The sequence below is a fragment of the Syngnathus scovelli genome, chromosome 21 (assembly GCF_024217435.2).
Source record: "Syngnathus scovelli strain Florida chromosome 21, RoL_Ssco_1.2, whole genome shotgun sequence".
NCBI classification, from domain to species: domain Eukaryota; kingdom Metazoa; phylum Chordata; class Actinopteri; order Syngnathiformes; family Syngnathidae; genus Syngnathus; species Syngnathus scovelli.
This window is the reverse complement of record NC_090867.1, coordinates 3,010,369-3,279,353: the sequence shown is the minus strand read 5'-3', so window position 1 is coordinate 3,279,353 and position 268,985 is coordinate 3,010,369. Positions and strand designations below refer to the sequence as shown.

General features: G+C 44.8%; 34 protein-coding genes, 3 long non-coding RNA genes and 2 other non-coding genes across 84 annotated transcripts in view; 15 read left to right on the top strand and 24 right to left on the bottom strand.

The window, feature by feature from the left end:
• LOC125991134 (transmembrane protein 100) overlaps positions 1–545 on the bottom strand; it is a 1,143-nt gene extending 598 nt beyond the window's left edge. Inside the window, exons 1-2 of the mRNA XM_049758730.2 lie at positions 426–545; positions 1–212 (exon numbers count right to left, since the gene is read on the bottom strand). The exon at positions 1–212 is cut by the window's left edge and continues 598 nt beyond it. Coding sequence (XP_049614687.1) covers positions 1–194 — 194 coding nt within the window. The 5' untranslated portion in view covers positions 195–212; positions 426–545. The remainder of the gene's footprint in view (positions 213–425) is intronic.
• A 1,083-nt stretch (positions 546–1,628) lies between these two features.
• On the bottom strand, positions 1,629–3,378 carry LOC125991124 (uncharacterized). The gene is made up of 6 exons (XM_049758721.1): positions 3,113–3,378; positions 2,802–2,889; positions 2,501–2,592; positions 2,257–2,421; positions 2,006–2,097; positions 1,629–1,828 (listed from the first exon to the last, which is right to left on the bottom strand). The coding sequence occupies exons 1-6, from the start codon at positions 3,376–3,378 to the stop codon at positions 1,752–1,754; spliced, it is 780 nt and encodes a 259-aa protein (XP_049614678.1). The 3' UTR covers positions 1,629–1,751.
• A 962-nt stretch (positions 3,379–4,340) lies between these two features.
• On the top strand, positions 4,341–16,655 carry ankfn1a (ankyrin repeat and fibronectin type III domain containing 1a). 7 transcript variants are annotated; one of them, XM_049758610.1, is made up of 27 exons: positions 4,341–4,488; positions 4,568–4,686; positions 5,372–5,505; positions 5,570–5,695; positions 5,935–5,994; positions 6,093–6,158; positions 6,541–6,692; positions 7,522–7,712; positions 8,543–8,580; positions 10,252–10,374; positions 10,706–10,901; positions 11,249–11,462; positions 11,533–11,685; positions 11,758–11,871; positions 12,086–12,183; positions 12,275–12,365; positions 12,599–12,706; positions 12,825–12,924; positions 13,085–13,217; positions 13,351–13,680; positions 13,760–13,926; positions 14,218–14,377; positions 14,444–14,612; positions 14,697–14,863; positions 14,937–15,141; positions 15,211–15,382; positions 15,484–16,655. In XM_049758610.1, exons 1-27 carry the CDS (start codon positions 4,455–4,457, stop codon positions 16,058–16,060), a joined length of 4,197 nt encoding a protein of 1,398 aa, XP_049614567.1. In that variant the 5' UTR covers positions 4,341–4,454; the 3' UTR covers positions 16,061–16,655. The 7 variants fall into 7 exon arrangements, with proteins under 7 accessions (XP_049614567.1, XP_049614564.1, XP_049614565.1 ...); XM_049758607.1 differs by having other exon boundaries at positions 14,937–15,382; positions 15,484–16,085; positions 16,483–16,655; XM_049758608.1 differs by having other exon boundaries at positions 14,940–15,382.
• Positions 16,656–16,795: 140 nt separating this feature from the next.
• On the bottom strand, positions 16,796–18,128 carry LOC125991129 (uncharacterized). Its single transcript, XR_011086097.1, has 6 exons — positions 17,848–18,128; positions 17,737–17,761; positions 17,535–17,620; positions 17,298–17,429; positions 17,098–17,197; positions 16,796–17,015 (listed from the first exon to the last, which is right to left on the bottom strand). It is a non-coding gene; the product is annotated as an uncharacterized lncRNA (long non-coding RNA).
• A 16,541-nt stretch (positions 18,129–34,669) lies between these two features.
• LOC125991123 (ras-related protein Rab-26) lies at positions 34,670–57,223 on the bottom strand. Of its 2 annotated transcripts, XM_049758719.2 has the most exons (10): positions 56,982–57,223; positions 55,992–56,188; positions 54,471–54,581; positions 47,849–47,890; positions 47,141–47,207; positions 44,901–44,953; positions 37,683–37,748; positions 36,848–36,904; positions 36,150–36,226; positions 34,670–35,443 (listed from the first exon to the last, which is right to left on the bottom strand). In XM_049758719.2, the coding sequence occupies exons 2-10, from the start codon at positions 56,166–56,168 to the stop codon at positions 35,341–35,343; spliced, it is 753 nt and encodes a 250-aa protein (XP_049614676.1). In that variant the 5' UTR covers positions 56,169–56,188; positions 56,982–57,223; the 3' UTR covers positions 34,670–35,340. The 2 variants fall into 2 exon arrangements, with proteins under 2 accessions (XP_049614676.1, XP_049614675.1); XM_049758718.2 differs by lacking the exon at positions 56,982–57,223 and having other exon boundaries at positions 55,992–56,551.
• On the top strand, positions 40,190–42,262 carry LOC125991120 (uncharacterized). Its single transcript, XR_011086076.1, has 2 exons — positions 40,190–40,294; positions 40,796–42,262. It is a non-coding gene; the product is annotated as an uncharacterized lncRNA (long non-coding RNA).
• A 1,637-nt stretch (positions 57,224–58,860) lies between the features above and the next one.
• lmf1 (lipase maturation factor 1) lies at positions 58,861–62,068 on the bottom strand. Its single transcript, XM_049758736.2, has 11 exons — positions 61,816–62,068; positions 61,248–61,557; positions 61,161–61,171; positions 60,914–61,062; positions 60,773–60,838; positions 60,502–60,669; positions 60,195–60,375; positions 59,934–60,087; positions 59,658–59,841; positions 59,453–59,565; positions 58,861–59,307 (listed from the first exon to the last, which is right to left on the bottom strand). Exons 1-11 carry the CDS (start codon positions 62,027–62,029, stop codon positions 59,121–59,123), a joined length of 1,737 nt encoding a protein of 578 aa, XP_049614693.1. The 5' UTR covers positions 62,030–62,068; the 3' UTR covers positions 58,861–59,120.
• Positions 62,069–62,429: 361 nt separating this feature from the next.
• LOC125991110 (arf-GAP with dual PH domain-containing protein 1) lies at positions 62,430–70,047 on the bottom strand. Of its 4 annotated transcripts, XM_049758689.1 has the most exons (12): positions 69,832–70,047; positions 69,139–69,211; positions 68,154–68,237; positions 67,016–67,107; positions 66,351–66,433; positions 64,742–64,854; positions 64,518–64,664; positions 64,145–64,228; positions 63,854–63,916; positions 63,712–63,783; positions 63,401–63,629; positions 62,430–63,071 (listed from the first exon to the last, which is right to left on the bottom strand). In XM_049758689.1, exons 1-12 carry the CDS (start codon positions 69,987–69,989, stop codon positions 63,043–63,045), a joined length of 1,227 nt encoding a protein of 408 aa, XP_049614646.1. In that variant the 5' UTR covers positions 69,990–70,047; the 3' UTR covers positions 62,430–63,042. The 4 variants fall into 4 exon arrangements, with proteins under 4 accessions (XP_049614646.1, XP_049614647.1, XP_049614648.1 ...); XM_049758690.1 differs by lacking the exon at positions 69,139–69,211 and having other exon boundaries at positions 68,154–68,281; positions 69,832–70,031; XM_049758691.1 differs by lacking the exon at positions 69,139–69,211 and having other exon boundaries at positions 69,832–70,031.
• A 355-nt stretch (positions 70,048–70,402) lies between these two features.
• On the top strand, positions 70,403–71,947 carry cox19 (cytochrome c oxidase assembly factor COX19). Its single transcript, XM_049758735.1, has 3 exons — positions 70,403–70,544; positions 71,040–71,151; positions 71,232–71,947. Exons 1-3 carry the CDS (start codon positions 70,463–70,465, stop codon positions 71,305–71,307), a joined length of 270 nt encoding a protein of 89 aa, XP_049614692.1. The 5' UTR covers positions 70,403–70,462; the 3' UTR covers positions 71,308–71,947.
• Positions 71,948–73,138: 1,191 nt separating this feature from the next.
• On the top strand, positions 73,139–73,910 carry LOC125991132 (hemoglobin subunit beta-1). Its single transcript, XM_049758728.1, has 3 exons — positions 73,139–73,304; positions 73,388–73,610; positions 73,697–73,910. The coding sequence occupies exons 1-3, from the start codon at positions 73,213–73,215 to the stop codon at positions 73,823–73,825; spliced, it is 444 nt and encodes a 147-aa protein (XP_049614685.1). The 5' UTR covers positions 73,139–73,212; the 3' UTR covers positions 73,826–73,910.
• A 1,036-nt stretch (positions 73,911–74,946) lies between these two features.
• On the bottom strand, positions 74,947–76,222 carry hbae4 (hemoglobin alpha embryonic-4). The gene is made up of 3 exons (XM_049758729.2): positions 75,983–76,222; positions 75,227–75,431; positions 74,947–75,145 (listed from the first exon to the last, which is right to left on the bottom strand). The coding sequence occupies exons 1-3, from the start codon at positions 76,072–76,074 to the stop codon at positions 75,017–75,019; spliced, it is 426 nt and encodes a 141-aa protein (XP_049614686.1). The 5' UTR covers positions 76,075–76,222; the 3' UTR covers positions 74,947–75,016.
• A 555-nt stretch (positions 76,223–76,777) lies between these two features.
• LOC125991096 (inactive rhomboid protein 1) lies at positions 76,778–85,110 on the bottom strand. 8 transcript variants are annotated; one of them, XM_049758645.2, is made up of 20 exons: positions 84,682–84,840; positions 84,400–84,503; positions 82,745–82,875; positions 82,415–82,561; positions 80,740–80,968; positions 80,370–80,576; positions 80,175–80,297; positions 79,963–80,105; positions 79,653–79,895; positions 79,404–79,515; positions 79,242–79,316; positions 79,000–79,161; positions 78,826–78,926; positions 78,637–78,721; positions 78,351–78,445; positions 78,111–78,186; positions 77,906–78,006; positions 77,666–77,819; positions 77,353–77,576; positions 76,778–77,276 (listed from the first exon to the last, which is right to left on the bottom strand). In XM_049758645.2, exons 1-20 carry the CDS (start codon positions 84,707–84,709, stop codon positions 77,081–77,083), a joined length of 2,736 nt encoding a protein of 911 aa, XP_049614602.1. In that variant the 5' UTR covers positions 84,710–84,840; the 3' UTR covers positions 76,778–77,080. The 8 variants fall into 8 exon arrangements, with proteins under 8 accessions (XP_049614602.1, XP_049614603.1, XP_049614604.1 ...); XM_049758646.2 differs by having other exon boundaries at positions 78,658–78,721; XM_049758647.2 differs by lacking the exon at positions 80,175–80,297.
• A 241-nt stretch (positions 85,111–85,351) lies between these two features.
• On the bottom strand, positions 85,352–85,445 carry trnal-uaa (transfer RNA leucine (anticodon UAA)). Its single transcript has 2 exons — positions 85,408–85,445; positions 85,352–85,387 (listed from the first exon to the last, which is right to left on the bottom strand). It is a non-coding gene; the product is annotated as a tRNA-Leu (tRNA).
• A 554-nt stretch (positions 85,446–85,999) lies between these two features.
• trnai-uau (transfer RNA isoleucine (anticodon UAU)) lies at positions 86,000–86,093 on the bottom strand. Its single transcript has 2 exons — positions 86,056–86,093; positions 86,000–86,035 (listed from the first exon to the last, which is right to left on the bottom strand). It is a non-coding gene; the product is annotated as a tRNA-Ile (tRNA).
• A 3,065-nt stretch (positions 86,094–89,158) lies between these two features.
• Positions 89,159–99,320, bottom strand: LOC137839813 (uncharacterized). Its single transcript, XR_011086099.1, has 3 exons — positions 99,162–99,320; positions 96,308–96,377; positions 89,159–90,085 (listed from the first exon to the last, which is right to left on the bottom strand). It is a non-coding gene; the product is annotated as an uncharacterized lncRNA (long non-coding RNA).
• Positions 99,321–103,853: 4,533 nt separating this feature from the next.
• Positions 103,854–125,215, bottom strand: foxj1b (forkhead box J1b). The gene is made up of 5 exons (XM_049758679.2): positions 125,181–125,215; positions 122,238–122,340; positions 107,585–107,725; positions 106,820–107,469; positions 103,854–106,246 (listed from the first exon to the last, which is right to left on the bottom strand). The coding sequence occupies exons 4-5, from the start codon at positions 107,411–107,413 to the stop codon at positions 105,389–105,391; spliced, it is 1,452 nt and encodes a 483-aa protein (XP_049614636.1). The 5' UTR covers positions 107,414–107,469; positions 107,585–107,725; positions 122,238–122,340; positions 125,181–125,215; the 3' UTR covers positions 103,854–105,388.
• ubald1a (UBA-like domain containing 1a) lies at positions 111,346–120,784 on the top strand. The gene is made up of 3 exons (XM_049758727.2): positions 111,346–111,593; positions 112,051–112,110; positions 119,217–120,784. Exons 1-3 carry the CDS (start codon positions 111,486–111,488, stop codon positions 119,529–119,531), a joined length of 483 nt encoding a protein of 160 aa, XP_049614684.1. The 5' UTR covers positions 111,346–111,485; the 3' UTR covers positions 119,532–120,784.
• A 19,364-nt stretch (positions 125,216–144,579) lies between the features above and the next one.
• On the bottom strand, positions 144,580–148,323 carry si:rp71-1c10.7 (uncharacterized). Of its 2 annotated transcripts, none has more exons than XM_049758733.2 (5): positions 148,089–148,323; positions 145,961–146,059; positions 145,681–145,824; positions 145,352–145,400; positions 144,580–145,214 (listed from the first exon to the last, which is right to left on the bottom strand). In XM_049758733.2, the coding sequence occupies exons 1-4, from the start codon at positions 148,168–148,170 to the stop codon at positions 145,360–145,362; spliced, it is 366 nt and encodes a 121-aa protein (XP_049614690.1). In that variant the 5' UTR covers positions 148,171–148,323; the 3' UTR covers positions 144,580–145,214; positions 145,352–145,359. The 2 variants fall into 2 exon arrangements, with proteins under 2 accessions (XP_049614690.1, XP_049614689.1); XM_049758732.2 differs by having other exon boundaries at positions 144,580–145,217; positions 148,089–148,321.
• A 2,246-nt stretch (positions 148,324–150,569) lies between these two features.
• On the bottom strand, positions 150,570–160,712 carry rnf40 (ring finger protein 40). Of its 2 annotated transcripts, none has more exons than XM_049758635.2 (20): positions 160,570–160,712; positions 159,384–159,532; positions 159,142–159,309; positions 158,753–159,065; positions 158,481–158,684; positions 158,268–158,389; positions 158,028–158,174; positions 157,592–157,666; positions 157,406–157,525; positions 156,762–156,941; positions 156,505–156,640; positions 156,286–156,407; positions 154,408–154,667; positions 154,202–154,319; positions 153,749–153,898; positions 152,438–152,650; positions 152,024–152,149; positions 151,564–151,704; positions 151,098–151,199; positions 150,570–150,893 (listed from the first exon to the last, which is right to left on the bottom strand). In XM_049758635.2, the coding sequence occupies exons 1-20, from the start codon at positions 160,700–160,702 to the stop codon at positions 150,717–150,719; spliced, it is 3,156 nt and encodes a 1,051-aa protein (XP_049614592.1). In that variant the 5' UTR covers positions 160,703–160,712; the 3' UTR covers positions 150,570–150,716. The 2 variants fall into 2 exon arrangements, with proteins under 2 accessions (XP_049614592.1, XP_049614593.1); XM_049758636.2 differs by lacking the exon at positions 160,570–160,712 and adding an exon at positions 159,926–160,050.
• phkg2 (phosphorylase kinase, gamma 2 (testis)) lies at positions 160,191–163,374 on the top strand. Its single transcript, XM_049758693.2, has 10 exons — positions 160,191–160,561; positions 160,672–160,783; positions 160,940–161,115; positions 161,192–161,246; positions 161,363–161,428; positions 161,502–161,665; positions 161,754–161,844; positions 162,191–162,344; positions 162,419–162,544; positions 162,628–163,374. Exons 1-10 carry the CDS (start codon positions 160,486–160,488, stop codon positions 162,871–162,873), a joined length of 1,266 nt encoding a protein of 421 aa, XP_049614650.1. The 5' UTR covers positions 160,191–160,485; the 3' UTR covers positions 162,874–163,374.
• Positions 163,375–163,577: 203 nt separating this feature from the next.
• On the top strand, positions 163,578–166,617 carry si:dkey-220f10.4 (tubby protein). 2 transcript variants are annotated; one of them, XM_049758675.2, is made up of 13 exons: positions 163,578–163,728; positions 163,875–164,051; positions 164,226–164,382; positions 164,487–164,675; positions 164,742–164,849; positions 164,914–165,051; positions 165,119–165,279; positions 165,349–165,510; positions 165,589–165,701; positions 165,772–165,886; positions 165,955–166,053; positions 166,137–166,308; positions 166,376–166,617. In XM_049758675.2, the coding sequence occupies exons 2-13, from the start codon at positions 164,010–164,012 to the stop codon at positions 166,507–166,509; spliced, it is 1,590 nt and encodes a 529-aa protein (XP_049614632.1). In that variant the 5' UTR covers positions 163,578–163,728; positions 163,875–164,009; the 3' UTR covers positions 166,510–166,617. The 2 variants fall into 2 exon arrangements, with proteins under 2 accessions (XP_049614632.1, XP_049614631.1); XM_049758674.2 differs by having other exon boundaries at positions 164,454–164,675.
• A 348-nt stretch (positions 166,618–166,965) lies between these two features.
• On the top strand, positions 166,966–169,762 carry LOC125991116 (interleukin-21 receptor). The gene is made up of 8 exons (XM_049758705.2): positions 166,966–167,219; positions 167,293–167,410; positions 167,483–167,664; positions 167,737–167,891; positions 167,964–168,132; positions 168,199–168,304; positions 168,363–168,441; positions 168,501–169,762. The coding sequence occupies exons 1-8, from the start codon at positions 167,162–167,164 to the stop codon at positions 168,735–168,737; spliced, it is 1,104 nt and encodes a 367-aa protein (XP_049614662.1). The 5' UTR covers positions 166,966–167,161; the 3' UTR covers positions 168,738–169,762.
• Positions 168,843–182,481, bottom strand: LOC125991112 (SUMO-conjugating enzyme UBC9-B). Of its 5 annotated transcripts, XM_049758695.2 has the most exons (12): positions 182,147–182,478; positions 178,328–178,436; positions 178,131–178,222; positions 177,919–178,014; positions 177,601–177,705; positions 176,618–176,743; positions 171,174–171,251; positions 171,002–171,085; positions 170,724–170,796; positions 170,345–170,454; positions 170,168–170,247; positions 168,843–170,069 (listed from the first exon to the last, which is right to left on the bottom strand). In XM_049758695.2, exons 1-12 carry the CDS (start codon positions 182,366–182,368, stop codon positions 170,006–170,008), a joined length of 1,239 nt encoding a protein of 412 aa, XP_049614652.1. In that variant the 5' UTR covers positions 182,369–182,478; the 3' UTR covers positions 168,843–170,005. The 5 variants fall into 5 exon arrangements, with proteins under 5 accessions (XP_049614652.1, XP_049614653.1, XP_049614657.1 ...); XM_049758696.2 differs by lacking the exon at positions 177,601–177,705 and having other exon boundaries at positions 182,147–182,475; XM_049758700.1 differs by lacking the exons at positions 176,618–176,743; positions 177,601–177,705; positions 177,919–178,014; ... (1 more) ...; positions 178,328–178,436; positions 182,147–182,478 and adding an exon at positions 172,305–172,376.
• An 888-nt stretch (positions 182,482–183,369) lies between these two features.
• pdpk1b (3-phosphoinositide dependent protein kinase 1b) lies at positions 183,370–189,874 on the bottom strand. Its single transcript, XM_049758672.1, has 14 exons — positions 189,708–189,874; positions 188,081–188,344; positions 187,897–187,939; positions 187,686–187,823; positions 187,415–187,559; positions 187,236–187,333; positions 187,091–187,166; positions 186,941–187,009; positions 186,760–186,856; positions 186,513–186,686; positions 186,207–186,424; positions 186,055–186,112; positions 185,826–185,978; positions 183,370–185,643 (listed from the first exon to the last, which is right to left on the bottom strand). The coding sequence occupies exons 1-14, from the start codon at positions 189,729–189,731 to the stop codon at positions 185,530–185,532; spliced, it is 1,671 nt and encodes a 556-aa protein (XP_049614629.1). The 5' UTR covers positions 189,732–189,874; the 3' UTR covers positions 183,370–185,529.
• A 565-nt stretch (positions 189,875–190,439) lies between these two features.
• Positions 190,440–192,454, bottom strand: tsr3 (TSR3 ribosome maturation factor). Its single transcript, XM_049758717.1, has 6 exons — positions 192,010–192,454; positions 191,670–191,883; positions 191,398–191,591; positions 191,148–191,315; positions 190,956–191,010; positions 190,440–190,791 (listed from the first exon to the last, which is right to left on the bottom strand). Exons 1-6 carry the CDS (start codon positions 192,128–192,130, stop codon positions 190,638–190,640), a joined length of 906 nt encoding a protein of 301 aa, XP_049614674.1. The 5' UTR covers positions 192,131–192,454; the 3' UTR covers positions 190,440–190,637.
• gnptg (N-acetylglucosamine-1-phosphate transferase subunit gamma) lies at positions 192,452–194,511 on the top strand. The gene is made up of 11 exons (XM_049758737.1): positions 192,452–192,600; positions 192,671–192,725; positions 192,890–192,957; positions 193,059–193,113; positions 193,200–193,283; positions 193,354–193,447; positions 193,525–193,639; positions 193,709–193,791; positions 193,842–193,967; positions 194,028–194,109; positions 194,176–194,511. Exons 1-11 carry the CDS (start codon positions 192,552–192,554, stop codon positions 194,253–194,255), a joined length of 891 nt encoding a protein of 296 aa, XP_049614694.1. The 5' UTR covers positions 192,452–192,551; the 3' UTR covers positions 194,256–194,511.
• LOC125991125 (uncharacterized protein C7orf50 homolog) lies at positions 194,444–197,851 on the bottom strand. The gene is made up of 6 exons (XM_049758722.1): positions 197,736–197,851; positions 197,408–197,539; positions 197,204–197,338; positions 195,046–195,215; positions 194,892–194,973; positions 194,444–194,821 (listed from the first exon to the last, which is right to left on the bottom strand). The coding sequence occupies exons 2-6, from the start codon at positions 197,519–197,521 to the stop codon at positions 194,642–194,644; spliced, it is 681 nt and encodes a 226-aa protein (XP_049614679.1). The 5' UTR covers positions 197,522–197,539; positions 197,736–197,851; the 3' UTR covers positions 194,444–194,641.
• On the top strand, positions 195,265–197,212 carry LOC125991119 (uncharacterized). Its single transcript, XM_049758709.2, has 2 exons — positions 195,265–195,721; positions 195,971–197,212. Exons 1-2 carry the CDS (start codon positions 195,719–195,721, stop codon positions 196,982–196,984), a joined length of 1,017 nt encoding a protein of 338 aa, XP_049614666.1. The 5' UTR covers positions 195,265–195,718; the 3' UTR covers positions 196,985–197,212.
• Positions 197,852–198,197: 346 nt separating the features above from the next.
• uqcc4 (ubiquinol-cytochrome c reductase complex assembly factor 4) lies at positions 198,198–199,013 on the top strand. Its single transcript, XM_049759464.2, has 2 exons — positions 198,198–198,402; positions 198,617–199,013. The coding sequence occupies exons 1-2, from the start codon at positions 198,320–198,322 to the stop codon at positions 198,927–198,929; spliced, it is 396 nt and encodes a 131-aa protein (XP_049615421.1). The 5' UTR covers positions 198,198–198,319; the 3' UTR covers positions 198,930–199,013.
• Positions 199,014–199,087: 74 nt separating this feature from the next.
• On the bottom strand, positions 199,088–200,612 carry h3f3d (H3 histone, family 3D). The gene is made up of 4 exons (XM_049759463.1): positions 200,465–200,612; positions 199,794–199,942; positions 199,529–199,682; positions 199,088–199,451 (listed from the first exon to the last, which is right to left on the bottom strand). The coding sequence occupies exons 2-4, from the start codon at positions 199,919–199,921 to the stop codon at positions 199,323–199,325; spliced, it is 411 nt and encodes a 136-aa protein (XP_049615420.1). The 5' UTR covers positions 199,922–199,942; positions 200,465–200,612; the 3' UTR covers positions 199,088–199,322.
• Positions 200,613–200,693: 81 nt separating this feature from the next.
• c21h8orf33 (chromosome 21 C8orf33 homolog) lies at positions 200,694–202,106 on the top strand. Of its 2 annotated transcripts, none has more exons than XM_049759462.1 (5): positions 200,694–200,851; positions 201,117–201,331; positions 201,418–201,508; positions 201,605–201,751; positions 201,837–202,106. In XM_049759462.1, exons 2-5 carry the CDS (start codon positions 201,122–201,124, stop codon positions 201,959–201,961), a joined length of 573 nt encoding a protein of 190 aa, XP_049615419.1. In that variant the 5' UTR covers positions 200,694–200,851; positions 201,117–201,121; the 3' UTR covers positions 201,962–202,106. The 2 variants fall into 2 exon arrangements, with proteins under 2 accessions (XP_049615419.1, XP_049615418.1); XM_049759461.1 differs by having other exon boundaries at positions 200,841–200,978.
• A 179-nt stretch (positions 202,107–202,285) lies between these two features.
• Positions 202,286–206,267, top strand: anks3 (ankyrin repeat and sterile alpha motif domain containing 3). 10 transcript variants are annotated; one of them, XR_007489333.2, is made up of 15 exons: positions 202,286–202,744; positions 202,851–203,049; positions 203,133–203,254; positions 203,336–203,417; positions 203,488–203,605; positions 203,679–203,837; positions 203,903–204,028; positions 204,089–204,198; positions 204,260–204,409; positions 204,490–204,614; positions 204,687–204,828; positions 204,940–205,107; positions 205,387–205,458; positions 205,531–205,622; positions 205,717–205,772. XR_007489333.2 is itself a non-coding variant. In XM_049759434.2 (15 exons), the coding sequence occupies exons 1-15, from the start codon at positions 202,578–202,580 to the stop codon at positions 205,800–205,802; spliced, it is 1,989 nt and encodes a 662-aa protein (XP_049615391.1). In that variant the 5' UTR covers positions 202,286–202,577; the 3' UTR covers positions 205,803–206,267. The 10 variants fall into 10 exon arrangements, 6 of the variants coding, with proteins under 6 accessions (XP_049615391.1, XP_049615392.1, XP_049615394.1 ...); XR_007489335.2 differs by having other exon boundaries at positions 205,531–205,586; positions 205,676–205,764; XR_007489332.2 differs by having other exon boundaries at positions 205,704–205,759.
• Positions 206,268–206,395: 128 nt separating this feature from the next.
• On the bottom strand, positions 206,396–211,336 carry wdr24 (WD repeat domain 24). 2 transcript variants are annotated; one of them, XM_049759431.2, is made up of 11 exons: positions 211,203–211,336; positions 210,993–211,085; positions 209,197–209,681; positions 208,955–209,132; positions 208,210–208,882; positions 208,036–208,142; positions 207,840–207,961; positions 207,674–207,778; positions 207,241–207,605; positions 206,860–207,044; positions 206,396–206,794 (listed from the first exon to the last, which is right to left on the bottom strand). In XM_049759431.2, the coding sequence occupies exons 3-11, from the start codon at positions 209,675–209,677 to the stop codon at positions 206,626–206,628; spliced, it is 2,385 nt and encodes a 794-aa protein (XP_049615388.1). In that variant the 5' UTR covers positions 209,678–209,681; positions 210,993–211,085; positions 211,203–211,336; the 3' UTR covers positions 206,396–206,625. The 2 variants fall into 2 exon arrangements, with proteins under 2 accessions (XP_049615388.1, XP_049615390.1); XM_049759433.2 differs by having other exon boundaries at positions 207,241–207,581.
• A 22-nt stretch (positions 211,337–211,358) lies between these two features.
• Positions 211,359–212,711, top strand: zgc:112496 (uncharacterized protein LOC541336 homolog). Of its 2 annotated transcripts, XM_049759451.2 has the most exons (6): positions 211,359–211,533; positions 211,615–211,759; positions 211,858–211,951; positions 212,013–212,172; positions 212,251–212,403; positions 212,485–212,711. In XM_049759451.2, the coding sequence occupies exons 1-6, from the start codon at positions 211,359–211,361 to the stop codon at positions 212,658–212,660; spliced, it is 903 nt and encodes a 300-aa protein (XP_049615408.2). In that variant the 3' UTR covers positions 212,661–212,711. The 2 variants fall into 2 exon arrangements, with proteins under 2 accessions (XP_049615408.2, XP_049615407.2); XM_049759450.2 differs by lacking the exon at positions 211,359–211,533 and having other exon boundaries at positions 211,621–211,759.
• Positions 212,712–214,885: 2,174 nt separating this feature from the next.
• On the bottom strand, positions 214,886–236,918 carry rhbdl1 (rhomboid, veinlet-like 1 (Drosophila)). Of its 4 annotated transcripts, XM_049759446.2 has the most exons (9): positions 232,486–236,918; positions 232,270–232,405; positions 226,552–226,710; positions 224,320–224,544; positions 224,075–224,223; positions 223,801–223,913; positions 216,485–216,585; positions 215,595–215,655; positions 214,886–215,525 (listed from the first exon to the last, which is right to left on the bottom strand). In XM_049759446.2, exons 2-9 carry the CDS (start codon positions 232,297–232,299, stop codon positions 215,254–215,256), a joined length of 1,110 nt encoding a protein of 369 aa, XP_049615403.1. In that variant the 5' UTR covers positions 232,300–232,405; positions 232,486–236,918; the 3' UTR covers positions 214,886–215,253. The 4 variants fall into 4 exon arrangements, with proteins under 4 accessions (XP_049615403.1, XP_049615402.1, XP_049615404.1 ...); XM_049759445.2 differs by lacking the exon at positions 232,270–232,405 and having other exon boundaries at positions 232,486–236,492; XM_049759447.2 differs by lacking the exon at positions 232,486–236,918 and having other exon boundaries at positions 232,270–232,478.
• Positions 236,919–236,946: 28 nt separating this feature from the next.
• On the top strand, positions 236,947–238,161 carry h1-0 (H1.0 linker histone). Its single transcript, XM_049759460.2, has one exon. It carries the CDS (start codon positions 237,199–237,201, stop codon positions 237,805–237,807), a length of 609 nt encoding a protein of 202 aa, XP_049615417.1. The 5' UTR covers positions 236,947–237,198; the 3' UTR covers positions 237,808–238,161.
• An 836-nt stretch (positions 238,162–238,997) lies between these two features.
• On the bottom strand, positions 238,998–243,891 carry rhot2 (ras homolog family member T2). Its single transcript, XM_049759441.2, has 19 exons — positions 243,678–243,891; positions 243,219–243,277; positions 243,017–243,098; positions 242,903–242,946; positions 242,762–242,815; positions 242,624–242,676; positions 242,451–242,559; positions 242,260–242,361; positions 242,077–242,175; positions 241,886–241,994; positions 241,497–241,617; positions 241,318–241,402; positions 240,973–241,118; positions 240,784–240,884; positions 240,462–240,592; positions 240,294–240,380; positions 240,103–240,225; positions 239,811–240,013; positions 238,998–239,658 (listed from the first exon to the last, which is right to left on the bottom strand). Exons 1-19 carry the CDS (start codon positions 243,712–243,714, stop codon positions 239,541–239,543), a joined length of 1,863 nt encoding a protein of 620 aa, XP_049615398.1. The 5' UTR covers positions 243,715–243,891; the 3' UTR covers positions 238,998–239,540.
• A 151-nt stretch (positions 243,892–244,042) lies between these two features.
• wdr90 (WD repeat domain 90) lies at positions 244,043–258,602 on the bottom strand. Of its 6 annotated transcripts, XM_049759425.2 has the most exons (43): positions 258,117–258,589; positions 257,858–257,952; positions 257,539–257,715; positions 257,323–257,470; positions 257,080–257,253; positions 256,871–256,997; positions 256,677–256,741; positions 256,558–256,601; positions 256,349–256,492; positions 256,253–256,279; positions 256,112–256,180; positions 255,936–256,046; positions 255,702–255,847; positions 255,557–255,614; positions 255,299–255,417; positions 255,068–255,229; positions 254,888–255,003; positions 254,293–254,409; positions 253,828–254,063; positions 253,605–253,741; positions 253,393–253,523; positions 253,193–253,323; positions 252,939–253,100; positions 252,721–252,849; positions 252,483–252,616; positions 252,375–252,403; positions 252,193–252,294; positions 251,693–251,839; positions 251,540–251,619; positions 251,354–251,456; positions 251,128–251,249; positions 250,404–250,557; positions 250,124–250,314; positions 249,887–250,055; positions 249,683–249,803; positions 249,377–249,545; positions 246,093–246,215; positions 245,832–246,000; positions 245,615–245,745; positions 245,009–245,152; positions 244,716–244,832; positions 244,549–244,633; positions 244,043–244,472 (listed from the first exon to the last, which is right to left on the bottom strand). In XM_049759425.2, exons 1-43 carry the CDS (start codon positions 258,127–258,129, stop codon positions 244,315–244,317), a joined length of 5,286 nt encoding a protein of 1,761 aa, XP_049615382.1. In that variant the 5' UTR covers positions 258,130–258,589; the 3' UTR covers positions 244,043–244,314. The 6 variants fall into 6 exon arrangements, with proteins under 6 accessions (XP_049615382.1, XP_049615379.1, XP_049615381.1 ...); XM_049759422.2 differs by having other exon boundaries at positions 256,253–256,492; positions 258,117–258,590; XM_049759424.2 differs by having other exon boundaries at positions 249,689–249,803; positions 256,253–256,492.
• Positions 258,603–262,162: 3,560 nt separating this feature from the next.
• Positions 262,163–266,052, bottom strand: LOC125991495 (glucagon receptor). 2 transcript variants are annotated; one of them, XM_049759443.2, is made up of 14 exons: positions 265,729–266,038; positions 265,256–265,338; positions 264,810–264,912; positions 264,621–264,731; positions 264,421–264,542; positions 264,065–264,171; positions 263,831–263,987; positions 263,605–263,764; positions 263,480–263,540; positions 263,348–263,417; positions 263,174–263,265; positions 262,951–263,089; positions 262,840–262,881; positions 262,163–262,730 (listed from the first exon to the last, which is right to left on the bottom strand). In XM_049759443.2, coding segments are annotated over exons 1-14 (1,320 nt in total). In that variant the 5' UTR covers positions 265,730–266,038; the 3' UTR covers positions 262,163–262,658. The 2 variants fall into 2 exon arrangements, with proteins under 2 accessions (XP_049615400.1, XP_049615401.1); XM_049759444.2 differs by lacking the exons at positions 262,951–263,089; positions 263,174–263,265 and having other exon boundaries at positions 265,729–266,052.
• Between the last annotated feature and the right edge of the window lie 2,933 nt (positions 266,053–268,985).

Sequence of the window (268,985 nt, the reverse complement as noted above, 5' to 3'; positions counted from 1 at the left end):
ACCGCCGCGCCGGCGATCAGCGCCACCGCGCCGAAAGGCGCCGCACAGCGGTGGCAGGATACCGCGGCGCCCCCGGTGGCCGCGCTCAGGAGCTGCGCCTCATTCACCCGTGGGGCTGCACCCGAGCTCAGCTTCTCGTAGGAGAAAGTGGCCAGGTTGCCGTCTTCTGCCAGGAAGAGTTGGGACATCTTCATCGGCCGATGACGGAGCGGCTGCAACGGCGGCAATTGCAACCACGGTGAGAGAGCAAACTCGTCTATCTAAGACACTGACGTATTGTGACAAGCGGGACAATCAAGCCCTCGTCCACTAGGTGGCATCAGGCATGATCATCCCTTCACACTTTTGTGACGTTCTGCGGTGCTCAAAAGATGTTTTAGCCGCTTTCCCAAAGCTGAGCCCGGAAGAACAAAGTGGCAACTCACCACTGCGTGGCCTTCTTCATCTCGCTGTTTCCACGCTTGCTCGCCACTTCCCCAAAGTCAGAGTGAAGAGCACGAGCGATGGAAAACGGCTCACCCTCCTCCTCCTCCTCCTCCTCCTCCTCCCCCTCCCATGCCGCCTCCTCCACATGTAGAGCAGCAACTTTTAACTCTCTCCTGCCTTCACCTTGCCGGTGCAAACGATCACAAGGCTTACTCGTGACTGAAACTTGTAACAGAAAATGTGTTTATTTGCTTACACTTGAGAAGATAATGTCCGCAATTGAATCTGGGTGCACCAAGGACACTTTGCGGGAAAAGTGGTCTGCAGCTGAGGCGGGTCACATGTCCTTGACCATGTGGTCGGCGCTCTGAAAGCTGTTGTGGAAGGGGTTAAAGAGACAACAGAAGCCGCTCCTCATTTCCGTGTTCGCCATCCAACTGGGAACATCTGGCCTGCCCCCCCACCCCTCCACACCCCAAGCCCCCTTTTCATGTTTAAATCCTCAACAGGATTTACTTGTGCAGCAGCAGGAGAAGGTGGAGAGGAATGGGTGGGCAGGCCTTTTGATCCGGGGTGAGTACAGGGGTCACCTCATCTAAAGCTGGATTTATGTACTGAACCAAAAGAGTTCCATCAAATGGCCATGTAAAATCATGAAGTGGCAGTTTGGAATGAGTCAATGAAGCCAAAAACAAATTCAATTGTTTTATTATAAGAAAAACAATACCATATTTTCCGCTTTGACTTGACTTTGATGGCAATTTTGCCGCTACGAATTGTGTGCACCTCTTGGCCGCCTGGGGCAAGTGTGCAGCTTTCCTTTCCGGACCGCATCGTTGGTCTCTAGCCCTATCTAGTGGTAGTTGTAAAAAGGACACCTTTTTTAGACTCCTTGAGGTTGAAGTATCCAAAGTTGATTTGCTAAACTCTGGCGCTATCTAGTGGCGGTAGTACAAAATACACTTCCTTTTTTTAATTTTTTTTTTTTACTTTTTGCACTTTATTACATCTTAACAACAATTACATCTCAACAAAAAGACAGCAGGCGCACATCAACAATCACAATGCAACTTGTAATTGTTGATCATTCGAGCTAAAAAATAAATTAGCAGCAAAGCAACACTTTGCTCAATCAAAGATTGCTCCGGTTTGAGCGTCGGTGTGACAACAGATGTTCAGTTAAGTGGCATCATGATATATGATGTAATGCTGTGGATATATTATATGCTTTTATTTCAGGGGAGGCATAAGCGACGGTGCCACGGCTAATGGTACGTTAACACTAAGAACGCAGGCGACTGTCGCAAGTGGGAGGGGTGGTTTATTCATGTCCTCCGGAAGTTTTTCAGGATGGCGTCCAGGGTTCCGAAGGCTCGGTAGAATTCGTCCTCCGTTTTAGCCCCTGCCGCGTGAAACGGGAAATGTGGTGAGCGCTCGGGTCGGCCGGGCCAGCCACATTTGCTATTCTCGTAAAGCGCTAGGTAGCGTTTCTCCTGGCCCGCTTTTGAGCTCATAGCCATCACGAGTTTTCAGCTCTCGATGACACTCAAAGCTCTTCGCTGTGACCCGATTGACTTACCGACCAGTGAGACGGAGCCGGAGGAAAAGATGGACGCCGTCATGCCGGGCCGGAAGTTGTACTGCAGAGCGGGAAACAGCTCCGGTTCGTAACTGAGCAAACACAAAGAAACAATCCAAACGGAGCACGTAAGCACCGAAGCAACACCAAAAGCTGCCCAAATGCTCCCTTTCATTAGCAGACCCATTACGTGTTAGCATTAAGCTAGTCGACTGCTGTTTGATGGTGCGGTGAGGAGGCTTCGAGCTGACCTGCAGTGATCCTGGTTGGCCGAGAAGAGATCCTCCAGATTGATGGGGAAGGTTTTGCATGTGCCGCCGATGTTGAGCACCTTGAAGTCCAGGAAGCGTACCGGGTAGCCCAGTTTCAGGATTTTGAAGGCAAACTTCCTGGCAGCCACCCGAGATTCGTCCTCGCTGCAAGTCAACAAAAGGCCCTGATTCGACCCATCGCCAACGGACAGACAGACGGACATGCACGCCGGCCCGCACGGACCTCTTGGCTCCTGTGCAGAAAAGGATTCCCGACTGGAAGATCCTGGCCGTGGTCTGCGGCTTGCGGATCTTCATGACGAGCGACTTGAAGACCTGCCGCACAGCAGGAAGCCGAAGCTCAATGACAAGCCAGCGAAACGTCGTCAAAAGTCAACACGGTTGCTGGGCGCAAGTTCTCATTAGCCCAGTTAGCCTTTGGAGATTGACATTTGACATTGACCTTTCTTGTGAAACGTCAGGTTTTTGGCCACCTGTGGAAGCTTGTTACGAAAAACAAAAAATCCTGCTAATCTTTGTGCTACCGTTGAGAGGTGCTGCACGTTCCACGAGTTCCGAGCGATGAACTCCAGATCCAGATCGCAGCCCAGCTTCACCGATGACGTCACGTTCCTGCGCAAAACTTGAGTTCAAGTCAAGCACTTCATATCCTACTAGTTTCCTTTGCCCTCAAGTTGTTGACCAAGTGTTGTTTCAATAAAGAGTTGGCCTCTCCAATCGTTTTACTCTAACGCGCACGGACAATTCCGTCCACTATTTTGGCCTTAAACGGCTTCGTGCGCGCGCACGCATGCACAAAGCATTCTCATCATGATGATGTTTTTGTTGCGTTTACTGAATCTGTGGGCCAGTGCGCGGTTTGGCGCTCCAGCGGGCGGCGGGCCTGCGCGTGGAAGAGGAGGCGGCGACGGAGGGAGGAGGAAGCGAGGCCGGCCCACGAGCAGCAGCAGCAGGTGGCGGAAGAGGAGGCAGCAACGGCGGGGACTCCACCAGCACCGGGAGGAAGGAGGCCACCTGGTCGGGGGTCCTGCACAGGGCCTGCATCGCCAAAAGTCTGCGATCGTTCTCGGACAGCTGCCGGCTTTGTACCACCACGAACATCCTCAAATAAATAAACAACTAACTCTGGGGTGCTTAAGATGGACGACCTGAGCTCAAGAGATGGTCGAGAGCATGCAAGGAAGGAGAGACCACGCACGGACGCACGCAGCTCTGATTTCTATATAGACCGGCGGCCCCCACGCAGCAAGGAATAAAGTGGACCGTAACAAAGGACTTGACGGCACCCAAAGACTTGGCATCCACGAGTCGGACAGGCTTTGTGACGTCACGGCCCGCACGGTGGACTCGGACGAGAGGACATGGCATGCAGCCATGCAGCAAGCCCAAGACCCACTTTTATTTTTTATTTTTATACCTCTCAGGTTTGGGCCAATAAAATGAGCATACAACTTCGAACAGCTGCTGCTACTCTGCTGTGTGGGAAGAACCAGTTTCCATGTTTGTTTGTTTTTGCTCTTTGCTCAGTGCTGCCTGCATGGCCAGTGGCGGTACTACAATCAAGGTGCGCAATCCTACATTTGGACTTGACGCCCACCTATGCACTTGGGGAGGGGCCTCGTCGTGATTGCGTGCTCAAACAATAATCGGGAATCTGAATGGCAGCACAGCGGGGACGCACGAATAAGAATTAAAGAAATTGAATGGGAGCAGTAATGACTAGACATGAAGATATTTGCGCACGCGCGCGTCTTTCCTGTCAGATTTGATCTGTTGGGCTGAAGCCGGTTTCCCCCGCCCACTCCTCATTTCAGCTTCAAAGCAATTGGGAACGAGAATCTTCTCGTCTCCCTTCCCTCCTCTCATTTCTTTTTTTACTTTGCTCATTTTTTTTCCATGCCACTTTTCCCGAGCTCTCCGCCAAGTGTCCTTGCACCTCCAAGTGCACCCGTCTTTCCCCTCCTTGAATCCTCCCTCGCAAGTGAATTTTTGTCGCCCCCCCTCCAATGCTCCAGCTCACTTGGACTTGAACTCTTGCAGCAAGCGTGCGACACAAGGAGCCACTTTGGGCCGTTTGACTTGTGTTCGGCGGCGGTTTCCGCGGCTGGCCAAGAGCCCGAAGAAGGCGCTTGGCTTGGCCGCCGTGTGGGCGGGATCATCGCGGGCCGGGCCCCCAGATGTTGTTGGCCCAACTGGGACGCACTGGGCCAGGCAAGCCTTCGTGCGGTGGAGATACCGCAATGAAATGTGAGCCTGCTCCGTAATTTTGGGGATGTTTTACTCGGAGCAGGCAGGACAAAAGACACGTTAGCAGTCCACAGCGCAGCCGGAGCAGATGTTGGCGCTCTGGGAAGAGCAGGCAGGCAAGCCGCATCGAGGACGCCGACTAAAGGACGCCGCTGCAGGACGGTAAGGAACGATACAAGCAGCAGCGGCAGCTCTTTCCAAGCCGAACCGCCCGGCTTCGAACCGCTAGCTCGCTCCAAATTTCTCAGAAACGTTCGACAGGATTTATGTCGCAAGACGTTTCGAAGTTTTGAAAGTTTGTCTTGGAGCCCTGACTGGCTCCTCGTACGTCGTTTGGTGTCCTGACGTCACACGCCAGTTTACGGTTGACGAAAGTGCGCGAGTGGCAACTGCACGCCAAGTTGAGCGGCGACGCTGAAACAACACCAAGAAAAAACCGCCAAAGTCAGCTTGTCTTGACCGTCAGTCTTGCCAAGTTCGTCACTGCACACCGGTACACGTCATTCCACGTGGGACGTCTCATGCCGCACCGCACGTGTCCTTAACGCCGCTCGTCAACACATGTTTTGAATCGGAGATACAAAGACGTTTTTTTTTTGTGCTGATTTTTTTTCATTCATCTTTCGAAGCACTTCTCTCGAGGTTCTCGGGCGTACTGGAGCTTAGTCCAGCAGTCTTAGGGGCAGGTGAGGAACTGGTTGCCAGCCAACCGCGGGGCAAAAAGTACCAATCACATATGACGTCATATATTGATCAAATTAGTTTCTTCCTGAAGCGTCAATCACTTGTCATGCTAAGAAGCGATCGACCCAGCGCCGGCTCCCCGCTGCTCTTCTTGTGCATGCAGATATGGGCCAAGATGTCGGTGGATTCTGAGAGTCCCCGCCCGCTGTCGTCCTTGCGAGACTCCCGCATGTCCTTCGTCTTCCGAGCGGCTGACGACAAAGATGACGACGACGTCCAGGCGGCGGGAGAGGAGAGGTACGTTGGCGTTGCGGGCGCTTTCCGTGGCGTGGCTCGACCAAACTTGTCGTCTGTCGAGCAGCGTTCTGGAGATGCTGAGCTGCTCCAAGCTGTCGGACCTGGAGACGTGGCTGTGCATGCCCTCCTCGCTGCTGCTGCCCAGACTCTTGGATTCCGCCCGGGCCCCTTCGCCCTCGTCTGCTCACAGGTAAAAAAAAAAAAAAAAAAAAAGATCAAAGGTGAATTGAAATCTGGCAGACTGGGTCACACGACTGACATGTTATGACGCCGCTCCGTTCCTCGGTCCGGCCCGGCCAACTTGAAACATTTCTATTAGTTGTTAGTTTGAGCCCGCGGGGTGTTCTTGACCCGTTGACCTACGTGAATATATTTAGCGGGATCCAGGCGGTGGCGATGGCGCCTGCTCTGGTTGCCTTTTCTTTTCAGGCTGCCACAAAGAGCTGATGGCTTGATAAGCGCCGCCATTGCCGCCACCATCTTCCCAAGGTCTCGTTTCCCATGCAGTTGGTTCCGCCTTCCCACTTGATAACAGCGCCGTCTGTCATGTTGACTTGGAGCGAGCTGCTGAACTTTGTCCTGCGCAGGAAACAAAAGGGCAGTTGTGAGCGGCGCTCGTGGCGAAGTCGCAGCTACTCGGTGTTGGACGCCAGGTAGGAAGGCGTGACGCTTTTTTTTGCAACCGCTCGACCAGCCAATATTTTGAGGCAGCATCCAAATGGCGGTCTGACCCGCAAAAAAAACACGGCTGGAGTTTCCGTCCTTCGTGGCATTTTATCTCCAGTTTGGGCTCAGAATTCAGCCAAAGAAAAAAAAATGGGACTCCCCCAAATGCTCGCTGACGTGAAGAGTTGACATTGAGGCACGAACGCCTCAGGACTAAGATGCGCTCCCAAACTTTGATCCCCTTCACAGTCCCAATCGACAGATTACGACAGAGCATCATCGACATAATAACGGACGTAATATTGGACACAACTCCGTGTCGGATGTCAACAACATACAGCGCAATGAAGCAACTGACTGACTTTACAGCAGGACGGCTGAGAGGGCCGCCGCCACGGGCCAAGAGACACCCTACCCGATGTCGCCGCCTGTCCTCTCGTCCACGTCCGCCGCCGCCGTCAGCATCGGGAAGCGCCGCCGTCTGGCCGCCGGTCCCGGAGGTCTTCGCTGGAAGTCCGCAGGTGGGTCAAAACAGCATGCTAGTTGTTGAATCCTGATTCTTCATCTTTCAGTGAGGAACCGTCTCGGTTTGCTTATCCAAATGCCCGTCTTGTGGGATGGGAAGGAGGGGGGGGGGGGGGGGGGGGGGGGGTCGTGTTAGCGTCTCAATGGGGCTGAAGGTCAAAGCGGATGTGTGGACAAGTGAAGAATGTTGAGTCCAAACATGCACGCTCAGAGACTTCCTGTATCGCTCACGGCGCTCGTCAGCACCACCCGTCGTCGGAACGTTAATGAGTTTCCTGTTGTGCATCTTTGGTAAAACTTGTGCCAAGAATCTCTTTTCCGGTCTGGTCAGGAGTGGACAAAGTGCGGCCCATCGTCTGCGGGCCAATTGGGTCTGCATCCGGCAATTACATTTGAGAAGTCTGTGAGATTTGCGGCCTTAATTTAGCCATTGCGCACCCCCTCCCCCCCAAAAAAACTTGTTTTGTTGTTTACATTTTTTTCTTGGAAAAATAATACATTAAGTTCAGCTTAAAACCTATTCCCTAAAGAATGGTTGTGCTGGTGGGTTTTTTGGTAACTCATCTGTCCAGCAGAGAGAGACAAACCTCCCATTGAAATCTGACAGATCTGGTGAGCGTTTGAGCTTCAGAGTGGAAATCAGCAATTGAAGGTAAAATGTCCAACTCGTTTCTTATAGGTTGCTCCAACCTTTCTGCGCAGGGCCACGATTGATTTGGAATGAATTCCCGAGCCCAGCAGTTGTTGTCAAGTCGAACAAGATCAGTTTCATTTCATTCGGAGCGTGTCGAGTGACACCGACCATCTCTGGTTTCCCCTGTCCAGGTTCCCTGCTGTCATCCGAGCCTGATGAAGAGGAGGAGGACGGCCCGGCCCAAGCGGTAAGGGGCCGGCGCGTGGCCCGGGGTGGGACTGCTGAGCGGGCGGCCGTCAGGAAAACGCTGTCGGCGGACGAGCGACTGCTGCGGCCGGCCGGCACCGAGCGACGACACCTGAAGCTGCTGCGCAACATCCACGTGAGTCACCGGCTGAGCGCACAGAGGCCTCGTGTTAGATTTGGAAGCACCAACCAGGCAGAGTGGCCCGTTGGCCAAACGGGAGGCTCAAGTCTCGTGTTCACTAGGGGCCAAAAGGCCGTTGGGGTGTTTGGCGGCCATTGCCAGGCAACCAAAGGCACGTTAGCTTTGTCGTACCTTCCGAAAATGGGGATGAAATGAGCCGCGTGGTCTCGTCTGGCGAGTGCGGTCTTTTTCTTTTCTTTGGCTGCGTCACATTTTTGACAATGGAAAGCAAAGCATGTTGTGGATGTGGTGCGCCTACCATGCTGCCAAACACTACAAGCTGCAATTAGCAAGGCCGTAATTGCAGCCGTCGTACCACCCACCAGCGCTTGAAGATAAACTGTGTGGAATTGCCCAAAAGAGCATCTTCGGCGTGTGTCATGATGTAAGAGCTAACAGAGCTTCAAAATCAAAAATGACACTTTGTAGCTTTGTTTTTGAGCGTGGCCTGCACTTGACATGGTTTTCACTTGAGCGCACATTTTGGAAGGCAACCCGGTTAGCAACGCAAGCTGCCGTCGCGGCGTGTCATGCATTTCCCGGCAACGCAGGTAGCGCGCTGACACGGGGCTCCCAAGCACACATGCACGCACGCGTACACAGGCCGCCTGGAAAATCCCCCAAAGCTTCGGCTCCTCCTCACCTTTGTGACATGGACCGCCGTTTGACCTGTATGGCTGGCATCGTCCGCTTTGGCCGATGCAAAATTTTTATAAAATTTATCAAAACCAGCAACTGTGAACGTGCTTCTGAAGCCGTCTTTCTCTCTTGTGTGCCTTCCGCAGAGTCTGGGAACGCCGAGTAGATTCGACCCCAGAAAAAAGTAAGTTGCGGCCTCCGGACTGAATGATTGGACTCTTGGTGTCCCTAATGAAGCGTCCCTCAAGTGTCCATGAGTTTTTGCAGTACAGCTTTGTTTCTTTTCCTTTGGCCGCTTGACAGTTGCCGCATTGGCAACCTTGGTCCTTTAAGTCCTCTCTAGCCTCTGGCTACTTGTTACCATGGCGATGGCTGCAACACTAAGTACAGTGCCGCCGCTTTGCTCCTTTTATTGCGTCGGCTACCGCTTTGCCTTTCCGCCCCGCCCGGAGCCGAGTGATGAATCAACGACCGCGAGACGGGATCTTGATCAGCACGACCCGAAAAGGCCGCATACTGTTTTGACGGCCGGCGCTCCAACATTTGAATTTGCCACCGCTGTTGACTTGCGGAAGTGGAAAAGGCGGCTCCAAATGGCGTTGGCGCGGCTTGGTGCAACACCTTGGCAGGCACTAATGCTGCCACCGCTGCCACCTTTGATTGATGTGAGTAATTTTGTCGCGCTCCCAAAGGTGCCGGTTCAGAAGGCAAACGTGCACGCACGCACTCATGCAAGTGGTGTCTTTGGCTTTCCGACAGAATGGTGAATCGTGGCCAATTGCGATGTCAAAATGCACGGCAACTAAGAGTGCAAAGAAATGATGGAATGCGACTCCACGGTGATGTGGCATTTGCAGCATCTTTCTGGATTTTATTTTCATATAATGCTGCTCAGGGAGTTCACCCCCCCCAGTGTTCACCTGTTCCTTTTAATGGGAGTCATGGAAACTGCGCAGCCAATCAGCTGGCGCTGCTGTTTGCGCACCCATTTGCGCTGATGTTAGCGCTGAGCACTGCCGTTAGTGCTGCTGTTAGCGCTGCTGTTTGCGCTGCTGTTAGCGCTGCTGTTAGCGCTGCTGTTAGCGCTGCCGTTAGCGCTGCCGTTAGCGCTGCCGTTAGTGCTTGATGTCCTCTGCAGTGGGGGCGGGAACCTGCATTGTTGCAGTCCGCTTTGACTTTAGAGACGCGCCATTGCGTTGGCTCTTGGCCATCCCAAAGTTGACAACTTTGCATGAGCATCAAGCAGCAATGTCCCAAAAATGACCACTGCCCTCCCTCATCAGGCTGGAAGGGATGAACGGCATCTCAATTAATTTGACGCCTCTGGTCAGTCAGATTTTTCTGACCTGAGGCCAATTCTCCTCTGGAATTTACCTTTTTTTTTTTCCTGTTTGTTTGGTCCGCTGGGTGCGCTTCATCTCGCTCTTCAGCAACAGAGCACACGTTTCCTCTTCCCCCGCCTCCTCCTGCTCGACTCTTGTCCTCTGCTTCTGCTCCTCCTCAATGCACACTCACTCGCTTGCGCGCCACTCATCACGCCCGTCTTGGCCTCTGCTGTGGTTTGCGGCCGTTGTCGGCAGTGTGCGTGCGCCCGCCCACGCGTGGCGCGGTGGAGGGTGCCACATCTGCGCGACGTGCCGAGATGCGCCGGCAGTCCGCTCGGGAGCTTGACTCGCCGCCTTAGAAATTCTCCGCCGTGAGTATGCTCGCTGCCGCTGTTCTGACGTTGGTTCCCAAAAAGTCATGAGATTGAAAAGAAATGTCTTTGTGCTGCCTGCAAGTCTGCAATGTGTCTGTGCTCAACTTGCTCATCTCATCTCAAGCCGGCCGGCCGTTTGTCTGCGTTTGTCGGCAGGTCGGACGGCAAGCTCTCGCGACTGGCTCAGAGGTGGAACCGGCGCGCGGCGGCAGGAGATGTTCTGATCCAGGACCTGGAGTTCAACACGGGAATCCCCCACACCTCGCTCAGCCTGGACAGGTGAGTCCTCCGCCGAGATCAACGGATGACTGGCGACGTTGACTTGAGCGCAGCTTTTGAGTCGAGAGCAGGCGCTGTCACTCGGATGAGCTCAGGCGGCTAACACTTAAACGATCCGCCGCCGCCACGTGTCAGTTGTTAGTCAAATGCGAGCTGGGCGTTCACTGCCAAGCCGTCTGCCACTGTTACCACGGTTACCAGCGGCGCTTCAACCAGACTTGCGTCGCCTCGCGCGGATGTGAACGTTGGGATGAGCTCGCAGCGTTGCTTGGTTTGCGATTGGCTTGCCCGTTGGCGTCTGAGCTGGCCGCCCTCCCCTCCCCGCCTGCAGACGACTGCCGGCCGCGATGACACAGCAGATGCAGAACTTGCAGCTGTCCCAAGGCAAGAAGGTCCCGGGCGAGCCGGCCTCCCCCAACGCTGCCAAGCGCCTCTACCGCAACCTGTCGGAGAAGCTGCGAGGAAGCACGTCATCCTTCGAAGACTCCGCCTTCTTGGGCAAGACGGATCGCCTTCGCAAGGCCTCGGTGAGCCGCTTGCAGCCCGCCCGGCCTTTTGCCATGCCCTCCGGCTCGCGTCTGGGGCTCGTCTTCCCGGGAACGCCCCAAAAGCCTCAAGTTAAAACGGCAGCGCTTGTCTTTTTCTTTAGCCTCATTTCACTTCTCCGATTGGCTAACTTATGTTTTGCCAGACGTGCTTGGTGACAATAGAAATCATTTTGTTTCCAAGCAACGGCTCAACGTTTCGCAAATAACAATCAAGTCAGTCCGCGCTCCAAATAATCCAACGGCAATTCGGACGCTCGTCTGACGTGATGCGGGAGGCCGGCAAAGATAATGACTCCACACCAAATCACGCCGGCCGCTGTGTGCAGGCCATGCAGGGCGGCAGTGAGTGCCTCTTTGAGGCGGTGGAGCAGCAGGACCTGGACACGGTCCGCCTTCTCCTGTGCCGCCTGACGGTCGAGGAGCTGGAGCTCAACGCGCCCGACGCCCGGGGCCTGACGCCGCTCGACGTGGCCGTCATGTGCGACAACGCGCACGTGGCAAAGTTGCTGCTCAAGGCCGGCGCCAGGGAGGGGCCGCACAGTCAGTTCAAACGCCGTCGCAAAGCGGGTATGGCAGCGATGCCCGACTGAGCCAGCCCGTGCGCTTACAGCTGTGAGCGCCGAGAGGCGCCAGGTCCACCTGGCGGCTCTGGAGGCCGAGGCAGAGCGCCGCGCCACCGAAGCGCCGGACGACAAGCAGCTGAGGGCCTGGGAGCGGAGGCGCCAGCTCTACCAGCGCATGAGCGGCGCGTTGCGGCACGCACGTGAGACCGCACGCTCGCATGCATGTTCAAAGATGCTGGGCGGAGGCTCAAGCGTGCTTGCGTTGCGCGCAGGCCCCCCCGAGGCGCCCACTTTGGTCCGTCTGAGCGTCAGCAGCAGCTCCACGCTGACCGTCACCTTCCGGGAACCGCAGCAGCTCCGACCCACTGTCATCACCAAGTACAAAGGTAGGCTGGGGGGCGTCTTGCGCAACACCAGCAATTTGAGCGCTCATGGGTGGCGCTTTACGAACAAGCGTGTCTGTTGACGGTTGCTGGCGTTTAGTTGCCCGCAGCAGAGTAATCGCAAGGTTAACGACCTCATCGCCATTGTCGCTGGGGACTATTGATTTCAAATCAAAGGACAAATGAACCAATTACGTGTGTGTGTGTGTGTCTGCAGTGGAGTGGAGCTGCTTGAAGGATTTCTCCCTGCTGGCCGGAGAGATGCTGCTGGAGAACCTGCAGAGCTTGAAATGCACCATCAGCGGCCTCACCACGGTACAGAGCCGTTTTAAGGCCGGAGACCCTACCTGCCTGCCCGCCTCTGGGCCCGTCCAGGCGCTGAGCATTTGCCGTGGTCCCGCCGCAGGGTCGCCTGTACTTTGTGCGAGTGTCGGCCTGCAACATGAAGGGCTGGGGGCCGCCCGCCTGCTCCTTGCCGCCGTCTGCCGCTCCTTCCAGTACGTCCCCGAGCCACCAAGTTCCACCTGCGTCTGCGCTCGCCTACGCGCCTGCTCACGTGTGTGCCGAGAGGGCCATAGTGCGTGGGCGTCTGTTATTGCACTCCACTAATGTCCAAGTGGAACAGATGGAAAGCGGACGGAGAGCCACTAAAGGCGCACGAGACTGAGCTGATGGTTTTCTCCATCAAGCCATTTGACATTTGTTCTTCCTTTCCTTCTCTTGACATCAGACTGGCGAGAGAGCGACGGGCAGGAGTCCGGGCGGCGCGGCCACACGGAAGCCATGGAGCGCCTCCTACAGCAAGTCCGAGCCACGCACGCGCACGACTGCTGCGGAGGTGAGCCGGCGTTCATATCAGCGCCAGTCAGCGCCGGTTCGCGCTTGCCCGAAGCATTTCCAAGCATGCAGAAAGTGAATTTTGCCGAAGATGTTCTGGGCTTGCATTTGTGCTGCAGATGCTTCCAAGCTGCAGAACTCCAGCAGGAAGCAGTCGGTGTCCAGAAGCCTCAAACATCTTTTCAACTCCTCCAACAAGTTTGTGAAGACACTGAAAAGGTTTGTTTTGCCCTTTTATAAAAGGTTGAGCACAAGCGGGCGGGAAGGCCTGAGCATTTTGATGCTCACCACCAAAACGATCAGTAATTCCGCTGACGTTGCGATTTATCGGGACGTTCATCTGGCGGTGGAGCGCGAGCCTTATTTGGGGCTATTTCAGGGGCATCTACTTGGCGGCCATCTTCTACCACAAAGACAAACTGCTGGTGACGGCCGAGGAGCAGATCCCCATCGTGGAGGTGGACGACTCGTACGGCAGCTCCCTGATGCAGGACTTCCTGTGGTTCACCAAGGTCAGCATTGCGCCCGGCGCTAAATGTATGACTCGCCGCCCAGAGTTGCGCTAAGGCACAAGTAGTGCTTTGCCGCTATCTTTTGCCCGTCGCCTCCATCCGCGCTTTGACCAAAGGCTCGCTTGCATCGCAGCTGTCGTGCATGTGGGAGGACGTGCGCTGGCTCCGTCAGAGCGCACCGGCGGCGTCGGCCTCGTCCACGCTGCAGGCGCGCCACAAGATGCTGAGCGCCGCCGGGCAGCTGCAGAACCTGCTGGGCACGCACGACCTGGGCCGCGTCCACTATGAGCCCATCAAGGATCGCCACGGCAACGTGCTGCTGGTGACGGCGCGCGACGCCGACGGCCAGCACTCGCTCCTCAGCGGCAAGTGGGTGCCGTTGGCCAAAGTGCAGAGTCAGCGCAAGTCCCTGTCCACGCCCGAGGAACCTTACGCCCTCGACATCCTTGTCATCACGCTGCAGGTGAGCACGTTGGCCTCCCATGCGATGGCGGCGGCGGGAGACATTGCCCCCTTTTTTTTTGTCCTTCTCCCCGTCGCAGGACATCGTGGCGTACCAGCGCCGCTGCAGCCAGCGCCTGGCGCCGGGCCTCTACCTGGGCTACCTGAAGCTCAGCAGCTCGGTGGATCAGATCCGGGTCCTGGTCTCCCAGCGGACCCCCAATGTGCTATGTCATGTCCGTGTGCGGGAAAACGCCAACGTGTCCAGGTGGGTCTCGGGCCGGTGCCGGCTTTCCAGGCTCCGTCTGGAGATCTTGTCACGTTTGTCACTTCAGGATGCCAGGAAGGAAGTTTAGACGCAAAGAGAGGCGAGCGAAGGCAGTAAGCAAGGAGGGAGGAAAAGAAGGGAGCGCACAAATGTATAGACAAGAAATGGAATGACAACTGCAGGGCGGGCAAGCAAGCCACTAGTCCATCGTGCCGCTTCCCTGACTCTCTTCTCGTGACCTGTCAAATGTGGCTGGGACCGACCGACTGGACGGATGGATGCCGTCTCCAGGGAGGAGTGGGATTGGATCCGCACGCTCTCGGCCACCGGCGGCGACGACTGCAGCGAGGAGGCCCGGCCCGGGCCCGAAAGCCACAGGCCGATGCTCTACTACGAGCTCCAGACAGCCATCCAGTCCCTGCTTAAGAACCTCAACCTCAGCGTGCAGCAGGTACGCCAGTCCGCTCGCTCGCCGGCACTTGGGGTGGCGCGCCAACGTGGCCTTTTTTGCGGGCAGGCCTGCCACTTCCGCCTATACAGTCAAGAAGTGGTGGAGGCGGGCCACGGCGTCTGCTTCCTACTGCTGCTGCCGCCCGCCGATGACGTCTGCTCGGCCCCCGGCCAGCCCAACCCCTACACGCCGCTGGCTGGATTCCTGCACCTGCCACTGCAGATGTTTGAGCTGGGTAAGTGCCGCCGAGTCAGCGTTGAGTAGTGGCAGGATTTGGTTTGGCTCGCTCGCGGCCGCCAACGTGTCGGCATGTCCTCAGCGCACTTCTGCAGCTACAAGGAGAAGTTGATCAGCTTGTACTGCCGCCTGTCCACCGTGCTGGACCTGGACGCCCTCATCGCTCAGCAGGCGCTGCGGGAGGCCATCATGGATGACGAGGTGGCTGCTGCTCAGCGCCGCCATGGGCTCATTCTCGACTACATCCAGGTAGCCGCCTCGGCTGGACGGGCACACGGGGCGCGGCCGCTCACGCCGAGTTCACCGCAATTTTCTTTGGCAGCAGCTGGACGAGAGCCGGCGGGACCTGCGCTGGCTGACAGAGGCGCTGCAGTGCGCCCGCTACAAGCAGCCCTGTGGCGGCGTGCCCATTACCTGCCTGGTGGACGCCGCCCCCGCCACGGAGAGCCACGCCGGTGGCCAGCGCAAGACCGACTCCACCTCCTCCGCCATGGACTACCTGCCCTCGCCCGAGCCATGCAGGAGCGGTGAGCAGCGGCATCTTCTGAGATTCTTGTTGGACGGACGAACGGACGAGTGTTCTGTGGCTTTTGCAGACTCGCCGCCGGGCTGGGATGAAGACGCTTCATCCGAGGTCTTCCTGCCCACCGACAGCGACTACGACTCCAGCGACGCCCTGAGCCCCCGGGAGGCGGAGCCGCTCTCCTCGCAGGCCCTGCGCTCGCTGGGGGGGAGTGCCCCTGACGTGCTGCACATCCTGGAGCTCAGGTTAGCGTCCCGCACTGCTTGAATCCAACTCAAATCACGCCAGACAATATTCCAGCCAGATGACAAATGGCCCAGCTCATTGCTCATCTTTGCTTGTCCAGGTGCAGCGCCCTGGCTGTGAACGAGCTACCCCCGTCGCCAGGCCCAGACGAGTCCAAAGATGCGGCGGCGGTGGCGGCCTTCCTCCCACGCTCGCCTTCGCAGTGCAAAGACTTGGCCGCTTTTGCCCGGGCTTCGCCCCACTCCCCGCCCCTCGCGCGGCTCCCCCGCACGTCGCCGTCCCCCCCGCTGTCCAGGAGCCAGCGGGAAGGCAGCGTCCCCAACCCCCCCTCCAAGCGCAAGCTGCTCTCCAGAAGCCACCGGGGCCAGTATTTCAGCGGGCCCCAGCGCTGGCTGAGGGGACACAGCAAGGAAACGGGCTCGTTATCTGAGGGCGTCTACACCAAGCAGCGCGAGCCGGACCTCCCGCCACCGCCGTCGCAGGGCGCCATCTACGCGAGCCGCATGGACTGCGACCTGGCGAGCCGCAAGGGGCGCCCTCAAGAGCAGAGACCCCACGTGCGCAGGATCTTCACAGATGAGGGCGTGGCAAGGTCGGAAGGGGCGGCCGGACAAGATGCCGACTCGGACGACCAGACCAACGCCCAAGTGTCGGAAATTCTCAGCAGCACGCTCTAGCCCCCCCAAAGCGCCGCTCCAAAAGGTACGTTACTTTTGGAATCATTCTTCAACGAGCGTCGTGAGTGAGCCACTCCCGCGTTCTCCCAAAGCCATAAGCTCACTCGGCTGCCTCGCTGAGGGGTGGGGGGTTGTCCGTCCGTCCGTCTGTCGTAGGAAACCAAAGTTGACTTGGCCAAGCCTCCTGACGTCGACTGTTAAACCATCATCAATGCAAGCGGGGAATTACAATTTAAGATGCTTCAAATGGGAAAGTTTACATGGGAACGAACTGGGGAAGAAATTTGAAGAAAGCCTTTCACATTTAAGCCCATATGCAAATTTTTCAGCCCTGCCCTGCTCTGCTCTCGACCGCCCGCATGCATGCTCGGCGCCACTAAAAGTCTTTCTTGGTACCTCTAAATGTGTGCTGCTTGTCTCAGGCTGGCGCTGTTTGTGTCTGATGTGCCCGGGGCCCGTTTGTACCGCCGGTCAGCGCTTCTTTTGGCTGTGTGATTTGTGGAGCACCGCTTGTTCACCTGGGGTACGCTCACGTTGTCCTCATCTTTTTTCCACGTGTGCATATTCTAGAATAAAAGCTGAAGAAACAAATGTGCGAATGTGCCGGCGAATAGGTGAGTTTGTTGTGCGTGTCTCTGAGATGGGGAAAAAAAAATAGGAATCATACAAACCAAAAATGGACCAAATATGAAAATGGAAAAAAAAAATAGTTGACCAACAACAAAAAGACAAAACTAGAATTTGATATTTTATCATTGCATCATCGGGATTAAGGAAATACATTGCGACAGAAGACAGTATGGTGAATTGACAGATTATCAGCGGCCACCAGAGCCACGATGGCCAAAACCACGGCTGAAACCATTCCCGCCATCACGCTTGAAGCCACAGTTAATATCTTGGCTGCAAACAAAAGGGGCCATCGCAGTGCAAAGTGCATCCACCCAAAATCCCTCTGTAAAAAACATGTTTAAATGTGAATTTTTATTTTAACAGAATTATTTTCATCGCAAACATTAATCACGGATTTTACGTACCAATTGAAAAAATCTGTACACAGGTTCCATTGACATCAGGTTGTAGACGAAAAGCAGTGAAACGCACAATGGTGCCATCAGTCCATATGTAGTCCTCATCCTGGAAGTCAGTCATATTTTAATGAGTCATAATATTACAAAAAGATTACAAGACAAGAGACATGAATTAATTGCAATTTTTGTACCGGCCGATGCTTTACCGAAATTTTATCATGGAGTCCAATCCAGGCTACGTTATCGTTACCACCGTTCCGAAGCAGATCAAGAACAAAATCATTTTCAAAGGAACTGCGGATGGAGACCAGATGTCCACCGAGAACGTTGCAGACACTCTGAAAAAAAAGAGTAAAAAAAAAAACCCAATTATTTCACTCATTTGAGTCATTAGATATTTTTCAAGATCACACACTGACAGAATTACATAATGTTGTTTATACCTCTGCATCTAAAAACGTCCTTTCACGAGCGTGGTAGAAGTAACAGCGATGGTCAAACTGAATCCAGCCATTAGGACAGATGCTGTCTGCAGATTGTTTGTTGAAAGAAAAAAAACCCCACAAGATAATTCACTAAAATGTTATGAAATTCAGACGCAACAAAAATATTAAGTAGTATCATTGAGGCAGTTATTGTACCAACCTTCGAAATTACAGACTTCATTCAACTGTGAAGAAGCACATTTATGAAAATCAGACTACAGAAGACAGCAATAAATAAATATATTTAAATCAACAAGAGATTTTCACTTACAGATTGGGTCAACACCCCACCGATCCCACAAAGGAGGAACGAGTAAAGAGCAAATGCCATCTCTGCAAAAATGAAAAAAATACTTCAAATTTTGAATAAATAAAAAAGGCTTTATGTTTATTTGACCGTATTGAAACAAAAAATGTAGATCTTAACAAAGCAAATTTAGTTTGAAAAAATATGATGTCAAATTGTGTGAAGTTCCCTTTGGACTTGCGAGTTTGGCTTCTGTGGGCGACGATGACGAGCAATCCTTTTAAAAACTTGAAAGTCTTGCGCCACTGCTGAAAGTACCGGGGCTGCTGCCAAATGTCAGATACCGCTTAGAATGAGTTTCCGTAACATTTTGTATGTTTACAAAATTAATTGCGTAATTTAAGGCCAATCAGTAAAACTTGCACACCAAAATTAACTATCAATGGTGTTTTGTCTTTGCCAAACAGGTTTTAGACCTCCAGAGCCACTCCTGTGTTTCTTTGTCCTGCTACGAAGACAAACATTTCTTTATAAGTTTAAAAATGAATAGTAATCACAGGTCTCAAATTGTGCCGTTTATTTGTGACCTTTCTACGAGCGTCAACATTGCTTAACTTGACTAACCTGTGAGAAGAGGGCAGGAGTCGGGTACCCCAGCATTCCAATGTTGATTGATTGTAGAAAGAAAATGTTTACGCATTTTTAAAATAGAACATCTGAAATAAAAGTGCAAATCCAGTCAAACTAGCAGGTGATGTGATGAACGAATTTAAATGCCAGAAACAAAATGAGCGTGATATATTGTCTATTCAACAATGTCATTTGGAAGCTACTGAATTAAGAAAGGTCTTAGTAAGAATTGTCCATTTGAATGTTTTTTTAATCATATGAACCGCATGGCATAAAATCATTTATATTGAGTGTGCATATTCCATGCGGAAAGATAAATGGGCACGTGTAGTCCGCTGTGACTATTTCCATAGAAAAATAAACAAAGGGCCAATGACAAAGAGCAGTCCAAGTGCGCTCCAATGTGTGTCATTCCTTAAAGAGAAAAAAATTAAACAGGTTTTATTCACACACGGGCCACATGGCTTTGTTTGGGGTTCCTAGTCAATTTCGCGCAAGAGAGTGGACTGCTGGGCAACTGCTGAAGTATGAGCACACACAATCACACTGGTGCACACACGCCTTGACCAGTACAGCGTGGCAACTGGGGTTATGGTGCCCTCACAGAGGTCTAATGAGATGAAGGACAACTAGTGTAACAGATGGGCCTCTGGTCATATGAGGGCCCCTAAAGTCACTAGCCTCCTGAAACATCATCACTATGATTGCCACTATTTGCCTATTCACGCCAGCGTACACATTCACACAAACATACACGCACATGCAGAATTCTGTGGCTTTATCATTTTATCATGAAACAATGCATGTACTGCTCTTCTTCACTATAATAACAATAATAATAATAATTATTGTTATTAATAAATATTATTATTATTATTATTATTACGAAGAACAAAAAAGCCTACTGATGGACCAAAAACGAAATATTGATAAATCTATTGTACATAGTATGTATGTGTGAATATGTTTGATAATGGCAACATGTCCATGGTGCTGTCCATGGTCCTGTTCATGGTACGCTCAAATTCATCTGCTCCATCTCACCGCAATCCAAAAGAACACAAGAGCAATGACAATAGGCTGCATTAACAGTGCAAGAGAGCCCTCGTGTGGACATAAAAAGTATTACATGCTATTTTGTGTTGCTATGCCGACAGATTTTAACCGCATGCACTTTCAGGACTAAAAAAGACGTAATAAAATGTGACGCAGAGCACATTACACAGTAATGAAATTAAGCGGTGTAATTCCATCCTTTTTCTGGCTTTTTAATTTTTTCCATCCAGCTTGCCAATTAGTGTTAATAAAATAATTATAGTGGAAAACCTTAATATTCATTTAGAAAATGAGTCTCAGCAGCTTGTTTGTTACTCCATGAAATGATTTTCTACCACAGGCATAATAGATTTAATATGATCAATCTTGATTGATAGGCTAACACAGTCAGTCAATTTAAGTGGCTGCACCTACTCTTTAAAAAGCTTCATTTGCATGTGTCAAGGATAATTATGATATCCAGTCTTCCTTTCCTCTCCAAGATTGTGGAGACAGCTGCTGCCTAATGACTTTCTTTTTGATTCGGACAAGGCCTCATCTCTCTACTTGTCTGGTTACATAGATTTATTTTTATATATGGGAGCTGCCATAAAGTGATTTAAGTCCTAATTTGTAAATATAAGTAATGAAGAAATATATGTAAAAGTCAATTCATGGTGTCCCGCAAGGTTCTGATAAGCAGAATTAAATAAATACGTACGATATTCAACATACAAGCTTTTGACTTTATAGTTTATGAAGCGGTTCATGTAATGACGCCAAGCCACCACAAATGGCAGTGCCCCAATTCACTTGTATGTAACCCAGCGTAAAATGAACATGTCCATTGCCTTTTCATCATTCCCCTTTCTTTAATGTAAAGGTCATTTCAATTCAAATATGGTTATCAGAACATAAACATAGGATTATTTTACTGTACAATTGTTTAATTTAAAATATCATCACAAGCAGAATTAGATAAATACGTACGTCGTACGATATTAAACATACAAGCTTTTGACTTTATAGTTTATGAAGCGGTTATGTAATGACGCCAAGCTACCACAAGATAGCAGTGCCCCAATTCACTTGTATGTAACCCAGCGTAAAATGAACGTTTTTTTTTCCTCTTTTGTATGAAGGCATCTTCAGAATTGTTGTTTGTACTTCCTGCCTTCAGCATGTATTAAATTGTAACCTTTATCCGCCAAGAGCGCACTACAAGCAAGTTAGTTGAAAAAGATTGCCACCTAGTGGTAAGATGGTGTCACTTTGTCACTTTCAGTCGGAGCAGCTACCATAACAGGTCACCTGGTGGCGCTCGTGTGCATAGCGCCGTTGCACAAGCAGGAGAAGAAGGTTGCCACGGATTGGCGGACGTGACGTCAGGCCCCTAGTTAAATTGAAGACAGGTGTGAATGAAAAGCGTTATTAATTACATGTAAAGCAAAATGGCGTCCTCTTGCATGTCCACTCCGCAGGTAGGTGTGCACACGAGCTAATGTTTGTCGTTTGCGGCCTTTTTGCTTGTTGCGGGATTTTCACACTTGAGGACCGCTACACCGTTTGAGCAAAGCACAGTAACGTCACAGTTCACTTTGATTTGCTGCAGGTAGCACGGTGGGCTCTTTGGTTTTTGTGCCATTATTTGGAATGTTTTTTTTTTGTTTTATTTTTTTTAATGCTGGCCAGCTCTTTTTTTTCTTCTCTTTCTCACGTGGTGGATTTTGCTGGGGGGTTGAATGCAAATGTTTGTTTGACAAATTGTCCGCGTTTCTTGGTTCTGTTGAATATTGACTGGTGTTTTATTTGACGTTTTCATGCAAACTTTTGAATGTGCTTTTTGCCAAACAGATTGTTGCAAATTCGTATCAAAACCAAACCTTTGGGTTCCAAATACTCGTCCACTTTTAGTATTGGTCTACTCAAGGTTGATATGTGAAAAACGCTTACCTAAAAAACATTTGCAAACATTTTTTACTTCCGGTTTCCGCCCACTCTTTGGACAACTGAGCTCCACTCCGCCGATTTTGGACCGCAAACTTGGATTGTCTTTGGACTCGAGGTAGGTTGCGTTTGGATAAGAAAAGGTCGCGACTTTTGCACTTGCGTTGCTAATATAAACTGCCGATGAGTAATTTTGAGTCTTTTTGTTAGATGTTAATTGGCTTTATTCTGTCTAGTGGCGCAGCTCCTGCTGCAGGTACGATGCTGCAAGTATACGGCGTATAAGAAAATGTTCCGGCTTGTGTACTTGCATTGCCGATGAGTAATATTGAGCACATTTTATTTGACCATAATGGCGTCATTCGTGCTATACATACGATGCTGCAGCTAAATGGAACGCTCGTAACTACCAATTTAATTCGCCGAAACTGACAGTTTAATTCGTGTCTGTATTACACTAATATGTACACAATTTCTGTTGACATTGGCTGTTGTTGTTGTTGTTGTTGTTGTTTCCGTAAAATTACCACTGTGGCTTTCTTATATTGTTGGAATAATTTTAAGTGAAGCTTTGGCCTGCCAGACCTGGAGGCCTCGCCTTTACGAGTTTATCTTTTCCTTTTATCTAGGTTCTTCCTTTTATGTGATAGGGATGTCTTTTGATCCCTGTCAGCCATTTGTATCCTTCCTGTCCTTATGTTGTCTGTGTGTTTTCGTTCCCGTAAGAGGCCTTCACTAACAATGAGCAGGGCTTATTTGCATAGGTGACATGTTCTTTGTTTGATTCACAGGAACTTCATTCCTTTTCATTTAGATATAGGTTTGGTTCATAGATTGTAGTTTATCAGACCTGTTTTTCTTTGTTAAGGGTTACATACAGTTAGAAGTAGTTGCATAAAAGTTATCCCATAATAAGTCAATGTTTGTTTAAGGAACTAAATACCGGTTACCTCACGTTTGCTTAATGTGTGTTGAAATGTTTAGGACAAGTTACTTATTATTATTATTATTATGTGTTAATTACCAAGTAGATAAAGTTAGCAAAGGTCTAGTTGCATTTGTTCCACAGCAAAGCGGCAATCAATGAGCTTCAGGGTATTTGACCATAGTCGAGAACGAGTCAGCCAACTGTGAGGGAAGACAGCTGGGGACGGCCTCTGCGGGGGGTCACGAGCCAACAGCGAAGTGCTAATTCACACCACACTACATTCTTTTGCTAATCAGCGTTGCAACAGACACAATCCCCCCTCTCTTTAGTGTAGCAACGCCTCTGTAACCAGGGCAACCATAACATTAAAAAGAGGGGCACGTGGAGTAAGGACTCAGAACTGATGGAGGTTGTAACTGAGATTGCTTTCTCTATCGTTCTCCTCGCGAGTAAACCTGTTCTGGTTGTCTTCTCCTCTTCATTCCAGCGAGTGATTTAATGTCTAATCGTATTTAGACCCAACATTTAATTGGTCCTTCGAGCCGGATGCCAACACACCTGAGGATTCCAGCGGACGGCAGCAGAGATCCAGAAAGACCGCGCGCGGCAGGACCTCCCTAGGTGGGGTCCTACATCCTTTTCAAGGCCTGGCTGTCTGCTCGTCAGCTGGGATCTAAGGGTTGAAGGCAGTCTGAGGTGCAGAGGTGAAGAGAACCAGAGGGTGAGTTTGTATTTTTTATAAAAGAAATGAGCGGCCGAGGGCTCGTTGTGCCCTATAAAAGTCCTAGGACAGAACGGAAAGGTCCGTTCTAAAGGTACCAAAACGGAAAGGTCCGTTTAAATAAGTTACACAACGCAGATGTAACAAACCGGTTAAATACAGAACGGAAAGGTTCGTTCTAAAGGTACCAAAACGGAAAGGTCCGTTTAAATAAAAGTTACACAACGCAGATGTAACAAACCGGTTAAATAAAAGGACAGAGGTGTCCGACGGAGTGGCATCAGAACTGATGGAGGTTGTAACTGAGATTGCTTTCTCTATCGTTCTCCTCGCGAGTAAACCTGTTCTGGTTGTCTTCTCCTCTTCATTCCAGTGAGTGATTTAATGTCTAACAACGCGAAAAGCAAGATTTGTGGAGGTGTTGGATTTTGTCCACAATTTAGGGAGCGCGCTATCTGTGCCTCACGGCAAAAGCCATTGCCAATCACCTGTTTTTCAATTTACTCAATGCGTGCTCGTTTGATTTCATCACATTTAGGAAAATGCTAAGACACTGAAGCAGAACTTAGACTTACACAGGTTGGTTGAGTTCAATCACAATTCTTGTTCAGAAAGCTCTGTTTCCAGGAAAGTACACTACAGCGCTGGGCCGTTTTGGCTACAATGCTTAAGAGCAGAAAGTCTCCATTCAGGAAAAAAAGGCAACGTTCAAGGTTCTGAAGGAAATGGGGTCAAAATACAAAAAGTCCTGCCTAGCTACAAAAACAGATGTGCTCAAACCTCATTTAATAAAGTACATAAGCAGACTGTTGGATTCTGTCCACAATTTAGGGAGTGCGTTATCTGCGCCTCACGGCAAAAGCCTTTGCCAATCACCTGTTATCCAATTTACTCACTGCGTGCTCATTTGATTTCTTCAGATTTAGGAAAATGCAAAGACACTGAAGCAGAAATTAGACTTACACAGATTGGTTGAGTTCAATCACAATTCAAGATGGCGGCGCGTGCACACGCAGCGGCCACTCTCTGTCCCGTTCGGTGTTTTGTGAGTGTTTACTGAGTGTTTGTCCGGCAGTTTTGTGTGTGTTCGTCTCGTGTGATACGTCGTGCTACTAGTGCGGCGGGCATGTTCTGCTCAACATCGGCAGAAGTGGGTTTTATGGCGTTCTAGACTTTGGTGCGGAGAGATTAAGGGCGCTCGGACTGCTTCGTCATGGAGCGACGCCGGACTAGCCCCCTCTTCCTCCCCCGGTTGGACTGCGTCGTGAGGTCGGACTGCTCCGTCCTGGAGCATTGTTGGGATGCGTCGGCAGCGGGTCTGCGAGGCAGCGGAAGAGGGGCCAGCGCGGAGACGTCGGGCCAGGCTTGCGGCCAACCCAGCTCGCAGAGCCGTGCCTTCCATTCTCCTGGCGTACGTTCGTTCGCGGGACGACAAGATGGGTTGCGTTCGCCTGATAGGATCCACGAACTGGACAGTGCGTGCCTGCTGTGTGCTCGTGTTCAGTGGCCTGGTTGACTGTTATCTTTCCGGACTCTGGTGTGCATCGGGAGCGGCTAGCGTGCTATCACTCTTATTGTTCATTTTCTTGTTTTATTTTTCCTGTGTTTTTTACTTGTATGTGCGTTGTGAACTCTGTCTTGTCACCCTGGGATAGTGAGAAACGTAATTTCGATCTCTTTGTGTGTCTTGACATGCGGAGGAATTGACAATAAAGGAGACTTTGACTTTGACTTTCTTGTTCGAAAAGCTCTGTTTTCAGGAAAGGACAATACAGCGCTGGGCCCTTCAAGAGCGGAAAGTCTCCATTCAGAAAAGGCAACGTCCAAGGTTGTTAGATCAGTTTTATATTCAGTAGCACATTGTGGGCCGAGATTGATGGGTGATGAGTCTTCGGGGTGGGGCAAGTTCGAAGGAGAGTCTGCTTCCATGGGAGTGGTGCTGGTTATCGGCGATTCGGTGTGTAGGTGGAGGGCTGTTGGTGTGTGTGTGTGTGGAGGGGGGTTGTTGTCTTCCATCCCGTCTTTCGGCCTTGGCGATCATCTCTGGCCGAGTTCTCGGGTGGGGGCTGTTGTCTTCCCTCCCGTCTTTCGGCCTTGGCGATCATCTTTGGCCGAGTCTTTGGGTGGCTCCTTCTGGCACCTGCTGGTTTTATCTCCACGTGACCTTCCTGTGAACATTCTTCTCCAATCTTGGACATACACTGTCGTACCTCATTCTTTTAATTTTGTCATTTTGTACGAAATTATGTTAGCTTTTGGCTGTGACATCATTAATCTATTGCTGTTCTTTTGATACATCATGTCTTTGCTTATTCTTAGTTTAATCATGCTTCCAACCGTATCTTTTCTTTGTTAGGCAAACTATTTCCCTCTGTGCAGAGCGTTCAGTAGTAATCAAAAACTGGCGTCTAGCATTAGTCAAAACATAATTTACAATCAAGTACTGAACGGTCAAGATGACTCTGGCCGTGTCCATGATTCAGAGAAAAAACATCAGGCATGCCTTCCACAGTTCCTTAAGGGTCATTAAGCTATTTAGGCAATATATCAAAAGTCATTTGTTATTTCAAAGTGCTCAGAAATATATCAGATCATAAAGTTATAAAAACCTTTCTCATCACCACTTATCAAAAATGTCTAGTTATGTCTTTATTGATTTGGTGTGTAGGTATAATTATATGCTTAAAATGTTTATTTTATTTATTTAATATGTGAATATACTTGTCTGCTTATGTACTTTATTCAATGAGGTTTGAGCATATCTGTTTTTGTAGCGAGGCAGGACTTTTTGTATTTCGACCTCATTCCTTCACTATGTACTAACCACGCACTGCCTCGCTACAAAAACAGACCCTTTCTTTTTCTTCTGTCAAAGACCAGTTGATCAATCAGACCGAATTTACCAATTGTTTATTCCTGACAAAGCAAGCTAATACAGGCGCCTGGGTCCCAGGTCCCTCACACTAAAACTCGTGTGTTCTTGTGACCATCAAGAGACAACACATTCTTCCGGGTTGCCCAGTTTAAAACAAACACAATATGAATATTCAAACATGCAAAACATTGTGTGATGATTGGTCGATGGCCATCTCCTCCCCGGCTGGGTGTTATCGGTGAGTGAAGCTGTCCGGCCTCAGCTGTCTGGCGGTTGGGTCTTCCCGGCGAAGCCCGACCACCAGGACGTGGTGTTATTCTCGTTTCTCACCGACCTTGAGGTGTTCTCGTCAGGTACTCCCTTTCTGGGCCGATGATACATCCTGTTGCACAACACTTCGAAGAAAACAAGTTCATGCAGTTTGCCTGCACATTCTTCGCCACCCACCAACCACACGAGCACTCCTAGTACTGGAAATTATATTGATATGATTATAAGTTTAACACAGCCTTAATAAAATATGTTTGCAAACTGCCGAAAGCACATTTCCCTTTAGTGCTAACCATGAATGTACTAACCCATGCGCTGTACTAACCATGCATGTACTAACGCTAATCAAACCTCTCTCCCAACGGCACTAACCACATTGCATTGCGCGTTCCTCTCAACAACAAAAAAAGAAGCAATTGTCTTTTTAGAATTTTTAGCAAGTTTTTTTTTTTTTTTTTAAATATCTTTTTCGTGACCTACTAGTCGAGGCTGTTCTAAAACACCGGCTCGTATGCTTGATGCATATTAAATGAGGTAAAAAAAAAAAATCCCGTCATTTACTTCATATGGTGTACGTACTGGCACAAAAAGTTGCAGTGCTGAGGACATGTAGGGCCATAGATGGATGAATTTTTCAAAGCACTGATGGCTGGGCGGTTCGACGCGCGTCAGGGCAACCCGCAGCCTCGGGTACGAATACGGCAATACTCAACTTTAAGAACGTTATCAAGCTGTAGATTGAAAGACATTCTGCATGAATATCACGTCTACTTTTAGCATGTGGTTTAGAAATAATGCAAATTAACGTTGTTTTGTACCTTTTACACACATGCACATTGGAGAGACAGCGGCAGTATTTATGTTGTATGTTTGTTAGGTTTCTTTGGGCAAAACAAACCACGAAAGATGGGTCTCTAGCCGTCCAATTAGGGCACCTATCATTTTTAATAGTGTAGTTGTTTAAAGTTAAAAGTGAAGTATTTTCGCATATAGTTAAATGGAGCGTCAGACAGGTTAGGGCAGGGGTGGGCAAACTTTTTGACTTGCGGGCCTTGCATGTAACATAAATTTACTTTAGCATCCCTCTCGACTGTACAACAGGCCTTCTTCGTAGTCAGACTGCAAATGAAGATTTCATGACCTGTAACAAAACATGCAACGTTTCATATTGAAGAGATGCCGCATCAACTGAGGCACATCGTGAATGACTGACACCAAAGTTGACTTTATTTACAAAGACCACCCACAGGAACAAAACACACCAAAGTCGACTTTATTCACAAAAACCCCACGACGATTCAACCGCAAAAAAAAAAAAAAAAAGGCTGGGACTTGAATAAAATAAAGGGTTTTACTCGTACAAAAAAAAATACACCAACATGGAGCAAGATTCTGAATTCAGTGGCCATTTTACGGCTGGGTTGCAAAAAGGTTTGCCAAAGACGAATTTCATTGGTCACAACGCAGACTATTTTTACGCTTACTCAACACGCTTGTCATTTGCATCTATGTGTGTCAGGCTACTTGGCTTTTGTCAACAATTTAGAATGCATACAGCTTTTCTTTGCACAGTAAAAAGAAATGCCTGACACTGCATATTTAACATTACATATTTGGACTCATTTGTTTGAGACTAGTTTTACAATTGCCTTATCATAGAGAATGTTTCAAATGATTCCAGTTTGTATGTTGTCATTTAACTCAATATGCACAGATAGACTTCACATTCCAATGTTGAAAATGGACCACTTGAATTCGGTTCACAATTTAATTCAGGTACAGAGGCAAACAATTACAGCACAAACTTTACGGTTCACTCCATGTATTAAAAAAAAAAAAAAACACTTTAAAACAATATTGCACAATGACAGCGCTGAGAAGAAAGAGAGGCATCATGCAGACAGACAGTGTGCACACCCAGTGAAAAAGTAGAGGGAGGGAAAGAAAGAACAAAAGGGAAAACCAAAGTCATACTCTCCCTAAATGTTGGCTGCTTTGCCCTCCCGGCCACGCCGTATCTGCACCTGCCTCGTGTGGGACGCTAGTCACGGGGGAAGGTTCGTGTCCGCTCCGGGCCGGTGTTCGACATTTGGACTCATCCTCGCACAAATGCAAAAAGAAAGACAGCACTCAGTTGCATGCGGTTCACTTCTGTCGACGTACTCATGACCTACCCCCTGGTCTTGCCGTCCGGTCCAGTCCCTCTCGGTGCAGGTGCTCAGGCAACCCTGAAAGGCAGACATATTGTGGTGGTTTTGGCAAGAGATAAAACCCACTACCCCCGACCTTGAGTCAGGTTAGTTTAAATAGGGTAACTAGCGGCACATCTCTCCCACATTGGAGCGATCCGGTTTATGAAAGGTTTAACCTCTTACAAAGAGAGCGAGAGAGCAAGAGGAGAAGAGGCTTCGGTGTGCACTAAAGCACAACCCGCCAGTTCCCCTTAAGGAGAGCTGGCTTGGCCCCGGGAAGAAAAACAAGGACAACGTGACGTCACAGCGGGCGTCACGGGGAATCTCCTCGTCCTCGACACCGTTGACGACACTGGGACCCAGGCAGGCAGACATACTCTGGTATTCCACAAAGGGCAGGGTATAGCCATGTTCCACCCTGAGTGCACCAGGCCGTGCAGGTACTGACGGGCGCATCAGAGAAAGAGAGTGGGGGGGGGGGGGGGGGTAGAAGAGTGTCTACTTTGCCGATTCGTATCTAGAGGGGCACTAACCCCAATGGCCTGTGCTAGTTATCCGATTCAAACTGCCAAACTGAGGTCGGGGGTGCCAAAAAGCATCATATTGGACTGCGAGTAATCGGCAGATGCTACTCATCTTCATTTGAGGAACTGCTCTCGTCCCTCCGACGCCATGTGAGCGAGCCCTGCGACAAATAAGGAAATGAGATTAAAAAGAGTGTGTACACTATCCTTGTACATTTGATTGCAATGTCACCTCTGGCCAGCCTTGGCCAGTCATGCATCAGGCTCCTTTTCATCACATGGCGACTGCTTTTCTTGGGGTGATTTCTTCCTTTGCGCCCGCCCCGCTCACCAATCCTCCGTCCGCTGGCTCTTTGTTTTGTGTAGCTTCTCTTCCACCTTGCAAGACACAAGCACAAAAGTCTCGCTGCACAGTCGCTTACGCTTGCAGTCGCTGCGCAGTCGCTTGCGCGCTCGCTTGCTGTCGCTTGCGTGTTTGCACTCAATCAAGGCTGCACAACATATTGGAAAGTCTGTGATATGGCAGTATTGCACCAGACCATTGCATTGAGCAAAGTCATGCAAAAATTTGGGATGGAAATGAACTTTTTGATTTGAATGAGATCAGTTAGATGTTAACTTTAACTTGCATCAATGACTTGTCATCTTCTAAAATAATTACAAATAGTTAGGCAAGAAAACATGGAGCTTGTTTCATTTGTCACATTGAGCAAAATCTTTTGTTTCTTAAATTACATGTCCAACATACCACCATATGGCAGTTGTCCAATACACGTGCAGCCCTAAACACACACACACTCACGTCACCATTGGTGTCCAAACGGCAGCCTATTTGCCACAAAAGGCCATTGGACACGTGCCACTAAGGGAGCGCCAAAATAGGACTGATCAACGGCAACATCAAATACTAAGATATGCTGTTTACAAGTCAAATCATCAGTCCAAAATTTCACTCGGACGCAGACATACAGTAGTAGTTTAGCCTAATTTTTGCTGTCAAGGTCAGGTTCATTAAGACACCACATGAATGACCTTCAAAATGAACACCGTTTTGTAGCAGTAGCACAAAAGAGCAAAATGTTGTGATTGATTAGAGTGTTTAATGAACTGGCGTCAAACAATTGGGAATTTGTTTCAGTATGCAGTCCTCAAACAGATGTTTGGACACCACTGGTGTGAATTAAAAAAAAGAAAAAAAAACTCAATTTCACGCATTGAAGCTGAGCAGGTTTACGCCTCTAGGGAAGCGGGTCTCCCTCAGACCCTGGCCGCAGGATACTTCAGAGTGATGCCACAGCAGTCCGTCCACTTCTGATCAGATCGTGTCGCGTCCCGGTCGCCATCTGCAGAAACAGAAACAATGTCAGAAACCCAAAGAGCACCCCAAATTGTAGGTCACTTGCTTACTTGATCACAGCGGCTAGCTACTCTAGGTTACCGTCGCCGGGTCGGGTCGGGCCGTGCGTCCCCCCTTTTGCGTCCAGCCTGCAAAAGGTAGAACATGCAACATGTGTGCGCTGCTCACGTCATGTCTTGAGCACCCTCGACCAGCGGTTCCTCGTGGACCGGCTCGCTCCAACGCCACCCTACACCGAGGGTAGAACAAAGGACGCAAGTACGACAGTGGTAGGTTAGGGGTAGATTAAGCACAACAGTGGTAGGATAGAAAAAGACACAAAATGTTACAAGTCATATTGCAAAATTGGACATTCGGGACCGGCTCGCTCCAACGCCGCCCTACACCGAGGGGAGAACAAAAAACGCAAGTGCGACAGTAGTAGGTTAGGGTTAGATTATGTACAACAATGGTAGGTTAGAAAAAAAAACACAAAATGTTACAAGTCATATTGCAAAATTGGACATACGGGGCTGGCTCGCTCCAATGCCGCCCTACACCGAGGGGAGAACAAAGAACGCAAGTACGACAGTGTTAGGTTAGAAAAAGACCAAATGTTACAAGTCATTGCAAAATTGGACATTCAGCTCCAAAGTTTTGTTTGTCCATCGACATGACGTCCTCCCCCAAATGCGCCATCAATGGCAATCCTCGCACAAGACAACGCTGCTCTTCAAGTCACAACCTCATCCACAACTACAGACCGCATCTTAAGCAAGAACAAGCAGATCCAACCATCAGATCCCCAAACACTGTCCACTCCTGCAACCTTTCCGTGGTGCACCCATAACGAAAGCACCTCCCAGAGCTCCACACTGGCTCCTCCTGGTCACATGATCCCCACACATGTCAACTTTGGCGTGCTGCACCCATAACCAAAGCGCGTCCCAGAGCTCCACACTGCCTCCTGCTGGTCACATGATGCCCACACATGTCAACCTTTGCACGCTGCTTGATTCTTGACTGGGTGTGGAATTGGTCCTTTCCTCATGCCATTCGGCTCCTCTTCCAGCCTGCAAATCATGCATCATTAATTGTGTGTTGGTAACTTCAATTGCCATGAGAATGTGATAACGATAGATGAACTCATCTCATTTTGAAGTGCATTATCCGTCCTCACTGAAACCTCCACAAATCTTGTTTTTCGCCTTGTACGCATATAAGAAAGCCGCAGTGGTCATTTTACGGCAAAAAAAAAAAAAGCCAATGTCAACAAAAATTGTGTACATATTAGTATAACACAGACACGAATTAAACTGTCAGTTTAGGCGAATTAAACTGGTAGTTACGAGCGTTGCATGTAGCTGCAGCATCGTATGTATAGCACGAATGGTGATCCTGAAAGGGGGATCCTTCCATCTGTGGTCCCTTCTCAAGGTTTCTCATTTTCCCCTGGCAGGGTTTTTTTGAGTTTTTCCTTGCCCTTTTGGGAGCTTAAGATCAGGGGATGCTTTGAGAATAATTGTCAATTTTGGCTATGTGAAGCCCTTTGAGACTGTGATTTAGGGCTATACAAATAAACTTGACTTGACTTGACGAATGACGCCATTATGGTCAAATAAAATGTGTTCAATATTACTCATCGGCAATGCAAGGGTTTCAAGCCGGGAAATTTCCTTATCCGCCGTATACTTGCAGCATCGTACCTGCAGCAGGAGCTGCGCCACTATGAAAGAATAAAGCCAATTAACATCGAACAAAGAGCCTCAAAATTACTCATCGGCAGTTTAGATTAGCAACGCAACCTACCTCGAGTCCAAAGACGATCCAAGTTTGCGGTCCAAAATTGGCGGAGTGGAGCTCAGTTGTCCAAAGAGTAGGCGGAAACAGGAAGTAAAACATGTTTGCAAACGTTTTTTAGGTATGCGTTTTTCACAACCTTGAGTAGACCAATACTAAAAGTGGACGAGTATTTGGAGCCCAAAGGTTTGGTTTTGATACGAAATTTGCAACAATCTTTTTGGCAAAAAGCACATACAATCATTGTTGACTTCCGGAAGGGTCACACAACACACCTGCCGCTGATCATCGACGGTGCTGTGGTGGAGAGGGTGAGCTGCACCAAGTTCCTGGGGGTGCACATCAGTGAGGACCTCTCCTGGTCCGCAAACACCTCGTCACTGGCAAAGAAAGCTCAGCGCCGCCTGTACTTCCTGCGGAAGCTTAGGCGTGCATGTGCTCCTCAGGCAGTCCTGTCTACATTCTACCGTGGCACCATTGAGAGCGTCCTCACCAGTTGCATCGCTGTCTGGGGTGGTAACTGCACTGAACAGAACTTGAAGGCCCTGCAGCGCATAGTGAATACGGCTGGTAAGATTATTGGTGCTTCGCTCCCCTCCCTGAAGGACATTTACACCTCCCATCTCGCCCGCAAGGCAACCTCGATTGCCAGAGATGTGAGTCACCCGGCTCACTCTTTGTTTGACCTTCTGCCCTCTGGGAAGAGGTACAGGAGCCTGCGCTCCCGCACCACCAGACTCGCCAACAGCTTCTTTCTCCAAGCTGTTAGGGCCCAGAACTCGCTACCCCCTTCTGCGTAGCGTGCGGCACTGTTGCGCTATTTTCGGGAATGTCTGCTGTACGCGCACTTGCTCCTTTTTTTTCTGCTCCTCTTATTTATTTATTTATTGTTGTGTTATTTATTCATTATTTATTCAGCACGCTTTTGTTATACTTGTTTACTTGTTTGTCTGTTGTGAGCCATGTCTTGTCATCGTGGGATAGGGGGGAACGAAATTTCGGTTTCTTTGTGTGTCTTTGGCATGTGGAGAAATTGACAATAAAGCTGACTTTGACTTTGACTTTGATACAAAAGTTTGCATGAAAACGTCAAATAAAACACCAGTCAATATTCAACAGAACCAAGAAACGCGGACAATTTGTCAAACAAACATTTGCATTCAACCCCCCAGCAAAAACCACTACGTGGGAAAGAAAATAAAAAAAAAAGAGCTGGCCAGCATTTAAAAAAAATAAATAAAAAAAATTCGAAATAATGGCACAAAAAACAAAGAGCCCACCGTGCTACCTGCAGCAAATCAAAGTGAACTGTGACGTTACTGTGCTTTGGGCAAACGGTGTAGCGGTCCTCAAGTGTGAAAATCCTGCAACAAGCAAAAAGGCATCGTGAGAAACGGCCGCAAACGACAAACATTCGCTCGTGTGCACATATATCTGCGGAGTGGACATGCAAGAGGACGCCATTTTGCTTCACCTATATTTAATAACTCTTTTCGTGCACACCTGTCTTCAATTGACCTAAGGGCCTGACGTCACGTCCGCCAATCCGCGGCAACTTTCTTCTCCTGCTTGTGCAACGGTGCTGTGCACACGAGCGCCACCAGGTGACCTGTTAGGGTAGCTGCTTCGGTTAACTCTGGAAATTAAAGTGAACGGGCAACCTTGGGATTCCCGGAGGTTGTCACCGACACAGAGAGTGAAAGACAGTGACACCATCTTACCACTAGGTGGCAATATTTTTCCACTAACTTGCTTGTAGTGCGCTCTTGGCGGATAAAGGTTACAATTTAATACATGCTGAAGGCAGGAAGTTCAAACAAAAATTCTGAAGATGCCTTCATACAAAAGAGAAAACTAAATAAACATCTTCCCCTAGAATTTATCCATCCATCCATTTTCTGAACCGCTTAGTCCCCACGGGGGTCGCGGGTGTGCTGGAGCCTATCCCAGCCGTCATCGGGCAGTAGGCGGGGGACACCCTGAACTGGTTGCCAGCCAATCGCAGGGCACACAGGGACAGACAACCAATCACACTCACACTCACACCTAGGGACAATTTGGAGTCTTCAATCGGCCTACCAAGCATGTTTTTGGAATGTGGGAGGAAACCCGAGTGCCCGGAGAAAACCCACGCGGGCCCGGGGAGAACATGCAAACTCCACACAGGGAGGGCCGGAGGTGGAATCGAACCCGCACCCTCCATAACTGTGAGGCGGACGTGCTACCCAGTGCGCCACCGAGCCGCCCTCCCCCCTAGAATTTATTTCAATGAATTTCATACAGCCATAATTGAACATTTAAACATGAGATTTAAGGGTAGTTTTGTAAAAATGGTAGTCTGCCTAAAATTTGACAATTATTTTCTTGTAGTTCTGATAATTAGTAAACACGAATAAAAGACACTCAGTACATTTGTTTAGTTTAAAATATCACCACATAAGCAGAATTAAATAAATACGTACGTGGTGCGATATTAAACATATAGGCTTTATAGTTTATGAAGCGGTCATGTAATGACGCCAAGCCGCCACAAGACGGCAGTGCCCCAATTCACTGGTATGTAACCCAGAGTAAAAGGAATATGTCCATTTCCTTTTTATCATTGCTCTTTCTTTAATGTAAATACCATTTCAATTCAGTTACAATATGGTTATTAGAACTTAAACAGATGAGTATTTTACTGTACATTTGTTTAATTTAAAATATCATCACATTTAAACTGTATATATAATGTAGTATAACTCATCACATTTGCAGGATGGACATTATCTGCTGGTAAAATATGCATCAAATAGTTATTACAAAACAAAGCTCATATGAGGTACAATGAAACAACTGTACAAAGTGTTCTTTAGAGTTTCTAGTCCCTCTCGTGATTACCATAATGAATATTCAACTTATCTACTTTACATTTCTATTTCAACAAGACTTACAAATTTCAATTCACATAAATATTGAAAATGTGCACAGCACAGCACGGGACACATTCGTGATGCTGTGAGGGGAGGACTAACACAGACAATAGAAACGTGTAAGTGGGCTGTGTGTGTGTGTGTGTGTGTGTGTGTGTGTGTGTGTGCGTGCGTGCGTGTGTGCATGCATGTTTGCGAATACATGTAAGCTCAGTTTTACATTCACAGTTGCAGGGGACCATTAAATTTAAGACAATAAATAAACTTCTCTGGTGCACAGACTTTATGGGCGGGTACATCTGGCACTTACCTTTACACACATGCACACAAACACACGTACACACAATCTACGAGTGGCAGCAGCTGGCAGTCCTCATTTCTTTGCTGACGTACTCCTGCAACTGAAACTTTGGCTCATCGGGTTCCTTCATGGTCCTGTGCTTCATCTCTCTAACAAAGAGAGAGACACAGAAGGCTCCAATGAAATCATTCTCTATAGCAACCGTTTTCATTATTATGCTTAAGCCCATCCCGGCTGACTTTGTGCGATCGCAGGCTAGTAACTGTCTCCATTTCTTTCAAGATATGACCTTATAATTTGACAAAATGAAAAGGTGAATGGATGAAAGACTCCCAGGGAAGACAGGTATTTTGTCATCTTTCTATTTTGCCCAACAGGTGTGTTTTAAATCATCCATCCATCCACTTTCTACACCCCTGCAAGGAATGCTAGTCAATCACAACACACATACAAACAGCCATCGACTCTCACATTCACATCTGCAATATGAGTGTGGAGAATCATGGCCTCCGTATGTGCTTTGTAATCATCTGGCGGCACAGTCCAGGGGGGAACTTGCCCAAAGACAAATGGAATAGAAGCTAGCTTCTTGCAACTCAAAACAGGACAAGCAGTAAAGAAAATGGATGCTCAACAAGAGTTAGGAAAAAATACTACTTAAGGGGCTCAAGAAAGTTATTGAGACAGACTACTAAGAAGGTTATTGAGACAGACTACTAATCCACTCGGGTTTGAAAGTCCATTAAAATACAGATTTGGATCTAATCATGGATTGAATGTTATCTAATAAAAAATATTTTGGGAACTTCCACACCAATATTCTTACAACTTCGTGGGGTTGTATGTGTGACTCACTTGGCCACAGCAGTGAAGGCCAGTTCCACATTCAGTCCGGACCTGGCGCTAGTCTCCATGAAGGGTACACCAAACTCCTGCATGGGGAAAAAGTAAATAAATAAATCATAAACAAAAATAAAAAAATCCTGTGATGACACCAAGCGCTGAAGCAAAGTGAAATTTCCTCAATATTGTTTTGTGAAAATCGATAATAAAATCTTCACAAAAAAGTGTGTCTAACCTTGTTTTGTTGGTGGCACTATATCATTAAAAAAATATTTTATTAGGAACGCCTTATATTATTATAGGAAAGGGACAAAATATATATTCAAGCTATGTGACAATAGTTTTGTATATCTACTGGCAGATGATGCTCTCGCGCAACAACCCCTCCCCTCCCACCTACGTTCACGTTTACTCTTGTACACCTCTCCAAGCTTATCGGAATGAAACAGCCTGGAAAATTAAGTCAGCAAGCCTTCCCTAATCATCCATGCAAACAATAACAGAAATGAGCATCCATGAATAAATACTAAATACATACGCTGGTATATGGGAGCCATTTTATTATCTATATGGACGGATTAAGTGCAAGATGTATATTATAATAACAGAATCTGATTGGACTATGGAGAGTGATTCCCTGCGAAAATCTGATTTCGGCAAAAAAAAAGTTATAATGATAATGTGTGCATATTAAAACATAATATAATTACCTTTGCCAGTTTTTCTCCCTCTTCTCGTTTCACCACCCTGTTATGGTTAGAGTCGGCCTATAAAACATTATAGTGTTTATATTTGCTGAATGCCCAAAACAACAAACACGCAGATGCCAAAATATAGGTAAACAACCACAATGACAAGATTGGATAGTGACAGCATGGAAGTCAACAACAGTAAATAAATAGCACAGTGTTACATAACCTGGATTTTTTTTTTTTCTTCAAGACAAACAGTTTGCAGGGTTTAACCTTGAAATCTGCATCTTTCTACAAGCCAGTGCAAATGTCTTTTGTTTTCATAGCCTCAGTAATGTTTTGGCCCTCCAGCATGCCAAGCCAAACAAAATGAGCAACTGTTGCTTGGTGGCAAACACCTTCCAAAGACTGTCTGTCTTCCCATATAGTCCATTTGACTTTCTGCTTACTTGCGTTCTTCTGGGCAGATAGTGTACATCTTGTTTAGCATGAATGAGTTGTAAATAAGAGGGAGGGGGGGGGGGGGGGAAGTGGGCTGGGATGCTTTATAGAAGCGAGAACTGCTGTCTCGGGTGATAACTCTTAGCTGGCTAATACGAGCAGCTCCTTTTACACTACACAATCGTGTTGAGTTATTGGTATTATCATATGAATGGAGTCAGAGAGATGTATAAGTACTCAAATTTAGCATTTTAGGCCAACTGGAGATTCTAAAGCTGTGAGCAAATTGAAGTAGGAAGTGTAAATCTGGTCCACAAAATATAAGAAGTCCTTTCATAAATCAATGATGTACCCTCGTCGCTCACTCCGTCATCTATCAAGACATCGTTCTACAGCGTTGACAAGGTCTTACCTTGTTGCCTAGCAGCATGATGACTACGTCCTGCTGAGTGAACTCGTGGATCTCTGTCAACCATGCCTGCAAAAAAAAAAAAAATTTAAAAAATGTTGATGTGAAAGGGAAATTCTGAGGAGAGGGATGATGATGATGATGATGATGATGATTGATGATAAACACAGGTGGTGAAAGAAAATTGCAGATTGTTTGGAAGTTTTCTTCTTCTTATTACGCCTCTTTTTGCTTTTATCCGATCCATCAACATTTCCACGTGGGTGGCTTTCGAGATGGCCGGCCTTGGCAGAAGAGCGGTTAGTGACGAGCATGAAACACCGTCAAGCAAGAACAAAGGCAAAGATAAAAATAATGACATGAGCTTATATAATGTGTGTGTTATTATTAAAAATATAATTACTAACGCATTGTTATTTACAGCAAAGTAGCTGCCCTACTTCCATTTTTCCCTAATTAGCCCAGATGATTATAGACATAATCTGTTTGGGTAATTACTGTCACTCTGTGTTCTCTGAGGAGACACCCAATTACATCGAAATCTAATCAGACTCTCACCAGTTTGTCAAAAACACAAGTCAAAAACCTTGTAATATTTACTTATTGATTACAAACATTTTATTTATTTATCTATTTATATTTTTTTAATTTTTAAATGTTTTATTGTTTTATTTTTCTAATAGGGCCTGCAAAATGAATGTGCGTTAGTATTGCGAGTGTCACGACTCGTCCCCGATCGTGTCATAGTTTTGTTCGTGTGTCTGTGTGCTCGCCCCTCCCTTACTGTGTGCCAATGATCAGTGTGATTATTCCCACCTGCCTCTCGTTACCTGTCGTGTATACAAGTCCTGTCTGCCCCTCACTCCCTGTCGGATCATTGGTTGTGGTTGTTCGGTGTTGGATTTATGTTATGTGTTAACGTCATGACGTCTTTTTGGTTCCAGTTGCTGTCATTGGTAATGTCACCCTGTCATTTTGTTTCACGTCTTTTTGGTCAGTCTTGTTGTTAGGTTTTGTTAGGTCATGTCAGTTGCCGAGTCTGTTAGTTTGCCTTTTTTGAGTTCACCAATAAACCCTGGTCCAAGCCGCACTTGGTCGTCCTGCTCCATGCTCCACCCGACCGTGACAGCGAGTACATAATAAACCTTGTAGGATTAATGGATTTATTTTTCACAGGGCAACTGTATAAGGTTGAAAGCTTTTAGAATGTCCCTTAGATACAAAATTTCCGCAGGAAGGAAATGTGTTGAGCTCGAATGAAAACGCATCGGAGTGGTTCAAGGTTGTGTCAAGCCGCCTCCGTTGGCTGAGGGGAAATAAAGCTTTTGTGCCGAGAAGAAAAGAAACAACCTCCGAGTCCATTGAGCAGTGGGTTCTTTGACTATTGTCTATTGTGTCTATTATAAATGTTTTATATAAATAATATTGTTTTGTTTTTGTCTCTTTGGGTTGCATTTGTTGCTAAGAAAACATGAAGATGAGAGAAAAGCAAATTATTTTGGAGCTGAGAGAAGCAGGGAAGTCAATCAGAGCTATTGCACAAGTATAGAGCGAAAAAGAATGATTTGAAAAATAGCGTCAATTACTGGAAGGTCAAAGGTCAGACATAACTGCCAACATTTATTGTGCATGAGAGGCAACTATATTTAAATGAAGCACTTCAGCCGCGAGTTTACCCTAAGCCTCATTCTGTCTCGCTCGGGTTTACGTTCCTTCATTACATAGAGATCGTAGCACCTAGCGGCCTTGACTGTCAATTACTCAAATGGTGGAGAAAAAGGTAGCGAGTGGGTGGATTACAAGAAAGCGGCAAAAGGAACACGGCTACGAAAATAGGACGCGATCAAGCTTCAAAACCAACATGTGATGGACTGTGACTGCTGTCAAGGTCAAAAGAAGTTTTATTTTCATCTACAAGGAAAAGAAGAAGCGGCAAAATTATTTTTAGTCGCTTGACAAAAATCAAAGAAGCTTTGAGGCCAGATAGCGATCCAATTATAGATGGTGTTTGCAACAACAGTCACCTGATAGCATTTGATAACGGCAGATTGTAATTTGCATGGTCATTAGTGTTGCATTTCAAATGAAAACATACGTACTTTGTGTCAGGTTGCCGGAGTAGGTTGTTAGCTAAAATGAAGCTATTCGATAGCGGTCGACATTTCGTGTTGCCTTTACGTAACAACTGACCAAAATTTAAATGAGCTTGAAAACTTCAAGTGTAACACTCAATCTATAACATAAACATAAAGTGATTTCCAAATGGCGCCCATCCCCTTGTGATATTTGCTTCCACAGTGATAAGCATCCCAATGAACTAGGCCAGACTTCTTTTCATTGATGATGGCAGACAGACAAGGAAATTCAATCACTGGACTTCCTTATTTTTAATTTGAACGCTACCTGGCATTCAAAACACACTCAAGCATAATTTAAAATAAAGTTCTTCGTGTTGGACTTCTCTTTAATGACTCCAAATTTGTGTGTGCTTGCTTTGACAATTTGAGGAAGTTGCGGTTAGGGTTGGACTTGGTCTCTGGGTGGGGTGCTTTTACAAATACCAAGAAGACAATAAGAACATTTTTATCTGAGGTCAGCTCAACGCAAGATTGCAGGTAAATGGTATTTGTCTTCATGGAAATCAATGTAACATGAATGGGAATGTGTTTTGGGGATAAATGATATCACATTAGGTGACAACAAGATCGTGTATAGTGGATTTTCATTTTGCTGGTTGCAAGGATCATCTGCCAGTTGTAATTTGTTCAGGATTGTCGACTTGCATTTGGCTCAGTTCCCTTGCTGTGCAGCTGGCTTCAACTCAACGGAATATATGCCATTTATATCGCACAGATGTGATTTTAGAGACGATTCTTACTTTGTAGAATTTGTTCATTTTCATGAATATTTTTATTTTATTTTTATTGTTTTTAGTTTTTATATTATATTATATTATATTATATTGCTCTAGTCAGGTTTTTAAAGTTTGAAATAATTTAAATTCATATTGCAGCTTCTGGTTTACAAATGTTTGTTGTGAAAAGGATATAAATTGTGTAACATGACTCAACTCGTTCCTCTTTTCAAACTTCCCTTATCACTTTCTCCTTCAAAAGGTGGTGCGTGGGGTGAGTGAACTTTAACGTTGAACCCTCCAAAAAAAGATGAGTAAAAGCTCCTCTGCTAATAATGACACAGACAAGTCCAGTTACCTCTACCCTCGCATGGGTGAAAATCACCAGGTCCGTCCCACACAGCTCAGAGTGCGCAAAGAGAGACTTGGGCAGATCACAACCAACAAACAAGAAGGTAAACAATCATGCTGCAGAACTTCTAGCACCAGTCTGACCTCCTGCTCCCACCAACGCCGCTGGTCCACCGATTGTTGCCATAGCAACAGCTCCCCTGTCATTACTGTCAAGAAAAACACCAGGGAACCACAACCACCTCAACGGGGGGTGTCCCTTCGATCCCATCAGATTCCATCTCGTCATCCGAGACAACGCTACTCCAGTCCCATTACCGGGATAGGCTCCATTGCTCATCCATCGACGTCCTCAACTTCTTCTTGTTCTTCTGTCCAGACATCTGTCATTACGGGGCATGACCCGCTTGGTTGGAAGTTACGCACCAAATCAAGCACCTCCTCCAAACGGGCTCACACAAAAAGGTTGTCTCTGCAGACGCCAATTCCCGTCACCGTTCCCGATCCGGGTTTTCTTCTGTCTGACACATCTCCACTTGATCCCAAACAAAATCCCACCTTCAAAGGCAAACCATTCCGTCGCCATTACTCGGACTCCTTAGCCTTCCTCAAGTCAATGCCTGCAATTACTCTCGAGGAACTCCGCCACGTGCAGCTCCGCTCCGCCAAACCGGACGACGTTTTCCGTGAAGCATACAGCGAAGAGATGGCGAACCCTCAGCCGTATAAAAAGCCACCGGCTGTTCCCGAAAAAAGTCCTCTGGCAAGAAAAATAGCACAACTCATTTCTCATTCATGGCAGCACCAAATGTGTGCTGCTCGTAAAAGTGAGCATGAGGAAATTATTTACAGTGTGATAAAGCCAAAAGCGAAAACACAAGAGACTGAAAAACATTGCAGCTTGTATGCTAAAATAAATGCTATGCACTTGAAAAGTGATGACTAATCACAAATGTACAAACAACTGGAAAGGTTAAAGCAATTCTGCATTTGTTGACATAAAAAAAAAAAAAAAAATCCCCAAAAGTTCAAACTGTCTATTATTACCTGCACTAATTTGAATTAATGCTATGTAGTGGGAAAAAGTTTGAAAGGATTCAGGTTTATAAATCTGGGTTTGGGCCCACTGAGATGAGCATGGGGGAGGGGGCAGGGTCTCTTGGGTACAAAACTGCTGTGCAGTCTGGAAGCAATGCTGCAGGCAGGGGAATGGTGGGATGGCAGTTATCAGCAAGAAATGCTGAGACCCCAACCGTACGCTTCACACAAACAGAACAGTCATTTCTAAATATAGCCTCCCCCTTGTTGTTTTTGTCTGATATGCAAATTTTTGGGGAGCAAAGTTGCTCTTGCATATAAAGTTGATTTGCTTTCAAAACCAAGTGTAGTCATTTGTGTCTGTGGAAAATGACATTTAGTTTGATTGTATTATATGAGGGGTTGAAATTTTTTTTTTTCCTTTTTTTTGGGTGTTAAATATTTACAAGACAGGGAGAAAAAAATATAAAGATCGAAATCCAGGGAGAGGCTGACGAAAGTGTTGTGCTCAACAGAGATAAAAAACAAAAAAACAAAAAAACAACGAACAAGTGGGATGGAGGAAAAAAGTAATGAGAAAACGAAAAATTCACTCAGCTTGAAATGTACAGTAGATGGAGCGACTCAACAAATCTACTTTGGGAAATAACATTTTATAGACGCAGGGAGCTTGATGGGATTTTTTGCAACGACCTTGAAGAGCAAAACATCACCTGGAAATTTAAGCTAAAAATACCTCAAGTCTGAATTAGGTTGATTGTTTTTGAATAACAAAGCCTCCATACAGTGGACGATAAAACAAAAAGGTGCGTCTAGGTGCAAACCTGTGGCCTTTGACGATCGCCGTGTACGTATCGCGTCACATGGACCAGCTGTGCGCCGCAGATAAGGAGCTCAATACCAAATGCGGTGAAGACTCGTATCGAATGATTATAGTATATTGGAGCGCTATTATTAAATGTAACCATCATTAGTATGCTGTTTCATTTTAATCATGGTCCAATCCAAAAAATGTGTAAAAATGTGTATAATTGTATTCTTCATCCTCAGTCTTGTTATCTTTAGGGAATGAATGAGGCTGTCGTTACCACGGTGACGCCAAATTACTTTTGCAGTCTCGAAGAGGAAGGCACATTGACATGTTGTATATTACAGTTTAATAAGAGCCATAGTAAATCAACTGTAAAGCGAAATTCCTGGCATATTATATTATATCTCTATTTCTACGTCACTGAAGAAATACAAAATGTCACGATTCCAAATCAAGTCAGAGTGGAACACCTGAATTTCAGGATTTAGAGAGCCGTTTTGAAACTTAATTACAATACATGGTTTCTGTAAGCGCGTAACTTGTTAGGTTCAAGTAGGTTGTTAAATCTGCAACATAATTTATGTAACAGCTTTGCTAGCAAAAAAAAAAAAAACCTGCTGTATAAAAGCAGCCCACTTCACAGAGCAATGAGAATAAGGGCTGTTGAGTTAGAAAAATCACTGAATACTGATTGTCTATTTCCCTCTAAATACTCAGCGGCCTTCGCACCGAGACCTGGTTGCTAATGGATTTAGACAGTGAGAGAGGGGGTACGCAATAGCAGCCTGCAATTATGGACCAAAACGAGGAGTATTTACATGAATAACAGAACTTTATTTCACTAGCTTTTATTCAGAACACTGATAAAGATTCACTTTAAGTCCCTTACAAAAAAAAATCTCTGGATTAATAAAAAAACTACCCAAAAGTCAATTACCGTATTTATTCTAATTATCGCCCATATTCTAATAATCGCCCAGTGTGTGTTAGCGATGACATAACTAAAAAAAACATTGATACCTCTAATTATCGCCCATGCTGCTAAAAATTTCCCCCAAAACTTACGTTTTCCTCCGCGACCGCATACCGACGTCATTGCACAAATTTAAATATGACTGATTTGACACCACGTCGAATGTCCCTTTTAAATTGGTTTTCTCCATAAACTATGATACAATTACACTCGTCACTCCGCTACAATATCCTCACACAATTATGTTATCGGGGCGTGCGCTCGAACAAGACGATCGCGATAACATGAAGTGCGAAACGTGATGTGCGACGGTAACGCGTCGCATCAATGGAGCGTCAATTGACGCACCCCGCTGTTAGAGGTAGATCAAAACAGCCGCTGTTCTAGTGTTAAGAATACCAGTGAGATGCAGGTATTGCATACTACATAAGGAAAATATACATATTATCGCCCATATCAGTGCCCCTTGGCGATCGGACAAAAATGTTTCTCTATTAATAGCCCACCCCCCGTTAGACATAAACCTTCTCTAATTATCGCCCTGGGCGATAATTAGAATAAATACGGTATCTAGCCTGGCATACTTTTTGGGGGGGGCAAGCAGTGCCCCTTATGGGCCACCCTCTAGCTCCGCCAGTGATTTGCAACTAAAGATATATCCAAAAAAAAAACACGTTGCTCTGATGTTGTTTTTTTAATTGAGAATATTATGAGTGTATTGAGACAGCTCGGCATCCAATAACGTGCATGCCACACAAACAACTCCAGATGTGATTGTAAGCGCACCAGGCTTGCTCGATCCTTATTAGCATTGATGACACTGCTAGATTTAACTATGTTGTGTGTTAATTAAAGGGACAGTAATTCACCCAGAATGGAAGAGGCAAATGGGGCAGGAGAGGGAAAATTGCATTCCAACTACAAAGAGTCCATTTCGGGGGAAAGTAGCTCTAATTTCCATGCATCATCATTATCATACTACTAAAAGCTTTTTTTTTTTTTTTTTTGCATATTTGTAACATATTCCCTTGTGTGGTGTAAATCAAACATGGAAGGTCAGAAAATTGGTTCACATTGATATTGTAATTCAAAAGAGTGATATTACATCAAATATGTGTATAGAATATATAACTAATGTTGGAAAGAATGGAGAGAACACGAGTGGAATGGAAATGAGACAGATGCTTTTCTTACCCGAATGTTATCAAACGATGCTTTGTTAGTGACATCATAGAGCAGAAGGAGAGCTGAAAAGACAAAAAAAAACATATTTTATGACGCAATTGCAGTAAATCTAAAAATCACTCAACACTCATCCAACATTATCATTTCTTTTAGACTGTTATCACTACTCGATTGTTGAGGAAACGCCAATACCAAGTATCGATACCACTAGTACTTTTGAAAATTAAAAATATAATAATTTAAGGGTAGGCGGCTCGGTGGCGCACTGGGTAGCACGTCCGCCTCACAGTTAGGAGGGTGCGGGTTCGATTCCACCTCCGGCCCTCCCTGTGTGGAGTTTGCATGTTCTCCCCGGGCCCGCGTGGGTTTTCTCCGGGCACTCCGGTTTCCTCCCACATTCCAAAAACATGCTTGGTAGGCCGATTGAAGACTCCAAATTGTCCCTAGGTGTGAGTGTGAGTGCAATTGGTTGTCTGTCTCTGTGTGCCCTGCGATTGGCTGGCAACCAGTTCAGGGTGTCCCCCGCCTACTGCCCGATGACGGCTGGGATAGGCTCCAGCACGCCCGCGACCCCCGTGGGGACTAAGTGGTTCAGAAAATGGATGGATGGATGGATAATTTAAGGTGACAATTCTCCCCACATTCAGGTTCATTCCTGTGGTGAAATCTCTAAAAGTCACAAGGAAAAATAGATCTTCAGGAAATCAGTCAGACTTTTCAAGCAAGTCTCCTTTGGCAAGTCATAACTTGCACAATTTGGAAGACTGGAGGAATACATTAGCGCATATTAAATCTTGCTCCGTCTTCATTCACTATTGTGTTGCAGCAGATATTTGCTTGGCATTCACGTACAGTCCCAGTATGTTGATTAAATTGCGCAATCTGTTGCTGAGTGTCTGAGTAGATCGGCGATGGATACAAGGCCGCGATCTATAAACGACAGTTGCTATACATCATTTCTGACATGATCATCTTCAGCAATAATTACGGGCTGACCTTGGTCTTTCTTATTCACATGAAAGTAAACTGTGATTTTTTACCAGTTGACCTGGGCCTTAAATACACTGGAGTGATCCATTTTTCAAAGTAATAGTTTGTAATAAAATCAAGTTGTCAGGCGAGTTGCTGCAAAGAATTAATTGAAAGTAATTTAAATTTGAAATTGTTACAGATGTGGAACCTGTTGGCAGGAAATTGTCATAAAATGGACCTAATTTGTTCTTACCTAGAAAGTCTTTCTCACCAACAAATTATTTGACTCCCCCATTGAGTATGTGTTCCATCTTTTTTTTTTGCAACCACAGTGATTTTGCTTCATGCTGTGGAAATGGATGAATGCCAGCTCCACTGAGAAGATGCAGTTCTGTTCCGGACACAGCTGGACCTCTTGCACTTGGCGACATCCTTTGCATGAAATGAGCCTGGCAAAGTGTACTGAGCTCACAGCAACAAGGCATCTTATTGCGTAGGGTTGTTTACGTGGTTAAATTATGAATTGAACAAACCAAACCGATTTAGTACTGTAATAATGTGGCACACTCTGAAACAATACGGTCTCTGTCCGAGCACCACAGAATATTTTGAATATTTATAGGTTTGGCCGAATACAATGGAACCACTGAAGCTGAATGCTCCTTAAATCTTGACATTTCCACAATGCAGCGGAAAGAGCTAAATCAGTCAAACAGGTTTTTTATAGCTGCCTAATTGAAATTCATAAAGTGTTCTCTAGGGGGGATAGGTGGAAATGTGGAATCAAATTCCTGGGAAATTCAGAAAATACCAAAAGTCAATTAGGTGACCTTTGCTCCCGTGGCTCCCCCACCCCCAGCTCCACCCGTGGATGTACCTGACATGCTCAGTGGTCTTTAACCTTAATAGAAAACAGCTATAAGGCAGAGATTTCTCCAAGGTCATAACAAAGTCCACTTATCTCCCAAGAATTGATGGTTTAGTGGTGTGGCGTGATTGGGTTGCAAACTCTTACCCTGTAATGCCTGTCAGAAAGAACAACTTTTGTTGAAAAGTCAGGAACAAACTGACGATTCGAAAGAGCGGTTTGGAGGCTCCCTTGCTGCCTTGTTAAACATCTGCGAGCAAATTGCTGTACAGAACTGACAGATCCGTTTTAACAATGGACAACAGGCCCGGCCGGCCCACGCACACATATTACATCAAATGTATAGCTGAAAACTTAATCGTACTATTGAGATGGAATAACTACAAAAAAAAAAAAACGGGAGTCTTACCATGAGCGTCACGGTAGTATGCATGTGTAACACTCCGGAATCGCTCCTGACCAGCAGTGTCCCAAATCTACAAAAGAAAAGCATTAGGCTTACTATAATGTATGTAACTTCATTTATCCATCCATCCATCCATTTTCTGAACCGCTTAGTCCCCACGGGGGTCGCGGGCGTGCTGGAGCCTATCCCAGCCGTCATCGGGCAGTAGGCGGGGGACACCCTGAACCGGTTGCCAGCCAATCACAGGGCACACAGAGACAAACAACCATTCGCACTCGCACTCACACCTAGGGACAATTCGGAGTGATCAATCGGCCTACCAAGCATGTTTTTGGGATGTGGGAGGAAACCGGAGTGCCCGGAGAAAACCCACGCAGGCTCGGGGAGAACATGCAAACTCCACACAGGGAGGGCCGGAGGTGGAATCGAACCCGTACCCTCCTAACTGTGAGGCGGACGTGCTACCCAGTGTTCCACCGAGCCGCCACTAACTTCATTTATTTATTCTTTTTATTTATTTTTATTTATTTTGAATTAATTTTTCCTTAAATATTTTATTTATTTATTTATTTTATTTCTAGCGGTTGTAAAAGCAACATTTTAATTTTTAAATTATGAAAGGTTTATTTACCCCCCCAAAAATATGAAAGCACCAAAGCAGTTGATTTAGCTTTATCTTTATTTAAAAGAAGATTTGAGTTTTTATCTTACCTGCAGTTTGACCTTGACGGCATCAATGCTCATCACCTTATTCTGTAACACACCCACGGAAAAATTTTGAACATCCAAATTTTCAGACACAAATAAAAGCAGCATAATATTGCAATTCACATTAAATTGCTCCTGAAAACAGATGCGCAGCAGAAAACACCCCTATCTGCATTTAGCAGGGGATGCATCCAAAGGCCCATTTTATAATCACTAAAACCTGCAAACACAAAGGCACACTCCTTTTGTTGTCTTTTTAATTACCTGACATGAAACATGCATTCATATTGTTTGTTAATCTTCTCTGGCTAGTTAGAACAATTACCTGTGATTTGTTTCCTTTAATATATGAAGACATTTGTTTACAAATAATTACAGGTCAGTATGTACAGAAATAGAAAAGCATCGTTAAAGATGTTCCTTAGACAGCTTTAATTTTTTCTGCTTGTGTATGAAAGCATATGAAAAAAAAATAGGAATACTAAACTAAATTCCTCTGCATTGTTATTTTGTCTGCACACACAAGGCGTGCTTTTGCATTGACAAACACAAAGCAAAGTGTGTTTGGGAAAACAATTTGCAGAGTGATGAAGTAGTTAAACAGAATGGATAGCTAGGCAGCACTGACCTTGAAACAATAAAAGGGCTACCCTCATTTCTGTCCAATGAGGCTTAGTGATACCGGTGAATATGCATCGGGACTATTCAATGGGCCACAGAGGGAATCTTTTACAACACAGTGTAATAATCTTGCTGGTTTAAAATTCACTTCCTGGAGTGAAGATTTAGGAAACTTCTTCTGGGGCACATTTTGCATTTTGATGTGCGAAGGAATGTTTATTGTATGCACAATTCTCTGTTCTGGAGTAGATTTGGGGATCTGACTGATTTGGGCTTGGGGGGTTTCTGTTGACGATAACTTATGATGAAGTAAGTCCTTTGGGAGGTCTCTGACTGAAATTGTGTTTGTTGCTGTAGGTGCTGGTTTTTTATTTTTAAAAGGATCATGATAGAAATAGTTTGGAAGGAAAGGAAGCCGATGAGATAATGACCAGAGTTAGTAATAAACATTAAGGAGAATTGCTTTTTTGGGGGCGGGGCATTTTATGTACAGGTACAGCCTGAACGGTACGTTGTAAAATTGCACATAAAAAAAAGATTAGATTATCAAAGTAAAAGGTATGAATTTTATATAATGGCTTTGAATTTTTAGGCACCTGCGGCTATGGCAGGGTTTTTACTTTATTACCTTTTTTTTTTTTTTTTACTTTTTTTTGGATTCGGCACTTGTTAAATTCCGAACTTCAGACTGAATATTTATTAACGACAATGATTTTGTTTCATCATTTCCCCCCCACTAATTTTGTATTAATTCATGTATTCAAAACAGAAAAATATACAATACAATGCAGACTGTTTGATAAAGACAGATGGCTCAGATAAAAGTAAATAATAAAGGAAAGTCTTTTTTTTTATGGCCTTGGGTTCAACTGAAACTCTATAACATCACTACCCACTTAGTCTGGCTGTCTAACTACGAAGAGTGTGGCTCCTCCACAGGCTTAATAGAAAATCGAATTCTGATCGCCCATGTTCACGCGCTGGGTCAGTGATTCTGATAAGGAGCAGAATCATTTTTTATCTGGTCCCAAAACAAAAATCCATGATCGCAATGAACAAGTGCCCTTTTACCACTTAGCAACTTCCTGCGCTTCCCCGGTTGGCTGCGACCAGCTTTCATTGTGCTTCTTGCACTAATCCAACTCATCCTGGATTTGTCAGCCTTGCTCTCCTTTCTCCACCACCGCGTCCGTTTCTGTTCTATATTCGATTTATATGCAGACACTGAAGTATTTAACCTGAGCCTTTGTGAAATATTTCAGTAGACTGTCCCGCTTCTTTGTTTGCCTACATAAGAGGTCAAAACACTTACCGTATTTGCCGGTGTATAAGTCGACTCGGTGTATAAGTCGACCCCCTAAAATTGGACGGAAATTTACGATTTTATGATATATCCTTTGTATAAGTCGAGCTCAATTGTTGCATTATATTAAACTTAAAAATTCAATATGCGAAATTTATTGACGAAATGTGTTCAAATTCCGGGAGGCCGTGCGCATGCGGCTGTTTATAAGCACCGCGGAGGAGATCGCGGAGCCTCATTCGACTTCCAGCGGCCGGCGAGCTCGCGCACGCCGCCCGGCACCACCGGGAGGCCGGAAATAGCTCCAAACCGAGCGGATCGGCACTTTATAAGCACCGCGGAGGAGATCGCGGAGCCTCATTCGACTTCCAGCGGCCAGCGCACTCGCGCACGCCGCCCGGCACCACCGGGAGGCCGTGCACACGCGCCAAGTGGCCGGAAATAGCTCCCGCCGAGCGGACCGGCTCTTTATAAGCACCGCGGAGGAGATCGCAGAGCCTCATTCGACTTCCAGCAGCCGGCGAGCTCGCGCACGCCGCCCGGCACATCCGGGAGGCTATGCGCATGCGCCAAGTGGCCGGGAATACCTCCCGCCGAGCGGATCGGCTGTTTATAAGCACCGCGGAGGAGATCGCGGAGCCTCATTCTACTTCCAGCAGCCGGCGAGCTCACGCACGCCGCCCGGCACAGCCGGGAGGCCGTGCACACGCGCCGGGTGGCCGAAAATAGCTCCGGCCGAGCGGATCGGCACTTTATAAGCACCGCGGATGAAATCGCGGAGCCTCATTCGACTTCCAGCGGGCCGCGCACTCGCGCACGCCGCCCAGTTCAAATTTTCTAAGTGCCAACTGCTCTTGCGCCATAAAGAGTCCGCCTCGGCTGGTTCCCCATGTCGGCCAGAACAAGTGAAAATTCGGCCTCTTCCCCTGGAAGTACGGCCAAATTTGGCGAATATTTTCTAAGTGCCAACGACTCAACCGCCGTAAAGTGTCCGCCTCGGCTGGTTCCCCATGTCGACCACCACAAGTGAAAATTCGGCCTCTTCCCCTGGAAGTCTGGCCAAGTTTGGCAAATATTTTCAAAGTGCGAACGACTCAACCGCCGTAAAGTGTCCGCCTCGGCTGGTTCCCCGTGTCGGCCACCACAAGTGAAAATTCGGCCTCTTCCCCTGGAAGTCCGGCCAAGTTTGGCGAATATTTTCTAAGTGCCAACGACTCAACCGCCGTAAAGTGTCCGCCTCGGCTGGTTCCTCCGGTCGGCCAGAACAAGTGAAAATTCGGCCTCTTCCCCTGGAAGTCTGGCGAAGTTTGGCGAATATTTTCTAAGTGCCAACGACATTCATTTAGACATGGCGATTGAATGTTTACGTACCGGTAGTTATTGTCGTTGCTTGACGCGCGATGACTCGCACATTCGCTCAATACCCAGTACTTCCCCCTAGCAGTCATCGTCGCTGCCTGGCTTTCGATGTCCGTTAATGAGGTGAGAATATTTGAAATTGTTGCTGAGGATGCGTGTTAATGCGACGAACGCTTTATAATGATTCAGTTTCTCGCTGTTTGATGAGCCTGATGGACGCACACCCACGCACAATGAGATGCATGAGAAACAGCCTTGGTTACCATCACATTTGAAGCGATGAATACGAAGTTAAATTTTATGACTCGGTGTATACGTCGAGGTCGATTTTTTTTCGGTCGATTTTGGATCGAAAAAGGTCGACCAATACACCGGCAAATACGGTATTCCCTCTTAAGTACGATATTGCTGCAGTTATGGTATCTGATGATAAACCTTCAGATTTTAATTTAAATCTCTAGAATTGCCTTTTATATTTAAAAGATTCAAATTTCATCGTTGTGTTTTTTTTTAAATCAGTGTGGCAGCTCCTGTTTTGGTTAGCAACAGGATACATTTTATTAAAAGTAGCATAGTATACTTTTCAATGTGGTAAAAAGAGGAATCTACCTACATTTGAGCAAAGGCTTTTTATGAATGATGCACCCGGCTGCGAACTGGGCCTAGGTATTTATTATTAGATTAGGAACAGCCACTATTTGAGAAGCAAAGTGTCACAACACCACCAAGAATGAAGCCGATCGTAAAACACTAAATGACTTTCTAAACTAAGTGCCACTAAATCTGCTCGGTAAATAAAACACTTTGAGCTGTTGACAAATGAAGATTTATTTTAATGAACCGGTGTGTGCCGGTGATGCGCGACGGTCAAATCTGTCATAAATTTAATTGTACCAATTTGGGTGTACAATAATAGCGATGCAAGACCCCTTAATTAATTAATTAATTAAGTATTTATTTATAATAAAAAAATGCTGACCAAAAAAAAAAATTAATTTCAAAATTCCCAAATCTACTTTTAGAAATAATATTATTATATATATTATATTATAGTAGTATTAATCGTATACATAGAATGACTTGAGTTTGTTCGCAGGGTGTTTGTGTTATTAAGCATGCAGTCCATAGTGCCCTTATAAGCCATTAATTATTTCTAGAGTTACGACAGGATTATATGAAGAATACGGCTAACACGTTTCCCCATTGGCGCGATAAATCTTATTGGACTGTCGGGATGTCTGCCAAAGCTCTGGCAGTTCTCTTGCCGTTGTCCACCATGATGGGCAAGCTCGAGCAGTGCTTACTGCAGCACATTGCAGTATTTTGTTGATATTGTTTGGTAAATACAGCAGGACTGACACAGTTTGAGGCAAATAAGGTTTTAGGGTCATGTGACTGTTTTGGGAGGTTTCTTTGAAACTTTCTCATCAGGTTTTCACACAATGGGAGGTGGATTAATAAAAAGCGAAGACAGAATGGAGGATTTATCCTGCCATGGGGTTGGTTTACTCCAGACAAACTGAGAGTGTTGAATATATTTTGCTGAAAGGCGCATTCAATTCAATCTGTTGAGAAAATTCCATCTATCATCCAAATTCTCACCATCACTTGTGTGTGTGTGGCAGATTATGCCACACTGTTATCATTAAATTGGAGCACTATTCTTTGAATTTCTTTTGCAGCACCACCCCCGCACAGATAACTATAAATATCGAAAGCTTCATTTTCATTTTTTTTTGAAGAAATGACCGTGGTAGCTTGAATGTTCGTGGAAAGGTTTGTATTTAATTTATTTATTAGGATGATCAAATGTGTATACAAAATTCAATGTCAAACCCAAAATCCCATTATTTCCAAGAAGACCGAGATGATAACTCTTTGTTGGCGTGATACAAAGAAAAGACCTGAGTGCCACGACCTCCCTGACTATTTTATGGTCGTCTGGATAAACATACAGTCCTTCGCATGATTGAATCTCAAGCAGTAAAACAATTTTCATATCTATGAAGGCCAGGTGAGCACAACCCCATGTTTTATTTTATATCTACAGTAACAAGGGAAGAGCTAATAACGCCTGTATTTATATTTCAAGCTTCCATGGTGTATGCAAAATATTTTTCTGAACCCATCCACGTCAAGAGTACGGATAAGGATTTGAACTTTGTCGCGCGACAGCAGCTTGGCGTCCTTCGGCAACTGTGATTAAATTGGAATGACTCCAAAATTCAGAGCGCAATGAACTGAGAGAGTTTGTAAAGCAAAGCGGGTATTAGGCCGAGAATATTCGCAACAAACCAACCCCGAGGTTGTCAACACGAGATAATTTTAGTCACGGCTCGCTGACTGCTAGTGTCGTCACCAGTTTCTTTCTCGACTGGTGACCTCTGTCCATGAAGCTTGAAAAAAAAAAACTGTGAGCCATCTGTCAGCCAAATTAGGCAGAATCTGCTGAATAATATAGCCACATATTCATCGCGTTGTCATGGTTACCTACTCAACAAAGGTGTCATTAAAGCTGTTAGAAAGGGAAACGAAGCGACGATTGTAGAGACCTTTGACCTCAAAGACAGTCAGTCAGTACATCGCTGAATTTTTTAAGGGCTTGAAAAAAATATAATCCTGCGCAACTACAATTGAGAGAATTAAGAATCGAGCCACAGCATAGGAATTAGGAAGGCCATGCAAGACGGGGAGAAATAAGCTTCTGCACTGGTGATCTTGTCCCGTGGAACCTTATTAGCATGAGTGCGTTTCATTTTTTCTTTTTTTTTTTTTTTTTTTTCTGCCTGATCACATTTGCTTGGTTTATTTTTGGAAGACGCCATAGGAGGGGAACAGATATGCAGACAAAATGATTCTTATTTCAAATTTGTCATTTATATCCCAGCTGTCAGGTACGTGTGTTAAAATGTCCTCATCAGACCCAATCAATTTAATTCATTTTCAAATAACACTTTTATCCTTCAGGGATGATGAATAAAAAAAGTAGAATTGCCACATTGATTTCCCATCTCTTTCATTACCTAAAAGGTCAAAAAAGGAGGGGGAGGAGCCAATCCAAAACAGCCCGTTTTAGAATGAATTACTTAAAAGCTTTCACAGCATGTGAAGAGGCTTCAATGTTGTTTTTGGTAATCATGTAATTAATAAAACATACTACATTATGTATTTCCAACAATGTATTGTGGGTATTGTGTAGATAATACTTTTCTGTTAGCTGTCTATCTCTCGTCTCAGGTGGAATACAAATGGCAAGACTTGTTATTTATATGGCAGCACAATGGTTACATGCTATCAATGCTACTTCATATACACTTCAAGTACACTTCAATTTCCACTTACCCTGAAGTCAATGCCCACAGTGGAGATGAAGCTACCAGCTAGAAAGGCTCCATCTTTGAAACGTACCAGCAAACAGGTCTTTCCAACGCCTGAATCTCCCACGAGCATCACCTAAGAATATAAAAAAAACTGTGGTGTTTCTTTTGTACTCAGTATCACAAAGAGGTTAGACTGCAGCATTGATTGAACGCAAATTTTTCCAGGTCGTCCATGGAGCCTAATTTGAAAAAAGCAAACCTAATGTTTCGTGGCAACACTTAGAGCAGTATTTGAGTGTGAAGTGAATACTAGTTCCCATGAGGAATTTGCATACACTCAAAACAAATTAAATTGGAAAAAATTAAATAAAAATAAAGCCAAAAAATCACTTTTGCTTTCAGCCTAAGCAGAAAATTCTGTTCTACGGCAAATTGTAAAGTGAAGTGTGTAGAGTCTCTGATCGAAGATTTTTGAACAGTACAGTGGGACAACTTAAAATGAACAATTATTAGGTCTAATTCAAACAGTGTACTCAATGCAACGCTATGCAAATAAATAAATAAATAAATAAATAAATAAATACATAAATAAATAAATAAATAAATAAATAGGCGGCTCGGTGGGGCACTGGGTAGCACGTCCGCCTCACAGTTAGGAGGGTGCGGGTTCGATTCCTCCTCCGGCCCTCCCTGTGCGGAGTTTGCATGTTCTCCTCGAGCCCGCGTGGGTTTTCTCCGGGCACTCCGGTTTCCTCCCACATCCCAAAAACATGCTTGGTAGGCCGATTGATCACTCCAAATTGTCCCTAGGTGTGAGTGCGAGTGCGAATGGTTGTTTGTCTCTGTGTGCCCTGCGATTGGCTGGCAACCGGTTCAGGGTGTCCCCCGCCTACTGCCCGATGACGGCTGGGATAGGCTCCAGCACGCCCGCGACCCCCGTGGGGACTAAGCGGTTCAGAAAATGGATGGATGGATGAAATAAATAGGCGGCTCGGTGGGGCACTGGGTAGCACGTCCGCCTCACAGTTAGGAGGGTGCGGGTTCGATTCCTCCTCCGGCCCTCCCTGTGCGGAGTTTGCATGTTCTCCTCGAGCCCGCGTGGGTTTTCTCCGGGCACTCCGGTTTCCTCCCACATCCCAAAAACATGCTTGGCAGGCCGATTGATCACTCCAAATTGTCCCTAGGTGTGAGTGCGAGTGCGAATGGTTGTTTGTCTCTGTGTGCCCTGCGATTGGCTGGCAACCGGTTCAGGGTGTCCCCCGCCTACTGCCCGATGACGGCTGGGATAGGCTCCAGCACGCCCGCGACCCCCGTGGGGACTAAGCGGTTCAGAAAATGGATGGATGGATGGATGGATAAATAAATAAATAAATAAATAAATAAATAAATAAATAAATAAAGAAAGAAATAAAGAAATAAATACATAAATAAACTATTTACTCTTTCAGCAACATCTATGTGACTAATGAGGGCAGCTAATTGGGGCACACATAATTCTGCAAAAAATTAAATTTGAAGGATTTAACATTCAGGTGAGGCATACCTTGAAGGCAATGTCGTAGAACTCGCCACTGCTGCTTATGGACGGTCTACTGGGGTAAACCAGTCCGGAGGTCGGCGAGGCACCTGAAGCCAGACCTTTTCCCGTCCTGCCCACACCTGGCGACCCTTTGGGACTCCTGGCGGTGCCTTTGCCCTTTAACGTCTTCTTCCTGGACATGGCTCTGGTAACAATCGGTGCTAACAGCATGTGGTAAGGGAGGGGGAAAAAAAGAACTAAGTCAAAACCGAGGATGTAAATGTGTTCCTTCTGGTTCACTTGCAGCTTGGTGGAAGTGGAGCTCGTTGCGAGGAGGACGCTGAAGTTCACCCCCGCGTCCAAATCATTTCTGCTGACGCGCGTAGCAAAAAAAACAAAAAAACAAAAACACAGCCCAAAATATTTTAAATTATATGACGCAAACAAAACAACCAATAACCAATACTTGGCAGCGACTGTAACTGAAGGATGCGCTTCAAAATGTAAACACCCCTATCTCTCTCTCTTCCTTCTCGTGTTGCTGATTGGAGTGAAGAAGGAATGCTCGCTCTTGGGGGCTTAAAGGAAAAAAACTTACATCGCCCAACCCCCCCCCCCCCCCCCCACCCCAAGGCGTAAATATAGAATTTTAATAATAATAGCGGTATAGTTGCCTCCCCACTCCCCACCCGCTTTTGTGAATAATTTTCATTTGTTGCACTACACACTCAATTTAATTAAATGTCATCAAAGGCGCGGCATGCTGTTGGGATTAATGTAATATTCGAAAGCGCATCATTACAAGTCGCAACACTACAAATCCGAGACTGCATCATATCTGCCTCAATGTTGGTTACGCATTGTGCGCCGCTTCGGGAGAAGAGCCAGGAAATTACACCGCTTCCCATAGGAGCGATTAATTTCAGCAATGTCGCGACAGTGAATGTTTAGCAGCACATTTGCTTAACAACACTGGCAGCAATGTATTGCACAGGTAATATGCCACAAACTTACCTGTTGGGACAATGTCTGTGAAATATTATGTTAGGACGCCTTCGCGGATGAAAAGACAATGTTTGGACTAAACGACGAAGAACAAAATGTCAAAATATGATTCATTATAATGATTGTTTACTGCACATTTTGTTCCAGGCTTTAAACATACGTATAGCATTAAAGACATTGTACAGCAGGGGTCTCAAACTCATGGCCCGCGTGCCAATTGCGGCCCTCGGGACAATATTTTGCGGCCCCCTGCGTGACGTCTAAGCTGTGTGTTAGTGCGGCCCGCGAATTTCTTTTCGCACATGCATCTGGCCGCTTTACTTTTTTTGACACGTATGGGCTTCCGTAGCTCAGGCTCGTGACAACTGGGCGAAATAGCAATTGGCTAATTGGCGAATTAGCACTTTGACATGTTTGAATGAGCGAGTGGAGGGAAATATCTTGTCACTGTCACCTAGTGCTGTACATTGTTTGTCAGCCCCCGTCATGTCTGTTTCAAAACCTGCCGTGAAGAGAAAAGTTGCGGATGAGCACAGGCAATTTCAGGAGAAGTGGGAGGCGGGATATTTTTTTGTTGAGCACAGGAACGTCGCAACCTGTCTAATATGCATGGGTAAAGTTGCTGTTAACAAAGAGTTTAACATCAGACGTCATTACTCAACTAAACATGCTGAGGAGTATGCAAAATACCTGGGAGATGAGCGAGAGGATCGGGTCGCCAAACTTAAATAATCTCTACTGAGGCAACACGTTTTTTTCATAAAAAAACAAGCAAAGAGAACGAAGCGGCTGTGAAAGCTAGCTATGTTGTGAGTGAAATGATAGCAAAAGCTGGAAATGGATTCAGGCACAGCATTCAGTGGTGAGAAGTATGCTGATACCATTGGGAAGCTACAAGAAGAATTTGATCACAGGTTTGCAGACTTCAAGACACACAGAGCCACTTTTAACATTTTTGCTGACCCCTTCTCCTTTGATGTTGAGGATGCCCCCCCCTGTTCTGCAGATGGAGCTAATTGACCTGCAGTGCAATACTGAACTCAAAGCCAAGTTCAGGGAAGTGAGTGGAAGAACAGTGGAGCTTGGACAATTTTTGAGAGAACTGCCCCCCAGCTTCCTGAGCTTTCCAGGATGTTCAAGCGGATCATGTGCCTTTTTGGCAGCACCTATCTGTGTGAAAAGCTCTTCTCCACAATGAACTTCAATAAGTCAAAGTACAGGTCCAGAATTAAAGATGAGCATCTTAAAGCCATACTGAGGGTCTCAGTTGCCTCCTCCCTCAAGCCAAATGTGGCTCAGCTGTGTGAGAGGAAGCGTTGCCAAGTCTCTGGCAGCAAGGAGTAGGAGGAAGTAGAAATGAAGCCTATGTTCTGAAGAACTGTTCCTGTTCTTCATGTTCTGCATGTTCTGACTGTTAATTTGTTCAAATTGAGAAGATTGGATCAGGACCTTTTTTATGGATTACTTTTGTGGATTACGATTTGATGCGGCCCAGCCTCACCCAGACTCTACCTCCAGCGGCCCCCAGGTAAATTGAGTTTGAGACCCCTGTTGTACAGTGTTCAAATATTAATTGGCAAAAAAAACTCTTCTAGCACCATCTGCTGGTGTGTTGTGGTTACTACAAGGTTGCCTCTGCCAGTGACCTGTATTTGTAAGGGTTTGAATTACCCTTAAAGAATGTGTTAATTTTTCTCATTCTTTACTGGCATTCCTCACGCTGACATGCAAATTATTCTTGTTGTAAAAAATTGCCATGAGATTTTTGGCACTGATTTTAGAATATCATCTGCACTTATTTTTACAATGCACATAGTAAAATGAAAACATTCTCACAGGTTGTCCTTTTTTTGTAAATCAATAAGCCCAACTCCTTTGCACACAGTAATATTTGTACATGTACATACAACATTTATTTCCATTCTGTGCAATATATTTTGCAGTTCATGACCGCTACTGTATGTTTCAATTGACTACTTTGCTCATTTAATTTTTTGGTCAAATGCAGCATATGTTTAAAAAAAAAAAAAAAAAGACATAACAGGACGATGTTGATCCCAAATGTATTCAGGTACTCACACCTAACTTGTACAATATGATGAAGACCTTTTTTTTTACCTCCTCTGTGTGTCAAAGTCGGTGATGTCCTTAGTTTTTCCGTGCTGATATATGTGGGTGTGGCCAGTCCCTGGACTGGAAGTACCCCCTGAGTGCTGCAAGGTCCACAGCAGGGAAGTAGGCACCGATGCGCTTTCGTAGCCACCACTTACCCTCAGCTGCACTGGTACTGCCCGGTTGGCTGAATTTATATCTAAAGTGTTCTCCTCGAACCCACCTGATACGTAAACAAATTAGGAGTTAATACTCATCTTGTTTATGCTTGTTACAAACCTACAAGTATTGCACTGAACACAGATTATTGTTGTGTACGTAGACCTTTAAAGATAACTTTGCAACAAATCAACAGACTCCCACAATACCTGGGGATGCCTCTGTCTTGAAATGGGTTGTGGTCCAGCAGCGAAAGAACTGTGCTATCGTTAGCTAACAAGCGTCCTGCTATGTGAATGACCCACTCACTCTGCTCGTAGGTCTGTGTGGGAAACAGGAACGTGAAGTTTTTTTTAAACTAATTAAACTGTCCTAAAAAAAAAAAATTACTGAATGCATAATTGTGAAATAAACCTGGAAGGCCGCAAACCACATAAGCCAGTCCAGGCGGTAATGATACGGGGAAATGAGGCACGGCCGTCTGTAAGGATCTCCTGGTTTACAAAGGAATTGGTATTCCTCCCAGATTGCCTTCGGGTCTTTTGGATCCTCACTCAGAGTGCCTTGGAAAATCACCTCAGTGCGCTCCTTGGTAATACTGGAGTGAAAACAGTCCAGGTCTGAAAGTTGATAAGTCAGGCACCCCAAAATATATATAAATTTTTTAAAATAATTACTGCTACAATGTACCTGCCAAAGGCCCCGTAGGTGTTGACGATGCGAAGTGGGTCAAAAGAGGTGTTCATCACCTGTCTGGGACTCAGTAGGTTCATGAGTACTGGAACACTCAGGCAGCCAATCAGAATGCCCAAAGACACATTGACCACCTGACGGATTCGCATCCCTGCATCCATTATCAAATAATATAAATGTTGTTTTCAGTTTTTAGTGAAATCTGAGTCCACTTTTCAAACTGCACTCCCTCAGTGTAAATGACGACAGCATAAATACCTTTAGTGGCTTCAAGTGTTTGTCCATTTTTATCCTCATCTTGAATCCTCAAAACGGCTTTCTTGGCCCCGCTTCCGGAGCGAAACAAAAAGTCCAAAGATGCGTCATCAAAACAGCCCAGACTGGGAACAATGGTCAACCAGTTGAGAAAACTGAGGTTGCCACTCACTATCAGAACGACCTAGACGTGGAATGATCAATAGTTTGTTTAAGGATGACGTGATTGACAATTACTGGAATAATCGATAGAATAATCGATTCTAAAAAGATTCGGCCTGAGATGTATTAGTGGTTGAAATAATTTTACCTGAAAAAGGATCTGGAGCACGCCATTGACGATACACATTCGTCTGCCCAGGAAAGTGAAAAAGGGGACGATTAGTTCGATAAAGTGATTGGACATAGTCTCGAAGCGATGGAACCACCAAGGGGAACGATGCATGTAGTAAGACACGGGGTTTGGAACGGGTTGGGTCTGAAATGAAAATGGCGAGCAGAAGGGAAATATTTCTGAATAGAAATGTATGAGTGGCTAATCCAATTTTACTTATTTACATCACAGAGAAAAATCAATCAACCTCATAATGATAATCCATGCAGGTGAGGTCTCGCCAACATTTGTCCCCTCTGATTTTAATCAAGCCCTGTAATATAAACAAAATATTTTTTATTGGAACCGGTTAAATTTGTGCAAGTATAGGGAAGAAAGTTTTACTTACAGCGCCAAGCATAATGCGGACAATTAGCCATCTGAAAGTCCAGATGCAGACGAAAGAAGGGGGGCAGCGCCGGGGGACTTGGGACAGAATCCACAGAGGACACAGGAAAATGGCCAAGAATCCCGTTTCCAACAACTGACTCTCCCAGCCTGGAGAAAGAATAACAATCACTGCAAGTTCAGCTCGATGTGGATTGAGGATGGATTGATGGGGGAGGTTCTGGGACAGTATCATCAAGTAAACTTACCAAAGGAGTACCTGCAGAGGAATAAAAAAATATTTTTATACAACCAATAAAAAAGTCAATTAAAATTTGAGTGAGTCCAAAACTTACCACAGCTGACCGACATTGACCAAGGAGTGATACAGCACCCACAAGGAACCCATGATCACCATATTCGCCATTCCCGTCACCAGAACAAAACCAGAGAAGGTCATTCCCAACAAGGCAATGCCATCGAGGTTGGCGTCCATATTGCTCCAGTCCAAGAACCAGAGGATGGAGGGTGTGTAGGCGAGAGCAGCCATGCCTATCTTTCCTCCCACGTAGCGTTTGACACTATTGAGGTAGCTCTTGCAAGGCATCAGACCGTTTTCCCCAATCAGCTGTTTATTCTGGTTGTAAGCGACGGTGAACGCCACAACTAAAGGAAAAAGGCATGTTGGAGAATCATATTAAGATTTCTTTAAAATCAACAATGGGAAAGCCATGACAATATGTCCTTAAATAGTTGACATAAAATGTTAATTATTATTTACTACTATTTAACATTTTCCATATTATATATATAATATATTTATATTCCTTCTGAGAGAACCCACGGAAACTAATGCTGAGGGGTTATGCCAAGAAATAAAGCAAATCCAAAAAGGAGAAAAAAAAACTTGGATTCCATACTCACAGTAAATAAAGGAGACGGAGCGCAGCAGCACAATACGAGTGAGCCAGAAAGTCCCCGTTTGTAAAGGCTGGAGTTTTTCTTTCTTGGTCCCTTCAACTGTGTTCGCCGCATCTTTTCTGCTGTTGCTATCACTAAACTTTGCCTCAGTTGTTAAACCAACTCGCAGGCGTCTTTTCCTTATTGACGCGCCATCGTTCTCACAGGAGGTCGCCATGTTGCTGGTACGTCACGTGGTCACGTAACAAAACAAAGGCAAAAGTTCATTTTTCTTATTTTTGAAAATTTCCTTTGCATTGTTGCAATAAAAGGAACGCACTATTATCTGACACAATAATATAACTAATATTGTTTTTTTTAATAAAATATATATTCAAATTCAGATTATTTTCACATAATTGTCAGGTGGTGTTATAGAAAATGTAATCGGTTCATATATAGTATAAATCATTTCTACACCAAAAACGTAACATGTATCTGTGCCACTCCCATCATCTAAAGCAATTGAGAGGCGTATTATTTCAATTCCAATACGGTATTATCAAATGTGTCGGAAAAAAAATCTAGAATAGAATATTTCAAAAATACTTGTGTGTACACAAACGACAAACACAATGGACGTTCATATGTGTAAGGTTTTATAGTAAAACAAACAATTACTGCAATTAAATGATCATCCTGGTCTTAAAAAAGGCTAATAAATAAAACACTCATAATCACAGTCCCTTCACATTACAATCCTTCAAAGCAGCAGCAACAATTTCACAATGAGCAACAAAGGCAACATCTGTTTAAAAAGAACTTTCCCACAGTTAAAAGCGACTGGTCACTGAGAGTTTGTGTTTTTAATGCATATTTGTGGTCAACAGTACTTTGCAGATATATGTTGAACATGGTTTCAATGTCAGTGGTTCCAACTCACTTAAAACATACTCACGTAGAAACGCACACAGCCTACAGTCAATAAATTAACAATGCAATATTACTCAGTGTAAATATCACTTCATAACAGAGTTCAAAGTCGTTAAACCATTCACGAGACAGAATTCCAGGGGTGGGTCGACATGTCTCACACAGCATGCTGCAAATCGTTCACTCTTTGTCCTCACATCAAGCTTTCAATAATATCAACCTGTCTTGTGTTAACTCATCACCTTTCCTCCATGGTCACACTCGTTCTGATCCAAGATCAGGCCAATTCCAGCTTCAGTCTTGCTTATTTTTAAGGCCTCAGGGTTTGTGTTTAAAATGAGCCTCCACTGCAAAAAAAAGATGATATTCAACAAAATACATATAATTCATAGTGTAATTCAAAGTTAACAACAAATTAGCTCATTACTAGCCGAGCTAAACTGTCTGAAACATTATCACGGGAGAGTCACTATCAAGCTGAAGCACCCACATCCCCCAAAAGTGCCACATCTGGTTATCATGCTAAAAGGTAAGCAGAGTTGCATTGAGTTTTGGGGGGGGGGGCGGATTAGCATTGTGTTAGCTTCCGATGACCGCCACATATTCGATTGTTTACGTTTGTGTGCCACATAGTGGAGGCACTGCTAGAAAAAAATAATAATAAAAAATCTGATACCTGCGTATTCTTGCGGCCTCATGGGCCGATTGATGACTCTCTGAAAGGCTGCAATCCAATCCCGTTGCTCGGCCTCAGTCTCGCAAGCAAACAGAAACTTCCTGTCTGGTGTGACAATGGTGATGCCGTGATTCCAGTGATGGCCCTGAATTGTTGAGGGTAGGCCAGGCAGAACGGTGTAACTGTTCTCTTTACTGCCGATGAACACTTCGCCGCGGGCGTAGGCGTCCTGGGAGCACAGTTAACGAAAAAATCGATTTACTGTACTCAGCAAATTCAAAATTACAGAGGTAGTGCATGTTGTATCATACCAAAGGGTCTTTAAAATACATCAGTCGCCTGTCGTCCATAGTGAACCACCTCTTCTTGAAGCCTTCTGTGTGCTGCATCATCAAAAGTATACATAAAAAAAAAAAAATGACATAAAAACATAAGAATCACTGACATACAAACCTTTGGACCTGTTTTCTCCATAAAGCCTTCCTTCATGAAGTTTCGGGTCAATTTTGGCACCAGCTAGAAAGCAACAAAACTAAAGTGAAAAAGAAGCATGAGTGAAATATTAAACATTGGTTTTCCTAGCATGCCCGCAATTTTCACTTAAAGAACATTTCGAGATTAATATGCATGTTCGGTGCTGAGGCTATATGAATAATTAAAATTCCAGGACCTGATCCATGTATCTTTAAGAGCAATACTGAAAATGTAAAACCTTGCAAAAAAAATTTAAAAATCCATCCTCACCTCTTCATTACTTGCTCCAGGGAAGGCCACTTGTAGGTAGTGGAACCTGGCTGCTCTGATTGCATTGAACCAATCAACCATTTCCTGGTCAAAACAACAACCAAAGTAGCTGGTTTTAACAAAAAACTTGCTTTAAAATATTATTGTGCGCTTTGGCTATGAAGATGCTGCAGTGTGGGATCGATACCTCACAAGGAGGCTGAATGAACCCAATGAACTGGCTGTGCCGCTACTTGGCCAGCAGAGAGCGCAGTGCTTTAAAACATACCCATCATACTTCCTTTCCCATGACTTCTTACTTTCTGGTTCTGCTTCCCCAAAAAAATGTGCTGCGAAAGAAAATATGTCATAAAAGTAAATTGTGTTAACACACCTTAGCGTCGCTGTGGTAAACAAAGATGTTTCTTGTGCTGTTGTCTTTCAGGTAGGTGATCTGCAGTCCGCACGGGTTGCCAATTTTGGCCGGTTGGAAGGTGGCATTGAGGGTTTCGATTTTCATAATCGCCTTGGGATCTCGGGCCTTGCATTTAAGCAACGCAAACAAAACACTGTAAAACGTTTTGCACTTCTTTACGATAAAAGTCAAATATTGCTTACATCCTGCTTGTTGAAGTATTTGAGGGCACCTTCCCTCTCCGATAGGATGAACTTTCGGCTGAGAAACTGACCGTTGTCTCGTCCTCGTTTCCATAGAAACCCCTCGCGGTATCCTGAGGTGAAAAATGTGTTTGAGTAAGGCAGGCTAGGAGAACATTTGTACCACCCGGCAGTGACATTGTGTACCCGAGGAAAAAAAAGGCAGAATTTGGAAGGAAATGCAAGGCACATATTGTCTCTCCATATTGTCCAGATTAAATCCTTGTTATTAATATTCGGTTCTATTTTAAGCACAAATGCTTCATCTTTACTCTATTGTGGCCAAAGGCTCAGCCTCTATTTGTTGCTCTTCTATTTCTGTCAATGCTTTCTTATCTGTATCTATTTCTGTGTATTGAATTGGAGGACATCTCTGCAAAAAAAAAAGCATTCTTATTACAACTTCTGTAGTAGAGTTCATCGGATACTTAGACTGCACAGACATAATAAGGCAAATTTCAAGCTTTTATGGGATTAAAATTCAGTGCACCCATTCATTTTTTTTTTGTGGTGCGAGAGAAACAACATTTTTTTGTGATGAATTTTAATGAAACTAAAACGTCTCATAATTAGTATTGTAATGGAGACATGAAAGGTTCATGTTCCCTCTGGTTTTATCACACTTTGGCGGTGTAAAAAAAAAATAAATAAAAAAAAAAAAAAGGAAGTCATTGCCATTAAGGGCAGTGAAACTGCTTTGATTACCCACAGTGGGTTTATCACTTCATGCAAAGCCATTAGCATCCATTACCAGTTTTCTGCAAAGGTAATGAGACATCAGACGATGATTTGATCCCTTGTTGGGAATAAAATATAAAGTAGCGCGGCTTTAAATACATTCGGTTTTGGAATCAAAATCATGTACAATAAATGTCCGTGTGGTAATATCTTCCGTTCTCCCGCCCCGCTGCTCTCATTTCCATTTTCCTTTTTTTTTTTCTCCCCAGCAATTGGCTGCTTTGCTTTTGTCTTCATGTCCCAAGCACGTATTTAACTGCGTGTGTGGGTGGGCATGCTACAGATGAGCCTTTGTGTCTGCGACTTTCTGACATGAAACATTCACCTCTGTTAGCATTGCTTCTTCAATCAATTGCCCTCATTGTCCCCACCCACGACTTCTTCCCGGTAGACTCTCGACCTCTACTTCCCTCCTATGCATTTACAATCAATGCCGACATTGGCCTAGCATCGAGGCCAGGTTACTGCCAATAGCTTATCTCGATCGATCTTGAAACAAACACACACAAAGACAAAATGGAGAGATGCACTTTGGCGGAGATGAAGAAAGCTTGATAAAATGACTCGTATTACTCTGTCATGTATTTTGTGTGTGTGCGTGTTCTGTGTGTGAGCAAATGGCTTTCTACTGTAACAAAGGATGGGTGAGGTCACTACAGGCCAATAAGAAAGCAGCTCCTCATAAATACACACAAGTGCCCTTACACTATATTTTTACTCATCTTGACCTAACGACACAGGCTAAACTAGACACATCCAAAAATGGTGCTGTGCATGCTGAATTACGTATTAGCACTCTGTCAGTGTCAATATGTCAGTAAGTTGATTCTACCTGCTGTGTAAGGTTCTTGCTTCTCTATGAACTCAAATTCATTCCTCTCATACTTGGCCCGGATCCATTGTTCTCTTAGCATCCTGGAAACACAATGACGTCATTCATTTAGAGAATTAATTGATCATGATGCAATGACTTGAGTAAAATGGTACATAAAATAAAATAATAAAAAAAAAAACACTGATTGGAATGACACTGAGCAATTGTAAACTCTGGTAAATTATACTCTGTGAAAAGCAAGGGTTCACTGTAATCATGTGACCTATATAATGGGAAGTTCCACATGTAGTCACCAAGCAAGACATAAAGTCAGCATCCTCATTTTAGTGAACAAGTCACTGCTATTTTAAGACACACACACACAAAAAAAAAAAAATGAATTCCTCATCCAGCCTAACTTTTAAAATGGACGTTTTGCTATTCCATCCTGCAGACCTGTTTGTTTCTTAACTTTAATTAACTTGGATAATGGAACAACCCCAAGCCTTGTGTTATGCCGATAGTTGCCGGCACATTAAAAAAAAAAAAAAAGAGTGCTCAGCACTCCAATGTGTTTTTGGGCTATAAAGTTTGGTGTAAAAAGCCAAGTAAAATCCAATTTATTTAATCACAAAAAGCGGCTTCAAACCTGCTTTTATTAATTGAAATATGAGAGTACTTACTTGCAGTCAGTATGCGTTGGTCTGTAGTAGAACGCGGGAACATTCTGCTCATATTTAGCCTGAGCGGCATTGTTTCCCAAATCTGCCATAATCTGAAAGACAGGAAAATATGATGTGATTATTCAATAGATTGCATTAATAGATTGATGAATCCCTTTATCGCCTTCATTGGGAACATCCTGGACTGATTGCAAGTCACAATGACCCATTTGGAGTTTTTAAAATGTGCAAATCCATCCAGAGATGTTCTCGTCACTATGAGACAGACATGCTAATCACTAATCCGATGGACAAAAATAAATGTGCAAAAGGTAGACGAATATTGGCCGTGGAATATATGAGGCTATCATCCTACTAAATAATTCATAGAAATGACTTATCATTTTCCCTTTTTTTCCCTCAGTAGGTTTATGTTGTATGATTAGTCATCAGGGCTACATTCTTGAAAATCCAAATTGGAAGTCAAAATGAGCAAAGATTTGGGGAAAACAGGGTCACTTGAAGTCTATCACTCCAAAAGACGGTATCATATTTAATTGTATGTGGTTGGGTGCATGAATCATCAATTTATCTGGTTATGCATACAGTTGGTAAAAATGAATGTTTTTTATTTATTTATTTATTTATTTTCACTCACTTATCTCGTAGATTATGTTTTTATTCTAGTGACTTTACATCCACATTTTATTTTATTTCTAAAAAATTAACCATTTTAAAAAGTGGCCCTTGAGCACAATTATTTAGTTTTAAAATGCAATCAATTATTTATATTGACTAAACTACTAATACTAATGTGCCCGTGTGGTAGGAATAAAATTTGCATCCAACTTCAGTCCAACTAACTCCCATTTATTGCCTTCTCATTTCCCACATCTCAACCTTCACTGAATGACTCACAATATTAGCACCCCCCCCCCCCAAGGTCTTTCCCGACAGCCTGTTTAACTACTGATGTGATGACTTCACATATCCAGCCTTGTATTCAAGACAACATTCAGTTTGCTGCCACATCGAAAATATGAGCTGCGTTTGACTTTCAAGGGAAATCATTTGTGGGGAAATGCATCATGTCTTCCTTAAATGTCATTGAATATTATATTGCGAGTACACACTCCACAGCTTGCTTTAAGAGCCTCACCTCCACTTCACTTGCTTCCCACGTGTCCCGAATGGACTTGACCCTGCTGATGTGTGGGATGCTGCGATGAAGGAGCGAGCAGGCCTGGCAAACAAACACACCCAGTGTCAGTGATGCCCAGTCTGGCTCTGCAGGCAGAAGACAAGAGAAGAGAAAGAGGAAAAAGGAGATGTGGCAGGAAGTAAACAAGCAGGGTGATTGAAGGCCGGTGAGTTTGGGGAGAAGAGGGGAAATGAAAATGAGAGGAGAGGAATAGAGCAACAATAAGATTTCAGGGTACAGATGAGTTTGAAGCACAAATAGTTCATTGTGCATTTGTTTAAAAAGCACAGAAGCACGGCAAAATGTAATTTTCAGGAAATCCTGTTTAGCTTGCATACAGGAAACAGATCTTCTGAAATTAGATCATCTAGATCTAGACTGCCACTTTCATCACCAGATCTCTGCTTCATCTCTTACATGCATAAAGATCAATCAGTAATTGATCAATCGCATTTGAGTGTAATTTATCATTAATAATTGTGTGTAAGAGCCGATTAATTGCACACGAACTGATACGTGAAATGTGGAAATTATATTATCAACTACATCTTGCGCAACACCTGGTCACTCAGAACAGTAGTTACCGGGGTAACTCTCTGTTATACATTTTACGTCACTCATCTGTCTGCATGGGTTGAATAGAGTCTTCATTTAACTAACGAGATTTTTTTTTGAGAGGGAGAGCTACAATAAGAAGCAACTACATTATCCGCTACATCTCACGCGCTTGACAGCTGCCATCTCTCACAGACGCTTAGTGAACACACAGACACGGAATATGTGAGATTCAAATGAGAGCTAAAGGAGAGTGAGTAAAAGGAGGAAGACGATTTGTTTTATTATCCAGCTACCAAGCTACCCTAAAGATTTGCATCCAAAATCTGCAAGAGCAAGTCTGGCTCTAGAGTTGCTCTGCTGCAGCCAGTCCTCAGAGGAACCATACCAAGCATCTTGAGCGGGCTCGCCTCCAATTCAGCCCATCCTGGAACCTTTGTGGCCACTTTGGCTTCAGACCACTTCAGAGAGAACCGTGGTGGAGGCATATGAGACAACAAACAGTTGGTGGGGGAGATTTATTAAAAAGGTAAAAAGCTAGCTTGTGCATGTGGTAACATGGTACAAAAAGTGTGCTAACTGTTTTTTATTTGATATAATAACACCCTAGGAGTGATTTTAGTATAAATACACATTGGAATTACACATTATGATTAAATCATTATTGATTGGGCCATTTCTGTAGTTCAAAATGAATTGATTAGATTAGCAAGATCCAGTGTTGTTTGCAATAGTCTTCTACATTGAGATGCCATCATCTCACAATGGACACACTCTCATTGCTGCAAGAACAAAGCAGGTTCATGAGAGGACAGTTTATGTCTGGTGTGCACACACTATAACAATGCACACACACACACACACACACACACACACACACACACACACACGCACGCACGCACACACACACACACACACACACACACGCACACGCACACGCACACACACACACACACACACACACACACACACACACACACACACACTGTCCAGTCCTGATAGCGTCCCCCCCAAAAAAATAAAATAAAATCTGACAGTGAGTGCATTGTGTCAAGAGGTGGTCAAGATGGACTTTACATACCCGGATTTCCGCAGTCCGCGCACGTCTCGTTGTCTGGTCTGGTGAGTACGTCTTGCAGGACCCGGTTGGTCCCCTCCGGTTCCATAATGAACGTCTTCGTGCACAATACAAGCGCATTCGCCGACTGGAGGCAAATGCAAACAGAATGTGCAGACCATCACCTGTCTGTCAGCCGGATGCTCTCTCTCTCGCTCTCTCGCTCTCTCCTCTCTCGCTCTCTCGCGCTCTCGCTCTCATATGTTCACTGCGACACCCAGTGGTAATGATGCGTCATTACAATAATTATCATTAGTAGTAGAAATACTACTACTACAACTAATAATAATAATAATAATAATAATGAAATTACATGGAGCCTGTAGGTGATTTGAAAATTTTGTATTGGATCCCAAAATTATCATTACTTTTGTTGTAATATTAGTCAGCCAACGCGACAGAATATTTAAAACATCTCGTAGCATAGTGCAATGCATTTGTGCACTTTGTAGTGTATTTTATTATAATTCCTATTGTGACGAAGGTCATCGGTTTTGCAAGGCTCGACTAAAATGTCTGCCTTTGTGTGTTGCAGGTCATAACTACGCGCAATGACGTCACAATTGCGACTATCTCTCCCGTACCAAAATAAAACATGTCGACCGCAATGAATTTCGGGTCGAAGAGCTTTAAACCTCGACCACCTGACAAAGGGTCGTTCCCACTGGATCACTTTGGTACGTCACACATCGTTTAACATGTTATTATCTTTCTTCATGCTTAGCTTTGCCACTCAGATCTAATCTGGATGCCATGACAGCCAGTGATGTGTTTACATGTGGGTCATTACATTTACATGGACACAATTTTGGATTAAAATTATGATCGGATGCTGTGTTTTCATGGGCACTGATAATATTGATCCGATTCCGCTGTCTTTTGCACGCTCTGCTTCGACTGTTTTCCGGTCTTAATCGACGTCATATACTGACGTCACAGACATGCGCAGTAACGACGGTTTGTTTTCATGCGCGCCGATCAGATTATCAATTGATTTAAACCAATCATCTCGTTCGGAATAGAATCTTAATCGGAATGGGTTTGTCCTGGTACATGAAGCATTTTAATCAGGATCAGCATTTTAATCCAAATAAACGTGTCCATGTAAATGTGACTGAGAACAAACAATATATTAATGGTGGTGTTAGTGCTAATTATTATTTGTATTTTAGGAGAGTGCACAACCTTCAAGGAGACGTTCATGAAATGTTTACAAGACAGCAGCTTTGACAATTCTAAATGCCGACTTCAATCCAAAACCTACCTGGAATGCCGCATGCAAAAGTGGGTTTCAATATTCATTTTACTTTACTGAAATGCTCAATTAATTAAAATATTCTGTGTACTTTCATCTTTTATTTCAGTCAACTCATGACAAAGGAACCACTGGAAAAACTTGGATTCAAAGACCTGGCTGATCCTCCTCCCAGCCAACACTGACAACGCCACAATGAAAATATGATTTGTGTTTGAAATGTGGAACAGAAGTGAGCAAGCGAAGTTGATAGAATGTTCCAGGATTGTATATGAAATTTAATATGCCTTTCGACATGTACTGTAAATAATTCAATCGTTTGTACTTTAACCAAGGTGTGTGTACAGCTTGAATATCTGTTTCATTTACTTCAGAACTTCACCGTTTCACACCTCCACCCAACGCACAGGACGAGTACACATTTCGGTATAAAATAAAATTAAAAAAATCACTTAAATCATGCAAGGATGTCAGATATGTGTGATACAGTGCTACCTTATGAGTTTTATGAGATAGACTTCATCACTTGGCTGATATTTTGCTGCATTTAACTGTGTGTTTATGTTGTCAGGTAAAAGTTAGCTGACATTTCTTTCTACTTCGGAAACATTAGAGATATTATTTTAAATAAAATTAAAATATTTTTAGTCTACCTTAACAATAAAGGAATCAACCTCTACTGTTCAAAACAATAACAATGTATAGCTGTCACTCCAGTATTGACAATTAATCATTGTGCTTATTTACATTTTTAACTGCTTATATATAATTTATTGACACTGCTGCATGGAATAAATGTCTGACAAGACTTGCTTACTATCATAATCTTTTCTGTGTTTCATCTTTGTTGTATTTGTTAAGTATTCCTGTTCTTTCTTGCATTATATTTTTAAAACATTTACCTTTTAACTTTGCAAAAATTGAACCTTTTTATCAACCATGTGGTATCTTTCTAAGAATACCATATGTGAATTTTGGCAATGGATTAGTGGGCGGAGGGGGGCGCTCCTGAAGATAACACCAGTGTGGTTTCTCGAGATAACATTCAAACATGAAAAGCCCAAAGACGTATCTGAATATTCTTAGTTAATTAGATAACTGATGCGTATAATTGATCTCTAAAAACATATATATTAGAATAATCTGTTAAAATTATTATGGTAAAAAGTAAAAAGACGATAAATATTGTCATTTGTTGCAGTCATTTAGAGAACAGAATAGATGATTTAATGTTTTTATTTGTGTTTTTTTTTTTTGTTTTCAACTGTTTCCATTGACATAACACTACATTTTATCATTTGATTTTACATCAATGGAAAGTTGATAATCCTCATAAAATGTGGGTCCATATTTTTATCATAATCAAAAATAAAGACAGTGTCAAATTGATTAGTTCACCACATACACATATAAACAGACTTGGGAATTAGCATTATGATTTTATTTCTGTAATGATTAATAAACCAGCCAATGAGATCTTTTGTGCAAAATTCCATTTTTAATGCTGGAATATTATGTTGTATTATCAGCATGTTATTATTTCTTCATTTAGATGTCATATTAAAGTTGTTTTATTTTTTTGCTTTCCTGAACCGAAACAAAATGTTTCAATTATGACGATGAATGTTATGCTTTATTCATTTCTGACGACTAATTCATTCTTTTAAATTAAAAATGATCATATTTTTAGAGCCAGCAGAAATTAAAAGTGCACATTACTCCACTTGATGATACAGGGTGGGATCTGACAAATATGTGCTGATGTTATAAATTCATACAAAAATCTAAACATAAACATTTCAATTTTTACAAAATAACTTTTAATTAGTTTCCATTTTATGGGTTTTTGATTGACTTACTTGGATTTAAACGTTTTTATACACAATATATGAATATAAAAGTCCGTGTGGAAACATCCAGAAAGTTCTAGAAAGAGTCTGTGGTCTATCTTTCCATCTCTAGCCTATCATAGTGGCTTCTCCTTCTGGGTGGGGAGACCTTGGAGACATTTAAAAAGACCACCTCGTCACTCTCCAACTCTATTCAGCTTTTTTCTCTTCAAGCTTGAACCAAAACAAACAAGCGGCAACATGGTTGTGTGGACTGATCAAGAGCGTGCTGCCATCAGCACCATCATGGGTGGCCTGAACTACGATGTTGATGGCCCCAAGGCTCTGTCCAGGTAAAACTGGGACTCAATTATATTTGCATATAAACAAAATTCCGTGCAAATCTTCACCTGACCACATTTTGTCCGTCTTACAGGTGTCTGATTGTCTACCCCTGGACCCAGAGATACTTTGGCGCCTTCGGCAACCTCTACAACGCCGAGGCCATCAAGAACAATCCCAGGATCGCAGAGCACGGCACCAAGATCCTGCACGGTCTGGACCGGGCTCTGAAGAACATGGACAACATCAAGGAGACCTACACTGAGTTGAGCACGCTGCACTCTGAGAAGCTACATGTGGATCCCGATAACTTCAAGGTAACGAATAGCATCTAAAAAAAAAAGTCAACAAATCATCACACTCATAAATCTCAATTTGATTGTTTTATTTGTGCCCTGTATAGTTGCTGGCTGACTGTTTGACCATCGTCATTGCCGCCAAAATGGGAACCAGCTTCGGCCCAGACATCCAGGCCTCCTGGCAGAAGTTCTTGAGTGTGGTTGTGTCTGCTCTGGGAAGGCAGTACCACTAAACCCAGACACTGGAAATGGGGATTCGACATGTGTTTCCATATGTTTGTCTTCTCCCAAAAGAAATAAAAGCTCAAATTACTGCAATTGTTTATTTCTATGTTATGGCTATAGAAAATGCACACACTCTTTCCAGATCACCAATTTACTGAACCGTATTTTCCGCACTAAAAGGCGCACCTAAAAGCCTTCAATTAATTTTTTCTCAAAATATGGATTCGTGGATGAGGACTAATTTATTAAAGTAAGCTTTAAGTGTTTATTTTGTGTGTTGTGTGATATTAATGTTTGAGCAACGTTGAGTTATTGATATATTGTTATTGTTTTCACTATTTTGAGTGTTACTATATTGTGATTGCATTAACGTTTGAGCAACGTTGAGTTATTTATTCTATGCGCCTTATAATCTGGTGCGCCTTATATATGGACAAAGTTTTAAAATGGGCCATTCATTGAAGGTGCGCCTTATAATCCGGTGCGCCTTATAGTGTGGAAAATACGGTACATATTAAGAAAGGAATCTTGGATGGGGATTAGCTTGCGTCTCAGAATCTTTTATCCTCCATGTTGTTTTCATTCCCAATTTGTCCATCGGAGTTCTCAGTCAATGAGTCAATCGAGATCCACTCTTATTTATATACTATTACTATTATAAAAATGTGTATACTGTCAGGAATGAGTTGAGCCAGGGCGACCAAATGCAGCTTGAACCAGGATTTATTGCAGGGAAAAGGAGTTGGAAGGGAGGCAGGTGGGGAACCGACGACACAGACGGGAGGGAGACTCACGGCCAGCAAAACAGACAGACTGACCGACATGAAGTCCCCTTGGACAAGGTTAAAATTCTGACCGTGAGCCTTCAGACAGACCGAGGGAAAACCAGATGACAAGAACAGGAACACTGGGCACGAACAGTAATGGACACAACAGTAGACACCGACAGGGAGAAACACACGGGCAGGGCTTAAATACACAGGGTAACAAGAGGAAGCAGGTGACAGACATTACGGTAACGAAAGGGGTGTGGCCGAGCGAAGTGCAGGCCGAGCGTGCTGTGGCACGGGCGTGACATATACATAAATACCAGCCATCTGATTTGAGAATAGAAAGTACACACACTGTGTTATTTTCACATATTTTATTATAACAAATACATAAATACTGTAGATTAAATGGTCTGTATATTGTGCGTCTCATCTGTATTTCTCTGCTAGCACCGCTGCAAAAGCTGAGAGGTACTTGTCCATTGCGGCGTGCAAAACCTCTGTAAAGTCTTCACCCATGTGAACTGCTAAGGCCACGAGCATACAGTGGGAAAAGTTCTGCAGGAGAAGATGAGAGAAAGAAAAAGAGTGAGGTAAAACAATGCGTGATAATCAAAAGTCATGAGGTCATGAGGTCACCTTGAAGTTGGACGGGTCTATCCGCAGCACGTAGGCGTGCAAAGTCTGAAGTGGTGCCAGAGTTTCTGTTAAACTGCTGATGTTTTGGGCCCCCTCAACAATGGCTTGGACAATTTTCTTCCCGTGGATGAAGAGGTGATCGGAGCCTGGACTGATGTCTAGGTGGGAAAAGTACGTTTTGCTGCCGGGAAAGGTCGTAAACATTCTGAAAATCACAAATCAATGTATAATCATAATTATAACCATATGGAATGCTTTTAATATTTTTTAAACAAGCAGGATCAATTGTTTATTTGGCTCCATCTTAACCCAACATTCTAGCTAGCTCAATTTGAAGCTGTCAAAATACATGTCATTCTTTCACTTTAAAATTTTATGACTTTTCCTAAATTGATGCGAAATACACAAAAATCAATTCATTCTTAATTAGATACAGACAATTACAATGAAGACATTCTCCCTAGCTTTTATGCTAGTGCTAGCATAACCTGACGTAAAAATCTTACTAGCAATGTTTTATTTTTAAATAAATGTATGCGAATAAACCTTTCCAGTGAGCTAAATGCCTTTATCAAGAATTTCAAAATAAATGCTGAAGCATATATAAAGCCATTCAGTATTTATCCAATGTATTTAACACTTTTAAGATCAAATTCCAGGAGGTCCTAAAATCCTGACATCAATATCACTGCCACACAATTTCTCCTTATGTTTTTGTATCACACAAATTTTCTTGACCTAGAATTTTGAACTTACCGAAGAAGCGCATCAGCTCCAATATATTCAGCCACAGGAGTCAGTTGCTCCCATTCATTTTCAAGTAGCTCTTTCTCCTTCTTAGACAGCATTGTGAGATACTGCACATGAGAGGAAAAAAACACATAGATTTCATAAAGAGAATGAATTTTTTCCTTCTTTGTGAAGTAAACTAGAAGTAGTAGTAAAGGGTGCAAAGTAGTGGGGGTGTTTTCCCTTGACTGTGTTATCAGAGAACAACATGTGGGTGGGGGCTGAATGCTATCTTCTGTATGATGTCCATTATTTGCATGTGGATTCCATTTTGTCAATGTGACACAATGTGGAAACTGGAGTTTATATTTAGGTGGTTAAGTCATCTCCACTCTCCACAAATAAAAATTTGTGATTCTGTGATTATTGTATTTATATGAAAATTAATATCTGACCAAAATCGAGCTCATGTAACTTTTATTCGATTAGGTGACGATTCTTCTACATTCACTTTCACTTCTCCAAGACGTCAAATATTACATGCAGAGCAAATATATAGTGCTCAGGAATTAGTTTTGCAGAGTAGGTTTTTGCAGATAACTGCTGCTATCTTGCAAAGCTGCACGGGGCAACCAATGGGCGTGAAACGCTCAGCCGGTTTCTGATAGTGCTTAAGGGTCTCATGATTAATGAGTGCACAGTTGAATGCCAATAACCTTATCATTCACATGGCATTTATACAATGAGTCAGGAGTTCTGGTGCCAGTGTTTCCTCAGCTCAGTAAAATGTTTATTTAAATGTCCAAGAGAAAAGAGCTGCACGATATTTTAATTAGTTTATTTCCTTTGAGGTTGCATGGGAAGAATGAATTGATGCATTAACTTTGTTGAAGAATATTTCACACACTTCTATACTGAAATATATTTTTTATTGGAAAAATAAGTGCAAAAAAGTCAATATTTACTATGTTCATATACATCTTCAAAATTGCATTTGTTTGTTATTTTTGGATCAGAATGGTTCAAACTGTTGCTGACAAGCAAATGAAAACTGAAAAAAAAGTCTTATTCTGCAGCAGAATATGTCATGTCATGTCAAAATGCTGCAATGCAACCCGACGTGGGTCAAAGGAGTTTTGCGTTCAAGTCATATTTCTCGCAAAACTTGTCCGTGATTGGGATGCAGGTGAGGTACTCGCACCAGTCGCACTTCACGGGGTAAACATAGAAGAGGACTGCCAATGAGGAGAGCAAAGCCGCAAAAACCAGAAGGAACACACAAATCTGGACCCTCTTGCGGTACATGTCTGAGCGTCCAAAACTGAAACAGCAAAGAATGACATATATGAATCTGTAGTTGGAATCTTTTCATCTATCAGTGCAACATCATCATTCACCTGATATACGGCAAGAAGGCAAATGATAAGAAGAATCCTGAGACAAAACCACAGACATGGGCAAAGTTGTCGATCCAAGGTAGCAATCCGAAGGAGAAGAAGAATACAGAGATGGCAATCAGCTTTCCAAACGCCCGCCACGGCCTCTCCAGGATCTGCCAGCTCTGAAAGAGCTCCACAAAGAGACACGCCAGGATGCCAAACTGGCTGCCAGCAGGACCCACCTAATTGAAAGAAAGAGATGTGGGACAAAGACAAAAGTATTGGGACATTCAGCCTACATAACACTTCTTGAAAAAGGTTATTTCTGTACCTCCGCTCTGTAAGGCAGAAAAATAGCAGAAGCCAAGTTGCCTGTGATGCCACTAAGCATGTAGATGATGGAGATCCGCAGCCAGCCGGCTAGCTTTTCCAGATCTCGAAGAACTGTCATTTGGAACAACACTGAAACCAGGCAATGAAGAATCCTACAGAGGATAATGATAAAAATATTTTTTGGAGTAATGCAGAGTTAGGCTTGTTTAAAGATTAACCAATGAGGGTGTAAGATCACCCAGCATGAAGGAAGAGGGACAGCCACAGTCGGGAAAACTGGTCTGGGACTTCGGGGTTGAGGAAAGGCAGGAGGCCACACACGTTATCCATGCACGCCACCTAGTGGAGAAAGAATGGTTGCGCTAATTTGAGGCTAACTTAAACTTCATGTTGCTGTTTTAAAAAACAATTTAAACAAATCTACTAGTGTATGTGTAGTCTACCTGTGAGCAGAGAGTGGCTTCTTCATGGAAGTAGCCGTGCATGAAGTCACAGTACTCTCTGGAAGTGATTTCACATCTATGAAATATAATATTTTAATCAGTATGCAAATAGGATTGCTTTAGTCAGGGTATTGTTAAATTTCGAATATTAATAATTAGAGTAAATAAACAACACCAATAAAAGACTTGGAACATATAATACAAATAAATATTAAATACAGATTCACATTGGATCCTTACCGGCCTTTGGTTCCAATGCAGCAGGGCCGGCCCGTGATGGTGCAATCGATGTGGGGAAGATTGGTGTGGTTCACAAAACTGTATCGCGTGCAAACCTGGGGGTCACATAGATTGGACTGTAGTTAAGGGCTCCCTCTAGTGGTAAAGGAAAAAATCGCTATGTGCAGCTCAGTTATATTTGACTTTAACAGTAAAACACAGTTGTGTTTCATCTCTAGGTGTTATGTTGATCATGATGATTGTTTTTATTTGTATTTATTTATTATTATTTATTTTTTATTTTTACCACTAGATTCTCCATACTCACTGGCCACTTGGTAATGTCTTCAGGCCATTCGTGAGGCGAGACAGAGGCAGGTTCCTGGCAAATCCTACAAAATAGATGTGGTGGAGGGGGGGTGAAAAATTTTGTTTACTTCTTTCTAGGTAAAAACATGTGACCCATGTTAATAATAACATACACACTTGATTTTACCTGGGATCCTGATGGCAAACTGCGCCATATTGACGTAATTTACCGTTCAAGTAAGGAGCACTGGGATGCTGAGGCCACTTTACCCATAATGCCAATGTGGTCTAGAAAACAGAAATAGTATTTATTGTCATTAAAGGTAAGGTGCTATCCAGAAAAGGTCATAAGTGCACTAACCGAACACTCTTCTTGCAAAGTCTGCAAACATCCCGAGCGATCGTTTCTCACGCAGCAGCCCGACTCTCTTTCTTTGACTATCTTGTCTTGCACCAGTTTGTGAATCTCTTGATCCTGACGCATGCAAGGGGAAAATTTGGCTCCCAGATGGATTAGCGCTTCCTTCCAAAAAAAATAGGAATATAAAATATAGCTTTAAAATAATCAATGCAGTATAGGTTGAAAATCTTCCAAGTACTCACTGAGCTTGGACCAATCCAGAAATTCTGTTGTTGTACAAATTTCACATTTTCATATACACCCTTGTTCATTAACACCTGAAAAGTATTTTTTTTTTAAAATTAGCATTTACTTATTTTACACTGAATGCTTCCTAGGGTCAATTATATAAACATGTTACTGACCGAATCCACAGTCTCATGTTGTGAGAAACCCACAGGAGCGATGCCATGGATAGTGACAGCCAGGATGGTTATCAGTAAATGGACAAAAGTGATCCAGTAGCTGAAGAACGGCCTGGTGAATATAATAAATAAATAAATAAATAAATAAATAAATAAATAAATAAATAAATAAATAAATAATAGTAATAATAATAATAATAATAATATTTTTTTTAAAAAAGAGAAGTAGATTTTGTGGGTATTTTGTACCTGTGGTCGTCCATGTCTTCAATCTGTCTCTTGACAAAGCTATCAATGCGCTTTCGGTACGTTCGGTTGGTGAGACGGCCGACCATGCCGAGCCCGTAAGGCCTCTTCTCTCGGGCGAACAGCTTCTTGACAGGTACTGTGATCCTTTGCCCACGCTGCTGACTCATCACTTCTTGGTTCACTTGCACTTTGGGTTGGACAAGTGAGCCGTCTTTAACTTTGCGCCATCCTCGTTCTAACGGCCTGGAAATAAGAGCGCCATGCATTCATCTATTTTCTGTACTTTTTAGAACATCTACAGTAAACTCACAACATCAGGTGACTCCTCTCCAGTTCGTTCCTATCAAGCGCACTTCCAGTGAGATCGCCGTCATCAAGATGATGGCGTGCGGCCTCTGATGCTGTCTCAAAAACTTCATCTGCATAGCTGGAGAGCTCATCTGGCAGACCCTCCTGAAGTGCACGACAACGAAGTCAGGCAAGTCTCACTTTCTGACAGGAAGCATTTGTATATGTGCTCACTCCAGTGAAAAAAGATGTGTCCAAATCATCAGGGAAGTCCACTGTGTCATCTTCAAAAAAACTGGGGTGCAGAAAACTCCGCCTGCGATATCGTCCTGTCACGCTTTGACCAACTACACGCCCCTGTCCACGCAAACGGTTAAATATATTTGCCTGATGGACAACTGAAGAACCAAAATGTGTTTTGCAAAGCACCTTCATCAATGCCGAGGCAGCTTTGAGGCTCATGGCGGCAACTGACTCCCGTTTGCGTCGCCGTGGCAACCTGCTGATGGCCGAACGCGAGCTGGAAAATGAGCAAAGGGAGGCAGCGCAGGCGTTGGGGAGAGTTGGCAGCACGCCAATGCCATCAATCTCTTCCACCGTGCGGAAAGCTCGACCGCGAGCCAGGGGGTCTACAACCTGTGCACACACAATACATTTACAATATCATGATCAACATTTAACCATTCACACAAAAAAAATGTGATTCCATATTACTAATACTACACATATTACTTGAACTAACCAAACTTGCTTCCTACTTTGATGGCGTCTACTGAAGAGGTACTAAAAAAAAGCCTACCCTCCGCATGCCATAGTGATGGTGACGAGGGTGGAGGGGTGGGAGACAGAGGGGAGGGGGAGTCTCAGTCCTTGTCAGGGAGAGGTTTTCCTGGCTGGGTAGCTCCATGGCCCTCATCACCTGAGCCTTTAGACCCCCATAGAGATGGCCACAGTGCTGCAGGCTCCTCCTCCTCCATCGCTGGCTTCTGTTGTTGTCCTTGCTCACACCAAACCAGTCCGCCGTACTCCTGAAAAAAAAAGGAAAGAAACTTCCTGTGATGGGATTTTTTTGTGTATTTCGATTCTAGTCAGACCTAGTGGAAACTTTCAAACCACAAAAACAAGATTCCACTGTATATACAGTCTACCTATGTGTATCTATCAACTGTGACGCCATAGTGGTGAAATGTTTGGAGAAAAGCACACTCAGTAATAAACACACAGCCATCATCTGGTGAACGACTCCAGCTGGAGGAGCCTAGGAACAACTTAAAAATCTTATCCACACCATAATTAGTCAAAAATACTGAATGCGAATACATACCATGATGAACCATATTCAAAATAAACACAATTATTGTCATGAATGGAGGTTTTAGAATCTATTATGCGTTTGTGGGTGTTTAGATGAGCAATTATGCACACAAGCACCAACAGGCAAACGTTACATTCACTCGCACGTGATCCATGTACAAAATCCTAATAAAATGTATCACCCAGGAAAATGTAGAAATATATATGATGTCCCAAAGCCTACTTACCTGTTGATGGAGCCCCAATAAGGTTCCTGGCTGCGGCTCATACCTGAGTGGGGCAGTGAGTATGGAGCTTTATCACCTCCATTACCAGCGTGGCTAACCCACTGTCCCCAAAAACAACTCTTTCAAGTCAGATCCGGTGAATCTAAACAAATCCAGATTTCCTGATATCCAGTGGGGATAATCACCGCATGTCCAGACTCTGTTTGACATCCACAGTTGGGCTCATTTAATTAAAGGTTTGAGAAAAGGAAGGAGATGAAGTAGTCCCGGATGCGCTCTCAAGGAATTGAAGGATCCTAAATGCTCTGACCTTGTGTCATCAGCATAACAGAGCTTTGTGTCTCAGTGTGTGAGAAAGTGTGTGTGGAATTCAGCCAAAAAGGATTAAACTTCCTGACAAAACAAGATGAGAGTCTCTGTTCCTCGTCAAAGTCAATGTGACTCCCTCTTTGGAGCCCCCGGTGTGAATGAGGTCTGTGTGTCGCTTTTGCCTTATTGTGTGCGTGTGTGTGTGCGTGTGTGTGTGTGTGTGTGTGTGTGTGTGTGTGTGTGTGTGTGTGTGTGCGTGTGCGTGTGCGTGTGCGTGTGTGTGTGTGTGTGTGTGTGTGTGTGTGTGTGTGTGTGTGTGTGTAAACATGAGTTATGCCGCTAACATACCAGAACTCCAGAACACAGCAAGATTAAAAGGAACGAGCGAGGAATCACACATAGCAGGGAGGAGAAGAAGAGGAGGGTGGGGACCAAGTCTTGCCTGGACATGACACGCAGAGACACACACTTATGCACACAAACACACACACAATTCCGCTGACGCCTACATATAGGAAATATGTCACTTCTTTCAGGAAGATTTGTTTTATGCTGGATACTTGGAATCACCCAAGATACTCGTTGATATTTTAGTTTGTGAGGAAAAAAAATAGATTTCTCTACCTGATAATCTGTTTGGGTATGGAGGAACGTCGGCGAGTCAGTATTTTGGGGATGCACGACCGCCTTCGGACGGTGGACACCCTCCTGGGCCACTGTTGGCCTTTGGGCGGAATTGTGTTGACACGCTCAAAGCGCACTATTTTTTCACTGCCTCGTTGCCAAAGGAAGAGAGAAGAAAAAGAGGGAGCAGTAGAAAGTGGTACAATAGCAGCAAGACAATTTAGAAGAAGTTAAAACTTTTGCAGGATTTATTTATGAAAAGGAGTGAATAATAAGAGAGGAATTGGCAGCTGGGGAGGTTGTTCGGTTGCATGTGCGTGTGTGTCTAACCCCTTGGATGGTGTGATGGAGGGCACTCTCTCCAGAGGAGGTCTGAGGTAGTTTTGGGATGTTTCTAAGGGAGCCAGGCAGGCCTGAGGGTTTTCTGCAGGCATGCTGACACTGCGTTGGCGTTTGACTGGCTGCAACACACAATTTGCAAACTGGAGCGAATCAGGTCATATTATAGGACTGGGTTTAAAACATCAATTAGAATTTATTTTCCTTTACATAAGCCGATATCATTCAGAAAAACATAAATCCATCTATAAACCACATAAAACGTATGATTGGAAAACATGGGCCATTCAGAAGTAATACATCACTCCGCCACTAGCAGCGCATATCTTATTGTCAAGGAGACATTCTGGTAAGCAAGCATGCTCCCGTAAAAATCATCCATCCATCCATCCATTTTCTGAACCGCTTAGTCCCCACGGGGGTCGCGGGCGTGCTGGAGCCTATCCCAGCTGTCATCGGGCAGTAGGCGGGGGACACCCTGAACTGGTTGCCAGCCAATCGCAGGGCACACAGAGACAGACAACCAATCGCACTCACACGTAGGGACAATTTGGAGTCTTCAATCGGCCTACCAAGCATGTTTTTGGAATGTGGGAGGAAACCGGAGTGCCCGGAGAAAACCCACGCGGGCCCGGGGAGAACATGCAAACTCCACACAGGGAGGGCCGGAGGTGGAATCGAACCCGCACCCTCCTAGCTGTGAGGCGGACGTGCTACCCAGTGCGCCACCGAGCCGCCTCGTAAAAATCATGTAAAACAATAATAATGTGTTATAACAACATGTTTTAGCTTAAATATGTCTTAATTTAGAATTTGGTTTAAAACAACTTGAGTCCTGGAAGTATTGAACACTATTTTATTTTTCATGTTGCATTGTAGTTTACTGAAAAGATGTGGGGCATGCAGCCTGCAGACCCCGGATACTTTTCAGTGGTTGTTTTTTTCATTTGCCGTTCTCATTCCTGCACTACGCTAGCTTGTTAAGTGCTAATTGAAGTTAACTATGTTAGACTGCAATTTTTTTTCTCTACCATCTTATTTTTACAATATTTGCATTTTAGCAACACATTTCTAATTCAATATTCTCTCAGTGGCGGGTTGCGAACAGTAATATTTTGGCGCCGTCTTGTGTCCAAACAACTACAATGCTGTCTAAAGACCAAGGGATATGTCAATTATTTGCTTACGAGCAAATAATATAAAGATGCTTCACACAGGTGACTATTATAGTTTATTGCTCAGTTATTTAAATCCAGTTAGAAACAAAGTTAAAAATGAATTTACTGAAACATTGTATTCTTTATTTCAAGGGAGAATTGGTGTTTGAAATGTGGACATCTGCATGAGTGGCTTCCTGCATACAGCTGCAACCACCTGCTCATCGTATCATCAGGTACATTGAATGTCTCCCTCACGTTTTGATTGATTGTGCATTAAAAAAAAAAAAAAAAAAAAAGATACAATCCCAAACAAACAAATTTCATTTCAGGCAATACACCAAACTCATTCATGCTATCTGAGGGGGGAGAGAAGTGAGGCTACATTCAAATCTCGCTAGCAGATTCAAGACTTGTAAAATCTACATTTAATTTGTTCTGTGACCACACTCATAACTGAAAATACAATAAATCTTTGTTTGCGTTTACCTCCTTTTGTGTGGACATGTCATCAGATGTCAGCTGGATGATTGGGATGTCCAGTTTGAGCCAAGGTGGTTTCTTCCCGGTGCCTGTCTCAGCCATGTTACTAGCTGGAAAACAAAGCATTCATGTTTCAAGAGTTACTACTTGCAAAAACAAACACCCTAGCTACAGAAATGAAAGCAAAAGCTGTAAAATGTTTCTTGAAGCGTTAAAGGGGTTTTCCTACTTAACGACTTCTATTTTTCAGTCTTGTAAAATCACTTTGAATGTATCATCAGCATTTACCTTCTAATTTTGAGTCACCAAGGCCCATTCATTTCTCAGAATGTCACATTAAATTTACTTCAACTACACAAATTTTCCCAAACTGACGATTAGCTTCTGCTCGTCACGCCTAAAAAAGCAAACGAAAACCTAAGTGCAACCACATCCTTTTGCTTACTGCATGACGATGCTCCTAAATGCACTAACCAAAAGATAAGCATTCAAGCACTCACTTAACACTTGTTGGTTTTGTCGTCTCAACTCTCCATCGAGCTGAAGATAGAATGCCTTGTTGTATTCCCAACATCCATCGATACATTTGTTACTCCATCATCTCTTTTCTTTTTTTTTTTTTTTTTAACATCTGTGGTTGGATTTTCATGACAGGCAGATTAGAGGATGTAATCCGCGTGGCCCACATGACATGCCTGCTGCATTGAGCTCAAACCTCTGATTGGACAGCGATGCTTTGGAGTGTGTTCAACAACACCCGGAAGAAAATGATATCTTGTCACTTGTAAGGTAAAAAAAAAAAAGTGATTGTGTTGTCCCTTTCAAATCACTCAAAAAATATGCAGTTTTTTTTTTTTAATATAAAACAAAACGAGTGTCTTATGTTCACACCCACAAACAAAACCACCAGTCATAATCTATTAGTACAAGAAATTCTTACAGTATATAAAACACAAACTGCTCCAGGTGAGGATTGAACTCACAACCTTGGCATTGCTCAATTGGTTACTGTCTTTTAAGTACCGTGCGCTGACCAATTGCACCACTGGAGCACATATATTAATTAGGTGAAGTTTCTCAAACAAATTCGTACATTGCTATCAATAAATTGACAATTTAGATCAAATTACATCACACTTTTCCATCAGACATATAATTCAAACCGAAACACAAAACAACGCTGAAAATCACACCCACGCCGATCTGATGACGTTATCTAAACAGGAAGACTCAAGGGCAGGAAGGCGTAAACAAAGATGTGGTTTGACCTTTGCTGGGCTGACTTTTTAAGCCCAAGACAGATGACAATCAATAACTTGAAAAGGTAAAGTTGATCTTCAAGTATTGCAAAAGCAATGTTTGGATTTATTATTGATTTTTCTGTTTTAGAGAGGTGATGAAATAAGTTTAAAAAATGCAGGTGAAGTATAATGAAGTAAAATAGGCTTTAATGGAATAGAATGGGATGTTTTTACATGAAAATACGTTTATCAAAGCACAATGTGCGATCATAGACTCCATCAACAAAGACTTTATCACTAACAGTCCACTCTCAGTGATATCGCCATTATGTAAACAAAAGTCGGAAATTGCAAATAAACATAAATGCTCCAGGTGAGGCTTGAACTCACAACCTCGGCATTTCTCCGCTGGCTACTGTCTTATAAGTACCGCGCGCTGACCGATTGCGCCACTGGAGCGCAAGATGTTATCGGAATTGTAAAGGCCTGCAGTCATCCATCATCCTTTTGGTCCGTTAGGTGCAAGGAGTCCCTGCAATATCGTGATTGTCCACTAGATGGCAACAAAAACCCAACTGAATCTTAATCCATGCATCATTCACCACAACATGGCTGATTTGAATTATTCAAGCAAGAGGGTTCACTGGTGTGCTGAACTCTTATTGGTGCCCTCAGTGCTCCCTGTGTGTTATGCTGCTGGTTTTGTGTGTGCACATGCTATTATGGAACACGCACACACGCGCCATTGCACTTGCATTCATTAAATCTTGTCCATAAATCAGTCTAAGTGTGTACTTGGGCCAGAGAGGTAGCACTGAGAGTCTGAGCAGCATCAACACAGAAAGCAGTGATTTGCATCACAAGCAACAGCGACATCATCATCTTGCTTAGGAAGGACGCAGATCTTCTCTTAAGGGATTCACTGCACTATCTGTCCATTTTTTTCCCCGTCCCTTGCCTGCACATAAAAAATAGAATGATGGAGACCTTTATTTCTGTCTAGCCACTGTTATTGATTGGCTCAACGTTTGACATTTCACTTCATGTTTGGGGAGTATATGAGTACATCCGCAAAGTATTCCAATGAAGTGGAGAGCAGGAGGAACCAGGACAGCAAGTGACATGGCTGAGCGCGGTGGGACGATCGGGCAAAAAAGAATATGTCGTTGGCAGCTCTCAACTGCACACCAGGCGACTAAACCTCGCACACAGATATCTGAAAAAAGCTATGTTATCAGGGGGGGGCATGATTTTGAATATCATAGGGCTGCAACTAACGATGATTTGGATAATCATTTTTTTCCTGTTGATTATTTTGTTTGCTTCATTGATGAATTAGTAGTCCTCCTTCAATTTATTTCCAGCCCCCAGAGACATGAGAAATGATCTCCTCTACTTAGTCACATCCCCTCCTCCTGTCCACTGCATGCCTTCTTACCTTCATCACTCAAACCTCATTTTGGATTTTTCAATGTGGCCCCAACCCTCTTCTCCACCCCCCAGCTGCAGACCCTCTAGATCTATTACAACCCCTATAGTGATGGTAATACCACATCAAGTGGGTGCTATCTTCAAGCCAGCATCAAACAAGACGCCACGAGACACTACCCCCCTCTCCTCTCTACCATTCAACTTCATGTTCATAGTAAAATAATGGGGGGAATCCATATGAGAGAAATTGAAAGTTGACTCTGAAACAAGACCCTGTCAGCTGGCTAACAGGTGGCCGCTGACAGACCCTCTCTCGTCATTGTGCCTAGTCTAGCACAACACACACACACACACACACACACACACACACACACACACACACACACACACACACACACACACACACACACACACACACACACACACACACACACACATATATGCCTCCCACTTTTGATTGGCCTCCTTAACCTGATGGCCTGAGTGCTGGTTCTTGTGTGTGTGTGTGTGTGTGTGTGTGTGGGGGGGGGCTAAGCAGGCCTGCTATGCACCTGTCCAAAGATCCCACCTATGCCCGTTTCGATGGAAAGTAATCTTATCGGCCCCCTGAAGCCACATGGTCCTGGACACCACCTGGAATGACAAATGAAAGTTCTGCCTGCTTTTTAACATGCATAGAAAATTCACTGCATGCCCAAGTGCCCAATTTCTTTTTAATGCCCTTGTCATTTATTTTACTGTCTATTTCCATGCACATTTCAAGTGGCTGTTTATGTTTTGTTGTTGTTTTGGCAGAAGCGGGCATGTATAGAATACATCACTTGTATTTCAACGACGTCAAACTCGCACGGAAGAGTACGATGTGGCTTTTCGAAGTTGGTAGAGACCAAGCCCTGCTGAAAAAAAAGCCAAGCAGAAACATTTCGCAGAGGTACCGTATTTGCCGGTGTACAGGTCGACTCGGTGTATAAGTCGACCCCCTAAAATTCGACGGAAATTTACGATTTTATGATATATCCTTTGTATAAGTCGAGCTCAATTGTTGCATTATATTAAACTTCAAAATTCAATATGCGAAATTTATTGACGAAATGTGTTCAAATTCCGGGAGGCCGTGCGCATGCGGCTGTTTATAAGCACCGCGGAGGAGATCGCGGCCGGCGAGCTCGCGCACGCCGCCCGGCACCAACGGGAGGCCGGAAATAGCTCCAAGCCGAGCGGATCGGCACTTTATAAGCACCGCGGAGGAGATCGCGGCGCCTCATTGGACTTCCAGCGGCCGGCGAGCTCGCGCACCCGCCCGGCACATCCGGGAGGCCGTGCGCACGAGCCAAGTGGCCGAAAATAGCCCCCGCCGAGCGGATCGGCTGTTTATAAGCACCGCGGAGGTGGTCGCGGCGCCTCATTCGACTTCCAGCGGCCGGCGAGCTCGCGCACCCGCCCGGCACATCCGGGAGGCCGTGCGCACGAGCCAAGTGGCCGAAAATAGCCCCCGCCGAGCGGATCGGCTGTTTATAAGCACCGCGGAGGTGGTCGCGGCGCCTCATTCGACTTCCAGCGGCCGGCGAGCTCGCGCACCCGCCCGGCACATCCGGGAGGCCGTGCGCACGAGCCAAGTGGCCGAAAATAGCCCCCGCCGAGCGGATCGGCTGTTTATAAGCACCGCGGAGGTGGTCGCGGCGCCTCATTCGACTTCCAGCGGCCGGCGAGCTCGCGCACCCGCCCGGCACATCCGGGAGGCCGTGCGCACGAGCCAAGTGGCCGAAAATAGCCCCCGCCGAGCGGATCGGCTGTTTATAAGCACCGCGGAGGTGGTCGCGGCGCCTCATTCGACTTCCAGCGGGCCGCGCACTCGCGCACGCCGCCCGGTTCAAATTTTCTAAGTGCAACGCACAATGAGATGCATGAGAAACGGCCTTGGTTACCATCACATTTGAAGCGATGAATACGAAGTTAAATTTTATGACTCGGTGTATAAGTCGAGGTCGATTTTTTTCGGTCGATTTTGGATCGAAAAAGGTCGACCAATACACCGGCAAATACGGTAATCATAAATTCAGCTGGAAGATGTTACGTATATAAAGGACAGGATGTTTTATTTTTTATTCTCTTTTATTAGGAACATACTCGCAATTGCCATAACTGCACTTTACATGCTTGAGCCATCATCTTAAAAACACATCAAGTCAAAATGTGTCATTTGTGCAATGCAAAATGACACCAAACAACAAGTGGTTTAATTATTTCACACGTTGCATTGTCCCATTGTTTCTAATGGAAAACTTTGATTCCACAGTTTGGTTTCGCTACGTTTCAGCTGGTCAACGGTGGGTCAACAGAGATGCTCAAAGGAAGAGGCCATTGTCTCCAGTGTAAGACAAACGGGGCTAATCATTGTACGAGGCGAGTCTGGACCTGCCTGAGCTGTCAGAGGACTCGTGTGACACACAAATTTAAAGACATACAAACAAGGTAATTGTTTACTTTGCTGTTGAAGTACCGGTTTGTGTACAGAACGGTGGCTACCTTGACCTTATTTTTACATGTCTATAAAAGTCTACACACCAATATTCAAAGATAAATCATTTCAAACTGTTTCTAGCCTTAATGTGTCTTGTAACTTCAAGATAATGGCTCTAATAAAAGATGTATCGCTGATTTGAAATGAGTAAATGATGTCTAGCCATTTTCTCCTCTGTCCCGTGTTGGGTGAAGCCGGTGGAAAATTCCGCACGCGACTCCATGCCACCAATAGATGACCCCCAGTTTATGTCAATACGTTTTTAAAGGGATTAAGGAAAAATCAACGGCAGCCTCTTTCCTTCTGGTTGCGTATCAGCGGATATCCACAAACATTGGGCTTGTCGTTCTAATAAGACGCGGTAGGAACACACACAGAGTCTGAATCTTGTCGGCAGGTTTATCTTCAACTCTCCTTTACTGTTGGTCACCTGCGTCAATAATAGTTGGATGTAACTCTTCCTCCAGATAAGCTCCTCGGTCTTTGTTCTCTCATGTCTCTGTTTAACAGGGTGACAAATAAAAAAAAAAAGCCCATAATTGTGGTGCGCTGGATCGGATATCGCGACGTTTGTGTGACCGTTGGGTGTATGTTTGTCCTTGTAGGATTTAGCTGCGAACATCCTCCTTCACCCTGCCGTCATCTTTCATTTCTGACAGCCTTTGTGGCAAGTTTGGACTTGTACGAGCATCCCTCCCAAGGTCTGAGGTATGCGCACACACATAACGTTCGAGCACACAAACACTTCTCCAATCAAACCAAAATCTTACACAGGCCCCACGAAAAAAAACTGATTTTAAGGGAAAGCGGCTCTTGAGACGAGGCCAATCATGTTGCTGCTAAAGAGTCTGCAGTCGCCCCGCTAACTTGTCTGATCTCCAGTCATTAACCAGGGGGGAGAGGGTGATGTTTTGTTGTAGTGTTCTGTGCCCTTTTGGGGCAATTATCTGTTGGACGCCACAAATTCAGAATGTGATTGCGATTCGTCAGTTTCATCCACCCCTCCGTGAGTCGTCACCTTATCGTGGTGGAGGGGTTTGTGTGCCCCTATGATCCTAGGAGCCATGTTGTCGGGGGCTTCATGCCCCTGGTAGGGTCACCCATGGCAAACGGGTCCTAGGTGAGGGGCCAGACAAAGCACGGCTCACAGAAGCCCCTTATGATGAGTGATATAAATGGAGTTAGTTTTCCCTCGCCCGGACGCGGGTCACCGGGGCCTCCCTCTGGAGCCAGGCCTGGAGGCGGGGCTCGAAGGCGAGCGTCTGGTGGCCGGGCCTTCGCCCATGGGGCCCAGCCGGGCATAGCCCGAAAAGGAAACGTGGGTCCCCCTTCCCATGGGCTCATCACCTGTGGGAGGGGCCGAAGGGGTCGGGTGCAATGTGAGCTGGGCGGCAGCCAAAGGCAGGGACCTTGGCGGTCTGATCCCCGGCTGCAGAAGCTGGCTCTTGGGACATGGAATGTCACCTCTCTGGCTGGAAAGGAGCCCGAGCTGGTGTGCGAGGCAGAAAAATTCCGACTAGATACAGTCGGACTAGCCTCCACGCACAGTTTGGGCTCCGGTACAAGCCCTCTCGAGAGGGGCTGGACTCTCTTCCACTCTGGAGTTGCCCACGGTGAGAGGCGTCGAGCAGGTGTGGGTATACTTATTGCCCCCCGGCTGGGCGCCTGCACATTGGGGTTCACCCCGGTGAACGAGAGGGTAGCCTCCCTCCGCCTTCGGGTGGGGGGACGGGTCCTGACTGTTGTTTGTGTCTATGCACCAAACGGCAGCTCAGAGTACCCACCCTTCTTGGGGTCCCTGGAGGAAGTGCTGGAGAGCGCTCCTTCTGGGCACTCCATCGTTCTACTGGGTGACTTCAATGCTCACGTGGGCAATGACAGTGAGACCTGGAAGGGCGCGATTGGGAGGAACGGCCCCCCCGATCTGAACCCGAGCGGTGTTCTATTGTTGGACTTCTGTGCTTGACACGGATTTTCAATAATGAACACCATGTTTAAGCATAAGGGTGTCCATGTGTGCACTTGGCACCAGGACACCCTAGGCCGCAGTTCGATGATCGACTTTGTAGTCGTGTCATCGGATTTGCGGCCGCATGTTTTGGACACTCGGGTGAAGAGAGGGGCAGAGCTGTCAACTGATCACCACCTGGTGGTGGGTTGGCTCCGATGGTGGGGGAAGATGCCGGTCCGACCTGGCAGACCCAAACGCTCTGTGAGGGTCTGCTGGGAACGTCTGGCAGAATCTCCTGTCAGGAAGAGCTTCAACTCCCACCTCCGGCAGAGCTTTTCCCACGTCCCGGGGGAGGCGGCGGACATTGAGTCTGAGTGGACCATGTTCCGCGCCTCCATTGTTGAGGCGGCCGACCGGAGCTGTGGCCGTAAGGTCGTTGGTGCCTGTCGTGGCGGCAATCCCCGAACCCGCTGGTGGACACCAGCGGTAAGGGATGCCGTCAAGCTGAAGAAGGAGTCCTATCGGGCCGTTTTGGCCTGCGGGACTCCGGAGGCAGCTGACAGGTACCGGATGGCCAAGCGGAACGCGGCTTCGGCGGTTGCTGAGGCAAAAACCCGGGCGTGGGAGGAGTTTGGTGAGGCCATGGAGAATGACTTTCGGACGGCTTCGAGGAAATTCTGGTCCACCATCCGGCGTCTCAGGAGGGGGAAGCAGTGCAACGTCAACACTGTTTACAGTGGGGATGGCGTGCTGCTGACCTCAACTCGGGACGTCGTGAGTCGGTGGGGAGAATACTTCGAAGACCTCCTCAATTTCACCTACACGCCTTCCATTGAGGAAGCAGGGCCTGGAGACTCTGAGGCGGATTCTCCAATCTCTGGGGTCGAAGTCACTGAGGTAGTTAAAAAAACTCCTCGGTGGCAAGGCCCCGGGGGTGGATGAGATCCGCCCGGAGTTCTTAAAGGCTCTGGATGTTGTGGGTCTGTCATGGCTGACACCCCTCTATAACGTTGCGTGGACATCGGGGACAGTGCCTCTGGATTGGCAGACTGGGGTGGTGGTTCCCCTCTTTAAGAAGGGGGGCCGGAGGGTGTGTTCCAATTACAGGGGAATCACACTCCTCAGCCTCCCTGGTAAGGTCTATTCAGGGGTGCTGAAGAGGAGGGTCCGTCGGGAGGTCGAACCTCGGATTCAGGAGGAGCAGTGTGGCTTTCGTCCTGGCCGTGGAACAGTGGACCAGCTCTACACCCTCGGCAGGATCCTCGAGGGTGCATGGGAGTTCGCCCAACCAGTCCACATGTGTTTTGTGGATTTGGAGAAGGCGTTCGACCGTGTCCCTCGGGAGGTTCTGTGGAGGGTGCTTCGGGAGTACGGGGTGCCGAGCCAACTGATAAGGGCGGTTCGGTCCCTGTATCACCGATGCCAGAGTCTGGTCCGCATTTCCGGCAGTAAGTCGGATTCGTTCCCAGTGAGGGCTGGACTCCGCCAAGGCTGCCCTTTGTCACCGATTCTGTTCATAATTTTTATGGACAGAATTTCTAGGCGCAGCCAAGGCGTTGAGGGGGTCCGGTTTGGGGACCTCAGCATCGCGTCTCTGCTTTTTGCAGATGACGTGGTGCTGTTGGCTTCTTCAGGCCGTGATCTCCAGCTCTCTCTGGAACGGTTCGCAGCCGAGTGTGAAGCGGTCGGGATGAGGGTCAGCACTTCCAAATCCGAGTCCATGGTCCTCGATCGGAAAAGGGTGGAATGATCGGGGATGAGATCCTGCCCCAAGTGGAGGAGTTCAAGTATCTTGGAGTCTTGTTCACGAGTTAGGGGAGGATGAAGCGCGAGATCGACAGGCGGATCGGTGCAGCGTCGGCAGTAATGCGGACCCTGTACCGGTCCGTTGTGGTGAAGAGAGAGCTGAGCCAAAAGGTAAAGCTCTCAATGTACCGGTCGATTTACGCTCCTACCCTCACCTATGGTCACGAGCTATGGGTCGTGACCGAAATCCCGGATACAAGCGGCCGAAATGAGTTTTCCCCGCAGGATGTCCGGGCTCTCCCTTAGAGATAGGGTGAGAAGCTCGGTCATCCGGGAGAGACTTGGAGTACAGTCGCTACTCCTCCACGTTGAGAGGAGCCAGATGAGGTGGCTCGGGCATCTTATCAGGATGCCTCCTGGACGCCTCCCTGGGGAGGTGTTCCGGGCATGTCCCACCGGTAGGAGACCCCGGGGACGACCCAGGATGCGCTGGAGAGACTATGTCTCTCAGCTGGCCTGGGAACGCCTTGGGATCCCCCGGGATGAGCTGGATGAAGTGGCTGGGGAGAGGGAAGTCTGGGAGTCCCTCCTAAAGCTGCTGCCCCCGCGACCCGACCCCGGATAAGCGGAAGAAGATGGATGGATGGATGGATGGATGGATGGATGGATGGATGGATGGATGGATGGATGGATGGATGGATGGATGGATGGATGGATGGATGGATGGATGGATGGATGGATGGATGGATGGATGGATGGATGGATGGATGGATGGATGGATGGATGGATGGATGGATGGATGGATGGACAGTTTCATCCATCCATTTTCACCCACGCTTATCCTCTTCATGGTTTTTATTGAACTGGAGCCTACTACACACTAAAACCATTTGGGTCAAAAATAGCCCAAATAGGCTCAAAAAAGGATGACCCAACTTTCTGGGATGTTCATTTAACCACAAAAAGTTGGGTTACATGAATCACACAAAACAACATTTTCTTTTGTAAAGCTTTCGATCAATGTACTCACGTCAGTAAGTCATTCCCTGTGCTGCTTATAGTCACTACATTGTGTTTTGGGCTATTTATTGGTATGAAAAGAGCATTGTGGAGCTTGGAAGCGCAAGCGATTTTTCATGTTTGTGTTGAGTTCTGAACGTGGAAGGTAAACAGCAGCATACTTGCCAGATCACATGTGATCTTCAAACATTATGGTCACCCATCCTTTCCTTTCAAATAACACTCAAGAACAATTTGGCCTCAACACTTTTCCTGTCCTTTCAGACTGAAACGCCAACCTACTGGGTACATAAAACCCCTTCTTGTTCACCCCAGTACATAAACCCAACATCTGTACATCCAGGGTAAGTCGCGCAGCCGACACAGACACAACAAGCGCGGTGCTGAGCCAACAGGCCTGCCGGGTCCTTTATTAGACAAGGTAGGTTGCGACAGTGAATGGGCCCCTGCCAGTAGTCTGTGGTGGTCGGTGAGCGTCTCGGCAGGCAGCTATTGTTATGGTAAACTAAGGTTTGAAAGGAAGAGGATGGGCAGGACATACACATAAAACAGAGGAAAACACGAGGCGGGGATAGAGGGCAGTACCCGACCACCTCAGAGATGGCACGTATGGAAGCAAGCACATTTATTCACTTGTTTATGAGGACTCACCCATTATTCTGTAAAATATTATTCCGTAAAATATTTCATCAACACTCAAGTGAGTTCTAATGTTACCAATATAAATTGAACAAGTGAATCTCACAGCATCGTTAAAATGACAAGCTGGAGGGTTACATATTGCCTTATGATGCATTCAAACATCACGGCAACAAGCATCATAATGTGCAATTCCAAATTTGCTATATGAGCACTATTTACAAATATGTGTGTTGCAGTAATTTAGGGTCATGACTTCTTTGGAATCAGATATAAAAATATGAACCCAAACTCGGAGATTAATTTGTATTTCTTTGACCTTAACTGAAACAATTCTTCAATTCAAAACTTTTAATTAAGCTTCAGTCAATTACATCATATAATAAGGATAAAAAAGAGTGATAATGATTAACTCAGATGATTTGTACAATGATTCTGTGTTTGATGCCATTGTTGTCATGAATGACATCCAACATCATCCACTTAAGTTCGCGAGGCTCAGTATCTGTTTACATGTGCTAACTTGCCTAAATAAAAAAATAAAATCTGGTGCTCCACTATTTAGACGCAATCTGAACAGATGTAACGCCTTTTTGTGCTGTTAGCATCTTATTTTTTATTTTTTTTGCTTCATAAGCTCATCTTAACACCTGCACATTTGTATGTTAAGGAGCAAGTGGTATAAATCTTATCCCGTGAAAAGCAAGGGAATGAAATGCCCATTTCCCTCACTATAAATTATTCACCTAAATCCAGTTTGACATTCCGAATATAATTATTGTGTATACTGTACAGCAAAAAAAATAATAATAATAATTATCCACCTAAATTCAGTTTGACATTCCGAATATAATTATTTTGTATACTGTACAGCAGCAAAGCTTTGCAACTCTAAACAATCTTTGCAAAATATCAAAGCTGCAATTTCATGTGTTTATCGCCAGCAAAATGACAATTATGTCAGTTTATGGAGACACAAAGCATTCATTTGTCATCTGGCTGTCTTGAGCATGGAGGCCAAACAAAGGGTTAAAAGCCTCTGTCTGCCTGATAATCCTCCACCGTTAAAAGCCCTTCAGAAAGACGTGACGTGTGTTAGGTAATCAGTAAAAGATTCAAGTGTGCAGGAGAGAGTGTGTACACCCACACACAATACACATCGGTGAATGGCCACAAAAAAAAGGGAGGGAAAAGACAGAGTAGAGGAGGGAAGAAGAGAATAAACACTCCTCCTCGCCCCTTTCCTCCCCCTTTTCTCTCCCTCGCCTGTTTGCTTACTTCCTGCTGCCTCAGTGCAGCGATCGTCATTCTCGCAGGTTTTAAAAGTTTTAAGCACGCGTCACTGATTGTGAATAAGCATTTCACCTTTTGTTTAGTTGTTGGATTCCTTCATCTTCTCGCGAGCGTTACCTGTTACTTTCTCACCGAAACACACCTATGGGAGAATAAGTTGGCATTACTGAGATGAAAAATCCAAATATCCAGCAATAGAATAAAATATCAGAATGAAATATAAGAAAAGAAACAACAGAAAAGCCATTGAATGTGACTTAGAACGCATGTCCAAAGAAATGTTTTTAATTGCCTTTTAAAAATGTCCACAGTGGGAGCAGCTTGTAAGGAAGTGCATTCCACTGTTTAGGAGCAACCGACTGAAAAGGTCACCTTTAGTTTTTAGATTAGTGTGAGGTATAACCGGTTGGCTATAACCTACTTCGATTTTGCAAATCATTTTTCACAAAAAAAATCATCTGTTTTTCCCTAAAGTAACCATTTCCGTACTCTCCCTTTTAAGTCATCCATTTAATAATTCTTGAGATTGTGTTAAGCATTTTTGTGTCTACTTATTAAAAGTTATTATAATTTGTCACTAAATTGCAGTATGACTAAACAAAATATGTTAATGAAATAAAAAAAAAAAAAATGCAATCTGCAATGTAAACTCTTGTAAGCGAAGGAGTGAAACTAACTTTAAGGTGGTAGCATTGCAACATACAGTAAGTGGGCGGCCCAACCCTTTGTCTCGGTGATGACGCTATTGAATTTCATCGAAAAAAGAAGAAAGCATGCGAAACCTCCAGTCTCACTTTTGGAAGCCAGTTCACACACACACACACACACGGCTCTGTGCCAACTATAGTTTGTGGGTACTTGGCCTCTTCACCGCAGCCTCCCGGAGGAGAAGAGATGTTAAATGGCATTGTTGGGGGGTTGAGCCGAGTGATGGTGTTTAATAGCTCATGATTACTCTGGAGAGGGGAGCCCATAATTACAACCACAAATGATTTCACCCCCCCCCCCCCACCCACACACACACACACACACACACACACACACACACACACACACACACACACACACACACACACACACACACCATGAGCTCTGATCCTAATCACAAGACAGCACAGAAGGGGTATAGCTGAGGAATTGGACCTCGGACAAAAGAGGTTCCTCCTTTGTTTACTGACAGCAATTGGTAAACATGAAATGTAGCGTATTGCACCCCTCCCAAGAAAAATAATGCCATAATATATATATAGTTATATATACACACACATAATATCAAGTTGAAATCCCATTTTATAGTCATAATGACATCATTAATATCAGGATGGGGATTGCATTGATACATTTTCAATCAGTTGTTAGTCCTCAATTGGATTCTTTCTTTGGATTTATTTTTGCTCAGCAACAGCATTTAGCAACACTCGCACATGAAATTTTTTAGAGGTGTAATCACAAGCAACATTCAAATCACCATTCACGCAACATAACCCCTCGCAGCGGGACACACAGCTTCTGCCAGTATTCTCTAATAAAGCCGAGTGACGTCAATCTTTATTTGTCGTTCCTCCTTTTATGTTCACTTCTTTCAACAGTTAAATGTAGATTTCTGGCTTCCAAGAAGTGAGACTTCAATTTCTTTTGATTTTGGGCATGACGGCTCACAGTCGACGTCCAGCTTCACATGTATTATAAATGCCTTAACAATCAAAGTGAGTTAGCATTCTGCCCGCACGGCCCATGCCAGCCGGCCAGCTCGGCACACAAACACACAATGGCCAGACTACATGTCCTTAAAGAAGGAGCAGACAAACAGAGGAATGTTGGGAGAGGACGGCGCAAAAGCGTACGTCTGCCCACATCAGCCGGCACTCAATAGAGATTGGCCAGGAACGCGTAAACTGGCACCGCGGGAGTAAAATAGTAAAATGGCTCTTCTCTTCTTCACTTTTATTGTGACTCTTAAATCTGAAAGGGAAAATCCTGGGGCCTAAAACGATTTCTGACATTCTAGCCAAGAAGTGACTCACATTTGCATTTTACTGCTACAGCGAGCAATCGCTTCATTTCAAGATCATTTCGAAAACAGCGAACAATAGTGTAATCGAGACGTGGTTTGAATTTTCATTTCCAGACGTTATCTCTTTATTTGTAGGTTTCAAATCAGCCCCCAAAGCCATACATAGATGTTCACAACAACAAACAATAATGTACAGTATTTGCATAATTCCATACGAGCCGTTTCTTATCTACCGTTTTGTCTGGAGATGTTTAGACCTTTAAGGTCATACGCTCCGTTTTCTTTCTCTTTCTTTCTTGCGTTATATTTCACCTTTTCCCGACGGAGACATTGAATCACATTGTTCTCAAGTGGCTCATTTGACTGTTCTCCTCGCCAGGCTTGCTTTGGGAGCCGCAAGGACCGCGTGTCGATGTGCGTGCGTGTGCGCAGCAGCTCTCCCCTGCTAGCTGCTGTTACACAACATAGCGCTCGTTTCAACATACAAACACCTCGCATGCTCGATAAGGTCACTATGTGTCGCCTCCTACATGTGGCTCTCCGCCTGACAGACAGACGGACAGGCATGAAGCTGAGGCCAAGCAGCGATTGGTTCCACAGGCAGCATCTAATCAGCCATCAAGCATTAGGCCCTGAAGTGGCTCTGACAAGCAGGGACACAGCACACTCAGCGCGTAATGCATATGTATCCGCAAATTGCATGCAAATGGGAAGTCAAATGCAAAACGGGCCACGCGTTGGTGAATATGCATTAAAGCATCAGACATAAAAACTGATCGCTATCATTGCGTCCTAATGGGACCGCTTTGAACTCTGAGCAGCGGAGCAGAGGCCGTGCGCTATCGCAAGGCGATGCGCTAAGCACATACGGCACGGAGGCACGCACACACATACACAGTGCTGATGCCTTACCTGTCAGAGGCAGGTGTGGTCTCAGAAGACCCAATCAGTTTTAATTAACCCCTTGTGGTGGAAGGTTGGATGTCGGGAAGGGGAGAGGAGAGGAGGGAGTGTGGGTGAGAACAAGAAAATCATGCAAGGAGAAATTTCTGGCTGTCATCAGAAGGAGGCGTGGGTGAGAAATGGGTATTCACAGATGAACAAAGGAGGCAGGGCTTGTTTTTGAAAAAAAAAATAGTAAAAAGGTGGAATTGACGTTACTGGGTAGCACATCTGCCATATTGTAGGTTTTGTGTGGAGTTTGCATTTTCTTCCAGTGTTAGTATTTTGGATGCCTCCCACATTGTGTGTCCATCAGGTGTCATTTTCACACACTAGACACACACACATATTTATTATTGAAAGGTGCGTGGTTAGAGTGATCAAGACTTGGCAGATAGGGTGTCACGCCACTGTCATCCTTGCATAATTAGAGGTGACTTCCTGATAGGATAGTGAGGTCATGGCTGTAAAGCAGCTGTGGTTGTGAGTCATTGCTCTATTGTGTGCCCATCATGAAGTCTCGAGACACTATTGGAAGGAAGAGCTAGATTAAAATTCAGAAATGCATATCTGCATAAATCCGGTGTTAATGTCTTTTCTGAGTGTGGCTGAAGCCACCTGACTACATGTCCGTCAAAAGTGTATGTGCGGTGTATCGCTCCCCCAGTGATCCAAATGCTTCAGCACTTCACAAAGCAAATTGCGGCTAATCAAATAAGAGCCCTCAGGAGTATGCAGAAATTGGGAAAAGAATGGAAGAACAGTTTCCGTATTTGTGTTAAGGAGGCGGTGGCAATTCAGCAATTTTAAGAGGTCTTGCATGATGCACAGAGGTGGAAGGAGGTTTATCCAGTAGACCAGAGGTTCTCGTTCAACTCTCTAAAGCTGATGTAAAGCTGCCACTATAGACAGTTCTTTTTACTTTTAATATTAAAAGTGGCTCTTTCTATGGTAAAAAAAAAAAAATCTAAACCAACTAGAGCAAAACATTGAGTCACTTCAGGACAGAGATTTTACAAGCTCTAGGAACGTTACAGCTACAGTCTAAGTTTTTTTTCTTCCCTCTGTTGCCTGGCACCGACAGTAAGTGACCCTGTGTGAGTGGCAGAGCTCCAGACACACTCACCCTCCTGACACACTGCCCCGTGGCTCCATCCACTTGCTGTGGGCATGTGTGGGGTTGTCCTACCTCAAAAGGCAGCATGTAATTGTGTCTGTGTTTGTGTGTGTACTTGCGGCAGCTGTGTGCCCCCCCCTCACCTCCTCCTTTCTGTCTGCCGGACAATCAGCCGCTCCCTGCGACCACAGAGACCAAAGACACGGGACAGGAATGTCTTTCAGTCACCGATTGTTGGATGCCAAAGCATCCCAAAATGAGCTATATATTGTGAAACGTACACATTGCTTTATAAACTGATGATTTGGAGTCGAAATATTATGGGAACCCTGGCTGCTAATACGGACAGTCGTACTTTTTATGCTCAAGTGATTCTTGCAGGCTGAAGCTAATTCAAGGCTTAATCTTAGACCAATTCTATCAAGCGTAAATGCCGGGAAGTAAATGAAGACAGTCTCAGGGTGTTGTTTCCTCTAACTTCAATTGACTGGCAAAAGAGGTATTTTGCAGTAAAATAAGAACAGACAGCAGTACCTTGACTTGGTGAGGAGAAAAAAAAGGAGAGCCGCTAGTAACTCCAACAGTCCAAGACCAATCAGTATTGTTCCTTACATTGCTTACTCGGCCACGCCCCTTAAGCTGAGACATGCTCTCTAATTCATTTTTTATTTAAATTGCTTTGTCAGTGGAACTCAGGTTGAAACGTTGCAGCCAACCATTTTCGAGAGCGCTAGTTCTCATTAGGGTGGAGTCTGTCCCTGCTGACTTCGAGTGAGAGACAACATACAACCTGGATTGTTTGTCAGCTATTGTGTAGTGTTTTAAAGCGAGGAGACGCTTGAGATGACAATGAGATACAATGACACGTAGAGATTTGATTGAATCCAAAACACAAGACAATAGAGTCACGATGAAAGTACAACACCGTATAAGAGCGATGATGACACACGACACCTGTCATCTTGCCAACACAATCTGGTAACAAGTGGCTGCCCCCACATGCACAAAACAATGGCGTGGGCGCCGTTCACAGTCAAATGAAGCCTAATTCCACAATGTGCATGGATTACAATCCATGCTCAGAAGGTTTTCCACTAGACTGACTCCGGAACTACCTGGAAGCATGGCAAGACTAATGGAAAAACACTTTATAGACAAATAAAAATATAAAATGTCAGAAATTATACCATTTATTTTGCTCTCTGCTATTGAGTGTATGCAAACATTCACAGATCCCTCTGGTGTATTGCAACTACATAATGAGGAAACTACCAATGATAAAATCATTTGATAAACAACTGATAAATTCATTAGTGAGGTGAGCTCCTCATTAAACATCCACACATAGCATCGACTCATTTGAACAATAGGAGAAAACATTGAGTCCCTAAAATAGACGAAAGATGAATTGAGCCTCTTTAGCCTTAAAGATACCCCTCACACACACACACACACACACACACACACACACACACACACACACACACACACACACACACACACACACACACACACACACACACACTTGTCACTAATTGCCATCTGTTTGTGTGCAGTGTTGTTTTGTGCTCATTTGCACACGTGCATTAGTGCGCTCGACGTGCGGCGAATGAATCAAATTAGCACATCAAAACTGGAACTAAATCCGGAAGGGTTTTGTTTGGGTTTATTGACAAAGTGGAAACCTAGACTTCATTAGCTGTTGCTAAATTCGGAGAAATGAACCCTCCCCCCCCTTCGCTCTTATGGCGCCCATACACGATTTTCTGTCGAGAGAACCGCTTCAACAACTCAAACTGGTTAGATTTGTTTTCGACCGATGTAGAATTTTTATCCGAGTCCGTACTCTCATTAGCATTACATGCAGAAACAAAATCCTTGGAACAGACTTTGGAATAATTGTAAAGTCCCTCCTCTTCTGCCAGAACAAGGAAAGGGCATTAATGGATGGCCCGACTGTTGAATGTCATTCCAGTCTTTTCCTTTATCAATATGTGATGAGAGCTTGGAAACCAGAGCTGGATGACAATTTCCCACTGGTTCAAAGAGGTTAAGGTTACCCCACAAGGTTTCTTATAGTGATGAATGAAAAGGACAAGGGATTTTTATGAGTTCATGCGCCATTCAGGAAATTTCATTTATCTGCTATCTAACATGTAATCGCTGGTGCTCAGAGGATACGCTAAGGCTATAAAGCAGACTTTGGGCATTTTTTCACCAGCACCCCTTGCTTTATGCCACACTAAGTGGTCTAATTAGTGAGGGACCCCCATCATGTGTCTTATCTGCTCCTCCCCTTGAATAGGTCTTTGGCTATCCCCAATAAATAGAGAATTGAAGCCTCTGTCAACATGTCACACTGAGAAGGGGCGCTTCTTTAGCAAAGCTGGCTGACCCTGTTTATGTGTGTCTCTAATCAGGCTTGGTCCAGAGGGTGCCACGATTGCAATAAATGGCCACATATTCCACCTTTCTGCCTTTTTTCCCCACCTCTGTGACCAAAACATGGATTGGTTCACAGCCTCCCTTAGGGGCGCCAGTGAGGAGGTTATAAGCCATTAAAAGCAAGCAGAGATGGCTCTCCGCTTGTTTCTCCTTCTTTGAGCAAAGTCCGCATGCTGGGCAGTCCCGGTCTCTCATCCGATTGCCTTGTGAATAGAACCGCGGGCCTCTGGCTCCACAGAGATAGTGTTATCTGGGCCACCACGGGGCTCTCACGGCCACCGAGTACACACACACTCGACGGGCAACACACACATCAGCAGGGGCGTGGACAATGAAACCTCTGGCACTACACAAATATTCCCCGTGCGTAATGAAACGGCACAGGGGCACCACGTGTGATATAGACAGTGGCAATTTGACTTTTTTAGCCTATTATCCAGATTGTGACGTTGTTCTTCTGGCTGTCACAGTATCAGCTTCTCCATCAGCTGGTCAGTGCACACTGCTCACGCTGAGGACTTGAATCTGACTGTAGTGGTCCCATGCTGTTTTAGGGAATCTGGGTTATTCCTGGAGATCTCCACACATGACCTGCCGCCACCGGGAAGCTTTGAGCCAGCCAACAATTTCAATTAAAAAGAGATTTGGGCTGGAAAGACGTATTTTCATATAACCCGGCATGGGCAGAGGCGGTCGGTTTGGAAGAGCTTTTCCAACAGGCCGCCCTGATCGACAAAAGACAGAATAAAATGGAGGGCAAGAAAATAATAAAGCAATTTGGCTTTCTTCGTCATTCTCAGCAGATTGCAAATGGATAATTACCATCATTACTGGCTATAATTTGACATTCTTAATAGCGCAGTCCGTCTCCCGAATAGTGAAGCACACTCCATAAAGTTTGAATCTACTTAAAGCCCAATATGTAATCATTAGCCTTATAATGGTGCTTCACAAATCAGGTTGATGGCGTACGAGCTAATAATATATAGAATAGCATAGGTCAAGTCGTGGCAAAGTTGAATCACTTTTTTCTTTTTTTTTTTTAAACAGTTTTAGAATTAAGGAGTTGCAGTTTTGATACAAAATAGATGTTGACACTGTTGAATTCTCATTCTTTCTTTAATTGAGACCATGTATTGCATCGAAGCATGGTTGCATGTTCAAACAGCTCTTTTAAAAAAGTACAAAGGAAACAACATTGTAAGAATAAAGAAGAAACCAAATCGCTTCATACCATACATCAATTCAAACTGGCCTTTTTCCAGTTGAGGTTCTATTAACTACGCTCAGTCCAACAGCATTATTATTCTCATACATGTTTAAAATTAGGTGATTAATTCCAAAGACAAACCCATTTATATTTAGAAAAAGATCAAAAGAAAGAAACAGTATCACCCAGTGACAAGATTTCTGAATCAACAAAGACCAATGACCTGCATATTTTTATTATCAAAATAATTTGACGAAATATAGTCAACGAATGCTAAGTATATGCAACGACACATTATCAGTAGGGTAAAACTAACCTGTCTCAGATAACATTTATATACAACCAAAGAGAGCGTGTCATTTTTTTTAAGCCAGATACATTATTGCAATAGTCTTAGGGGCAATTAGGGCGTGATTTTACGACTGTGTATGCAAAACCAGATGAAACTTGATTGCACACACAAATTGATGTGGGAACTGACCAGGCACAACCTGGATTGCATCCGCCAAACGTGATAAATGGCAGCGCAGGAGTAGGGCAAATTGCCGCATTTATCAGAGATTTTTTTTTTTTACACCTGAGACAAATTGTGCTGACGTCAAATGCCAATAAAAATTATTTTAAAAAATATCGTCTCTTCAGAAATGCGCTTTTGGAGCTTCCGGGTGATCATTATAGTGTACTGTCATTAAACCTAACATCAACAGCGGGAAAAATAAAGTGAATATTAGACATCTACTAGATCTGCTGCCTATCAAAGTGCATAATGTTTGACTGAGAAACAAGACAATCCATTTTACACCTTCACCCCTTTTCAGTATAGAAGCAAACGTTCTTGTTTTATGGTATATACTGCAGTGAATATGCAATATTATTAATATATAGAAATGACTTAATGCTAATTTCAGACTATACATTTTAAAGTTATCTGCAACTTTCATCACCACACAGCATACATTGGAGATGGCATTTTAGATGTTTTACACTGTACTGTTAGTCCCAAAGTAAAAGCCAGTTGAATGCTAATGTAGCAAAATAGAATCCTGGTGTCTTCTCACTTCTATGACAGTGCTCAGTCGTTTTGATTGGATCCTGCCTTTTGTTCACGGGTAGTTCACTCCAAAAAATGGCCGCCGTCCATTTGCACTTTGTAGTCTTTCGTCCATCTTGTTGAAAGATTTCACTGTTTTAAACGTTCGCCCTGGTTCATCAGTTAGCAACGTTGAAATCAAAGCTGCTTCGTGTACCAAATATAGCATAAGATAGCTGCTAAACGTTGATTAGTCTTTTCACTACTTTTGGGGGAGCTGAGTAAAAGTCAACATGTGTGGTGTTATTGTGTTTGAATACAAAGCCAATAAAAGGTTGATCCTTGGACTGGAAGTCAGGCTTTCATCGGACATTAATGGAAGTGGGACTCAATGATCACAGATAGGCTTCGACCCGTTCCCATGGTTGCATCTCCATAAAGAAGCCCTCATACAGGCCAAAGCTCTGATCCAGAGTCAGTGGAATACCCTGTGCCTCTTCCTTGAGCTCCTCCCAGGACACCACCTCCTCCGGCTGCTCCTGGAACAGGGAGGAAGCCTCTTCGAAATTCTGCAGCTGATTTTGACTCTGCAGGAGCTGATCTTGTCCGTCCAGCTGTTGCGGATGCTGCGGCGGCACGTGAAGCTCCGCCATGTTGACGGCCGAGGCGACGCTCATGTCCAGATAAGCGTAGGACGACTGGGAGGGATTCAGGTGCTGGCTCGGTCCCATGAGGTCTCCTGGGCCACACCAATGCCCCAACCCGGCCGACTGCTGCCTCCCTTGCATGGTTACCTCCATCTCGCAGCCCAGCGAATTCAGCGCCGTGTTGAGGTCCAAATCCTCAAAGGTGCTACAGTTCCCGCTCAGGACATCATCAAAAATGGACGTCAGGTCGAAATCCCCCCTCAGGATGTCTGTTTTTGGGGCCTCCGTTGCCAAAAGAGGGGACTCGGTCGCCCTTATGGCCTTGTTGTGGTTCTTCCGCTTGCTGCCTATATCCTTGCCACTTTGATAAGGGCAGCTGTTATGGGTACTGTGGCTACTCGAAACCAATTTGTTCTGTCTGTGGACAGACCCGCTATTGTTGTTGTAGCTGTTTGCAGACATCCTCCGGCGTTTGAAGATGCCGTTGACAAACATGTCGGCATACTGAGGATCGATCTGCCAGAAACCTCCTTTGCCAGGCTCGTCCTTCTGTCTGGGGACCTTCTTGAAACACTTGTTCAGCGACAGGTTGTGGCGGATCGAGTTCTATGAAATGAAGGAACATTTGAGCTACAGTACAAGCTTGTGTGGCTCTCATCACAGATAAATAGATCTGTAGGATAAAACGTTTATCATTGTGGCAGTCAACAGACACACACAAAAGCTCCTGTTAGCCACTGATCACACTTCAGACACTCGCATGCATAGACTCACTAACAGTACGTTAGAGCGACTTAACCAAAAGAGGTGAACTTGGAGGAAAGGAGATGTGTATTTTTTGTTGTTGTTTGGAAGCAAATTCCCCTAATGAGGCTTTCAAGGAAGCTGTGTCGTGTACTTTGAAAACATAATCAGCTGTGTTTAGCTGATAGCTAGCTTAGCTATCTCTCAGGAGCCCTCATTAGCAAACACACTTAGTGCTTGCTCCACCCCTCATTGGTAATAAAAATATAAATCATCATCAAATTGTGTATTTCACCATAGTTGTCCCCCCCAACACTCTCCTACAAGATTGGGGTGTGTGATGATGGTGACACAAGAGCCAATTACTCGTCCCTCGCTCACACACTCATTTATCTGACTCATCAATAATATAGAAGGAAGGCTGTTTTCAGTTACCTGCCAGCTGGGCTCCGCGTGTCTGTAGTAGCAGAAATTCTCTGTGATCCAGTTGTAGATGGTGGATAAAGTCACTTTGGGCTGCTTGCTGGCTTCCATGGCCATGCAGATGAGCGAGGCGTAGGAATACGGCGGTTTGATTTTTGGGTTTGTTTTGTAGTCAACCTCCGCTGGGGGGGAAGCTTGGATTGGGATGGACTGGAACGCACTGCCGAGATGCACGTAATTGGAGAAGCGCGGCACCAGAGTAGTGTCGCTCCCGGAGGTGACCGGGCTGCCGAGGTAAAGCGGCATCCCCGTGGCGGCCGTGTCCCCGGCAGGAGGGCTGGAGGGGGAGTCGGTGCCCCCTCTGGGAAAGCGTTTGAGAAAAAGATGCTGATGGGAGGAGGGGAAGGAGGAGGAGCAGCCCTGCGCTGCGGCCCCACCGGGACGCTCAGGATCTGCGTTCACGATGGAGAAATTTTGGAGCCAGTGGAGGCTGGTCAGGCTGTCATCAAGGGGGGACGAGTCGGATGCGACCTGATCATCCGGGTACGCCGTCAACCATTTCTCCTTAAACTTATTAGCGTTGTCTGGGCTCGTCAGAACCGGCATCCTGGTTTTTCGTGACGAATAATTAACAGATTGGCATCTAAAGTTGCGTTTTTATTCTGAAAGCGACAAAGCACAATTCTCCCATAAATATAACCACTGCGTAATGAGATCCAAACGTACATAAAGTTGTGTTACAACAAATTAAGATGCATTCAATGACTCTAAAGTTACCTTTCAGTTGTTGTTTTTTTAGACGATGCTGCGCCTGCACCTGTTGCAGTGCGTCCTGCCTCTTCAAGGACTCAAGTGGCGCATCAGGTCCGTGCGCAACAAGTGCATCAGAGGCAGGAGGAGGGCTCGGTTTGGTCTCTCCTGCGGCGCATGTAGAACCACAATGAAAAGAAGGGAAAAGGAAAAAAAACACCCACTTAGATCACTTCCATGTCGACTCTGGTGAGCTTTTGAGTCAACACTGTTTAAGTGCTGTCGAGCCAATACGTGAGATGCCGAGGAGGAAGTACAATAAGATGAACGTAGAGCTCAGGAAAGACTGCCCACCGTCACTTCAAGTGACTGGAGGGAGCTGTGATTGGCTGCTTGGCCTTACCCTTTCTCTCCTTCCCTCTGCCTCTTTTCAAATAGTCTATTTCCATTTCACCTCCCAGCTTTTAAACACACTGAAATTTGACCTGTGCACCTCTTCCGCGCCACACGTCCCGCTATGAGATACTTTAGCACGCCTAGGGATACAAAGAAAAACCTGACTGGCTATTACAAACTGCATTTCGTCACGTTCAGAGTAGTCAGGTGCCCTCGTGCAGATGACTACATGTAAATCACTTAATAATATTCTTTATTATTACATACATACAGTAGGCTACACTCTAACTAGTAAAGTCATAAAGAGAAGAAAAAACTGAATGAAGTGTATGATTTTTTTTATTTTACTTTTATATAATATAGGCAACCATACAATAACCATTTTGATGAGTTAGCAAAATGACCGAAAAACATTTTGCTAACACAGTTGTAAATAATTACATATTTTACTTACATAGTTACAATTCAGATATATACACTAGTGCAGCTGTCTAAAGTAGCATTGAAAACCTTAACAATAAGACTTTGACAAATAAATCAAGATTGTCAATCAAGATTATATTTTTTTATTAATTTACCATTATTATTTATTATTATTTCTGAGCATTTGATCACTGCACTGCACAATATTTTATATTATAGGATATAGGCCTGTCTATAATTCCATAGTAAGTCTATTCTATTTCACTTACCCTTTTCTACGTCTAGTAAAAATGGTCATACAATTTTATGTTCTAGGTTTTATTCATTTTTACATCCAAAACTGAAACTGACTTTTTTTATTCTAATATAACAGTTGTCGTCGAGCACGTCTTTCTGATTTTGAACGAAACACTGCTATCTAGCGGACATAGGCCGCATTACAAATCCCAAATACCCATTAATTGCACCAGTGTGATCACAAATGCTTTTGTCGTTGTTTTGTTTTTCCTAATTAGCTAAACAGTTATATAGGGCATGTATTTCATAATGAGATGATTTCTATTCAAGTCAAGTCAAGTCAAGTTTATTTGTATAGCCCTAAATCACAAACAGTCTCAAAGGGCTTCACATAGCCAAAATTGACAATTATTCTCAAAGCATCCCCTGATCATAAGCTCTCAAAAGGGCAAGGAAAAACTCAAAAAAAACCTGCCAGGGGAAAATGAGAAACCTTGAGAAGGGACCACAGATGGAAGGATCCCCCTTTCAGGATCACCAGGTTATTCTTCAAACGTACAAACAAACACATCTAATGAAGATTTGGAGGGGCAGAGGCCCTGAGAAACACTCGCTGCCCATGCATTGACACTCAAAGAATGTGCATACATTTATGTTAAGCCAGCTGTCGCATCCCGTCAAGAGAGGCTGATTTTAGCAGTGTTTCCAGGTTTGTTCAGGTCCCCTCTTAACAAAGGCCTTGCTTGGTGAGACATGCAAATATTTGAACAGCCGCTCCTATTGTTTCCCGGTTTCCCACTGTCTTCCAGTACCAGGGACTGAGCAGTGAGCAGACATGAATACAGTACTGGCCACAGCACATCTACATATAATGGTTTGGGAAAAGGCGTTTGATGAGGGCTTTTTACAACACCAGTCTTGTAAATGGCATCATTGACCTTTAGTCGGTGTTTAAAATACACACAAGTGAACTACCACACATTCATAATGACATTCATGCATCAATGAATTACTTGATGTTAGCATAACACGTAATTTGAAAAACAAAAATTGCAGTCAATTAAGATTGTATTAACAATATCGTGCATGCACGCAACTTTTTAATTGGATTTATTGGATTCTTTTTAATATTTAGTAACATTTACACGCGTAAAAAATACCCCCTCATCCCGCATAAACATCCATCCATCCATTTTCTGAACCGCTTAGTCCCCACGGGGGTCGCGGGCGTGCTGGAGCCTATCCCAGCCATCATCGGGCAGTAGGCGGGGGACACCCTGAACCGGTTGCCAGCCAATCGCAGGGCACACAGAGACAGACAACCATTCGCACTCACACTCACACCTAGGGACAATTTGGAGTCTTCAATCGGCCTACCAAGCATGTTTTTGGAATGTGGGAGGAAACCGGAGCGCCCGGAGAAAACCCACGCGGGCCCGGGGAGAACATGCAAACTCCACACAGGGAGGGCCGGAGGTGGAATCGAACCCGCACCCTCCTAACTGTGAGGCGGACGTGCTACCCAGTGCGCCACCGAGCCGCCCCCCGCATAAACAGTGGCATTTTATTTAGGATGGCAATTCCGATTTACGTAAAAATTACGACGCTCTTGTTGGAACGGAACTCCGTCGCAAAAACAAACCCTACACGTAATGTGTGTGCTGTACATTATGCGGTCAAGGCTGTTAAATCTTCATTTGTCCGCCAGAGGTCGTTTTTTCCAACTGTAACATTGTTGTGAAACTGCTTCCTACAAACCTGCCATTGATAAAAGAGCGTTTAAATGTTCAAAGGTGCAATCATCATTATGTGGGATTGATTTGTATCTCAGTTTGTACGAAAATGCCATATTTTAATCAGAACCTTGTATTTGTCTGAGTATAATCTGCACATCTGCATTTTAACAAAGGAAGTAGTATTGCGGGAATTACGTAATCCTAATGCTGCTCCGTCACCGCATCCTGTTGTTAGTGTGCTTGATGTGTGTTAGTGTCATATTGAACAAGTCACGCGTGACTGATTTCCTGTCCTCATAATAACAACTTTTTATTTGATTTCCCTCCAATTGCTTGCAGTATGTTATTCATCATTTAATTGAATTGCCTTGTAAATCATTCGGATGTTTCGTACCAGATTAGTTCAACATAAATGCACTACATTTGTACATGCTGCCGTTTTATTTGGCGACAATGTAGCAATTAGGAGTGCATGCAATACCGAATATAAATTCTGTAGTAACAGTGCGATACATATTTGTCGCTTTTTAGACGCATGACTATCGGTTGTGAGGTTGTCCCTAAATTAAGCGATGTAATTGGCGTTGGTGGATTTGTTTACCATATTTGGCAAAAGAGCGGTGCTGCGAGCGGCAGAATTGGACGAGAGCGGCCGTCATTCACAAAAGTCAACCTTCCTGGAGCTTTACAAACAAAGCGGGTGCTTGTGGGACTTGTAGTCCAAAACAAACTGTCGCCGAGAACACTTCTACGTCTTTTTAGAGCTACTGCGTGAATTTCATTGCATTTTCTAAGTTGCTGTTTGAAATCCATCTTTTTCATGTGATTTCTGGATTTGTATATGATTAGGAATTCGTACACGGCAGTCATACACGACCTAAAGCCACGCGTGAGACGAGACCCTCCTGTTTTGGACTACAATTCCCTTGCGCATTGTATTGACTCCATTGGCTAAATAGCGCTGCCAATCACACGAGGTCCCGCCCCCACCGCTCCTACAGTAAATATTTGTGTTTGGCCAGCCGGCTGTAATGGTGGACGACTGAAGGGGAGGAAGACGGAATACAACTCGAGTGAAGAAAAGAGGAAAACGGTCGAAAGTCTGCTTTTGACTTAGGACACGGGTTTCGTCGAAAATGGATGAACTTAAACATCAAGTCATGATTAACCAGTTCGTCCTGACGGCGGGTTGTGCAGCAGACCAAGCGAAGCAGCTCCTGCAGGCGGCACATTGGCAGTTTGAGGTGAGGGGAAAAGAAAATGAAGTCTGCACGCGGCGACTGTTTATGTTTGCGACGATCGACTAGCTAGCGCTTGTGTGCCTCGCCAAACATTCCTACCTCGTTGTAGTCCAACAAACGGGCTTTTCAAACATTTCACTGTAATTGGAAGTTAAATATTAATTTTGCACACAAGATAAAGCTGTAGCAGGGTTGCGAAACGCACTCCCTAAGCATATCCAATTAGACTTCACTCGAGATTAAATTCTATAATCCGACCCACGGTAGCGTTGTTCATGTGTGTGCAATTCCGCAATAAATGGCCACCGTTTTGTCTTGCAAACCCGGACATGCAATTGTTTCGCCACATGCCTGTTCTATTGCGAAACAAGTCACGATCGACCGTAGCGTTGGCTTCTCTGTTGATAATAAAACACACAAAATGTAATCTAACTTCTGTTTTGTTTCTATTTTTTTTTAGACTGCCCTCAGTGCCTTTTTTCAAGAAACAAATATCCCATATGGCCATCATCATCAAATGGTGAGTTTGGGGTGAAAATAAATCTTTAAACTTAAAATGTTGATTTCTTTATGTAGTTAAACAATCGACTTAAGCATTAAACTGTCCTAGGTTGTATGAAGGGCGATACCGACCCTCACAGGCTGGGAGGGTTGGTGTGTTACTAACAATAACAAAGCACATGTCGGCCATGTTGTGAGCTTCCAGAAATACTGTAAACACACACAGGCATCAGCCACGCTGAGACAGAACCTCCAAGGGGAAAAAGAAGGAATTACTAATGCTTTTTAATAAAAAAATATATATATATTTTTTTTTTTTATGAGGACATTCGTTTTAGTTGAGAGCGGAAAATACACACAGTGTTTCCAGGAAGAGGGGCAGTGCCTTTCTCAATAGTCTCATTGTGCTTGTATTCATTTCATTTGCTTGTTGCTACTCCCCCTCTCTCATGACACATCAGCAACCTTGGGAGGGAGGGCAGACACAACATTGTAGGGTAAAGTAGAAGGTGTCGGGGCTATATAAACACATGCACACACTTTAACCTTTTGAAATTTCAAGCACCGCAGTGATTCCTTGACTACCTAGTTTGTCATTTTATAATCAAAGAAGCATACCCTTAAATACAAAACAAAACACATAGCATTACTGTTTTGACGTATGTCTTTAAAGGGTGTGGCGTAGTGTGTGACTTCAGGAGGCCATTTACTATGTTTGGTACAGTCTTGAGTGTCTTCTCCTTGCGAGGAAGGAATTGAAGTATGAATATAAGAAGTTATGTCTTCTATCCCGCAAGGGTCCCTCGTGAAATAAATTGGTGTGATATTTGTACGCGGTAGGTAGCAGATTCTGTTGTCAATATCAAATTTCAAATAACACCTCATGCCTAAAGTGTCACTTTCCTTTCATGTGCATTTCTTATTTTAACTGAAAGTCATTCATTAAATCAAACTCCATTTTAGGAAAGACATTACGATGAGTAAGTAAATCACAACGCTACTTTGTCATCCAATTGCTGGTTTGTTTACTTGTAAGTTACGGGGCAGTGCGTTTTGCCTTATTTTGATTTTTAAAGCCGCTTTAATTATGTTTTCATAACAATGTGGCTCCTGCTCATCGTCCTGTCCCAATAAAAGTATCTTCAATTTAATACATTCCAATCTTTAGCAGACATTGGAGCGCCTCCCGAATATGTGTGGTGTTGTGTTTAGAGGTGTGTTCTTGCGTAATCACAAATTCTTCTTCTCTTTTTGGCTTATGCCAACATGCACGACTTTCTCCTCCCATGTGCCTTATCATGTATTTTGAGGTTGCTCATTGTGTGCGTGCATGCGTGACTCACAACACTAGTACAGTAGGGTGGCATGGCCAGCTTGCATGCCACATTGTTCATTGCTGTAGAGATTAAATTCAGTCTGCTTCAGTGTTCTCAGTCTTAATGATTATTATCATGTCAAATGGCAATACTAACAAAAAATGTTATTAGTAAACCATTTTGTTGCAACTACAATTATGCAAAATAGCTAAGGCAACCTATTTTTTTTAATTAATTGATGAGAATAAAACAATCTGTCTCTGAATGTTCTGAACACTTGCTTTCATTCCAGGGTTGGAGTTGGGGTTAAATTGGCTCATGTTCTTCATTTAAAAAAAAAGCTAAATATTTGGAACTGAGTTGACAATGCAAGTACTGCACTGCCCTTTGCCTCGATTGCATAAAAGACCAAAATCAACTCCAGGCCATTGCCAGAATTCTCAACCGTCAGTGAACCGACTAATTAGTTCCTCTACCCATCTCTACTCGCTAGTCAGTAGAAAATGTCTTTTTGTCTGACCAGGTTGACAGTGCAGGCGAGGTGTCTCTATAATGATAGTTTTTCTGGCCTAGTTAAATCACAAACTGGTACCTTGAGAATGAGATGAGAAAAATCTATCCAGCTCCATTTTTGACATCGATGGAGGTTCTCTTTCAAATATATTTTTATTTTAACCATGGCAACGGAGCATTTCTGGTGTGGGCTGTTCCTAAAGGTAGACCAGCCTTCACATTCCGCTTCACCAGTGTGACTTTTATTGACAAAAAGTCTCTTAATGTTACTTGGCACACACACACACACCAGAACAAGAAGAATCATGGGAGGATTTAGCTTGCTAAATCTCTTTTCGTCATTTAGTTTTTTTTTCTTGACTGCGTGTGCTTGGGCACGCCATGTAAACGTGCTGCCCTTAATCGCACACACTTGCGGTCAAGAGTGTTTGTTTTTCCTTACATGTATGCAGTGTGTCACTCACAGTGCCCTACATAAACCCACATGTGGGACAGTTGTTCACGGGTTATCTCTGTTTTTGAATTGTAGGAGTCATCAGGGCGTGTTGACGTTCTTCTACTCGGGTTTGAAACGGCAGTTAGGGGAAAAAAATGCAGTTTTGTGTAATCTTTGATTGATCCTATCTGCATGTCATGAGGTGTTCTCTAAGATCTTAGAGGGAAAAACAATTGTTCTTCCCAGAGCTCTGTGTTTCCATGATGATACATTCTCCTCATACAGCTTCTATGAACATGAGCAGTGAATCCTCATGTGACCAGAAATAAGGAAGTGGCCCAGCTGGATGACTTCCACAGCTGTCCGGGAACATGTGTCGCCCCCCCCCCCCACCCCCCCAAGCTAACACAGTGACAAAGCCTGCTTTAATCCTGCCACAGTTATGGCAGTTAAAGAAAATTCGGCAAGGGACCCATGTGGTTTCCCGGGAACAAAGTCGGGACTGGGTTGTAATGGGACAAAGACAAAAAAATAAATAAAATACAGCACCCTAAACTGCTGTCATAAAAAAATAAAATTTATCTTGTTAGATAGCACTGCCTCCTCTTATGGATGAGTACCCCCATACTGTGTGATAAAATGTCTGGAACAAACAAAGTTCATTGTGCCGTAATTGCTGGTTATCACTACCATCAATGGGAATTCAGCGCATTTTATTAAGGTCAATGTGCAGTTTCTTTAGAGCAACCAAGCCTTTCTTTCACTTCCTGTGGGTTTGTAGTTTTTATCTCCGAGATTAGACTTGGACGTGATTCCATGTCCATGCTTACAGATGCAAAATTTGCCATTCATAAATCATGACAGGACCGCATCGACTGTCTGCTCTCATTTCTATGTGTCTGGCCACCTTCCATGTGTCGTCACACGTTGACGTTTTAGAGATGATGGGTGAATAAGGGAGACTGTTTGCACCGACGCGGAGTATGCCAATACCAGGTATTTGGCCAGGCTTACTAAGGCCTGCTTTGTATGTCAGCCACAATAGCATAGACAATATTTAATGCATTTTACAGCCACAATAGCATAGACAATATTTAATGCATTTTACCCAATGTGTGTGCTTTTTGTCATGCACAAGAGCAATCCCATTACCGTGCACTAGTGGTGAGGCTGCCATGCCAGGCAGTTGGCCACATCTGAAGTGGCTAGCTCGGGCAGTGCTCTTTCTTATTCCAGCATGTTGCCTTGCACGTTTCCTGGAGCACAGCTTTCCCAGAAGCCTAACCACTCGCACAAAGGCTTTTCAATACACACATCTTAGCGGAAAGATTTCTGCTTCCAATTCACTTCTCTCATCCCTATGCTGCGGTCAGGCCAGGAAAACTACTTGAAACTTTGAAGCCGCTTTTCTTCTGCAGCTAAACATTGCTGTCACATTGGCCCGTTTGGCAGTCTGGCTCGGTCAGCTGACATTTGAACACAGACTAGCTAAGATCTAATCTTACTATTCCTGTGCTCTCACCTTCACAAGCTTAGTTCATCCTTTTTCCTGCTTGCCTGGATCACGTTTGTAAGCTATTTTCTCATCCTGCTATTTGTTCCGAGCAGTGTACGATCCCAAGTTTGCCGAGTGAAGCAAAGTGATAGCACTAGACTCGTTCAGATAGTGACAAATAGTGTTTCTCTTGGCAATCTGAACCCCGAGTGCTTTCCTTGCACCTGCCCTCACTCGTGATGACCTTTGGCCCAGTTTTCGTAGCCGGTCTTTTACCAAGCCAAACTATTTTCCTACGCGAGTGAACTACGGCATCTATTGTTAGCATGCTTGGCATTGTCGCGCGTACTACAGAGTGCAACAAATGTTCCATTTAGTCTCCCACTTGTATCATTTTCCCGTCGCAGGCCTCCTAATGTCTTTCCGTCTTCCTCGCGTTGTTTCACTGTACATTTGACATAAGCATACAAAAACACGAGGTGGACTGGCTAATGATCAACTGTGTACATAGAAGGGATTTCAGCTGCTTGAAGCTGAGTGGGAAGGAGTTGAAAGGTCAGGGTTGGTAACTGTCTCAACTTCCATGCCGGCAAGAAGTCGATTCATTGGACACGTTGGGCGAATGTTTTCACTTTGCGCAGTGATTAACTCATCCACTTTGCCAGTGGAAAAACAGGAAAGTTATCTATTATTATGTGTTTCAAGTTAGCCCAAGTTGTACACAAGTGCCATGTTGTTGCTCCTCTGGTAGACTTTTGACTTTAACTTTCCCCTCATAATCATTCCATCCAAAATAACACCAATGCAATCTTTATTTTATCAACAGTCTGCTTGGTGCAAAACATTTCTTCATTTGCAAATGCACTTATGCAACTGTTGTATTTATCTCAAGGAAACTTGTAGTTTGCTTTCATTTCAAAACGCGTATGTGTGTTTTTTATAGTCTGTGTAAACTTCTGGTTTCGACTATGTGTCTCTACTTGCCGGAGCAATAGGAAATGAGCAGATTGCCATTCATATATTGTAAAAATTAAAAGCCTGGGAGTTTGTCCTGTGGTGTAGCATCACTGAAGATAACGTAACGTAATATGTAAAATGAGAGAACCCCCACTTGATCCTTTAAGCCTGGCACACACTCAAAGTATTTCTCAGGAATGCGTTTGGTGAGGTTTGAAATACCTCCCATGTCATCTGTTTGCACATAAACAAACACGCACCAACGTTCAGCTCACAAACGGTGGAGTTTTTCGGTGAGTTGAAGCTCGCCATTCCCTATTTCTGGTACGGCATCGAGTCTGGCTTGCCAGGCGATGACCACAGAGCCTCAAAGATCTGCGCTCTTTCCTTACAACAGTTGTCCCCATGGTAACGCCTCGCTTGTTGGCTGCGTTTCGAACACAAACTCCCAACTCTTTCTTATCGCCGTGTTTTTTTTTCTCCAAATGGCTAGATTACTCTTGAATTTAAATCACTCTTTGATTCGATCACTTAACACTAGTCGGATTATACCCGGCAGCGTTTCCACTTGGAGCAGTGGCTTCTGTCATTAGAAAGAAAATCAATCATCCTAATCAGTTTTTGATTAACTTTACATTCATTGCTCAGCACGTAGTAAACATAAAGTTAAGCATTAACTGCTTTGTTTCATTCACTTGTTTTTTTTTTGGGGATAATCTACTTATCGTGCCCATTTCTTTGGTCTGAACAGCTTCTTTGCAAATGTGCATCCTTTATTTGTTTACAGTACACAGTCTGGTGCTGAAGTGACCTTTACGGTACAAATGGAGCATTGTTCTTTTTAGACAGTGCATGGAAAATATTTTTTTCCACAATCTCAGTCCTCCCCAAGCAATGTGGTTCTATAGTCAGATGTTGTTAGCATTTCAAAGTAATTCGGATTTATTTTGACCGTTTTGAAATGTTAGAATTCCTCACTAAATTCGATTAATCTTTTACGGCAGATTCCAAAGAGGCATTTTGTTGTTTTCATTCCATGATTAATTTTTCGCTAATTTAATGTGATATCGTTGACAAATATTACATTCAGGCAGTTTGTTCCTAATGATCCCACTGTGGTGACAGATGCTTTTACATTCCTTTCCGATTCTTCTGTTGAGTCTCAAACAAAAACTAAACGTGGCCTAGGCATGTGTTAGCAAAACAATGCAACTGCGTATGTTTATGGATGAGTCAGAGGTCTTGGCAGACAACCTGAGAGGTCAGGTGTCAGGTTTTTGCCTTCATTTTCTATTCAAGGACATTGAAGGCCTCATCCACAGTGACCCATCCAGACGATAAACAAATCCAGACATTAGCCGCCACCATAGTGCGCTCACAAAAAGCCGTACTGTAGAGGTCACGGGTACTTTCTAGGGTGTCGTTTTACCGCAGGAAACAGCCTCAAAGACATGACCCAGCACTTCCTGACAGGAGTGCACCATGCTCACCTTACATAACGGCGTGCCAAAGGGAGAACCTATGGTCCAGTCCAACCTAGTCAAGCGTAACCCTGTGAAATATTAAGCAGCAGCACTTTTAGGGGGCACGCTGGTTCACTTTCAGCTACCCCCTTGTTCGAGAGGAATGCTATTCTCCTGTTGTTTTTCGACCACCGTTCTGACTCCGAGGTCAAGCGCGTGGCAATTTCCATGGCATTACAGGATACAGTGGCTCAGACTGAGGTCGGTGCCATGAAGCTTCAGTGTTTTCCAGCCTATCCTGTTTTTCAAGATTTTAAATTACGTCGTAGTACTAGTTCACCAAGGCGCTTTTTTTTTTTTTTTTAAAGTCTGTGACTTGGGTGTGTGTCCTGTTTACCATTTATTTTTAAGTGGTAAGCCTCCTGGATGAAGGCGGCTCCACCTTTGCCTCCCGCTGGAATACAGCAGGTTGTTGTTTTCCTTGTCACAAATGTCTTGGAGGAAGCTGGGCATGGAGTTGTGTGCAGGAAGTGGGTGAAAGGCACAAAACATTGGCCCTGCAAGCTTCAAGGCACTTGGTTGCTGTTTTTGGTATAGTCATGAGTTTGGTGTGTGTGTGTGTGTGTGTGTGTGTGTGTACTTTGGGTGTGTTGCCTGGCAGCACAACAGCAAGACCGCTGGCACACAATAAGATTATTTTGGTGTCTATTCATAGTGAGGAAAAAACAAGACAACCTGGCCTCTCAGTGAATCATGAATTGATTTGTACATTTATACACACAAAAATACTCCCAAGGGTGTCACTTGAACCAACCTTGGAGAAACCGGATGAAAAGGGGCGGCAAAGGGATGTTTGAGCTTCTGAGCACCATCAGCGCATGGTCACAATGTCTACTTCCTGTTTTGAAAAAGCACTAATCCGTGGTTTTCCTTTCCTACCCTCAGATGTGCACGCCAGCCAACACACCAGCGACACCCCCCAACTTCCCGGATGCCCTGACCATGTTCTCCCGGCTCAAGGCGTCCGAGAGCTTCAACAGCGGCAGCCCTATGTCGGCGTCGGCCGCCACTTCGCCCCCGCCGCCGCAAGTCGGCGGCTGGGGGGTGTCACCCAACGTGCCCAGTGTGCCGCCACCCCCGCAGGGACTCTGGACTCAGGGGCAGCCCCCCACACAGCCCTGCCCCGCCTGGCCCACGGGCGTCAACCCCCACGCGGGCGCCGAGCAAAAGGCGAGCGTAGCGATGGAAGCGGAGAGATGAATTGCCACGCCCCCACCAACCCCCGCCCAACCCCGGAGAGGCGGGCGATTTTGTCTTTCCCCCCCAAAAAAATAAAAAATAAAATGGATGTGGCAAGAATGGACGGACAGATATGGAAAGACGCAAACCAAGAAAAACTTTGGGTGAACAATTTCAAGAGGAGAAAACCAATGCAAATATGAAAAGTAAAAAAAAAAAATATAGAAGATACGCACACACATAGTAATAAGAGAGTATGTGAAATCTTAGTTTTTTCTTACATAAATGACAAGAGAAATATTTGAATTTGGAAAAAAAAAACAGTCATGCCCAAGGATTCTATGTGATGTTCAAGGACGTTCAAGGCAGCAAATTTTGTAGTTTTTGTTCAGCCCCTCTCCCCAACCTTCCCCCCCAATTAATGACCCCCCTAACCCCCCCACTGGTCTTGTTGTGTTTCCACAACTGTCTGTGCTGCATGACGACAAAGGAACTTGCAATGCAGTGTTTTAAAGTGACTGAAGCATCATGCACCAGTGTGTACGTGTGCATTTTCGCTCCAGAGAGCGTCTCTGGTTGGAACCCGTATGTGCAAAATCTATATAAATGTCTATGTAAACACAAATACACATGCGTTTGAGGAAACGCCTCCATATTCTCATCCCCATCGTCAAGGCGGGGCTTCTTCTTACCTCACCTGGTGGTCACCTGACTTCTTTTAGCCAATCAGGGATTCTTCTCAAACCAACCGTTGGCGCTGACGACACAGGACATGTTCTTAACAATTTTGGGGCATTTTTTTTTACCCTCCCCCCAATCTTAAATGCAGATGCCTCTTTTGGTTCATGCTAGCTTATCCACAAATACAACGGCTTATTTTTCAACCGATGTCTACAGCTGTATACTTTTGAGATGATGGGTTGTACAAGGAAAAAACCAAAACATCACTAGTGGTTTAATATAACATTGTTTGTAACGATGATAGTTTTATTATCTGGGAGCCGAGGCGGTTCTGCGAAAGCAGCTAAACTGGCTCCAGGTGGGGGGAGGGGGAGACGTGACTACTCCATTTTTTGACTCTTTGTAAACATTTTGCATGACTTGTCAATAATATCTTTTATAGCAAAATTACACATGCTTTCCAAAGCTAATAATGACAGCTAATTTGAGTTGGATCATCTCACGATAAAAGAGAAATACCCCTGACAGGTTGCTTGAGATGAAGACATATTGGGGCCACACAAAAAAAAAAGAAAAAATGATTCTAGAGAAAAGTTGTAGGATTGCGAAAACTACTTTTGGGTGATAGAAAAGGCTACAAAGCATAGTCAAGAAAAGGGAAGTTGTAATAAATAAAGAAAACAATGGTTTATTGAGACAATTGAAGGATTTCAAGTACGATACCAAAAAAGTAAGTATTGTAAGATTTTATTTGCTTATTTTTGCTATAGTGGGTCTTTTTTTTCTAAAGATTTTTTCTCCTACAATATGAATGTTTCTCACAAAAATGTGGCTATTTGTGTTTTGGAACAAAAACTATTTCTGTTCAAACCAATTCAATTTTGTATAATAGCAATGTCATTTTCTTCATTTTATGACTTTTTGTGAAAAATATTTTTTTGTATAATTTTACAATATGCTTTTTTTTTTTGTGTGGCCCTAATGCTCATTTGTAATTCGAACTTTAAAAAAGACAGGATGCTTGTGCACATGTGGAATCAGTTGCCGGTCCTCCAATTTGTTAAGGAGGGCAAAGGGCAACTCAGTGGGGGTGACCCTGATTTATGGCAATATATTACATGCAGGGTCCACCCCTGGTTTTGTGTTATTTTCATTATTTTATTTTTGGAGATAAATAAAATTTTATCTTGCTGGTGGATGTTTTTTTTTTAAGTCAAACAATTAGGGCAATTTTGAATCTAATGAAAAAAAAAAGTTCCTTGTTTTTATTTTGATCAAACTTGTTTATCAATTCATCTTTCCCTTGCTTCCTACTTTATTTGGTTAAATCTGAGTGTTTTTCTGGGTTGGCCTATTCATAAATGGTTTCTCATGTACGTCCACTTCCCCCACTTTGTATGACTGTATGAGACCATTCCCACAATATTTGTGGACTACCTGATAATTAACTTATCATTTTTGTGAACCTAAATAAATATTGTTTGTCAACCGATTGAAAAAAAAACATTGCTTTTAATGTGTTAATGAAGATATTATGTTATGATATGTTGAGGAATTGTTAACTAACCTCTTTATTCTTTACCCCAATAAGGTATTTTGGTAACACCTCACCCCGAAAGAGTGCCACTGATGAAAAGCAAAATGAAGGATAGAATAGAAGGAGACGAGTTCAGCTGCAAAGCAAGCAACCGGTATGTCTCCTTGAATCGTTGACTCCTCAGATGTAAACACAAAACACCAGCTGTCCACAAGCTTCCAACACATTAGCACAACCACAGTAAATCCAAGACCCCATGTTCTAAACTGACTTTCACACCACTTGCTCCTCTGAGAACTGATGATGAGAGCATGTGCCAATTTGTTGCAACACAAAGAAGAACACTAATGAACACAAGTTGACCCAGAGTTGTAATGAAGGCCGTGAAAATCAGTACATATAACTGTAATTGCCACCTAATTTGATAATTGATTAGTTATGAATTAATTGTTGCTTCTCTGCAAAAGTTGCCTTATTATAGATGCAAGTTGCTGAAAAATTGAACTCACCAGCTAGCAGAACAGGGACGGACAGTGTTGGTGCCTCACACTCCTCGTCAATCTCGATTGCAGACACGTGACCCTTCACCCGCTATTGACCTCTGAGGGTGAGCTGAGGAGCAAAATTGTAATATTTGTCACAACCATCTGCCAAACACTGAAATAACAATCTCATTTTTGTCCATTTGATTTTACCCCCTTAGAAGCACAAAATAGCTGTGTTTTTTTTTTTTTTACGATGTGCTGTAGTTACAGTATTCAAACTAAAAGCTTTTAAATTACGACAAACATTCCGTGTTTTGTTGCAATCAGCCAAGTGTCTCATCACATTTCACAATTTTAATCTGACAAATCTTGACGCAGCTTGTCTGCGTTTATAGCTGCCAAAGATTACAGCAATGTGTGTGAAACCGCAATGAACCCGCGACAATGGCTGTGTGCCATTCCGGCCACTCTTGTGTCCGAGATCCTGAGTGGAACACAAAGCCGGCTTTCTTTCTGCTCTCACTGTTTTATCAGTGCTGCCTGACTGCATGCATTAGCACCAGCCTCAACAAACACACACACACACACACTGGGGGAAGTGACATTCCCATTTCCTGTAAGGCATCTGAATGGCATGAGTAAAATGATGTACTGTAGCAGTATTCCAATACAGTAGGACCAAACCAAACCCATTTAAATGCGATGTGAGCAAAAGAAAAATAACAAGCCTGTAAACTGTAGATTTGTGTGCACGTTGCCATAGCAGCAGTTTTATCAGAGCTGCTTTCAAAGAGCCACTCTTAGGCTTTTTGTGGATACAAAGAACAAAAAAAAAAGCTTGGTAATAATTGATGAATGAAAACGTTACTCAGAGGTTTACTTAATAACTCGTTATATTACTGTCCAAATGTGTTTACTGTGTACTAAATGCTGTCACTCAGTTAGCTTGACATTTTTTTGTGTCCCCAATAAAAAAAAAAATAGGCTTTTATTCAATGTGCAGTCACAGAAAAGCAGCCAGCCAGCCAGGCCTGTCCAAAGTAACTCCACCTCCCTTCTGACAAGGAGATTGGAATGCTTCAAAGTAGATTTTCCAAAGTGAAGCCAGACAAAAGTGTCCCATAGAAAACATTTTACAGGTGAACGAGCAGCTTGTTACCCTGCAGGCTATCGCCACCACAAACATTCTCACACACATGAAGGCAGCTGTTCTTTTGTACCCGAGTGGAACGGTGGCCCATTTCCAAAATATGACTTAGTGTATATGTGACTCAGTGTGCACTTCTAGCTTAGTCTGCTTTTTATCAAACTCGTCTGTGAGGCAGATCTATGCTCGCAGCCATTATGAAACATTCATGATTACCACAGGGGGAATTTGAGAGCAAGCAGAGACCCTGCCAATTGGTTGTACAGAACATAAAATGAACACTTAACATGAATTTGACCATTAGACACATACTGTATATAAACAGTATAGGTAATTATTAAATTCACAACATTGACTTGCAATATCTTGTTTGTATTGCCTTTTGGCTTGCGCCCTTGATTGTAATTGACAGACTTCATTTTTAGTTCCATCATTTTTACCAAATGTCTATTTTTGATCATTTCCAAACCATCTACAATTGGAATGTGGACAGTTGTGTAAGTCCAACTTGTGCTGCAGTAAGATAACGTGCACATGTGAGCTGAATGTGATTCACATGTGGCCTTTCATAGTGTTGATCCCGCATGTTGGCACAGTGCCTGACATTCTCTCGCTCGTCCTGTTTTTACCCCCGACCCCCCTTTCTCCCTCACTAGAGTGGCGCAATGATCGCAGATGTCCAAGAAAGACAAAAGAAACTGTCTCTATTTGATGACATCATTGCTTCAATAAGCATGCTAGCGATCATGGATCAGATTCCAATTCTGGCCAAATTCAGCTGCTGTCCAGGAAATGGCCACCACAATGTCCTACCAAACACACACACATCATATGATGCCATATTTCACACAGTGACATCACTAACTAGATGTGATGTCTCAAAGCAGTAGTGGCACAGGATGATGTCATCATTTGAAGATAGGACACGCAAAGCTCAGGCAATGACGCAATGGCCGGTCTGAGCCACAACCGAATGGCGTCACGGTGGACAGAAAATAATCCTCGGCTACTCGTCTACTGTACAGTCGGCTAATCACAGATTGACCTAGATCGAGCGCAATCATGATAGCGTGACGCTCAAAGAGCCGCTTCCTTTCCTAGGCCTTTGGTTAGCTGTTATGTAACTGCTTCTCGTGACATCTATAGCATCCAAATGTGCAATTTTACTTTTTTAGGAGTTTGTAGAAAAAAAATGCACTAAATAAACTATTGCACCTTACTAATGAGCAACCATAAGAACATCATATTGCGATCTCTGTATGATGTTTAACTTTCCTATGTTATAAAAGCAAATCAAAACATGAAACAAGCCTCTCATTATGACATCAGGAAGATAATTTCCAATTCATCCCTTTTTTGCATTGCATCTCATAGGATTGTGGAAATGTACCTACAACTGTATTTGTAACAAAATGCTATTGCAGCAAATGCTCACTTTCATGGAACACAAGCCGAGAGGCAACATTTGCTGCTGAATAATGAAAGTCACTAGGCACGGCGGGTTGTGTCGAGGCTCCCCTGTGTGACTAATACCCCGACAGGTGGCACACACGCATGTTTTATTGTTATTTGATATCTCACACCTAACTGAGAAGCTAGATCGCACTGCAAAAGCTAACCGCATAGAGGAAGTGAGCTGCTAATATCTAGCCATCCATGTTCGGGCCCTTTTTACTGTTGAAACCAGTCAATCACTAAGCCATTTACATTCACATCAACTGTCACTGAGTGGGAACCCAAAGATGGCAAAAGCATGAAAGTCAGGCGAGTGAACTGTTATATCATCAGTGGCTTGGAACTAAGTTGAGATGAATACATACATGCACAAGCAAATAGATGATGGATGGATTGGTGTTGTTCCCCTGCAGGATTGGTGATGTCATCCATGTAAACTGAGGACACTGAAAGCCTCATCTTCTGCTTGTTAGTGTGCCATGATGACATCTAGTGGTCACAAAACACACCCACGTTGGCTTTTTCATCTGGGGAGTGAAATATAAGTGCAATTTCAATCTAAAGCAGGAAGAATCCTGCAGTTTCTTTTGTTACTGACATCACCATGATGTCAGTGACCCGACAACCCGCAAGCACCATAGGAACAAGGCAACACAAAGCTTTAAGGATGTCACCACCAAAGCATTGCACGGCGTTGAAAGACAAAGGTGTCCTAATGAGGTCACAAGATAAGGCTTCATGAGGTATGATCATGGCGTTAACGCTGACATACTATTGACATTTCACATAATTTCACCTTTAAAGTCATTCTTTCACCCCAAAATCTAATGTACACCTTTATTGATGTTTCAATATTGTGAGCTTCCTATAAATTATTGGTGGAGTTCTCAAAACATAGTCCTCCTGTTTAGAACTAATGTTTTCCCATACATTTAGCAGTACAGGCATTTGTGATTTTGGCATTTGGTTTGTTTTGTTATTTTTCAATACCACTGCAATTCCTTGAATTTGATTCAGTACTAAAGAAGACATCAAAAACTGACTTTTTAATTGTTTGGCTCTTGGGTGCCTATTTAAATATCCTTTGCAAATTATTTTGTATTTAGAAAGGAACAAAATGAGGACAATTTATTGACCCGGCTATTATTGCAGAAATATTGTACATTGTCCGCAGGCACCACGCTGTCGCCATCTCCTGGTCAGTTATGAAATGCTGTCGACAACTGCCGGGAGTTGATTTTATTTTAATTTGGAGTGGCGGGCCCAACATATTTTGTGACCATTTTAGTGGAGCTCTATTTGGTAATATTTCCCAAACTTAAACGGATTGAAAGGTGTCAAGCAAAATATTTTCATATCGTGCAGTAATCCAGCTCAGTAAACCAGCTCAGTGGCCTAGTCGTAGAGTGTCTGCCCTGAGACCCCGGCCGGGTCATACCAAAGACTATAAAAATGGGACCCATTGCCTCCCTGCTTGGCACTCAGCATTAAGGGTTGGAATTGGGGGGTTAGATAGTCCCGAGCGCGGCACCGCTGCTGCTCACTGCTCCCCTCTCCCCCAGGGGATGGATCAAAATCATATGGGGATGGGTTAAATGCAGAGGACAAATTTCACCACACCCAGATGTGTGTGTGTGACGATGATCATTGGGACTTTAACTTGGGACTTTAATCGCCGCCGTTAGTGCAAGTTGCCAAAGACGCGCTTTTGTGTGATTTGAATCGAGCTTTCTCGGCTACTATACACTTCCGCTTCAGCGAGCAGCTCCCTCTTCAGGTTGTTACCATTTGGGGTTTCGAGTGAGTAATGTCAACTTTTTCCAAGCTCTCTATTTGCTGTATGTATGTAATGCATACATGTAAACAATGACATGAAAGGAGAATATTTGTTAGTCGTTAGGTCAGTGGAACTCGCTAGCTCTCGTGAAACAAGAGGTGGAGCGTTAGCTAGCACGCCCACCCACCCACAAGTAACACTCGCTCGGCTGTCAATTAATGGATAAAACGAAAGCGTTTGACTTGAACGTTGTTTTTCCATGTCCAACTTGAAGACTGGAGGCTCCACGTCGGCTGCATGTCGCGAAAGGTACCTCCCCATTTTCCATCTGGCATTATGCCTCTGGCGACGAGTAAGGTGGACCTTAACGTTTGCCTCCTAATCTTAAATATAGAAGGTCGTGTTATATATTGCTTCAAATATTTGGCGTCCAAAATGTTATCAATGGACATTTTAATTAGTCATTTTCCAAATGAATAATGTCCTGTTGATTATTTGGGCATCAGTCAAAAGAAACAAAATAATTGCTCTACGATGGTTAAAGTTACGCACATGTCAATGTAAGAAGTATAGTTTTGAAAAATGTACTTGCATTTTAACTTAAAAGTATGTTTTTGATCATAGTTGGCACACATGAAAAGTGAAAGTGTACCACTTTATTCTTCAAATAATGACTTGAATTTAAAAATACATATAAATCTAAAACAAAATTGTGTATAAGGTATGTTAGTTGGTAGTGTTATGTGCTTGAGGAGCTGATGTGCGATGTCATATTGTCATGGCACACCAGGGAGAAGGTGAGCGCATGCAAGCAGCTAACATCTCTCACAAAACGCAAGTCCCAGGTACTGCTCAATATCATCATCATCATCATCATCATCATCACACTCGTCTGGATATGTTTTTTGATGACATTGATGCAGACCAAGTTAGTGAGAAACGTATATACGTTATAACTATTCATTAGTCAAAACATAAGTTACAATCAAGTACTGAACGGTCAAGACGACTCTGGCCGTGTCCATGATTCAGAGAAAAAACATCAGGCATGCATTCCACAGTTCCTTAAGGGTCATTAAGCTATTTAGGCAATATATCAAAAGTCATTTGTTTTTTCAAAGTCCTCAGAAATATATCAGATCATAAAGTTATAAAAACCTTTCTCATCACCACTTATCAAAAATGTCTAGTTATGTCTTCTTTATTGATTTGGTGTGTAGGTATAATTATATGCTTAAAATATTTTCTTTTATTTATTTAGTATGTGAATATACTTGTCTGCTTATGTACTTTATTCAATGAGGTTTGAGCATATCTGTTTTTGTAGCGAGGCAGGACTTTTTGTATTTCGACCTCATTCCTTCACTCCCTCTGTTGACCTCAGTTTAACTGAGGTCACCAAAATCGTTGATGCCACCAGGGTCCCTCTGTTGGCACACCACGTCCCTCTGTGGAGCTACCAATGAGTGAGAAAAATAAATATAGATAAAATTCATACCCAGACATTTGTAAAAGATGGAGAGTGGAAAGGCAATTGGCCTAGACGACATTCCAGTGACAGCATGGAACTATCAAGGAGAGATGGCAGGGGAAATTTTTAAAAAGCGAGAAGTTCCCCGGAAAGGTGTTGACTTGTATTCCTTATTTCAGACCACGGCGATGCGCAGAACTGTAGTAGCTACAGAGGTGTTGTTATGTTGATTAAGCAAAGCATGAAGTTATCGGAAAGAATGTTAGAAGCGAGGCTTGGAAATCTACTGGCCAAAATAATGGAGAATGTGGCAGAGACGAAGATAGGACATGTAGATGGTTGGTGGTACAGAAAGATATGGAAACGATCGCTCTGCAGTCGCGGCCCCTAACAGGAGCAGCCGAAAGAAGTGGAAAATAAGAAAGAAAATGTGAACGAGAAATACATAAACAAATAACGAAATACATACGTAAAACAAATAACGAAATACATACATACATATATAGTACATACATATAGACACTCGGTCACTCAGCCCTTCAGTCAGTCACTCAATGAATCACCCAATCAATCAATAAACAGACCAACCAATCGATCAATCAATCAATCAATCAATCAACCAACCAACCAATCAATCAATCAACCAATCAATCAATCAATCAATCAATCAATCAATCACACAGGTGTTAACTAATTTGTAATTGTATTGCAAGCAATTTAAACTCTAATGGAATATGATGATGTCCATATCTGTTTTATCAAATTCTAATCCTACTTTACCTTTGTATAGGGCACAGGTGTCAAACTCAAGGCCTGGGGGCCAGATGCAGCACGCCACATGATTTTATGCGGCCCGCGAAGACAAATTGTGCTTTTTATTCGCGTGTCATTACTCGAATTGCAAATTGTCTTCACTTTTAATAATATTTGATTTTTAAATATTAGACCAGTTTTTATTTGTCTGATTTGAAAGCAAGTTACTTGCCAGTTTGTTATGTAGCTTTTACTCTATATAATATGAAGTGCTCACACATTTATTTGGGTATGACAGTCATACCGGTCCTCCGAAAGAAGCTATGACTACACTGCGGCCCGTGAACAAATGAGTTTGACCCCCCTGGTACAAGGGATAGCCTTCTCATTGATCAATCACGTATCTTAAATCATGCTTTTCCTCCTTTGAAGCGACTATGTACTTCAAACCCAAACGGCACCATTTTATAGGGAAAAAACTTGTCGAATCTGTTTGTTTCCGACATTTCACCTTCCTGCTTGAAAGTCTGCGCTGAGCAGCTGGCGCCCACCTTTGCACGGATCTTCAACCGTTCCCTGGAGCTGTGTGAGGTGCTCTCGTGCTTCAAGAGCTCCACCATCGTTCCAGTGGCCAAGAAGCCCGCCATCACAGGTATGAATGACTATAGACCTGTTGCACTGACATCTGTGGTCATGAAATCTTTCGAGAGGTTAGTACTGAACCACCTGAAGGATGTCACGGGCCCCCTGCTGGACCCCCTCCAGTTTGCCTACCGGGCAAACAGGTCAGTGGATGATGCGGTCAACATGGGACTGCACTACATCCTGCAACACCTGGACACCCCAGGAAAGTACGCCAGGATCCTGTTTGTGGACTTCAGCTCGGCGTTCAACACCATCGCTCCTGACATCCTCCAACAGAAGTTCATCCAGCTTGCGGTGCCTGCCTCCACCTGTCAGTGGATCACCAGCTTCCTGACCAACAGGAGACAGCGCGTGAGGCTGGGGAGCATCACATCTGACACCCTGACCACCAACACTGGAGCCCCTCAGGGATGCGTCCTCTCCCCACTGCTCTTCTCCCTCTACACCAACGATTTCTCCGCAAGTGACTCTTCCGTGAAGCTCCTGAAGTATGCAGACGACACCACTCTCATCGGACTGATCCAGAACGGTGATGAGACTGCGTACAGACAGGAGGTGGAGCGGCTGGTCCACTGGTGCAGCCAAAACCACCTGGACCTGAACCCGCTCAAGACCGTGGAGATGACAGTGGACTTCAGGCGAGGCCCTTCACCACTTTCACCCCTCACTATCCGCAGTAATACTATTGTCTCATCAGACACCTTCAAGTTCCTGGGAACCACAATCTCTCGGGACCTGAAATGGACCGGACACATAGACTCTGTCCGGAAGAAGGCCCAGCAGAGGCTGTACTTCCTGAGACAGCTCAAGAAGTGCAACCTGCCACGGGAGCTGCTGAAGACCTTCTACACTGCCATCATCCAGTCTGTCCTCTGCACCTCCATCACTGTCTGGTTTGGATCGGCCTCCAAACAAGACAAGCACAGACTGCAACGGACAATAAGGACTGCAGAAAAGATAATTGGAATCAACCTCCCATCTATCCAAGACTTGTACCTGTCCAGGACCAGGAAACGTGCAAGTAACATCTCAACAGACCCTTCGCACCCAGGTTGCAGCCTGTTTGAACTACTCCCCTCCGGACGCCGTTATAGAGCTCTGTACACTAAAACCAGCAGACACAGAGACAGCTTCTTCCCCCAGGCTGTCGCTCTGATGAACTCACACCACTCTTAGAGTCTCAGAGTCATTACTGTGCAATAACATCCCGCTTGCCACACCTTTTTTGTCTACACTGTTTGTACTATGTGTCCTCTCTGCATCCATTGCAGCCTGGTCATCCTAGAAGAGGGACCCTCCCATCTGTGGTCTCTTCTCAAGGTTTCTCATTTCCCCTAGCTGGAGTTTTGAGTTTTTCCTTGCCCTCTTGGGAGTTTAAGATCAGGGGGTGTTTGAGAATATCTTTCGTTCTTCACATGTCCTGAGTGTTGTTAGTCACCTAAATGTTGAACAGAGGCTGTGATTTACCGAAGTCAAATTCCTTGTTTGGCACGCTCAAGCATGGCGAATAAAAAACTCTTGAATCTTGAATCTTGAATTATACTTCCGCAATCATCTTAAATTTGTTCAGTTTATCAATCCCTTCCATTGTTTATCCTGCAAATGAAGCACGTGAATAATGTGATATTCAAACTTTAACGTTCATAATCCACCTGTTCCCAATTTGTTTGGACTCTGTATGTTATTGTTCTAATTTTTTACATTTAATACTCTCCCACCTATTTGATCCTATCTTGTGAAGGTCTACAGTTTATTATAAGCTATTTTGAAACTCTTCACACTTGTTACCGGGCTTTGGCTCCATCTCATGATGTTGTCTCCCATTCACTTCATTTCTGCCAAGCTGCTTCTTCTCCTCCGTCCAGCATGTTGAAGACTTAAAAACCATCAAATCTGAAAACACTTAAAATCTCACAATTCCCCCCTTTGTTTTTTTTGTTTTGTTTTTCTACCTCCCCCTTTTGACACATTGTTAAAAAGTAAAAATAACAATGTCCATGGTGACATACCCATCGCCAGCTGGACTTCGGTGTACCTCCAGATGCCATCCTAGCCTGGAATCACCAATTCTCAGTCCCTGAAACTCGACTGGCAGCATCTCACATGGCTGTATGAACAAAAGCCACCACCCACCTGTAGCTGTGCATGCAGCTCTCCGTACAATAAACATCCATAATACCAAAAAATAAAATTCATAATGATAAAAATAATAATCCACACACGGGCGCATGTCAAACGCATGAAATAGAAAATTGGAGCCTGCCGAGCCTGTCATGAAACCGATCACATTTACAAACTCCTTATGAAAAGTAAGGGGTTAGTTGTTAATGCATGTTCACAGACATGACACAAAATTCTCCAAGACTGCAGTTGACAACCTGCAAAGTAAAGCAAGTTTAACAAATAAAGCACAATCTGCTCCCTGGGTTGCTGTTAGAGGCTGCAATACAATTAGGTAAAACATCAAAACAAAGCAAGTCATCACAAATTCCGTCACATACATTTCGTCACACTGTCAGGCAAGTCCAGAGTTGTTGTCATACACTGTCTTGGCTCAGAGTCTTGACTGTCAATGCTGGTATAGTCACGTCTGGTCACAATCTTGAAATGGGCCTTCTCCATTGAAGTCTTTTGTTGTCAATGGTGCCCCAGAGTCATCCTAAACCCATATTTAGTCCAAAAGGGTCACACAACACACCTGCCGCTGATCATCGACGGTGCTGTGGTGGAGAAGGTGAGCTGCACCAAGTTCCTGGGGGTGCACATCAGTGAGGACCTCTCCTGGTCCGCAAACACCTCGTCACTAGCAAAGAAAGCTCAGCGCCGCCTGTACTTCCTGCGGAAGCTCAGGCGTGCATGTGCTCCTCAGGCAGTCCTGTCTACATTCTACCGTGGCACCATTGAGAGCGTCCTCACCAGTTGCATCGCTGTCTGGGGTGGTAACTGCACTGAACAGAACTTGAAGGCCCTGCACGCATAGTTAATACGGCTGGTAAGATTATTGGTGCTTCGCTCCCCTCCCTGAAGGACATTTAACCTCCCATCTCGCCCGCAAGGCAACCTCGATTGCCAGAGATGTGAGTCACCCGGCTCACTCTTTGTTTGACCTTCTGCCCTCTGGGAAGAGGTACAGGAGCCTGCGCTCCCGCACCACCAGACTCGCCAACAGCTTCTTTCTCCAGGCTGTTAGGGCCCTGAACTCGCTACCCCCTTCTGCGTAGCGTGCGGCACTGTTGCGCTATTTTCGGGAATGTCTGCTGTACGCGCACTTGCTCCTTTTTTTCTGCTCCTCTTATTTATTTATTGTTGTGTTATTTATTCATTATTTATTCAGCACGCTTTTGTTATACTTGTTTACTTGTTTGTCTGTTGTGACCCATGTCTTGTCACCGTGGGATAGGGGGGAACGAAATTTCGGTTTCTTTGTGTGTCTTTGGCATGTGGAGAAATTGACAATAAAGCTGACTTTGACTTTGACTTTGAAAATGAGCCCTGATCAATCTTGCTTTTTCAAATCTGTAGTATCTCTATATTTTTCAGGTGAGAGGAATGTTATCCTCTGCTGTGATCACATCACCCCAACCTTGAATCATGTTAACCATTCACAATACACAAACCCCATCCCAAGTACAGACTTGACATTCATACAGCATTACAGACAAACTGTCATCCCACAACACGCACATAAAACATGCAATATTAAATTGTAAAAAGAACCCTCCCTACGCAAAATTTTCTCCTCAATTAAAATTTCCCTTTTTTATTTTAAATCCAAAATTAATATCTAATTGTCTGGTCTCCTGTCCTCACATCGTTTGCCAATATGCATAATACTGGAACATGATTTAACTCCCCATTTAGTTTGCTCACATCTCACACTTAGACTATTTGACACTTTGTGTTGAGCTGTAACTTCAGTATTTCCACCTTCCCATATTTCTTCCACTAAACAGTTCTATTTTGCTTTGAGTTTAAATTCATCCCTCCAAATGACTACCTCTGGCAAAGAACCAAAAATCTTTAGAGCACTCCCTTTTACTGTCACCTTGTTCCTTCATTCATCTCCTCACAAGCATTACTGACCCTCCTAAGAAATAATGATACTGAAATAATGTTTAAAAATATACACAGCTTCCTCCTGCCACTTACACTATCACCTTGGATTATCGTTCTCATTTTTTGTTGATGCCAATTCTTAGAATTAAAAAGAAATACTTACTCTTGATAATTGAGTCACGCTATATCACAAATTTTGAAAACCTTCTTACATGTTCCCCCTTTGTACCTATCAAAACTAATTAGAAATATTTTTGCTGTCATGATCATCATTGTGGCCCTCACACTTATTGTTCTTGTATTTTAAATTGGCAATTTTTGTACATTTTTGAGACTTGCTTGTGGGCTATATAAATAAATTTGAATTGCCTTGACTTAATTATTATTCAACTTCTTCTGCATTCTTCTTTCTTTTATTTTATTTTTATCTTAACTACTTCCACATAATTCATCTGATTTATTCCATTACACTTTTAACCTCCTAGATTCAAATTGAAATTTCACATCCTCACTTCCGACATTGCGGTAAAATTTTGCAAAATTTCATTTTTTCCCTTCGAATTTCTTCTAGTTTTCCTTTTTTCTTTTTTTTTTTTTTTTTTCCACTGACTCAACCCATTTAAATTTTTTAACTGTTCATCTTATGCCTACCTATTCCAAAATTTCTCACTTGTGGAAAATTTCAAATTTTCAACTTTAAAATTCACGCCCAATTTTACAAAATTCTTTCTATATTTTTATCAATTTTCTAGCCAATTCAACGCGTTCCAAATTTAAACATAATCTTGTAGCCTTCCCCGAATTTTTATTCAGCCTCTTCGCTTTCACACGCAATTTTCTACAGAAATGAATAATTCTAGTTATTATTGTTAATCATCCGTGGCCCTCGTAAGGACAAGCCGCACCAGTAATGGATGGATGGATGGATTGTTAATCCTAACCCCAAGTGCCTATCATAAATTGCCATTTAAATCAATTGTCGCAAGGGTCATGTCATTGTATTGGTTATTTAAAGCCCTACTGTATTACTTTTTTGCGGACTATCCAGAATTCCAACTTTCTTATGGCCCCTCACCCCTTCAAGCTGAAATATGCATCCTATAAATCAGTCGCAGTTGATGTGTAATTAAATTCTGTTGTTTTGATAAAGGTCAATTAAGTTTAGCAATTCAGCCTTCTGTTGCCCGAATCCAAATTTTCACTGGTCCAATTATGAAATTTCATTATTTCAGTTAGATTAATTATGTCTTCGAAATGCTAAGTTACATATAAAAATTTATGATTCAAATGATTTAATTTCTATTGATCAATGTCCACTTTACGAAGTTTCTGATCACGCTGTCATATAATTTGTCAGTGCATCGTCACTGTCCATATCTATGTATTTTGTTTTTTATCCCCGTTTCAGTGTCAATAAGCAGCCTTATTATTCCCTCTTTTATCAAAACTCCTCAGTTATGTCTGCCCCAGCACCCAAACACACTTCCATCCCTTTTGTCCCACACTCCACCAACTTTGTAATGCTTCAGCAGTCTTTAGCAATGTGTCCAGTTTGACTTCATGTGACTCGTGCAAGTCTTTAGCAGCCTCTCCTCTTAGATTCTCATGATGATGATTCAGGGCTGGACCGTCCGCCATTCTCAAATGCGTCCATCTTGTCTTTGTTCTTTCAGTCCATTTTCTTTTTGATCTGCAACTGTGTGTATTCCACCAACTGTATGGTTCTTGTCCTGTGAAGAGCTGTGCTTGCCCCCTTCAAGCATGATAATAATGTTCTCCCAAAGGTCAAAGGTGTCTCATGACCAGGGACAGTCCTCTGTTGATTTTGAGGTAGCCAGTGGAGTACAAGGACTCAGTTCAGGACTTGTGCCACGTGCTAGGGCAGAACACACTGGGACACAAATTTCACAAAACTATCTTCGTGTTATCAGTCTTCCTGTGTAGTCTTTGTTCCTTACACCCCAAATCTTCCTATTAACATTTTGTATCCTATCAGTTGCGCACACTCATCATCTTACTATCAAGCCGCCCTTATCAAATGCTTTTCTTTTTTTTTTTTGAGTAATCCATCCACCCTACCCATTATAACAGGGCTAAAATCCTCGTTCCAGTGTTTATCATCAAATAAAGTTCTGAAATCCTTTGTAATAAACTGTAATGTAATTTAACAATCTACCAACATGGTTGTATATGCGGTGAATGTTATTGTTCAATCTATAGGTCATACAGCGCCGGTGTTCCAAATATGACACTCCTCCTTGATTTAACATCTCATAAGTTATTATTGTCAGCAGCGCTAAAGGATAGTGCTTGGAAGTGAATGTCTTATCGCCCAATTTAAAACACATGCCACATTTGAGCTAGTATTTATTCCTTTATTTATTTCCCATCCTCATGTTAGCTGGCATGTGTCAGAATTAAAACGGAATTTTGCTTTTAATTTTAAGTCTTTCAAAATTGCTATATCCTTACTGCACCGAGATAAACTGTTAAATAAATCTTTAAAAACAAACAAAAACAATCTATGCTCCTGCACAGACTCTTAAAAGTGGCACCCAAATGCCAGATTACAAATCAAACCTCCTCCTTCACTCTCACATTTTTGATAAAACAGTCTACTTATCTAGACACTGTCATCACATACGAAATAATGGCCTGCAAATTAAATATAATGTTGTTGCTGTGGTCCCTCAAAACATGTGACTAGGATTTGGACAATTATTAACCCCCATCAAGTGATCAATTATCTCCTCACTAAATTCCTAGCCTGTTAACCTATCTGCATAAAGAAGACATGTACAATGCAGGGGATAAGAGAATAACAAGGAACACCTTAACAATAAACAAAATAAACCCAAACCACAATCAAAACCAAATAAACTAGGCCCATGACCTATGTAGACCAACACAGTACTCCAAATATTTCCCCATTAAAATGTAAGCCTTTTTGTGTAGAGCACCATTGATTTCTAATCATTAACCTAATTTTATCCTTAATTTAATCCCAATCACGAATGCCCACTACTTAATACTTTACTTGGTGTTCTTTTGATAAAAAGTGTCCCCCTTGCAATGTCGTTTTTATTTGTTGTTTTTAACTCTAAGTGATTCAAATCTTTGACTTATCCTTACATGTGTCCTTGTATAGTCTTATGTCATAACCAATCAATAATTCCTCCTAAATTTAAAATCTGCAATCATAATTTAATTTTATCCAATTCTACAATGTATGTTCTCTCTTACTCTCACATTTTTATGAGGACTGGGCACTCTCCTCGTTGGACGAGTTTCTGACCACAACCCTCAGATTATTCTATCATTTCTAATTTTTACATTTAACAATGCAAATCTGATAAACCATTGTCTCGCTCACCGTTTCCGTGCACCAATTTAACGCAATTCCATCCTTTATAACGAACTGATACACAAAGACAAACATGCACATAAACAAACACACGGGCCCACAACAAAGACATGACAATCTTCCCAGCTGATAACAAGGGTAGGGGGGGAGGCAACTGAAGTGCGGAGAGCCTCGCCACCAATGTAACCCCCCACCTCTGTCCAAAATATGCATTTGTGCCCACCTGACCGTTTGGCCCAAACTTTAGAGCCGCACCCTTTTGAAAACAAAAATGGTTACAGTTTAACCCCACCACACAATGGGATATAACCTTCATGCTAATTAAATATACATTCTTTATCAAATTCTTAAGCCATTTTTCTGACTCCAACTCTCATGCAAAATCAAAATAAAATCAACAATTTTATACAAATCAACTTATTGTTCTTCATGAACCACAAATCATCACTTCCATCCCATGAACAGCACCACAACTAATCACTCACTTCTTCAGCTGCGTCGCTGTCCCATCTGACAGCCAAGCCTGCTTTCCACACAATATCATCATAGACACACTTCAACAATTATGTAGCGACCTGGTTAACCCAGTTACCCTTCGCCCTAGACAACAATATAAGTCTCTAAGGTCGCACTATTGAGGTCGCCAAGCATCCGTTCTGCTATATCAGCGATGCCTTCACCATTTTTTTTTTTTTTTCACGAGTCCCCGACTCGTATTGGTGGCCTGGCCGATCCAATCGACCCCGACCTTAGGCAACAGTATAAGTTCCTAAGTGTCTACTATTGAGGCCACTCAGGTGCCCATATGCTTAGTCACTGGCATCCCACAAGTTCCAGCGGTGTGAGCGCCCTTTGCTGATCAGACAAAGTCCTCACCACCTTTCTCTTAATTCACCACGACTCGGACGTCCCAGATGTCCCTCGCCTTAGACAGCCCTATATTGTTCTAAGGTCACATTATTGGAGTCGCTCGGCATCCGTCCTGCTATATCAGCGACGCCTTCACCTGTTTTTGTATTTTTAATTTTTTCCACAAATCACTTTTACCAAGTTCCACACAAACACACACTTCTATACAACCACCATTCCTGAACACAGAGCTGAAAGCATTAATTTTTGTATTCCGCTTTCACTCCACAATATTGCTGAACTGGGAGAGAGAAAAAAAAAGTTTCCCCCTTACCTTTTGTGCCGATCGGACTGCAATACTGTTGAGCAAGAGCACAGAAGGAAGAATCCTTTGTGGAGCATGCACTTTCCCTTCTGAAGAAATCACGTCGGATGGTCACCATTTGTTGGATTTTGTCCACAATTTAGGGAGCGCGTTATCTGCGCCTCACGGCAAAAGCCTTTGCCAATCACCTGTTATCCAATTTACTCACTGCGTGCTCGTTTGATTTCTTCAGATTTAGGCAAATGCAAAGACACTGAAGCAGAAATTAGACTTAGACAGATTGGTTGAGTTCAATCACAATTCTTGTTCAAAAAGCTCTGTTTTCAGGAAAGTACAATACAGCGCTGGGCCCTTCAAGAGCAGAAAGTCTCCATTCAGAAAAGGCAAAGTCCAAGGTTGTTAGATCAGTTTTATATTCAGTAGCACATTGTGGGCCGGGATTGATGGGCGATGAGTCTTCGGGATGGGGCAAGTTCGAAGGAGAGTCTGCTTCCATGGGAGTGGTGCTGGTTATGGGCGATTCGGTGTGTAGGTGGGGGGCTGTTGGTATGTGTGTGTGGAGGGGGCCTGTTGTCTTCCGTCCCGTCTTTTGGCCTTGGCGATCATCTTTGGCCGAGTCTTTGGGTGGCTCCTTCTGGCACCTGCTGGTTTTATCTCCACGTGACCTTCCTGTGAACATTCTTCTCCAATCTTGGACATACACTGTCGTACCTCATTCAACCGTATCTTTTCTTTGTTAGGCAAACTATTTCCCTCTGTGCAGCGCGTTCAGTAGTAATCAAAAACTGGCGTCTAGCATTAGTCAAAACATAAGATACAATCAAGTACTGAACGGTCAAGACGACTCTGGCCGTGTCCATGATTCAGAGAAAAAACATCAGGCATGCATTCCACAGTTCCTTAAGGGTCATTATGCTATTTAGGCAATATATCAAAAGTCATTTGTTTTTTCAAAGTCCTCAGAAATATATCAGATCATAAAGTTATAAAAACCTTTCTCATCACCACTTATCAAAAATGTCTAGTTATGTCTTCTTTATTGATTTGGTGTGTAGGTATAATTATATGCTTAAAATGTTTCTTTTATTTATTTAATATGTGAATATACTTGTCTGCTTCTGTACTTTATTCAATGAGGTTTGAGCATATCTGTTTTTGTAGCGAGGCAGGACTTTTTGTATTTCGACCTCATTCCTTCACTATATATATATATATATATATATATATATATATATATATATATATATATATATATATATATATATATATATATATATATATATATGTATATATACGTATAACTTGCTTTGCGTCAGTGTCATGGATAAACTTGTCCAAAAGTGTGTGGTGGTGGTACTGTGGAGTACCTGGCTCTTAGGTTTTGTCCCAGTGAGAGACGTTTGCACTGTTTGCATGTGCTCACCTTCCCCCTAGTGACTGCCACGAGAAGTGAATGACATCATACATGAGGTCATCAAGCACTTAAGCGGCTTTCATGGAGGCAGGGCCTTTTCAAACTGCTTTTTTATTCAATAAATTGTTCAAGTGGAATGCGAGTCTTTGTGATTTGAAGTATTTCATGATTGGTGGTCACTGCATTGGCAAAGTACTGTTTGAAGTCTTGAGTTGGCCACTTCCAAAAACCTAAGTGTCCACTACTATGGACACAGGTTTTCAGCCTTGAGGTGAGCATCACTGCAAAAGACCCAAGTCTTTGAGTGTTTTCACACTTGGTCCCTTTCAGCCCTCTAAACGAACTCAGATCAATGACTCAGCATTTTTTTGTGCATGTGTGAACACGCCAACCATACTCAGACACCTTTAAAACGAACCGTACTGAGACCACGGTGGTCTCAGTACGGTTTGCTAAAAAGTCAACGGTACGGTTCACCTAATCTGTGCATTGTGAACACAAAGCGCACTGGGTTCACTTCGCCTTTTTGCGAATTGTAACCTCCTTGGCTTGCCGTAGATTGGTCATGTGATTGCAGGCGCAAAAACAAAACTGTAGAGAACAGAGAATCCAAAATATGGCAGCAGCAAGTCGTGGTCGTGACCGTGGTTCTAATAGTAAACGTAGAGAAGCATGTGCCGTTCAAAGTTCTGCCAAGGCACCTGGACGCGGCATAGTTTGGGGAGAAGACGAAACGGAATGTCTTTTGGAAATTTGGAACAACGACAGTGTTGGATTTTGTCCACAATTTAGGGAGCGCGTTATCTGCGCCTCACAGCAAAAGCCATTGCCAATCACCTGTTATCCAATTTACTCACTGCATGCTCGTTTGATTTCTTCAGATTTAGGAAAATGCTAAGACACTGAAGCAGAAATTAGACTTACACAGGTTGGTTGAGTTCAATCACGATTCTTGTTCAAAAAGCTCTGTTTTCAGGAAAGTACAATACAGCGCTGGGCCCTTCAAGAGCGGAAAGTCTCCATTCAGAAAAGGCAACGTTCAAGGTTCTTTGGTTAGCTTATATCAGTTGCACATGCCAGTGTGGGCCGAGTTTGATGGGTGATGAGTCTTTGGGGTGGGGCAAGTTCGCCATGGGAGTGGGTGCTGGTTATGGGCGATTCGGTGTGTGTGGAGGCTGTTGTCTTCCATCCCGTTTTTCGGCCTTGGCGATCATCTTTGGCCCAGTCCTTGGCTGGCTCCCTCTGGCACCTGCTGGTTTATCTCCACGTGACCTTCCTGTGAACATTCTTCTCCAATCTTGGACATACACTGTCGTACCTCATTCTTTCAATTTTGCCATTTTGTACGAAATTATGTTAGCTTTTGGCTGTGACATCATTAATCTATTGCTGTTCTTTTGATACTTCTTGTCTTTGCTTATTCGTAGTTTAATCATGCTTCCAACCGTATCTTTTCTTTGTTAGGCAAAATATTTCCCTCTGTGCAGAGCGTTCAGTAGTAATCAAAAACTGGCGTCTAGCATTAGTCAAAACATAAGATACAATCAAGTACTGAACGACGCTGGCCGTGTCCATGATTTAGAGAAAAAACATCAGGCATGCATTACACAGTTCCTTAAGGGTCATTAAGCTATTTAGGCAATACATCAAAAGTCATTTGTTATTTCAAAGTGCTCAGAAATATATATCAGATCATAAAGTTATAAAAACCTTTCTCATCACCACTTATCACATGGGGATGGGTTAAATGCAGAGGACAAATTTCACCACACCCAGATGTGTGTGTGACGATGATCATTGGGACTTTAACTTTAACTTTATCAAAAATGTCTAGTTGTGTCTTCTTTATTGATTTGGTGTGTAGGTATAATTATAAGCTTAAAGTGTTTCTTTTATTGATTTAATATGTGAATATACTTTTCTGCTTATGTACTTTATTCAATGAGGTTTGAGCATATCTGTTTTTGTAGCTAGGTAGGACTTTTTGTATTTCGACCCCATTCCTTCACTCCCTCTGTTGACCAACCAATCGTTTCCTCTTGGTCCACTTTTTGGTCCACTTAAAGAGGTCTGAGTTCGGTTCTTTTAAAAGAGTCCAGGTGTGAAAACACCCTTACACTGTTCCAATTTTAGCTCAAAGACTGCTTTGTGTGGGTCTCGAATCATAGTCTCCCGATCGCCGGGCAAAGTTAATGTTAGGTTCAAAGTGCTAACTGAATATCTGAATAAGAGAAAAGGATCAGCAGACAAAAAACAAGTGAGGCAGAATATTGATTTTTCTCGCGAGGAGTGCGATACAGATTGCTTTCTACAATCTGACTACACTAAAAATCTGTTTACACTCCTCGCTCTTTTTATTTGGAAAGCCCTACCCACAGTGTGAGACGATTAGCCCCTGAGGGTGAGGGGAAAAAAAGATTGTGGGCTTCGTCTCGTAAGAAAAGAAACAAAAGTGATGCACAAAGTGTTGCGTGCAGATATGGCTATATCAGCAAAACAGTTTAAGCAATCAATAACTTTCTTGGATTCCGAGAGATAAAAAGAGAAAGTGACGTTCTTTAAGGAAGATCAGAAGGTTCATGACGCATCGTTTGACGTGTTGTTTTCACGATCTGTTCTGGTGGACGCTGAGATGTCAGCAGTATCTTGTTTGACACAACCGTCATCTCGCCCCTGACCCAGCCGTAATCCTTCTGTTCTGTTGCACAAGATAAGAATAAGCAAGGCAAAGCAGCAAGCATACTGAGCAGTAACATTATGAATAAGTACTCATTAGAGAACGCATGATAACATATATATACAATCTTTCTAACAGTTAAAAAACATTTTGCCAGGGAAATTCTGCGATTTTGTTTTGGTAGTGTAAGCACAATTTTCAACTTGCTAAGAAGGAAAATTACAAAATTACCAAGGACTTCAGAATTCTCACTGGTGAGGTGGATAAGAGTTTCCCCTTATGTTCAGGAGAACCGAGTTCGAGTCTCACACTATTCCAACTGTAGCTCAAATACTGCTTTGTGTGGGGCTTGAACCATGGTCTCCCGAACACCGAGTAAAGTTATAAACCATTTTGCCGGAGAATTTCGGCTTTTTTATTAGATAGTGTATTGTACATGGACCATATGTTCATGTAATGACGCCAAGCTACTGCAAGATGGCAGTGCCCCATTCACTTGTATGTAACCCAGTGTAAAATGAACATGCCCATTTCCTTTTTTTTTCCATCTTTTTTTTCCATCTATATTATGAAATGGAAATGGACATGTTCATTTTACGCTCGGTTACATACAAGTGAGTGGAGGCACTGCCGTCCTGCGGTAGCTTGGCGTCATTACATGAACCGTTTCATTGTAGTCAAAAGCCCATGTTTAATAATATATTAAGTAAATTATATCCATCCATCCATCCATTTTCTGAACCGCTTAGTCCCCACGGGGGTCGCGGGCGTGCTGGAGCCTATCCCAGCTGTCATCGGGCAGTAGGCGGGGGACACCCTGAACCGGTTGCCAGCCTATTGCAGGGCACACAGAGACAAACAACCATTCGCACTCGCACTCACACCTAGGGACAATTTGGAGTGATCAATCGGCCTACCAAGCATGTCTATGGGATGTGGGAGGAAACCGGAGTGCCCGGAGAAAACCCACGCGGGCTCGGGGAGAACATGCAAACTCCGCACAGGGAGGGCCGGAGGTGGAATCGAACCCGCACCCTCCTAACCGTGAGGCGGACGTGCTACCCAGTGCGCCACCGAGCCGCCAGTAAATTATATATGTATCTTAATTAAATATACATATACACATATATATAATTATATATATACTATATATTATATATATGCAAATATATAATTTATATATAGTTTTTATTATAATTATTATAGGTATTATAATATAGTATTATATATTATTATTATTACTATTATTATTACATAATATATTGTAATTTTAGATTATTTTATTAATTTAATATATATACAATTTAATTGATATATTATCAAACATATGGGCTTTTGACTATCGTCAATAAAGTGTGGAAAATAAATAAAGTGGACCATATGTTCCTGTGATGACGCCAAGCGACTGCAAGATGGCAGTGCCCCCATTCACTTGTATGTAACCCAGCGTAAAATGAACATGTCCATTTCCTTTTCATCGTTGCTCTTTCTTTACTGTAACTATCATTTCACTTTAGTTACAATGTGGTTATTAGAACTTAAACATGTGAGTAGTTTACTGCACATCTGTTTAGTTTAAAATATAATCGCATAAACAGGAATAAATAAATACGTACGCCGTACAATATCAAACATACAGGTTTTGACTTTGTGAAATTGTTCATGTAATGACGCCTAACTACCGCAAGATAGCAGTGCCCCCATTCACTTGTATGTAACCCTGTGTAAAATGAACATGTCCATTTCCTTTTTTTTCATCAATGCTGTTTCTTTAATGTAAATGTAATTTCAATTCAGTTACAATATGGTTTTTAGAACTTAGACATATGAGTACTTTACTGTACATCTGTTTAGTTTAAAATATCATAGCATAAGCAGAATTAAAGATATACGTACGTCGTACGATATTAAACATATAGGCTTTTGACTCGATAGTTTATGAAGCGAACAAGCGAATGGGGGCACTGCCGTCTTGTGGTAGATTAGCGTCATTACATGAACCGCTTTATTGACGATAGTTAAAAGCCCATATGTTTGATAATATATTAATTAAATTCTATAGATTGTATTAATTAAATTATCTAAAATTATAATATAATTATATTTAATAAACATAATAAAAAATAAGTAGGATTTAAAGCTTGGGTTACGGTTCATACTAGAGTTAGGGTGTCAAACTAGGGTTTAACGCTAGGATTAGGGTTTCAAGGTAGTTTGAAACCCTGACCCTAGAGAACTCGTTGTGCTAAATTTTTTATTGTAATCCTCATAGAGTGGAAAAGTGCTCTGCTCAGTATTCACGTCATATTGAACTCTTGTTATAGAAGTGTCGTTTTCTGCTTCTTTGTTACAAGCTCATTTAGGGTGAAAGGACAGCAGTGATTGAAAGACTTGGAAATCAATGTCTACTCAAATTCACACCACCCACCACAACAAAGTTCAAAGATTTATTGTGAAAATACATTTGGTACACAAAAAGAGCAATAAGAGGACAGACACATTAGGTCAAAAGAAGCCAGTGCATGTACACAACATTTCTGGGGGAGCATTAAAATCATTAGGGAGTTAAAAATCATAAGCTGGCATGGATGAAGTTTAGAAATAAAAAATCTCTAATAAAGTTTCATTTTAAAATGTGCTTGTTTCTCAAAACATGACTTCAAATGTTAACCATACACTCACTAAAATAAATTCTGAATCATTCCTAATAGTGTCCGGAGTTGGATTTCTGTACATGGTTTAAAACTAAGTGTTTTTTAAAAGTAACCACGAGTATTTGGAAAGGAAACAGAAAAGTCACAGACTAAAAAAATAAGTATTGTGTCGGGTTTGGTTGGCAGGAGCCACAGTAACAGTGCACGATTGTCTAGAGAAAACGCTTCACCTAAACATTAGCTACATTCAAACAGACACCAGCAGCGTGTCCCGCCCACTCGCCCGACCTTTGACCTCTTCATACTTACATTCATACTATTACGTGACCGAAGGTCACCGGGTCAGGTCGGGGGGTGAGCACTCGCCGCTTGATTCTGTACGTCGCATGAGTGTGTTTCCAGAGGAAGATGAGGCTGCTGAAGACAAATAGCGACCATTACAGAAAGTTAAAATGTAAGATATGACTCTCGATCATGGCAATACGATATTTTGCCCCGCCCGTAGTTACATCACATTGAAGACAATCACATGACGTGAAAAGTACACTCACTGAAAGGTTTAAGCTTGATAAAGTGGCCCTGCAGTTTCTTCAATTGGTTCTGCAAATTCAAAACAAAGTAGAAAAAAAAGTGTTATGTATAAAGGTTCACGGTACATGCTCACGTTTACCAACATTTGCTACCAAGTGACATTTGCATGACTTTTATTCTTTACAGTCACTCAAATAACGTTAGCTGTCACAAAGTTGCTGATATAGACACATGGACCAAGATACAAAATAATCCAGTCCAGGCTAAAAGTAAAAAAAGGATAATCATGATGCCTTATGGCTCAGTGGTCTGATGTAATCATAATAAAACCAAACAAATAATCATATACCTCGTAGAGGCAGTTTGTGTGACTTGCGGCGATGCACCATGACGCCGATGAGGAGCGCGGCGCCCACCAGGATCACGGCCAGCACCGAAAAGCTACTGATGGCCGCCAGCTTCCACACGTCTGACGTTTCCTCCACCAATTTGCCTACGGTTGACAAATCACAACTTTTATTTGGGTTCAGTTGAGGCCTTACTTGAAATAATATTTAACCTTGATGGTCACGCTCCCTTTAGTGGTAAGTACACTAAGTTAAGTTCAGTTGCAGTTCATATAATCTCACATGTGTTGCACGACGGTGTCTTGGGGTACTGCTTGCAAAACGCACACGGTACGCACGAGTCCAGATCGGAATTCCAGAATTCCGAGAGTCCACATTTACCTACGCACATGAAAACTTGTTAAAAGAGCAAGAGTAATTGCATTGCACATTGCACCTACAAATTGCCCCCCTCTAAACTTATAAATGTAATCATCTGACAGTATACATTATGAAAAAAAGCGAAAAGATGCCCATAAATTACTGAGGCAGTCAATTTAGTGTTAAACACGACCGTGTGCTGCTATCATGTGGCTGAAAGTGGACGTACACCCAAAATAAACCTAATGGCGTTACAGTGTACTGAACAAAAAAAAAAAAACTGTGCTTCCTTGGGCTTGTTAGTGTTTCTTCCACGGGACGTCACCCAGATGAAAACAAGATGGTGTTTAAGGGGGAAAGGCTTCCTTTCCGCCCACCCGCTGTGGACACAATGGAAGTCTTCATTTGTTTGCATGACAGCCAGACAGATGAACGCTTCAATGTGTGCCCCTATTTTTTTCTGTATTTTTTAAAAAAATGATAATTACAAGATATCAGAACTGAACGTTGCACGCAATATCCAGTTGAGTAATTTCACTGTATTTTAAAGACCAAAACGTACATTTTAGACAGAAAACCATGAAAAAATGAACAAAAATGAAATACTGCCCAGTGCCGACTATTATATTAACACCCAATGTGAAACACCATAAACGGAATGAGTACTTATTCTCACGATTTTTTGACTTTGTAAAACTGTTAAACGCTTTACAAGTTGTACAAGTCGTGTGTCGACGTCACAGTTGTCAAGGTCCGTTAGCCCCCCACCCGATTTTTTTTCTTTCTTTTTAACTTTAGTGTGCTAGTGCAGCACAGTGTGGTTGGTATGCGTAGTCGTAGAGCAAATGTGGCACCAGCAGAGGAAGAACTCCGGGAATGCCCAAGGTCAGGAGGAAGGAGCGAGCGTAGGCGTGACCGTTAACTGACCCCCGTCCGACAAAGCTCGTCTGCACCGCAACGTGTCGCAACGCAGCAAACTGTCGCGTCACGCGTGTCCGCGCTCACTCTGGGAGTTTTCTCGCCCCTTCGAGGCTGCGTGTGCAATCTGGCGCCGGCTTTCGCATTCCTGACGTTGGGGAGTCTCGTCTTTTTGGGTGTGGGGATGTTGCGTTTTGTCATAAAACAGACGGGGGCGGGCCAAGCAGCAGCTGATATCCAGATGTGGGAGACTCAGTGTTTGGAGTGGCGGAGGACACACGCACGCGCACGCACGCCGACACGCATACAAGAGAGGCGCTTGAAAGCATCAGGAAACGATCTGAGGGCGAGCAGTGTTTTGCTATGAACTCAGCCTGCTGTCCTCCATCGGGATTCAATGCAAAGCCTTAGCAAAACAGCCGCACTAAACTCTTTGTGTAGGATCAATCTTGTTAGTTGGATTGTTTATATCGACTTATGAAAGAGGCCAAGATAAAAGTCAATCATAGTTTGTGTATTATATAAAAGTCAATCATAGTTTGTATTATTGACAATATTTTAAGTGATATTTCATATTGTATGGTTATTTTATTTTTCTGTTAAAGCGCTTTGGCAACGCTACTAAATAAACCGAGATGTATTGTATGTCGATTGATGAGCACGGGAAAGCAGTGTTTTTAACAATCCCTGAAGGCAACACCTTAGATTGTGGTGCCTTCGGAGTCGGTCGGAGCTGCTTCAGACTGTCCTTGAAGGCATCACCTGACATACACCTAATTACAGTAGCTGTACTGTATATTAAGTGCAGTGTTGCCTTTAAGGGCAGCCTGAAATCAGAGTCAAATCCACCGACAGAGGAAAAGTCACGTGTTTATTATCGTTAATGATGTATTTTCTTTGTTTCGTACCCGAGTCGTGAGGAGCTACTTCGGGTAGGACCGAAAGTTGAAGGACAGTGCATGAGGCGGATGATGGCTTTCTGAAATCAGGCCACTGGAATGCGGAACCGGTCAACTATGTAAGCCAGTAAAGGAAACGCTGCACATGCACACACATGCACACGCACACACGGACACACACACACACAAAGACACACAGAAAAAGAAGTTTACATCGAACAACCAAAACTTACTTTTTTGTGCCCACGTGCCGTGGAACGCGCTCAACAACGCCACAAAAAATCCGCAAATTGTGCATAAAGCGTGGGAATCCATCGTGTGAGTGTGCGCGCGCTCAAAACACACCTATTAAAAATAATTAAAAATATGTTCACGCTTAGAGCGAGGAGCGCGCGGTGGTCGTCAGCATGGAAAAGTGAACATCACGGAGTGACTCACCGGGACCACTGTGCTCCGTGTTTTTTAACACTGGAGAACACACCCACGCTCACACACACACACACACGCGCGCGCGCCATGAGTCATTTCCTATCCATTTTACACGGCTCCACTTCACTCAGAAACTTCACCAGAGGACCTTTTCTTCCTTTTCCCACATCCAATACATGCACACGACAAATTATTGGACACACGCGCAAAAATGATTCAACTTTTAAACGCGCTATTTGATTCTCACAGTAACACACGGGGGCGAGCGAGGGTGCGAGACCTTGTAGTCTGGATTCAATCGTGTTCTCATTGTTATTACCACGCCTGACGACGTCATCCCGCTGGCTGCCAACACACACACGCACACAGTGCAGAGGCGCGCATAGAAAAAAAGAGCTTAATGACATCCAATGGCGCAACGTGCTTTGTTTTCGGGAAAACTTCAATAATAAGCTAACGGGACCATCCTGCCATAACAGGACACACCGCAGGGGGTGGCAAAGTGGGTGTAGTGATTTGCATGTCCGCCTCATGCTGTCAGGTTCAGAGTTTGAATCTGGGATGCCGGGTTTGTTAAATTATCCATACATAGGAATCTAAGTCTAAATTCCTGATTTTTTTTTTTTTTTAATATTTGATGTTGCACTTTCCACCCCAAATAATACGCCTGGTAAGAGCGCTGTGCAAAATTAAAATATTAATTCACACTTTGGAAGATGTGAGTGTCCCTGACGCAGAGTGGTGTTATTAGCGTCTGGGGGTAGGGCGTAGCCTCCCGCAGTCGTGCAAATGCACAATAACAAGGCAGTCGACTCATGGCCGCTCCGCACCGAACATCTGGAGGTGTGCGACACCACCAAAGTTTTTTTGTGCCTGCTTAAAAGTCGGGACAATCAGGGCCAACAAGCTACCTCAAACTATTGCTCCATGAAATTTGCATGGGACTATTTTTGTTACGTCCAATACGATTTCTGCTTCTACATGTTGCTGTGACAATTTCATCTGCCCAGTGTATTAGAAATGGGACAGTTTGAGCCAAATCAGCCTTCATGGTCAAAAGTTGTGATTTTGGAGATGAAATGATTCGGACAGACAAGAACAGAATTAGTATTGACCGTTTTCCAGTTTTGCTGGTTTCTAGTTGTGACATGGTAATTGAAAGTGGATCATATCTCAGGTACCAAACAAAGTTTAAGCTTAACCAGTTATATCGCAGACTTTTTCTTTTTTTGTTTAGCTGACATTATAACAAAGTCTCCTGGAACGTTGATCTAACTGTTCCCAAATGCTGAATTAACTCTTTTTTCTCCCTCCTCTCTGTGGAGTCTGGAAGCGTTCCTGCGCAACATGGTGTGAACTGCCTTTCCCACAAGTTCTAACGTCAAACAGACGTGAGCCAACCTCGCAGCGATCGTTCACATCGGCCGATGAGCGGCAGGAGGAGAAAAAAGGAGGCTCATCGGATTCATGACGCTCAAAGAATGTCCTCGCGCAGATGTTTTTCTACTCGACCTTTAGGACGACCTGGAGCTGCGCAACGGCCGCCCATATGTGCCGAGACTTTCCACTGCTGTGATTTCATACGGTAATGAGCCACTATAAGCTGCAGATGTTGTGTAAAACTCAGCGAGGGGCACCATGGCAACAGGCGAACACACATACACACACAAAAGGAGCAAATGCATGACACACACTACAGACAACACACACACCGAAACGCAAGTCATGAAACAAACACTAAAAGCAGACAAAAATCTAACACAAAATTGGCATGCACTCAAACAAAGCCCACTGTCGGGACAAAAACACAACAGACATGAAACGCACACGCAAACCACAGGCGGAAAACAATAAAAAGAACACAGTCATGAAATGCACACACAAAACAGACATTGAAACAAACAGGTAGACAAAACAAAAGCACACAACAAAATAGACACTTGACACACAAAAACACAACACATGAAACCTGCAGACACACACAGACACACAAACAAAATCCTGATGCAACCCGCCCACACGCCGAGCTGAGCCAAGGTGATGTAAAGAGTGTCGTATGTGCTGATGGCGTGCCAAACTGGCTCAGGTCTCTGTGGGCTTCTCAACCCCTCTACAACTCGGCGATGATGTCACACAGAGTGTCGCGCTCTATAAATTACAAACACGCTCGAGCAAGTAAGTAAGACCTTAAATCCATCGGTTTTCATTTCCGGAATTCAAACAAAGGCTTCAAGAAGAAAAGACGACGGGCGTGAGAAGAAAGCGGCGGAGAGCAGCACACCAAGTTGACTAACAGCTGTTTATTCCACAAAGACAACACGCGGTCCGCCGTCCGTCCGTCCGTTTACGTTTGTCCCCAGGTGGCAACCACGGCTTGAAGCGGACATCCAAAAGGAAAGACAAGCTTGTCCGTTTGGATGTCCCTTTCTTTTTTAGGTGATGTAGATGCGGTGAAAGTCGTTGGCCCCGAATGCGCAGTTGCACTTGGGGCACTTGCGCTGGCGTGTGTCGTAGCGCATTTTCAGACATTCGTAGCAGAAGACGTGGAAACACTTGGTGAGCACCGTGTCTTTGTCCCGCGTGTTGCAGCACGGGCAGCGCAACTTTGCCTGCACACACAAACAAACCAATTCAAGCACGTCGCTGAAAAGCTTTCACTACGCCCCCCCCCCCCCAAAAAAAAAAGGTAAAGCGATACGAGGAGGGAAAACGACACGCTCGCATTTTACGGTTACGTTTTCTTCCCCACAGGAAGAGCGGACTGCGGCTGTTGCAACTGGCCCGCCTCACCATCGCGCTCAAATTTCTCGCACCTTGTACTGGTTGATTTCCTCCTGCAGGATCTCATCGGCGTCGGAGTACACCTCCACCTTCTTCTGTTTCTCCAGCTTCCGCCTCAGTCTTGAGAGATCCTCCTGGGAAGCAAGATTTATACATTTAATTTTGGCACACCTGCAAGTAGTTTTTTTTTTTTTTTTTTAGATAAAAAAAAAAAAAATTGTGGGGTGTACGGTGTGTTAGTGGGTAGCATGTCTGCCTCGCAGTTTTGAGGTTTGACGCTTACAAATAGTCAGGCAACAAGCACAAAAACTTTACAAAATTAACTTCCTGTTCTTTATTGAAATAATTTATTTTTAAGTCCACTTTAATGAAATTGAAGACCTTCCAGTGAGTAAATATGACCACTCAGAGTTGCTGATACTTTCAAGTGCATTATTTTCCAAAGTGAGGTGAGACGTTTTCCAAACAAGAAAACAAAGGGAGTTGACGTGACGCTACCTGCGCTCGCTTGAGGTTGCTGCTCTCTCTTTCGCGGGCCGTGCGGTTCTCGGCGACGGCGACCTGGATCTCCTTCAGCTTGGCCTGCGTGTGCTCCAGCTGCACCTTCTGGTCCTCCGCCAGCTGTGCGGCCTCCACCGCCTGGAGCAGGAGAAAACAAAACAAAGAAGAAAAAAAACAACAACAACAATGTCACTCTGTAACAGCTTTTTACAAACATATGCCGAAGGGTTTTCAAACAGTCTGCGTCCGGGAAGAATTTTTTTTTTTCTTTCCCTTTTTTTTTCTCTCTCCGCTGTAAGCCTAATGACGCAACCTTTATTACACACTGACGACTTTGAATAAACATGGGAACGTTTAGTGACGAGCGAGCGGGCGAGAGCAATTATTCGCGTTGCTCCATCTGTGCGCAGTCAAAGCGTGCCGACAGATCATTAGTGAGTCACAAGGCCTTGCTCACCTTCCTCTTGTTGAGTTCCAGTGCTTGAGTCCTAAGCGACAGCTCTTTTTCCAGGGTGGCCAGCGTGCTTTGAAGAACTCCCTCTTTTTCCTCCAATTTCTGCACCACCAGCAACTGAGCATCCACCTGGTAACAAGAAGGGGGCGGTCAGCCAGTAACATTTAGGGATGAGTGAGTATTCTCTTAAGCAACAACAGTGATTTGTGTATTTATGGTGAGGCAAATTGACTTGCTGGTAGATTTTTAATTTTTTTTTAATCCTCCATTATTGGGGTAAAACTCACAATGACTGGTTTTGTACAATTAGTTTTGGCTCCATCTGGTGGCATCTTGGTGCAAAGGAACTATGTTGAAATGTGTTCAAGAGCTTTGCCGCCTTGTTGTGACAACCCATTCAGGGATTTGGGCTCCCACCTGCGTCTTGAAGGTGAGGACCTGGTCGGCCAGCTCTTCTTTTTCCTCCTTGAGCAGCTTGTAGATCTGGTTGGATTTGATGCGCTCGCTCATCAGCTTGAAGTTGGCGTCGTCCTTCTCGCGCAGTTGCTGCAAGAGCCGGCTGTTCTGCTCCTGCATGTCTTCGAAGGCCTGGCCCGTCACGTCCATCTCACTCAGCAGCGCTTCCTCCTCCTCCAGAGAAACAAATAACTCAGCTCGACACCTGCCGTTACGACCAGAGCTATAAAACTTGACGTAAGCAACTGGACCAAATTTCTACAGTACTGAATACTTGCTTTTATGGTCAGCCTGTAAAGAGAACACCATATCCGATTTTGGGCAGGAAGGAATCACGCTGAACAAATGTAAAACAACTGCTTCACACGGGGCCTGAGGCGCTGGCTAAATCAGTATCAGTCTGGACTGCGTTAGGTGGGCGGGACCTCCCAAGCCGAAGGTGTCTCAGGCTCTCCGAGCACCAACGTCTCTCGAGCTTATCAAGTCTCCATTGGACCATTTCAACCAGCTTCAACATTTTAGCTCCTGAGAGACGCTTTACCGAGGACGCGACTAAATGTAACTACCCCCCAACAGAAGAGACAGAAACATAACCACATTCAATTACATAATAAGTTGACATGCAGGTTTTTTCCCCTCCAAAACTACAATTTATAGCAGTTTGACAAGCGCCGTGTTCAACAATATGCCATTTTAAAGAGCTGCTTAAGAAAAGAAAAGCACAAAAAAAAAAGGAACCTAAGGCCCACAAGAACAATAATTGGAACGGCCGAGCAATTCTAAAAACACAGAAAACCTCAGAGGAAGTATTACAACCCCCCTTCCAAAAAATAGTTAACTTACAAATACGCTTGCATTCGTTCAGTCTTTGCGTCATATTTTTTTTCATGAATTTAGTATGGATGGCTCTTGGAGGACTTTAGCCCCCCAGAGCTACATTAAAAATCCAAGACTTGTCAAGTCAAAGGTAACAAGCGTTTTAAAACACGAGCCAACGTGGGTGTGTCCCATGTCCTCGTGGCTCAGGTTAAGCAATTACGACATTGCAGAGGCGACACTCCACCTCTGAGAGATCTCACGGCAGCCTTCCACATGTGTCCCGTCATTCCGTGACCTGAGTGACTTGGACAAAGTTACACCAGAGAGGCACACCCAAAAAGATCCCCCCCCTCCATTTCGAGACATAGAGGTCATTCTGCAACTCCTCCCTTGACTCTTACACCATGTTCAACTCTATCTTGAATTAAACCTCGGCACGTGTGTGGTGAATACCTGTTTGGTGGCGGCCAGCTTCTTCTGCAGATGCTCGATGGTGTCTTCCGCCACTCGGATCTTCCTGAGGGCGTCTTCGTCGGCCAGTTTCTTGCTCTCCTTCTTCTCGCGCTCCTCCAGCTCACGCACCCGGATCCGCAACTCGTCCACCTACACGTGGACGTGGGGAAGATTATACCCTGCACAACTCATAAATTGAAATAATCTAATCTTCAATCTTCTCAGTGGGATGCGGTCATGTTCAAAATTAATCGATCACATTTAAAATCATCTTAAATGGGACTTAGCATGCACCGGCTACCAATGTCTCCAGTGCCTCTGTCTAAGCTCCAAATTAACTTCAGATGTTCTAGTACGCTTTTGTTGCCATTGTTTTTCTTTCTAGCAGAAGCAAAACATGATACTGCCACCAAAACGCAAGGTAAAAGACAATCACAAAGATGGGGGGCAGACCTCTGCTTTGGACTTGCGTTCAGCTGCCATGAGCTGCACTTTGTCTCTCTGCTCCTTTGGAGCCGATTTATGCATGTCCAACAGGAGCTTCATCTCCTTTTGTGACTCCTGAGCTTTCCTGGAGGGCGGCAAAGCCACAAGATGTTACACAAGGCCAGGGTCAGACATTGGGACTCTAAACAGGGTCAGGTCAGGGGGGTGTGTACTTGAGCTCGACTCTGAGCATCTTCAAGGTGTCCGAGTCTTTCCGCTTTAACTCGTCGCTGCGCTGCCTCTCGCGCTCGCGTTCCCGCTCCCGTTCGCGCTCGGCCTCCCGCTCCCTCTCACGGGCCCGCTGCCTCTCAAGCTCCTTCCTCCTCTCCTCCTCCTCCTCTTGGTCGTCATCTTCCTCCTTCTTCACGTCCGTGGCGTCGCTGCTCGACTCCTCCAGGGCCAGAACGCCGGCATCGCTGCTCAGGCAGCGTAGCTTTGGGCAAAAACAAGTCATTTGAGAACCTTTGCTGTCATCGATAGCGTCGTGAACTTCAAAATTCGCAAGTACCGTATTTGCCGGTGTATTGGTCGACCTTTTTCGATCCAAAATCGACCGAAAAAAATCGACCTCGACTTATACACCGAGTCATAAAATTTAACTTCGTATTCATCGCTTCAAATGTGATGGTAACCAAGGCCGTTTCTCATGCATCTCATTGTGCGTGGGTGTGCGTCCGTCAGGCTCATCAAACAGCGAGAAACTGAATCATTATAAAGCGTTTGTCGCATTAACACGCATCCTCAGCAACAATTTCAAATATTCTCACCTCAATAACGGACATCGAAAGCCAGGCAGCGACGATGACTGCTAGGGGGAAGTACTGGGTATTGAGCGAATGTGCGAGTCATCGCGCGTCAAGCAACGACAATAACTACCGGTACGTAAACATTCAATCGCCATGTCTAAATGAATGTCGTTGGCACTTAGAAAATATTCGCCAAACTTGGCCAGACTTCCAGGGGAAGAGGCCGAATTTTCACTTGTTCTGGCCGACCGGAGGAACCAGCCGAGGCGGACACTTTACGGCGGTTGAGTCGTTGGCACTTAGAAAATATTCGCCAAACTTGGCCGGACTTCCAGGGGAAGAGGCCGAATTTTCACTTGTGGTGGCCGACATGGGGAACCAGCCTAGGCGAACACTTTAGAACCGGGCGGCGTGCGCGAGTGCGCGGCCCGCTGGAAGTCGAATGAGGCTCCGCGATTTCATCCGCGGTGCTTATAAAGTGCCGATCCGCCGGCCGGAGCTATTTCCGACCACCCGGCGCGTGCGCACGGCCTCCCGGCTGTGCCGGGCGGCGTGCGCGAGCTCGCCGGCTGCTGGAAGTCGAATGAGGCTCCGCGATCTCCTCCGCGGTGCTTATAAACAGCCGATCCGCTGTGCGGGAGCTATTCCCGGCCACTTGGCGCGTGCGCACGGCCTCTCGGATGTGCCGGGCGGCGTGCGCGAGCTCGGCGGCTGCTGGTAGTCGAATGAGGCTCTGCGATCTCCTCCGCGGTGCTTATAAAGAGCCGATCCGCTCGGCGGGAGCTATTCTCGGCCACTTGGCGCGTGTGCACGGCCTCCCGGTGTTGCCGGGCGGCGCGCGCGAGTGCGCTGGCCGCTGGAAGTCGAATGAGGCTCCGCGATCTCCTCCGCGGTGCTTATAAAGTGCCGATCCGCTCGGCTTGGAGCTATTTTCGGTCTCCCGGTGGTGCCGGGCGGCGTGCGCGAGCTCGCCGGCCGCTGGAAGTCGAATGAGGCTCCGCGATCTCCTCTGCGGTGCTTATAAACAGCCGATCCGCTCGGCTGGAGCTATTTCCGGCCACTGCGCATGCGACCGGCCTCCCGGAATTTGAACACATTTCATCAATAAATTTCGCATATTTCTGATTGAATTTTGAAGTTTAATATAATGCAACAATTGAGCTCGACTTATACAAAGGATATATCATAAAATCGTAAATTTCCGTCGAATTTTAGGGGGTCGACTTATACACTGAGTCGACTTATACACCGGCAAATACGGTAGGCAACATTTGAAAGCGGGCAGCGTAAACGTGAATAGTCTACCTTGTTGATTTCGATCTGGGTTTCGCGTAGCTTCCTCTTAAAGCGCTGCACATCCCCTTTCAGCTGCAGGTTGTGGTTCTGAAGGCTGCTGATTAAGTGTCGCATCTCCCTGTTGATTGGTCCTGGGGTAGATAACAGGAAACATTTGAGTTTTTTTGCATCATGACATCATGCTTTACTAGGCGCTGTTGCGGTTTGTCGCTGAGGCTTATATGGTACCTGCTTGCTCATTGGCGGCAAGATTTTGCTCAAACTCGATGCGCAACATCTCGTATTCTTTGCGCACTTGGGCCAGTGTGTCCTCCAGCTGGATGACTTCGGTGCGTAGCTTCTTCTGGAGGGACAGCTCGTCACTCTGAAGGGAACGATGCGCACAGCAGGATCACTCAATAGGGCACGTCACACGCATTGTCTCAACAATCGTCAATTGCGCAGAAAAGAGAAATAATTTGGTGGGGGCAGAGAATGAGGTGTACCTCCATGTGCTCAATCTGTCTGAGGTGGGCGTTCTTGGCTGTAAGCAGGAGGGCCCGAGCCTCGTCCAGCTGGGTTTTCACTCCCAGGGACTCATTGTAGAGCAGCGAGAACTGGGACTGCAGACACTTGTACTCCACCGTCTCCTTCACAACTTCCTCCGGAATATTACGCAAATCCATCTGGAATAAGGAAGAAGTGGCAAAAGTTTAGGCGCAGTCTGCGTTTGCAATCATTCACTCCTTCCTGATCACTATATACAGTGGATATATAAACATAAAAAAATACGACACACCTCTGCTCAATTGCCATATTTTTGTGAGACAAAAAATGTAAGCATCCGCTTTCCTCACACCTGCTTTGTTTAGTTAAATGAACTCTAACTTGAGCTGCGCTTTGTCTGGCTGCTCGTCAACACAGCCGTCCCGATTGGGAGGAACAAAACAAACAATGAGAACTTGCTGAAAAGCTGGGAGTTGCTCCAGTTGATGTCATGCACACTACGTTCCAGCGGGGCTTAATTGCCACCCTCACGGGTATTATGTGAACATGCAAACTTTAGCAGCTTGTTAGTTAGACGACCTCAACGCCCCGCGTGCACCCACGCAACAAAAAGGTTCAAGTAGTCACTAAAGGTCACTGTCACCTTGAGCTTCTCACTCTCCCTCACGGCCTCTTGAAGCTCCACCTGCAGCTTCTCCAACTCTGCCATGCGGCTATTGGCTAACTCCTGGATGTGCTCCAGCTCCGTGTTAAGACTCTCAAACTGCAAAGTAAAAACAATTGTGAGTAAAACATTTGCAAATGGGGGGTTGTTTTAACAAGCACTCACCTTTTGAATGGTTAATGTTATTTGGCCTCCGGCAAGTCCGGCTGAGCTGCCGGTGCTACTGTGGCCAGACTTCAGCTGCAGACCACAAAAAAAAATAATAATAAAAAAATAGACCAGAGAGGTTATTAATCACTTATGATTTATTAAGAGTAAACAGCACCCTGGCTATGAAAAAGCAGTAAATCAACCTTGTTGAGCAAGTGGGTTTAAGTTGTGTTTATTTAGATGCATTTGCTTTCCGTCTCTGGTATTTTTGAAAAATGATAGCAATTTATTATTCCACTGATGCGTCCATAATATTTGGGTGAGAAAAACGTCCGCTTTAAATCACGCTTGCCGTCATTCGGGTCACGAGTGAGCTGGAGCTTGCCCCAGATGACAGCAAACATCGTAATGTCCAAAGCGGCAAAAAACAGACAAAATAAGGAAATTGCACCTGCTCCATGGCTTCCGCCAAGTGCTTGTTGAGCTTTTGTTCCCTGTTTCTGAGTTTCTCAATGTCCCACTGCAGGTCCTCCACAGTGGTCTCCATTTCCGACACCTTGGTTTCTGCACTGGTCATCTTATCCACCAATTCGTTGTACTGTCAGGAGAAGAGGGGGTGGGGAGGGGATGCTTATATGTTTAGGACACACGCACGCAGCCGCAATCTCAAGCGTGTCTAATGGCATCTCACCTCCATGGATGTTTTGTGATGTTGGCCTTGCAGCAGGGTGGCTTGATCTCGCAGTCTACGGTTCTCGTCCAGCAGGGTACGGTTCATGGCGCCCACGCTGGCCAGGCTCTCGTCCTCGCACGCTGCAGGCAGGTTGAAAAAAATAAAAAATATTAAACTCGATATTTCCCATTAAATTTGAAACTTGCCAGAATCTTGCAACCATCATCTTACCTGCAGCTTGGATCTGCTTGCACATGTCGTCAATGCAGCTGTGCAGCCTGTCAAAGACGCACACGAGGCAGGCGATGGCGTCCTTGCTGAACAGCATGCGATCCTGGAGATGCAGCATGACCTCCTCTTCGTTGCTGTACTCCAGCGTGGCTAAGAACCCTTTGGCACAGTCGCTCAGGGGGAGAGGTGGTGGCGGCAATGCTTCTGTGCACGAGAATCGACAATTTTTCAAAAGGGGTCACAAATATTAAGTGGCCAATATAGCATCTAACCTGTGGCTGCTTGCCGTTGGGGCTCGGTGGGGTTTAATTGGTCTGATCCATCAGGCGGTGGAGGCTGCTGAGGATCCTCCGAATGCCTCTCTTTTGTTACTTCATCTTGCGGCTGATGCTCTGGTGGTTTTCTGTCATTGTGTGCCTCAGGAAGTGGAGGTGGCGGCACACCAGAGGTTGGTGAGGCGATACTGACAGCGTCTGTCTCCATGGTCACAGGATCGGGAAGTGGAGCAGGTGGGGGAACTGGTGTTGATGGGACTGGGGCCTCTGGTTCAATACATTTGCGCAGAATATGGACCCTTTCTTCCAGCTGTAACCAAGATTTTTTTCCCTAAGCAAGGATCTTTAAATTGTCAAAGTCAAACAATTGTTTTGTGTAGTAGTACCTCAGACCAGTAACGATTTACAATCAACAGGGTGGTGTCATCAGTTGCTTGCCTCTTTTCAAGCTTCTCTATTTTCTCTCGTAACTCATCCTCCATTGCTTGTCGCTGCTCCAAGCGCTCACTCAGCTTTTTATTCTTAAACTGGATCACTTTCATGTCCATTTCCTCCTGCACATCAAATAAGAAAGGTGTGAGCATGCTGAATTCAAGTGCAGGCAGATTTGCCGTGTAAATGGGCTCACCGTAGACGAGACTCCTGCTATGCGAATGGGCTCAATGAGAGTGGTGGTAGTCTTCTCCTCCTTTTTGCTTTTCTTCTCAGGTGGGCCAGGGGGACTGTCCCCCCCGGAGGGACGTTTTCCTCCTCCGGCACCTGACATTTTGACTCCCCCTTGTGTGTAAGCCAACATTTAGACTTGTTATAAATAACAAGCTGACGCACAGACCATACTAATTGATTCGTATTGACAGCTATCAACGGCTTAAGCCACGTTTAAACAATTCCAGTTACAATAGTGAAAATGAATTAACGTAGACTTGAATTATTAATTCGGTTAATATGTGGCAAACCAAACCGACAAACACATCTTTTACTTAGCTTCAATTGGCTTATATTAGCTCTATTGGCTAAGGTAAGGTAGGCTAATGCTAATAACAAAGCAGCCTTAGCACGTTAAATTCCTTGTCGACTGGAATACTGTTTCACACACACAAACAGCATAGCATAATTTTGTAATAAAGTTCGCGGGTGAAACAGTTTCTAGTTTCTATTTACGATACAAACCTTCTCCGGAGTGAATTGATGAACACTTCAGGACATCGGAGAAGCTAGAGGAAGTGCGATTCGTACTTCCGCTAATTATGGTCGCTGGCTTGCAAAATACCGAAGGATAATTTTTCTGTTTACTAGTTTTTAAAATAATTTTGTTTAATTTCTGATGCTTTTGGTGTAGTTATTATCATATTATAAAGGGTGGGGGGAAAAAACAACAATAAAAACCAAAACACTGCAACGGACTCCGGCCACGTGAGGGCGATACTGACAGCTCCAAAATATTTTCCAAACCTTTTCGAGCAGTAATCCGGTCAAAATGTCATCATTTTCTAAATTTTGTTTTATTCTGGACTGAATCGCTTCGGATACTGTCGCCACTGACGCACGTACGGTGATGGCTTCACAATAGCTTTGTCGCATCACACTGCAGCCTTTTGAACGCTCCCTCGGCGGTTGTTGTTTGCGTTTCTCTGTCATACATGGTGAGTACCGAATAGCTTTGCACGGTCAGTGAACGGACAGCCAATACTGGGACTTGAGTATCAGTGATATCATATTTTACAAACAACATGAGGAAGACGTGGAGAAGACACATTTCAACTATGTCCGCCTTGCGTGTGTGGAATACGATCAAGCAGAAAACACGTACATACCTGCATGCAGCACACACACACACTTCCCTGTATCTAGTGCAGTTCCTGTTATTGTGTCGCTTTGAACTCTGACAACCTTTTTGTCTTTGTTTTTGTTTGAAGAGTCCCATCCCGTCAGCATGACAAAAGACATTGTGCTTGGAGATGATTTACCTGATTGGGTGGGTGCAAAGGAGTTCTACCAGAAGTATGACCCCAAAGAGGTGATTGGTCGGTGAGTTCATTGAGGAACAAAAATAGGAGATCACTGTAGAACAGGCAGAGTATAAATTTGTTGACGTGTGGAGAGGAGCTAGTCCTACCTTGACTACTGTGTACAATCTCAAGCAAGCAATCCAAGCGTTTTTTTTTTTTTTTTTTTTCTTCCTAGGGGTGTGAGCAGTGTGGTGCGCCGGTGCGTGCACAGACACACAGGGCAGGAGCTGGCCGTCAAGATCATCGAGATCACCTCCGAGAAGATGACCATTCAGCAGCTGGAGGAGGTGAGGACCTCCACGCTCAAGGAGATCCAAGTCCTCAACATGGTCAAGGGCCACTCGTCAATCAGTAGGTCCAAAATGCACTCATGACCTGTTTGGAAACACAAACCTGTGTGATAACAGCCTTTTATTCTTTCGCCTAGTTACTCTCGTTGATTCCTACGAGTCCACAACCTTCATTTTCCTGGTGTTTGACCTGTAAGTAAAATAGCACGTATGGGTAATTGCTGTGAAATTTTTAAATCCAGTACGGCTCTCCGCTGAATTGCTTACATTTGTATCCAATATTGTGACGTTCGATAACAAAATGACAGGATGAGGCGGGGGGAGCTGTTTGACTACCTCACAGAAAAAGTTACACTGAGTGAGAAAGAAACAAGGTGAGTATGTGCCATCTACATTTTCCCCAAAGTGTTTCAAAGAAACCATTCTAACCTCTTCACACCGATGCAGGAGCATAATGCGCGCTCTGCTGGAAGCGGTGCGCTACCTCCACTCCCGCCATATCATCCACCGAGATCTGAAACCTGAGAATATTCTGCTGGATGACCAGGGACAAATCAAACTGTCCGACTTTGGCTTTTCGGTGCAGCTGCAGCCCGGGGAGAAGCTGAGAGGTACACGAGGGAGGCTCAAAATGTTCAGTGAGTTCCCGCTATACGCGACACTTGTTTAAAAATTGTTGCACTTTGTTGTTGTTATTAGAGCTTTGTGGAACACCCGGCTATTTGGCTCCCGAAATCCTAAAATGCTCCATGGATGAAATGCACCCAGGCTATGGAAAGGAAGTTGATCTGTAAGTCCAGACCAGATGGAGCCCATTTATTGCATCTGTCAAGGAAGTGTGGGTTTAAATTTTGGAAGCAGAATATGAGGAAAGGTCTTATTCGAACATAAGAAATTTGGAAGAGAGTGTGCACACTTGTGCAATTTTTTTTTTTTTGTGACTCCCACTAGATGTATCACTCCAACATATTTCCTTGACACCAATTACTGTTTTGTGAAACTTTGTAACTTGCCATTCTGCATATAATCATTCAGGCAAAATAGTACTTTGCTGCCACCTTGTGGCATAATGGGGAATTACTTATTTTTGTTATTTGCAATATATGCATTTTAACATGGTGTGTGTGTTACCACAGCTGGGCATGCGGCGTGATCCTCTTTACCTTACTGGCCGGCTCGCCGCCCTTCTGGCACCGCAAACAGATGCTGATGCTCAGGTTGATCATGGAGGGCCGCTACAACTTCGGCTCACCCGAGTGGGACGACCGCTCGGACACTGTCAAGGATCTGGTGAGCTGGATTGACTTGAAGGTTTCCGCTTGTACTGTGAAAAGATCGGCGCTTACCCCGCCACTTGCGTTTAGATCTCCAGGTTGCTGGTGGTGGACGCAGCCGTGCGTCTAACGGCCGAGCAGGCCTTAGCGCATCCTTTCTTCAGTCAGTACCAGAAGGAAGACGTGCGGATCTTCAGCCCCAGGAAGTCGTTCAGGGTGAGCGCGTTCACAATATACAGTTCCAATTTCTTAACCTTTAAACCACGAAGTGATCTGATGCGGGTTCCCCTCCCGCTCAGGTGTTGATCGTGACGGTGCTGGCGTGCATCCGCATGTACAGCCGCTACCGCCGGGCCCGCCCGCTGACCCGCGAGGTTCTGGCCCGGGATCCTTACTCTCTGCGAGGCGTGCGCAAGCTCATCGACGGCTGTGCCTTCCGCATCTACGGGCACTGGGTGAAAAAAGGCGAGCAGCAGAACCGGGCCGCCCTCTTCCAGAACACGGCCAAGGTCATGCTGCTGGAGCTGGAGGAATTTGAACCATAAACCTCTTTTTTTTTTTTTTTTTATATGGCGCTGTTGTGTGTCAAGTTTCTGTCTAATTTTAAAAGGAGGGATCAAGGAAATGATGCCTTACTGCATGCTGTCCCAAGCATGCAGAAAAAAAAATTCTGATTAGCATTTTTTTGTTGTTGGGTTGTTTTAAACTCAAGTCACATAATTTTGTTGTCCGCTTTGCATTAAAGGGCATTTGTACGTGTTTATTTGGGATGCTAACACTTCAAGAAAACACTGTGACTACCTAATGAACTACTTCCAACAACATTGTGTGAGTAGCATATTAGCATACAAAGAGATTGTATTCACTCATATTTACATGTCCGAGGACTAAAGACAAATGTGAAATATTTGCAACGTGTACTGTACTTACATGTTTATGGTTAAAAAATATATATATATCCATCTTTCTTCATCAAGAAAGCAACCGTTTCTTACTGACATCTCGTTCCATTGCATCATGACGAAATAAATACTATTTAATATTCACTCCAATGTCCTCCATCTGATTATTTTGTCTTCCCATTGTGCGATGTATTTTATAAAGAATAGATTTCATTATTTTTTAGAAATAAACCCCGCGCTGGGTGTAAAAAGTTTGAGAAGCACTAAAGTGTATTAAACACGTTGCTTCCACTTAAATATAACCATCTTTCGTCATCGCGGCAGCATGTCTGTAACCACGGCAACCGGATAGCCCGCTTCCACACAACCATTAAGTCGAGGAGTGTGTTTTGTGCATCTCGGCAACCCGCTATAGCCACTTGATGCCGCCTGATTTTAAAACACAATCTGCTTCTTGCCGGGAGAGCTTTTTCTTCATTTGGAGCAATTTGCGGAGAGGTAAGTATAAATAATGATGTTTTGAAAGAGTAAACACATCTTTGGGGCCTGGTCCTTTCTGCGTTCCTTGTCCATGTTGGCTGAGCCGTAGCGCTGTTTAAGAACATTATCCCCTTTTAATCCACTTTGCCTTCTGCTTCACGCAGGTGAGCAGACAGTCAGATGGAGCCGGGCGCCGCCATCGCATGCCCGCGTCCTCTTTTAATTGCTATAAGTGCTTTCTTTGCACCCTGCTTTTGGCACTTTTGGTTCAGTCTTGAAGCGTTTTGACGCTCAGCAATATGGAGGATCCGGATATACGGCAGCAGAAATTGGACAATCAGGTAAAAACAAATATTCTGTGTAAAAGCAAGCCAAATAATAAATTTCCTTTGTAAAAAAAAAAAAAAAAAATCATTGATATAGTATATTTTAAGTTTACGTAGAAGCATTTTTGTGTGTCAGAATCACCTGCTAATATTGATGATTAAAATTCTAATTGTCTACTTGTGTCCCAGCGATCTATTTTGCTAAAGAAGCAACAAAATAAGCGTGCCGATTGTCAAATGGTGGTCGCTAACCGGGACGCCCGCCAGAAGAACCGCAGACAAAAAGGCCGCTCGGACGAGACGGCGCTGCTGATCAGCCGGTCCCTGAGCAACATCTCCCTGAGCGGTTAGTTCCCCGCGTCAAACCTGAATACGCCGCCGTCTTGACAAGCTTTTAAGAAATCATTCCTATGCAAGACCAAGTGGAGCATGCGCATGACAACCCGATAGATGTCATCACGCTGGCGGAGGGGGAGGATGACGACGCAGAGGCCGCCACCGTGTCAGGTGAGGTGGTTGCAGAGAGGCCGTTCGCTCCCAAAAAGCTCAACTTGGACACGGAGCAAGACGGAAACGAAACGGAGGACAACGATGTTGGCGTGGAAGGCCAGAAGACCAAGAACAGAGAGAAAGACAAACGTGAGAAACAAGCAGAACACTCCGGCGACGGGTTCAGTGTACTAATTAAGAATGTGTCGTTCCCAGCCGAGGAGGACAATGATGGCCGGGAGAAAAAAACAAAACGGAAAGACAAAGCCAAAGAGCGCAACGATGGACAGAAGAGCAGCAAGATGACAAAACAGGAGCGCAAAAGTAAGCGTGATGTTCTCTCTTCAGCTCCAAGAACATTTTGGTTTCACGTTGGCTTTTTGTGCAGAGAAGCACTCGCACGACACGTCGGCTTCAAAGTCGAAGAGTCCCAAGAAAAACGGACGCCACGAAAGCGCTGACGAAGAGGAAGACGAGTGCCCGACACCATCCCGTGACACTTCTCGGAGGAAACATCTGGACACGTGTACGTCCTCGTGCGAGCGCCATCCACGTGACTATCTGGTATAACGCCGCCTGAATGTCCTCCACAGCCAGGTGCCAAATAAGCGACGACAGCAAGGACGAAGACGTTCAAACGGAAGCCAAAGAACGAAAAAAGAAGAGGGGAGAAAAAAACACCCCGAGCTTAGCCTCTCTCAACTCCAACTACAAGGAGAGCTCATCTTCGGGCGGCAGCCAATCCACTAACGGAGTGAGCAAATTGACCTAACTCACTTTTACTTATTTGAAAGAAAGTCCAAGTGCATTTTTGTCGCTGCAGACGGTTTCTCCTGTATCGCTGGAGGACCTCGAGGCCTTCTCCTTGCGGCCCGCCCCTAGAGACGTAACCATCCAGTGTCGGGTCACCAGAGACAGGAGAGGCATGGAGAAGGGCATGTACCCCACTTACTACCTACACATGGAGAAAGAGGATGGAAAGAGGGTGGGTTCTCATCAATTCCAGAATGGAAGTCACCACTGTCGTGTTAGTTGACTTTTCGTCCCCTCTGTCGCCGTTAAGATGTTCCTAATGGCGGGCCGTAAAAGGAAGAGGAGCAAAACATCCAACTATCTCATCTCAACAGATCCTACCAATCTGTCCCGAGACACTAGCTGCTACATCGGAAAGCTAAGGTTGATTTCTGTATGGAAAAAACAGTCCGTCATCTTGTCGGTGTAACCGATTTTTTTTTTTACATTCCAGGTCCAACGTTCTGGGAACAAAGTTCATCGTATACAACGGGGGAGAAAACCCGGAGAAAAAGCCTTTCATTAAAGAATGCGAATCTGTGAGACAAGAGCTGGCCGCCATTTTTTACGTGAGTCGAATGAATCAATGTCGGCTGTCGGTCCGCTAACTTAAGAACTTTGTCGATTTCTATGATAGGAAACTAACGTTCTGGGATTCCGGGGTCCTCGTAAAATGACGGTGATTATCCCGGGAATGCTGGAGAATGACGAGAGGGTGGCCATTCAGCCCAAAAATGTCGGTTTACAATCGGGGTCGCCGTATGGTGTCACAATGTGAGGGGGGTAAATGTCTAACGAGAATCCCGGCGACAATTACAGGAACAGGAAACCCTGCTAGCGCGCCACGCTAGCAACAACACGGATAAGCTAGTGACCCTGGTCAACAAATGTCCCAGCTGGAATGAGCAGACGCAGTCATACGTGCTCAACTTCCACGGCCGCGTCACGCAAGCCTCCGTGAAAAACTTCCAAATCATCCACCCGGAGAACGGTGAATTTATTTTTCCGCAACTGCCAAAACCAAGAGGTCTGCTTAACGCGCCGGGTGTGTCTTCCAGGCGACTACATCGTGATGCAGTTCGGTCGCGTTTCCGAGGACGTCTTCTCGATGGATTACAGCTTCCCCATGTGCGCCCTTCAGGCCTTCGCCGTCACGCTCTCGTCTTTTGACGGCAAACTGGCCTGCGAGTGACCCTGAAGTACTCTGCTACATCTTGGATCTGAACTGCACACTTAATAAAAAACAACAAGTTACCTAGCTTACCCTTGCACTGCATTAAAAAGTGTACCTAATATTATGGCCAGCAAGTTTCTTTTTCTTTTTTTTTTTTTTTTTTAATTCAAAGCTATTAAGAACCAGTATAATCAACTTGGTCTGCTCAGCATAAAATTTGAAGGCCTCTTATCTGCAAATAAGGAAACATATTTACTCGAGTGGTGCAAAGAAATCATAAAACTTATCACGATGATCATATTTCCATTTCACAAGCGTGTGACTGAAAAGCAGACAGGAAGGGCAGGTAAATCTGCATTGCATAAGAGCTCTCACAACAACTTAAATATATGAAATTACTCCAAACTGAAATGCTTCCATACAGATTTCGATCTGGACGATAAAATTACTAGCCGTACCTAATCTAGCGTCCGACAGCGGTCACTCAACGTCTGGCTAATTCTCATCCTTTGACATGAGAAGAGCAGTGCGATGAAATTGCATTTCAGCTCACTTGCGGTCGCTTGCCTCTCCTGCTCGCCAGATGAGAAAGGACGATACGCCCCCCTTCCGCCGTCTGTCACTCAAATAGAGCGTTACGGCAAAACGAGCCTGAGAGCGAGACGAGGCGATGGAGCAGCTCAAGATGCTGCTGCTGCTTTTATTACACGCCGGATTTTGGCTCACAGGTATTTTATTTTACTCCACTTATAGATCCTTGAATGAATTTTTTTTCAAAATTACTTTACTTTTATTTTGCAGACACGAGTGAGAATTTTCAGTGCGACAATGATTTCACGCTTACAATCAGTTGCTCCGTCAACCTCACGTCAGCCCACGATGGCCTCCACTGGCTGAATTTTGACAAAATGTATAGCGAGTAAGCACCCTCCCTTGCCTGCCTCTTGGTAATAAATATACAAAATATATTTAAATAATGGTTTCTCTGCAGCGAGACGTACAAATGCAATTTGTCAAATACCGGTGGAGGCCCCGGCTCGTGTTCCATCGTCATGGAGAGGTCTTGCAATTTTGTGGATTTCGACACGTACAAGATCACGCTGTGCGGGAACACGAGCGACGGGGCGAAGACGTGCCACATGCTGGACGACAGATATTTGCCCAAGGAACACAGTAGGGAGTCTTCTTGACACTTAATGGGTAGATTGTGTGCTCGAGATGCAAATGACAAAAATCACTGCCCAGTTAAGCCCAATGCGCCGTGCTGCCTGGCAGTCAGCCACAACGCCAGCCAACATCACTTCACGTGGAAAAACACCTACGAAAAATGTCGCTTCACCATCCTGAAGGACAACCTCGAGTATCAGCTCTGTTTCTACGATGGGCGAGACAAAGGCGGAGTAAGGGAGGGTATTATGGAAGGGGTCAAAGGTCACACACTGGGCTAATCAACATCTCCTCCACCCTACCAGCTGAGGTTTCACTACACGGACAATACGGACTATTCTGTGGATGACTGCGACCTTGAGAGGAACACGGAATACACCACCAGGGTCAGGTCCAAGCCCAGCGAGACACACTTTAAGGGGCAATGGAGTGATTGGTCACAAGAGGTCCGCTGGAGGACTGACTCGGTCACCGGTGAGGCTCATAAACAAGTTTGAGTGAATGACAAGAACGTCAATTCCCCTTATTGCTTTTCTTAAGATTGCCCAGCTGATGGGTTCCTTTCCAAACATGGCAAAAAAATCTTCCTGGCTTTAGGTGTGACAGCCACACTGGCCCTGATTTTGGGCTGCGCTTTGCTAAAAAAGTAAGTCGTTGCCGCAAAGCCCATACTTGGCAAAATACGCATCTGATTGGTTGTACAGGCGGAGGCGAGATGAATTCGTTCCCACGCCGGAGCCATACTTCCAGAGCCTGTACGCTAATTGTCACGGTGACTTTAAGGTAAGTGTGGCCACTCTGGCGCTGTGACCAACATTTAATGTTCTGACAACTGATGACAGAGCTGGGTGGACACAAAAGGAAACACGACTATGACGCTCGAGCCGGAGGACACGCTTCAAGTAGACAGCCATGTGGAGGAGACTCCAGCACGGCACGATGAGATGACGTACAAAAACGTCCCAAACCAACCAGCACGTTTGGCGTCACGCAGGCCTGGCAGCGTTCTGCCCTGCTACTGGCCTGAATACTGCACAATGAGCGACTTGGAGAAGTCCGCACAAATTTCTGGAAATTAATTTGCAAAGGGTTAAGAAATTTCCAATAATGTAAAAAACATGTAAGCATAGTGGACCATTCATGCAAAATACATTAGAAAAATCATGACATTTCAACAAATTAAATATTTTCAGGCAAGAAAATGCAACTTTACTTTATATAAAGTACATTTCAAGGCATTTCCAAACAAGAGTTGAAAAACATTTGATAGAAACGAAACAAAAGTAGCTTGCTAAAATTTACCCACGTGCAGGGGAAGAACATGACATGACTATTATATTTTTGACTGACTGATGCATTGGTCTTCATTTTCTAAAAATTGCTGTCCCATTTCTCTAAAAAGTAAAGATTAAGTACAGTTGTTGCACATTTTGTTCTAAACCAGCATACCGCGATCATCTTACATAAAATACACTTGATTTTTTTTCTTTTTGCTATTTATGTTGACATGCGATTGACTGATTTTGAAGTGCAAATAAGCATGAAAGCAGAGTCCTACACGTGATTGGACAACAAAAATCTAATGACCGAATAACAGAAAGAGCACACTGAAAATTAAATTAACACACTACTTGATGGAACAAATATTAGAATTTGGGCTACGACGCCCCGACCAGGAGTTTTTGTAGAAACCTTTATTTACGTCAACACATACATGAACAAAGCACCGTTTACCCTTAAAGTCTGATACAATGGTATGCCTACCCACCTCGGTCACGGCCACCTTTTTATTCATCCAGACAACAAAAGACTTGGAATGAACAAAAAGAAAGCAGAGGCGGCGGATTCTATCGTATGTTACAGCATGCTGAATAGAAAAACCCAGGAAGGAATTAGACAGAAGCATCTAGAGACACTAAGTGAAATACGACAGTATAAAAGTGCCATTCATTATACAGCAGTTCAAATACTGACAATGAAAGAAGCGGACATTTGTGGAAAAGAAGAGAAACAAAAACACTTTCTTCCTTCAACGTGGATGGCGGCCAGCTCGCGTGGACTCTGTGAAACTGGATCGAAATCGCGTCCCCCCCCCCCCCCCCCCGCGCCAAATAAGACAGTTTAAAAAAGAAACGAGCAGGGTGCTGCAGCGCCAATCCCCTCTCAACGTTACGCGTCGACCGGCCATTAAGAGCAAAAACGACGGCGCCAAAACAAAAGACAGGTCAAAGTGGATGGCACAGAATGTGGAGAGTTTAAATACAAGTCTTTAAGCGAGTCCCGATGTGAGAGGAGCACATTCATTGTGACTGAGCGGGGAGGCGATTCCTTCTGCCCGACCTTGCCCTTACGAGGGGGAGAACTTTTTGGCTTGTGATCGGACTCTTTTCTCGTAATCTACTCTGTTTTGGCTGCAAATGAAAGGGAATAAGCGTCAGGTCGTTGAAATGATTTATCGACAAACACACTCAGGAGGAGAGAAAAAAAAAAAGTTTTTCCAATGTCTCACCAGTAGATTGTGTAAGCCTCCGCTTGGGCCGGATCCTGGATGTTAGGCTCGTTTAAGAGTTCCTGAATACCTAATAGGATCTGTGGGAGAAATTACAAAGTCAGACAAAGTGAAAATGATTTTTTTTTCTACCCTGTGTTTTCATGACAAGAAGCAGAACTAACTAGCGCCACATACCTGCTTTATTGTGATGGCTGGTCTCCAGTCCTTGTCCTCCTCTAGAATAGAAAGGCATACGGTGCCTGATGGATACACATTTGGGTGAAAGAGAGGAGGCTCAAATTTACCTGAAGTAAAAAAAATACCTTAGTTACAAATCAAGTACAACACAACAAAAGAGCAAACAGGAGATTTTACCTACAGCTAGCTGATATTTTGACCATTACAATGGAACAACAAAACAGAGACTTTGTAAAACCGGAGGAACACATTTCAATCTATCTTAGGAAGACGACAATATGCCTCGGATTCAAGAGCGCGGCTTCCGAGGAATTCCGACCACTGACTAAGGCTGCTACTTGTATCAAAATCAACAGATTAGGAAAGGGTAACTCACATTTAGGAGGTGATGAAGGATAGTCGTCCTTGAACAACATGCGCAGTTTGAAAAGGCCTCCTTCCCACGGAGTCTGGTGACACACAATTAAATGATCAGCTTCGCAAATACGCAACGTCCCTCGCACGGCTCGCCCGATCACGTTTCGTTTTGGCATCAAAGCAAAGGTTGAAAAATACACATAGTACACATGCTCATGTGATATAGGAGACAATCCATAACCTCTTTGAAACGCATTTGAAATGAGTTGTTTAAACTGAATGATTATGCAACATTACCCCCTTCTTGCCAGGGATGGCGCACTCCCAGTTCATAAGATTCATGGTTCCATCCGGGTTTTTGGTTGGTACTGCAACAAATCCCTGAAGAGACAGAACAGACATTTAAGAAAACCGAACTTTACTGTACAGGGATTCATCACAAACTTTAAATTTATCGCTGTATACTTACAAAAGGATGATCTTTCCGCCACGCTTTGCGCTCCTGGGCAAGCCGGCTCAATGCAATGCCAGACATATTTGTGGACTCCTGTATTGACGAGGAAAACTTTTATTAAAACATACGAGTCAACCAGGTGAGTCAAACTCATGTGTCACATGCCACGTAGTTTTGTTTACCCGTGGAGGGCCAATATGACAAGTGCATGAATGCTTCAATATTACAGTACAAATTGATGGATGACTTTTTTTTAACAAAAAGCCAGTATGTGAACATAATGTAGGAACTTTTCTGAGCCATAGTTTTTACTCCAATTAACCTGTATGTTTGATCACCTTTCTATACAGGCGGTGTATAGTGACAGCTACCGAAATAAATAAAATGCTTTTTCATTACATGGCGTTTGTTGCTTCAAACTGAAGATAAAGGTTGCATTTCTAACAAATGCTTTCAGAACTAATACGGGCGAACCAAAGCGCAAACATAGCAACTGTGCCACTCTCCATTTAGCGTCTTCATCCGTTGGTTAATTGAAGTGAACGCTGACTTTTTAAGCTTGAAAGTGACCGTTTGGATCGTTTTGTCTTTAGCGCTCGGTCGCAAACAGAATTAGCAGTAGCACCCCACTCCGTGGTTAGCATGTACATAACTTCCAAGCTTTAAGCTCCCGTTTAATGCGCTTCCGCTCCTTGCATTCTACGTAAAAGTATTCACAATATTGTTTGTAACTGCGTTACCTCGACATTCTTTACGTCAGACAGAATAGTCTTGAAACCCATTGATTAGCAAGCTAGCGGGTTAGCTCGCGAAGCTAACTCGTGTGCGCCAGAACCAACAGGCGCAGTTAGCGACTGTCATGGCCTGATGCAGCACAAAAAATGGCGCAAATGCACTTAATTTGAACATATTCCGCCAACGAGATGCGGAACCACGGAATAACTCTTCGATAGTCTCCCTGTGACGGATTCGATATTCCACTCAACAAAAACAAGACCTTTAGGGTTAGGACAAAGAACATCAGCACCGGGAAGCACATTACATTCGTGCATTATCAAACTAGCGAAAATGGCGCAAAACGAAGCGGGTAAAAGCGCTTTGTACGCGACTTAACAGTCACGTTCCGTCACGGAGGTGCACTCATACCTTTTAATGTGGTTGCTTTGGCTCGGGGGGGGGGGGGACAAGCGTTGGGTATTAAACGGGTTCAAATCGCGTTAAACCTTGTAAAGTTTCCCTCCTGAAGAAAAAAAAAAAAAACCACCCGCTCCGACTAAAGCCAGACTTATAGAGAGAGGGTCGAGCAAAATTTCATCTGTCGCTTACTTCCGCCTTCGCTTAAATACAACCTTATAATTTCAACGTCATTTCTGGATATATAAGTTTCAGTCTTTTGTTTTTAATGCCAAGCATTGTCACATTTATAATCTTTGAATTTTAGATTTTTTATTTAGGTTGACAGCTTCTGCTGATAAACCGTGAATATTTCAGTCGTTTATTATTAACGTCAACAGGTGCTACTTCCCTATTGACTGCAAACAACCGTGGCAATACCTGGCAAATATACGTGGGTGCTTTTTATTGAACTAAAACATGCTTATTTGACCATTGTAAATCCATCCCCGTTTCACGAACGAGTGGATACGCTGGCCGATTTCTATCTTATTATGGTTAAATATCTTTGGGTAATATGGGCGTATTATACGCCTGATACATTTTAAAACATTGTGCATTTGTATAAGGCAGAAAATGTATCAAATCTAACATCTTATGTGTTGTATTAAAGCATTTTGTGGTTAAATAAAATACATAGACATGTAAATGAACTAACTTTGTGTATTTCTAAACTGGCGATATCTAGGGCAGCTATGCGACGGGAGCAGCGGTTAAGTATAACACAGAAGAGGTCGCTATTCATCATAAAACAATTCCAAGTGTTTCCAACGTTGAGGGGGACAGTGAACAATTATTTAAAAAAAGGTTTAAAATGCACTCGGTCATATAATGCAAAACGCAATTGCAGGCCGACTGTTGTAAGAGTAGTGGAGCGTCGTACTCTTTTGTTACTTATTACACTGCTCTCTTGTGGCCAAATCGGAATTACCATCGGGAGAAACAAATTTAAACATGGTCTACAATGTTTACAGTGGGTTTTTTTTTCAAATCAAAACACTTTCCAAAAGACACGACTCTAGTGGCAATTAATTTCACATAAAATAAATCCACACATAGATATGAATGACATTTTTTATTGGGTTTACCTTGCGCAAGATCAGAATAATCTCCTTAACCTTATTCATTGTTTATACACATTGCATAAGATCATATAGAAGTGATGTACTTAGTGATATGAGAACATTAATCATTAATGTAACTGTCAGATCCAAAAGGGAAAACAATGACGATCCATTCTTTTACAAACAAGATGTTATCTTGATTCATGCATCGCGGTGGTCTGTGGCTTATGATTTGAGATGTAAAAACAAACAGGGCACTTGAGTAGTAGGCTACAGCTCTGATAAGATTTTATGTCACACAAAAATATTACACATGCCACATGATCAACTGCACGACCGCAAAGGGCCGCAAGGGTCATCTTGAGGCGTCGGAAGGCCTTGCCCGAACATCTCCACTGAGATGACGGAACCACAAACGGCAAAATAAGAAAAATATCATTGCAAAGGTACACGCCCGCTTTTTAAAGATAAAAAAAGGACAACCATTCTAAATCCATGGAGGTAAATTTTATAATTGCCAAGAGGAGGGCTGAAAAGAAGATTGTCTGCAACGCTCGAGGGGGCTGATAGCGGGGATGGCACAACACCGGCATTTCAGGGGTGCTATAGCGTAATGGCCCCATTGCCAAACGGCCCAGTTAAGCCCCTCCAGCATTTTACTTGATATTCTAAAATATACTTATAAATTATTTGTAATATTATAGCTCCAGGAAAAAAATAATCTCGCAGCAGTGCCTGGCAAATGGAGTGTCATAAAATCGCGGAGTGCGTATTAGCACAGGTGGGCTCACACACCTTTGACGTGTATTCGGGAGTGCAACACAGAACACGCGGCGGAAGGCTTCAGAATACTCGCGCAAATGTAAACAGCACTTGCAGAACATCCAGTTGACTCCGGTTGAACCTTTTTGCTAATCCCCAAAAAAAAAAAAAAAAAAAATGTTTTTTTTTTTTTTTTAACTTAAAGAGCCCTTGTGTGAGGGGAAATGTGAATCTATATAAAAAAAAACATGCATCCATACTTAGAAAAAGATTTTAGTCAAGTGTACGCGTGAATAAATGTAAGTGTTAACGAGTTTATATGTACAAAGTGTGCCGGCAATAAGAAAAAACGTTTTGCTCTTCCCTGACACTAAAGATGTGTGCAATACACGTAAGACGTTGGATTTTGGTCATTAGGGGAGGGTGGGGAAACAAGGCAAGACCAAATGATGAATTGTGAATTTCAACCTATGCACATTAAAGCCCAAAATAACTGTTTCAAAAAGAAATTGCAGAATTTGCAGTAACATTACAGGCTGTTAGCAATGTGCACAGTGTGTCCCCCTCCCCGCCCCCACTGTAGTGCTTGTAATGCTGTGTATGAACTACACATTTCCAAAATGTCTACTCGAATCTAGCACACGGCAGGAGAAAAGAAAAATATCATGTAACAGTCACCTTCAAAGCCAAGTATGGCTTTGTGTTAATAAAACATGTCGAGGCATGTTCATAGTGAAAAGACACCTTGTTCAATCTCACTCGGAAATATCTTAACTCCTGTACAAATGCAAAACAGAGGGTCATCGTTTTACCTTGTTTGTTGCTGTTGTTGAAAAAGATCCAGTAGAACAACTTCAAATTTAAGTTGTGGTTTTCTATACAGTGTAAAAAACGTGCACCCCCCCAAAAATTAAATATTAATAGTTTTTTTTTTTTTTTGGGATTATTTACACCAAAACTAGGTTCTCTGGATATGAACAGAGATTTGTTCACTGTCCTCAAAAAGTAAAACAAAAAAATTCCAGTCCTCAATCCTCCTACGCCCCAAAATACTTCTTCTACCCCGAAAACTGATATAAAATGAGATGCTCCCTCGAACAAAAACAATAGACTCAATAAGTCAGTCAGGGGGGAAAAAAAAAAAGTTCCGAACATGACTGCCAAACTGAACTACATCATATTAAGCAGTTCACGTCCGATGTAGCTCTAATTCAATTATATACAAGCGAGTTTTTTTTTTTTTCTTTTCAATGAGCTGCAACAATTTTGAGTTTGAAATGTCCTACTTAAGTGCAGAGAAAAGCTTGACTACTATTACCACAAGCATCTGTGGCGTCGGGGCCTTGTTGGAAGACAGTGCATGGCGCTACAAGATGATACAGTAGGTACCACGGCCGCAAACCTCGCTGAAGCTGCTAAAAAAAGTGGTTGACTTCAGGTTGTTATCGTGAAATAAATGCAAATTCCCTTCTTGCCATCCCCAAACAATGTGACGCTTTTGAATTACAAGAAAGCGCCCGGATCCCTTGCCAGATCAAGTTGGAGGATATCATTAAGTCAATAGATAGATGACCCTGAGAGAATCACTGGCCACTATGACGATGGCCATATATTTTTCAATTAGCTTAAAAAAAAAAAAAAAAAAAAGGAGGGGGAGGGAGTTCCAGTTCAAATGTACAGGCACCAATTGTCAGTAAGCAGTCATATTTACATCAAACAAAAATGGAGGGAAACATAAAATAAATGCACAGCACCCGCCCCGCCCGCTTGAATCTCCTCTCTTGTGCCAAATAGTTTTCCATGAGAATGATATGTTCGCATCATAACACCTGGAGCTTCTAATACTTGTCCTCACATACGGGAACCCCTTTCCTGAAGAATCTGTTGGGTGGCAAAGAAAAAAATAAATTACGCTGGACTCACTGTCATGTTATCGGTATGTTTGCTGCAGAGGTGAAGCGTGAACTACGGAAGTGTCCTGGAGATTTTTGGGGCACACCCCTGTTTGTGTTACTTGATGTGCACGTTTGTGCAACTTCATGATCTTTAGTTTTGCTTCCGCTTTCGAAAAAGTTCATTTCCAGCTCGGGAGGCTTCTGAAAGCACGTCAGAAACCTCTCAGGATGGGAGGAACGCATCAGCAAGGAGAGAAGGGAAAAGGCCAAAGACTAGGCAGGGAACAGTTGGGGTGGCGGCGGACTACAGCCAGTTGAGCGCTCACCGGTGAGTCGTAAGTTCTCAACTCTAATCAGAATCGTTCATTTCATAATCCGTGTCTTCATCGTCGCTCTGAGCAACATGCAGCATGCGGACGGGCACACAAGACAAGAGAGACACGTTTTTTTTTGTTTTTGTTTAGAAACAACGGAATTGAATGGGAGTTGGACATGTGGGGGAAAAAATCACAAGGGCCAAACATAAAATCGTGCTATACATACTTGGCTTGACACACACTCATACCTTTGCCTTCTCGCTGGGCTCACTGTTTGTTCCGTAGGATTGATTGTGCAGCTCCTTGGAGACAACGCACAGGAACTCAGCTTGGTCTTCGTTGCCGTAGTTGTAAGACGAGCCAATGCTGACCAGCTAGAGACACACCACAGAAAAGTTGAGCAATTTTGGAATTCAACTGGGAATGTTTACGGGTTTTCTGGGAGGAACTAAATCAGTTACCCTTTTCTGAAACTTTATTTTTATTATTTCAAATGACAATAAAACAAGTAGAGCCTGCAGACGGTAACGCAGACATCAAATGTGATGTGCCGAGGAGGATTTACCACATGAGGTAAACGTGCCACTTCACAAGTCAGTGTGGACCGTGAACAAGTCAGAGTGAGCTTGTTGTGGTGAAAAACTTAAACAAGAGTGGGGGTGGGTCTATTTTAGCAGCCCAGAAAGACAAGCCTGAATATATGACAATAAAACAACTAGTCAATGCAACTCCAAATCCCATTTGGACTACAAAAAAAAAAAAAAAAAAAAAAGTCACTCAGCACCATAATTGTAAATTTACTGTAAATAAAAAATAGTCAAAAGGACACAAAAGGACAAAAACAATGAGCACTGGATGAAGCAACTTAGTGTACACCTTGGGGAAAAAAAATAAAAGTAAAGAAAAAGGATCAACTGTTCCAGCTCGTCGCAAACATTTTGTCCCTTGTGTGCATGTTCCAACAGGCTGGACTGGAGTCATGTTCCTGGTCTCAGCAAAAAAAAAAAAAAAAATTCCAGACAAACTCAACAGGCATGAAAACCTCAACTTCCACATTTCACTTTTCAGATTTCCCAAAAGAAAACACGTGCCAGGTGTTCTTGTGGGTCTAACCGATGATTCGAGGAGGTTCAACTCAAAGACGGGGGACCAACGTCCGACCACCGACGTGTACGGGCAACAAGGGGACCATGCAGTGACCGGCCCGTGGACGGAAACATGTGGGACACACCTCTGCTTTGTTGCTTGGCAAAGCCGACTCCTCGCCCTTCACTTCCCTTGACACAATGAGTAGAAACTCAGACCGGTGGGCCCGCCCGTAACCTATACTGACAAGCTGCAACGACCAATCAGAGCACAGAAGGGATGCTCGCGTCACGTACAGTAGCGGAACATTCACGCAGCAGACGTTTGCTGCTTTTGGCTCGCTGTCGAATTCCGATGTTGAGCTTGGGACTAGGTGAGCAGAAGCGGGGTGGGTGAAGCACATGAAAACACGACTGCGGATGTCACGACCCGTCCCGACCACCTCACCATCGACTCCTGTTACCTGTTCAAACTTCCAGCCGTCCGACATGGTTGACACCATCTGCGTCAGCTCCTCTTCCTGGCACTGAAGCACCCGGTATACATGCTTCACCGGCACCTGAGACAAAAGAAATGCTTAACGGCCCTGCAGAGAGAATTTAGACATCTTTTTTTTTTTAATAGAAATACAAAAAATGGCCGCTTAAGTGCCTGCCTTCTTTTTTTTGCATTTACCTGTGATGTCTTGCAGTCCCTTTCCCTGATCTTGTCCTTGATGAGTTTTATTAATGATGTGATGTTGTAAAATTCAGCTTCTTCCAGGACACCTGAAAAAACATTTTGTTTTGTAGGCATGCATATTTATTGCATTGTAATTGTGAAATGGGTATTAAAAAAAAAAAAAACAGTTATCCATCACTCATCTTGGTTACCTTCTTCTGCCAAGTCCCTGTTGAGCACCAGCTTGCCGTGCCTCAAGTAGTTGAGCACCGGCCCAAAGTAAGTTGGGTCTCTGTCAATGAGATAAGCACCGGTTTCGTCCTGAAAAGAAGAGCAGGAAGATCAGCGCCTGTAATTCGGAGCATTTGCCTAACTTTGACCGCAGTGATTGCATCATTATCATCATGTGGATATAACGAAACGGGATTGGATGAGGTCAGCTCCCACGTTGCTAAGCTTCGGGATATCACTTTACTTTTTTGACCCCACTGGGTATTCCCCTATTTATGCAAGTGCTGTGATTAGGCCTACTTTGTCTCATGAGGGATGGGATGGGTTCAAACAATTAGAGCGGAAAAGGATTGCGAAGAACAGGCCCAATGTGCCAAGGGAGCCGGCCAGGAGAGAGCGCCTTGGTTTACGAGCGCCTATGAGCCCAGTGGCCTGTTCTGACATGCAACTTCAAAGTCAATCTGCAAGAGAAATCGAAAAAGTACCCTTTCAGTTTGTGCATTCACGGTGTGGGCGGCCACCGAGTTAATTTTGTCTGTCCAATTATGTGGAAAAGGTCCCAGTACATGTTCTTTCTTTTCTGATGAATATCTGCACCCTGACGGCACGTTGACCTTCTTTCCATAGCCAAAAATATCCCATTAGAGCCCAACGGACTTCTATTCTTGCTCCGTGCCAACTTGTGCTTCATTTAGTTTGCTGGTACAAGGAGCTCGAAATCCCTGAGCAGGCAAGGAAAAAAAAGCCAGTGACGGGACAGATTACAGGAAAACATGTCAACACCCTACAGGGAGAATTGGGTCAGTTGAGTGTGTGGGTCAGCCAAGTTACGGCGTATTTTGCAGCCGGGCGTGGAAAAGAGGGTGAGACCGCAGCCCCCCCGCGCATACGTGCCGCGATGCACACGTGTCAAAGCGCGTGATGTCGGTAAGAGCCATCTGGAGACGGCGTGGGAGTCGAGCCTCAATTCAAGGCAAGACTGTCAAAAGGAAGTCAAACTGCGGCCCGGGAAGTCACGGAAAGCACGGCGACCGCTCACTGAGAGAGAAAGAGAAGGCGCACAGAAGACGTTGCGGTGGGGCGGCAAGTCACGTGACCTCAGCTACTTAGCCAAGTGGAAGTATGATCCTTGTAGCGTAGGAGCCAGAATCCCCCTGGAGTAGAAGCGCTAATGGCATAGTCAAATAGGCCTTCATCTTTTAAATAATACATGCTTGGCATCCAGACAGCCTTGGAGAGAGTGCTCTCATATTTCGCAAAATATGCAAACAATGCTCTCAAAGCAAGGAAAGTTGACAATTTGGGGGTATGTGCCAGTTAAATAGTCAAGTCGCTCCCCACAAGGCACGTAGGTATCACAATCCAGCAAAAGGCGCAGAAGAGCGCAACCGGTAAATGAAGACGTGGAGAAAAACGCAAATCTTTTGTGATGGGATGCCTAAAAAATTCATGCGGTTCTCAGGCCGGCCGGGCCTTTGCTTGAGTAGTCTGAAAGGAGTCGGCTAAAAATGATCTCTGACGTGCACCCATCTTGTTTTGTTGGGCTGAAAACAAAAAACATTTCTGGTTGGGTTCTTGTCACATCAAAGACATGAAGACAGGAACAAATGTGACAGCAGCCAATTGATGACTCGGAATTAAAAAAAGAGCAAAGAAATGACGGGCCTCTTAATTATGACCTGGCACGCGATAGCACTTTCTCCCTCAGTCCAAGCCCTCGTGCAAAACAGACTCCAGTCAACAACATGAATAATGCAGTTTTAAGAAGAGCACGGAAGCACGTCAGCATGCATGACTGAGAAATGAAGCTCTCATCGCTTTAGACGAAACACAAACACAATGCTGCGTTTACTTGAGATGGGGGGGGGGGGGGGGGGCATCGTCTGCACTCCTTTGCAAAAATGCACGCTGTCAAATCCAAATTGTCAATTTGACACCCCACCAAGAAGTGTGTTTTTAACCAACTATCAAATATCACCATCTTATATATTTCGACAAGCTATTTTTAGTATTATTTTCTACACTTCCCTACATGTTTGACAGATGCAGCATCTTCTGCATACCGAGCACTCTCCGAAATCACACAGCACTCACGAGAGCGCCGCGGTAATGGCGCTGGGTTCCCCTGTCACGCACTTATGACACGGGATGTACATAAGCCGAAGCTCGTTGAAGGATGAACTGACCCAAAGGCAAGCTGATGATTGGGAGGCTAAAATATTGGCATTAAAAAAAGCAATAAGAGCTGCGGCCCCTATTGGGCAAAAAGTAGGGCAGATTATAAAAGCAGATGAAAACAAACGCAGCAGAGGTGCTAAACCGGCAGCAACATATACAAAAGTGTGTCATGCGGCGTACGCGGACACCAAGTTATTGTGTTTGACGGTTGCTTGGCGGGCTTGAGAGCCCGCAGGCGGCTTGCTGTTCAAACCGACAGATGCACAAACAGACAAGCTCCTTCCTTCCTCCTGCTTGCCGAGCATGTGGAAGCCATTCAGGGGGAAAGGAGCGACTCCATCCATCCCCGGCAGCACCTCACCACACTTGGCAACGACTCCTTACTCATGCCGGGCGCCATGCCAGCGCAACTGGCATCCTGGCCACTTGCCGTTGGACCAATGGGGCACCCCTTGTATAGTCGAGCTCAAATACGGCCCGGCCCGCATGACACACAAGGGCCGCTCTGTTCCTTAATCCATCACAACACAAGTGTTCAACTCTTTACTTAATGCTAAGAAAGATGGCAAAACAACATAGGCTGGCTAAATATATATTAAAAAATATATATTTTAACCAACTCATATTTGACTACAATCGATAGCAACGCAAACACATTAACAATGCGAACAGGTATACATTCTGAAAATGTCTGTTATTATCTTAATAAGCTGTCGTTATTGTCGTTTTCGTAAGGCCTGTGGGTCTAAAAAAGTTTCATGTCATAAAAGCTTTCATTTCCAAACTACACACATTTTCCATCAAAGTAATGGAGTCGAGCCCTCTTTGCCAGATTTCTGATATTCATTCATGCAGTACTTGAAGGATTCTTCCAGGATAATGACCCAGGCCATCTTGATGTCATTGATGTCTTTGAAAAAGGTTCCCTTGACGACGCCATTGAGCTTGGAAAAATAATTTAAAAAAATAAAAAAAGATTGAGTTAAGGAGCTTGTTCTAGCTTGGCTATATTCTTCTTGGCCAGGAACTGTTAAATGCTCAAACTCACAGGTTTGACATATCTTTTCTGATACATTTGGAAAGTTGAAACAGAAAATGATATTTAAGCAAATGTGAATAAACACTGAGCAAAATCAGATGACGCACTCAAGACAAACTATATAAATGAGACCACGATGGTGGCAAGAATCTTTTTAACAATTTCCTTTCTTGAGAGAAAAAATGTTTCAATAGGTCGACGAGTGCAACGCAATGCAACGGCCTCGACGAGAGAAAGTTTCCAATTTGTCACACAATACAAATGGAATGAAAAAGTGGTTCAAACGCCACACGTTTGACTTAATCTAAAACGACACCTATAACCTACACGTATGAGATTACGTTAAAAAAAAAACATCATGTGGTGAGTGTAGGAATCTAGCCTATGAGCTAATGGTAGCTAGCTAGCTTGGGGGGGGGGTCGAGTTTACGTTTCGCTCGTTGTTTGAAATACACTCAATAAACAGTTAAATTGGCTACGGCAATAACATCCGACTGTTCAACAATGACGTGGATAAAAAAAACAAAAAATAAAAAACACATAATAGTGCGGAACCAAGGGATAACTAGCTTTTAGCATTTACCTTGTCGGAATCGAGCTCCGGGTCAGCTTGGCTCAGCCTGTAAAGAAACGATTTAGGATCTCGACACAATGTCTGTCGAGTTGTTAAAAAATAGGTCCCGCCGACGTTTAAACTAATCCACTTGGACGAGCCCGTACTGGGCGTGGGGCTTCTCTCCGCCGAAGAATGGCTCAAACACCGGCGGTGAACGGAGCCGCTACTTTCCGAGTTGTTTTCCGCCATCCCTCGCCTTCGCCTCGGCTGTTTCGCTGAGGGGCTGACGGGAAATCTCACTAGCTGACCGCAACCGCTCAGCTTGCTCCACTCAAGCAAAGCCCAAGCCACGCCCACTCGCGTCTCGCTGCACCCCGCACTCACGCACAATTGCGCGCATGCGTATTTCTACGTGAGACATTTGCGATGACGTCACAAGAACTGTCAAGTATTTTCTTTTCCCGTTTCTTCAAGATCACACGTGTTTTACGGAAAATTATTCAATTATATCTTGACAATATCAGGGCTACACAACATTTTGAAAAATATGATTATGGCGATCGTGGCTGCTTTTGACTGACCAATCAGATGTAACCTTAGATGCGCACCGCCAATCCTAGAGCAGTATTTAGTGGCATTACTAACACTAAATAACTTCAGTGATTGTAATTAATTAGCTAAGAAATCAGTGTCATAGAAATGTAATTTATTTAGGTACAATGTCGATATTGTAATATTCAACACCCATTTCACAAATGCATGATTTTCCAATATTCTGCACTGCAGCCAGTTAAGAGTCATGAACCAGTGACCTATCACTAGTAAAATATCCAAATACATTTTCAAACATGTCATTGGTGTGCAGAGTTATGAATGATTCCTTTATCTACACAAAGGTAATTGTACAGGTACGCTCTTTTGTCTTCATCTCAATAGTTGGACATCAAAATTACCTACTCCATTACACTATTGCTCAACTCCAATGGAAGCAAATGAAATTGTCTTTCATTTAATTTGTTGAAACAAAAACCACAAATTCAGCCCAGGCACTGGTACTCAGTAGCACAATTGCATTTCCAACTCATGCAGTTTTGGTAACATGAAGTTGTCCTTCCCACAAGGGAGGACATTGTGTACTGGTCCATGGCTGGATATTGAATTAAAGCTCAAACGAGCCGCCACAGTGTCGCACACAATCGCATTAAACCGAGAGTAGCCCGTAGTAATTTGCACAAGACAGAAAACACAGATGGTGGGCTGATACTTTATTTACATGCTGCAGGATGTGAGAAGCCATTGCCAGTGAAACGCTGCATCTTTTCCCATGTCATGACTTGCGGACCTAACAGAAAATCAGACACGCGGCTTTCTTCGGTTGCCTAAATTCCCTACATGCTTTAATTACTGGACTACCAAGCGTTGAGTGGAAAAGTTGTCATTCAACATCTACTGACCTAGCGCACACATAATCAGCGAGAGAATGACCAGAGTCATTAAATTATCATCGGAATATGATTAAATCACTGAGCAAATAGAAAATGCATGATATAGTAAGAAAGAAAAACTGTAAAATATTATAGTTTACAATAATTATTCACATTCAAAGGCTTTACATCTCAAAACATACATAACATGGCCCCTGAACATGACTTCAATCCAAATATGATTCATATATTAGAATTTAAATAACACAGAATGAACTAGAGGCTAAACAATAGCCCTCTAATAACCTTATACAAGAATAAAAATACAAAAACTGGATCCTAATGTCATTGCATTACTCGCTTCGGATTTTAATAATACATGATCTGTACATCACAGTTCTCGTCAGTTACAAGCCAGGTAGAGCGTTGTTTTTTTTCCACGCACAATGTAACCGACCGCCCTCTATTAGATTCCGACAAATTCTCCGCGCGGAGGAGGCCAACACTTGTGTAGTGCTTCCTCAATTTCTTTATAGACCGATACAGCAATTTTATCGCTTATTTGGATCAGATAAAGATATCCTAGCACGCACGCATGCACACCGAGCCTCAGGGCCACCTAAATTCCAGTCACATACTGCACACAGACTCAGCCAAAAGGAGGAGGGGCCTTTTGGGGGGTGGGGGGCAGGGGAGGGGGGGTAAAAAAATTACCTGAAAATACTCTGTCAAAATTAAAAGCATAATGACAACAAAAAACAAAAAAAAGTTTCAGGTAACTCGGGTGAAGTTCTACCAGAGCTGAATGTGCGAATGTGGAGACAAAAGAAAATGGTTGTGGCAGCCATCTGGAGAAACCTGTGATTGCTTCAAAGAGCGGTAGGATGACGTATTTTAAATCTCTGCTGGGAGACGATTTTCTGGTCAGCACGTAGGATTTTTTTTTTTCATATTTCAACATGATGCACTAAAGATGTGCATAACGATCCCACCGAAAACAAATGAAAATAAAATTCACATCACAAAGAAATAGCAAAGTGAACAGAACAGCCAAATCATCCAGTAACATTTGCTATGGTTGCCAATGCAGTCCAAAAAAATATATATTAAAAATAAAATACCCACCTTTTTAAAAACTTGAATAAACTACCGGTAGTGTAATATCACCAGTGCCCGAAGGAGAGAGAGGAGCAAGGCTGCGCTACACGACTGGCCATGCAGGAAAAAGGTAAGCGACTTTACGGTTCCAAAGTACAAGCTAGTGGCACGTTTCCCTGCCTCCTGTGTCGCTTACAGCTGTGGAAGAAGGCTGACGCTAAGTTAGCCCTGCTGGGAATTGGATTGGACCGCCAGAAGCGAGTACCGCGCGGTTCAAGAAAGCAACTCAAATACTGTGGAAATACGCGGACGCTTACAAAAATACATTTGAGTTTGGTAATTGCGCCCGAGTGAATCAAGCACGCGCTAGACGGTGAAGCTATGGGACGATATGCGCGCGACGCAAATAAAATTGTGGGGGTGGTTCTACAGCTTGCACATAGGACACAGGTTTAGGATACGGTTGAATTAGATTCTGGGATTCTCACCAATTACGATTTTTGCGTGACGGTATATCAGGGAAAACAGTCCTTGGATTTTAGATAGAGAGATAGGTAGAGATAGAGATAGCGAGAGAGGCCCCGCGTTCCCCCAAGCTTGCCTTTCACCTTCCGCTGAGAATGTACAGAAAAAAAAAAAAAAAACAGATGTGCTTAGCGGGACTGGATGGCAACAGAAGCCTCACACGGAGCACAAAGAACAAGCAAAGCAACCCTGAATCCAAAGTTGTAGCCCCCCCGCCCCATGATTCTACTCAGTAAAACAAACAAGGTCTAGATGCCAGCGTCTGTAAAGAGTTTGTTTACACTGCGGTGATGAAGGGCACTAAAGAGGGTGTTACTCTGCTCACTGATTGGCCTCCGAGCCAAAGTGGATGCGGGAGCGCTCCTATAGGCCGGGATTTTGGTGTCTTTGATAGATCTTTCGCCACACTTCCTGGATCTTCTTGCACCATCTGTCGGCATTTCCGCTAGGGTCCATCAAATAGTATGTTCGGTTAGGCTGCAATGACAGCGACCAACAAAAAATTGTTATTCTCAAAAAATTGTGACACCAATGATATTTGTGAGTAACATTTGATTAAAAACAGAATACGGGAGTACTTAAACCGGCGCAGCTGTGACTCGACAAGCTCAAAAAAACAAAAAAACAAAAAAAAAAACTTTAGAAGTAGTCGTGTGTACCGTGTGAACAAAGAAGGTTTTGAAGTTCTTGGCCTCGGGGCGTAATTCTAGTGACCAAGGGATTTCTCCTTTCAGGACCTTGTTGACAGGATCCACATAGTACAGGTGTGGTCCTTCGGTGAGCAGCAGCTGTCTCCGTCGGGCAAACAGACCCTGCGACGGAAACCGGTTTCAGTCGAGCACCACTTAAAAAAAAAAAAAAAAAAAAAAAAAAAAAAGTCATACTCACCTTTCGTTTGTCTACTGGACCCATTTTTAAAATCAGGTTGTTTTCCACAAACTGGTGCCTGTATAAATTACAAAAAAAAAGATCATTCATCCCTTGTTCATTGTAGAGTGACTTTGACCGTATTCGAGACTAAATACGGCCACGCGACTTACCATGGATTTCCCGAGGTTTGTTTGTCCAGCAACAAGAGCTTCTCGTTGTCGGTGAACTGGAGGTCCAACTCGAAGGAATTGTTGTCCAGGTCGTGGATGTATTGCTCGATGTTGCTGCTGGAGCGCTGCGGGGGCGTCGACTCGTGCGGCGACAGCGAGTGCGACGAGCTGGACTGGGCCACCTGCATGTTGCTGAACTGGCTCAGGAGGTCGTCGTACTGCAAACGACATCGCCGTTTATTTTTTCATTAAACTTGCTGCGTATATTAAAGCCAATTTCTGTTACGAGGGGAAAAATGATGGTACATTTCCGTAACAGTCCTCATCGTCCTCCGACATGGCCGGCAGGTACGGCGTGAGCTTGGGCGGCGTCTGCAGGTGCAAGTCACTCCAGGAGATGGTGTCAAAGAAGGGGTGTTGCTTCAAAGGGTCGTAGCCGCCCATCTCCTCACAGCCGAGCCGATTTGAGGGGTCCAGTGACTGAAAACAAAAAAGAATGTTGATATTTGCTTGCTCCTACAATTAAAAATACAAGTGACATATAATGACTTACCAAAAGCTGTTTGACAAGATCCTTGGCTCTGGGGAAGAATTTCTCAGGGAATTCATACTCCAGCTTTATGATCTTCTGGAATATTAAGTACTCGTTTCTATGGAGGGGTCAAAGAAAACAAGATTGATTTTGCCTGCTTGGTTAATTTTTGTGTTATGAAATGAAACACGCAGTTACTTACCCAGCTCTGAACGGTGGTAGACCAGCCACCAATTGATAGATAATACATCCCAATGCCCAGAGGTCAGAGCTAAAAAAAAAATTAAATAAATAAAAAATGAGTGGTCAAAAAATGTAACTCATCGCATGTAACTAAAAAAAAAAAAGTTACCTTTTGCAGGCTGATTTCTCTGTTAGCAGCTCTGGTGAAACATACTGTGCTGTTCCCACAAAGGAGTTTGCTCTCGCTGCAAAATTCGAATAGCAACGTTTAATTCCACGGAGATGTCCAGACAAAAGAGTACAAGTACAAGTACCTTGCTTGCTGTCTGATGACAACTGTTTTGCTGTCCCAAAATCTGTTATCTGGATGTGCATCTCTTCGCTCAAAAGAATATTCTCTGGTTTCAAATCTCTGCAAAGGAGTACATCGGGTATCAGTTTAGCGGAAAGGGATGGAAAGAAATTAAAAAAAAAAAAAGATCCGATACGTTACCTATGGATAATCCCCACACTGTGCAAGTATTCTAGAGCACAAACGATTTCCGCTGAATAGAATCGGGTGCAGGTCTCATCGAATGAACCGATTTTACGAATGTATTTTAGGAGTTCACCGTTCTTTGCGTAGCTGAGACCAAAATCTAAGAAATCTCAGTTAAGAAGGACGACTACAACAGAAAGCCAAAAGCAAAATGCAGTTATTGGGGAAAAAGAAAAAAAGTTTTCTGTGCAAAAAATGTGCAGTATCAGCCCCACAAAAAGGATACACAACTTGTCGTCGTCTTGAAATGTGAAGAAGAGCTTAACGAAGAACGGGTGGTCGAGATTTGACATCAAATCCCGTTCTCTTTTCACATACTGGGCTTTGTTCTGCTTCATGATGTGCCGCTTCTCCAATATCTTAACTGAAACACAGACGGAGCATGAGTATGAACACGTGCATCTGTTTTGAGTCCTTTGCGAGATTTTAATACTCACTTGCATATTCTTTGCCGGTTACCTGCTCTCTTGCTAGGACAACCTTGAAAAGGGGAGGGGAAAAAAAGAAAAAAGGATGAGTCATCCAAGAACATTAATCAGAGGAATGCTAGCATGTAGCAACAGCTACCCAGGTCTAATTAAAAAGTGAAGAGGAATGTGCGATCTATATGTAGATGTATACCGTGGAGAATGAGCCCTCTCCCAGTATCTTGCCAAACTTGAAGTCCTCCGGTTTCTTCTTGCGAGGCTGAGGGGCCTGAACCACCTTCTGCGCACGGAGGCCGGAGCCCTGGCCGCTGGTAGGCGCTCCGTCGGCACGGGCCTCCGAGGGCGAGCCCTCCATGCCGGGACAGTGGCTGCTGCTTAAGTCGGGGTGGTTCCTTACCATTGATGGATGCGAGTGGGTACAAATGACAACGCTGGGCTGAATAGGCACGACATCGTACTGCAAGAAGAGAGAAAGCGCTGGTCAGCAGCGTGATGGAGTGGATTCAAAACAACATATGATAGTACCTTGACTTAATACAAGCAAATGAATCATGAATTCTTATCAAAGACAGTTTTATCTACTCCAGATAAACTTGTTAGCCTACTAAAAAACATTGACCTCGAGTCTTTGAAGAGTTTCCTACAACTTCACAAAAATTCGACCAAGCAAGTGTGGTGTGAACATAAGTCATGTATTAGATCACATCAACAACGGAACAAATCTATGGTTTGAGCACTTTCATTTTGACTAGAGTCGCTATAAATGAAGCATATGCAGTTCACAGGCATGGTTTGATTATCTCAAACCTTTTGTTTGTGCTTGAAAGCATTTTTGGACATTTAAACAGCGGGTGACAATGTTGTCAAAACTATCCTTGTTTACACATTAGAGAACTTTTCTGCTTGCATGAAACCAAGCCATCATTGCCATCATCATCGCTGAGACAACAAACAGTGCAAGGTTGTAAATTCCAGGGCGTCTTTTGGTCCTTTTCGAGCCAACAATAACACACAAGACAACACGTTTACAACTCACTTTAAGTTTGTTGCTTAGTTGACTCGGTCTCGCTTTTATCTCATTCACAACCAAGGTGTGGCCATTTATCCGCTTTTTATCCGCTCACCCGGCCCGCACTGAGAAGCTATGTCCTGACTCATTCTCCGCAGCTCTACCATAAAACGTTTCCTAGTTAGAGCCTGATCGCAATAACACATCTACGGGTTGATTCCGGCTGTATCAGGGCCTGTGTGAACTTTCTCGGGCTACCTTGTCAAGCCGCACTGGTTGGCTGACAGTGAGTTACAAACTTACGCTAATAGCCTGCATATTAGCTCCACGTCAGGTTGCGTGGAGGCAACTTCAAAACGTCGGCCCCTCGCCATTCCATATTTTCATTGAGCTGCTTGGCAGCCCGATTGTTGTCGTTTATTTGTGCACCACATTGACAGCCAGAGTTAACATTGAAAGCGCGAAGCTGCTTAGCTTAGCATTAGCTTGATACAAACCAACACAAAGTGTACAACAATTAACAAGCGTGTCGGTTGTAAATTAACACAAAACCCACTCGAGCATAGCACACACGCAGGTCAAAACGGAATCTCCACAAAGCCAAATAATTTGGGCGAATTTAGCCGCAGTTCCCCTGAATTAGCCCGGCTAGCCTTGCTAGGTGGTCTTAACATTCGAACGAGCTCTGCGGCTAGGCTACCGCTCTTCCAACGAAGGCCCGTCCTAACTATTTGTTGTCAAACAGCCGCCACACGCCACGTTTGGGCCGCCGGCTTCGTAGTGTCCTCCGTGTCGATGCGGCGAAACTCACCAGCTGACTTGTAGCTCTTGCCATGGGAGTTTTCCGCGAGTATTTATTTGGAATAAAATAATTAGAGAAGCTCCGGTAATGGCTGCCTCTGCGCCTTCATTTTCGAGCTGTGACGTCGTTCCACAACAATGTTACCGCAGGACAGCAGAGTCCCGCTGTGTCCGCCCCCCTCGCCACATTTACAGTACAACACTCAACTTCAGTATACTGGAAAGGCCCCGTCAGACGCCAGAAAACTATAAACACATAAATATCTCTCTATATAATTTTTTGAACAAAATAAATTTACGCAGAGCGTATTTACTCCGGTCTATTTAATGACGCCGCCAGGTAGCGCAAGCAAGATGCTGCGTTTACTGACCTCGGTTTCCATTACAACACTCAGGTGAGGCGGTGGGAAAACGTGGTATTCCCTCACGTAGAAAATATAAAAAAAGAACAAAAATAATTTTGCTAACTGGGTGCAAATAAAATCAATGTTTGTAACTACTATGTGGGCCCTTGCTATTGGCAAACCTCAAATTGAGTGCAGGCCACACAATATTGTTGAAACTTTTGGCTTTGTTCTATCATGGGTCACCAGATTTTAATCAATCAATATCTTAACCAAAATTGACTTCACATGTCTATTTACATTATTTTGACTGTCATCCTCTAGAAAAAAGTAACAAGTCTGTTTTGATGAGATAGGGAGTAAAAGGAAAACATATTTTCGAAAAATAAATACTGAAGTACAGATACTTGAAAAATTTATTTATCTGCAGCACAGTGTTTGTATTTTACTTTCCTGGACTGAAAAACAGGATAGATGCTCTAAACAAGGTTTAAAAAAAAAAATAAAAAAAAATTAGCCCAAATATACCTTTTGGAAAGTATTTGAGGCTTTATATTGGGCTGCCAGTTCTTACAAGCATCAAATTCAAATACATTTTACTGTGATGATTTAGCTGTTGCTACTTCCTCTTCTTGCGAGACAATTTCTGAGTCATCGTTGTTTTTTCCATCTTCGTCTTCATCATCAACATCATCGTCATCATCCTGTGATGTGTCAGTGCCCTCGCTAGAATCCTCCTCCTCAGCTTCCCTGAATTTAAATGATACAAAATACGATTGGAATAGTGCATAAAATGGTGACTGTATATATTTTCACATGCAATCATTTTAAAATTGGATTTGGACTCTAATGACGGCATTCATCAACACAAATATAATTAAAAGATGTCCTCCAATGAAATAGAAGACGCTAACCAGTGACGTCTGTTGAGATTCATACATTCTACTCCCGAGTTGACATCAAATGGATCTGCGAACAAAAAGTTGTATCTCAGAACCATGCTCCAACAATAACTAATGGCATCAAAAGAAGCTTCGTTGATAAATATGTCATTTTTATTGAGTTTAAAGTACTTTCACATAAATAAAGCCCCCCTCCCTTTTTACCAATTTCATCCTCCTCCGGTTTAGTGGTGAGAAAATCCTTTTCTACAGCGAGCAGCTCTTGCTCTGTCTGGCAGGCGGCATAGCGCTTCAGCAGAACTTTATTGAGCTCCAGGAACACAGTGCCCCACTTGAATTTCTTCAACAAGAGCACAGCCAGTTCCTCAAAACCTGGCAACATTAAACACAGGACGTGCACATTTTTGAGTCACTCCGAAGATGCAACAGAACAGCTGTATGCGGCAAGCCTTACCCACGATACAAAAAGTGGCAGCAAAAGCCTCAACACAAGACAATTTGCAAGGCTTCCCGTAGTTGACCGGATTTGCCGCTACCAGGTAAGGTAGCAGGCGAGGATAACTTCCGACCATCTTATTAAATGGCGTCTCTTCCAGTTTGGCCCAAGAGCAATCAATCACTGCCAGTCCACTCTGGGCCACGATCTCCCTGTCAAATAAATATTGACATTTGATTCAGTTTACATTTCAAAGCAAAACTGATTGCAAAGTAAACCTTAGTACATACCTGTCAGCTGGTGTCACATACTTTGTACCCATGGGACTCAAAATGAGTCCGTTGAACCTCTGATTGAGGCGCAGGTTGCGTACAAAGCCCTTGCGGACCAACTTTCGGCCTGTGCAACGTTTGGGGTCGCAATGGCCCAGCTCCCACATGGCAAGAGGACAAGGTAGCTTCACTTGGGGGCTTTCTGCTCCCTCCTCATCCCTGATTAGACTTGCTGTCAGAAAATAATGCAAGATTAGTTCTACTCTTAAATATGCATCAACAGCAACCAATAAAACGTAAAAACAAGTTTGAAACAAAACAATGCAATAACAACTTTGTAAATGGTTTGTAATTTTACCTTCAACTGCACAGTGCATTTCTTCTGTAAAAGCCTCTAATGTTTTGCCCTTCATTTTGTGTCGTTTGTCTTTTCCCTTATTATCAGGGCGCACAAACTTGGCCTGCTTCTTACGTCCCATTTTGCACACCAAACGTATATAGTAACCTCGTCTAATATACTGTAAGCAGCTATTATTTATCTTTAAAAGTTAAGTCTGAAGAGCCTACACATGCTTCCTGTTAGCCAGAAACCATTAGCATTAGCATGTATGTAAACATTCGTAGCACGTAAACTTCAAGCCCCAAATGTCCGGTTTTTGCACGTAATCAGAGCGTGTCAGTCTCAATAAAAACCTGATCTGCGCTGCCCTTTAAAATACCAAAAACTGTAAAATATTGTATATAAATTGCGACGTGCGTCGAATGCTAACAGCGCGTGCGCAAACGTGTTATTGTCACGTGACAGCCTAACCCGGAAGCCCAACTGGATTTCCTCAGACGTGACAAAGATGTCAACAAAAATATTTTAATCACTAATTAAAAACGTACTGCGTGTTTAGTATGACCTATCACTTCATATTCGCCTTCGCTGTGTGTCTGTGTTTTTTCGGTGAGTAATTGGCATGCGATTAATCGACAGATGAGCAGAGAATAACGTTTGTTTGACGTTTTTTCAATAGCAACCCATGCAATCGGTGGAAAAATGAAGATTGTCGAGGCTCCGAATACATTTGGGTTTGTCAAATAAATAATTCCATTTTGTTTTTCCACTGCTCCGCACTCCATCATTTACCGGTGCTCTGAGAACAACCTCTACGTCATTCCAGTCCCCATAAAAACACATTTTCCCCAGCTGCTAACAAATATTCTTGGTTTATATGTTGTCTATTTATCCTAAGGTTGAACAACAACATTCTGGCTCAGGGAAGCAAACTTCAAGCTAAAGCGCTTCCATCTCCAGTGTCCGGTAACGTTAATGTCATTTTATGACAACATTCATTCCATCTTGGATATTAATGAAAGAAAGTCTCATAGTTTTATTGCTGTTCAACATCTTCCCTCCATTAGGACCTTCTCATCTTTTTCATTTGGCTGGAAGGTGTTTCAGTCTTACACAATCAGTGTACGTTTTATTCCGAATCTAAACCAAACATTTTGCCGGATTATTTTTAAAGTGGATTACTTTTTTTTTTTAAATCCTACTTTTAGATATCAATACGAGTTCTGTCCATTTCACAACATCACCCAACATGAACAGTCATTCCGATGGAACGCTTACAATGGGATCCTGGGGTAAGACTTCTCCAGCTATTGGCGTGGCTTTTCAGCGGTGACCCAAAATTAGTTCATGTTCTGCTTACAGGATCTGGCATGAGTGGGAGATAAGCAACAACACTTTTACAGGCATGTGGATGAGAGACGGAGACACTTGTGGCACCAAAAACCGGGAAGCAAAGGCGGGTGGTCTCCCAAAGTACTCTAAAAAAAAATTGGGATAGTTTGTATCAAACGTAGCTTGTGTCCTTTTCTGCAGGTGCTTCTTGCCTGCAGCAGCCAAACCAAGCTCGCTCAAGTGTCAGAGCCAAGCACTTGCGTGTACTCGCTAACTTTTGAGACGCCACTTGTTTGCCACCCGCATTCTCTTTTAGGTAAGACCACAAGTTAGGTCAATAAACTTGACTAGTTCTCTATAACTTATTTTGCATGCTGTTTTCAAGTGTACCCAACTCTGAATGAGGAGCTGCAAAAGGAATGGGATGAAGCGGAGCAGGCTCGCTATGAAGGTCTTGTCACAGAGCAAGTAAGTTAAATTTAAAAAAAAAATCACGTCACTAATTGCACAGCACTGAGTTGAATGCCATCTCTTGGGATGTGTTTGAAGTTGCCGGCCTCCTGAGGGGTGAAAAAGTGAACCAGAAGCTGCCCAAGGTTGCAGCTCAAGAAGAAGCACACAACTCTTTACAGAAATGTAATGAGGTATGGAGATGTACTTTGTTCAATATTGTTCAACGTGTTTAACAAGAGCGGCCTTGGCAGGACTTCCAAAAACAGCGAGAAGAGATTACAAGACTGCGAGCCCTGCTCACTCATCACAATATCGCTTGGGATGCAAAACCAGGTTCAACTCTCACTTGCTGAAAAATGACCTTTTTGTTGGCTAAATGGATATTTCATTTTGTTGCAGAAGAGACAAAAGGTGCGGAGGCGGAGCATTTACGTGGAGATGTCGGCCTTTATGCGGTCGCCGATGAGGACGCGGCATAAGAAAGTGGATTTTTGTGCCTACCATCCGCATAAGAGAGATTACAATTTCCGAGATGACGCTGAACTGACCTGGGAGACTGAAATATTTTTTAATGGGAGCTGTGAAAGATATTTCCCAACATGTCATGAATTTTTTAAATAGTATGAAGTTGAAGAGGTTTGAATTGATGAAGAAATATTGTCCAAAATATGTTTGGAATAACAAATATTTAATATTTGTAAAATTGCTTTTTGTAAATAAAATTTTGAAACAAAAGATGTGTTTTGTTAAAGTTATTATTTCACCCACAAAAGAGAAAAATTATTTTTGTTCCCATGGATAACTTGGATTAACGAGTACGAACAAGGTAACCAACGATGATGTCTGATGTTCAAGTCTGGAACGCTCAGGAAAGCATCTGGATAACTTCTCTGGCCCTGTGCGCCCTCTTCTGGACATTTACATCCTCGGGCGCCTCCCCCGATTCCTGGACCAGGACCAGAGCCTTCTGAACCGTGGTGTCTCTCGACCCCCCGCGGAGCCCCTCCATGTACTGAAGCAGCAATGAGAACTTCTCATCTTCAATCTGGCGGCAAATTGTCACAATATCAAGAGAAAACATCTTCCGCTAACAACCCAGGCTAAATTTAGCTCACCTGTTCAGAATCAAACATGTTTTGCAGTAACCACGTCTGGCGTTTCTTCTGAAACCTCCAAGCTTCACGATTGTGAGCCCAGCTGAAAAGACCTTTGTTACTCAAGACCAACATTAAGCTAGTAGCACAGCAGTTTGAACTTCGGGTGACTTACCTGGTGAGGTAATCCAAAGCTTGCTGGGACGCGGTGGGCCCTGACTCTTCGCTTTTGACTGGGATGATCCCCTCTGCTTTCAACTTCTTCTTCATGATCTTTTTCATCTTCCTCTCCAGAATCCGCCGCTCCTCCGGGCTCAAGTCCTCCTCCTTGGCTGGATCTGAAATCTATCACACCAAAACAAAAGGAGAGCAAATTTGGTGTAGTTATATTGACTATTTTTCATTTTAGGTTTTGTGTCATTGTGTCAAACCACACATGCGAAAAACAACAAAAAAAGGCTTCCTGTTGCATTGCAGGTTTAAAAAGTGCAGCAGTGAATACTCAGAAAAAAAAAAAACACCACAGCCATTTCCAAAAACAAAATTCAACTCTCAGGGGAGGCGGAACAAGGGAGCCAGTATGCTCTACCATTTAACGGTTCTCAGTCTGCAAGGTGAAGGAGGAGAAAAAAAAAAAGGAGGGGCAGAAAATGTTCTGATCACATGGCCACGAAGTCACTCTGAAAGTATGCTGGCGGGATGTCGCCTGTGTAACAATCTTTCTGTCTCAAGGAGCATTGTCGTCGTTTTTGGCTACGACTCAAGCGGCAGCCGACCGAGCCGGGAGATACGAACGAGAGCAGGAGACGAGGGAGTGACGACAACAACCAACCGCTCAAACAAAAAAAATGGTAAGTGGAAACATATGTTGCATCTGAGCAGAGGTTTCCTCCGCAGACGGCAAACGATCTCACATGGCTGTACTCGGGCCGAAGCGTAAAAAGACGAGAGATCTAAGGTCACCTCCTTTGAGAGATTCTATCCGATTGTCTCGAAACAAAAAAAAAAAAGCAGAGCTTTAATTAAACGCCATTGCCCTGTGTAGTTTTTCCAAAATATGTCTTGTTGTAAAATATGTGATGGATGCACTTTTTTTCCAGTCAAGCGAGAGCAGCACCCAAACACTCGACAACAGCTCGGCATCGCTTGTCAACGCCTCGACGCCCACCGACGTGTTGGAGCTGATCGCGGCCGCCGACCTCGTGTCCTCGGCAAACCACGCATACTCCTTGCTGGCTGCCGCCGCCTTGCTCGCCGGCTGCTTCTTACTCTATGTCTTGGTGCACACCTATAGGGCTCAGCGCCGCCTGGCCGAGCTTCTGTGGGCCTTCTGCGGCCTTCAACTGCTGCTCCTTCTATTCTCCTTCTACAACGTAGCGCACCGACCTCACAGCCTGAGGACGGCGGCGATTGGCTGCGCCGCGCTTTCTTTCGCCGTCCATGTCGTGTCGCTCAGCGGCCTGCTGGTCTTGGCGCTGATGGCTTACATCCTGGCCCTTGACCCTCCGTCCAACTCCATTATAAAGAGGCCTGGCAGCTGCGTGGCGCTGGTGCTCGTGATAGCGACTTTGGTTTCTCTTCTTCTGGCCGGCATCCGAGGTCTGAGGGACAGTCTTCTCCGGGAGACGGAGTGTGTTATTGATCCGATGGACGCCGGAGTTTCGTACGCTGTGGCAAAGCTGTGCCTGGCTTTTCTGATCCCTTATGTTCTCCAACTGGCACTTGTGATATGCGGCTGCGTGCTGCAACGCAAATCACACCGGAGGTTTCTCTTGGGTTCCGACGAGGGTCCGGCGTTCTTGGCGGTGAGCGCCACGCTGCTGTTCTGTCACCTCCTGTACATGACGGCGCTGGTGAGGGCAGTGCATCTGCAGGGCGAGGTGAGCCCCCGGGAGAGGGCATTGCTGAGCGTGGCCGAGCTGGTCTTCTTCGCGGGGAGCGGCGCCAGCCTGGTGCTCGTGCCACTCACACACCGGCCCAGTCGAGATAGGCTTCGCGCAATGTTCAGGCGGATGGCCGACTGCTGCCCGCGTGCGGCGCGCGCTCAGCCAAACAGGAACATCATCACGCCGCATGTCGAGATCACAGACACCCTGCAGGACATCGAGTCGTAGCGCTTCCAAACGCAATGACTCAAGTTTTTCAAAAGCACAAAATGTATGTAAAAGACTGCTCTCTATTTTTCCCTCAAATGCCTCTTTGGATTGGTCAATCTTATACAATGGAGTCAAAACAAATATGATGATCACACAGCCAAATAAATAAATAAATAAATAAATAAATAAATAAATAAATAAATAAATAAATAAATAAATAAATAAAACGTGTCAAACCTGAACTTGCACTGTCGTCTCTGTTTGCTCTGTTATTTGCTTCTTCTTTTGCTTCTTTTTGTGTTTCTTTTTGTTCTTGGTCTTTAGTTCTTCCTCCACCGGAAGGTTGATGTCTGGAGTTTGAACCGGAGCCTCCTGGATAGGAACAAAAACAGCCTGTAGGTGCTTTCAAAGAAGAATGGATGTAATTATTGTTCCACTAACCTCAAATTTCACCCTCTTCTTGCATTCTTTGGTTTGCTCCACACAAACCTCATCAACACTTGAAGGCAACTTTTTCCTCTTTGAGGCCTTTTGTTCTGATTTGTTTTTAGTCATGATGACACAATTTAAGTCCTGCAGCAAACACAACCAGTACTTGTCAACAATACTGAGGAAAACATTGTTTGATGTCTCTTCTGATTTTATGCTTACTGACAACAATTTAATGTTAAGTTTTTGAGTCGTGATTGAACACCTTAAAGGACAATGCATTACGGTGGAATAAAGGAAATATCTGTTGATTTATTCTGATAAAATGTTATGTACTTACGCAGCTGAGAGAAGCACACGCTGTCGAGGATCAACATGCGGCACAAGCAGGATGTGACGTCACAAGCAGGATGTGGCGTCACAAGCAGGATGTGACGTCACAAGCAGGATGTGACGCCACATACTGGGATGTGACGTCGCGTGCAGGGATGTGACGTCGCATGCAGGGATGTGACGTCACGTGCAGAAACATGAACGAATGCAATTACAGTCCCGTCATTGGTCGGCATCTGTGAGGCGTTCAAATGCTGCAGAACGCTGTGTGAATCCCAAACTCTAACTGAGCTTGTGTATTAAACCATGGGGTGTTTCAAAATACTAATTGTGAAATAAAATACTTAAATAATACGAAATAAATATAAAAACGCGCAATTATGACCCATGAAGACGTATTAGACCAAACAACTACATTTACAACAAATAAACAAATATTACGCTTGGGGGTGGAACTATTGTGAGGAACTGCATTGTGTTGCGTCGGAATGTATCCTTGGTAGTACAACTGCGTTACATGACCTAAGTTGTAAGGATACATAATTTACCTGTGTGTCCTATAATGAAAATTTGCACAAAACGTAGGCTACAATGTTTCACGTTTTCGCTGGTCTGACAAGCAAAACGTTCAGTCGTGGGACGTTGACGTTGATTCGTCACACCAATGCGTGCAGGTTAGTGATGAAATCTTTTAGACCACTGGATGCTATCATGTAACCTCCCACTGCAGTTCTGTTATTCTATTATTGCGTTCAGATATTGTCAGTTTAATGAATTACATTGCTCAAGGCTGCAAGGGAGATTGTAACAGCAGTTCTATTGTATTAAAGGTCCTTTGGTTAGGGGGGTGCCAGTGTGAACATGTTTTAATGCGTTTTTCGTCAACAGAGTGCGGCCACTTTCGGTGAGCCATCATCGGCTAGCCAAGTCAGAACAACCTGAAGACGTCCAGGAGGTGAATAATGGGCCAATCCGCTTCTCCACCAGCAAGGCAAGTCACAAGACTTGGAAAGTGGAGCGCTCCATGGGGAGCCAGTACCAACGCCCTTGGTGGAAAGTGCTCCCTATCAGTGTGATCGGGGTAGGCTTCTTGCTGTGGTGCGCCATGAGAGAAGAGTCGGACATTGACACACAGTTGGAGAAGGAACTTTACCAGCATTTACCCGGATTGCTTGCTGATCAAGAAAATGAGAAAAAATAAATGACATCTGGGATGTGTGTATATAATACAATGTTTTATTTGAATTGCATTGATTAAAAAGGCTTGTTTAGCCTTACTGCCAAACCTTCTTTTTGTGGTCACATTGAAGGCAACTTTCAGTCTATTCACAGCTAAAGAACAAACCCAAAAGACTCCAATTGAGGTAGTGGAAAGTTTATTTACAGGAAGAATGACATGCACACATAGGATGACAAAAATGTCACAAGCTAATTGCCCTGAGAAAGGCTGAGAGAAATGAGTTTCGAGTTGAACACAAAAGGCGATTATTGTGAATGTAAAAAGATACAAATGTGACACAAAGCTGCACATTACAATAATGGTTCATAATTTACAAAACCAGTCAAACTGCCCCCCCTAATTATATACAAAAAGTTAAGCACGTTCTCCCCTAATTCGCCTCGCCAGTTGGATGTCCTTGGGCATGATAGTCACCCGCTTGGCATGGATGGCACACAGGTTGGTGTCCTCAAATAGACCAACCAAGTAAGCCTCACTGGCCTCCTGAAATCAGAAACAAAAAAACTGTCACAACAGAACTAACCACCACTACACCTTGGAAGAAAATTTAACCAACTGACCTGCAGGGCTCCAATTGCTGCGCTCTGGAATCGCAGGTCCGTCTTGAAATCTTGCGCAATTTCCCTGACCAGACGCTGGAACGGAAGCTTCCTGATAAGCAGCTCGGTGGACTTCTGGTACCGACGGATCTCACGCAGGGCAACGGTGCCGGGCCTAGGAGTCAAAGACAAAAATTAATCAACATATCTATTTTTGTCAAACTTATTTTAATTACAAAAGAGATGTCCTTTGGTTTTATTTTATGAAAAGTAGGGTGCTTAGTACCTGTATCTATGAGGCTTTTTGACTCCACCGGTGGATGGCGCGCTTTTCCTGGCGGCCTTAGTGGCCAGCTGCTTCCTGGGAGCCTTTCCTCCGGTGGATTTACGAGCGGTCTGCTTGGTACGAGCCATTTGTCACTAGTATGACTATATCTAAAAATAAAAACCAAGAGTGAAATTTAGCAATCAATTATGGATGAAAAATGGCGCAATTTAGACATCATTTCCCTAAAATAATCACAAAAACATGTTTCATTAAACCCAACAACACGAATACAATTAAAAGTAAATGTGGGTCAGGTATAAAGGTTGAAATCATAAATGCTGTCACGCACGTAGGCTTTGACAACGTTTCGCTTTCAAGTGAGCAAAATGGCGCCATGTAGCGTAACTGAGGTTACTTTTTATTAAAAAATAATATAAAGACACTGCCTGGCCATATGTAATTTCAAGTCGCAACAAAACCTTAATCTTCAAGTAAAATATTATCTGTGTAGGGTACTTTAAATTGCATTTTTGCAGCATTAGCTTCTTTGCTAGTTGCTATGGCGCGCACCGTATTGTTGACAATAAGCAGGCGACTGATTTGTTCAAGAACCAAGTCACTAAATCATCAAGGCGTACATTAAATCGCATTAAAATGATTAACGCAATATTAAAAATGCATGAACTTACGTTTGCCTTCCTTCCGTGGAGCGGTCTCTTCACCGTAGATGACGTCAGTGTTTGTGATAGAAAGCCAGCACTCGGACAAAATATATAGCGTCATAGTGCCCGCCTTTGAACCTCAGTGATTGGCTCAAAGGCAAGAGTAGTCGAAATATGATTGGCTGAAAGAAAGCCGAGCCCACCCTCTTTCAAATGTTTCCTTTCATTTGGTTTTATTATATTTTCTTAAAACGACACTATTCACGCATAAAGTTCACAATTATTATAAATTCCCTGTAACTCATAAAAATAATCCCCCATTTTGTTCATCCATGTCCCAGCCATGATCCAGGAGGAACACTTTTACGTTCCAGAAATGTTCCTTTACGGATGTTGTTGGGCGTAACACCCGTGGTAAGTTTCATATGGCGTAAATCAAAAATGTGAATGTTTTGTAATAACACTTTTGTGTATCTTAGTCAAGATTAGTCAAGATAAACACATTTGTGAATAGTCCTTATTGGCGAGCAAATGATGCTAGGTAAATACATTTTCCTGAAGCCATTGTTTGTGATAGTTTTTAGTCTTGTAATCTGTAGTGCATGTTATTGTGTACTGGATCATATGTGGGGATTTTTTTAGAAGAGTGGAACAAATCTCAACCTTGACATATGTGTAGACATCATGGCAGCGGCGACTGAAGGAGTTGATCGCTGCATCCAAGATGACAGTTCTTCCACTGTATCGGAGGTCAGCTTGCCACATGAACAGTCTTCCCAAGCTAAAGCAAAGAAAAAGAAGAAATCTGGAAAGAAAAAAACAACTGGTCCCTCTGATGTACCCCAAGAGACAAGTGCAAATGAAGGGAATCAAGCAGGCGAGAATACAGAGCTGGTTAGTGTTTGATAAAAGTTGCCACATACCTCTAAGTCAACACCAAGCACTTTATTGTGCCAACTTGATGTGACTGTGTCTTTCAGAGCTCAGAAGAGCAGTTTAAAAGGCAATTGGACTGGTGTATTGAACAGCTGGAGCTGGGAATGAAGTCACAGAAGGCCACTTCCAAGCAGAGTTAGTATTGGATACAATGGGAAAGATGATTATTTAGCACATTAAATCTACAATTGAATATGCTTTTGTGGTGATAACACTTTGTTTTCCCTGCAGAAGAGGACGCGTCTCATGCACTCAAAACACTGCGCAGCTCCAAAGCTCCTCTGGTCAAGAAGAGGCAGGTGATGAGGGCCATGGCAGGAGACTACAGGAAAAAAATGGAAGAAGAGAAGCGCAAGCAGTTTAAACTCATGCAGAATGGTGGGCTATATATAATGAGATCTTTGTGTGACAATACATGACAACAGTTTCATTATTTCCCACCCTCTTATTGCTTTCTTTCCAGAACGGACATCTGCTCAGGTCAAAGTAAAGTCAGAGTCACCCAAAAAATCTTTTTTCTATCGAAGAGCTGAAACCAAAGAGACGTGCGCTGCATCAAAAGAGGAGTTTCGCTTCAACTTTTTGTAATTTTGTAGGAATGTTGAATATTAATAGTTTAAATGTTGTGAACTGCTTAAAAAAGAAGTGAGTGGAGCTAATAACTGAAGAAAAAAAACACACTTGTATGTATTAACGTTTTTAATAAACACCATTATTGTTGTTAATGCTCTTACATGCTGGTATGACAAATGTGTTTTCCCCAAGATCGCTATCAGTTTAAATGACTAGAAACTTATAGAAATAGAAGTATACGATAGCCTGATGATTATTGTCAATATAGCAACATTTTAAATATTCACAGTACCGATATAAAAAAAAATTCAAGTAACATGTGTTATTGCGTTACTTCCGGTAAACACGAGGAAGTACCGGAAAAGGCGGGGTTTCGATGATACAAACACAACTTTAAACTGAGAAACATGCTAACCGCGAGAAAAAAAAAGAAACAACATATATTCTGTCATTACTTCTGGGTACATGACATACGTTTGTAAAAAGTTGGACCGCTTAAGTGTTAATTCGTTACTGGGTCGGTGGCAAACTGTCTGCTTTAAAAGAAAATTTAAACAACTTAAGCTAGCCCTAGTAGCTAACAACCCGCAGTGAAACTTTGGCTTGATTTTTGAAACACTGACAAAGAACAATGTTGGAACTAAGCGACGAGGCGAGTGAGTCCGAGCAACTCGGAGTGAGTCTGTCCCTGTGGCTGGGGGAGTCCCTGGTGATCGCCGAGGACCTGAACGTCCCTCTGGACCTGCACACCGCCTGCTCCATCGGACAGTACGACGTGGTGGCAGAATGCATCAAAAGGTGCGAACGACCACCTCGGCTGCTTTCTTATTTTCTAACCCAGGACATGTTAAACTCCCATTTTAACATAAGTATGGCATGGGAATTAATAAGTGTGTTTCTTCAGGCGAGAAGTGGACCTGAACGGAAAGAACATGGGAGGATGGACGCCCCTGATGTACGCTTCATACATTGGCCACGACAACATCGCCAATCTCCTGCTGGAGGCCGGCGTGAGCGTCAATGCCACCACTGCCAAAGGACAGACGCCCCTGATGCTTGCCGCCAGCTGCGGAAATGAAAGCATCGCCTATTTTCTGCTCCAAGTACAAAAATGACATTCAATAGAGTGTTTTCACTCCTTTTCAGTCATGTCTAAGTCAAAATGTTTTCTATTTGGCTCCAAAAGCAAGGTGCTGAGTTGGAGGTAAAAGACTGTCGGGGTTGGACAGCTTTGTTCCATTGTACCAGCGCAGGTCACCAGCAGATGGTGAAGTTTCTGCTCGATAATAACGCCAATGCTAACGTAAGGTAAAAAGAAATATTTGGGGATACCTTCCATCATTGGCATAAAGCTGGCTATGACATGGTTTTTGGTTTTGGCCCCCGCAGGGAGCCTGGATCTGGATTTACCCCTCTGATGGAGGCTTCCGCTTCCGGACACGAAATAATCGTTCAGTACCTGCTCGATCATGTGAGGACCTTGTGTGATTTGAAAATGACATATAGCAACATTGCAATGTCAATTTGAGTTTGAATAACAGAAGGTGAAAGCAGACGAGCGCAATGCCAAAGGCGAGACGGCCCGAGCCCTCGCCATGTTGTACGGCTACACCAAAATAGCCAGCCTCATCGACTCGCGCTCACCCAGGAACAAATCAGGTAATTTTTTTTGTTTGTTCTGGGAGGTGATAACGGCATTTTCATATATCTCAATGAGGGACTTTCATCTCAGAACACTTTGGAGACCTCAGCTCCTCCGAGGATTCGGATGGCGCCCCGCCGAGGCCGCGAGCCAGCCACAGCCGAGCCAAAGGCATCAGCATCCACGACGGGCCCCAGGCCATCGCCAAGTTCCGAGTCGTAGGCGCCGGCCGGACTGGCGGACCGAGCGGTAAATGCCGCACTGTAGACATTTAGGTTTTGTGTGCATGTGACCATTTTGTTTTTTAACGACAGAGCCTCGCGTGGCCGGCCAAGGCGACGCGATATTCGGGAATCTTGGCGAGCGGAGCGACGGCATGCGCTACCGCGACGTGACCTCGCCCATCAACGACCTGGACGGGCAGAGCAACAGCAGCAGAGGTAAATGGCCCGTCGCTATTTCCACGCTATTTGAGTCGCTGAGTCCCAAAAAACGTGCAGATGAGAGCCCGTTTTTTGACAACGACATGCCAACCATGAGGAGCAGCAGTAGCAGCAGCGAATGTTTGCCTCACGTGATCGGCTGGGATGGTTCCGTGGAGAGCAACGAGGTACGCCGAGCCCCGCCAACGAAGCCACGCGTAACCGACTCACTAACGGTCTCCCCGGCAGGACTCCGACCCGGGCAAAAAAAGCAGCTCGCGGCGAGTAACGAAAGCTCATTACTCCAAAGGAAAAACCCGCCATGGTGGCAACGATGCCGCTCACGGCGGAGCTTCAGGCACATGCTCGCATGTTGCTGCGTCCTACAGTGGGCCAAAGGCATGTCTGCGTTCTTTTCACTTGAGAGTTGTTACACAACATTGGTAAACATCTGACCTTTTTTTTTTTTTAACCTGTAGGATCTGGCAGAATTCTTGGAACAACTCGGCTTCTCCAAGTACCTGCCTTTACTTGAAGAGCAAGACATCGATCTACGCATTTTTCTCACCCTGACGGAGAATGACCTGAAGGAAATTGGCATCACGTAAGGCCTCTGCTTATTTTGAAACGACACTGGGGCATAAAACTCTTTTTAAATACTTTTGGGACTTTCCAGGTTGTTTGGGCCGAAGCGCAAAATGACCTCAGCTATCGCGAGATGGCACAGCAGCGCCCGACCTCCTAGCGATGCACTGGAGCAGTCTTACGCTGACCAGTTGGAGGCCGAGATGCAGGAGATGGCCATCCAGCTGCACAAAGTAACGCTAAAAAGAAAGAAGCTTCCCCAACCAGGCACATAACTGACCATTAGAAAAAAACCACCAAACATAAATGACAAACTTCTGCCTCACCTTGTGGTCCACATTAAGCGCTGCGAGGAAGTGGAGGTCCTGCAGAGTCAGGTGGCGCAAGAAAAGGAGCTGCGCGCCGTGATGGAGGGATGCCTAATGGAGGACAAGATGGCCTGGCGGAGGGTGCACGGCGAGCTGGTGGAGAACCACCGGCTGACCCAGAACATGAGCGCCACCTTGACCAAGGTCCGAGTGTGTCACTCGGAACTGCTCGCCTTGTTGAACGGTGCCAAAGGTGACGCGTGTGAGCGGTTGTTTCGCTGAAAAATACATTTTTATATCGCCATGGGTTATTAGAATTTTTTTAAATTATCTAGTGGCCATTCATTTAGTTTTCCCCCCCTAAAATTGGTTGATTAAAGTGTATATAATTTTATTCATTTATCTCATTAAATAATTATTTGATTTATTGTAAACACTAAAAATACTAATTTTACAGTACGTCTTACTGATTTTATTTCGTAGTTGCCGGGTTTCCAACACACTCTGGCGCATCCGAACTGGTGAAGAATCTCAACGTGTACGAAGAGGAACTAGGTAAGACGGTCGCCACCATCTGAAGTCACATCGGACTCCCCTGGTGCCATTTTTCTTTTTCCATCCCAACAGCCGACACCTTGCAAACCGTGCTTCAGAGTCTGCGGCGACTGAGCGCTCCTGAAAAAGTATCTGACAGTTGGGAAAGGCCGTAATCTTTTCAGGTAAATTAAAAGCACCATCCTCATGTTGAAATGTAGTACCTGTTGTGTTGCAGCGTTCCATCTATCAGATTTTTGTCACAGTGGCTTTGTGCAGCAACGACGGAGGGTGAGATGACCACCCTAAACGATGTCAAGGGAGACCACGCTAGACACGTGGCCGATGCCCGAGGGGCTCCATGACAAGCAGGCAAGAGGGGAGGGGGGAGGGGACCCGTGACCCTCACACGCTTGTGCTCGTGCGTGGTTCTCAACCGTGGAGGACATGCGGCAACGCTGTCGAGCGACACCAAGCGAGGGATATTGCCCTCAGCTCCACACAGCTTTACTCTTTAATTTACCCAACAAGGAGTAAGTGCAATTATTATTATTTTTTAAACTAAACTTGGATAATTCATCTCTATTTTTTTTTCCATTTAATAATGACCTGATTGTATATGTAAAAACTAAACCAAAATGAGTAAATTAATCAATTGTATTAAATAAACACCTCAACAAAAACTAGAGATATTAGTAAAATAACTATGAATTCCCATCTGTATATTTTAAAAGTCAATGTGGTTTTGTAAATGTCCTGCTGAATGTTTTCTTTGATAAAAATCAAATTGTTTCATCATTGTGATTGCAGTGTTAAAAATGTATTTCAAATTATCGCCTCCTCCTTTTACTGAGATTAGGTATTAAAAAAATACAATTTCCAAGTGCACTTAAATGCTCCTGGAAAGTATTCAAAGTGTTTCACCTTCACCACACAAAAAAACTCCAAAAGTAAAGAATTTGAATCAAAAGTTGACAAATTTTAGTTTTCCATTCAGACAAATATTGACTTTGCTCTTCTTACAAAAGGATTTGCAAAACACAATGTCAAATGTACAGCTGTCTGAGAAAAATATTTTTCAATATCATCTGTTTAAATACACAATGAACATGATTCCGCTTCAGTCTTTCGACCCTCAAGTAACAGAAGGAAGGAAAGATGGATGATTGATCAGCGTTTGGCCTGAGCTTAGGTGTACTCACACAGATGTCCGCATCCGGCGGGGCAGTGCGGACTGCTTCTGAGCCAGTTGATGATGTGCTCCAGGTGGCCGCCGTGACTGCAGCCCTGACACCACGCAAAGAGTCCCTTGACCACGTGGTGGCACACGGCGCACACGCTGGCACACTGGTGGCACCTACACAACACCCAAAAATGGATCATTGACCACAAACAATGGCGGAATGTACCATCGCTCGGTACCTGTCGCAAATCCAGCCCCTGTTGTTCATGGGCCGTTTGCAGTTGCTGCAGTTGATGTGCAGCGTGGTGGAGGTCTGATTCAGGCAGGTGATGGCGCTGCACGTACTCAACTTGATCACCTCGTTTGACACGTTCCACAACTCGAAGCGCTGCAGCAGGTCGATGTAGGACGTGTACCAGTGCTCCTGAAAGACAAAACTGTGTAAACTGAGGTTCTGGTTATGTTGTAAGGATTCTCGGATTCCAAGATAAGGGGCTTTGAGGTGGAAGTAATCAACAGAGCAATCCGAAAAAATAAGGTCATAAATCAAAAATGGAAAAAAGACACGGACTTGAGATAGATCCCCGAGGGATACCTCCAGATTTACAGTCTGAGATTACCTGTGTCAGATCATCAATTTCTTTCCGGATGCGCTCTCCTAAAACGATGAGCACGGACACCGCCATCTGCACGTCGCCCTTCTCGGCATAGTAGCTGAGCATCTCGCGCACGATGGGGCAGAAGAAGCTGGCGGGCAAGTCGGGCGTAAAGAGCGGCTGCGAGATGGAGATGAGCGAGAAGGACTCGATGGGCGTCAGGCACGTGACTTCGGCCTCGTTGCCGCTGACGTGCGGCGAGTCGGCCTTGTCCTGCTGAAGGTGCTCGGGGGCCGACGGATTGTCCAGGATGTCATGGCGCAGTTGGAAGGCTTCCTGGGGCAGCGTGCACTCCTGTTCCTCAGCTAGCGTTGAGTAGACACAACTATCTAAGAATGACTTAGCTCGTGTGTCCATTTTCCAGATAAAGAGCTAAAAATGTCACAATTTGACCGACCTGTCGGGTTGTCCTGCTCCATTGAATAAAGATCGTCGTCATCCAGTTCGGCATCGCCAAACATGTACTCGGCTTGGCCCTCGCTGCCCTCCGTCTCCTCGTTTTCTGAAGGGAAACAATTTGGTCATCCATTTTATTTTTGATTCCTGTTATTCCAATGTCTCACCTTCATTATTATTGCTGATGTTTTCAGGTTCCAAGTGGATATTATCTTGTCTGGCGTCACCTTTGCTGCGCTCCAGCCTGCTTTCATTGCCCATTCCGGTTCCGATTTCCTTCATGCTGAAGCTGAAGGCATCAGAGTACAGTTTGTGGCCTCAATTAGTCCCGCTCAGCAACAGCGCAGGGAGTTGTGTCGCTACCTGTTCATTAACGGTAAGGTGCCAAGTTTACTGAGGTGGGGACCAGGAGTGGTGATGTTTGCTGGGTCAGAGAACATAATCCTCAGCATGGTCCACGTTGTGGAAACCTGTAAAAAGACCTGGTGAGTGACGTAACCAGCTGAAATATTTTTCAGACCTTCTCGTGTGTCGTACCTGAGGTCTTTTGAGCTCACGGGCCACCTTGGCGTTGTGATCGCACAGCTCGGCGAACGGCTTGCCGCCAAGGAGGTAGAGTTGTGCCGTCTTGACGAACCAGTCCATACGATTGCTGTCCAAGTCCGTCTCAAAGACGCTGAGAGCGCTGGACACATGCGCAAACTGTTCCGTCGGGTCGGGTTTCTTGAAGATGAAGATGGGGTAGCGCCGGTCGCCGCCAGGGTAAGGCTTCCTGTTCGCGTCGCCGCTGATCAGACTCTCCTTGGCGGCGAAGGCCAGGTCGCCGAACAAGCCGAAACACAGACCCTCGGGGTTGGCCTTGTCCACAGGCCGCGTGGCGTCCTTGAACATGTGCTGGTAAAGCGTGCTGTCCTTAGAGCCCGAGAGTAGGAAGTGAGGGTCGTGTTGGTGGCGCCACACGATGCCCGTGGTCACGTCCTTGTGCTCCTCAAAGGTGGCGAAGGGGATGAACGGTCGCCGCACGTCCCACACGTAAATATTGTGATCCACCATCATGGAGCAGGTAGCCAGGTGGAATTTGCGCTCCGGGCGCCACTTGACCCGAGCCACCGAGGCGATTGTTTGGACGCAGTAGATCTCTTTGGCCCGGTTTGTGGTCATGTCCCACACCTTCACCATTTTATCCCTGCCGCCCGTGGCCAACCAGCCCCTGGAAGAGAACCCAAGCAACATTGGATATCTTTTTCTCCTGGAGCTCTTCCCGTCCATTTTTAACAAGCACCTGTCGTCAGGATGCCAGTCGCAGCAGAACACCGGGCCAGTGTGGGCGGTGAACATTCGCTCGTAGCGGTCTGGCCGTCGGATGTCCCACAGCTGGACATTCCCGTTCTCGAAAGAAGCGGCGAAAGTAAAATAGTCCTTCATGCTGAACTGGACGTCCCGCACGCTCTCTGACTGACCTGTAATCCAAATGGGTAATTGTGCAAATCACGTTGTGTATGAAAGGTGCTGGCTACTCGTTACCTGAGAAAGTGCTGACAGACTCCTTCTTGCGCAGGTCGAAGCACTTCATGAAGCCGTCCTGCGAGCCACTCAGCAGCATGTACACCTCGGTGGGGTGGAAGCACACCTTGTTGACCGTACGCTTGTGCTCTGTGAACAGTTGGTCCTGCTTGTTGCGAGACGGTTTGCCAAGGTTCCACGTCACAACGGCGCCGTTGGTGGCGGCAGTGGCTAGCAGGTTCTCCTCCATCTGGTGCCACATGACGTCGGCGCAGCTGAGGTTGAGCGACGGCTTGCGGCCCACGCGCAGATTCAGCTTCTCCACAAACTGCTCCTCCTCCAGCACGTAGATCTTGAAGATGTTGCGCCCGGCTACCACCACCTGCGTGGCGTCACGGCACACGCTGATGGCGTTGGCGGGGGCGTCCAAGTGGCAGAACATGGTTCGGCCGCTGATGGCGCTGCTGCCCAGGGCTGTGGTGATCCGGGACATCTTCTCCATCTTCCTACAGAAATCACAGGGTTTTACGCATCACATCGTTTAAGTTGTTCAAAAAGTCCATGCAATATAAATATGAATATTAATAAAAACTTCTTCTCAGCGCTCACTTTCTTAAGAGTCATGCTGTGGGGCAAAAATACACAAACACATAACACACTGGATGTGAATTGATGGTGGGCGGCTATTTTCAATTATGTCACCCCCTATTAATAATTCAATGTAATAAAATATAACTAACTATAAACAGTGCGTATATGTGTGTATATATATATGATATATATATATATATATATATATATATATATATATATATATATATATATATATACACATACACACATTTAGTTATATTTTATTACATTAATTTGGGACTTTAACTTTAATTAATTTATTTGTTATTTTGTTTTATTATAGTATTGTATTAAATTATAACAGTTGAAGCATGTGCTATTAATATATACATTATAATGTAGATAATATAAATATATATTAGTAAACATTTTTGCAGTTTGCATATTCGCCAGTAGTTGCTGAAAACGAATCTTGTGTTTTAAGCGCAAAACCACTAAAACTGTGTATTTGGCGCTACCTGGTGGAATCGCCAATATTTATTTATATGCAATTAGGAAAAGTGGCAATATAATATAACAAATATAGTAAAATATATGTATATATTAAATATAATATAGTAAAAATATAATACAACGAATAATAATTATAAAAATTATTATTCATTACATATATAGTAATGATTATAAAATAATAATCATTTATTTTTACTGTATTATATTTTAATATATAGATAAATAAATAAAATATACGACCAGAGAAATAATGTAAAAATATATTTTAAGAGTAAACTGCCATTTTTCCTTTGTGCATATAAATAAATAGCGGCGATGCCACTAGATGGCGCTAAATACACACTTTTAGCGCTTTTGGGCTTAAAACACTTTCGTTTTCAACAAATACATATTGGCGAATAAGCAAATTGCAAAAATGTTTACTAATATATGTTTATATTATATTATATATATTATAATCTATATATTAATAATATATATGTTTTTTACATTATTTCTCTGGTTGTTGATGAAACATCATTCTTATGAAAAAAAACAAAAACCCAAAAAAAACGTAGTTTGCGGGTTATAATGAGAAATGGAGCAAACTAAGGCCAAACTGAAATTGTATTCTTGTGAGAAATCTGAGACTGCTTTTTACAGCCATATCGTCAGCCCCATGAAGACCTCGTAGTGAAAAAATATGTGCGTCAAAATCTCTCCTGAAACACAGTAAATAAAAATATCCATACCAATTTGCTGAAGAGCTTCTGACCCCCTTCAACTTTTGCAGCACCTCAGAATGCACTTCATGCTCTCCCAGGAGATGCAATTTGCTGGAAGCACTGTTGCACCAAATACAACGAAACAAAGTTCTGAATAGCACAAACGTGTTACTTAGATGCAGTACACATTTCCTTTAGCAACGTCCAGATTGATTAATTCCGTGATCCCAGACCTACCTTCATCATGTTTGGAGGTTGAGGTCCCGTGTCTGGAAATAGCTCAACTCTCCGCATTTTCATGAAGATTGCTGCAGCGGGGTGCTAATGCAAGCTGGCTAGACCAAGCAAAGTCACGCAACACTAAAACGATCCTACGCACATTGCAGATAGTATATGAATTGTGAAATTTTTAATTATTTGAGGTGCATGAAGGCAAATAACGACAAATGCACTAACCATAGCAAATGTGCTCACCGATGTTTGCTTGCATTGCCGGAAATAATAGCAGAATACTCTCGCGAGAGTTCACCGAGAGTCAGGCGGAAACGTCATAATCATTTTCAACTAGGTTTGCGTGAGTTTTTCTGACCATTTATGGTTTATATTTCGCAAAGGAACGTAATTAACCATGCTCTTTGTATCCTTGCAGGCGATTTTGTGAGCTGCTTTGCGGCCATGAGTGGACTTTTTGAGTGCGAGCATCCTGCAACATGGAGGAGGGTTGAAGGTAAATATTGGGACGTGGTGGAGGCCAAGAATAAGAAACCTGGGAAACTTCTCCAGCTTGATAAGTGGTAAGAAATGAGCCCTGCAGCATCTAGTGTGCAATGCAATTTAAATTTTAAATCTTTATATCAACAGGAGCTGTAAATAACCCAAGGTTTGTGTGCAGGTACCAAGAGGAGCTGCCCGTTATCATCTCAAGTCGGTGCGAGAAATATGTCACATTGGCAGAAGTGGTCAAGTTGATGGAGTGGAAGCTCACTGTAAGTCGCTCCTCCACACACGCAGAAGATCGCAGCGCTTCACCTGCGTTCTCGTCGGCAGAGGGGGAAATTCAGGCCCCGTCTGCAGCAGCTGGTGTCGTCCAACAGCGAGGACGCCGTGGATAAATGTTCCCGAAAGGCCTTCAGCCTCCTGCCCGACGTAGCGGCGGCCATCGCCGAGCTCAGCTCGCTGAAAGGAGTCGGCCCGGCCACCGCCTCAGGTCAGCGAAGCCAAATCGGAGCTCCTCTGACTTTCAATAGGTTTTCACCAGTTTTTTTTTTTTTTTTTTTTTTTGCAGCTGTGTTGGCTGTAGCAGCGCCCGATCAAGCGGCGTTCATGTCGGACGAGGCCCTGGAAAGCGTGCCAGGGCTCAAACCCATCCAGTACACAGCCAAACACTACTCACTCTACCAAAACAAGATGGTGGCGATGACCAACAGACTTAACAAAGGTTCAATATATGACTTCCAACTTTTTACATTCGCCTCAGCCTTTCATCTTCTGCTTTCTGCTTATTTTTTATTTTTTTCAGTGGACCCCCGGCCCGATTGGACGCCTCAAAGGCTGGAGCGCTGTTTGTGGGCGCTCAGCGTTGCTAAGCAACAGCAGCTCCCGTTTCTTGACGATCTTGATGTAAAGGGCGGCGGGGTGGTGGAAGAGCACATGGATGCTGATCACAGAGCAAGCAAAAAACTTAAAACGAGATGAAAGAAACGTGAATCGCTTTGGTACTTGAGCAATAAAGACTTTTTCAGAGAATTGCCATCAAACGTTTTCACCCCCTAAGCAATCTTAACTTGAAACGAGCCGAGACCTTTTTAAGACTTTTGTCTCTGGATCCAAAGGAGAGAAAATGGAATAAGATCTGACAGTAGCACAACAAATTACAACCTCAGCTGATGAAATTTGACAGCAACAGTAATGTCTCGACATGTTCAAAGAGAATTCAAACGCCGGAACAAAATATAAATGAATTTGTCCATTTAAAAAAATAAAAAATGTGACCAAGTTTGTCCTAAAATAGACAAACAGGGTACAAAAACCTTTTGGATTTTCGCCACAGTATTGTTCTTTAATTGTATTGTTTCCAAATAAAAGCAAAATACAATGACCAGTACAAAATAAAACAAAATATATTCACATATATACAATATAAAATGGTTCCGTTTCAGAACATTTAAAAAGTACATAGAATAGAGAATGAAATCATTCATGAGGACTTTGATACAAATTTTCCACATGTGAATTTAGTCGTGCTTCCCCGTGACGAAGAGAAAAATAGCTTCTTATTTTTTTTCTTCATCTTGTAAACGCTGTGCTGGCGCAACCTCGCGTCTGCTTGTTGGCGAGATTGAACCTTGTAAGTTTGGCACCGTTTTATGGACGCGTTTGGCTACAACTTAAACAAAAAGTGGCAAGACTTGATTTTTTTTTCGGGGGGCAAAGCTACCACAAACCTCGAGTATCTGACTTCCCATTCAGCGCGGCACTCGTTTACATTTATTTCCCTGCTACGCATTCATCGTTTCCCTCCTCTATTAAAAAAAAAAAACGTCGTATGGCGTTAATAATTAAGCAGCTCATGTACACTTTGGGGATTTTTCATGAGCACCCGCTCCATCCGATGAGAAACCATTTCTCCTTCAGTGTTCAATGACAAGGCATCGGGCACGACAGCACAATAAACAATATGGCCCTCGAGATTATGAAATGCTGCATTCTGTTCCGGAAAACAAAACATGAGTTTACTTGGCTCCTGTCATTCAGATATTTCCTCCTTTTTTTGCACAGTATCCATTTTTAAATTGCCTTGGTCTCATTTGGATTGTGTGCGGACGAGCGCGTTTGATAAAAATCCAAAGCACTTACGAGCCCTTTTTACAAGTTGCTATGAATCTTAAAGTTAAAGAGGCACATTAACCTCCGCTCAAACATCCTCTTTTTCTTCATTATAGGCTAGCGGGGTACGTATGCATTATTCATCACTCCTGTGTATCTTCGCCTAGCCCAGCAATAACATTTCAAACTGACCGCTGACCACAAGGGGCTTCCATCACTTATTACACCACCGTCATTTCCCCCCCCCCCCCAGTTTTCCAAATAGTCTGGCCGAGTGGCGATACCCACCCGACGGTTTCATCCTGCGGAGGAATGGAATTTATGAACCCATCGGCGAAAGCATAAAATGTTAAAGCCAAGTGACGTTCAAATGAGTTATTGATCGGACGAGTGAAAATTGGACCGCTGAAGGAGTAAATGCAATCCTCAGCTTGAGTCGTGCAACAGAAATCCATATCATTTAAAATCCCCCCCCCACACACACACACACACACACAGCAGGCGAGGACTTTGCGCAAAACAAACCGTCAACTATAAACAACTTGTACAGCGGCGGGAAAAAATTAAATAAATAAAAAGTCTGCTACAGGAGAAAGTTTCACAGGCGTGTACTTGAGCAGTTTTGTCTTGTTTGACTTGGAATATTCACAAAGCAGAAAATGAATTTTACGCACGATGGAGGCGACCCCTTTGTGGAGACAGTCAAAAATGCATGATGCAAAAAAAGTCATCAGGACTTTCGCTCTAATATTTTGGATTTTATTTTTTGATTTGAATTAAACTTACATGCTTGCACTTTCGACTGTCCCCACTTGTGTCCTCTCTTTTAAAAGTGTCTCCAATGAGTTCTCTCTATGGCTTGTTTTGTAAAGTTTATATAAAGTCAAGTAAGGGACAACAATCGTAGCCTTTTTTTTTTTTTTGCACCCTTTGAAATCTGTAAATAGACAATATACACATTCACTATTAAATGAGGGAAAAAAAAAAAGAGCGACAACTTCCAACCTCACTCGACTTACATTCCTCTACAAAAAAAGTGGAGGCTGAGGTATTGACTGAGCGTGTCTGCGTTTTTGTGTTGGTGGAGCTGGGGGGGGGTCGGCACATAATCATTAACCCCTCACCAGTTGGAAAATCAGCCATCTTGATGATAAAAGCTAAAAAATAAAACAGATGTTTGAATAAGGATTTTTTTCCCCTTTTTTTTGTGTGGCATCGCTCCTTTGTTTGTTTCACCAGAGGCACGAAATGAATCGACACGGCCACTCAGTGCGAGTCCAAAAAGACAAAATAAGCTCCTCAAAACAGATGCGAGGAGCTTGTTCTGCTGCTACGCTCTTTGATAAAAGAGACACTTCTTCATTTTGCAAAGGTGTCCGTCGAGTCGCCAATGTCAACAGGAAGGGGGATGATTTTAAATCAATACCTGTTCTGAAGTCAGACGCGCCGGGCTGGGCCTTCGTCAGGGGGCGGGTGGGATCTGCACGCCCAGTAGCTCGTAGGCAAAGATGTTCCAAAAGATGGCGAAGAGCAGGAAGGTGATGAAGGAGAAGACGATGACCCACCAGGAGCACTGCTTCTGCAGGCTCTCTTCGTAGCTGCGCAAGATGAGCAGGCCCATGCTGATGCCCACCATCGCGCCTGACAGGTGGGCCATGAAGCTGGGCTGCGGCCCGGATGAGGGCAGCGGCGGCGAGAAGCGCAGCCACACCGCCCGACCCACCTCCGAGCTCACTGGACCAGGAAACAAGGTCACAATCAAAACACTAATTTATTTAAGAAAAACACGGATGGGAAACTTACTGCAGACGAGCGCCAGGATCATGCGGAGCAGCTTGTATGGACACCTCATCCCGGCCCAGTTCTGCAACGAGCGCAAACGGATGGCTTCATTAGCAGCTTTGCCACAAAACATTCTATTTGCTCTTTTTGAACAAAATTAACCCAGAGAGAGAGAGAGGGAAGCACTTTTACTGCAACGGCGGACACCTGGCCGCCGTTCTGCACGCTTCAAGCCAGGGGCATTCTGTTAATTAGAGCTCCACTAATTAAACAGACAAGGGGGCAATAAAGCACACTCATGATCCTACTAGGAGGAAAGAACGCCAACATCCTGACGTTGGCCTTAAATCCCCCTCGGATGAATAACGGAGCCAATCCCGTGGATCCTTAAGTGACTTGGACTGAGAGCAATTGTGGGGGAAAGGACCCAGGGCCACTTTTTCAGCCTGCTCCCGAGCGGGCGCAGGCATGCAAGATTAAAAACACGGGATAAAAATAGACGGCGATAAAGCCTCGTCGCTAGAAGAGGCCTTCAAAGTCACAATATTACAAGAGATGAATGATTCATATATTGTGAGGGAAAGAGGGCACCGCAGTGGGAGGCCAGCGAGAAGATGGAAATGAGATCTTTATCAAACACGCTGACAGGCCCAACTTTGTATTTGCTGATTGGTTTTTTTTTTCATGCTACAAAGGAAATTCCCTCCAAAAGTGTGAGTGATTAGAGAAGTTGAAACATGAGAGAGGAATGATTATTGGAATTTAACATTGCTTGCGCAGTGATTCTGAAAGTGTGATACGGCTCCCTCTAGCAGTACGTAAATGAATAGGATTGAGTATTTGGCAATTTGAGGGATTTTTTTTTTTACACACAATAGCCGTATAGCGGTGAGTACGATGACGACGGTTACCATGACAACGTTGGCCAGATGTGCCGAGCAGAGAGCGTAGACCCCGCCGGAGCCCCCCACCACCGGAGCACGCATGTCGGTGATGGACACCGTCAGTGAACCTATGAGGGCGGAGACGTTAGACCAAGTTAGAAAACAAGCAGACAAGCAGAGCATCAGATTTTTTTTTGGTACCCGAAAGAATCATTGTGAGAATCGGCTGTCCTGCTCAGAGAGCGTGAAGGGTTTATAGAGTAAGAGGGGGAAACAAAAGGGGGTCAGATTGCTCATCATGCTGTCTCGCACCAGTCAGCTTCCTTTGGGCCATTCTCAAAATAGTACCCAAAAAAATCACCAGTGGTTGGTTAGGTCCAATATGTGTAGCTGAAAGGTTTATCATCCTGCGACGCTTGCTTTTTGTTAGCCAGTGTATCACATTATGTGTTAGCATCAAGCTAGCTGACATGAAGGCAAGGAAGTGGTAACAAAAAGCTTGAAGAATTGTTGCTTGCAAATGCAAGCAAAAAAAAAATCACTTTAGTGAACAGACTATTAGTATGCTAAAATGGCAAACAGAGGATGACAACGGAGCATCTGCTGATGCAGCCGCCATCTTGGAGCCGGTCAGAATTCCGAGCAGGCGAAATCGCAATGCCGAGATGCCGGCGTCAGCCGACTGTTAATTATGCAAATGAGCTGATAAAGGAAGCGCAAAGAGGGCTGATAAAACAAAACAAGTCTTCTTTTTTAATAACAGTCGGAGGGCCGAGATGTCAAACCTGTACGGCGCGCAATTTCAGCGTGTGGGCACAAAAGAGTAAACATTGTCTCCGAAGAAGACTTTGCAAGCCCGAGGCGGGACGATGGCGCAAAGACGGATGGTAATCAGAGCGGCGCTACGCAGCCATTCATCTCTGCTCGCCGCTGCACCTGCAATTTATGGGCGCAGATGAAGGCTGATACTACACATCGGAGGAGACACGGGCCCGTTTTGGCCGCTCGCTTGGACAAAATTACAATTTCACAGCGGAGCGCGACACCATCGTATGTGCACCACCGGGAATCGAATTGGGCCATTGTGACCTCCACGCAAAACAATAAAAATTCATCAAAATACAGCAAATAGTTGAAAAAAAAATGCTCTACTTTGGTGAGACCAAATGTATGAATATTAAAAAGAGCCGTCATGTGGCTTCTCCCGCTTAGCGAGGATTTAAGATTTAGGCGTCTCACACTCCTGCGGGAGCAGAGCTGGGAGGTGCGCGATTAATTCCAACGAGCCCGTGACATCCGTTTGAAGACAGTAAAACACGTCACTGGGTGGGTACGGAGCAGGTGGGGATCAAGGGGTCAATGGCACGACTCGAGTACCTCTTATGATCCTAGGAGCCATGTTGTCGGGGGCTTCATGCCCCTGGTAGGGTCACCCATGGCAAACGGGTCCTAGGTGAGGGGCCAGACAAAGCACGGCTCACAGAAGCCCCTTATGACGATTGAAATAAATGGACTTCGTTTTCCCTCGCCCGGACGCGGGTCACCGGGGCCTCCCTCTGGAGCCAGGCCTGGAGGCGGGGCTCGAAGGCGAGCGTCTGGTGGCCGGGCCTTCGCCCATGGGGCCCGGCCGGGCATAGCCCGAAAAGGAAACGTGGGTCCCCCTTCCCATGGGCTCACCACCTGTGGGAGGGGCCAAAGGGGTCGGGTGCAATGTGTGCTGGGCGGCAGCCAAAGGCAGGGACCTTGGCGGTCTGATCCCCGGCTGCAGAAGCTGGCTCTTGGGACATGGAATGTCACCTCTCTGGCTGGAAAGGAGCCCGAGCTGGTGTGCGAGGCAGAAAAATTCCGACTAGATATAGTCGGACTAGCCTCCACGCACAGTTTGGGTTCCGGTACAAGCCCTCTCGAGAGGGGCTGGACTCTCTTCCACTCTGGAGTTGCCCACGGTGAGAGGCGTCGAGCAGGTGTGGGTATACTTATTGCCCCCCGGCTGGGCGCCTGCACATTGGGGTTCACCCCGGTGAACGAGAGGGTAGCCTCCCTCCGCCTTCGGGTGGGGGGACGGGTCCTGACTGTTGTTTGTGTCTATGCACCAAACAGCAGCTCAGAGTACCCACCCTTCTTGGGGTCCCTGGAGGAAGTGCTGGAGAGCGCTCCTTCTGGGGACTCCATCGTTCTACTGGGTGACTTCAATGCTCACATGGGCAATGACAGTGAGACCTGGAAGGGCGTGATTGGGAGGAACGGCCCCCCCGATCTGAACCCGAGCGGTGTTCTATTGTTGGACTTCTGTGCTCGACATGGATTTTCAATAATGAACACCATGTTCAAGCATAAGGGTGTCCATGTGTGCACTTGGCACCAGGACACCCTAGGCCGCAGTTCGATGATCGACTTTGTAGTCGTGTCATCGGATTTGCGGCCGCATGTTTTGGACACTCGGGTGAAGAGAGGGGCGGAGCTGTCAACTGATCACCACCTGGTGGTGGGTTGGCTCCGATGGTGGGGGAAGATGCCGGTCCGACCTGGCAGACCCAAACGCTCTGTGAGGGTCTGCTGGGAACGTCTGGCAGAATCTCCTGTCAGGAAGAGTTTCAACTCCCACCTCCGGCAGAGCTTTTCCCACGTCCCGGGGGAGGCGGGGGACATTGAGTCTGAGTGGAGCATGTTCCGCGCCTCCATTGTTGAGGCGGCCGACCGGAGCTGTGGCCGTAAGGTCGTTGGTGCCTGTCGTGGCGGCAATCCCCGAACCCGCTGGTGGACACCGGCGGTAAGGGATGCCGTCAAGCTGAAGAAGGAGTCCTATCGGGCCGTTTTGGCCTGCGGGACTCCGGAGGCAGCTGACAGGTACCGGATGGCCAAGCGGAACGCGGCTTCGGCGGTTGCTGAGGCAAAAACCCGGGCGTGGGAGGAGTTCGGTGAGGCCATGGAGAATGACTTTCGGACGGCTTCGAGGAAATTCTGGTCCACCATCCGGCGTCTCAGGAGGGGGAAGCAGTGCAACGTCAACACTGTTTACAGTGGGGATGGCGTGCTGCTGACCTCGACTCGGGACGTCGTGAGTCGGTGGGGAGAATACTTCGAAGACCTCCTCAATTCCACCTACACGCCTTCCATTGAGGAAGCAGGGCCTGGAGACTCTGAGGCGGATTCTCCAATCTCTGGGGTCGAAGTCACTGAGGTAGTTAAAAAACTCCTCGGTGGCAAGGCCCCGGGGGTGGATGAGATCCGCCCAGAGTTCCTAAAGGCTCTGGATGTTGTGGGGCTGTCATGGCTGACACGCCTCTACAACGTTGCGTGGACATCGGGGACAGTGCCTCTGGATTGGCAGACTGGGGTGGTGGTTCCCCTCTTTAAGAAGGGGGACCGGAGGATGTGTTTCAATTACAGGGGAATCACAGTCCTCAGCCTCCCTGGTAAGGTCTATTCAGGGGTGCTGGAGAGGAGGGTCCGTCGGGAGGTCGAACCTCGGATTCAGGAGGAGCAGTGTGGCTTTCGTCCTGGCCGTGGAACAGTGGACCAGCTCTACACCCTCGGCAGGATCCTCGAGGGTGCATGGGAGTTCGCCCAACCAGTCCACATGTGTTTTGTGGACTTGGAGAAGGCGTTCGACCGTGTCCCTCGGGAGGTTCTGTGGAGGGTGCTTCGGGAGTACGGGGTGCCGAGCCAACTGATAAGGGCGGTTCGGTCCCTGTATCACCGATGCCAGAGTCTGGTCCGCATTTTCGGCAGTAAGTCGGATTCGTTCCCAGTGAGGGTTGGACTCCGCCAAGGCTGCCCTTTGTCACCGATTCTGTTCATAATTTTTATGGACAGAATTTCTAGGCGCAGCCGAGGCGTTGAGGGGGTCCGGTTTGGGGACCTCAGCATCGCGTCCCTGCTTTTTGCAGATGACGTGGTGCTGTTGGCTTCTTCAGGCCGTGATCTCCAGCTCTCGCTGGAACGGTTCGCAGCCGAGTGTGAAGCGGTCGGGATGAGGGTCAGCGCCTCCAAATCCGAGTCCATGGTCCTCGATCGGAAAAGGGTGGAATGCCCTCTCCGGATCGGGGATGAGATCCTGCCCCAAGTGGAGGAGTTCAAGTATCTTGGAGTCTTGTTCACGAGTGAGGGGAGGATGGAGCGTGAGATCGACAGGCGGATCGGTGCAGCGTCGGCAGTAATGCGGACCCTGTACCGGTCCGTTGTGGTGAAGAGAGAGCTGAGCCAAAAGGCAAAGCTCTCAATTTACCGGTCGATTTACGCTCCTACCCTCACCTATGGTCACGAGCTATGGGTCGTGACCGAAAGAACGAGATCTCGGATACAAGCGGCCGAAATGAGTTTTCTCCGCAGGATGTCAGGGCTCTCCCTTAGAGATAGGGTGAGAAGCTCGGTCATCCGGGAGAGACTCGGAGTAGAGTCGCTACTCCTCCACGTTGAGAGGAGCCAGATGAGGTGGCTCGGGCATCTTATCAGGATGCCTCCTGGACGCCTCCCTGGGGAGGTGTTCCGGGCATGTCCCACCGGTAGGAGACCCCGGGGACGACCCAGGACGCGCTGGAGAGACTATGTCTCTCAGCTGGCCTGGGAACGCCTTGGGATCCCCCGGGATGAGCTGGATGAAGTGGCTGGGGAGAGGGAAGTCTGGGAGTCCCTCCTAAAGCTGCTGCCCCCGCGACCCGACCCCGGATAAGCGGAAGAAGATGGATGGATGGATGGATGGAGTACCTCGGTCTAATCCTCGAGGCTGAGCCGGAAAACTAAACAGCAAGAGCAAACGTTGACTCTCCTCAAGGTTTTACGCGGCGTTTTCTCTGAGATGAAGGCGCTAAACTGAGCTGAGGCCAAACTCTGACAGAGCCTGAGGCGTTGCCCATCGGTTGCAGTGGTTCCATAATTTAAAAAATAAAAGAGCAAGATTACCATAGCGGGATCCCTCCGGCCCAATCAAGCATGGAAGTACTTTACAATCATTATGGCGCTATTAACAGCATCTTTAAACTCTTCATTCTGTTGTCATTGTTACAGCCCGCATCTTTTTGCACAAGACTGCACAAGAGAGCGTCTGGGCTCCCGAGCCGGACGCAGGATTACTTTATGTTCTCCTGAGCCGTTTATCGCTTACGTTGGGGCGGCCACAAAAAGATGTGGCCCAGTCAGCACTATACTGCGGCCAAAGGGATGCCTCTGACGGCAAATAAAACTCCGGGAATGCCAGATCCGATTTATTTACCCGCGAGGAGAGGAGGCCGACGGAGAGAGCTGCGTGGGTGGCCGCAACCTGTGCAACCTCATTAGATACATTACCAAAAAAAAAAAAATTCAATGGGTTTATAATTGAATAATTTGAATAGAATGCAAATTCTATGTGCATTTTTATCCATGCAAATACGCCAGTGGAGAGGGATGATGAGATTTGGAAAAGAGAAAGATGGAAATCCCTGCGGTCTGCCTGCGACACGGAGATGTTCAACAGTAGCCAAAATGAAAACATTCCACTCTCTGTCTTTCCGAGGAGGCCCTTTCATCTGGCGTTGGCGCGGCAGAGCCGTGAAGGATTACGACGCGGCTACGCCGGGGATCAAGGACGAGGACAGAGGTCCATGCACGCGCAAAGAATAATGACAAAATTGTTCCCGTTTCCAGCACGCGCACAACCGAGGACAAAATATACAGTGCCAGACGTTATTTTTGGGACGGCGTAATTTGGGGTTTGAAAGGAGGAAGGAACACTTTGAAAGGAGGCCCGCGGTGCGGAGAAGGTTCTTGTGGTGTGTTCAGGGCACACATTTAGTTGCGCTGAATTTGCAACATGTTGATTTTTTTGTGCACATGACAAAAGGAAAATAATCACTTATTTTTACTTTCCCAATTTCATCACAAAAACATTTGAACAGGGGTGTGCAGACTTTTTATATCCACAGTAAAACGTGTTGCCTGTGCCGAATTGAAAGCGAATAAGAGGAGCCGCTTCTATTAGCCAGGTCGGATGTGTTCATTCCCACAACGGCGCAAACATCGACGGAAAAAATGAAACAAAAGAAAACTCCACCCACGTGCACAGAAACTCACGCTCTGAATTCCCCATCCCGACTTGCGATGCCTCCGCAACACATCACAGTCCGTTTCATCTCCTCACCGCCTCTTCCTATTCCGTCTCGTTTGTCGGAAGAAATGACGACAACAACAAATGTGTCAAAGTCATCCGATTGTTATTCCAAGCCGTTGATAGTGATTTAACACGGGGTCCCGCAAATTGCATTTGTCGTATTGACTGATCAGATGAAAGGCATTTGACTCGTCAAGGCATCCGCTTTACAACAGTAATCAAATGATGCTGTGCGCGAGATTTCCAAATGCCCCAAATTGTTGGTGCTGGAATAGGAGAAGGGCAAGGGATTTGCGCAGCAAGCTTGATGCGCATTAGTGAGAGACGTGCATTGAGAAGAGCCAGTCACTGATTAGCGGCACATGAAAAGTCCACAAATCCCCAAAGTGGCTCACCGCAGGATGAACGCTAATGAGGTTCTCTTCAGTGGCGGCGCCGCGACCTCTGCGCGGGAACGCGCCGGCGCTCGAGGATGACGGCTCACCAACCGACAAAGTCCAAATTGGACTTGGCCCGCAAGTTTATGCAAAAATTAGCTTGTGGGCTTCATTGTAATTGGAGACCTTTAACTTGATAAATGACAGCGAAGTGGGGAAAGTAAATTCTAAGCATTTTTTTTAGGAGGGGTGGGACTCTGCAAACAAAGGACAAAAGCAAACTTGGTCAGCGTCGATCTATTGCTGACTTGCAAAAACTACAAAAAGAAAGGTCCAGAAAGTAGACTTAATGTTGGAGCACGGTTTGTTTAAAATGGACTTGTTGAGATAGTGGGCCTCTTGACCCGTAAAGTGAAAATAAAAGTCTTCTAAATTTGACTCACCGCAGAGTAGAGTGTTGTGAGCAAGCCTGCTAAATATATCAAATCCATCCATCCATTTTCTGAACCGCTTAGTCCCCACGGGGGTCGCGGGCGTGCTGGAGCCTATCCCAGCCGTCATCGGGCAGTAGGCGGGGGACACCCTGAACTGGTTGCCAGCCAATCGCAGGGCACACAGAGACGAACAACCATCCGCACTCGCACTCACAATTTGGAGTGCTCAATCGGCCTACCAAGCATGTTTTTTGGAATGTGGGAGGAAACCGGAGTGCCCGGAGAAAACCCACGCGGGCCCGGGGAGAACATGCAAACTCCACACAGGGAGGGCCGGAGGTGGAATCGAACCCGCACCCTCCTAACTGTGAGGCGGACGTGCTACCCAGTGCGCCACCGAGCCGCAATATATCAAATGACCCTTGAAAATCAGGAGTCACTCACCCGCCAGCACTCCCGCCATATAAAGCAGACTTATCCGTAAGACACCGTGGACCATCTCCAGGGGGACCCCGATCATCAGCTGCAGCAACGCGTTGAAGCCCAGCTGCTCCAAGCTAAGGAGGAAGCAGACAAGGCAAGTGATGGCCGCGGTTTCAAAGTCGCCGCGCGGCTTGCGCGGCTTGCGCGGCTTGCGCGGCTTGCGCGGCTTGCGCGGCTTGCGCGGCTTGCGCGGCTTGCGCGGCTTGCGCGGCTTGCGCGGCTTGCGCTTACGTACCCGACGTGCATGAACATGTAGCTGAAGAAGCGCCACACTTGAGCGCGGTGGCCCGGGTGGTACACCAGGGGGCTCTTCATGAAGTCGGGCTGGTAGGTCTGCAGGACCCACTTGTTGAGCATGATGCCGTAGCACATGAACACGATAATCTGCCATCGGAGATGAAAAAATGGCAATTAAGTGAGTTGATTCTTTTAACACTAGAGAGCCTTTGAAAATCAAAGCCGGCCTTTCTTTCTTTTCACCTGAACGATGGTGATGACGGCGATGAAGACAGGCGGTGGGCACAGGCGGTTCTGGTGGAAGTACCAGCGTCGGTCCGTCTCGCACGGAAGGATCTCGTAGGCCACGTAGCGGACGAAGCGTTTGTAGAGACCCAGGCCCGTCTCATCCAGCAGGATCTCCCTCTGCAGCGTGCGGCGGCCGTTGGCGATGGCCCGTCGGAAACTGCTGGAGCGCTTGCTGCTCATCTTAAAATAAAATAAATACAAATAATTAATAAATATATAATAAATAAATTAAATAAAAAGGTTATTAACACAAGGCGAATTAATCTCAATATGCTCAACACCCTTTTAAAGCCATTGCTTGCTACAATGATGCAGCTATAAATTGAATTAAATTGAAATACTCGAAGAAAACAAAACATGACATCATCTTGGCAATGAACACATGAACCAAACAAGGGTCGCCTTTTGATGCACTTGACAAATTAACTATAAACTGGATTTGGATTTGGATTTTTTTCCCTGTACATGGTCCCTGTGATAAATAACCTAAGGAGGGAAAAAAAATCCATCCATCCATCCATTTTCCGAACCGCTTAGTCCCCACGGGGGTCGCGGGCGTGCTGGAGCCTATCCCAGCCGTCATCGGGCAGTAGGCGGGGGACACCCTGAACCGGTTGCCAGCCAATCGCAGGGCACACAGAGACAAACAACCATTCGCACTCGCACTCACACCTAGGGACAATTTGGAGTGATCAATCGGCCTACCAAGCATGTTTTTGGGATGTGGGAGGAAACCGGAGTGCCCGGAGAAAACCCACGCGGGCTCGGGGAGAACATGCAAACTCCGCACAGGGACGGAGGTGGAATCGAACCCGCACCCTCCTAACTGTGAGGCGGACGTGCTACCCAGTGCCGAAAATGAAAATGGTTTAATCTTGAAAAGTCCCTTTGGAAGGGATGCTGAGGCTTGGAGCACCAAGATAGTAACAGCCTTAAGGGACAGCTGAATGGGCTAAATGGCAAGCAGCAGGTGTGTGCATATGTGTGTGCATGAGGAGGAGACCCCGCCCCCACATGGTAGCTGCATGTTGTCTATCGCACATGCTGCTATCAGCCGTGGTCGATTGTCCTTGATAGATTAATTAGCCACGGCGCATAATCAATACCTCCCGGCTCAATACTAATTAATAATAAACATAACACACACAAAAATTTTCAAAGTCCACGGAGGCCTGCCTTTTCATTAGTGGCGACAATTTAAAAAAAAAATAATAAAAGCAACATGGGTTTGGTCATGTGACCTTCGGAAGGAGAGTAGAAATACGAGACAAAATGGCAGATTTTTGGAGTCATGTTTTGAATTTGTGGTCACCATCCACAAGAGTAAAAATAAAAACGGACTCACGCCAAGAGTTGAAAGTAACCCAGCCAAGTGGTGGCTGATTCCAACCTGACCCAGATACTCACGCTCTTTTTTGCCCAAATCTTTTAAAAATGAAAGCCCACCTTTACCCCCCCAAACCTCGTTATCACAGTCGCTTTTCATTCTAAAGTGCTTTATTTGTAGCTGGCAGCCAAGTGGCGATTGCTATCAATAAGTGTCGAGAATGGTCCAACACCATACTGGCCAGTGTGCTAAATATGCCTCAAAACAAATCAGAAAATGAACTGCTGCTGCTCCTGCTTTTGATTGCTTTTCTGTTTGAATGCTTCTGGGAATGTGACAAAAGCATGGCTGGCTTGAAAGCACATACAAGTGCTTATTATTTAAGTGCTCCTCTGATTGGATCTCCTGAAGGGAGGAAATAAATGCACCATTTAGAAACAAAAATTACATACGTTGAAATGAAAGCCTGGCTTTTGCTTTTTAGATTCAAATTCAAATACGACAATGGCAGCACGCATGGACTCGAAACGATCCCTCAATAAAGAGAGCGGCTCCAATAAAAGAGCATCATTTGTCACAAATTAGGGAGTGGTACTTGTAAAAGCGTCGGAAAAGTGACTGATGGAGGCTGAGAAGAGGCACGCGGCATGAATTCACAGAAGAAGGAAGGACAGACGGTGGGCAGAAGGCCAAAGAGACGGACGGACTCTGTTAGTTGTTTGCTGATAACCTGCTTGAAAATGTCACGCCAGAGCAGCGGCAGCATTTCAATGTGCATGATACAAGATGCACCTTCTGCAACTCAAAATAATGCTAAAAGCTCATAACCCAAATTAGGTGGATCCAAAATGTTCACCCACCAGCTCAATGAGCTCCTGGTAACACACTTGGCCATCCTCATTGCTTTGGACCAGCGCTAACAGCATGTCCAGTTTAGATGGGTCCAGCTGCAGCTCATGGTGCTCCACCAGGCTGGTGAAGTTCTCCACTGCGATGAAACCGGTGTTGTCTGGATCCAGCTGGAGGAAAAAACAATTGAAATATTTATCAGTGAGAATCCAGCTGAGATTTGCTAGCATGATGCTAATGTATAATGTAAAAGGCTATAGACAGGCTAACAAAACTAGCATAGTAAGGTGAATGTTTTTATCATATGCTCACTTGATGGACGTTCCGTTTGACAGTCTGTCCTTCCAGTCACATTTGCAGCTTCCCGTCAGTCAGTCAGGTTTCTATAATCAGCACTCACTGAGCCCCGCAGGTTATTACTCCTAAAGCCAGTGCGCCCTTAGAGTAATTGATTTTAGTGGGCGAGGGCCATAAAAGTGGCTGGTCTAAAATAGAGTCGCACAAAGTAAGGCGTGCAGAGTTTTGTTTTTTCTTTTGGAGGCACGACTCCATGATTTGTCTTCTCTTGAATGGAGCGTTAATTTGTAAGCTGTTCCAAAACAGGCCCGAGGACAAATTATGGGAAATATCTAATTTTCCAATCTCTAGATAGGAGGGGGGGAGCGTCTCATTAAGGTTTGGCGTTGTAAAGCAACAGCCTCTTGTTGGCCTGAGGACGAGCGGGCTTTCAGACGTTGCATCAGGGTGAAGTCAGTGGAGGTGCGCCGCTGTTTATGTTTTAACCAAAGCGTTTCTGCATGGTCATTTTGAACAAATTGTTGCTCGAGACACGGCGCATTTTAATGAGGGCACACATTTGATATAACACAGGCATATATTCTTTATCCTCAGCGAAAAATAACTAATATTATTACAGTTCACTTATTTATAAACAAATTAAAATATCGTTTGTTAGGCTGATTGTAATGCAGATTTATTTCAAATCACTACCATACATAGTAGTTCTAACCTTTAACATCATAGCTAATAAAGCCAAAGGAGAAATTAGCATTCAGTTTGTTCAAGCGTTGTTACGCTCGCACAAAAACACAAAATCTGTTGCCTGGCAACCCCTTATACTAATTCTTTTTTACAATACGCAGGCAGTCTTCATCATGTATAATTTTTTTTCCAGGGAGTGTTTATTCACCAGAGAGCCGTACTAGTGGCAGCAAGTAATGGACCAGTCTAAAAGGCTGCTAGTGTTAATAAATTGATTTGTATTCATAACACTGAACACACAAAGAAAGTAATTCAGAAGCAGACAATAAACACACACACACAGACACACACATACACACACACACACACACACACACACACACACACACACACACACACACACACACACACACACACACGTAGGCCCTGCTCTCCCCAGGGCAGTGATTATTTACTCTCAATGTCATGTACGCATGTTTCTGTGAAAATTGTGAGCACAAGGAGGACAACATCCATACGCCGCTGTCGCCCTCTCAACACCGTGATTGGCTGCAAACTAAAATGCAACTTGACATAACAAGAAAGAAAGAAACAGATAAAACAAAAGAAGCGAGGAATGAAAACTGAGGCTTATCCCTTCAAAGTGTGGCTTCTATGCACATTTGTTGGAACATGGTTTCCTCCAGGCAACATAGTCAGTCCTGCTGATGTTTCGGGCACCCACGTGGCAAAAAAAAAATATTTATACGAACAACCAAGATTCAGCTCCTGAATCTTCTTTTTTTTTTTTTTTTTTTTAAATTGCTGCCTTCTGGCTTTTTTTTTTTTTAAGACACATGCCATGGTGAAAAACAATAAAACAAATGCTTCTAAGCACAGTTCTGGCTCACAGGAAGTGTCACCAAAACTTAAAGGCTGCTAAAATGTCAGCATATTTCTGCAGCTCCCAAGTGTCCAAACACACACACACACACACACACACACACACGCACACACGCACACACGCACACACGCACACACGCACACACACACACACACACACACACACACACACACACACACACACACACACACACACGGGCAGAGACTGATGCAGAGGATGCGAAGGACAGCCAGAGAGTCTGCGAGGAGGCAGACATGGAAAGAAACATTGAAAAGCCCAATGCCTCACCACTGTCTGTTAGTCTGGCAGCATTCACATTTTGTGCTTTTTTTTATTTTTTATAAAGCCACAAGATACCACAAGATGGCGTCAAAGCCATGTCTAAATAGGAAAGTAGTCAAATTGCTCTTTCTGTTGTGCACACCTAAGCCACCAGGAGGCATTATAATGTATAGTCAAGAACCCAATCACAACTGCAAATCAGTAAATATTGTTTTCGCCATAACCTGTGAGTATTGTTTGTCTATATGTGTTGCTATGCACTTTGTGTTCATCAATGCCATCTTCTACTTGCAGCAGGATTTGGTCCCTACATGCTTCCCATCATGGATGTGCTGGTGTGACCTTGCACGGGAAGAAGAGCACACAAGGAAGCGCCCGCTGAGTACAGAAGGGGGTGGAGGATGGTGCTCAATTAGTAAAATGAGATGCACGGACACAAATTAGCGAGCAGGCCCAAGCAGTTGACGAATGAGAAACAAGATGAACGCGGCAGGGAGTGGGGGGGGGGGGGGGGGGCAATATTGAGGGCGCTAACCAACAGCGGTGACGGCGACATTTTGACAAATACCGCAAGTTGCCATGGTTACCAGTTGCTAGTGTATTGTCCCCCATTCCGCCCCTCGCTACCCTCCATCTCGAAATATTGGCGTTTGAGAAGCAAATGAATGACACAAAGAGGAGAGAGAAGATATGATGCGATGAATACAGAATGGAAAGACACTCAAAACTCATTCTCATAATCAATAACTGGAATAAACATCCTTTAATTGTACTACGGGGTCCCCATTCACAACGTAAAGGTAATTTTCGAAAAGGGAAGGAGTCTATATTTGCACTCCTATTTTTATGACTAATTTAAAAGCTATAAACTGAACTGGAAAATTATTCAGACAAGACTTTCAAAATCCATCACTGTATTCCCACAATAATACAGATTCCACTTCATCTATCGCTACAACATATTTTGTTGGCACGTTTATGGTGTTTTGCATTTTATGTTAGCATTAAGCTAATTTTGTGAGACAAAACCCTCATTAATCCTCTGCTGTATGCAAATTCTGCTGGGAGTAGCAATAAAGAGCTTGACGCCTCTTTTTTTTTAACTGATTACTCAGTGTCGGAGACACAAAGCACATTTGCAAGGTGGCAGGTAAATTACATTTGCACGGCCCGTGCTCCCCAAGAGCAATAACTCCGCCACTCTCACTCAGACCGTCACTATATCCGCCACTCTTGCTTCTTCTCCTACCCTTCCGGAAGGGAGACCCGAGGAATTGTCTTTGATGCAAAACAATCCAACTCCATTTCCTGGCGCGTAAACGCTGCGCAAACAGCCGCCGGCGGCGCTCCAATGCAGCTCGATGCAAATTAACGTCAGAGAATGATGAAAGAGGACAGCGTGTAAGAGCCTCATTCTTTCCGCCTAACATAAATGTGTCAAAATAGTATTCACAGTGCTCACGCCAGATAGTATAAATAACCTTCATAAAATAAACAGATGACGGGTGGAGGTGATACCCAGCGCACACTCTCACTTTGCGAAGCTGGCCGGGCAACTTATCGGCTGCTGCACAATGGAGACAATCAGAAGGTGTGACATACGCCGCCATGCTCATACCGGAGGCGTTTGTCAGCGGCGGCCGGGAATAGCCTGAGCTCAGCATTGCCTTGCAACCTCCTGGAGACAAAGACTAATAAAGTCACTCATGTTGCCACTGTTTGCTTCCAATTCCAAATCTCCCTCTTTGTCTTCTCTCTCTCTCTCTCTCTCTGCACCATTTTCACAGGGTTCAATGTGACAAGGCTGCAATATCTTTTACACCTGCAGTCCCCCCCCCCCTTGTGAAAAACAGCCCATATTGATTTATAGAAATTCAAGTCATCAAACCTTACATGCTATTCATTAGCCTGTCTATGGCTTTTCTCTGTCTGTTAGCATTAAGCTAGTAGTCTTGCCTAAGGCAAAGTATTATATATTAATGTGACACGTCACAATCTTATCAGAGGTTTAAATTAGCTCAAAGCTAAAGAAAGGGAGGCTTTGGTTAGTTGATTTTATTGCCCGCCTTTGCCCATATGTAGATTCGTGCTGTTTTAAATCAAACAGCATCATCAATTGCAAATTATTTTGCCCACGCCCAAGCTACGCCTCAAACACTCAGTTTCGAGGACTACTTTCACAAATTTGAGTGACGACATTTTATCATGAATGCCGATGAGGGAGGTGTTACCAAAGTGTGAGGGGGTCAGAAATCACTGCTTCGATATGGAGTCAAACGCGGTTTAAATTTCATTTCCGAATTAAACGCCAAAGGTGGAAAAACTTGTCATCAGCCAATTTTTGATCGATTCTGTCTCGACATGAGTATAATGAGACTGCGGTGTGTTCAAGTGTGGCTTCGCTCACGGTACAGTCAGAATACGGACAAGAGTCACATAAACGCGCCAATCAATAGCATTGACGTCAAGCCTGAAGACCTGCATCAAGTCACTCATTGATGAGTCGGCATTGATGGGAAGCTCGCTAAAGGGACAAATTCATGGGACTGTTCCAACGTTAGCAAACGCTGACACTTCCAGCACTCGGTCTGCGTTGCGTTTCGATATATTTCATCTCTCGCAATATCTGACCTAGTCCTAAAGGTCAAATTTTTACAGAAGCAGAAAGTAATGTGAAATGTCTCAAGATGTTGCTCAATAAAAAATGAAGCAAGTGATAAAAGAGGTGTGACATAGCAGTCAGCAGCCATTACTCAAGTACTTTTTCATTGATTTTCATATTGTGTATTACTTGTGCCCTCTCTGCATCCATTACAACCTGGTGATCCTGAAAGGGGGATCCTTCCATCTGTGGTCCCTTCTCAACGTTTCTCATTTTCCCCTGGTAGAGGTTTTTGAGTTTTTCCTTGCCCTTTTGGGAGCTTAAGATCAGGGGATGCTTTGAGAATAATTGTCAATTTTTGTCTATGTGAAGCCCTTTGAGACTGTTTGTGATTTAGGGCTATACAAATAAACTTGACTTGACTTGACTTGACTTCTCCCGTAGATGACTCACAAGCGGGCATCCGCTTACTCAGTCCACATGGGCTTGTTACAAACACACATTCAGTTAAAAAAAAAAAGAAATCAGTTTGCAGACAGACAGACACACCTCCTCCCTAAGCTTCTCGTTCCCGTTGATGCGCCAATCAACTTTGACCCCCGCAACCCTGCGGCAGTAAATCGATTTCTCCATTTTGAAAGGAACGGCCGCACGATTCCATCTGTCAATCAAGCCGGAGTCTAATTTGAACGCGGCGCTTCAATCCACACCAGCTTTGAAAACGGAAACCCCACCAACGAATCGGCGATATTGGGTTCGGATAAAGCTAAATTACAAAAGGCAGTCCGATTGTTTTTCTTCTCCACCCTCCAAGGAGAAGTCATTCAAGCATTCCAAATAACAATCCTATGCATCAACATGCTCGCCATTCTCTTCCTTTTCTTAACCTCACACACTTTCCCTGCATCCATTCCTCATGCTGTCATATTATTCACCCCCCCCCCCCCCCCCCCTTCCCCACCACCACCTTCACACTCTGACCTCACAACGTCGGGACCCACATGGCTCCATGATGTGGCGTGTAGTCCGACACTCATTCACCCTCGCCTCCCCCTTTCATTCGGTTCTCAATTCTAACATCAGCGTGGTGATTGATCAACGCCGTGCGTCTCCCTCCCTGGATAGACGAGTGAGGTGTCAGCCTTTGGCAGCCCGTAACCAGGGAAACCGGCATCGCCGTTGCCGCTTCTCGCTTACCTGCTCTTGTATGAGCTGAAAAAAGGAGCTTCTATCCATATACTGGCCAGGGTGGTGAGAGGAGCCGCTGAGGACAAGGGCATAAGGAGGAAGCAGCGGCAAGAGGCGGTGGCGGTGCTGAGAACGGACGGGGGAAAGGATGGAGGGAGATTTTCGTGCAGACTGGCTGGAAATTGTAATTCCCGCGTTAGCTTGTCTGGCTCCGTGTTGCAAACGTTGGCGTGGAGGCTCAACCCAGCTTCAGCATGCACCCCGACACAGCTCTCATTCACTCTCCTCCGCCTCTATCCCATCGCACTGACTGCTGCTGCCTGTCTCTTGCCTCCCCTAACACACATACACACACGCACACACACACGGCATCATCACATGCATACCAATGAGCCAGGGAAAGGAGGTGGCCTCACTCTTCCAATGGGAAAAGGCGAAGGAGTGGCGATCGAGTTAGGCGTCTCAGGGAGGGAGAAGGGGATGGGCACCACTGCGGCTCACTACTGACAGACGACACACACACACACACACACACACACACACACACACACACACACACACACACACACACACACACACACGCTTGCTGTGTCCACAGACATACGCATACTGGGGCCGCAATTTTTGGCTCGCGGATGGATGCTTCCGTGAGCATCAAACTAAAAATATGACACTAGCCAAGGGTGATGCGGGGAGGGGTTAGACCAGGACGTAAATCCCAAATCGTAAAACAAGCAACGCCCCGAGACAAAAACAAACGTCGGGGTTGAGACACCATCGTGACATTGGCGGAGATTGCAGTGATTAACTGTTTTGCGTCTTGTTGTTTGGGTCTGATAAAAACATCACTGCTAATATTAGTGCTCAAAAGTAGTGATTCGACACATTGTGAGAGTGGGAAAGGCTAATGAGACGTTACAGCACAAAGTTTTTGGTCACCGCAAAACTACTGTTAAAGCGGTGCCAAAATAATTAGCCTCTGTCATTAGAGCACCATTTGTGCCATCACTGAAATGAGCTTTCTAGCAAATTAAAAGCTAACAACCAGTGTAAAGCATCCAAAGCTGTGTGCCCTGCCTTCAATCCTCAGATCAAACAAAAGAGCAGTTTAGCTCGTGTGTGGGAGACAGACGAGGCGGGCGACGCCTTCCAGGGAGACGAAGCGGCGGGACGCATTAATTAGACCGCCAGCGTTCACGTTTGTGTGGACGAGGGCTTTCTCACTTTACAAGGAACTAAGCGACTTAACTGAACTGTGATTTTTGGTGCATGAATACAGAGTGATCAAACATTGATGTGCTTTTTAACTGGCCCCCTGAGGGCGAGCATCACCCACCTCGCTATGACTCAAGTTTGGCATCTCCGCCTTGTATTAAAGCTGAAGGGCGCCGCACCTTTGGGCCAATACCCGAGGGTCGAGCCACACTTGCTTCCCCGAGGATGCCCCGGTGAGGGAGAGAAAAGGGGAGGGAGGTGGCGGTTTTGTGCATTTGGAAACAATCTGGCCATCTATCAAGCCGACAGCCACTGAGAAGGTTTGCGCCATTAAAAATATATTAAGTGACCAGAGGGAGGCGAGAAGAGAGAGAGAGAGCTGAAATAAGAGGAAAGAAATTGAAAGCGAGAAGATTTGATGACATGGGAACAAGAGGTCCACCAACACAAACAATCCAGCATGTTGTCCTGAGGCCCCGTTGCACATTGGGCATAACAACCTTTCTTGTGTGATTTGGGGAAACACTCGCACAAATAAAAAGGCAGACGTATGAATGAGGTCAGCGACTGACATAGTTTCAGTCCACAAAGCAAACCACTTGGGGGGGATGCAAAGCGGAAGAGGCAAGAAAGGGGGAAGGAGGTTGACTCCAAAGTAAAAAGGTAAGACCAATAGGTTGTTTATTCCATTCTCTGATGTGAGAATCGATTCTAATGACTGTTTGTTGGCAAGACAAGTGCCACTTTGCTGCTCAGTCGCTTGGAGCATTTTCTTGGCCTTGCAACGGGCGGTAATATTCAAGTCAAGAGCGTCCTCTCGTGTCAGGTTTGTTTTTTGCAGTCAAGGCTTTCGCTTCTCGTCTATTTTTTATTACATATAATTGGATTATTTACTACCAACAGTCTATTATGTTCATTTTATAGCAGTTGTAGCTCATGTGGATGCTATATTTTTTCGTCCAATCATTGCAAGGACCACACTGATGTTCGATGATGTCATAATTTTTCCAGTTTTTGTAGTGGCTGTCATTAGATTATGCAGGTGTACCTAATGCTGCGTCACCCTGCCGCAAGGGTCAAAACCCTTACGTTCTCGGGCTGACTAAATCCTTCGGTATTAAATGGGCAAAGGTTAACGTTGGGATTAGAGCTAAATGTAGCATTGTGTTTCTTTACATTGTGCGGGTGTACCTAATAAACTGGCTCATGAGCGTACTGAATTAATACCTCAATAAATGAGCACTGCATGCGTTACTCACATTTACTTTTAAGAGGTTGGAACACTTTTCTAGAAAAGTATTGACTTACTTAATGGGCTCACACTTTTTTTCTCTCTTTCAATTTTCCTTATCTGACGTGTCGAGGGTAAATAAATGACAAGACTTTAGACAAAGTCTGATATAATCATGTGCTCAAAGTACAAAGGCCTTCCGCGCAGTAGTGGTGGGTGACGTTTACCCACAATGTTTTGAGACAGCTGAAGGACTTAATGTGGCTAAAATGACATTATGCTACAGTAACTATGGAGTAGATGTCACAAGCATAAATATAGTCAACCAATATCATAGTGATCTTTTTCTGAATTGTTTCCCACCATTTCGCAAAGACAATGTAAATTAATTTCTCAGTATATAATTCAAATATACATGTAGTTAGAATGTCACAACTGAATATGAAACAAATGCATTTCATTAAAATCTAGCGCCACACCGAATGTTAAATGAATAAACAAATAAATAAAAGGTCAACAGCAGGGTGGCCGGGGAGAAGAGACTGCATTTTTGTCCAACAGCAACTCTTTACTGGCCAGAACCGAGTTCATTAAGCTGAGGCAAAAAATTCAATCGAGGCTTAAATGCAAAATATTAGGATAGCAATCGCTCTGTGACGTGGTCAAGACATGCTGCTATTGTTATGCAACTGCAGCCACAGTGGGCTAGTGTGGATAAACAGGGCATCATCATCACTATCCCCTCCTCCTAATGATGGTGCACTTGTGCACAACTCCCAAAGAATACAACCCACCACTAAAATTCCAACCATCCATCATATCTGCACATGTTTGTATTTACAAGAAACACAGCAAGTAGACATCTTTCGCCAAAAGCATACAGGTGATTGCGTTCTGTTCACTCCAACCATTGGAGTTACTAATTCAAAGTGATGATCGACTCAAGTGTGTCAAATGACGCACGAACGAGTCACGTCTCGGGAGGGAAAGATGCACAACAGGAGCTGGGACAAAATGGCGCTACGAGGAGTAGCTAAAAAAAAAGACAATAAAAATCTGAGATGTGACTACATCGACGGATATGAATGCTGATCGCGCTGCCAAAAGATAGCAGATTGTTTGAAATGTTGAAGAAAAGCGGCACGTCCAAAGTGTTACTGACTGATGCGCCAGTTCCGAAACAAAAGAAACGCAGCACCTCGTACTCAAAGACTTCACTTTGGGGCTGCAGCTTCGCTTTGCAGCTGGCTTCACATCTGCACAACCAAGTAGCCCCCCTTACATTGCAACTTTGAATAAAACGAATATTTGTTGCACCCACGACCGAAGCATGTCACGTCGGGATGTGTTGGCAACTTTCCTGACAATGGACAAGGAGCGCCGACTGCCATAGTGACACATGTAAACAATTTACTGCAAAAACAGCGAACCGGGCTGACAAAATCATCGTGACGTGACACAAACAAACCCTCGATATCCCCACGAGTCACCTGTGACTCGGACACGGTGACATTACATTTATACGAGGTTTAACAGTAAATAATCTGGACCACGTCACTTGAAATCAGTGGCCGGAGTGTGTTAGTTGGGAAAATGTAAGCATGTATTAAAAGCGAAAACGTAACTGTGGACCGAACCGATTACGTGCAATCGATAGAGCATAGATTCAATTTTCATTTGCATGACAAGATTTTGCCAAAGGTTTTGTCTGTTCGGGTCAATTTAAGACGAATTGTGCAAAATTGTTGGCGACGCGTATTACTTCCAGAGGGTTTTCGCGGAATAAAACTTGTTCTTCGGGAATGCCGACACGCAGCGAAGGTGTGCCGGGGAAGCCCAATGCCTCTGCTACCGGCCTGTTGTGTTGCGTGGGTCGGAATCGACGCGCAGTTGTTATATTTGAGGCGAATTGGAGGATGAAAAAACACAAACGGGACAGTGCGAGATCCATGGAGTCCGCTAGATCAGCTGCTGGCAGTTGCTGTTCTCAATCACGTCCGCAGAAAGGTTTCATAGAGCCGTCGGAGCGCTTGTGGAATTAGACACTTAAGACATCATCCGTACAGGTTTGTCTGTCTCCGCTGACACGTCAGATATTAGTTTTGACAAGGAAAAGTGACGCATTTGGGTCTTTTCCTTTTTTTTCCTAAGGCGAAGCTTTTTTGTTTGCTTGTTTTGGTGCGTGTCGTTTTATTGCTGAGCCGTGGACGAGTTTTAGTGCGTCTGAGCTTGAACTTGTCAACAAATTTTAAAAAAATACTACAAATAAAAGGACCATGGCAGAGACATCGGCATCTCCGGCGAAAGCCAAGAAAACGCCTAAGCCCAAGAAGCCCGCTTCTCATCCCAAATACTCGGACATGATCCAAGCGGCCATCGTGCACGACGCCAGCCGAAATGGAGCGTCCCGTCAGTCCATCCAGAAATTCGTGCGCAAGAACTACAAGGTGGGCGACAATGCCGACGTCCAGATCAAGATGGCCCTCAAGCGGCTGGTGAACTCCGGGATGCTGCGCCACACCAAAGGCATCGGCGCGTCCGGATCCTTCCGACTCACCAAGCCGGACGACGCCAAAAAGTCCATCAAGAAACCGGCCGCGGCCAAGAGCAAGAAGGCCACCAAAGCACCAGCTAAGCCTGCCAAGAAGGTGTCCAAGCCCAAGAAGGTGAGCAAGGCACCGGAGAAGCCCAAGAAAGCGGTCGCCAAGAAGATAAAACCGGCCGCGGTCAAGAGGGGCAAGCTGAGAAAAGTGAAGAAAGCGGCGACGCCGAAGAAGACCCTGGCGGCTAAGGTGAGCAAGCCCAAACCCAAAGTGGTCAAGAGGGCAGTCAAGTCCAAACCCAAGCCCGCAAAGAAGGCCGCTAAAGGGGGCAAAAGGAAGTGAAGGGACACTATGCCACCGGACTGTGTAAATATTCCTGAAAGGACAACTTTTGGTATACTATGTATTATTTTTCTAAAATTCCATGCAAACTTCTGCTAATTCTCACCTGTACCAGCACCAACTCGACAAACACACTGCAAGCATTGCGACAAGTGTAATAAATGATCACAGCCTTTACTTTACTGACTCCATCTTGAGCGATTATGACATTTGTGGTCCCTATGTAGTGACGTCGTGGAGGTTTCAGTGCTTAACTGTAGCGGATCCGTGCATTCCATCCATCTCATTGAAGGAAACCCGTAGCCTTTAATTAACATTACTTTATAACGACATTCAATAAAACTGAAGAAAATATGTCTGAAAAGTTCTTTTATGTTCATAAATGACGGCGGATGCTGCAAAAGTTCTAATTAACGGGACTATAAACATCACGCACTAGCAGCCACTTCATTAGGTACACCTACACTATATTTTTTAAGAGGTCACATCAAGTGTGTTTGTATGGGCAACGCATGATGAATCATGGAAATACATTTTGCAGCCTGCAGCCACTTTATTAGGAACAGACTTGGCCAGCTTTGGAAAAAAAAACATGGCCAAGCAACCAACTTACCTGCTTCTTGCAAGTCACATTTCAAATACAAACATTGTAATTCAGAGCATTTCTTTTGCCAAGATTATATAAACAAAAGTCAAAATATCAAAACATGTTTGTTTTCCAGAGCTGTATTTTTTTTTATTTTTTTAATGAGACACTTTGCGACGGGAGCTCATGTGGTTATGTGCAGATATTGTTGCTGGGACAATTTAATTGCCCACACAGGATCAATAAAGTAAAAGGACTATCTACGGTGTATAATAACGTTTTAGGGAAAATTATGATAACAATTACTATATGGAAATACCTTATCACTAAGTACACCTACCTTATTTTTAGTCTGACTTCCAAGTTGAAGATGCGTCCAAAAGCAAAGACCACCGGCCTCTCAAACATCCGACACTGCCCTCTTATGGCGGTTTGGAGAAACTGTCACTAACAGCTGACAGGATAAAACCTGGAAAATTCAAATTAGTCTAAAAAATATATCAATAATAATATATTAATTTGAAGGACGTTTTACCCTTACGGGGAAATGGCGAAGAGAGATGCCAGCTTCTGTAAATGTAAGCACGACACTCCAATGCATTCCTGCAGTTAGATGGTGTGTTGTGTTCATTTATTGAGCATGTTAAGAACAGTTAACTCTTTATGAAAAACCTAGTATTACAAAAATACAGAAGGGCATCCAGGTCATTTGAATATATCCTCGGGGGAAAAGGGGTATGAATGTTTAGGTGCATTTAACATGCTATCACTAGTTGCAGCTTAATAGCGAGGCAAACATAAGGCGTAACCATCCTGTGGTCAAAATTAAATTCTGGGGCTCCAGATAGCTGCTGGAAATGCGGCCTGGTAGTTTTGGCATTGCCGTTGAATTCTGCTTACACTGCATGTAAAAACATTTCAATCTCATTTACAGTCAATTGATAAAACTGTCATCTGTGGAATCAATGCGTCAAACAGGTAAAGGTAAGGCAGAAAAAAGATGCTTATGGCAAAAGAAGGAATTGTAAGGATCTCAGCACTGTTTTGACATGAGGACAGTGCCAAAACACACTACTCAATTGGGAGTCTTAATGTGTATGGCCGGAGTAACAATCAATCAAATGCAAAACTCAGCTGGGTCTCGGGCTCATTTCAGTCTGACAGCCACTCTGAAAATAGTGAAACCCACAACGGCAAGCACAGCTGAGCCCAACGCCACTCTCAGCCAGAAGGACGTGTTCCTCATGCCTGAGCCGTTTAGGTGTCTGTGGGGGAGAAACACAATACAGGTCAGACTTGACAACAAAAACGTGGCACCATAATTAAAGCAAAAGACTCCACAACTGGCTTTCGCCGGGCTTCTTTCTTGTCATACAAAACATAAGCGGGCAGCGGCGGGTTGTGACGTGTGACATACGGGTACACAGCGGCCCAGGCAAGTCTAGTGAAGATGTTCTCGGTGGTGGATTTGAGAAATGTGTGGGAGAAAGGCAACGGCGGAGGCAGCTTGTGCTTGAAGCAGAACTCGGCTGGCGTAACTCCGTGGAATTGCTTGACTTCGGGGAGGTCTTGCTTAGAGGCCACCAACACACATGGGATGTCGCTCTCCATGTAGTGTTGCTGAATAAAAACAAATTACAATCCGTTGACAGTGAAGAGTCACACAAGGTTCCCAATTCATCTTAGATAACCAGGTGATAAGGAATTACCTTGTATATGCTGGCGCAGTAGTCGAAGGAATGCGGGTCGCTGGTGTCGTACATGAGACAGGCGACGTCACAGCGGGAGTCTGACTCCTTCAAGAAGTCCGCCTCTACGTCCACCTCATGGAGCTGCACCGTGTAATGAGCACGGTCAACATTCATAATGGTGCCACAAAGGTGAGGGCGGGGCAACTTACAATCAGGGACTTCTCTTGATTGCTGATTTGGACCGTGTTGATGGCGAAGGGGGAAAAGGCGCCGCCGTCGCCGCTACCAGGGTTGTTCTAGTCAAGTAAAGAGATGCAACAGTCAGACACCAGAGTGACACGCAGCTTAGCCGTTCATGATCCCGGATGGCGTCATACCACGGCGCTGCGGCCAAGGAAGGCCTGTAGAAAGGTAGTTTTGCCGGTCCCCCGCTGTCCGATCACCTTGCACAGAAAGACCGAGCGCTGCGTTTGGCGCTTTGCCAGGTCGTCGCTTCTCTCTCTTGTTACTGCACGTTTCAACAACGTAAAGACTAAATGTTGACATAACATCATAACGTGGGCTACCACTGCAATGAAAATGTATTCAACTAATCCCACTGGTCGTTTTTGAATTCATTCTGTTCAATATGTGACTCAATAACGGTTGGGAAACATTCTTGGAACTATTGTGTCAACATTTATATCTCAATCGGCGCACCCGTGACCGCAGCAGTCTGCGATTCCTGCTCTGTGACGATCGGATAGGCCAGGTACCCGAGGTGCTCCAGGCAACGGTGGATGTCCAGGTAAGCAGAAAGCCTGGAGGTGAAGAAAAAAAGAAAGTGTGTGAAAAAGCTTAAATGATCAACGCCGATGCTGAAAAAAATTCCACAAAGTCAACACGTACTTCCACTGACAGTGATAGCCGTGATTGGAGATGTAACCTTCCGCGGTAGTCGGGACAGTCGCGTAGACCTCGGCGCCCCACGGCATGTAAGGACAAGCGCAGAACAGATTCTTGAGCTCTGCTGGGGACAGCGCAGAGTCTTTATCCTCAAAGGGGAAATACATATTAAACAAAAAATTATAATTTGCAAAACATATGCTTTGGTTCCATAAAAGGTAGGGCAGCAAACTAACAATGAAGGCAAGACTGTTTCAGTTGCACAAGTGAGCAATAAAAATTAGATAAAGGGATTTACGATGGCCATTTTTAGACCTTGAAGAACTATCAACGGAGATCATGACTCACTTCATCATACTTCTCAAACAGCCGCTGCAGGAACTGCTGACCCAGATGATTGAGTTCAGTGGTACAGCCCGCAGGAACCCGGAGGCTGCCGTGATTAAAAACAAGCGTAAGAAATGACGTGAAGCGAATGAGCACAAACACAAAACAGAAAAAGACGAGAGGAATGTCATCTGACGTACGCGGGGTAAAGGTAGTCGTCGGTCAGTTCGAGGTTGTCATCGTAACCAAACTTCCTGAGGATCGTCCATGTGGTTTCATGTCGGCCTCGCTGGATAAATAATGTATTAAGGAACAAGAAACCTGAGGGGGAGAGAAAAGAACAGTGTTACATTTCATACACCCAATGAAGACTATTTAGTAGTGCTCAACCAATAAGAATTTTTCAAAACTCTGACAACCGATTAGTTGTCAAATTCATTTAAAAAATCTCCAATGAATAAAATAACTTGTTGGTATCCTTACAATTAAAAAGACGTGAAATACAGGCAGAAATAATTTACAATATTTGGTCGTTTAGTATTTAACTTTACAACACAGCGTAAAAAAAAAAAAAAAAAAAACTATTTACCATTTAAGGTCAGGCCATTGTCCTGCACACCATCACAAATGTTTTTCCACACAACTGTCTTCACATCTTCTAGGGCTTGCACCGCCAGCGGATTTCCAAAACAAGATTTCTAATGGATGTAAAAAAAGAAAACAGACATTCAGTTAATTAGCTTCGCTTCAAACTGGATCATGAAAGCGTGAGATGAGCACCTGAAAAGCGTTGAGCTCAGCGTCGCTGAGGATACGATCGTTGTCCTGGTCGGAGATGTAAAAGATTCGACTGAGCGCTCTGACGCACGGAGGTTTGAGCTGCGGTGCAGGAAAGAATTAAGTCGCTAAACACCAATTAATGATTGAGGTATTTAAAAAAATAAAAATAAAAAAAGGGCCGACCTGTTTATCCTCAGGGTCGTACAGAGGGGCGGTGGGGTGAAGGACTGCCTTCTGTGCGTAGTAGAACAGCTCTGATATGTTTTTGAGATTGCGAGCTGAGCACTTGAGGGGAAACAAAGTAAACAGTGCAGCGCACGCACAGCTTGGGCACGGGTAAATATTTGAATGAAAGTTGCAGAAGGTAAACTCACCTCCACGCACGTTTCAATCTCAGAGAACTGGTTCATGATGGGGACAATGGTTTCCATGGAGCTGCCCGAGCGCAGATCCGACTTGTTCCCCACGAGGATGATTGGAACTCTGTGATTAATAAAATGAAATTAAACAACACCTCTCACTGACATCTCCCAAATTTGCTGCATACTTGTTTCCTTTTTCTGCATCGCCGTTGACTAAAGGTATCCATTTTGTCTTGATCTGGGGGAAAAAAAAAACATGGAACATAATTGGAATTTTGTGATGAATATGAAAAGAATTTAAAGCGCTTTAGTGTCAAAAATACCTTCTCTATCGAGTCCTCATTGGTGACATCATAGACTACACATATCACATTGGCCTATGTGGGATGACATTTTTAAATAAAAATAAAAAGTGTTCCTTGGGTGTTCTCTTTTAGCATTCATACAATTACCCGTGTACTCACCTTGAGAATCTCTTCCCGAAGGGTCTCATCACCCTGCTCTTTTTCTGCCAAGGATATTGGATGATAATAGGAAGCAAATTCCAAATAAACATACAATAATTATTATAAAGTTACCCGAGTAGTCCACAATGTGTGTGGGCACTTTCTCTGGTGTGACGTCAGCCGGGATGGTGATTTCTTCAGCTCGAGACGGAACCTGTGAGTCATCATTGATCAGTGCATATAGATATTATCGAGCTATGACAAACAGAATGCGTGCCAAAGTCCCAACACACTACACTCTGGAAGAGAGAGGCTGAATTGTGCTGACACTGACCTCCTCGGGGAACTCCTCTCCAACCAAGGACATGATGAGGGAAGTCTTCCCCACCATGGCTGACCAGGAAGGTCGGAGGGGAGGTAGAAATGAGAGTCAAATAAATTTGATATTGATTCTACAGCTATACCACCTACGTTCAATTCAACTTAAAACAGTGTCTGAGCGAATGTGTTCACCAAGCAGAGCTATCTGGAAAAAAAATAACCTACTAAAAAGGAATAAATTGAACCAATTAGGGCAACACATGCAGAAGTTTGACAACTCAGCCTTAGGTCAATCATTTTTCAAATCCAACCAGCTCTAGGGTTAAACTGCCAAGCTATTCACTTCTACACAAAAACATCTCATACGACATTCCCTTGCTTAAGCTCGAAAACCACAATGTTATCCCAAGGCTAATATATGCTAATCGGCTAACAGTTTGTCAGCTGTCATAGAGCGCCATTATGTACTCACGTTCCCCCAGCAAAAGTATCCTCACATCCTGCTTCATGTTGACTTCCCGTTCGAAGATCAGCCAGACACGCCGCTGTGCTACGGGGACATTTGCTTTTCATTGGAATGATAAAACTTCGGCGAAAGCTTCACTACTGTTCGCCTCTACTTCGTTTTTTGGGCAAGGTGAACTCGTACATTTCCGGTTCAAAAGGAAGAGAAGCGCGCAAAACACGCCGTCCGCTGGACACAATTAGAACTACACACGGTTACATTGTACACAACCGGCCTTAACTTTAAAATGTAATTAATAAATCTCATGCACTCGGCGCTTTGTTTACAGACAACATTCTGGATTCACCTTTGATGAAAAAGACATTCTGAAGCATGAGATATTTCTCACTTTTATATTCTAATTCTGAGGAGCAACAAAAAGAAGAATTGCCTATTGGGTAATACGTACATTCAAGACTAAAATGAAAATGTCTAATCTGTATTTTCAAATAATACATTTGCCGCAAAGTGGCAACATCTTTTAACTATCTTTACTCAAAATTCATCCTACAAAGATAAAAGATGAGACGGCATTAAGACGTCGAGAAACATAAACCTACAAGGTTTAAACTTTGAAAGAAAAAAACCCAACAGCAGCGCCTTCTCAGAAGCCATTCACCTCCCAGAGCAGAATCTCATTATGAGCCACAGAAAAGAGGAGTGTCCCGGAAGGCGAGAAACGACACGTCTGCAGCGAGTCGCTGTGTTCTAAGAAGTCCTGGAACTTGCCGCTGGTCCAATCGATCAGCTTCAATACCCGCTCTGGGAGGACGAGGAGAGGTCAGGTGCTGGTGTCAAACACTCAAGAAGCGCGTATGACGACCGGGCAGCATGTTACCTTTTGACCCCAATGCTATGAGTTGACTCTTGGAGGAGAGGCTGAAGCATGTGACCCAGTGAGGCAAAGCGATCTTTTTGATGATCTTATTCAAAGACATATTAAAATATATATATATACAAAGTCAGCCAGGCTCAGCTACAAAATACACAATAGACAGCAGATACCGTTTTTTTGTAGAGGCTGTAGAAAATGAGCTCTTTCTCAATTCCGTAACCTGTGTAGATGAGCAGGCCGGGGTCTGTTGGGCAGAAGGCCGCCAGGCTCGGTGGTGGGCTATCATCCTGCAATACGAGGATGGAAATTCATTCATCTGTGACATTGCATCGTGTATATCATTATAAAACAATGATACATCCAATCTGGAGACTGGAATGGCTCATTTCGCATGACTCACTTGGAGCACTTGACATTCTGCGTGGCATTTTCTGCTCTTTTCCTTGTTGTACCGTGAGCGTACCTGGCAATATGGCGGAGCGGGAAGCGTGAGCCAGTCGAGTAAAGCGCATTTGCACTTGAACCAATCAGCCGCCCAGACGCTAACGCGTCTGTCAACGCTGGCAGCCAACCACAGCTCGTTCCCCACTAATCCAAAGTCCTTACACTGGAAAGAGGAACAAATTGCTAGGGGGTACAAATGTTACAAAATGCCAGGAGAAGAATTCCAGCAAACGTTTTTTTTTCTTCTGTTAAACAAGTTCAAAATGTGTCACAAACCATCCCTAGCCTTGCATAATTTGGGTGAGAGCTGAGCAAAGGAAATGCCAGTCTGTTTTTGTTTTTTCGTCCTCCCAAAGAGAAGCTGACAAAAAAACCTTGATAACAGCACTCTTGCGGGAGAATGAAGTGGTGCTTCACAAGAACAACCCATTTTTAACAACTATTAATTAAGTTGAAGAGGTGATACTTGTATGCGGCAGAAAAAAAAAATCTCCATCATACTTGACTCCATTAATCTCAAAGCATCCTCTTAATGTTTCTCACTATTCTTATGTGATTGCAGAATGTGAGATGTTGTCATGAGATGTTTCCTACATTGTGGATAGCCATCTGGCTAGAATCTGACCTGTTCACGAACACACTGGATGGTGGCGATGGACGCTCCTTTGTGATCCCTGAAAACACGGATGGTTGATCCATCCAGGGCGCGGCTGACAGCTATGAGACCATTCTTGCCGCCAGACAGGATCACATCACCTGGGTTAAAACAATTAAATCATCCAAATATTTCATGGACCAAATGAGAGACTATCAGGACGGAAAATAACGTGAGAGGTACTCACCATTGGCGGAGTACTGGATGGCGGTGACTGCGACGCGGTGGGGATGCAATTTGCGCTCCATTTCTGCGGAGGCGAGGTGAAAGACTCGCACGGTGCCGTCACTGTAGCCCGCCGCCACGCGCACACGCTGTACGCCTGGAGACGAACTCCAGCACACACACGTACACGACTGAAATAGCAAGCAGCAAATGAACTGAAATTCAATTCTGCATATTAAATTGCAGTGTTAAAGAAGAAAATGATTTTCTTTCCAGTCCTCACCTGATTGAGCACCTGGAACTGCACCACCAATTCATTGGTGGGGCTCGTCCAAACCCTCAGACTGCCGTCTTGGCTGCAAGTGGCAAAGTGGCTCTCATCCGCCTGAAAGGCCAAATCGTTCACCTGCACCGCAGAACAGCTTTCGATTACACATTGAGTTTTCACGTTCAATAAGAAAAGCAATTGTGTTAATAATTGAGGAACGACTAACTACCGGCCAGTTGATTTTCAGTCGAACACGGACTTCAGCAGATCCGCCGCGCTGTGTTTTGTTGAAACGTGGCTTAGCGAACGAACCCCCCCACCACGCCATGGAGTTAGCTGGGTTTCGGCTAACGCGTGCAGATCGCAGCGCGGAGCTCTCCGGAAAATCAAAGGGAGGTGGTCTCTGTTTCTACATTAATGAACGTTGGTGTACCGATGTCATGGTGTTGAGTTTTGCAGCCCTCTCCTAGAAACACTTTTCATAAACTGCCGGCCGTTCTATTCACCACGGGAGTTCTCCTCGATCGTCATGGCAGCTGTTTACATTCCACCACACGCACGTGCGAGTGAAGCCACGCAGATGCTGGCTGACCAGGTGACAGACATGGAGAAACTTCTACCAAATTCACTAATCATTGTTCTGGGTGATCTTAACAGGGCGAACCTCGCACACGAACTCCCCAGATACAGACAGCACATAACGTGTCCCACCAGAGGGGCACAGACACTGGACCACTGCTACACCGTAATTAAGGATGCATACCACTCTGTGGCTCGTGCAGCTTTAGGACTCTCGGACCACTGTCTAGTTCATCTGATCCCTGCCTACAGACAGAAACTAAAAACTTCTAAGCCTGTGGTGAGGACTGTAAGGAAGTGGACAGTGGAGTCAAGGCAGGACCTCCAAGCCTGCTTTGACTGCACCGATTGGAGTGTTTTTGAAGCTGCAAATTCAGACTTGCATGAACTCACTGACACTGTCACATCATACATCAGTTTTTGTGAGGATCTGTGTGTGCAGACTAAGACCTTCTGCACGTACAACAACGACAAACCTTGGTTTACACCGAACCTTAGGAGGCTGCGCAAAGTCAAGGAGGAGGCCTACAGGAGCGGCGACCGGGACCTGTTCAAGCAGACCAGAAACACACTGAACCGAGAGGTCAGGAAAGCCAGGAGGTGTTACGGGGAGAGCCTGGAGAGACACCTCTCTGCCAATCCTGATCCCTCAACAGCGTGGAAAGGCCTGCAGAGCATCACGGGCTTCAAGAAACGAACCCCCCGTCCTGTGGAGAGCCCAAGGCTCGCTAACCAGCTAAACAGGTTCTACTGCAGGTTTGATCGGTCCTCCCACACAACGGGACCTCCTGCAGCACAATCCACATACTCACCTCCCCCCCACAACTGCTCTGTCTACACCTCCATCACCGTGGTCACCGACTCTCTCTCTTGCAGAGGCCGCGCCCGCACTCCAGATTCGCGAGGAGGAAGTGCGCCAGATGTTCCGGAGACAAAAGATCAGGAAGGCACCGGGCCCAGACGGCGTGTCACCTTCCTGCTTGAAAGTCTGCGCTGAGCAGCTGGCGCCCACCTTTGCACGGATCTTCAACCGTTCCCTGGAGCTGTGTGAGGTGCCCTCGTGCTTCAAGAGCTCCACCATCATTCCAGTGGCCAAGAAGCCCGCCATCACAGGTCTGAATGACTATAGACCTGTTGCACTGACATCTGTGGTCATGAAATCTTTCGAGAGGTTAGTGCTGAACCACCTGAAGGATGTCACGGGCCCCCTGCTGGACCCCCTCCAGTTTGCCTACCGGGCAAACAGGTCGGTGGATGATGCGGTCAACATGGGACTGCACTACATCCTGCAACACCTGGACACCCCAGGAAAGTACGCCAGGATCCTGTTTGTGGACTTCAGCTCGGCGTTCAACACCATCGCTCCTGACATCCTCCAACAGAAGCTCATCCAGCTCGCGGTGCCTGCCTCCACCTGTGAGTGGATCACCAGCTTCCTGACCAACAGGAGACAGCGTGTGAGGCTGGGGAGCATCACATCTGACACCCTGACCACCAATACTGGAGCCCCTCAGGGGTGCGTCCTCTCCCCACTGCTCTTCTCCCTCTACACCAACGATTTCTCCGCAAGTGACTCTTCTGTGAAGCTCCTGAAGTATGCCGACGACACCACTCTCATCGGACTGATCCAGAACGGTGATGAGACTGCGTACAGACAGGAGGTGGAGCGGCTGGTCCACTGGTGCAGCCAAAACCACCTGGACCTGAACCCGCTCAAGACCGTGGAGATGACAGTGGACTTCAGGCGAGGCCCTTCACCACTTTCACCCCTCACTATCCGCAGTAATACTATTCTCTCATCAGACACCTTCAAGTTCCTGGGAACCACAATCTCTCGGGACCTGAAATGGACCGGCCACATAGACTCTGTCCGGAAGAAGGCCCAGCAGAGGCTGTACTTCCTGAGACAACCTGCCGCGGGAGCTGCTGAAGACCTTGTACACATAAGGACTGCAGAAAAGATAATTGGAATCAACCTCCCATCTATCCAAGACTTGTACCTGTCCAGGATCAGGAAACGTGCAAGTAACATCTCAACAGACCCTTCGCACCCAGGTTGCAGCCTGTTTGAACTACTCCCCTCCGGACGCCGTTATAGAGCTCTGTACACTAAAACCAGCAGACACAGAGACAGCTTCTGCCCCCAGGCTGTCGCTCTGATGAACTCACACCACTCTTAGAGTCTCAGAGTCATTACTGTGCAATAACATCCCGCTTTCCACACCTTTTTTGTCTACACTGTTTGTACTGTGTACTCTCTGCATCCATTGCAGCCTGGTCATCCTAGAAGAGGGACCCTCCCATCTGTGGTCTCTTCTCAAGGTTTCTCATTTCCCCTAGCTGGAGTTTTGAGTTTTTCCTTGCCCTCTTGGGAGTTTAAGATCAGTTTAAGATCAGGGGATGTTTGAGAATATCTTTCGTTTTTCACATGTCCTGAGTGTTGTTGTTAGTCACCTAAATGTTGAACAGAGGCTGTGATTTACCGAAGTCAAATTCCTTGTTTGGCACGCTCAAACATGGCGAATAAAAACTCTTGAATCTTGAGTGCTCTACTCAAACCGAGTGTTAATGACAGAATCGAATTTAATGACAGCCTTTCGCCTTGTGGTGTTTCTCAGCCGTTTAAATGTATGATTGGCGCGCTCTTCGTTATTTTGAGGCTTATGAACGTGTCCCTTCGGGTTCAAGTCAAGTCTGAGTAACGATTGCGACGTTGTTACCTTATCGTTGTGGCCGCTGACGAGGCGAATGCTGCTGTTGTCCGACCAGTCGACGTACCACAATGTTCCCATGGTGGTTCCAACGATGCCCATGTCCATCGTGTTGTCAAAGGTGGCGCTGACTGCGGTACCGTCCAGCATGATCTCCTGCTTTAGCACCGCTGACGTCCTGTTTTGGTCAAAAAAAGTACACGGCGCAGCCTTGGTCAATTAATGGGGTGGCAGGGGACAATACAAAATTCTCATAAATGATGTAAACTTTCTAAATGAATAATCAATGTCATTTAATTCAATTTGAGGAATCACAAGCACTCTTTTTTCTTGGCCAGAAGCTTCATACGCCGTGGCACAGCTTCGACCTCCCACAGTCGCAGCCAGTGGGTGTTGCTGCCTGTCAATAGGCTGTTTGCTCGACACAGCAACACACCTTTGGAAAGACAAAACAAAACACATCAAAGTGTTGTACCTATTTTTCCATTTCCTGACACAGCGCCAAACTACTATACTTACCAATTTCGCCCTCGTCGGCCTCCCATGTCATAAAGCAGCTTTGTGTCTTGATGTCCCAAGCACAGATGTGTCCTCTGTTGGTCGCAGTGAACAGCAAGGTGTCTGAATGGTAGGACAGAGACGTCAGCTCCACGTCGCCCACCTCTACTGGTGCCCTCGCTCTTTGGAGCTGAATGCATGGCCACGTATGAAGTTTTAATACAGAAGAAAATAAACGGTGGATCATCAGTTGCTTACTCTGAGGTCACCATCTTGGCCGCTGTCGGTGAAGAGGCCGAAGTAAACCCCTTGGCTGCCTACGCAGGCCAGCTGGCAGGTCGCCGAGGGGCTCAAGGCTGCGTCGTGGATCGGCCCCAACACACCCTCACTGGAGAGCATCCGGAAGGTGGCGCCGCACCACACAGCCACTGATGGATCTGAGAAGTCTCCTAACATGGTAGCGAATGGAAGCGGATTTCGGCGTAAAATATCATTTTATCAATATCAATGTTTTCGGTCCTTTTCCCCCCCAACTTACCTACGGAGAGGAAAAAGCGATCATCTTTGGAGAAAGTGAGACTCTGCACTGCCCCTCTGTGGTAGGAAACGGTATTGAGACAAGCGCCACTCTGGAGGGCCCAAATGCGAATGAGGCTCTCGCTGGCACTTTTGCTTGCGGCAGAGGCCAAAATCTGGACAAATTATAACACGGACAAAAAAAAAAATTATTTGCCTCTTGGAACAATTATCATTGACAAAATGTGTGCATTTCTGTTTTTTAATCAAACTGAACATCTTTGAATGTTAATATACTGTATGCTATGCTCAATGGCAGTATAAAAGATCCAGACAAAATAAGTTACTGTACGGCAATTCACCCGCCCCCATCCCGCTCTCTCAGGGTGAAATTGAGTTAAAAATAGAAGGCCTTCTGACCCTTGAGGCTTTTTTTTCTATCCAGATAATTGGAGACATAGTGTGTTCTGGGAGGCACCTAACGCACCACTCAGTGATTAGGCTGCAAGGCTTGAAAATCCAAAGAAGCCAGAAAATACGAGCGAGAGCCCTGCTGAGAAAATTGGCAGGCGGCCCTCTGGTTCACTTGCTCTTCTATGGTGATACTTTCATGCGGAGCCATTTAATCTGTCGTGTAGCTTTGGGCACACGGACGAGCGTTTGAATAGAAGCCCCGGTTTTGTGTCGGCTATCATTGTCCAACGACATACTCCAAGTATGGTGAGATTTTGGCAGTGTCTTCCTACCTGAGCGTCGTTTGAGATGGCAAGACAAGAGATCTCTTCCCCGTGGCCCTGCAAATGTCTCTGATGCCCCGAGTTGACATTCTCCACCACCACCACACCTCCGCATGAGTATGCAAATACACCTGTGACCAAAAAAAGAGTTGCCGGAAAGCAGAAAAAAGGTTCCCTGTGAGAAGAGGAGCTGCACTACACTTGTTTGCATTTCTTCTCATTAATCTTGAGCAACCTTGGTCAGGGCTCCAAACCAGGTTGCCACGCCCGTTGCCATTGTAACCGATTACTGACTTCAGTGTCATGCCCGCTTTGCCTGGATGAGGAGTCACAGCCATCTGAATGCAAGATAATATTTCAAACCGTCAAAACAAATATTACACAAGACATTTTTGTATGTAGGTGTGTAGGTCAGTTTGACCTCATCACGAGTGGAAGTTTTAAATCGCGGTATGAAGTGTCGATAACAATCTGGATGCACCGCTTTCTTCCCAGTGAAATCTACAAAATGGCAAAGATCATGCTCGTCATTGATTATTTTATTCTTAGCGTAATTGTGAAGGTGGAGACCTACCATGGCTTGGAAGTTTGCAACTCAGTCTGAAGCTATTGGCGAGTTCAGTGATTTTCAAGAAGGGCGTGGTGGCGGGATCGAAATGAGAGCTCGGCTCTGAATCGGTGGCTGTGACTACTAGTGGAGTTGACAGTCCATCGCTCAAGTCTCAAAGATGGAGAACAAAGACACAAAATTCAGTACACTCGCGTTTTGAGCCACGGGGCTAAGATAAGCCATCCATTCATGCATTTTCTGAATCGCTTCATCCTTACAAGGTTAACAGGTGTGCTGATTCAATTCAAATCCAGACAATGGCTATTATACATCTGTTGCTAAGCAACAAGCGGCCTCAAGCTTGGCAATGCTCTCAGGGCACCACTGTTATCATTTATGGTGCTCTCAACGGTTCGATTCATTGACACTTTTAGTTCAATAGTTAGAAAATATGTCTGCAGGTATAATGAGGAGGGTAAATTAATTTTTGCGGCTCGTGCTAATGCACGACTGCATCACATTACCATCGTCCAGCTCGACCTCGGTGGAGTCTGTGACGCTGGCATCCAGTGGCGGCGGAGGAGACGCGGGTAGCGGTGCCCTATCTCGAGGCATCTCATCCGCTGCTTATCAATTGAAACGACCAATCAGATCATGCGCGGCGGCATTTGACTCCTGAGGTTTGTACTGAACACGTTTAGCGTACCTGAGGCTGACGGAAATCCCGGCGACAATCTGCGGGTAGAGAAAAAGCATCACAAAAATGTGCATTTCCATTTTATAGACAAGAATTGAACATGATGGCGATTGGTACCGGAAGGTATGCGGAAAGTCCGCTGTGTGTGCCAGGAAGTCCCAAAGGAAAATGGCGTCCCCCACTGAGACCACGCCTTGTTGTCCAGGGGTAAAGCTCACCTGGTTGATGGGCTGACTATGACCTATAAACGTCTGGGGGAACAAAACACGTTTGAGTACTCTTCACCTGAAATGTCAAAGCACCACTTAACAATATGGCAGTACAGGACAAAAAATGGTGCGTTTTATTTTTGTACCTGCGAGTTCATATTAAGATACATGTTATAATCCCACACTTTAATTGTATTATGTCCCGCCGTGACCAAATATCTTCTGTCATTGCTCACAGCCAGAGAGGAACACCAGTGCTTGTGCACCTTGGACACCTGTCACACACACGCACGAGAAAAAAAAATATATAATAATCAGACCATTTATGAAACAAAACATTGAAGTCAATAATTAAATCAACTACCTGCCGGAGCAGACTGCCCGTCTTGGTGTTGACCCAGAGGATTTTGTTAGCAGACGTTGCTACCAACAAATGCTCGGGGGAGGCTGAGGAGAAGCAGACCTTCATGGCCGAGTCCAGAAAGGTGCTCTCCGAATCCAAAATACTCACATCCAGACGGAGCGACTGAAGAAGGAAACAGGAGGCAACAACACGTCCATTAACATTGCACGGTTCGGGTTCAATCAAAACATTTTGGTCTGCGAGACGGGTGCTACCTCTTCTAGTGACAGTGCGTCGGCGATGGTGATGGTGTACTCTGAGGGCCCAACGAAAGCCAGACAGCGGCTGTCGCAGCTCACCGTGAGAGCATCCGGAGCGCGCCCGCTGCCTTGGGCCACCACACCACCTGAACCGTCAGGGAGTCAACGTATGAAAATCATCTTGGTCGCGTTGGTGGGCGAGCACGTATACGCACAGACGACTCGGATGACGGGGCTGTCATTGTCGCAGGAGTTGTAGAGCGCCAGGGAGCCCTCGGAGTCAGCACTGTACATGCAGTCGCCATCGGGGGAGAAGGCGAGGCCCACCACTTCGCCTCTGTGGTGGCTGCCATGTGTGGACGGACAAATACGATCAGCATCATTATTGGAAATGGATGCTTCAATTCAAATATGTGTTCACGCATACTCGTGCTCGGCCAAGAGCTTGCCACAGGAGATATCAAAGACTCGGACGACGCCCGAGCTGAATCCACAGGAGAAGATCTGCTCGCTTGGGTGAAAAGCCACCGAACATGGTTTATCCTCTGACACAAAGTCAAACATCTGCGAACAACACGGGAAGACCTTGAGTCATTTGTCATAACATATTGAAAACAAAGACAGATCGCTTTCAAACGTCAAAGCTCGACCTGCTGCAAGGAGTCCATGGACCAAATGCGCACGGAGCCGTCGGCCGAGGCAGTGGTGAGATGCTGGCGAATGGCGTCCACGCTGAAGCCGAGCACGGCGCCCGTGTGCGACCTCATCAGCGTGTTGTAACCCCGACTGCTCACATCAAGGAACCCCAGGTTAGCGGTAAAGGTGGCGGTCAGGACGCGCGTGCTGTCTGATGACACAGATACCAGGCTCACGGGACCCTCGTGCTCTAGAAAGCAAATGGTTTGGAAAGTCAGTGATCGTCTCGCTTGAAATGAGAAAAGAGAATCGGTGAGAATCTGTTTAGCATCTGGGTCATGGTGATGAAAGCATTTTGACTTCCAGCTCATTGGATGTTGACAGCTGCGCGAGCCGTTTTCACTCTGCTGGGCATTCACGCCATTATGATGGCCTGATTTCCTCAAGTCAAAGCTTATGCCACATCGTTTGCCACCTACCAGCTTCCAAGACGACAGCGGAAAAATCCAGAGGCCAAAGCCGCAGGAAGCCATCTTCGGAGCCAGTGGCACAGAAGGTTGAGCACACACTGAGGCTGTTGATGGCGATGCCAGGAGCTGATCAAGCATACACATGTACTCAATTTTGGCAGTTAAAAAAAAAAAAATCCTTCAAACTGGGGATTGTTGATTTTTTTTTCAAATATATATTTTTTCATTAACATTTCATTTTAAGGTGCAAATGATATTTTCTCTTAGCTTACAAAAAACCACGAGGGTCGCAGGCTTCCAAGGTGTTAATTATATCCACTTTTTGCAGTATAAATGAGCACAATGTGCAATTCACCTACAGCTGTTTAGCACCAATGACTTCATGATTGCCTTCCACCAAGTGAGTGCCTTTCAATGTGAAAATTATTCTACCCCTGCTGTCAGTTTCCTAGCAGGGATTTAACATAATTTTTTTTTGTGCTACTTTAGACATGTTGTCCTTTTGTTATAAAAAAAATAAAAAATAAACAACCAATTCAAACACCTCCTCTCTGTTGGCCGGTTGTTAGGGCAAGCATTGCACCTCAGGAAAGGCCAAACCTACCTTTATTGAGAGGCCACTTCTCCTGCTGCTGCACAGGGAACAACCATCTGACATTTCTAATGACAACTCGGGCGTAGTCAATTTCAAAAATATGGCCGCTCCTGCAGCTGGCAAACCTGCCGGGGGAAAACAACTTTGAAGCCTTACGAAACTGACACACTCTGCAGATGGCTCACTGACAGCAGCCTATCGTCAAGATGCTGTTGGGGCGATTCTCCCTCCTCAAAGGCCACGTCGGTGAAGTCCAGCGGGCCGTATTCACCGAGGTTGACCGGGCAGGAGCGCAGTGTGCCTTTGCGTACCCGCCACAGACGAATGCTGTCGTGACCGCACGACACCAGCCTGACAACCAGATCGCATTTACAACTTCAACAATTGATGAGGGTTGTGAGAGGATGGGAGGGAGACTACCTTGTCTCATCAAAGTTGGCAATTTTCATGTTTTGAATGTCCACATCCATTTTGGTCTTGGCAAAGATGCTCACTTCGCCGCCGTTGGCAACGTTAGCCGTGTTCCATACGACCACCACCTACAAAACATGATGGAAAAAAAAAAAAAAGCAATCACGCAATTTATTTGGAAATTACAACCAGCAAAGAGTGCCATACTTTTGAAATTCTTTCCGTATCTAAGTATAAGCTGGTTTATTATGCTTGACAGCTACTTGCCGTTTTGCCGCGGCTGTCTTTTCCGGCACCGCACAAAATGCTGCCGCTGTATGAGAAGCTTTGAAAAGAAAAGCAGGCAATTACTGTCAACAGACTGCTTGCCTCTGTAGCATATATGCGAGATCCCCATTTAGCCTCTGATTACCTTAGTGACGTGACTGAATGAGATTGCATCCTGAGCATAGCCATGCAATTTCCTTTGAGGTAATTCCATATCCGAACCACGCAGTAATGTCCACTTTGCGCGGAGGCCAACAATGTAGTGTTGCCATTAAAAGCCAGAGCAGAAACCTGACACACAGACAAAGTTAGAATTTTATATCTGGACTACAAAGTCAAAGTCACGGCCGAGTTGGATACCAAAGTGTTGCCGTTTCACCTTATCGGTGTGGCCAATGAAGAATCTCTGCTCGTTGGAGTCGATTTTCATGGAGACCACAATGGCGTGACATGGATAGACCACCGAATCGCCCGACATGGTCCATAAGGCCTAAAACAAAAAACTTAAAATATGTTAATAGGCCCAATAACAACAATGCCAAATATCAAGCCTACACATTTGGCGGTGGCTCCTCCAAAACCGATGATTCTCTTGAGCCGGAGAATCGGATCAGGCAACAGCTTCTGTGAGAAGAAAAACGCTAAATGCAAAGTGCTTCGCTTCTGCTACATTTACTGTCGAGCATCTCGTCATACCTGATTTTCCTTTGGGCTTTCAGCAACCTGACAAGATAAAACTGATAAGTACAGACCATTTACAGCAATGACATTTTTTTTTTTTTTACTTTTCACCTCCTCTTCGAGTTGGCTGAATTCGTCCTCCTTAGTCACAATCGGCGGCGGAGTAGAGTGTCGACTGGACGGCGTCGATTCCTGCTCGGGCCGCGGCTCGTTCCTGACGGTGGTGACGACTTCATGTAATTGCGGTATGATCACCTGGCAGGAAAGCAACATTTGAAAACGATTTGTGCAAGTAGCGGGCTATTGATAATTAGTCTTACTAATTCTGGGTTTTGGGATTGGCGTTCATCTTCCATGAGGCTTGCTAAAAATATATCACATCATCATGTGACACTGCAAAAGAAACATTTAGACATCTGTAACATTTTTCCCTACTCACGGGTCTCCATCTTGGAAGGACCTTTTCGTATGATACCACAGTTCAGATCTCCTTCTAATGGGAACCTGAAACGACAATGATGCACTTTTGTTCATCGCCGTCTTCCACCATGACATGAGGTAAATTTGTTAGGTTCCAAAAATCATTTTTGATCCACAATTTGAGGAAAAACAGGTTTCTGGATGAATTCACACCTGATATGATTGTAGCAATTTTGCCAGGTGGAACCCTTGGGCACAGGAAACATCATTTCTCTGGGCATAGGTCCAGCGCCGTCAGAAGGGGGCAGGCCCATCAGCTTTGCATCACGGTAGGAAACCTCTGTTGGACGAGGAGATCTGAGAGGGTCGTCCTAATATCATTCATTGTTTCATTTATGTGATGACGATGCTGGCAGTCTCACCGGGATTCAGCAGCAGGTCGCTGGTAAAAGCGTTTTTAACAGACATGTAAGCGCAGAGCTTGACGCTTTTAAGGTGACAGTAAGAGAGATGGTTGAGGTAGGTGGCGAGTGTACGCTGCAGATCCATCGTCAGGCAGGTCCAGAGGACCTTGGGGGCTTCTGGAGGTCTGTAACCTAACCAAGCCAACAACAAGTCTCAAAGCACAGACGTGCGATTGGGAATAATGCAATGTCGTATGTTACGTTGCTGTGGAAACTTGGCCGTTTCGGTGATCCAATCAAATTCAGATCCGCACTGGAACGGGAACAGAAGCGACGTGGAGGTAAACTTGAACTCTTTGAACATGTTGGAGATAGAGATGCGAATCACGCGGCCATCCTTTGTGTCATGCTACATAAAGAGCGAGACAGGGTATCAATTGAGGTACCAGCTTCTGAGTTAAACAGCTGTTAGAGTACCTCTGCTGTGACATCCAGGACGATCAAAAATGGTTTTGCAGGATTGGGCTTGAAGAGGACGTAGAAATATCGTCCTGTTAGACCCAGAGACTGGTGCGTGTTTTTAGGAATCCGTATGCAACTGTTGTCAGGTACAGCACCCCTGATTCGAATCGCTGTACTGTTGAGGGTCTTGTCCTAAAGTGGTAAACAAATGGGGAAAATAGACGGATAGTAGTTAGAAAATGGGACAACTTAACTGTTCAGGGATGATATAGTATACACCTGCGCTCACTTTGTCATTCATATCATTATTCATACTATCACTCACAAAAGTTACCTTGTATAGTGTTACATCTCCTTCTTTGGATGCCTTTTGCCACTCCAAAAGCCGGAAATGTTTGAATATGTTGACGAAAGGATGCTGCCAATCATCTAGAAGCACAAATTGGCGAATTAGACATCAAGGCAGTACTTCAGAAATGAAAATTATTCCGTTGTGTAATATCCAAGGCAGTCTTTTTGTTCTATTGTCTAAGTAAAATTATAAAGAATCAGATATCATTAAGCTAGGTTCATTTTAACCACACATTTCGTACCTTTGGCGGCCATTGGCAGGGATCAATTCCAAAGCACCCGTCGACTGAATTATACGGAATCGGAATCAAAATCTTATCCAAAGTAAGGACAACTCGCCCAATAGCTTTCATGTACATTTACGCACATTAGCAAACATGAACATACAGTAGTGCTAAACACACAAGAAACTCTGTGAACACGTATTTTTTCCCTTTAAACTATATAAACTTCAAAGTACTTATCAAGAAGTAGTCCATGTTTTTAAGAGTAGCAAACGAATTTCAAAAAAAGAATGGACAACTATCGAAGCATCTTGTCCTTCCCGCTCAGTTTTCCGCCGTTGCCAGCGAACGAGCTGACGTCATGACGTACAAACGTCAAAGTGGCTCGAACGCTTATGGGTAATGTAGTTCACAGAAATTACTCCCGTTGGATTCCAACTAAAACAACTCGTTGAATGAACACATAAGGAAAAAACAAAAGACAAATGTTAGAGATTTGCTCACTCCAACTTATTTTGCAAGAACCACACGGGAGACAAGTCCTTTTGGACACCTGCAGGTGGAGAGTCCATTCGTCGCTGTGCATGCAGCGATGATCGAATGGAGGTCTGAAAAGTCTCCTTCCTGCAAGGGCATATTTATTAGGAGGAACAGAGTGGGGGTGAGAGTGGACAGGTTTGGTGAACCCCCGGCCTCTGGTAAGATCAGAGCAGGGGGTGTTTTACGATGTTGTGGGAAACAGAACAACTTTGATTGCTTCCTCTGCAGCTGGTCACTCAAGCAGAGGAAGCAACCACTTTACTACGTTGTGAGAGCAAGACAAGATTGGTTAATCATTATAGTCTACATTCCAACATAATCCTACGATAAAGATAACCTGGAAAACCCTAACAACAAACATAATCTGTAACTCACACAAAATTGTATAAACCCTTTCCAGAAATCAGAAATCAGAAAACCTTTATTGTCATTCTACATAGTACAATGAAATTGGAGACCTCCATCCAGTGCATGAGGTAGACACAAGTAACAGTCAAGTAATCGACTAGTAGAAAAGTAGATGAAATAATCAGAAACAGTAGTGCGGACAAAGTGCAGTAATAGTGCTGGAGGAAAGTGTCATCAGTGTCGGCTGCAGTTGAGGGCGGCTATGGCTTGGGGAAAGAAACTGTTTCTGAGTCTGTTTGTCCTGGTCTTCATTTGCCTGTAGCGTCTTCCAGAGGGCAACAGGTCAAACAGGGCGGAGCCAGGGTGGGAGCTGTCCGCTGAGATGGCCTTAGCCCTGCTGAGGCAGCGGGTAGTGTAGATGTCCGTAAGGGAGGGGAGAGGGCGGCCGATGATCCTCTGGGCTGCCTTCACCACTCTCTGCAGCTTCTCCCTGTCAGCGGCGGTGGAGCTGCCGAACCATACTACGATGCAGTAGGTCAGTAGACTCTCGATGGAAGATCGGTAGAAGGTCAGCAACAGGTCGGTGTTGAGGTTGTACCTCCTGAGGACTCTCAGGAAGTGTAACCGCTGCTGAGCCTTCTTGACGATGGTGGTGATGTTCTCTGACCAGGAGATCCGGTCAGAGATGTGGACGCCCAGGTACTTGGTGCTGTGGACCCTCTCCACCTGCTCGCCGTTGATGAAGAGGGGAGTTGGCTCAGGGCTGTGTCTTCTGAAGTCTATGATGAGCTCGTTGGTCTTCTTGGTGTTCAGAGCGAGATTGTTCTCAGAGCACCAGTCGACCAGCTCCAGGACCTCCTCTCTGTAGGCTACCTCATCGCCATTGGAGATGAGACCGACCACAGTGGTATCGTCGGCGAACTTGACAATCCGGTTGTGTTTGTGAGCCGGTCTGCAATCATGAGTGTAGAGGCAGAAGAGGAGGGGGCTCAACACACAGCCCTGTGGGGAGCCGATGCTCAGCGTACGGGTGGAGGAGAGGCGGGAGCCAACTCTCACAGCCTGGAGTCGGTTGGTCAGAAAGTCATTAATCCAGGCACATGTGAGAGAGGGGAGTCCGAGAGTGTCCAGCTTTGTGGTGAGTCTGTCCGGGAGGATGGTGTTGAATGCCGAACTGTAATCCACAAAGAGCATCCGGACATAGCTCTGCTGCTGCTCCAGGTGGTTCACCGCACAATGGAGGGCTACGGCGATGGCGTCTTCTGTGGATCTGTTGGTCCGGTATGCAAACTGGTGGGGGTCGAGGTGTGGGGGAAGATAATCCTTGATGTGCTGAAGAACCAGCCTCTCAAAGCACTTCATGATCACCGGAGTGAGGGCCACTGGCCGGTAATCATTCAGGCTAGAGATGGCCGACTTCTTCGGCACTGGGATGATGGTTGAGGTTTTCAGGCAGGGCGGGACGGTTGCTAGGGCCAGGGAGCGGTTGAAGATCGTGGTGAAGGTGGGGGCGAGCTCCTCAGCGCATGCCCTCAGCACCTTGCCGGGGACCCCATCCGGGCCTGTGGCCTTTCTGGGATTCACTGTAAGGAGCACCTTTCTGACCTTGTGCTCCTGAACAGTGAGTGGAGTGATGTCAGAGCTGGGTGGGGGAGGGGGCAGGGCAGGGACAGGGGAGTGCTGCTGGGATGTTCCAAACCGAGCAAAGAAGCTGTTTAGCTCCTCTGCCAGCTGTGCGCCTTGGTCTTCGACTTGAGCGGCACTGCCCCTGAAGTTGGTGATCTCCTGGATGCCCTGCCACACCTTGCGGCCATTGTTGCTGGACAGGTGGGACTCGATGCGTTTTCTGTGGTCCGCTTTCGCCCGTTTGACTCCTCTCCTCAGCTCAGCTCTGGCAGCGCTGTACAGAGCTCTGTCTCCTGACCTGAAGGCGGTGTCGCGGGCTCTGAGGAGAGAGCGGACCTGGCTGCACATCCAGGGTTTCTGGTTAGGGAAGACCCGGATGGTTTTGGTCACAGTCACATTGCTGGCGCAGAACTGGATGTAGCCCAGAACTGTGTCTGTGTGTGTCCCCAGCTCCTGGTGGTCGAACAGGTCCCAGTCTGTCCGTTGAAAACAGTCTTTGAGTTTGTGGAGTGCATCCTCAGGCCAGGAGGTGATGGTCCTTAAGGTGGGTCTGAGTTTGCGTCTGAGGGGGGTGTAGGCAGGGAAGAGCAGGAGGGACAGATGGTCTGATTGCCCGAGGTGGGGGAGGGGGATAGCTCTGTATGCATGTTTGATGTTGGTGTAGACATGGTCCAGGGTGTTCTCACCTCGTGAAGCACACTTTACGTGCTGGTGGAAATTCGGCAGAACAGTCTTTAAGTTGGCCTTGTTAAAATCCCCCGCTACAATGTGGAAGCCATCAGGGTGAGCCCGTTGTTGTTCACTCACAGCTCTCAGCAGGAGAGAGAGTGCCGTGCTTACGTCAGCGTCGGGTGGAATGTAAACAGCAATGACGATAACAACAGCTAGCTCCCTCGGGAGGAAAAAAGGCCGGCACCTGACTGCCATGTACTCGAGGTCCGGACAGCAGTGGCTGCCTACGATGGTCGCATTGTTGCACCAGTTTTCGTGCACATACATACAAAGCCCCCCACCTCTGCGTTTACCGGAGTCCAATGTTCTGTCCGCGCGTAGCAGGGAGCGGCTTGCTAGCTGCATGCTAGCATCGGGGATATCCGGGCGCAGCCAGGTTTCGGTTATAATAATCACACAACAGTCCCGGACGTAGTGGTTTCCCGTGAGCTGTAGATCCAGGTCGTCCATTTTATGCAGCAGGGATCTGGCGTTGGAGAGAAACAGGCTCGGGAGAGGCGGCTTGTGCGGTTGTTTACGTAGCCTTAGCATTAGGCCAGACCGACGGCCTCGCTTTTGCTTCCTCTCTCTTCTCCGCCTGCGTCGCCTCCCAGACCCGACAACAATCCACGGAGACCCCGGCGGTCTCGCAATCTCGTCTGGGATGTTGTGCTTGCGGTGAAAGTCACTTGAAATAGGTATCCGTGCTTGGTGACCAATGTCCGTGAGCGAGTGGAAAGTGTACTTGGGATTCCCAGTACAGAGTGTGCCAAAGAGTGAAAATAAAAAAGTATAGGCAAGGAAAAAAGAGCACTGGCGTGGAGAGCCGTAAGCACACATTAAATTATAATCAATTTTTAGTTTCACTGAGACAACAATTGAGAGCTTGCTAAATACATTATCACAAGAATTTATAATCGGTGACAAGTCATGTTAAATAACAATGACGATTTTACCCCTTCCAAAAAAAGAAATCACTCAGTATTTTCAAATGAACTATAATTACAGTGTTTAGTCTGACTCTAAATCAGCAACATGTGGAAGTGACTCCACAGGGTCCTGAAGATGGATTTGGAATGACACCTGCATGCCTGTTGATATTACCAGCACGGCGTCATGGCCATTTGCACACCACGGGGCGGCATCACCCGTTATAGCTGTGGGACATTGTAGTAGTGAGGCCTCGTGACACTGGTCAGCCCTTTGAATGTGTCGTTGGAAAAGGGAACTGTCGGCGATGGGCGATGGCCGACTCGTTGTGCTATCGGAGGATCTGATACTTTCCGGCACTGTGGCGATAGAAAAAGTGTTCACGCGGGTTTTGACGCCGTCTAGTCACTGTCCACAGCACACGAGCTGTGTTTCTGTCGTCCAGATGCGCACTTTCCTCTTCAACTCTTCCCTCACCTGTACACAACAAAAGTGATGGGAGTGATTTAGCGTCAGAGTTTGATTATAAAAATGTGAGAATTCTGTCCTAGTTCTCCACATGGGTTGAAAAAAAAAACAAACCAACCTCTTTGTTTGCATAGCAGTAAAGAACCGCCACGAGAAAGCCCTGCAAAAATGAAACAATTCAGTTTGACTATGACATTGTGAAGTACATTAAACAGCCGTGGTGATCTACCTGAAACGAATTGAGAAAAAGTGAGAAGAAGACTTTAAAGTAGCGCAGAACTCCTGCCGTTTGTTCATCCGTGACAAAGATGAAGATGACCTCATGAATGCCAAACAAGGGAATCAAGGTCAGCGTCGCCTTGGCGAGCCTAGTCGGGTGAAATAAACAGCAGCGCGGTTTCAAAGTAAAATTCAGCATTATAATTACGAGCTACATCTTCTTCATGACTTGCCGGCGTTTGTAACTGTAATAGTCACTCTGGTTGTTGGCTCGTAGCTTGGATAGAATAACCTTCAGAATCTTCACAAATATCAGGAAATTGATCTGTAGTTAGTGCGTAAAAAAAACACGGTTTTGAGTTTGGCATGGCAAGGGGAGGGGCGAGCGTCCCGAGTTTCGAACTTACGAGCGAAGCAAAAAGAATGGGCGAACGAATGATCCACCAGTAGTTCATGTTCTCGTTGACAGCCCAACATCTAGGAACAAACAACCATGAGTCAATTCCGCTTTAAACGGCCATGTACGCTCGCTCACTTACTCTTTGTTTTCTTTCAGAATCTTCATCACCACCCAGGGAACCACAAAGAGAAGCGGAGTTCCTACATCATAAAAATCTGTTGTTTTACCTGCTCCTCCATAGTAATCACCATCGACGATGCTTACCCCAGCCGAGACAGATGTAAGGCAAATATTTGTTACTGTCGATGAGAACCGAGGCAATCAGCACCGAGTACAAATAAATGGCTTCTCCAAAGAACCAGTAGTGGTTGGCCAGCACGCAGTATTGCATCAGCGCCTGAGCTATCCTACAACCGATAGCAGCCTGAGGAAACGGAAAAAAAGCGAAATGTCAGTTCATATTTGGCCGATGGCGAGAAGCCACGCCCACCTGATGACTGAGCATCTCGCTCACGTCGCCGGGTTTCACGATCTCACGTCCCCAGTGTCGTTCCAGCATGGTGTCCTTCACAATGACGGACACAGCTCGCAAGATGAAGGACAGGAAGAGGTTGACGTGGATGTAGTTCCGCGTGCAACGCAGTTTCCTTTTTGAGAATCGAACAAATGCTCAAATGGCTTTCTGGAGAACAATAGCAGGACTGAAAATTGTTTGGTGGTTTACCTGAAGCTCAGTAGAATAACAAGAGCAGTAACGAGAGTGAGGAAAGAAAGGGAGTAGCCCACCGTGTACAACGTCCTGAAGCTCAACATCATTTTTTTGAGCCACATCTGGAAAAACATTCCAACAAATCTTAGTCAGCAGAACAGGTTGTGTCACATCCAATATAAAAGTCGTTTTTTGTAAAGTGAATAACTCTATTTTGGTCCAAATGTTGCCACCTTGTGGTGTAATTCCACAGTCAACCACTAGATGGCGGCATATCAGTTTGAAACGGTGTCAATTACAAAAAGAGCTACAAATCTGTTCAGGAATGCCATTCACTGGTTGACAGAAGACAATTTTCCCAACTTTTGTACCTCCTGGGATGCCACCTCTTTTTCCTCTTCACACAGGGACTTATCTCTCCAAACGTGGCCCTTCTCATCACGCTCCCAAAAACCGTCGGTGCCGCAGCGGCGCAGCACCACGCCGTGCGACACTGAAACGAAAAGAAAAAAAAGAAAAAAATGATTTTGCTTACTAACAATTCAAATTGCAATTCTCTACAACTGTATACCTTGATCATACCAGGGCAGGTAGAAAGGACAGGAGATGTTAACAATAGATCCAGCAGGAGCATCTGGCCAGCAGGCGTATCTGTCAAAGGTCCTGTTGCAAAACAAGCCATCTCCAAAAGGCAAGACAAAGACAAGGTACATTTCCATGCCTCATTGCAATTTGCAAGATACGCCAAACATCTCCATACCTTCAGGTAGAGGCTCATTTTCAATCATCTTGATACAGTCGTCCTTATACTGTAACCACTTGTGGTAGGTTTCTTCTAACACTTTTCCGCCAGCCATGTCAATCTGTAATTATATGCCCCCGAGAGAAAAGACTAATTGTATCTTGATTGCAGCGTTTCATTTTTGATTCATCCATTCATGCCATGATTACAAAGGTCTGGGCGTGATGTTGACCTTTTGATCGTGAGGTTACGCGTAGGCCCGGGTCACACTTTTTTCTTTTTGTCAATCTTTTGGATTTTGGGCTTAACAGCATTTTAATTCATTTCAAAAGGAAAAGTTGATTTGAAGTTTCAAGGTTATTGGTAGACACTGACTTTCTGCCATTGCTTACAAACATTCTGCAAAGGTCTGTCCTTCTTGCTTGTAAGACTTTCCACATAAAAAGGTCCAAAACCAAACTAACCATGGGCAGTTTGACAAGCGTCAGACAAATCACGGCCATGATGTCTCCCACTGCAGCCATTGTGATTAATTTGTTCTTGCACACTGAAGGCGAAAACACAAATATGAAGCATTTGCTGTCAAGCACGCACACCATATTCAGTAAATTATGAAAAGACACTTGGGGTGCCAATAATTTTGAGACATTATGTCAGGCTGGGAACAAGGCGAAGGACTCGGATGCAGAGTCGTTTCTTTCTCTGATTTATTCCAGCACACACACGGATCAAAAGTACAACTCAAAACGCCTCTTGCGAGGGAAAACACGTGGCAAAAAGTTCAAACAAAAGCGTTGCACTGGGGCGAGACAAAAAGGCTATGGGGATCACGGCACTAACAAAAAGCGTCGCTCGAGGGCGAGACAAAAAGGCTATGGGGATCAAGGCACTAACAAAAAGCGTCGCTCTGTGGCGAGACAAAAAGGAGGAGTCTTACTGAGAGCTCGGACGTCAAAGAATCGCTGGTGGTCGGGACGAGGCAAGACACACTGGCACAAGACAAGGGGAAGACGCGGACTAAATACACACAAAAGGGCGGGGACACAGGTGCTGACAATTAGTGTCAACTACACAGGTGCACACAATCGGGATCAGGGAAGACAAGACAACCAAACACCGAGGAAGGAAACACGAACTGAAACGGAAGGGATGACAAAATAAAACAGGAAGTAAAGTTACGACACCGACGAGACAGAAAACCGGAAAAATAAACGCGACCGCATGGCACATTATTTATTGAGTGGGCTCAAATGTGCTCAATCGTCATGCCGGGCTAAATAAAGGTTGAATAAAATAAAAAATAAATCGTTTCAGTAAAGTGTGTAGATAAGATCGCGCGATAGCGAGATGAATAGGTGGAGAGAGAGAGAGAGAGAGAGAGAGAGAGAGAGAGAGAGAGAGAGAGAGAGAGAGAGAGAGAGAGAGAGAGAGAGAGAGAGAGAGAGAGAGAGATAGATAGATAGATAGATAGATAGATAGATAGATAGATAGATAGATAGATAGATAGATAGATAGATAGATAGATAGATAGATAGATAGATAGATAGATAGATAGAGTTAGAAAAATTGTATTTATATGTTATCATGTGTTCTCTAATGAGTACTTATTCATAATGTTACTGTTCAATATGCTTGCTGCTTTGCCTTGCTTATTCTTATCTTGTACAACAGAACAGAAGGATTACGGCTGGGTCAGGGGCGAGATGACGGTTGTGTCAAACAAGATGCTGCTGACAGCTCAGCGTCCACCAGAACAGATCGTGAAAACAACACGTCAAACGATGCGTCATAAACCTTCTGATCTTCCTTAAAGAACGTCACTTTCTCTTTTTATCTCTCGGAATATTGCTTAAACTGTTTTGCTGATATAGCCATATCTGCATGCAACACTTTGTGCGTTACCTTTTGTTTCTTTTCTTATGAGACGAAGCCACAATCTCTTGCAATTTTGCAAGACTTAAAATTAAAAATTAAAAAGCAAAATTACATTCTCATTTTCCCAGATGAGAGGAAAATTGAAAGATAAGGAAGACGAAGAAAAGATAAAAAAGAACTTGCTGTTGCACAGACAGGAAGATGATGACACAGTGTCAGCGCGAGCTCGCTTAAGAATCGCAGCTAAGAATGTGATGAATGAAGATGAGAAAAATGATCAAATTACAAAGACAGATGTTCCTTTCCGTCTTTGTACCCCAAATTAAACAACTCATTGCTTCCTATAATTTGAGAGGTGATGAAGTACAACAGGTTTTCATGGCATCCTTAACCAAACATTGGGCAAGCGTTAAAGGCACCTGGAGTCCTTTTGATCTCCAGGGCCGTCCATTGGAATATAACAGGGTGCCATTACAAATACAAATTGACCAACTATTGGGCAGGATAAAAATAAAATTCCAACGTAGAGCAAATTACACAGACATTGGCCGAACTAAACAAAAACAAGATAAGTTGTTTGAAGACTTTAGACACAGACCAGAAAGAGTGTTCAACTGATGTCTATGATCAACAACTCAAAAATGCTCTACATGCAAATTTGCGACCAGTATTATGTCGACAACGAATAAATTCGACAAATGTTTCCCTATAAAATGGTGCCGTTTGGGTTTGAAGTACATAGTCGCTTCAAAGGAGGAAAAGCATGATTTAAGATACGCGATTGATCAATGAGAAGGCTATCCCTTGTGCCAGGGGTGTCAAACTCATTTGTTCAAGGGCCGCGGTGTAGTCATGGCTTCTTTTGGAGGGCCGGTATGACTGTCATACCCGAGTAGATGTGTGAGCGCCTCATATTGTGGGAGTTGCAAAACAAGCTGACGAGTAACTCGCTTTCAAATCAGACAAATACAAACTGGTCTAATATTTAAACTTACAACATTATTAAGAGGGAAGATAATTTCGAGTAATGACATGAATATGAAGCACAATTTGACACCTGTGCCTTATACAAAGGTAAAGTAGGATTAGGAATTGCTTGCAATATAATTACAAATTAGTTAACACCTGTGTGATTGATTGAGTGAGTGAGTGAGTGAGTGAGTGAGTGAGTGAGTGAGTGAGTGAGTGAGTGAGTGAGTGAGTGAGTGAGTGAGTGAGTGAGTGAGTGAGTGAGTGAGTGAGTGAGTGAGTGAGTGAGTGAGTGAGTGAGTGAGTGAGTGAGTGAGTGAGTTTTCTGTCGCCTGCACGTCATCTTTCTTGCATGGCTACGTTGCTGTCTCAGCTGCATCTGACCGTTGAAAGATGCACAACACTCAATCCTGCCACTCTCATTCCCCTTCCTGACGACGGCGGATTCCATGATTGTGTCGATGCTGCCCAACAGATTGCAAAGGCTCAGCCTGATTTGGAAGATACGCCTCTACCAGATGGTCATGTGGGTTTTGTTGATGGGTCTTCTAAGAAAAATGAATCTGGTGTGACCCTTACTGGGTATGCCATTGTTACTGCCGACGAAGTCCGGGAGGCTGCTAAACTGCCATCCTATATGTCAGCACAGGCCGACAGGCTGAGCTCATTGCTTTGACTGGGGCCTGCAAATTGTTTGCAAACAAGTCCGTCACTATCTGGACTGATAGTCAGTATGCTTTTGCTACAGTGCACGTTTTTGCTCAGCAGTGGAGCAACCGTGGCATGATAACTTCTACAGGGAAGCCCGTCACCCATTCCACATTACTAACTCAACTTTTGGACGCTGTCCAGCTACCTTTAAAGGTGGTGGTTTGCAAATGTGCTGCTCACACTGCAAGATCTGATCCTGTTTCTCTTGGTAATGCTTTTGCTGACAAATCCGCTAAGGCCGCTGCAGAAGGCCTGCTCCATGTCCTCTCGTCTCTCACTGATCATGATTCGATGTCACACATCTCCCCTGATGTGTTGCTTGACATGCAGTCTCAGAGCCCCTCCCAGGAACGACTCTCTTGGGAAAAACGGGGTGCAACTAAAAACACTGATGGTCTTTTTGTGTGACCTTTGGGCAAACCTGTCGTGCCTCGTAACTTGTTCAAATGGGCTGCTATTTCGAGTCATGGGGTCACCCATGTCTCGACGGGGGGTATGGTGAAACAAGTTGAAGCTATTTATACGACATACGGTTTTGCAGCTTTTTCACGAGGCAATTTAAGACCTCAGAGAGGAAAGTTCCCGACTCCATTGTATCCGCTTCAGACAATACATATGGTTTATATCCAATTACATAAA

Coding starts and splice junctions, on each gene's coding strand:
- foxj1b (XM_049758679.2), bottom strand. CDS start 107,413: ATGCCGGTTCTGACGAGCCCAGACAACGCTAATAAGTTTAAGGAGAAA. Junction 106,247..106,819: donor ACGCGGAGCCCAGCTGGCAG/GTAACTGAAAAC, acceptor TTCATTTCATAG/AACTCGATCCGCCACAACCT.
- hbae4 (XM_049758729.2), bottom strand. CDS start 76,074: ATGCTGTCTAAGAAGGAGAAAGAGCTACTTGAAAATGAATGGGAGCAA. Junction 75,432..75,982: donor GGAGCTGATGCGCTTCTTCG/GTAAGTTCAAAA, acceptor TGTGATTTTCAG/AATGTTTACGACCTTTCCCG. Junction 75,146..75,226: donor TAGACCCGTCCAACTTCAAG/GTGACCTCATGA, acceptor CTTCTCCTGCAG/AACTTTTCCCACTGTATGCT.
- wdr24 (XM_049759431.2), bottom strand. CDS start 209,677: ATGGAGAAGATGTCCCGGATCACCACAGCCCTGGGCAGCAGCGCCATC. Junction 207,606..207,673: donor GGAGCAGGACAACCCGACAG/GTCGGTCAAATT, acceptor AGTCATTCTTAG/ATAGTTGTGTCTACTCAACG. Junction 207,045..207,240: donor AAATTGATGATCTGACACAG/GTAATCTCAGAC, acceptor TTTGTCTTTCAG/GAGCACTGGTACACGTCCTA.
- rhot2 (XM_049759441.2), bottom strand. CDS start 243,714: ATGAAGCAGGATGTGAGGATACTTTTGCTGGGGGAAC. Junction 243,278..243,677: donor GATACTTTTGCTGGGGGAAC/GTGAGTACATAA, acceptor CTTCCTGGTCAG/CCATGGTGGGGAAGACTTCC. Junction 240,381..240,461: donor TCCTTGGCCGCAGCGCCGTG/GTATGACGCCAT, acceptor TTACTTGACTAG/AACAACCCTGGTAGCGGCGA.
- rnf40 (XM_049758635.2), bottom strand. CDS start 160,702: ATGTCTTTTGTCATGCTGACGGGATGGGACTCTTCAAACAAAAACAAA. Junction 156,942..157,405: donor GGGAGAGTGAGAAGCTCAAG/GTGACAGTGACC, acceptor TCCTTATTCCAG/ATGGATTTGCGTAATATTCC. Junction 156,641..156,761: donor GACAGATTGAGCACATGGAG/GTACACCTCATT, acceptor CGTTCCCTTCAG/AGTGACGAGCTGTCCCTCCA.
- pdpk1b (XM_049758672.1), bottom strand. CDS start 189,731: ATGGCAAGAGCTACAAGTCAGCTG. Junction 187,560..187,685: donor TCAAGACGACGACAAGTTGT/GTATCCTTTTTG, acceptor GAGATTTCTTAG/ATTTTGGTCTCAGCTACGCA. Junction 187,010..187,090: donor GAGAAATCAGCCTGCAAAAG/GTAACTTTTTTT, acceptor TTTTTTTTTTAG/CTCTGACCTCTGGGCATTGG.
- si:dkey-220f10.4 (XM_049758674.2), top strand. CDS start 164,010: ATGGAGGATCCGGATATACGGCAGCAGAAATTGGACAATCAG. Junction 165,052..165,118: donor GAGGAAACATCTGGACACGT/GTACGTCCTCGT, acceptor TGTCCTCCACAG/CCAGGTGCCAAATAAGCGAC. Junction 165,511..165,588: donor AGAAAGAGGATGGAAAGAGG/GTGGGTTCTCAT, acceptor GTCGCCGTTAAG/ATGTTCCTAATGGCGGGCCG.
- ubald1a (XM_049758727.2), top strand. CDS start 111,486: ATGGATGAACTTAAACATCAAGTCATGATTAACCAGTTCGTCCTGACG. Junction 111,594..112,050: donor CGGCACATTGGCAGTTTGAG/GTGAGGGGAAAA, acceptor ATTTTTTTTTAG/ACTGCCCTCAGTGCCTTTTT. Junction 112,111..119,216: donor ATGGCCATCATCATCAAATG/GTGAGTTTGGGG, acceptor TCCTACCCTCAG/ATGTGCACGCCAGCCAACAC.
- rhbdl1 (XM_049759445.2), bottom strand. CDS start 232,524: ATGGATAGAAGCTCCTTTTTTCAGCTCATACAAGAGCAG. Junction 223,914..224,074: donor TACATGTTCATGCACGTCGG/GTACGTAAGCGC, acceptor CTTCCTCCTTAG/CTTGGAGCAGCTGGGCTTCA. Junction 216,586..223,800: donor TATGGCGGGAGTGCTGGCGG/GTGAGTGACTCC, acceptor CCGCCCTCATAG/GTTCACTGACGGTGTCCATC.
- h3f3d (XM_049759463.1), bottom strand. CDS start 199,921: ATGGCTCGTACCAAGCAGACCGCTCGTAAATCCACCGGAGGAAAGGCT. Junction 199,683..199,793: donor AAAAAGCCTCATAGATACAG/GTACTAAGCACC, acceptor TTTGACTCCTAG/GCCCGGCACCGTTGCCCTGC. Junction 199,452..199,528: donor CAGCAATTGGAGCCCTGCAG/GTCAGTTGGTTA, acceptor TTCTGATTTCAG/GAGGCCAGTGAGGCTTACTT.
- LOC125991110 (XM_049758688.1), bottom strand. CDS start 68,531: ATGCAAGCTAAACAGGATTTCCTGAAAATTACATTTTGCCGTGCTTCT. Junction 64,855..66,350: donor GCAAGAACCTTACACAGCAG/GTAGAATCAACT, acceptor TTTTCACCTCAG/GATACCGCGAGGGGTTTCTA. Junction 63,072..63,400: donor GAGGCCGCAAGAATACGCAG/GTATCAGATTTT, acceptor TTTTTTTTGCAG/TGGAGGCTCATTTTAAACAC.
- phkg2 (XM_049758693.2), top strand. CDS start 160,486: ATGAGGAAGACGTGGAGAAGACACATTTCAACTATGTCCGCCTTGCGT. Junction 160,562..160,671: donor TACGATCAAGCAGAAAACAC/GTACATACCTGC, acceptor TTTTGTTTGAAG/AGTCCCATCCCGTCAGCATG. Junction 160,784..160,939: donor CCCAAAGAGGTGATTGGTCG/GTGAGTTCATTG, acceptor TTTTCTTCCTAG/GGGTGTGAGCAGTGTGGTGC.
- c21h8orf33 (XM_049759461.1), top strand. Junction 201,332..201,417: donor CAGGCGAGAATACAGAGCTG/GTTAGTGTTTGA, acceptor TGTGTCTTTCAG/AGCTCAGAAGAGCAGTTTAA. Junction 201,509..201,604: donor GAAGGCCACTTCCAAGCAGA/GTTAGTATTGGA, acceptor TTTTCCCTGCAG/AAGAGGACGCGTCTCATGCA.
- LOC125991124 (XM_049758721.1), bottom strand. CDS start 3,378: ATGTTCGTGGTGGTACAAAGCCGGCAGCTGTCCGAGAACGATCGCAGA. Junction 2,593..2,801: donor ACGTGCAGCACCTCTCAACG/GTAGCACAAAGA, acceptor GCTGTGCGGCAG/GTCTTCAAGTCGCTCGTCAT. Junction 2,422..2,500: donor TTCTGCACAGGAGCCAAGAG/GTCCGTGCGGGC, acceptor GTTGACTTGCAG/CGAGGACGAATCTCGGGTGG.
- LOC125991116 (XM_049758705.2), top strand. CDS start 167,162: ATGGAGCAGCTCAAGATGCTGCTGCTGCTTTTATTACACGCCGGATTT. Junction 167,665..167,736: donor ATATTTGCCCAAGGAACACA/GTAGGGAGTCTT, acceptor ATCACTGCCCAG/TTAAGCCCAATGCGCCGTGC. Junction 168,442..168,500: donor ATTGTCACGGTGACTTTAAG/GTAAGTGTGGCC, acceptor AACTGATGACAG/AGCTGGGTGGACACAAAAGG.
- wdr90 (XM_049759422.2), bottom strand. Junction 250,558..251,127: donor CCATCTCAAACGACGCTCAG/GTAGGAAGACAC, acceptor TAATTTGTCCAG/ATTTTGGCCTCTGCCGCAAG. Junction 244,634..244,715: donor ACAGCCTCTACAAAAAAACG/GTATCTGCTGTC, acceptor TCTTTGAATAAG/ATCATCAAAAAGATCGCTTT.
- gnptg (XM_049758737.1), top strand. CDS start 192,552: ATGACCTATCACTTCATATTCGCCTTCGCTGTGTGTCTGTGTTTTTTC. Junction 193,448..193,524: donor CCAAAAACCGGGAAGCAAAG/GCGGGTGGTCTC, acceptor CCTTTTCTGCAG/GTGCTTCTTGCCTGCAGCAG. Junction 194,110..194,175: donor CGCTTGGGATGCAAAACCAG/GTTCAACTCTCA, acceptor ATTTTGTTGCAG/AAGAGACAAAAGGTGCGGAG.
- LOC125991096 (XM_049758645.2), bottom strand. CDS start 84,709: ATGGGCCTTGGTGACTCAAAATTAGAAG. Junction 84,504..84,681: donor TGGTGACTCAAAATTAGAAG/GTAAATGCTGAT, acceptor TTTGTTTTCCAG/CTAGTAACATGGCTGAGACA. Junction 78,007..78,110: donor AAGCCACTCTCTGCTCACAG/GTAGACTACACA, acceptor TTTCTCCACTAG/GTGGCGTGCATGGATAACGT.
- LOC125991495 (XM_049759443.2), bottom strand. Junction 264,172..264,420: donor AAGAGGTGGCATCCCAGGAG/GTACAAAAGTTG, acceptor ATGTTTTTCCAG/ATGTGGCTCAAAAAAATGAT. Junction 262,731..262,839: donor ACTGCTATGCAAACAAAGAG/GTTGGTTTGTTT, acceptor TGTTGTGTACAG/GTGAGGGAAGAGTTGAAGAG.
- LOC125991123 (XM_049758718.2), bottom strand. CDS start 56,198: ATGCTGTTAGCACCGATTGTTACCAGAGCCATGTCCAGGAAGAAGACG. Junction 47,891..54,470: donor CTGTGGGCATTGACTTCAGG/GTAAGTGGAAAT, acceptor GGTGTGTTACAG/AATAAGGTGATGAGCATTGA. Junction 36,905..37,682: donor TCATGCTGCTAGGCAACAAG/GTAAGACCTTGT, acceptor AATGTTTTATAG/GCCGACTCTAACCATAACAG.
- tsr3 (XM_049758717.1), bottom strand. CDS start 192,130: ATGGGACGTAAGAAGCAGGCCAAGTTTGTGCGCCCTGATAATAAGGGA. Junction 191,011..191,147: donor ACCGGAGGAGGATGAAATTG/GTAAAAAGGGAG, acceptor TTTTGTTCGCAG/ATCCATTTGATGTCAACTCG. Junction 190,792..190,955: donor AATCTCAACAGACGTCACTG/GTTAGCGTCTTC, acceptor ATTTAAATTCAG/GGAAGCTGAGGAGGAGGATT.
- zgc:112496 (XM_049759451.2), top strand. CDS start 211,359: ATGAATTGTGAAATTTTTAATTATTTGAGGTGCATGAAGGCAAATAAC. Junction 211,952..212,012: donor TGATGGAGTGGAAGCTCACT/GTAAGTCGCTCC, acceptor TCTCGTCGGCAG/AGGGGGAAATTCAGGCCCCG. Junction 212,173..212,250: donor CGGCCCGGCCACCGCCTCAG/GTCAGCGAAGCC, acceptor TTTTTTTTGCAG/CTGTGTTGGCTGTAGCAGCG.
- lmf1 (XM_049758736.2), bottom strand. CDS start 62,029: ATGGCGACCTCCTGTGAGAACGATGGCGCGTCAATAAGGAAAAGACGC. Junction 61,558..61,815: donor CTCCGTCTCCTTTATTTACT/GTGAGTATGGAA, acceptor TTTTTCCTTTAG/TTGTGGCGTTCACCGTCGCT. Junction 60,376..60,501: donor TGCTCCAGATCCTTTTTCAG/GTAAAATTATTT, acceptor TTCCACGTCTAG/GTCGTTCTGATAGTGAGTGG.
- anks3 (XM_049759434.2), top strand. CDS start 202,578: ATGTTGGAACTAAGCGACGAGGCGAGTGAGTCCGAGCAACTCGGAGTG. Junction 203,838..203,902: donor CCGGACTGGCGGACCGAGCG/GTAAATGCCGCA, acceptor TTTTAACGACAG/AGCCTCGCGTGGCCGGCCAA. Junction 205,157..205,386: donor CTTGTTGAACGGTGCCAAAG/GTGACGCGTGTG, acceptor TTTATTTCGTAG/TTGCCGGGTTTCCAACACAC.
- h1-0 (XM_049759460.2), top strand. CDS start 237,199: ATGGCAGAGACATCGGCATCTCCGGCGAAAGCCAAGAAAACGCCTAAG.
- uqcc4 (XM_049759464.2), top strand. CDS start 198,320: ATGTTTCACGTTTTCGCTGGTCTGACAAGCAAAACGTTCAGTCGTGGG. Junction 198,403..198,616: donor CGTCACACCAATGCGTGCAG/GTTAGTGATGAA, acceptor TTTCGTCAACAG/AGTGCGGCCACTTTCGGTGA.
- LOC125991132 (XM_049758728.1), top strand. CDS start 73,213: ATGGTTGTGTGGACTGATCAAGAGCGTGCTGCCATCAGCACCATCATG. Junction 73,305..73,387: donor GGCCCCAAGGCTCTGTCCAG/GTAAAACTGGGA, acceptor TCCGTCTTACAG/GTGTCTGATTGTCTACCCCT. Junction 73,611..73,696: donor TGGATCCCGATAACTTCAAG/GTAACGAATAGC, acceptor TGCCCTGTATAG/TTGCTGGCTGACTGTTTGAC.
- ankfn1a (XM_049758607.1), top strand. CDS start 4,455: ATGTTGTTGGCCCAACTGGGACGCACTGGGCCAG. Junction 11,872..12,085: donor TGTCATCACCAAGTACAAAG/GTAGGCTGGGGG, acceptor GTGTGTCTGCAG/TGGAGTGGAGCTGCTTGAAG. Junction 15,383..15,483: donor CTGCACATCCTGGAGCTCAG/GTTAGCGTCCCG, acceptor TTGCTTGTCCAG/GTGCAGCGCCCTGGCTGTGA.
- si:rp71-1c10.7 (XM_049758733.2), bottom strand. CDS start 148,170: ATGGATTCCCACGCTTTATGCACAATTTGCGGATTTTTTGTGGCGTTG. Junction 146,060..148,088: donor CGGCACGTGGGCACAAAAAA/GTAAGTTTTGGT, acceptor TCATGTGCGTAG/GTAAATGTGGACTCTCGGAA. Junction 145,825..145,960: donor GACACCGTCGTGCAACACAT/GTGAGATTATAT, acceptor TGTCAACCGTAG/GCAAATTGGTGGAGGAAACG.
- LOC125991125 (XM_049758722.1), bottom strand. CDS start 197,521: ATGACTAAAAACAAATCAGAACAAAAGGCCTCAAAGAGGAAAAAGTTG. Junction 195,216..197,203: donor AGACGACAGTGCAAGTTCAG/GTTTGACACGTT, acceptor TTGGTGTGATAG/ATTTCAGATCCAGCCAAGGA. Junction 194,974..195,045: donor GCTTTGGATTACCTCACCAG/GTAAGTCACCCG, acceptor AGGTCTTTTCAG/CTGGGCTCACAATCGTGAAG.
- cox19 (XM_049758735.1), top strand. CDS start 70,463: ATGTCGACCGCAATGAATTTCGGGTCGAAGAGCTTTAAACCTCGACCA. Junction 70,545..71,039: donor GTTCCCACTGGATCACTTTG/GTACGTCACACA, acceptor TTTGTATTTTAG/GAGAGTGCACAACCTTCAAG. Junction 71,152..71,231: donor CTGGAATGCCGCATGCAAAA/GTGGGTTTCAAT, acceptor CTTTTATTTCAG/TCAACTCATGACAAAGGAAC.
- LOC125991112 (XM_049758695.2), bottom strand. CDS start 182,368: ATGGCGGAAAACAACTCGGAAAGTAGCGGCTCCGTTCACCGCCGGTGT. Junction 171,086..171,173: donor GGCGGAAAGATCATCCTTTT/GTAAGTATACAG, acceptor CTGTCTCTTCAG/GGATTTGTTGCAGTACCAAC. Junction 170,248..170,344: donor CAGCCATCACAATAAAGCAG/GTATGTGGCGCT, acceptor TTTCTCCCACAG/ATCCTATTAGGTATTCAGGA.